The sequence below is a fragment of the Ursus arctos genome, unplaced genomic scaffold (assembly GCF_023065955.2).
Source record: "Ursus arctos isolate Adak ecotype North America unplaced genomic scaffold, UrsArc2.0 scaffold_12, whole genome shotgun sequence".
NCBI classification, from domain to species: Eukaryota; Metazoa; Chordata; class Mammalia; order Carnivora; family Ursidae; genus Ursus; species Ursus arctos.
This window is the reverse complement of record NW_026622786.1, coordinates 9,098,634-9,386,991: the sequence shown is the minus strand read 5'-3', so window position 1 is coordinate 9,386,991 and position 288,358 is coordinate 9,098,634. Positions and strand designations below refer to the sequence as shown.

The 288,358-nt window shown below is 39.8% G+C and overlaps 1 protein-coding gene across 4 annotated transcripts; it reads left to right on the top strand.

The window, feature by feature from the left end:
• The first annotated feature begins 58,715 nt into the window (after window positions 1-58,715).
• On the top strand, window positions 58,716-246,272 carry MAN1A2 (mannosidase alpha class 1A member 2). Of its 4 annotated transcripts, none has more exons than XM_026483649.4 (13): window positions 58,716-59,766; window positions 98,809-99,064; window positions 105,857-105,953; window positions 126,960-127,078; window positions 133,029-133,109; window positions 150,637-150,731; window positions 172,754-172,877; window positions 177,572-177,665; window positions 203,079-203,194; window positions 206,118-206,337; window positions 211,473-211,645; window positions 214,548-214,663; window positions 240,378-246,272. In XM_026483649.4, exons 1-13 carry the CDS (start codon window positions 59,465-59,467, stop codon window positions 240,508-240,510), a joined length of 1,926 nt encoding a protein of 641 aa, XP_026339434.1. In that variant the 5' UTR covers window positions 58,716-59,464; the 3' UTR covers window positions 240,511-246,272. The 4 variants fall into 4 exon arrangements, with proteins under 4 accessions (XP_026339434.1, XP_057166320.1, XP_048076236.1 ...); XM_057310337.1 differs by lacking the exon at window positions 240,378-246,272 and adding an exon at window positions 230,424-230,633 and having other exon boundaries at window positions 58,975-59,766; XM_048220279.2 differs by lacking the exon at window positions 240,378-246,272 and adding an exon at window positions 220,909-221,357 and having other exon boundaries at window positions 58,976-59,766.
• The last annotated feature ends 42,086 nt before the right edge of the window (window positions 246,273-288,358 follow it).

Below are 288,358 nucleotides of genomic sequence, written 5' to 3'. Positions count from 1 at the left end.
GATAATGTGTGTGATACATTCATTAAAGCTAAATGTAAAACTTTACATTTATCACTGTTACATTTAACTTCATTAGTTTTGGCCCGTTATTGCAACACATTAACAGCTTTTTGAATTTTGACTTTTCTAATGTACTAACGTGATTCATGGATTTGATGTTATTAATTAGAGCATTGAAATTACAGGCTCTAGGATGGAAGTTTTAAGAGATATATGTGCCAAAAGTTACGCACTAGAACGTTCAAAGTAGCATTAGCCATGATATTTTCAATCTAGTAACAGCCCAAATATATCATCAATTGTAGAATGGACAAATTAATTATGGCATATTTACAGAATGGAAGACTATACAGGAATGAAAATAAGTGAATTATACTAGAGCAATTACCTCGATGAATCTCACAAACTGATGTTAAGTAAAGAAGTCAAACGCAGAAGAATATATACTGTATTTTTATAAAGTTAAAAAAAACAGATGACACTAATTTATATTAGGTAACAATATACTGATTATCTTTAGGCAGGAGTTAGTGGTTGGGAAAGTGTACAAGTAGGCCCTTGAGATACTCATGAGTGTTTCACTTCTAGACCTGGATGATTACACGAGTGTGTTCACTTGGTGATAATTCATCAAGACACACACTCAGGGTTTGTAAATTTTTCTGTATACATCTTACACGTCAATAAAAAGTTTATTTTTTAAAAAATATTTATTTATTTGAGAGAGAGAGAGAGCTGGGGTGGGGGTAGAGAGAGAAAGGAGAGAGAGAATCCTCCAGCAGACTCCCCACTGAGTGCAGAGCCTGACACCGGGCTCGATCTCACCACCCTGAGGACACGACCTGAGTTGAAATTAAGAGTCAGCTGCTTAACCAACTGACCCACCCAGGTGCCCTTAAAGTTTATTTTTAAAAATAGTGATAAGACTCATGAATTCAAGAATTCATAGTGATGTTAATGAGTATACATACATAGTTTTAAAAAATAATAATACAGGATTAGAGCTATGTTGAGGTGGTAGACAGTGAGTTCAGTACGAATATATTGAAATTGGAAGGATGCACAGAGACAAATGTTCAGTAAATAGTCATATACATGGGTCCTAAGTTCAAGGCGGGGAGCTGCGCTGGGGAGAGATATTTGAGATTCATAAGTGTATTGATAGTAATTGGAACCATGTGAGTGGATGAAATCATCCACAGACAGGTACAAAGCAGTGTGAGGAGAGAACTGGAGGATTACCAAGATTTATAGAAATAAAGCTCATGACGGAGGTGAAGGCATCCAAAGAGCAGTGGTAGGGAAACCACGGGAAGAGACTTGCAGAGGTGGGAATGGTCCACAGGGTCCGATAGCAGAGACAGAAAAAGCTAGTTAAGGCATCAGAAGACTCCACTGGGTGTGACAGCTGGGTCACAAGTGACTTTGGTGAGAGCAGAATCAGTGGCCTCCTAGGTCTGAGATGGGTTGTCCACAAAGGTATCATCTAGGAAAATGGCAGAGTTTGGAGAAGAGCGAAAGAACTTAAATTAAGCCAGCTGCTGAAGTTTTCAGTGAATTTGAGGTAGTCTTCAAGATTTTAGAGGGGGGTAGTGGTAAGGAATGGTGAAGAGCAATATAGCCAAATGGCATAAATACAGAGTAGTTCTTGTCTGGAAGGAGCACGGGGCACTGGGAGAGGACTGACCACCCATCCACCACTCTGGGATACATGGGGCTCAGAAAAATTCTCAGCCTCCGTTCAGGAGGCCATAGAAGTCCAAGTACATGCCAGGAGAGAGTGCGGTTTCATGCCAGATCAGGAGGTGAAGGAAACATTGTATGAAGTGGTCCAGAGAGTCTTCTTATCATGAAGGTAATTCTGCTCGAAACCGAAGAACAGACAACAGTTCTCTCCACTTGGCTGCCTAAACTTGACCTCTTGCGGTCTGAGTGGTTGTCTTTGTGTGCCCAATTACCCTTGTGTCCTCAGGCAACATAACACTCGCCTCTCCCCTCAGTCTGATCACTTTCCCTGACCCTTGCTGTCCAGTAGCTCTGCATGCTTCTTATTCCCAGTCTCTCTCTGAGCCTAAACCTTTTCTTCCCCCAGCCCCAAACTTCAGATTCTCCTTGGACTTTTCAGTGCCTTCTAAAGCCAAAGCCAGTTTCTCTCTCCCGGGGGAGGTTCAGGTGCGTTCTGTTGACTTATGAGCATATCACTACGCAGCAGAAGGCTGAAGATCTAGAAGCTGTCCCAGACTCACAGGAAAATTGGAGTTCTGCATTGATCATTGAGAAGAAACCTGTCGAGAGGCCTGATTGCAGATGTGCACTCTGTGCCCATGACCATCTTGCTCAGAGCTTCCCATGTCCATGGGACTTATTCTTCCATGTGACTATTCATGTGCCTTGACAGATGGCTGTGCAGCACGAATGTGAATCAGGGCTCTACTCCTTTTCTCAAAGACCTTGATTTTATCCTCCACCTTCTCAGCAAGAGAAAAACGACCCCAAGCCACCTTCCAACTTCCTCTTTTATTTAATTACCTCATTCTCTTGCCATTCCTTCTCTTGAGGTTCATTCCAGCGGGGGGCAGAGGCTAGAGGGAGAATTCAGGGACTCGGAGTATGGGAAAAGCCTGGGGCAGTGTCTCACATGCAACGCGTGCAGGTTTCCTTCCTCCCGAAGTGGGAAATCTGGTGTGAGGTCCCGTCCAGTGAGTTCGCATGGACTTCTGTTTCAGGCTTCTGGGGCTCATTCCAATAGAAGTTTCATTCAATTAAAGAAGTATTTAGAAAGCACCTGTTGTGTACACACAGGAACAGAGGAAATATGGAGAAGAAACCTGTGTAGTAGGCTGAATAATGCCCCCAAAGCTATCAGATCCTGATCCCTAGAACCTGGATTATTACCTTATTTGGAAAAAGGGTCTTTGCAAGATGTGGTTAAATGAAGGATCTTGAGAGGAGACTCTGCTGGATTATTTGGGTGGGCCTGACTGTAATCACACACATCCTTACACACATACCCTCCTGCAGGGAGGATGGGGAAGATTAGACACACAGAGGAGAAGGCGATGACAACATAACAGAAAGAGATTTGAAGACGTTGGCCTTGAAAATGGGAGTGATGGGGCTACAAACCAAGGCATGGCGGCAGCCCCCGGGAGCTGGAAGAAGCAAGGAATAGGCTCTTCCATAGAGCCTTCGGAGGGAGGGCGGCCCTGTTAGAGCCTTGATAGCCAGCTCCACAACAGTGTTAGAGTAAATTGCTGGTTTTGAGGCACCAAATCTGTAGTTATTTGTATAGCAGCCACGGGAAACTGATAGAGCATGTAACAGCTTGGAAACAGTCCCTCTCTCTGAAACACACACACACACACACACACACGCACACACACACACACACCAAGATAAAACAATACGGGGCGACAGGTGAAATCCAGCGTTGAAGTACATGCCATCCAGCAACAGAATCTCACGTGCAGGTGGAACCGTTGGTGATCACTGGCCACCTCCCACTCAGCACTTGCTTGTGGGCTCACCTCACACACGGCACCGCTTGTGGTGACAAGGCTCGGCACAAGGACCACACAGAACCTTAAGCCCAACAAAGGCAGGAGTTGTGCTGAGGCTCTGGGAAGGAAGCCTTTCTTGGCAATATTGTTGGGGCTGGAGCACTTGTCAGAGGTGAAGAAAAAAGGAAAAAAAGACTGACTTCTTGTTTGAAGAGCCCCACTGGACAATGTCCAGAAGCACCAGCCGGGACCTCATTGATTTGCTGGCCTTGGGCAGAGCTGGAGGTAGCCCGGCAATGGGGAAGGAAGTGGGCTCCGGGGGGGTGACCACATGCTGGCAGGCCATAGACTCCAGGTCTCAACTTTGGTTACCATCAGAGCCCTGAGGAAAAGGAAGATTTATTTCATCTTTAAAAGGTAAATATTACTTAACTGCAGAAAGGAAAGACTTCATCTAAGTCATGAGCACTATCAGTAAGAGCATGAGAAATGCTACGCTAAGTCGAGAGAATGAATAAGCCCACTCGGCATCCCAGACTGGAGGTTTGTGAGTGGATACCCTCAAAAGGTCAGGGATGTGGGATACCTGGATGGCTTAGTTGGTTAAGCATCTACCTTCAGCTCAGCTCATGATCACAGGGTCCTGGGGTCGAGTCCCAAACCAGGCTCCTTGCTCAGCAGGGAGCCTGCTTCTCCCTCTGCCTTCTGCACCCCCTGCTTGTGCTCTCTCTCTCTCTCTGGCAAACAAATGAATAAAATCTTAAAAAAAAAATTTAGGGATATGCACATCTCCCCTCAAACACTTCTAACTCCCTTAAAGGATGATACATTAATGCCATTAGTATCCATCAGTCTTGTGATCCTTTGGTTTGAGGGTTCAGGGCAAGGATTCTGGCCATTATATTTTCTGCTCAGACAATGGAAAAGGCAATGCTTCCATTTATAACTCAGAATGGCCAGTGGTACCTTCATAAAGTACTGACCCAGCAGTCCTAGATTAAGGTCTCTGTCAGCACAAGCCTTGTCCACGTGACAGCTTACTTCCTGTTGCCGTCTGCGGTTGAGAACAATGGGAGCTGTCCCGTGACCGGTATATATTATGCCACCTTTGATTGTGGTTGTGTGGGCTGAATTAACCTTCTCGTGATTTAGAAGCTGATGGGTCTGAATTTCATTTTAGATATGACTTCCATGCTCTTCTCCTCCACTGGGGCAGAGGGATTCACTTGGAGAAGAATTGCAATTACTATGCAGATTGCTTTCCTATCATTTGATTGGACCTTCAGGAAGAAGGAAGGTCATTAATGTACCTCCTTCCTCCATTTCTCATTTTCGGGAATCTGAAAGCAGAGCCAGGCATAATTCAGTATAATTCAGCCCACTGAGCCACTCTCTGCAGAAAACATAAATAGAGCACAGAAGTTCTGAAATGGATTGTAACCACAGAGAGAAATTCTCAAAAGACCCATTTCTTGGAAATAAGTCCACCAAGTAGAGCTGGGTCCACGGCTCCTCCTCAAGGTCTGTATTCTTAACAGACAGCTGTTCTGGCAATTTTACCTGCTTTGTCATCCACCCGGCAGTAAAACGTAAAGGAGGCCTTTCTCCTGATGGGCACTCCCGGGGTGAGTTCATATGTCACCCTATGGATCTCTTCAGAAGGGGGCTGCCGTGTGTGTCAGACCCACGAGAAGCAAAATATGCCTTTTCAATGCCCTGCCCACCTCCTTCTCACCCCCAGAGCCCATTTAGCATCAGCAACCATCAGTAAGTCAAGTTCGCAGAAGGTGAGAGATGTGTCAGCCAGAAGCCCTGCTGGGGCTTTTAGGTCCTAGGACTTTGAATGGGACATAGCACTGATTCTGTTTCATTCTTCTGCCTGGAGCAATGTACCAAGAAAAACATAAAGGACACTTACTGAAGTATCAGAATCGTAAGAGCTCAGAAAGAATCTAAATATCCAATAACAAAAGACTGGTCAAATAAACTAGATCACATCTCTGTCATGGGATACCATGCAGCCCGTGAGAAGAAAGAAGTTGGTTGACTTATGCTGATATGAAGTTACTTCAAAATACATTAGGTGAAAAAAGCAAGGTGCAGAAAGTATGTGTAATGGGAACACTTTATATAAATACAAAATAATATGTGAATACATATGCGTGTGTGTGTGTGTGCACGCTAGTACATTCATACATTTTTTTCTTAGAATTTTCAAGAAAGCCCCAACAGTGGTTTCTTTTGGGGGAATGGAGATTTTTCCTTTTCTTTCTTTCCATCTATTTTTTAATGCTACGTATATATCGCTCTTAATTTTTATCTTTATAACATTATTCGAAAGTTTCCCTGAACATCCCTCGGAGGCTCTTTCCAGGCTCTTCCTCTTGACTCCAGGGCAACCTTCCATGGTTGTACAGGCTCTATCCTGAACACAAGCACCCCGCCCAGGGGACACGTGGGGGCTGAAATCCAACCCGAGGTGTGCTTGCCTAGCTGTGAACCCTGGCGCCAGGTTGCACACACCCAGAGGCACATCTTTTTCTAATTCTCCAAATGCCACCATGGGATGTTACCTTTCACTGCTGGCAACCTTTTTTTCTAGAACAGCTTGATTAGGTTCTTGCTCCTAACGTGTCCCCCTTAACTTACTTCTTCACACCATCCTTCACATCCTGGCCCTCCACCCCCTAATGTAGGTCTCAGTCAAACTCCAGATCCATCCGCTGCCATGTCCAGTTAGGCCTGAACTCACCCAACCCACTTGACTTACCTGGAGTGAGGCCAGGCAAACATATTCATGATGCCCCGACTCCAGCATATGTGTGTGCCAATGATCATGCATCATTTATGGGCAGTCAGCTCTCGATTATCCACACAAATGGCAGTGAGCATTGGCACATAGCATCCAAAAACAGCAGATGATGTCAAAATTAGGGCTTTGGATAGCTGTCCTTAGGATGTGATCAGTGGTTTTTTAATATAGATTTTTTTTCCCACCATAAGTCTGTTTGAATTAAAATCAATTTGTATTTTCTGTTTCATATCTGTGGGATGTAGCAGAACTGAAGATACATGCAGCAAATCTACCAGAGATTAAATCAATCAGAGATTAAAGATTTAGTTGGATAATCTGTATGGAGGGTTGAGTTCACTATATCAACAACCCCACTTACGTCTTTTCCTATTGTTACATAGCAGCCTTTATGCAAAACTGAATATTCACTCTAAGGCCAAAGTAGCTTTTCTTGAAAATATTTTCTTATTTTTAATAAAATGTGCATGTTTGTGGGTGGGTGGGAGGAGTCATTAGTGAATTGGATTTTACAAAGCATCTCTTGTCTTATTTTAGTAGTAACCACTTGAATCTCTAAGTCAGCTTCATCTGCTTTCGCTGGTCTAATCTTCAGAGGTAGGCATCACTAGCTTATGAACTTTTAGGATGATGGACCATGTTACCATTTAGTAAGGCTCATTGCACTGTCATAGCTACAAACATAATTAGAACTTCATATTGTGACTGTTGACTTTCAGGCCTAGGGTACCAGGAGAATGAGGTTTTCCAAAACATTCATTATATGCACTAGGTGTGTATGGTTACCATCACTACTTTTGTGATGGTTATGCCTGATCTAGAATAATGGCACATTTTATCAGAGTAGCATATATCCGAAGAATTAAGTTCCCATTTTCACGGAAGGGCCTCTGCATACGATCCCTCCTCTAAAAAGTATAAAATAGAACCGTGTTTTCTGTGCCCGTTGTAGCATTGAGAAGCATTAAGTTTTCCTTCCTTTTCTTTTCCTTATTTCCAGGGGCCTCCACTGCCCCACACCTGGCAGTGTCTATACTACAAGTGACCCTGGAGTTCATGCCGGGGAAGGTGGAGTCAGTACCAGCCCGGCCCGGGCCCAGACTCGGGGCTGTAACAGCAAATGGCAGCTTGGGGCTCACCAGATTCGTCGGCATAGAAATGTCATTTGGAGCAGATGTGTTTTCTGTTTTTATAATACAATTTAGGGAGATGGAATGGTTGTCATAGTGTAGGAGTTTGAGTGAGAGTTTCAAATTCAAGACGGAACTAAGCAGGAGTTTTGTACACAAGCAAGGAATGAGCAAGGCATGTCATAATTGAGCAGGAACCCGAAGCTTCCCCCTCACCCTGGACTGCAGAGACTTTGAAAAAGCAGCAATGATGGTTCCAGCCGTGAATGGCAATGCCGCGTAGGGGTGACGCGAGTTGCTCGGCGATTAGAGAAGCCTGCCTTAGAACCAGCTTACCGTTTCACACTTGAGAGCGGGAGTAGCCGAGTAGCGTTTGGCTGGGTTTGGAACGAGGATCTGCCCCTTACTGGCTGTATGGCTGACAAGAGTCCCGTCTCCTCACCTCCAAAATGGGGCTGATAATAGTGCCTATCTAAGAAGGTGTCTGAGAGGATTATGGATGATAATCTCTGTGAAGGGTTTAGCCCAGTGCCTAGCACACAGTAAGTGCTTCATCCAAATTGACTGATTATTCTTAAGTATTTGAAAACAGTATGTCCTCTTCAATAGGCTAATCCACCTTGAATATTTTTCAACAAATTCTCTCTTCATAGAATACACACAAGGAAACGCTAATCAAGCCCAGGTGAAATTATCATAAATTCCAAATTAGCGGTGGCTTAAATAAATGCAGTGTCGCCGTTTTCTATTATCTGCGTTAATACTCCCCTCCACTGGTACCGATAATTGAGAGCTGAATGTAGTCTAAATAAAATGTAATGCCCAAGTGCAACTTATTTAAGGAGTGATTATGGAGAGAAAATGGTCTGTAAAAATAGCTCCTGTCCTTACATCACATCTCTTGTTCCCAGCAGTGTCTTCAAGCCTTCCTGACAAACAGGCCTGCCCTCCCGCAGACCCAGGATTCTATTCTGCCTCACACATCCCCAACACAACTGGCAGCTGAGTTCTAATTGCAGAATCTTCATTACCAGGGATGATTGAAACTATAAAAAGAACCCAGCTGAATTTTTCACATCCTGCTGGGTGAGCACAAGGACCAGCTCTCCTGTTCCTGCCCCCCTCCTCCCCCCAGCAATTATCCTCGGGACATGTGTGGTCCAGCTTCTGCGGGAAGCTCTGAGCGGTTGATAGATATTACCTCGCTTTTCCTCTAAACCTCGCTCCATGGAAGGGGGTCTGATGGCCATGATAGATACGTCTGGCCTTCCTTCATGCCTGCGGAGACCAGTGCTTCACTGCTTTACCTCCCTAAGTGTCTTGCCTGAAGTCACCCAGAAGTGCGCGACCAGAAGGAGATAGCAGGCATTTCTCTTGGCCTCTTAGGCCCTCATGACAATATATTGGTAACTCTATCTGCAAACGAGCCTTTTTCTGTTATATCCTTTCTTAGTTTAGTCCATCAACAAGCATTTATAAAGCATCTGCTCAGTGCTCAGTACTGAGTTAATTGCAGTGAAGGGAGACACCGAGAAGCAAGAGGCTACCAAGGAATTTAAAATCTAGTTGGAAGGCAAAACTAGGCAGGACTGCTCCTGGTTCTATCGCTAATAGCTTTAAGAATCCAGGGAGTGATTTATGCAAATTTTATATAAAATTTATGCAAAATCTTTTTCTAACTACAAGTGTGTGTGTGTATGAGAGAGAGAGGGAGGGAGAGAGAGAAGGGCACATATGTCTGTATATCTAGAAAGAGAAAGACAGAAAAAGAAATGTCTAGAAGGATGTTCACCATAAAGTTAGTCGTAGCCATCTCTGACACCTGTGTAGGAAAATGATTAAGAGTATAGTCTCTGAGGACAGAAAGTACATTCAAATCCCAGTTCTGCCACTGACCATGGGACCTTGTGCATGTTATATCCAGCCTCTCTCAAGTTCCAGTTTGCTTACAATGGGGTTGTCATTGTAGCATCTCACAGGGTTGTCATAGGATTAACTAAGGTAATGGATGTATGGAGAGCATTTTGCAGGCCTGGTTCCTGGCACTTAAATGTAAGTGCTCAGTAGATGTAACTGTTTACAGTGATGAGATGTTGGAGGAGGAAAGGCCCGGGAGGGGAAATCTTAGGGAAGATAAGACTCAAACTGGTTCCTGGAGAATGGTGAAGTTTCGGATAGCTGGAGGGGAAGGCGGAGACATTCTGGGTTAGGGGAACATTCTGGGCAGGGGCAGAGGCAGGAAGGAGCCTCATCTGTTCTCCAAGTAAGAGAGGGCTATGTGTGAAGTGACAAAGTTGCGTAAGAAAGGGACCTGGGACAGTGGAGGGCCTCAGGGATTTTGGTTGTTGTCCAATCACGGAAAGAAAGCTCTTGAATGTATTTGAGCTGACAAAGAGTCTAAGTAGTTTAGTGTGTCGGAAAATTGCCCTGTCGATGAGATTAAAAGGTGAAGCTAGATGGAGGAGTAGAGGCAAGATGGCGGCTATGATGCGCGAGTTTTAATCTCTTTGATTGCCCCCAACAGAAATAAAGACAATAACTAAGATATCGGACAAACAAGAAGGAGGCTTCCAGACCAGAACACAGCAGAAGGAAGACTGTTCTAAGAGCCAGAGAACCTAGAGATTACTAATAAGGACTCACCCTGAAAGGAGGGGATTTCACAAAGGTATTGAAGCTCAATGGGCCCAGCTGAGACTGTGAAGGGTCTATACAGGTCCCAAACAGTGCTTTATAGTTGGCATGTGGCCAGCTCCCGTTCACAGAGAGAGCCAAAACTGAAAAAGACTTCTAAAAGATTTAAAAAGAGAAGTGCCCGGGATGGATCATTGCCTGCCTGGACATTATTGCGAGGCAGGAAAATAGAATCCCCCGGGCCAGCAGAGGGTTGGTCTATTAGCATTATGTGAGTTTGGAAGCCTGGTGTGAGGGGGTGTGAACAGATGGCCACAGAGGCAAAGGTGAGACTGGGGAGGATCTTCTCCTGCCTTCCTGCCAAGGGAGTAGAACTCCTAAGAGAAAACCGTGGGGACAAGCGGGTCAAGGTCACCTTGGGAGGAGGCAGCAGTCAGGGCTGGCCAAACCCAGACTCCGAGCCATTGATTCTCCTCCCTGGGGAACTCTTTCCATCCTCCGTTAAGTCAGCAGGAATGACACAAACGAGAGGCTGACTGTAGGCTTCTCCCCACACATAAAGGCATACAAACAGCCAAGTAGCTGACACCTATATGGAATGAAAAAAATAAATAAATAAAAAATTTAAAAAAATCATGGAGAAAAATGCCAGACAGCAGAGAAGCATGAACACTATTAAAAGAAAAGGATACACTGAGTTACTCATGCCAGATGGGGTAGACAGAGAAAAGAAATTGAAATAAGTACGATATCTACTATCAAAGATGATATTGCTAACATGAAGTGAATATGATAATTTTTGTTTAATGTGCAAGTGAAAATACCAGGTAGGAAAAACATAACCGTTTAACTCGATCCAAGAGATAAATAACAGAGTGGGTAGAGACAAATTTGAATTAGGGAGCAAAAGATGAGGTTAAGAAACTATCTCCCATGGGGCGCCTGGGTAGCACAGCGGTTAAGCGTCTGCCTTCGGCTCAGGGCGTGATCCTGGCGTTATGGGATTGAGCCCCACATCAGGCTCCTCCGCTATGAGCCTGCTTCTTCCTCTCCCACTCCCCGTGCTTGTGTTCCCTCTCTCGCTGGCTGTCTCTATCTCTGTCGAATAAATAAATAAAAAAAATCTAAAAAAAAAAAAGAAAAGAAAAGAAAAGAAACTATCTCCCAAGGCATTGGGAAGAAAAAAAAAGTGAAGAAAAATATATTATAAAAGGTAAGAGTAATGAAAGCTAGAAGTAGAAATTTTAACATCCACATAATAGGAGTTCCAGAAGGAAAGGAACAATCTGCACGGAAGGAGACATGGCGGGTTGTAACACCACGGCCCCCTCGGACCACAGCTCCCACAGCAGTCTATACCCTCTCACACTGAGCTTGATCGCGTGCCTCACTTTGACCAGTGGGATCTCAATAAATAGGAAGCCAGCGGAGACGTAAGTACGTGGGCCTTGGGGTGGGGGTGGGGGAGGGCAAGTGTGGCCACGTGACTTACTTAGACTGATGGGACATCAGTAAATCTGAAGGGGGCAGAGACTTAGTAAGCACTGTGCACACTGACCTGACCATGCGAGGCAGCCTCATGTAGCCCCCTTGAGGGTGAAAGGCGTCCTGGTGTGAGGCCCAGTCATCCCAGCTGTCCACAGGAGCCCAGCACCCTGGATTCTCTTCCGCTGGTTTAACATCAAAAACAAACAGAGATCAGCCTTGAAAATTGCCTGAGCAGATGAAACCAGTTTAGTCATACAAGCAAAGCTTAATTTAGCTATTTTGCAAGGCTAACTTGACCTGGGTCATTTCTGACTTATGCCTCTGAAAATCAGAAGCAGATCTCACTCTGCTTCCCAAGGTTGAGATGAGGTAATCATTGACCAATTCTCCATCACTTAAGAAAATTCTAATATTATAACCAATCACTGTGAAGAATAGTCACTACTTCCTCACTGTAAAAGCTGTTTTATCACATATATCCTGAGCCTCGTTCCATGTTTTGGTTTGAGTGCTCCTGGTTTGTAAACCGTTTTTGTGGTCTGTGCACTGTAAACTTTTGCTAATTACCGCTTTGGTGACTCATTGGCTTTACTTCTGTTATTTTTGAACTTTGGACAGCAGAAAGCAGCCACATGAGCATGCCCAGTAGAAGATTATGCAGCCAACTCACACACTCAACAAGAAATCATTGCTCTTCCTTTATGCCATTATAGAAGGGGTAATTTATTATGCTTGTAGCAATAGATAATTGATATGAGGTATGGAGAAATAACTAAATTTTTGAGTGCAAAAGATGTTAGATTAAAATACATACTTTTTTTGACTGAAAGGCTAGTACAGTGTGAAAAGGATGAGCACAAAAAAAAAATCATCATCTAGGATTTATAGTGTAACGTAAGAACTTCAAAGTCACAAAGCCAATTTTATAAGCATGTAGAAAGTTCATGAGTTAGTTTGACATCAGCTTTCTCAATTGTGACACTGAAATCAAGCAGTCAATGCGGTATTATTTTCAAGGAATTCAAAAGAACTTCTAACTAGAGCTAAAGAATCCCATTTAAATGTGAGGATTTAATAAAGACATTCTTAGATAAACAAGGCTACAGGAGCCTTAATATGCAAGAGCCACTCCTAAAAATAGTCCTGCGCCAAAAATGAGTGAGTCAAGGTATCGACTCAAAAAGTTAAATATTATACAGGAAACCAAATATATACACACGTGTTTCAGTATACTTAGAATATCTAGTATATTCTTTAGTATATTTATTGTATTTATTCTGTTGTTATGAATGCAACAAAATGTGACAGAGAAGAAAAACAAAACCTTTTCTTTGGAAAGGTTTCTAAGGTAGACAAGTAGATTGCTATCCTGAAAGGCCCCCATGAGTGTGGACTGGGGGCATTGCGCTCAGCTGCAGTCCCAGATCATGGCAGCAGGGCAGGCAAAGAATGAGGACTAGCAGGGGTGGTTATGAGGTACCTTTCATAGAATGACAGGAGGAATTTCTGACTGGAAGGAGGTGGGGGTTGAGGGGGAGAGAAGAATGGGCTGTTTTGGGAGGTGAGGCTGGCCAGATGGTTTAGGGATAGACTGTGCAAGCCTTTATAGGAAGTTAATCATAAAAAGGCAGGGTTGAGGATGAATCAGAAGAGAAAGAAAGAGACCAATTAGGCTAATTGGAGAAACACCCATTAAACTATTCCAACAGTCAGGCTGAAGGACTGAACCAAGACTGTGGGAATTAGGATGGGAAGAGAGGAGTTACAGACAGGAGGTATTAAAAATGTTGAATCTGAATGACTTGGTAGGTTAGTGAATGGTAAAGAAAAAGAAGGCTTCAAGAAAACGAGTTTTCTGGTTTTGTTTGGAGGTGAGTGGAAGCAGCATTACCCGAGATAGGAAATTCAGAGGGCGCTGTTCTAGTCAGAAATTAGTTTAATTTTGAATATACAAATATAGATGCCTTCAATTACACATGTCCAGTGGGTAATTAGAAATGTAGTCTGGAGGAGCACCTGGGTGGCTCAGTCAGTTAAGCGTCTGACTCTTGATTTTTGGCTCGGGTCATGATCTCAGGGTCGTGCGATCAAGCCCTGCATTGGGCTCTGCGCTGGGCTTAGAACCTGCTTAAGATTCTCTCTCTCCCTCTCCCTCGGTCCCCCCCTTCATCCCCCCACCCCTGCTCATACACTCTCACACTCTCTCTTTCTCTCAAAAAAAAAAAAAAAAAAGAAAGAAAAATAAATGTAGTCTGGAACTGGAGAGGTTAGGGTTGGGATAGAGAATCAAGAACCACCAGCGTTTGGGAATGTAACTGATGTGTTTAAGACCGCACAGGAAATGAATATGGAAGGTAATGGCAGGTGGTCAGTTCTCCAGGAGACTGTGGTCCAAAGGCAGAATCCAGTCTTGCCTCTGAGAGGCTCAGGGTCTGCCGGAAAAAGGGAGAGCCACATTTGGCAACTGTCAGATCACATCTGTTTGCTGTGGCGTGGTTTCCTCACTGGCTGACAATCAGAATACAAAAATATATGTAACATATCAAATAGGCAAATCCACTCTGTACAGATCTGCCTAAATATTTAGACACAGCCAAGCAGTGACAGAAATTATTAAGAAATTGAAATTCCAATCACTAAAGGTGATCAGTGAAACAGAGAACAGCTCTCATTCCAACCCGACTCTCATCAACAGACTGTGGTTGGTCTGTCACTTCTGGAAGAGGGAAAGGACAACTCAACAAATATGGAAGGTTCTCTATTTAACTGCTCATGTCTACGTTATCCCTTACTCTCCTTTGGTGAATTCTCTTCTCTTGGTGTCTCCCACACTAGGAGACACTCACTGGGAAAGTGAGTAAGAGCAGGGTTTAAGGCTCAGTTAAGAGTATTAAATTTGGCATCAGAAGATTGAGTTCAAGTCCTGGAGCCACTGGGTAGTACCTGGCGACACAGCCTTCCTGAACCCCTTCTTGTCTATAAAATAAGAATATTAATTCCTGACCTGTCTACCTCACAGGGCACTTGAGAGTCAAGAGTGAATGTCTGTCAGTGTTTCTCGAATTGTGTTCTTCAGGGCTGCGGGCTTTCACAGTGCTCCCATGAGAGCCACAGCTACAAGGGGGAGAGAGGATGGGACTTACCCACAGGGACAGGGCTCAGACCCCCTCATACCAGATTAGCTCCACTTTTATCTGCTGTAAATACTGAGCTGCTAAGGGAGATTTTGTTTGAAACTATGTATCTACTGCTGAAAACATCCTTGAAAACCACTGATGTATGTGAAAGGGCCATACATAAACATGAATATTTTTATTGAGGTGTAACTGACATATAACATTATATTAGTTTCAGGTGCACAACATAATGGTTCCTTACTTGGATACACTATGAAATGGTGCCCACAATGAGTCTAGTTACCACCCATCACCCTTCATAGTTATAAAAGTTTTTTTCTTGGGAGGATATATATGAATTATTATCATTACAGGGTAAATTCACTTCTCTGGATGAATGTTGGATGAAAAAGAACATGTATCTGAAATGAGGTCTTTGGATTATCTGTGCCCTGCAATTTCTGGTGTCCTCTCTTGAACTTCATTATCAGATAATTAAGAATTCATTGTATGCGAATTTTTATTATAATAATTATAATTTGGCTCCTAGCACTACGCTGAATGACATCTCCTATTAGAACACAGACTTACTTTTCCCGATGACATCTGTGGGCTGGGTGCTGAGTAGCCAGCTAAGGACTGTTACCATCTTTCACTGTTCCTGGCTTCATCGTGATTCCCCATCCTGCAGCCCACTGGAATTATCGGGAAGGAGCACTGTCCCAGGCATCCCTGCTCCAGAGACACCATTCAGGAGACTAAACTGCCCCTCAGCCCAGAGTCCCTATGGGAGAACTCCACATCCCTCCAAGTTGAGACACATTATTTCCCACCATTAGACGAGGCCCTAGAACAAGGAAAGACACCAGGGCTGTGAACAGAGCTTAGGTTTTCTGCAGACAGATCATTAATGACTTGGCTCTGGTGTGTCTTAATAGGATTCCCAGGAGCTCAGGAGCTGAGTGGTGTGTAGTGCTCGTCTGCCCCGTAAAGGGAAATGGGTTGACAAAGGAAACATTTCAGACCTGCTTTCGTTTTAAAAAGAGTGGCATAAATCCCGATCAGGCAGTGCCCACGGAAGCTGGAGGCAGTTAATTATTATTCACGTATAAGAACATCATGAGTTACCCACGAGTCTCTCCTTTTCAGCAATAACACCCAGGAAATGCCAGTCAGAAATAAAGGGGACATTTAATTTAAGAAAGCTTTTAAATGCTTAATTAGCTTAGCCTCTGAAGACTGCAGGCCTCTCCAGGCAGTGGCTTTGGAGTCAACTTACTTTCTCCAAAGTCTGTTTCCACATCCTCAGGGATGTGTCACCTGGCAGCTTGTCTGTCTTCAGGTGTGGCTTTCTCTAAAGCCACCCGGGCATCCAGCCAGGACACTGGGAGGAAGCATTGCAGATTTTTCCATTTCTACTTAACCGGGGAAAAGGGAGGGTTGGAATAGTTTCCTAAAATCATGTTCGAGGTCCTGGTAGCCTCTATAATGGCAGGAAAATGAGAAAAGTGTGGGGTCTCTAAATGATAAGTGTCAAGATCTTATGCAGGGGCTACAGGGAAATTCCAGAGTCCTTCATTTGCCCCAAGCTGGAGTAGGAAGAGACCCAGAATCCTTTCGGCAGCTAGGAGACCTAGAGGGTCGCAGCTACCATCACCTTGTATCACAAAGGTCTGGAGTGAGGACCATGGTCCACACTGTCACGCCTCACTTGGGACTTTCAGAACCTTAGCAGGACATTCTAGTTGCTTCCTCGGATAGCTTAAGAAAACAAGAATTGCCACAGGGGCCAAAACATGATCCACAGAGCTTAGAAGTGGCTTTATCATGAAAGGTCTGAGATGCGTGATGGGAAGGCATGCTACCCCCCCCCCCCAAAGCCTCAAACCCCAGATGTTCTTCGCTTGTCGTGTCCAGCATGAGTATCTCTAAGAGCCAAGTCTCAGTAGTTCAGAAGAGCCTTTCTGCAGAACGGCCCGAGGAGAAGAAAAGGAAGTGAGAAAGAAAACCAGTATTTGTGGGAAATCGGCTTTGTGAAAGGCCCTGTGACTGGTGCTTTTACAAGGAGCTCTTTTAAGGCTCTTAACCCCGTGAATTAGGTATTATTACTCTCCATTTTCTAAATGAGGAGACCGAGAATCAGCAAGGTCAGGCACTGTGCCCAAGGCTGCGTCACTAAGAAGGGGATAGAGTGCAGTTTCTCTCTCTCATCCATTACGTTCAATTGCTAAATCTTATGGGTTCTGCCTCTTAAACAAGTCTCAAATCTGTCTCCTCCAGGCCAGTCTTATCACCCCGAGCCTTGTTCAGATCGTCGCAATGACGGCGCTCCTTGCCTTCCCACTTGTGTGACTAAGCAACCCCCTCCCCCTGCCATCTCTGGTCCTGGTTTCACTTCTAAAACACAGCGCTCTCTTAGTATTCTACTGCTAAGAAACCTTCCATAACTTTGACGTCCACAACATAAAGACTCAACTGTTCTGTGTGACTTAGGAGGCCCTGGGTGGCCTGGTTCCTGCCAGCTTTCCAGACTCTTCTCTGGCCACACCCATTCATTCTAACTTGAAACTCCATGCATGGAACACTCTCTTGCAATTCACCAATAGGACACGCTGCCTTGTGCCTTGGGACATGCTGTTCCCCTGGACTCTGATGCCTTACCACCTACTTGAGACTGGACTGTCCTGGGAAAATCTTTTTTCCCCTACAAGTCCCCACTTAGAACATCACTTTCTCTGTGAAGCCTACCCTGATACCTGCAGGCTTAGAAGCTTCTCCCACAGTGCAGTACCTTGCAAACAGCTCTTTGAGAGCAGCGACGGCATTATACCATAATTGGCTCTTTAAGGGTAAGTCTGTAGCATCACCAGACTGCTTTCTGGGGACAGAGTTCACGTGTCTTTTTACGCATTGCTCCCTTGCACTTAAATTTATACAGTGTGTGTGTGTGCCTGGGTGTCTCAGTCGGTTAAGTGTCTGCTTTAGGCTCAGGTCATGATCCCAGGGTCCTGGGATTGAGTTGCACATCGGCATCCCTGCTCAGTGGGGAGTCTGCTTCTCCCTCTGCTCCTCCTTCCACTTGTTCTCTCTCTCTCTCACACTGTCTCTCAAATAAATAAATAAAATCTTAAAAAAATTAGTACAGTGTGCACATAGTAGGCACTCAATAAGAACTTGTTGAATAAAATGAATGAATGAATGAATGAATGAATGAATGAACATTTAAAAAACTCATTGAATGAATGAAATGAAAGGACATTTAAAAAACCCCAGGTATCTCTGACTCAGGCTGCATAAATGAGACATCTTGAATCATTAGTAGCATGTTAGATGTCTCTTTTAAACACAAAAGGGACAAGAAAAATAATTATAGAACAAGCTTGATAGGTAAGATTTGCCTTTAAAACCGAGAAGTGAATATTGTCATTCATTTCGGTTTAATAAAATGTATGCATGAAATATTTGGTAGTTTTGGAGGGATACTTCATTTGAACTTAACAGCAACCCGGTGGGGAAGGCAGAGGAGATATTTATTGTCCTCCCCTTTTTTTCCCATGAGGAAATTAAGGATCGGAGAGGTTAAAGTGACACACCCACAGTCATCCCGGGGCAGAGATGAAACAGAACCTGAGAATTCGGAAGGCAAGTTCAGCGTTCTTTCCAGGGGGGCCCAGGTGGCCTCGACAGCAGGCTTTGATTGCTCCAGTGACAGTGGAAAGGTACTGTGACTCTTCTAGTTTACCATTCCAACAGACTTCTCACCTCCCTCTCTGACAACAGGCAGTAGGGTCCCAGGCACCTCCAGACCTCAGGCAGGCAAACTTCACTGTCAAGACTCCGCTCCCTCAAACCCCCTAGCAAACAGCTGCCACTGTGGCTGCTTCGGCTGCTCCAATGTCTCAACCTTTAGGTTCACCTGAAGACTGTGGCCAGAGAGGGTAGGGAGGTCAAGGACAAGGCAAGGGTGGGAACACAGATGAGTAGAAAGAGGCAGACAGACCCAGTTTCAAATTCTGGCTCTATCCACTTACTTTTACATTTAGATACCCAGTTGTTCCAGCACCATTTCCTGAAAACATTTTTCTTTCCCCATTGGATTGTTTTTTGGTTGAAAATCATTTGACTGCATGTATAAAAGGTCTATTCTTGGACACTCTCTTCAGTTTCTTTGACTGGTTGATTGATCTCTCCTCGCAGCACACTGTCTTGATAGCATAGCTTTGAAGTAAGTCTTGAAGTCAGTGGCAAGTCCTCCAACTCTGTTCTTTCTCTGTACCTCTTTGGGCAGTCTAGGTTGTGTGCACATAAACAAGAGAGTGAGTTTGAGGATTTCTACCAAAACTCCTGGTAGGTTTATGATCGGAACTGCTTTGAGTCTATAGACCGATATGGAAAGACTTGACATCTTACCAATACTGAGTCTTCCCATTCATAAACATGGTACATCTATCCATTTATTTAGGTCTTTTAAAATTTCTCTCAGCAATGTTTTGTAATTTGCACTGTAGAAGTCTTGCACATCTTTGGTTAAATTTACTCCTGAGTATTGTATATTTCTGCTGTTATTGAAAATGGAGTTTTAGGCTTTAATACTTTTTTCATTTTCCAATTCTATCTCCCAACAGCAAATGTGAACTTAGCTTGGAGTTAATAAGTCTCCTCCATTGCAAAGACGCTTTGCAAGAAAATTTGGAGGGACCCTAACAATTTTGTCAAAATAACTTTGTATTATTTTTCTTAAATAGGGATCCCCAAATTATAAAATATTTAGACCACACAAAACTTAGATCCATGCCCTGTCTGATGGTAATGTTGTTGATCTCTCTTAGACCTTCAGTCTTCTTATCTGTCAAATTGGGATAATTATACCTACCTTCCAAGATTGTATTTCATTTTGGTAAAATACACCTAACAAAATTTACCATTTTAACCATTTTAAAGTATACTATTAAGTGGCATTAAGTTCATAGAGTCATGCCACCATTACTACTACCTAGTTATAGGACTTTTCATCACCCCAGAAGGCAATCTTTCACCATTAAGTGGTCAGTCCCATTCTCCCCTCCTCCCAGCCCCAGGTGACCACGAACTAGCTTTCTGTCTCTATGGACTCACTTATGCTGGATATTTCACAGGAATGGAATCATGCCCTTGTGGCCTTTTGCGCCTGGCTTCTTTCACTTAGCATAATGTGGTCAAGAGTCATCTATGCTGTAGTGTGTGTCAACACTCCATTCCTTGTCATGGCGGACTAATTTTCTGTGAGACTACACCACACGTTATTTAGCTGTTCATCTATGGATGTACATTTGCGTGGTTTCCATCTTTTGGCTATTATGAATAGTGTGGCTATGAACACGGGCAGGCAAGTTTTTGTTCAACCACCTTTTTTTCCAGTTCTTTGGGGTGTGTACCCAGGAGTGGAATTGCTGGGTCATATGGGAATTCCAAATTTAACTCACTGAAGAGATGCCAAACTGTTTTCCTTCACAGGGTAATTTTCAGGATCAAATGAGCCAATGCATTTGTAAAGCTTTTAATATAGCGCCTGGCACATAGGACTCAATAAATCATTGCTAAAAGGTATAATTCAAATTACTTACAAGTTATCGGCAATGGAGTACATCTGTTGTAAAACATGTCATGTGTTGGAAGGAACAATTAGTCCCTGTTCTTCTTCTTCTTGTGTGGAGGGACCACCATTATAAGAACATTCCAAGACTCTCATTCCAGCCCTTTCTTTACCTCTTCCAGGAAAAGCAGAGTGACTTTCTATCTGGAAGACCAAACTGGGTGTGCCTATGCCATCCTGCCCTTGGATCAACACGCCTGTAGGGAGCATGTATGCAGTCTCCTGCAATTGAAGGAAACTGCCATGAAGTTTTAAGGGGCAGGGCCCTCTCACAGAAGTTTGAGGCTGTTCAGCTCCAAGCAAGGCTGCTGGAGCAGGGTGGTAGTAAGCTTAATCTGGGCCAAAGTACTAGCAAGCCACTTGCTAACTAATTTAAACCACCTTTACATTCCTTCTTTATGAATAATAAAGATCATATTTTTGATTTACGTCTCTCTGACCCCTCTTACACAATTGGTTCTGTCCGTAGTAAGGACAGGGATATTACATATTGTCCATCCCTCCCCCCCCAAAACCCCAACCTTTAAATTGAGATCAATTATAATGAATGACTATTTGTGTTTTTTCCTAGAGTTTTTTTGTTCTCTGCTTTCGGACAAGTTGGAATGAAAATAGAAAGGCTCTGGGCTATTCTGTGGTATTGTCATAGTAAACCTTGTATAGAAAGTGCTTGGCAAGCAATTCTCCATTGTGGAGAGGCTTTATTTCAGAGTCCTCACATTCTTAAATTACCAACCTTGACATGGCATTTGTTTTCATCTCTGCACTTAATAGAGCATAACATCACATTCATTCTTTTCTCTCCTGGGGTGAGTGTAGAATTGATAAGTAGCAAATGTTTGCTTTTTAATTCAATTCAATAAACACTTATTGAGCACCTGCTATGTGCCAGGCTTTTGGGGGGGACACCAAGATAAGTAACCTTCAGTTTCATATACAAGGCACTTTTAGTCTAGTGACAAATGAAGGAAGACACTTACATAAGCAAATACACGGCAGAATTTCGCTGATGTGGCTTTCCATGGGATTCAGCCATTTGGTTTAGATGATTAAAATCTAATACATCTCACCAAAGGAAATTGGATTCAGAATTTTCATTTTATTACTATTCCCATGTTAGTTATCCTCCCTTCTGTCAGGCTGAATTCCTCTCTCCCTTTGGAAAATGACATGTTTTCTCTAGTTGCAAACATATCATGGCCTATTCACTAAATAGTTCATTTCGTCGCTATGAACCAATCCTTTAAGTAGCCTAATTGTTTAGTTTCTGCTGCTATTCCTCAAGTGGGGAGCAGGCAGCATCAGGCTGATGAATGAACCAACTGATAAATAAATAGAAACCCAGGCTCAGAGACTCAGAAAACCTGAGTTTTAATCTCATCTCAGCTACAGCCCGTAGAAACTCCTGTCTCCAAAGTCCCTTCCCAGGGTCCCACCCCACACTGTCTAAGTTCACATGGCAGACTGGAAAGCGTGGAGAGCGATACCAGCCACAGCATTCGCATCCAGGCAAACCTGGGCAAGAATGTATCCTGAAGGACAGAGAGAGGGATGTACATTCAAGGCCCAAATGAGAGACAGCTGGAGCCGAATGACTGAGGATGGGGCTTTGAAGCCAGCCTGCTCAGCTGAGAATCTTGGCTCTTTCCAGACCAGCCGTGTGACCTTGGGTAAGTAAGGTGACTTGGTTTTCTCATCTGTAAAATGAAGATAATCATAGCGTCTGCTTTCCAGGTTTGTGGTAGGGAATAAAAGTGAGTTAATATTTGCATGCAGGTGGACCAGGGGCAGGTGCATAGGTGAAACCCAGTCACGTATGTGGAACCCAGCAGGAGGGATGAAAGCAGAGCCCTCCCAAAGGACACGGAGAGGACAGAGTGAGGTGGAATGGAGTGAAACAAAAGAATGGGCAGAACAAAGGGAAAGTTATAAGGTGGAAAAGAATATGAGGCAAACGCATGGCTCAGAGTAAGGCAGTGACTCCACGACAGAGTGGGGAGAGACAAGACTGAAACCCAGTGATGTGGCTTTATGTGACCTATGCAGCTCCCTTGACCTCCCTGCACCTCTAACCCTTCCCTGCAGAACGGACCAGAGCCAGTGAAGCACAGTGGTTAAATTCCAGCATCACCACTCTCCAGCGACGTGACTTTGGGCACGTCACTTCACCTCTCTGGGACTTAGTTTCGACATTTCCATGAGGATGCTCGTAGTTCCTACCTTATAGGTACAATGCGGTCGGGGCTGTGAGTGTAACGCATGAGGTCTCAGAATATCAGTTTGTATGTAAGAACATTTTCTAAACTTCAAAGGGACCCACCCCCATAAACATTAGGGATTGTTATGGCCTTCAAACTGACATGCTGTTTTTCATCTAGACAGTGATATGGCCTAAACATTTTCTTTCTCTCCGATGCAACTGATCTTGGAAACTAATTGAGAATCTCGGTCAGTAGAGACATTTCATAGCTTCTCTCTCTCCTCTCTGTGGGCTGACTTCCTAGCTATTTCTCTCCCTCTGGATAGCTGTAAAAGCAAGAAGTACTGCCAGGACAGCTCTTATCAAAATATTTTAGCACTTCTGCATCTGGTCCTGGCCATAAAATAGAAGTGAAGAAACACTTATGTAAAGCTTTCAGAGCTGTGAAGGAAAAAAGAAAGCTCTTATTTTATTGGCTCTGGTTCATATATCTCCAGGACAGGAAGGAAAAAATAACTTAAAGATTTAAACCAAAAAGGCATTCAGTGAAAGAAACTGAAAGATATGACATGAGCACCCAGCAACGAAGATAAACAGGAGAGGAAGAGAGAGTGCATGTTGTGGAGTGAATTATCTTTCCCCTGGGCTCTGTTCAGCTCTGTGTACCAAGTAAACTAATGAGCTGGACCAGCAAGAGAGCTCGGTGATCCATATGCTAACAAAGGAGCTCTCCTTGCGATCCTCCCCACCCTTGCCCAAGCGCTGCGCACCAGTGACTCTCCAGTGTCCCTAAACCGCTTCCTCCCGTTTTCTTCTCTGGCCCAATGTTTTCTGTCCCAGCCCTTCTTGTGGCCAAATAGGAAGTGGTTAAGAAAGACAGCATTCATTTCCTAGGTACTGGGCATCTCCCATGTTCCAGACACGGGGCTAGGATCTGGGGTAGGAAGACAAAAAGGCAAAAGTCCTGCGTTCAAGGAGCTCTTTGAGTGATGAGAGAGAATGAACACTGGGGATGCACTGGGGGCACAGGTGGGGGTGGCGTTGTCACTCCCTGTGAAGGCAGTGGGATAGACGAAAACTTTAACTTGGCATTTCTTAGCTTAATCGTGTCGTATAATTCTCATGATATCCCTCATGAGGGAGGCATTGTTGTTGGTGGCGGTTTTTTTTTTTTTTTATCACTTTATAGATTAGGATACAGAGGTTCAATGTAATTATGTAACTTACTCAAGGCCAGGAATCTAAATCTGACTCCAAAGCCTCTGTTCTTTCCAGCAACCTTGTGCTGTTGGTATTGGACACACTGAAAATGTTGGTGAGATTCAGAGGTCGGTAGGAAATCCTAGGAGAAACTGGGTAAATATGTGGCAGTGTGGGAGGGTAACTGGGGCAAGCAGGGAGGAGTGAGGAGAGACAGTGTCTGAAGAGAAAGAGAGGGAAGCAGTGGTGTGCTGAAGGCTGCCCTAACCCTCTCATAAGCAGGAATTTTGCCAGCTGGTTGTCAAGCCATGGGTAGCTTAGTCTGCCATGGGGGGAGAATTTATAGAACAGAAATTGCCGAGTGTTACAAAGCAGCACCTCCCCCCTACCCCATGCGCCCTTCTAGAATCCAGTTTACCAGCACACCGCTGGAGAGAGAGCAAGGGAGCGAGTGTGGATGTTCACTGAAACATTTACAAACAGTAAGTTTCTTCTTCTTGGGGGAAACTGATGTCTCCAGTGGTCCACATATCTCCATTTCTAGTGGTGGGATGGGTTTGCAGGGAGCCCTGCGTGCGTCGGTGTTAACCCTGGGTGTGTCTGTGCTAACTGACTTTCCTTTTCCCTCTTCAACCTGCTGTAATTGTCAGAATTCTTTGGGTGAGAGACAGAAACTGGACTCAAATGACCTTGAGCAAAAAGGGGGCACTGTAACCAGGAAGACCAGGAAGGAGTTGGCCCCAGATCCCTGAGAGTCAGAAAGTACTGTCAGGTGCCAGCCCTAGATCTTTATTTCCCTCTCCATCTTTCAGCTTTCTTCTGGGTATTTGCCTTATTCTTTCCAACTGCAGAGGAGGTGGGAGCAAGGGAATCTAGAGTGGGAAAGGGAGGAGGTGGCCGGAGCCCATCAAGCTTGCGTCATCTCAGCATGGTGACCCCAGAGGGAAGAGACCACTTCTCCCTTCCAGAAGCCAGCCTTCCAGTTGCTGCTCTCTGCCAGAAAGGCTCATCCCCTAGATATTCCCATGGCTGATTCATAAGTTGAAATGCATAATTTAATTATTAGAGATAATCAGTAAATCTTTACATCCACTAATGGAATAAAATACAAATTACATAGTCAGCACAATTTAGGGCTTACAAGCTACAGGGATAATACAAAACAATAAAGAACAGCAGCCAAGTTAATTGACCATTTCCATTTTTATTAATTGGAGAACTATATGGCAATCATTCAAATTCAAAAGCACTGTATTTTGTGGATAATACATTTAACCATTCCAGACACTTTCTTCAGTAAAATATTTCCATCCTGTTATCAGATTATTTTATTTATTTGTTTATTATTTTAAAACATTTATTTTTTTACTTTATTTACCATATTTGTTATTTTTAATGTTAAAAGCCCAAGCAGTATGCGATACCTCTAGGCTTTCATTTTCTTGTCTACAAAATAAGGGTGTTGGATCACTGGTTGTAATACTTCATTCTATAGCACTGGGGCTACGGGAGTTCACCAACATTTTATCCCATTTCACGGAACCTGATGTTGACATAAGACTGTAATTACCATCTGTGTCCTTGGAGTTCCAGTTCCTCTCAGATAGCCTTAATGATCTTATCGATAAGCTTTACAACAAGCAAGCATTATACATTTGAACTTATAAACTAAATTTATGTTTTATGATTGTTTGAAAATGGTTTCGCCTCCTGGGCAGAATTCCATAGAAGATTTTGTTGGGGGAAACGTGGCTTTACTGTTTAAACCACAACAGCATGTTGAAAATTACTGAGCTAGAGAGACTTCAAGGTTGTGCTCCGCAGTCAGACTCTGAGATTATATACAAGCAGTATCTCCAAACCTGTAGTTCCAAGAAGTATTCAAGTCTTGTTCTAACTTCGCTCATCACCTTGAACAAACACCCTTGCAGGTCTGGCACCCATTCCCTACACTACCTCTCAATTTTGGAAATTCACTCAAATTATCTAACAGTCTCTTTGCACTTTTAAAACTGTCACATAAGGGAAGAAGTTCATGCCATATCATTAAATGAAAAAAGCAAGCTACAAAGAAATGTGAATATGTCCTCCCCATCTTATAAAAATATACAGCTGAACCTAGGTAGACAAATGTTAGATACAGATATTACAGATCTTATTACACACCATTACTATTCTAAACACTTTGTGTGTATGAACTCATGTTTTGCCCTCAATCACTCCATGGGGTAGATAAGACTATTATTTTTATCTTACTGATAAGAAAACTGACACAGAGCCATTGATTATATAGCTTACTTGAGGTTATACAAATATGTAGAAGGAAATTTCTGGAAGTATTTGTTCTAAAAGTTGTGAGACTATGGTGGGTGATGTTTGCTCTTTTGCCTGTGTATCATTTCTAAAAAAGAATTTCTATGACTTATGTAATAAAATGAAAACGGAGGCTGTCAGAGTTTTATGTTCATTTTTCCTGGTGATGCTCTCATTTGGAGTTTGAGTGCTGGAGGCCTTGGGATCATACACTCTGCTCTGTTTGGGAATGGGCAATGGGATCCATTAGGATTTGCAGATGGTTCTGTGCATAATATGGGATAGTAGCAATTTTTATTCAGTTGGTGGGAAGAAGTGGTTACGATAAAATGTCCTTTGAAAGAACCCGTGTCCTTACGGACTGTCTCCCTCTTACTGAGGGTGAGTCTTCAAACTGCACAGCCAGCGTAGGCTAATTCTGTCAGGGCCCAGGCTTAGATAAGACAGGCTTGCAGGAAGTATGTCTTCATTCATTGGATCCTTGAGAATCGGGGAGCTCGCACCAGCTTGCACCAGTATTGTGTTGAAATGCTATTTTCGATTTGTGTTATTTATCTGCTTTAAGTCTCTGTGTTTCATTTCCCCAATGAGATTGTAAACTCCTGGACATCAGTGATGGCCTGGGGAAATACATCCTTATTTTTTCCCAGAATACTTTAAGCACAGAAAGTGTGGGATGAATGGTAGTTGAATGGAATGGAATCCATCATATATGTAATGGTAGATTTGGCAAAAATTGGTATTTATTTTCTGTTGTAGCCAATGGGCAATACATTGGTAATTTAATCCATCGCTTTAAGGTAGTGTCCCATTCAAAACAGATCACTTAGACATATGTTCTTTTTTTTTTAAGATTTTATTTATTTATTCGACAGAGATAGACACAGCCAGCGAGAGAGGGAACACAAGCAGGGGGAGTGGGAGAGGAAGAAGCAGGCTCATAGTGGAGGAGCCTGATGTGGGGCCCGATCCCATAAGGCTGGGATCACGCCCTGAGCTGAAGGCAGACGCTTAACCGCTGTGCCACCAAGGCACCCCTAGACATATGTTCTAAAGACAACAACAAAAAGCCACGGTTGGAGTGTCTGGGTTATGCTGGGTTGCACTGTGATGCTGCAAGGTGTATAATTTTTGTATGGGATCTAAACTGCCAAGGTGAACCCCGCTGATACATACTTAATAAACAAGGAACAGAAGGGTCTTTCCCTTCTCTTCCTTTCCCTTCCTCTTCCTCTTCTCTCTTCCTGTCTGAACAATCCAGTCCTAAAGCCATTATATGGCGCAAAGCATTATTCAGATGGGTCGTCTGGTGTGGGGTGTCGGAGCCCAAGTTGGATGAGAAGAACTCTATTCAGGGAAAGGGGCAGCCAACATACAGGGAGTTGATCGAATAAATAAATATGTTAAAAATAATGGGAGCCAGCTTTCTTACTGTTATATAAGAGAATTAGAAATAAAGAACGGGAGGAACAAGAATGAACACCGTGGTGTTGAATTGATATTAGAGGTAGCAGTATAAGCTCACAGATCAATAAATACACAGAGAAATGGAAATAAATTTAGACATAAATGTGTTTATGTATATCTACATCTACATACATATACATATATACGTGTGTGTATATTCTTAGATACATACATATTACTCACCTAAATATGTTTCTGACTGTTTTATATTTTCAACTCCACATTTACGTCACTTGGGATTTATTTTTGTGTACTGTGTGAGATGGGGTGTCATGATTTTTTTGACTGAATAGCCAGCCAATTTCACCAACCCTATTTAATAAATAATTCATCTTTCCCCATTGATCTGAGATGGTTCTATTTCCATATATTATGTTGACTGTAAACATCTTAGAAAATCAACCTTGATCATCTCATTAATGATGAAGCATTGCTGACACAACTCTGTTTCTTCTGCTCTGACATCTTTTGGGACATCAATCACCTCTTTCTGGCAAAACATCCAAAAGACATCTTTACGCTCAACACTTCCAAGCTAAACTGATCCTGCTCTTCCTCATAAATTCTTGACATCAGGAAACAACATCACCATCAGCATAGTCACCCGACAGACTCTCAGCTACGTCAGACCCTGCCTCCCCTCTCTCATATCTCTCCTGCTTTCCCCCTTCTCTGCAACTCCTTACTTTCGACTGTCACGACTTCCCCCTGAGCTGTTACAACCTTTAAATGCCTCTCCCCTTCTAATTCATCCTTCACACTGATTTCTGCAAAATGAATACAAATGATAAGTAATACATAATATTAATAATAATCTGAGCCTGTTTCTATGATTCTGCAACTCAAAAACCTTCAAGTTTGTGTGTTGTCTTAAACACCACAGCAGAACATTCCAGGCCGTGGTGGTTTATCTTCCAGCTACTCTTTCTCTCACCGGATTTCTGCTCTTGTCACTCATTCCAAGCTGTGGTCCTGGAATATGCCAAATAATTTTCAAATTTTGTCTTCTTGCCCAACCTGGAAAATCTATTCTAAGAAAGTCTATTCTCCTTTAAGGTCCAGCTTAAACATAACCCTCTTCTATGGAGTGTTTCCCTACTTCTCCAGTTGGGATTCACTACTTTCCAATTGTCTTCAAAGCCCTTTGTGCTTGCATTATACTACATGTTTCATTTTTTTTTTAAGATTTTTTTTTATTTATTCATTCGACAGAGATAGAGACAGCCAGCGAGAGAGAGAGGGAACACAAACAGGGGGAGTGGGAGAGGAAGAAGCAGGCTCATAGCAGAGGAGCCTGATGTGGGGCTCGATCCCATAACGCCAGGATCACGCCCTGAGCCGAAGGCAGACGCTTAACCGCTGTGCCACCCAGGCGCCCCTACATGTTTCATTTTACCTCATATGTAAGTGCTACACTCCCTAGTTTTCAGATCTAGATTATACCTCCTGGAAGTGCGACCATGTCTGCTACCTCTGATCTATTCCTGTAGTTAACAGTTCTAGCCCACTACCTTGGACACCTTGCAAAATCGTTCAAATCCTTCCTTACTTCATTCATTCAATACTGGTTTACACCACCTGCACACTAGGTTTACGCCACCTGCACACTAGGCACTATTCTGGCCCTGGAGATCTTGTGATTAAAAGACAGAGTTCTCACACTCATGCAGTTTGCTTTCCAGAAGGATTCTTATTTGTCCTATCAAGACTCTATGACATAGGGGCTATTATTCTCCCCCTTTGAATTATTTCTCAAGAATGGCTACATATTTTGGTAAGTGGCAGAACTGGAATTCAAACTCAGATCTACATGATACCATTTGTCCCTAGCATCCTGCCTTGCTAAGATAGTTGTGGAACTGAAAAGAAGTTTGGTACCTCAAGAAGATTAAATAGGGTACCTCTCTGGATCCTGACCAGAGAGGAAAACAATTATGTGTCACTGATGAATATGGCATGGCCCCCTTTGCTATTCCCACACACTCAGGAAGTAAATGTAGAAACCTAGTCTTACGCCCAAGTTGTATCTTTATTCTAACTGAGGGCCCATGTTGCTTTATTAAGAAACTTATATTTATTGAGGTAAATATATCTACATACCTTACTTTAAAAAAGAGATTTTATTGGGGCGCCTGGGTGGCACAGTGGTTAAGCGTCTGCCTTTGGCTCAGGGCGTGATCCCGGCGTTATGGGATGGATCGAGCCCCACATCAGGCTCCTCTGCTATGAGCCTGCTTCTTCCTCTCCCACTCCCCCTGCTTGTGTTCCCTCTCTCGCTGGCTGTCTCTATCTCTGTCAAATAAATAAATAAAATCTTTAAAAAAATAAAAAAGAGATTTTATTTATTTAGAGAGAGAGAGCACACACGTGCAAGAGCGTGCACATGTGTGGGGGTGGGTAGGGCAAAGAGGGAGAAAGTATCTCAAGGAGATTCCACGCTGAGCAAAGAGCCCAATGTGGAGCTCTACCTCATGATGACCCTGATATCATGACCTGAGCTGAAATCAAGAATCAGATGCCTAGCCAACTGAGCCATCCCATCCTTTACTTTTTAAATTCTTCACAAGAACACTGCAAGGTAGATACTATTGTCTCCATTTTTATAGGTGGAGAAACAGACCTGGGGAGCAGGGTTTAAACAAATGTCCACAATCACACAGCTATTTCTGGCATTATGTTTTAAATAGAACTTCTATAAGTACATATAGAGAACTTTTATAAATTGAATCATATTTAAAATTTATATGGAGACATTGCTTTTTAAGGGGCTCCTTTAAAAGGTAGATTATTCAATAAATGGTAATTGGATTTACCGATTTGCCATTTGTGGAGAAAAAGGCAAGTAAAACTGGATCCTTATCGCACTTCTCATACCAAAATAAGTTCCAGATGGATCAAAGATTTACATGTAAAACATGAAATCACAGACATCCTAGAACACATGGATGCATATTTTTATAATCCTAGAATGGGCAAGACTTTTCAAAATATAACGCAAAATCCAGAAGTTATAAAGGAAAAGATTGACAATTTTGAGTACACAAAAGTTAGAGTTTTGTATAGCAGACTTAATTTCCTTAAAATGAAAGCAAAAATGGATGCCTGGGTTGGCTGGGCATCTGCCTTCGGCTTGGTCATGATCCCAGAGTCCTGGGATTGAGTCCCGCATCAGGCTCCCTGTTCCATGGAGGCCTGCTTCTCCCTCTCCCTCTGCCTCCTGCTCCCCCTGCTTGTGCTCTCTCTCTCTGTCAAATAAATAAATAAAATCTTTAAAAAAGAGATAGAGAAGAAGAAGGTAAAAGGTTGATTTCACCAAAGGACTGCATTGGGGTTTGGGGACAAATTCCTGCTGGTAATACAGGACCTTGTGGCCTGGCATGTCCATTGTGTATCAATCTTGCCTAACAACCTCAAGTGATAGACGACAGCCAATCAACAACCAGGATTAGTGTCAGTAATCTGCATCCTGGACTGTTTGTTTCCTCCCAGTCTTCAGTAAAGAGTAATTCACAAATTACCACCTGGGGACCCTAACGTAGGGAAACACGTGACATCTGAGGTTTCAAAGATGGAAAGAAAGGACACGAAAGTGCAATCTGTGGTCTGTTTGACACAGGGTTCAGGTGACAGCTTTGAGCCACCCCATCCCTAGAGCTCCCTGTCATTCCTTCTCAGAGCTGGGTCTCAGGCACAGAAGAGGGAAGAAAAGAAAGCATGAAAAGACAGGTGAAATCTATTTGATTTCCGGTGAAACTGGATTTTCTGTGCAAGGTACTGCTTTGCTATTTTTAAGAGATATTTAGTTGAAGGGAAGCTGTGACTGAATTTATGTGACTTCTCTTCGCAAAATTATGGAGTGTATCCATTTAGGAAACGTTAGGAACTGGGTTAGAGGTCTACAGGGGAATTTCTCTGTGCGTTGCATTTATATTTGCAAAGTGCATATCCTCTGTTAAGCTATTTTTTAGGCATGACAAAACTGAGCTCATTGGCAATGAGAAACGGACTTTTTTTTAAATATGGCTGTGCTTTTTATTCTCCATAGTCATTTGGTTCTTTTCCTTTTTCTTTTTTTTAAGATTTATTTATTCATTTGAGAGAAAGAGAGAGAGATAACTTGGGCGGGGAGGGGCAGAGGGAGAGAAAGTCTTAAGTAGACTGTGCTGAGTGCAGAGCCTGACTTGGGACTCGATCTCACAACCCTGAGATCATGACCTGAGCTAAAACCAAGAGTCAGACACTTAACCAAATGCACCACCCAGGCACCCCTCATTTGATCATTTTCTGATGAGACATTGTAATCATGCTCAGGCTTTAGAATAGGAAGACACGTATTCAGGAAGGCCCTTGACCCACCCCAGTCTAGTCACTCTGCTTTGTGATGGAACCTCAGTGTGTGTGTGTGTGTGTGTGTGTGTGTGTGTGTGTGTTGAAAGAGCAGCACAATCAAAGAGTTGTAACACTTTGGGGCCCAGGCAGCTTTATCATGGAACATTCTTATCTGAACATGACCCTGGGAAGATGGCTGAGGGACTCTTCTTCCCACTTCCAGAAAGATCGCTGTCCTAGAAGCCTGACAATGACACATGATGAGATGAGGAGGAGACAATGAGGACAAGATGATCCTCACACCTGGAACCTTGAAGAAGAGGGCAGAGGAGAGACACCAAAGCACCCGTTGTCAAGGTGGGCAGTTTCTGAGTGCCAGCTTCATTAGCAAGCCAGAGAGGATGCGTACAGACACTCACAGGAATTCATGGAAATAGTTAAAGAGCGGAACCCAGGAAAGATTGGACTAATGGCAAATCAGGCCGGAGAGGGGGTAAGGGCAGGAAGAGTGTGCTCAGAGCCATTTAAATTTGGGTATAAATGCATGAGGCCATACAGGTTGGTGAAGTCTGAATACTGTTACCTTCCTGAGTTCCTTCCAGGATTTTCGTGAGTCTCAACGCCTTACACATATGTATCAAGGATGTCTAAGAGTTATAGTCAATTGGTATTTGGAAATGGCAGTGATATTGTAGGAGGCTAATGCGTGGATATAGGTGTGGATTCTCGGTTTGTTTGTGAATGCCAGTGAGTAGTGAAGAATCTGAAATTAAAAACACCAGACGGGCTTCTTTAAGGACACTGGAACGGGATAAAGTGGTTGGCAAGTTTTTCAGGAAGGAAGAGAAAGCCAATGCTGCCTTGCTAGAGCTTAATTGCTTTGCATTCACTGGAGAGATAAGTATCTGGAAAGTAGTCTTTCAACCCTGTCCTCTCTACCTCAAATACTGAACTTCTGTAGAGATCAAACCTCTTCCTAGGTCAAGACAGGCAATGAAAGTCAAACAGGACTACAGGCCTTGGGTAAAAGGTCACCCAATGGATTTAAACTTAGGCAGGCCACCTGCCAATAAACACATAAGCTCCTGGTGGAAAAAATCCATGGGGAGGGGGACAGGGACAAAAGCTCATGTGCTCCTCAAGGGTATTACCACAGCACGATGGGAACAAACACTTAAGCCCTGGCTGGGAAATCCACTTAGACACTGCAAAACTGGCAGGTGCCAGAAGTGAGGTAATAACATCAAACACAGCCATGACGACAGGTCCCATTTCCTGATTGCTTACTAGGTGTCATGCGTTGTGCAAAGCACTTTACAAGCATTATGAGAAATTGAAGGAGGTTAATGGAGAGCCTAGAGCCTTGACAATTGAGGTCTCACATATATCTTCAGTCATGCAGGACTTTGGCAAGGGTGGCTAAATGTTTGAGAACACTTGAGCAGGTATTCGGGAGTGTCATCAACTGAAGTGCTACACAGCCAAATGGCTAAATCACCAGTGAGCCCAACAAGGGGAAAAAAGCTTACTTATTAAAATTGGAGACCCCATGATGGAAAATGGTAGGGAAGAAGGTACAGATCAGGCTCACTGCCAACAAGCAATTATTGGGGTTGCTTTGCTTAGAATATTTCAACCCAAACTGCCAATCCAAGAATAGGCTCCTATTTTCCTCTAGCTGCTGAGACTAGAGACAGGAAGCCAACAGTCATCCAGATGAACTGGAACAGCCACTGAACTGCCAGGAAGGCAGAGGCTTGACCTCAGATCCAGATCCAGAGAAGACCGATAGGTGGCCTCTTGCCAGTCACAAGGCTCGGTCTTCCAAGAAAAAACACAGGAAGCAGTGCCCAGGAAACTACAAAACGAGCCTGCCCTTTAATGGGCTATCAACGTAGGCAGCAAGGCCACATGCAAAAAGGCAGTGATCGAAAAAGAACATCAATCTCAGGGGCGCCTGGGTGGCTCCACCGGTTAAGCGTCCGACTCTTGGTTTCAGCTCAGGTCATGATCCCAGGGTCTCAGGGTAGTGGGATCAAGCCCTGCGTTGAGCCCCCCTCCCCCCCCCCCTGCATCAGACTCTGGACTCAGCATGGAGTCTGCTTGAGATTCTTTCCCCCTCCTTCCCCCTTCCTCTCTGCTCCTCCCCCACCCCTGCTCTTGCTTTCTCTTTCTCTATTAAAAATAAAAAGAAAAGAAAAGAACAAAAAAGAATACCAATCTCTAGCACTCCCAAGGTAAAGAGCACCCCAGAGAGTCAGACATGGCAAAGGGGCCCAAGACAGGAAGCGGCCCTGTCCTTCACAACCGCCACTAGGCGGGCAGAGACTTCAGGACCTCAGGGAGGAGGAGAAACGTACAGGAGGAATTTGGGGTTCGGGTGGTACAGGACAGTGGCTCACAAGCAATTATTACTTCTCAATCACTCCATGCCCTACACCTGACCCACTTCCTTTTACAAGAATTGGGTAGATCAGGCTTGTTCGTTTAGCATCCCTAGTTCCCTACTCACCTTGGAACTGTGAGCACAAGGCTTGAGTTTTTCTGAAGAAAAGGAAGGGGTAGGCGTAGATGCCAGTGGCTGTGTGTCTGAGACAAGAAGGCAGAACCGTAGAGAAGCTGCTTGGATAAGAACCTGCTCCAGTTAATCAAAGTACTTGCTCCACACTGTGGGCAGCAGGCTGGAACAGAGCAGAAGGTTTCCTTCCCCTGCAGCCCAGCAGACTGAAGCTTCCGGGCTTGGGAAGGAGCCAAAGGCTCCTACTTTAGATGATGTGCCGACTGGGACCCCAAGAATAAACTAAGAAATCTTAGAGCATGCCATGCTGGGTGAGAAGAGAGGTTGAGGACATGCATTGCCCTGAGACCCAGTTTTCCCTTTCTGTGAATGGGACTAAGTGATCTTCAGGGAAAACAGCATGAGAAAGAGCCGCAGGACCTTTTGCTTTTTGAGAAAGTTTGCAAAAATTGCATTGCTTGGGATTAATGAGATCACCTTGAATAATTCCTCATTAATAGAGGCCCACGTCTTAAAGTCCCATAGCCTATCTCTCTGTTCATGGCAGAGGGGGGAAATTGGATCAACAAAACTGGTGTAGACTTTAGCAGTCCGAATAGATTAATTGATCCAGACCAGTGTACGTAACACTTACCACAGACTGCTGGCTAAAACATCAGTGATTTTCTGTGTCTGTTTGAGGACAGGTTTATGAAAACCCTCTGAAGGGAATTAAAAGACACCGTAAAATAATCTGTGTATAATTTCAGTCGGAAATATTGGGAAGTAGGTTGACTTGTGTCTAGGCCTAGACATTGTTAATAAACATGCTTTGAAAACTAACATATAGGGGCACCTGGGTGGCTTAGTCGCTTAAGGGTCTGCCTTCGGCTCAAGTCATGATCCCAGAGTCCTGGGATCGAGTCCTGCATGGGGCTCCCTGCTCAGTGGAGAGTCTGCTTCTCCCTCTCCCTTTGCCTGCAGCTCTCCCTGTTTGTGCATGCACGGTCTCTCTCTCTCTCTGTCAAATAAATTAATTAAATCTTAAAAAAAAAAACCCAACTAACATATAAAGCAGTAAGAAAATAACAAAAGTTGATGGAGTGACTCTAGGCTGGCATTTCCCAAACTTTGGTCATTCCTATGCCACCAGCCTCAACATTACTTCATGTAACATTTTTCTTTAAACCGATGCATACTTGAAACTTACATATAGCTTTTTAAAGAAGAAACTTTATATTAGGACTGTAAAAAGAAAACCAGGATCACTTGCCATAAATAGGAAGCAAAAATAAAAACAAGTATTTATGTAATAAAAACCAAAGTAATGCTATAAACCTGTAGCTAGCTACTATTACACACCAAAGACTCTCGGCCGAGGCCTGCTCTCTCTTTTCAAAAGGGACATGAATGAGTGATAGACATACAAAGACTAAATGGAAACTCTTCTCTTGAAGTCATCAGCAGGGCTGAGAGCAAATTGGAAAGGAATATAACTCTTGCTATGTGACTCAGTGTTATTTCATGTTGGTGTCTGGGTACTAGTGACAATCATCCCCAGGGCTACATAAGCCCAGATCACAGTTCATGTGCTGGATGCTTTAGGAAACATCATTCTTGACCTTCCCAAGATGATGGAACCCCATCCGCCCCAAATGGAGTAGAAATAAGATGGGGAATCTCAGGAAGAGGGTCTAAAAAAGGTCTACAGAGGGAATTCTAAAAATGATGAAGGAGAAACAACAATGCCAAAAGGATGAACTTACGTTTGAATGTCAGCAAAGACAACTAACAAAAGGAAGAAGCCAAACTCTTTAAAGACTGAAAGTGTCTCTGAAATGACGAAATGATGTCCCATCCAGTCGAGATGAGCACGAGCAGAAATGCAGCAAGTTATCCAAATAAGCCTGTACACTAACTCTGTAGGCCGTGCCAATCGACCTCTGCCCTTGCGGGAAAGTGGAGGGGGTGTGGGAGCCATGGCCAACAGAGGCCTCTCATCCTTCACGGTTAGATCACCACCTGATTGAACTAGCTGGCCGGGGAACAGAACCAACTGGCAAGTCAGGAAGTTCATCTACTTGAAAACAAATGTATTCTTCATCCCACCTTCCCCACCCCCCAGGAAATAAATGGGGGGAATTTGTCCAGCCAGAGTTTTACTTCTCAGAGAGATGTTTTGCATGTGGAATGTGAATTGCCCATCACTTCATTTGTTTTTCTAGAAGGTAATAAAATATAATTTATAACTGGTAGGTTCAGTGGCCAGAGAGAGTGATAAAATTTGAAACCCAAAGCATTGGTATTCAGTACCTTTTGCTTTTCTGCTGTATAATCTAGTTTAGAGCAAAGCAAAGATGGGTCACTTGGGGCTCCTATAGTTACCATTTATGCCTCAGAAAATAATTTCTAATGATTGGGGCAGGGTAAATAAATAGAAGAGCAATAAAGCTCAAGGTAAATGCAATGTTTAGATCACATCAGAAGCTACCCATATGCTAACTAACATAAAACTGTGTTTTGTTGCTTTAAAAAGTTCTACCATCTGGGTTGTAACAGTGACTTAACATAATAAACATAAACATGTAATAATATACTTAATATATGCATCAAGAGAAAATATGTCAATATATGTAAAAATTTTAAGCTTTTCAAGTATTATTCCAAATGCGATTTTCTGAATTTTCGAAGTGCCTTCCAAGTTTGGTCTGTTCTCACATTCATTGACAGAATAAAGCAGATGATAAAGCTTCCTAGATTTTCAAGTAACATTTCAAAAAATAATAGTTTACATTTATATAGTGATTTGCAGTCTATATTTTCCCACACATAACTTATCCCCACTGATCTTCACCATGACCCTACGAGGCAGGTAGACTTTATAGAGGAGTTAACCGGCTCAACAGGATTACATGACCTGCCCAAGCCCACACAGCCAGGAAAGGAAGTTGACATCCAAAATGATGGTGGCTTGAAGCTGGTGAGTTGCCAGGGGAGGAGAGGTTGGCTGTCCCCTCAGAGACCTTATTCCACTAAGTTGTCAGGTTGCAAGATCTGTCCTTAGCTTGCCAATGTCCCAGAATTTTGCTCTCAGAGTCAATTGAAGCACCGGAACCAAACCCAAAAAGGACCGAAGTCTCCACCAGCAGGCTGGTAAATCTGTTGCGAGAAACATTACTGCCGCGTGAACCAGACAGAATGCAGTTGCTGGTGTACCAGCATGCTTGCTCCTGGTGGGCAGGATGGCACGGAGAGACAAACACAATGGTGAGATTGAATGCTGGGCGTGAAGGGGTGGGTGGGGGGCAGATGGTGAGGGCTGGGCAAGGAGAAAAAGGACATGTATTGACACAGTGTGCCTATGGGTATTATTATCAATTCCCTTATTACTAGTACTTATCATCATCATCTGTCCTGTTCTAGAAGGAGGAAATGTAGTCACAAAGAGATGAATTAACTTGCCCAAAGTTGCGCAACTCGTATGAGAGACAGGTTTTCAACCCAGGTCTATCTGCTTTCAAGGCTCTTGGACCTTCTCTGAGGGAGCATGGTAGGGATTATGTGGGATGATGGGGATGTGGAAAAGGAGGGAGAGGAAAAAGAAGGTGAGGGGAGGAGAGGGGGAAAGGAGAAGAGGTAGGATGGAGGCAAGGAGGGGAAAGAGATGGAGGGGATGGAGGAAGGAAGGAAAGGGGAAGGGGAACAGACGGGGGAAGGAGAGGGAGGGTCAGGATACAGACTCTAATTCAGGCAGATCTCAACACTTTCAGGGGCACCTCATATAATTCAAAGACAAAGTGAGAAATTGCCAGGGTGGGGTTGAGGCGCTACTGCTCTGCTTGGCCTGTGCTACCCTTGGGAGTAAGGCTATTTTTCCGGGGGAAGAGGTGGGAGGAGTGGGGAGAGGGGAGAGCCAAGCAGGCATCACAGCAGCGTTCCATGTGAGATTGGGCTAATCTGCCATTTGGGGATTTGCAGACTAACCAATTACAAGCAGCGAAGTCTAGCCCATGTGACTTAGAAGTACCTACTGTATCACTAGACCACTAACTGGGATCCTGGCCTCACTGTTTATTTTCTAACTTCAACACATCATCACTTAAATTCTCTGAGCCTCAGTTTCCCCATCTGTAAAATGGAACTAAAACTACTTGCCTACTTTCCTTATAATACCTCGTATTTCTTTTTTTTAAAATAAATCAAGTATAATTAACATACAGTGTTATATTACTTTCAGGTGCACAATATAATGATTCAACAGTTCTATACATTTCTCAGTGCTGATCAAGATAAGTGTGCTCTTAACCTCCTTTATCTATTTTACCCATCTCCCCACCCACCTCCCCTCTGACAACCACCATTTTGTTCTCTGGATTTAGGAGTCTTTCCCTCTCTCTTTTTTTCTAAGCAGGCTCCACGGCCAACGTGGAGCCCAACACGGGGCCTGAACTCACGACCCCCAGATCAGGATCTGAGCTGAGATCAAGAGTCGGTTGTTCAACTGAATGAGGCACCCAGGTGCCCCCAGGAGTCTGTTTTTTATTTATCTCTTTTCTTTGTTTTGTTTCTTAAATTCCACATATGAATGAAATCATATGGTATTTTTCTTTCTCTGACTTATTGTACTTATCATAATACACTCTAGGCCCATCCATGTTGTTGCAAATGGCAAGATGTCATTCTTTTTAATGGCTGAATAATATCCCATTGTATTATATATATATATATATATATATCACATTGTGTGTGTGTGTGTGTGTGTGTGTGTGTGTGTGTGTGTGTGTTTGTATATATGTATATATCATATCTTCTTTATCCATGTGTCTATCAGTGGACACTCAGGCTGCTTCCATATCTTGGCTGGTATAAATAATGCTGCAATAAACATAGGGATGCACATATCTTTTTGAATTAGTGTTTTCATTTTCTTTGGGTAAATACCCAGGAGTGGAATTACTGGATCATATGGTAGTTCTATTTTTAATTTTTTGAGGAACATCCATACTGTTCTCCACAGTGGCTGCACCAATTTGCATTCCCACCAACAGTGCACGGATGTTCCTTTTTCTCTACATCCTCACCAACACTTGTTATGTCTTGTGTCTTTGATTTTAGCCATCCTAATAGGTGTGGGGTGATATCTCACTGTGGTTTTGATTTGCATTTCCCTGATGATTAGTGATGTTGAGCATCTTTTCATGTGCTTGTTGGCCATCTGCATGTCTTCTTTGGAAAAATGTCTATTCAGTTCCTTTGCCCATTTTTTAATTGGATTACTGGGGGTCTTTTTTTTTTTTTTTTTGCATTCACTTATGTAAGTTTTTAAATCTATTTTGGATATTAACCCCTTATTAGATATGTCATTTACAAATATCTTCTCCCATTCAGTAGGTTGTCTTTTTGTTTTGTTGATGGTTTCCTTTGCTGTGCAGAAGCTTTTTATTTAATTTTGCTTTTGTTTCCCTTGCCAAGGGAGACATAGCTAGAAAAATGTTGCTATGGCTGAAGTCAAATAGATTACTGCCTATATTTTCTTATAGGATTTTTATGGTTTCAGGTCTCACATTTAAGTCCTTAATCCATTTTGAGTTTATTATTGTGTATGGTGAAGAAAGTGGTCCAATAGGAAATACCATTTGTTGAAGAGACTGTCTTTTTCCCATTGCACATTCTTGCCTACTTTGTTGAAGATTAATTAACCACATAATTATGGGTTCATTTCTGGGTTTTATATTCTATTCCATTGATCTATTTGTCTGTTTTCTGTGCCAGTAATATACTGTTTTGATTATACAGCTTTCTGGTATATCTTGAAATCTGGGATTTTGAAACCTCTGGCTTTGTTCTTCTTTTTCAGGATTGCTTTGGCTATTTGGGTTCTTCTGTAGTTCCATAGAAATTTTAGAATTTATTTGTTCTAGCTCTGTGAAAAATGTTGTTGGTATTATGATAGGGATTGCATTAAATTGAGTAGTATGGATATTTTAACAATATCGGTTCTCCCAATTCATGACCAGAGAATATCTTTACATGTTTGTGCCATCAAAAAATTGATTTCTTTCAATGTTTTACAGTTTTTGGAGTATAGGTCTTTTATCCTTTGGTTTATTTGTAGGTATTTCATTGTTTTTGATACAATTGTGAATAAAATTGTTTTCTTCATTTCTCTTCCTGCTACTTCATTGTTAGTGTATAGAAATGCAACAGATTTCTGTATGTTCATTTTGTATACTGTGGCTTTATTGAATTCATTTATCAGTTCTAGTAGTACTGCTGGAGTCTTTAGGGCTGTAGGTAGTGTCATTTCATCTGCAAACAATGAAAGTTTTACTACTTCCTGACCAATTTGGATGCCTCTTATTTCCTTTTCTTGTCTGATTACTATGTCTAGGACTTCCAGGACTGTGTTGAATAAAAGTAGTGAGAGTGCATATCCTAGTCTTGTTCCTGGCCTTAGAGAAAAACCTCTCAGTTTTTCACAATTAAGTATGATGTTAGTTGTGGGTTTTTCATATATGGCATTTATTATGTCAAGGTATGTTCCCTCTAAACCCACTTTATTGAGAGTTTTTATCATGAATGGATGTTGTACTTTGTCAAATGCTTTTTCTGCATCTATTGAAATGCTCTGGTGGTTTTTAACCTTTCTCTTGTTAATGTGATGTGTCAGTTGATTGATTTGTGACTATTGAACCACTCTGGAACTCCATATCTGGAGTAAAACCCACTCAATCATGGTGGATGATTTTCTTAATGTATTGTTGGATTTGATTTGCTGATAGTTTGTTGATGATTTTTGCATCTATGTTCATCAGAGATATTGGCCTGTAGTTCTCTTTTTTGGTAGTGTCTTTTTCTGGTTTGAATACCACATATTTCTTAAGTACTTACCATATGCCAGGACCATGCGCAGTGTTCTTTTTACAGGTACCATCATTTTTAATTCTTAATAACATTCTTATGATTCATAAAATAAATTATGATTATGCTTGTTTTATAAATGATTAAAATGAGGATTAACAAGGCTAAGTATCTTGCCTGATGAGGAACTTTTGTTATACTCTTGTTACTGGGGTACTTTTGTTATAAAAAGCGGAAAGATTTAGCTTAAGAGTTTTTTGGCTGAAAGAGTTACTTAAGAAAAGATTCCTAGCCCATGGGGGCACTGGAACCTCACGAGGAGTAAAACACTGGCTTGATTTCATCTAGGCACTGCTTCTTCAGTTGGTGTAAAAAACCTACATTAAGGGCCAGGTTGGTTCCCTTTGAGTATTGGCTTCTTGACTGGCAGCATCAGTGAATTCGCTTAGACACTTGAATGATACCCTCTGAAGTGCTGCCCTCTCTAGAGGTGGCCTACTGTAGCGGAGTGGGTCGGCCAGCCAAGGAGAGGTTCAGGACTTGGATTTAAAGCTCTAAGGAGGGGCGCCTGGGTGGCACAGCGGTTAAGCCTCTGCCTTTGGCTCAGGGCGTGATCCTGGCGTTATGGGATCGAGCCCCACATCAGGCTCCTCCGCTATGAGCCTGCTTCTTCCTCTCCCACTCCCCCTGCTTGTGTTCCCTCTCTCGCTGGCTGTCTCTGTCTCTGTCAAATAAATAAATAAAATCTTTAAAAAAAAATAAAGCTCTAAGGAAACTTTTGGAAATTCTTTTTTTAAGGGTGACATCAATACCCTATTACTATGTATGATTTGATGAGCAGTGATAGGGGGCCTGGATCCCTTCTCCTTTTATAATTTTATAGCTTCCACATTATGTTTTAGAGGTTTAAATATATCATCTCCTCAGGACCCTGTAGATTTTAATTACCAAAGCAGCGACACCAGTTTTTACCAAAAGCAGAGTGACCTTATTTTATAGCTGAAACAAAGCCCATAGCTGGGTCCCAGCAGCAGGCAGTTAATAGGTCATTCCATAAAGATTTATATATACTTTGTGGACAGAAAAGAATTTCAAATAGGGTAAGTCAAACTATAGACTCACTTATCTTTAATCACTTTAGGCAAGTTAAGATTTACTTCAATTAGGGGCTGTATTCTGGCTAAATGAGGTTTGTTTTTATGAAGCCTCCAAAAAACACTACCAACAAACAATTTAGAGAACAGTAAATTCAGCAACTAATGTTAATATACCTGCAGGGGAAACAAAACAACCGCATTTCCTTTTGTTTTAGGATGAGGGTAGCTTCGCCGCCTCGAGACTAGGGAAACAAGCAATGTTTCATAATTGTATTTATGCACCTGACGGAGGAAAATATTCCTCCAAAGTGAAAGCAAAAATCTCGGGCAGAAATAGCTGGGTGTTGGAGGGAGGTGAGGATGTGTGTGGGAGAGGGGGAGGGGCGCGCTTCCATTATCTCTTGGATTTAGCAATAGCAACATCAACCTCTCTTTCAGCTCACTTTGCTGCTCTGCAATTCTGAGGAGAAAAAAAAAAAATCTGTGATTAAAATCCTCAATCTCTGCATCCCTATTTCTACACCCCCCCCACCCTCTTCCCTCAAAAAAAAAAAAAAAAAGTATATATCTGTTGCCTGTCCCTTTGCTATGATCCTTCCTTATGTGGGTTTCCTCTCTGGAATAACAGCTAAATCAGGAAAAGGTCTTGGCCACAGCTCACTGCTTCAGCGACTACCTCGGGGCCAGCTGGGGACCGACAGTCTCAGACACCGGCCAGTTGCCACAGATGCAATTGCTCTGAAAAGCAGCTCCCTGTCACCGCTAACCTCACGCAGAAAAAATGAAAATGGGAAATGCCGTGATATTTTCTTCAGTTTCCACCTGCTCGTTCTAGGAAATAGAACCGAGGCAACATATGATTGGAACGAAATGAGATTTTTCTTAGCAAATAAACATTGCACGTGCAGAATCAGTACAAAACGCGGCTTAGAGAGTGTTCTTAAAACATTGAATGGCCATTCCTCGTCTTCCCAACAGTGAGGGCCTGGGGAAGGAGGCGGCGGGTGGTGTGTAAATGGTTGACGCTTAGAGAATGGGCCTTCTTATTCTTGTTTTTGAGAACAGCCTTCAAATATGTAGCAGCCTTACAATTTGGAATTTTGTCATGACAGATAGAAGGAAGTATCATTTAGGCGTGTTTTAGATGGGATAGAAGGAAATGTGGTTGTTACGATGTGTTGAGAGCTCTTAATTAAGGTTACCGGAATTTTCTGCAAAATAGGGTATCCTTCATCTGCAGTATGAAATCCGGAGCACCTTTCCTCTTAGGGAGGGAGATCAGGAGGGGCCTGGCCTTCAAGTGGGGAAGACCTGGAGTACAAGTAGAATGAAATAGCAGCTTGCTACCAAATATAACCCACAATCTTGTAGCCTGATGCAGTGAATACACGTCCCTAATAACCAGCCTTACTCCTGGCTCGCTCTCCCCCCACCCAAAGCTCATGCTATCAGTTAATAGACTCTCGCATCTGCCTGAGTGGCTGTATCCCCTCCGTGGGGGAGCTTGCTGGGGCCTGCGTGCCTCAAGGAGCAGAGAGAGGAGTTACCCCATTGTGATCTTGCCATGAAATCACAGCACTCTCTTCACCGCGGGAATGGCAAGGGCCAGGCTCCCTACAATTCAGATGTCATGCGAACAGCAGTAACTATCACCCAGATTCATCAGACTAAGAGAGAAGCTGCTTAGCTCAGGGACTAGAAGAGCTGCGCCTCAGGAAACCATAGTGAGATGGGGAGTCAGGACGGGGCCAGACCTGCCAGGCCAGTGGGAGAGTCTCAGGCCACAGTTTGGTGGTGTTGCCTGCAGGCTGTGGGCTCAGACAGCCTGGTTCCTACTCACTCATTGATCTTGGGCACATTCCTAAGCCTCTACAGTTTCACCGGCGGACTTGAGTTTCCTTATCTCCAAAATGGAAATAACTATGTTCTGACAATTACGAGAGATATTGTCTGGCAGGCGGTAAACGCTCGATAAGTGTTAGGTATTACTGTCATCAAAAGAGAAACAGATTCATGATAAATGTAGGCCAAACCATTATGCCATCCACCTTAAACTTACATAGTGATGTGTGTCAATTATATCTCAATAAGACTGGAGAAAACGGAATAAATAAATTTTAAAAAATAACACATTATTATGATTATTATTTTTTATTTTTAAAAACAAAATACAGATTTTTCAAATGGCATCTGATGTGTGACTGATGATTCTTTTGTCCCCAAGCCCAGGGTCCTGGATGGGCAAGGAGAGGGGCACAAGTAGCTGGACGTTCTGTCTTGTGCTTCAGCTGCAAATGTTGATTTTGTGCTGGATTAATTTCTGTGTGGAGGACTGGCATGGAAGTGGGCTGAGCTCTCAGTTGGCCATTTTCTCTTTATGCTCTACCCAGTCTCTGAATATTAATGCATCAGTGTTAATAAATGTCTACCTGGGAGAACGGCAGAGTGGTAGCCTCTGACCTTTAATCCTGTCTCCCCTGTTTTCTGGGGTTTTGATAGTGACAATTATGGTTCTAACATCCATTTTTATTAAATAAGGAAAGAGACAAAATTAGGAAAATGAAAGGCTTGGGTGCACTTGGGTGTGCTGCTTTTTTAAACACGTATTAACTATTAACATTAACTTTGTTCTGGGCACTGTGCCAGCTGCGTTCCTCTCACTCTATCTTTTTAGTCATTGCAAGAATCTTTCAGGAAGTAATGTTTGTGCTGAGGATCAGAGAAGTCAAGTAGCCTGCTCCAAGTTGCACAGTGGCAAGTGGCAGAGTCCTAATCCATCAACAGTGAGAACTTGCTGTTCACTCCTTGCACATTTATGGAGTGCCTGCTCCGTGTTACCGCACTCGGTGCCGAGGATATAACGGTCAGCCAGGCAGACTCAGTCCTGATCCTCACAGAACTTCCAGCCTCGAGAGAAAGGCTGGCAAATAAAAAGGCCATTTCAAGTCCATGTCAGAAGACATAGGGTGTAGGGTGCTTGGGTGGTCCAGTCAGTTAAGCCTTTGCCTTCGGCTCAGGTCATGATCCTGGAGTCCTGGGATCCAGCCCCGCTTTGGGCTCCTTGCTCAGCGGGGACCCTACTTCTCCCTCTGCCCCTCCACCCTGCTTGTGCAAGCTCTCTCTCTCTCTCTCTCTCTCAAATAAATAAATAAATAAATAAATAAATAAAATCTTAAAAACTAAACCACAGGGTGTGGGGTGGCAAAGGCCTCTGCTAAGGCCCAGGGGCTGAAAAGAACAAGGCATGTTGGGGGAACTTCAAGGAATTTACCGAAGTGTTAAGGGTTCTATAACGAACAAAGGCACAGGTGGAGGCCTGGGGGCTCTCAGGGAAGGGGCCCACTAGAGTTAGACTGAGTTTGAGTTGATTTGACAAATTGTGTTTTCAGAGTCTGGCATTTTCCAAGGCAGTAATAATAGGCTCTCAGGATGATAATGTTCCTTTTCTCTATTAGAATTTTCCAAAAAAGGGTGGGACTCAAGGTTTCTCCAGGGTTGGTCCCTGTTCTTATGTCTCAATATAAGCGGAGGGGCAGCCCGGCATGGGTCATAGCACATCAAATTCACTAAAGAAATGATCAAAACAAGACACAGCATGTGGATACGGACTCAGGGCAAAGTCCTGGTGTCTCAGCAGGTCTCGGGGGTGGGGGGAGTATGTAAAACCTCTCCCCTGAATAACACCCGCTGATCCCATATACCTCACGCTTTGCGCCAGGCTGCGTTCCTGAGCTGCACCGGTGCCGGCTCACTGAGTCTTTGAAATGACCCTATGAATTAGGAACAATTACGCTAATGCTCCAGATGGGGAAACGGAGGCACAGAGAGCTTAAATAAGTAAGATACCCAGGCTCATACAACGAGTGGGTGAACCTGGGGCAGCATGGCCCTAGAGTCTGTGCTCTTATTCCCAGCCTTTACCCTCCTCCTCCCTCCAACTGTTGGAATTGTATTAGACTTGCCAAAAGCTCATGAAATCATCTATGCAAATTATGGAAGACAAGCCATAGTTCCTTTCTTTGACAATACATGAATTAAAACCATTTATGGGCAATCTCACGGATAAATCTACCACCACCCACACCCGCCCCCGGTGCTTTTGACTCATCACCTCTATACCTTCACCAAACAACCAGACGTCGTAAAGCTCGCTAATTTACCTTCAGCGGGACAGTAAGCAAAGACATCTGGCTGGAACCCTGTAGGTGGTTGTTTTTTCACCTAAGCCTGAACCGTGGGTCCTCCCCAGAGAGCTCCAGAAAGACTGAGCCTAAGGTGGGTAGCCGTGACGTTGTAGCAGCCTTTGGTTCCCAGCATAGCCCTTTAGGGTTCATTACATGACCACATCCTACCCTGGGAGATTCTAATTTAGTGGCTCAGGAAAGGGGCTGGGGCACACAAATTCAGAACCACATTTCATGGGTGATTATGGTATACGACTAGAATTGAGAACCACTGGAACTGGTCAGTCAGATGTGGAGCATTAATCTGGTTAACGGAGAAAGGTGAAGAATGCCTGACGTCAGTGATGATGGTGATGATGATGATAAATTAAGTTAGTTGAATGAATGAATGAATGAATGAATGAAGTGATGATTCCACAAAGCCTTGGAATGTAAGTGCCTCCAGACTACTTGTCTATTTCATTAGAAATAAATATAGTTCTTTGCCTTTGCAAGCCATGGTCTCATCAAGAGACCCTTCTCTATTATGGAAAGTTACAACGCAGGACCTCTGTGTCCCTTACCCATAACCGACTTCAGGTCTGTGCCCTCTGGTGCATCTTCCCTCCAGGTTTTATTCAGATTGCTCCCCAGTGTTCTTTTTTTTCTATATTTATGCAGTACTTAGTTTGATGGCTTACCTTGGGGTAAGTGGTTACTCCCTAGCCCTGTTTTTACCTATATGAGGAATTTCTGCTTCTCCTCTTATATCAGCCTAAGGGAACCTGATGCCCCGGAGATGCTGTGGCTGTCATGTTCCCCACTGCCTACAGGAATCACTGGCAGAGAAGTTAAGGCGGGAGAGTTTAGTCTAGATGCAGAGAATGACTTTGTATGAAATAGCAAAACAGACATTTGAGGAATCTTCATTTTTCCCCCAAATCATAAAATAAGATAGTGTCTGGTGGGGACACTGTGGGTATTTTGCTAAAAAATGAGAGAAAACACTAAAGACCTCTCCAAGTTCCTTGCTGTTAGGTTATTATAATGACTAACATTGCTACTGTGGGAATGATACAATTACTTTTTTCCTGTTGGGTGCTGATTCTATCTTCAAATCTTGATGAATCTTTCTGTGCAGTGTGTGTAATTCTTTTTTTTTTTTTAAAGATTTTTTATTTATTTATTTGACAGAGAGAGAGACAGCCAGCGAGAGAGAGAACACAAGCAGGGGGAGTGGGAGAGGAAGAAGCAGGCTAATAGCAGAGGAGTCTGATGTGGGGCTCGATCCCACAATGCCGGGATCACGCCCTGAGCTGAAGGCAGACGCTCAACCGCTGTGCCACCCAGGCGCCCCTAGTGTGTGTAATTCTTGAGCAGTATTCTCATCTACTGGTACATTAATTCCTCCCCCCACCTTCCTCCTTTCCTTCCTTCCTTCCTTCCTTCCTTCCTTCCTTCCTTCCTTCCTTCCTTTCCATTTACGTTTCTAGGAAGTACAAAGATTTGAAGAAAAAGCTTACCACCAACATGAAAACAAGAACAAAAAACTTCTTACCTTTAACATATCTGGCTCAATTGGAAATACAAACTATAATTTTATTGCTATGTCCTAATTTTATCCATGCCATTTAAAACTAACAATAATTTTGCAAAATACCAGAAAAGCATAGTGCATCCATTCTTTCAGCTTACATGATAGGGAAGAAGACTCCTACAGCATCGTGATAGCAGGACCTCTGTGATTTTAGCATTTCTCCATGAAGGGAGAGGTGTCTATATAACATGACGGTAACCAAATCATGCTGTAAGTGGAGTGGTATACCAGTTGCCCTTAAAGGAGAAGAGCCCACTTCACCGTTTTGCTTGCTCTGCCCCTGAATGCAGAGGGCTGCAGTTGAAGAAGTAATATGGTCTGAAGTGAAATTATCTGATAATGGCTTGTAATAAACAGCAGACTCCATGTGTGAAATTTAATGCAGTACTTGCCCTCAAATAAATAAAGTGTTCACTTTAAAAATCAGACACAAAAAGGGTTTTGTCTTTTCAAAACACATCTTTGCCATCATTTAAGTGGCAATGCTAGAGTCACACAGCTCATTATGGCTTTATTACAACCGGGAAACTTCCAGCGTGCAGACGCCCAGGTGGATTCCCTGTAGGGCTCTGAAGGGTTTCTCGGCTGTTGGAGCAGTCCGGTGGTGGATTACAGGCTCAGGCTTTACTTTGTGTGTTAGAATGTTAGCCTGAAATTGCACAACACGTTTGGAACTTTAAAATTAAATCTCATTTGCCTTTTAGAATGTCTGTAAAGTAAATACAAAACCTTAAAATTCATAATTGGAAGTCTGTAAGTCCTTTAAACCTTTTTCATGCTTGAAGCTACTAAATTGCCTTTGCAATAATAGCTCCTTATTTTCAGCATTTAAAAGTAACTTCAGTTTGGTCGTATAATATATATACCCCTCCCAACTTCAGTCAATGCAAAATCATTGTTCTCTGAAGGATAGACACATATTGTAAACTGAAACATTAGTTGAAGGTAATTAATGGCAACTAGGAAACGGAAAGGAGTGATGTGCCATGAAACCTATAACTCCCTGTAAGAATTCACAGCCAGCATATTGGATTTACCTGCTTTTAATACCAGCTGTGCACTAAGGAAAGCCACGACTGCTTTACTGCTTTAGTAGTTAGGCATATAGGTGTGTTTGAAAACCATTATGTACAGAAAAGTGAGAAAATCTGCAATAAAAATATAAATAATCCTAAAGGACTATTATCACGTGGAAAATGATCATTTAGAATACACACACATTTTTCTGGTATTGTTAAAGTGTCATTTTCCCCCAGATTATTGAATCATTCCCTAAGCACCAATAGTTAAAAGCAGAATACTTTTTGATGGACATTATTTAAAATTGATTTGCATACTCTTCGTATATTGAATATAATTTAACTTTTTTAAAAAAGATTTTATTCATTTGAGAAAGACAGATACAGAGAGAGAGAGAAAGAAAGCAGGAGCAGTGGGGAGAGGCAGAGGGAGAGGGAGAAACAGACTCCCTGCTGGGCAGGGAGCCAGACATGTGGCTTGATCCCAGGACCTGGAGATCATGACCTGAGCTGAAGTCAGACACTTAACCATCTGAACCACCCAGGCACCACAATTTAACTTTATTTTTAAAGATTCATGTATTTATTTATTTGAGAGAGAGTGAAAGGGAGAGAGATCACATAGGGAGGAGGGAGAAGCAGACTCCCCACTAAGCAGGGAGCCTGATGTGGGGCTCGATCCCAGGACTCTGAGATTACGACTTGAGCCGAAGGCAGACATTTAACCAACTGAGCCACCCAGGCGCCCCTAACTTTTTCTTTTAAGTAGGCTCCATGCCCAGCATGGAGCCCAGTACAGGACTTGAATCCAGGACCCCAAGATCAAGACCTGAGCTGAGATCAAGAGTTGGGTGCCTAACTGACTGAGCCACCCAGGCACCCTGAATATAACAACTTTTTAATGAACCAGTTTGAATGTCTAAATTGAGGGGCTGAATGTTAAGTGGTATAATCAGAAACAAGGAAATAATATCTTCTCCCCCACTCTTCTTTTTCAGTTCCATGCATCAGGTTTTCTAGGGCAGGTGTACAGATGCTATCTTTCATTTCTCCCCTGCCATCCAATCAACCATACTACACGGACGCTTCTTGAAATGCCTGCTCTTATTCCTCACCAACACCACTATTTAGTTCAGGCCATTAATATCTCTTGCCTAGATGGTAGAAAGAGTTTTCTAAATGGTCGTCCTGCCTTTATGTAGTCTGACCACCCTGAAGTCCACTCTTCATTTGATAGCCAGAGTGATCCATCTAAAAACACACATCTGATCTAATCATTCCCCTGCTTAAAACCCTGGGATGGCTTCCTATTGCTCTCAGAATAAAACCCAACTCCTTAATGTGGCTTCCTTAGAGGCCCTTCATGATACGATCTCTATTGCCTCTGTTTTTTGTCTGCTTGATGTAGCTGTGTCTGATAGATCGTTAAAATCTCCCACTCAGACAGTGGGCTTGTCAATTTCTCTTTGTAATTCTGGTGGTTTTGCTTTCTGTAATTGAAAGCTATGTTATTAGGTACATTCAACTTCTTGGTAGTGACCCTCTTTATTTCACTTGGTTTAAAAGACTTTTTTGTCTGATATTAATAATGCTTCATCAGCTTTCTTTTTGATAGCATTTTGATAATTTATCTTTTTTATCCTTTTATGCCCAGTATTTCCAGGGTTTAGTTTCTGTGTCATTTGCTAGCATTATATACCTGAATGTTATTTTATTTCATTTTTAAAAAAGATTTTATTTATTTATTTGATAGAGAGACAAAGAGAGAGCACAAGCAGGCAGAGCAGCAGGCAGGGGAAGAGGGAGAAGCAGGCTCTCCACTGAGCAGGGAGCCCTACACGGGGGCTCCACCCAGGACCCTGGCATCATGACCTGAGCCGAAGGCAACAGCTTAACCAACTGAGCCATCCAGGTGCCCTCTGAATGTTATTTTAAACCAACCTGATAATCTGTCTTTTAATAAGTAATTTAAATCGGTTTGCTTACTGTACTTGCTGATATATTTGTGCTTAATTTTACTATACCATTTTGTGTGTGTGCTTTTTTTTTCTCCCTCCTTCTCTGGCTTCTATTCAATGATCAGTTTTCTACATCGAATTTCCTCAACCCTTGGCCATGCTTTTCTCTCTGCAGGTTTAGAAGCTCTAGATCAGCTTTTTATTAATATACAATATCCTAGAGACAAAGCATTCAGAAAAAGTCATTATTTCTATACATCTCCCAAGGGACTTAGCATGCTTTAGTCATCCATTGTACATTTCCTTCTTCTTGTCATTTTTTTTTAACACTGAAGTAGTTATTTTTAATTTTACCATCATGTTTATTAATTCCTTCCCTCACCAGTGTCTTGTATCCTGTCCTTTTCCTCTGGGCTTATTTTTCTTATTGGGAAAGGATGTTCTTCAGTAGTTCTTTTGGTGCAGGGCTGTGGGTGGTAAATGCTGTTAGTCTTTTAGATTGAAAATGTCTTTGTCTTGACCTCTTCCTTAAACGGAAATCAAATTCTTGCTTGCTAGTGTTCCATTCAACTTTTAAGATACTCAGCTGTCCTTTTGTTTCTGTTGTTGCTTTTGAGAACTCTAGTTATAGTCTCTTTGTAGATAATCAGTGTTTTTCCTTTGGTAACTTGTAGATAACCACTGTTTTCCCCCTGGTAACTTGAGAGATTTTATCTTCCCCCTTATGCCCCTGTAGTTTCTCTATAATGCCACAAAAGTAAAAGTTTACCTTTATTTGTCTTGCTTGCTACTCAAAGTGTTCTGACGTTTTGATTAGAAAAGTTTCAGTCATTTCTTCCTTTTTTTAAAGTAGAGTGTCTCCATGCTGCCCTTCAGTTTTTCCTTCTGGAACTCCTATTAGACATATGTTGGAGCCACTCCAAAGAATCCCCATGAATCTTAACTTTTTGCTCCCATTTTACAATCTCTTTATTTTTCTATACTGTGTTCTGGGTGAATTATTCAATACATCCCTTTAACTCATTACTTTTTCTCTTCCACATTGGCCAGCTCCAGACTTAATGCCATCTATTGATTTTCTTGGACCATATTTTTATTTTTAAGATTTCTGTTAGTTCCTTTTCACATTTATCTACTATTTACTCAGCTTGTATTTTTTCCCTAATTTCCTGTCCATTTAAAATGTCCCTAATTTCTTGGCACTTATCACTTGGAGAATGCAAAAATATTAATTTAAAAATCTCTGTCAGTTCCATAGAATTAATTTTATCTGGAGTAAATTCATGTTCTGAGTGTTCATTCTGTTGGTCATTGTTCTTAGTACTCGGTATCAATATGTGTTTGGAACTTGGTGGTCAGGCTCATTTTGAGTGGAAAGTTTCCACTGCTGTTTTCTGTTTTGTTTTAGTTTAGTGTTGGTTTTCTCTCTCTCTCTCTCTCTCTCTCTCTCTCTGTGTGTGTGTGTGTGTGTGTTTTCCCCTCTCACACACGCTGTGCTCACCCCTCCATGTTCAGGAATTTTCGTCTCCACCTGCCTCCCTGGATCTCCATTCTAGAATCGGGTCTCATGTTGGCATTTTGAGGCTTCAACCCCACCGTAATATCGGGGATATTGCAGAACCAGTCACTTGGCCAGCTGCTTGGCTTGGTTCTTGATTTCAAGGCTGTGTCTTTGTCCTTCTGCTTCCCTAGGCAGTGGGTTGGCAGCAGTTTACTTTCAGCCTCCTTTCGTGAGTTCCTGACTTCAAGAACCAAGCTTGGTTCCCATCCTCCACCTTATTTGGAGCATCTTTAGTTCCTGTCACCTTGCAGGAAACAAAAATCTTGGCTTTCAAACCTGAGACCCCAGTAGGCCTGTGGCTTCTGCTTCAGGCTTTTTATTCTATTTCTGATCTATGAAAAGGGTTATTTGTTTTTGAGCCTGGTTGTGTCTTTTTGGTTTTTTCTTTCTATGTATTAATTATGATTACTATTTGTGTAGAGTAAAAGGAATGGATCAAAGCATGACCTTACTGTACCAACCACTTGAGCAGAAATCCTTCTATGTTCACCTCTTTGGCTTTGTCTCTCACCATCCCTCCCTCTACGATCTATGTTCTAGCCATAATGAATTACTTTAGAGGATCAATAAGTTGCATGCTCTTTCTCCCCATCCCACCCCTGAGTTTTGGATGAAACGAGACATAGAAGACAGTCAAGTGGAGAGTTTTTAAAATGCCAGCTTTATTACAGATAAGCTAATAAAGAACAAGGTTCTGGATCTGTAACCCAAAAGGGCTTGCTGACATTGTGCCAGTTCCTAATCCCCACAGAATCTAGCCTCAGAACAGCCTACAAAGGGGAAGGGTGGGTCTTCAAACAGACTTGTTTACCCAAGATCATTGTCTGCTTTGCCCTGGGGCAGAAAGGGAACAAGAGGATTAATCCTCACTAATTGGGGTTTTTTAATAGATTAGCTCCATCCAGTCAAGAACTATGAGCCAATGAATGTAATGGTACTCACCAATCAAGAAACTCAGTCCTGAGTGTGAAGGATAGCGGTATAAGGAGCCAAAAGTCATATTCTAAGGGAACACTCTCCTACCCACCCCCTGGAAAAATGGGACCAGGGGAGAGGAGGTGCCCCTAACACACGCCATGTTCTTTCTCCTTCTTCCAAGCCTTTTCTTTCACCTGCCAACGCCTTCTCATCCTGATGCCTATAATAAAAACCATAGTTAATATTTACTGAATCCCCACTATGAGGAAGTCCAACCCTATAAGGTATATATTTTTATTTTAATCTTATGGATGAAGAAACGAAGCATAAGGAAGGATCCCAATGTTTCCAAGGTCACGCAGGCAAATGGCAGAGGCAGGATTAGGCCCAAGATTCTCTTAGTTCCAGAGCTTATATATTTTACATTATATGCAGCTGCCTCCATATCGTATTCACCTTTGGATATTTAGAACACAGCATAGCATCAGGAGAGAGTGGATGCTCAATAATATTTAATGAATGAACATATAAATCAATGGAACGTAGTCTCAAAGTTAACTGCCTTGAATGGATTAAAAACAACTTTAATATGGGGATTTATAAAGAATGCTTAACTTCCTTTAGCATCGGACTGCTTTTTGTAAGGTTGATGTGAGCATTCATTGGAAGGTTTCCGTAGGGGCTGCTAAGCTCAGCTGTCACTTGCGTTCTGCCCTTTCAATTATAGGTCTTCTCCTCCAGCTGCTCAAGAAGACAGTTGTTCTCTCTTGGTTCTATCCCACTTTTGTCCCTGGCCCGAGCCTGTCGGCCACCTGAAAGAGTGGTCCTTTACATTGGTAAGACTACTGATGCTTCTTTGCATACTACCGCAGCCCCAGCACCACCACGCAGACGTGCTGTGTATCAGTCAAGACTCTGCATTGCAAGAGGCAAAAACTCACTCTGATGAAGAAAGGAATGTATGGGCTTGTGTAACGGAGAAGGTCAAAGGATGAACTAGCCTTGGATATGGCTGGACTCAGAGCAGAAGTAATTTATATGAGCTCAATGAAGCTTAAGCTTCTGGGTTCCTCCTTGCTTGGCCCTGTCTTGGGCTCCGGGAGGCCCCAGCAATGTGTTTACATAGGAATAGGTTTTTCCAAAATTTGAAAATTTCACTTTCCCCTTTAGAGAGTACCGGAGCTGTTTATCGGAAGAGTAAGCAGGGAAGAGTTCTGGATAAGTGGCAGGAAAAGGCAGCAAGGAGTTGCTGTGCATACTCTGCTCCCTAGGTTGGAGCACCATTCTTCTCTCCTCCTGGTTAAATTACAGGTTCCACTTCACGTGGCAATTGATTCAGGAACCTTCCCCAACACACTCCCAATCACTCTCCCCCCACTCTGGTGTCCTTTCAGTATTCCCATGAACCCCTGGGGCTTTATTCTAACATTGCCCCCCCCCCACCATTTGTAATTGTCAGTGTTCAGCCATCTCTCCGCACCAGACTGTAAGCTGGTTGAAATAGAGATTCTGACTTATTTTTCCAAATCTCTAGCACCTTGTAGGGTATGTTGCATAGAAGTTCTTCAACAAATGTGTCTTTTATGAGCAAATGAACCTCAAAGACTTGGGCTCAGTGAGACACCTGAAGCTTTTATGGCTTTGCTGATTTTCATAGACCTAACTTGAGAGTTTCATAACATTGAACTTCAGTTTATCCCTGCCCTCTGAGGAAGAAAGCTTCAAAGAATAATGAGAAAACAGAAAGAAGAGGGTCAAAGCCTGGCTCTCTATGCATTTATTGGTCAAATCTGGTAATTTCTCCTCTAACATCTTTCTTGGGATATTTGGGAACCAGTTGAAACTAAGAAGGAACAGATTATGTAAGTAAAACAAAAGCTTTTTTTTTTTCATATCAGGTGTGTATATATTTTTTCTCTAGCATATAACTTCAATTTTACTGAAAACGCAGCTAGATTGTGTGTGTAATATGTGTTAAAATTATTTTGATAAAGGAAAAGTTAACATAAGATTGAACAAATACAAATAACTTTTACATTGTATTATGTAAGTGGATCTTAGTAATAGTCCTATAAATCCAAATATGTAGGGGTAAATTTTGTTTTGTTAGTAACTTAGTAAGTCATATTTACTGAAATATCAATTAATGTATTTGTATTTATAAAAGGGAAATCACCATTTTATCTGCCACTTTGGAATCTTGTCTATGCCTTTGATCAAAGCATAACTATTCTTTGAAAATGAGATATTCTCTTTGCACTCTCTAGAATGAGAACCTTCCCTGTTTTATATACTCTCTCCTTTCTGTTGATTGCCCCCAGATGTGTTTTCACCTTGATACAACTGAGTCCACATATTTGAAATCTGACCTCAACTTTTTCGAGTACCAGTTTAACATTATTTATTTATTTAATAATAAAAGGAACACAAACAGAACACATGGGGAAAATCAAATGTAATACCAATATCTTAACACAACAGCTATACTACTTTTTCAAATCTTCCCCTTTAATCCTTTCATATGCATATTTTTATATACTTATAATCATATTTATGAATACATTTGCAACTTGCTTTAAAGAAACCCAACAAAACTGCTGATTCTTTTACAACTTATTTGAAAGGGAACTAGTCTCTAGAAGAGCATACACACTAAATACATATATACTAAATATATATGCAATTTTTATTACATATATATGTATTTTACAAATATATATGTAATTTTTTACATGCTTTTTTTTTTAAGATTTTATTTATTTTTTTGAGAGAGAGAGAGAGCACGATTAGTGAGAGGTCAGAGGCAGAGGGAGAAGCAGGCTCCCCACTGAACAGAGAGCCCGATGCGGGACTGGATCCCAGGACTCTGGGATCATAGCCTGAGCCGAAGGCAGACACTTAACCGACTGAGCCACCCAGGCGACCCTACAAGCTACTTTTTGATGCTTGTGTAGGATTATAATAAAATAACTGATAGCATCAGTGGCTTTAGAATTGCAGACTGCATTTGAACACCTATGATAACCCCAAATTTAAATAATGATGTTTTTACTCTCGTGAAGGAAAAGTAAATTTTGCAGAAAGGCAAGGGCAAGAAAGAAGGGGCACATATAAGCCTTTTCCAGAAGCTCTGAAGTTGAGCCTGCCAAAGCCACACTAGGTTGTGGCAGGTTTCCTCTGATTGATCTCTCTGTGGTTAATGATTTGATGTCAACTTAGATATTTACTTTTCAAGACTCACATAATTTGCTATATCATTCACAGCTCAATATTTATTTTCCCTCATCTTTTCATGGGAAATAATGACCTCACCAGTAGGAAACCTATGTTTCTTCTCCTTTGGCTTCGGGAGAGGCTCAGCATTAGAAACTTATTCATAAAATTGGCACACTTTATAGAGACACTTCTGGAAGGCAGGGCCTTTCTTATACTTCCTCTTCACAAGTGTCCAACACAAACCTCACTTTGGATTCAGCACACTTTACTGCCAGCATGACTGGGTGAACTCCTGGGAGGGGGCCCTCCCTTGACATTTTTATCTCTGATTTGGTGAAGCATGGTCAACGACAATGACTTCTTTTGTCATATGGTAGATAGTATGCACAGCTTCTGAAAATAGTGCAGACTGCAATGTACTTTGAGTTGTGCCAATGAGCATGAGGATTTTTTTTTTTTTTTTTTGCTTGATTTTTGAGCTAAGACGGTCTTTTTCTCCCCTGCCATTTAAGGGCCTCCTCTCCAATCCCCAGCCATCAGTAAGGACGCATAGAGAGAATGGCAACTTATCTTAATATTAGAATAAAACTTAATGTGAAGTAAGCTGCAAGCGACAATACATTTATAAAACATTTTTTTCGCACTGAATCACAACAGGGTTCTTCTCAGTATTACAGATGAAGGAATCGACTAGATTGTTTCTAAGCCTGAATTTAAACAATATTGCCTTTTTGTGTTTTAGCACCTCATCGATCATACTTTTTTATGGGAGTGGTGGTGGTGAGCAATGAGAGGACTGGAAAACGTATTGCAGAAATTGAATCATGAGGAGGCTGCTTTCATATGGGCTGGTGTGACCCATTCCTCAGAAAGTAAACGTAATGGAAAGGGCAAGCTCGCCATTTTTCACACAGAGCCTGGCACATGGTCGGTGCTACGTACTGATGATCGAGTTTCGGGTGCCCAGCAACGTGCACATGGGCTACATGGAAGAAGTCTGAGATCCCGCCGTTGGGCCCTAAGGACCGACGGTCTATACCAGAAGGCAAGACTCCCACGGAGCCAGATTAAACGCCAGAGCCCGTTAATTCCGCTAAGCCCTAACTGCGGCGAAACCTTCGCGACCGGAGCCCTCCTCCCGCTCTCCAAGGCCGGGTCAATGCCACCAACTGGCGATGAGAAGGCGCCTGGCAGCAGCAAACTTCGCAGACGAGCGAAGGGGGCCACCCGCGCCCACCGCGCGCCCAGACGGCGGCAGCATCAGGCTTCCGGGGGTCGCGCGGGCGGCGGGCAGGCGCTGGAGCCCGCAGCGGCGCGAGGCCGGAGCGCGGGCGGGGCGGGGCCGGGAGCGTGCGCGCGCACCTCACACTCCGGCGCCCGGGGACGCCCACTCGCGAGTCGGGGCGGCAGGCCGGCCCGCGCCATCCACCCCCCTCCTGCACCCCGGGTCCCTTGCAGGCGTGTGCCCAACGGGCGTCGGCCCTCTGCTGCCTGCGCTCTCCGGGCCTACCAGGCAGGGGCCGAGAACCGGGCCGCAGCCCCGCACCGCGTGGACGCGCCGCCTCTCCCGCACCCGCCGCCGCCGCCAGAGCAAGCCGCTGCGAGCGACCGGAGGCGGCGCCGAGGAGGCTCCCACGGCGGCCCGCGGCCGGCGAGGACAGAGACGGAACCGACCTCTGCCCGCCCGAGGCGCGGCCGCTCCTGCGCGCCCGGGGCCGCCGCCTCCCCAGCGCCGAGCGAGGAATGAGCAGGCGCCTGCCCCGGGCTCTCGGACTGAGGGGCCGCGGCTCGGTTTCTTCCCACGCCGCGGAGCCGCGGGGGCCCGGTCACCGCGGCCGGGCGCGGCGGGGTCAGCGGCGGCCTCGTCCGTGGAGCAGGCACCGGGGTTAACTTCGGCGGCGGCGGCGGCGGCGAGCGGGAGGAGGAGCCGGGCGGGGGCGGCCGCCGCGCCTCCCCTCCCCCCGCACACGCCGGGGCTTCTCAGTGGCCGCCCGAGGAGGAAGTTCCGCTCCCCGCCAGACCCGTGCGCTAGCAACAGCGGCGGCGGCGGCTGCTGCGAGGGCGCAGGCATTTGGGGCGCGAATGCCCTTCGCGCCGGCCGTCGAGGGGGCAGCGGCGGAGCTCTCCCCGGAGCCTGGAGCCTGGGGGCGGTGTCGGGAGGCGCGGGCGTGCAAGACCCTCTTCCCGCGACTTCGCCCGGCGCCGCCGCTTCGCCTTCCCGGCGAGGCGGGAGACCTCCCTCCTTCCCTGTTGGCTGACTTCCGAGGAGCCCCTTATTTTTCCACCACCGAGGTGAAGAGGTTCTGGAACCGAAGCATCAGAGGTAGTTAAGTGAACCTTCTGCAACTCCTCGGATCTGGTCAGGCTCCCCTTTGGGGCGGGAGACCACATTGGAGCATCTCGCTGGGGTGCCAGAATGGAAGACCCCACCTTGCATCCTTTCTGCAGTGTTGCTTGCCTCATCTACTCTTAGGAATGAAGAGGAGACTTGTGATAACTCGATGAGGTACTGAAAACCAAATGGCAGAGAAAATACCACAGGACACAAACTAGTGATCGTGTGGGGGCCACACACGTTTCTGAATGTAATTGGACGAGCGTGAAAGAGGTGCCCTATTAAAAAGCACAACAGTCCTTTAAGAGGAGCAAAATTGAGTTTCTCCATTTTTTGCCAAGATTTTGGAGACTGTTCAATGTATTGTACATTTGATATAAGATGAGAACTTTATAAAATATTCTGTCCAAGAGCGTAAACGATGACTACCCCGGCGCTGCTGCCCTTATCTGGACGAAGGATACCACCTCTGAACCTGGGGCCGCCTTCCTTCCCACATCACAGGGCTACGTTGAGACTTTCCGAGAAGTTTATCCTCCTCCTTATTCTAAGTGCCTTCATCACCCTGTGTTTTGGGGCATTCTTCTTCCTTCCAGACTCTTCAAAACACAAACGCTTTGATCTGGGTTTGGAAGATGTGTTAATTCCTCATGTAGATGCCAGCAAAGGGGCTAAAAACCCTGGAGTCTTCCTGATCCATGGACCTGATGAACATAGACACAGGTTTGTTTATTTCAGAAGTTTTGGTATTAACATTTGGCAGAGCAAGGTATGGTTTATTGCATCAAATCTCCCTTAAATTTTTTTTTTTTTTCCAGAAGATGTAATTTTCTCTGAGTCCTTAGAGTTGTAGTTATTTCAAGACTGGTAGCATAAAACTGTGGACTGGAAAGCCTCCTAGAGCCCCATCTGAAGTGCAGTTCCTTTGTTTTATGTAGGAGAAACATTTGCGCTCAGAGGTGTTAGGTCTGATGTGAACAATTGGGAGGTAGGAAAATTTAATCTAAAGAAGTGGTCACATACGCTGCGCCTTTATTTATGAGAATGTGTTGCATTCATAGTGCCACCCTGTGAAATAGACCCATTGAATCCTGACAGTTTCTATGAGTTTGTTCTCTCCCAAAGGGCTCTTATTCTCTAGCTTGTAGTTAAAGATTAGTAGTGAATCTTAGCTTTTTAGGGGCAAACTATGGGCAGAACATACCTGTCCTTATTTTCAGGGAATCTTTTTTGGTGTTCCATATGGAAATCAGTTAAAAAGTATCATTGAATCTTACAGTCATTTACTTTGTGTCTTGTAGCAAGATTTGGTTATGTTTTTAAATTTTTTATTTTTTTTTAAATATGTGGGTTGGAGTGTGTCAAGTAACTTTTGCAATTTGGTTGATGAAAGGGTTCACATGTTTTCAAATTGCCAAATTTGAGGAGAGCTCTTGGGTGAGTATAGCCAAATTAGGATAAAATACGAGCACTAGTGACTATCTCTTTAAATCATTTATGCAATTTGTGTCAAAAGAAGAGTTTGGGAAAGTAGTTTACTTTTCTCAAACCTACATTTTTTTTTTTTGACCTGCTAAATCCCCTCTTTTTCCTGTTAAAATAATTTTTGAGTATGTGAAAAAAACCCATACACTTGAATTCTGTTTTCAACTGACATTAGTTTTAACTTTTTATTAAGCATGACGTTTTGAAATAGCTTAGGTTCACGTGTGAGGCTAAGTTAAATACTTGGGATAATGCAGTGTTGTAATGACAGCTGGTTTTTCCTTTTTCTCAATCTTGTTAATTCATTATTTGCTTCCTGATTCTTTGACTTTTGGCTGAACCTTATGGAGTAGTTACTTCTCAAATTGTTCCAGGCCATTATTTTGTAACTAAATTTGGACTTTTTGCCATCATTTTCAACTTCTGTACTCTTTCGCATCAGTTTCATTTATTTTTTGCCCTTTGCTCTTGTGACTTTGAGAAAAATCTGATGTGATCTGTGAAATATGTTGCTGAAAAATTAACACTGAAAGTACTGTTTTCCTGGAGAAGCTTATTTCCCATGATTTTTATACAAACCGTGATAAATACTTGAAAATAAAGGGCGTTAAGACTGGCTTCAGGTTTCTTTGAGAGCCACACATTAACATTATTTAACTCTTATCATTACATTAATCTGTCGTGTACTAAACAGTTTATATCTTAAGTGTGGCCTAAAGGTTAAAAAATATGCAGTATATGGCAACATTCTAGTTTAAAAACATTCATCAGAAAAATTCTCAGTTAAGTGTAGTTAAAATGTAAGATTTGGGAAGAAAAAAGATTTTTGAGAATACAAGTATGTCCATCTTATTTACATTTTGAAAAAGCCTACTTAGATCTCTTAAACAAGATTTCTTAAATTTATATAATCTGTGAATGCATATGCTTTGTGTATTGCTACCCAAAACTGTTGGGTTCCTGAGTTGGGAGCTTTGGTTGGTTATTGAGTTCTAATAGTAAGGGACTGTGAGCCAGATCGTGAGTTTTGGATAGTAAGAACGCGGGTAGCAAATGATACATGTGAGAATTTATTCAAATCTACTTAGTTCCTAAATTTTGGAAAGCAAGGATTCAAATAGTAAGGGTTAAGATGAAGAGGGATCCCTGTATTACCTCTGTACATATTTCTGTGGTTATATCAGTTTATTTTTGTATTTGCTTGGTATGTTATCGGTTGTTGCTTATCCTATCTGAAAGCACAGTGTGTAGCAATTTCTAACGTGGGCAATGAAATACATTTCAAAATAGAGATCAGTGAGATAGTAAGTTTAAAATATGAGACACAAAACATCAAGCTAATGTAGAAACATTAGCTCATTTAAAAATCATTCAGAAAGATAATATTTTAACAGACCTAGTTGGTGCTAAAATCATACCTAGTTTGGGTGTGGTTGAAAAAAAATCTTGATTTGAAAAATATAGTTTGGTAATTGATTTTGTGTGTATGTAGAAGGGTGCAGGGTAGAAGGATGAGAAACCTTACTTTAATGGATAAGTAATGGAAAATGAATCATGGCCATTATTTCTTATTCACAGTATTTAAGGGGTACTTGTTGAATTGACTTTTCTTTATTAATGAGTTAATTTAGTATTGTGGTTAGGTGCTTAAGTTCTGGAGTCTTGACTGCATGATTTATGCCCTAGTTTGTCACTGATTAGATGTATGATCTTGAAATTTTTAAGCTTTGCCTCAGCTGCTTCCTCTGGATGACATTGGCACTTACTTTACAGATTGTTGTAGTGAATGAGATGGTACATGGAAAGTGCTCAAAATATTTCCTAGTATTCAGTAAGTGCTCAGTAAAGATTAGCAGTTGTTATTGGCGATTATCGTTTTAATTGAATTTTAATTTTGAGACTACTTTAAATACTGTACATGTTTCTGAAAAGTTGGGTACAGATTAATATTTTAAAAGTGTACCCGAACCTTGTTGTCGAAAGGAACATTTTATAACCAAAATAGTTAGCAACAAATGTGTGTTGCCTGTCCTCTGTGTGTCAGGCCCTGCTTTAATGAAGCTTCCCTTCTAGGGGGACGATGGGTGTTAAATAAATACATTTATTTTCAAAGTGTGATAAGTGTTACGAAGCTGTACTCAGTGCTGTCAGAACACATAATGGTGTGATTTGTCCTGTGGATTGGGGTTGTGGGAGGGGGGCAGGCAGTGGGAATGGGGAAGGTTTCATTGAGGAAGCAAAGAATGGCTCAGAGACTTAGAACAAGTAGATCTCTAAGTGAAGTAGAGATGTGGGAAAAAAGTGGTCAAAGCAGAGGATACCACATGTGCAAGAACTCTAAGAAAAAAGCCTGACATCATTGAGGATCTGAGAAATGTTCAGTGTGGCTGGTGTAGAGATCTAGCAGTGTGCGGCTAGGCGAAGAGACGACAAGAGAGGTCAGATTTGGCCTCCTTGTTGTTCAAAAGTATGAACTGCGAGCCTTCACGTATCAGGAGATTTCACATGAAAGTCTGGATTTCTGATTTCTCTTAAAGAATTGGAGGATCTGGCAACACCCAAATCTGTATTTTCAGGTGGCAGCCCTGAGCTGGATCTGGGCAGCAGCTACTCCCTCTAGAGGGGCATGCGCTCTTCATTTTCTGCCACTCAGCTAAGCTGCCAGAGAAGTAAATCTAATGAATCAGCGTTTCACCTGGTTGGTGTTGAGTTGGGAATCCCTGGACAGGATCCTGGAGGGTCTGTAGTCAAGTATTTTGGTCTTTATCCTGAGTACTATGGAAAGTCAGTGAAGGGTTTTCATTAAAGCAAGACAATGACATAATCATTTTTTAAACATTTAAATAATCACTACGGTTGCATTGTAAACACTGGATTGGAGAGGAACAGGAGGAAATGGGAAATTAGGAGAGTCTAGGTCACAGAGGAGATTGGCTTAGACTACAGTGGAGATAATGGAGAAGAAGAGAAATTAGTGGAGAAGAAGAGTTGATTCAAGAGTTGTTAATGTGTTGTTTCACAAAATTGATAGTCGATTGAATATGGGGGCTAAGGTAGGAAGAGGAGGGAGTCCAGGATAACTCCCAGTTTCTGGGTGATATGGCTATGGATTACTGAGAAATATATATCATACAGAATTAATATTTTAATTTATATAATCGATACTACATGAATTTAAGATAAAGTATTTTCATGAAAAAACCTGTATGTTCCCTTCTTTTAGGTGGTTCACAAATAATCCATAGTTTTCAGATGGTAATAATGTAAAGTGCATGGTTTGATGTTGATGACAGTCATTTTTAGCATCTGTGATTTCAAGGTAACCAAAACAGGTATTGGTCATAAAACACTTGTATGTTGTTATAAATATACACTGATATACATGAAGTATCACGTTCACAATTTGTGTACGTAACAGACCTATCTAGTTGAAATTTTTCTTACTAATTTCTTTCATTTTTGAAACTGACATTTGTTTTATATAATGGCATTGCATAAGTGGGCTTTGTGGTTTTGTTTTTTAAACACTTATTTGAATTGCCAGTAAGTTTCATCCTCTAGTCAGGATTTTGTTAGTTTAAGTTGAATACTTGAAGGTATGTTAACTTCTGATAGTTTCCTCAAACAGAAAGAACAGGCTTTGGAGTTAGAAGGACCTAAAGTTGCGTCTTGGTTTTACTAACTAGCTGTGGGACACTGTACTAGAGGTAATCACTGTAACCCTGTGCTGGCCAATGTGTTAGTCACTAATGACACGTCACTTTTGAACTTGAAATGTGTCTAGTCCAGATTGCAGTGTGCGTTAGTGAGTTTTTCAAGATTTTCATGTCATGATTTGCATTTTTTGCTTGATTCAGTTTTGCTTTTTATTGCAAGAGTAGAGATTTTAAATCTCACTATCGTCATTTTAATTTTAATATCCTTCCTTATCTCATCTCTCTTCCATGCCTTTTCCCCCCTTATCCTGTTTTTATGGCATTCTGCTTGTGTTTGGGGGAGCCGCATAATTTTATCCTCTTACGTATGCTGGGCTTTCCCTTGTAATGTATTTACTCTCTTTGGCTCATGGTTATTTTTCCCACTTCCCTTTACTCAGATGTGAATAAAATAATGTCTGTTTGTACTTGATATATGTCAACAGTCTGATGTAGATGCCTTGATTGTATGTGTATATATGTATATAGCTTTTGTTTACTTTTGTTGAGTGAATACCCTTTCCATTTCTGTAGTTGGAGAGCAAGTTGATCTGTGCACCTCTCAGTGTAATTTCCTCTGCTCTTCTGTGATAGTAGCATCTTTAGTCCTCTCAGCTGTTTTGGTGCTAGAGTACATTTTTATGTGATTCCTAAATTCAGAGTACAGTTGGCTGCATGGACAGCTACTGAGATTCTTCTTGTCTTGTCCATTACCACTTAGAAAACAGTTTTTCATTCTGTTTTCCACGCACTTCCCCCATCCTCCAGGAGTTGCTCTCTGACTGAACCTGACTAGTTAGATAATAAGGTAAGAATGGGGAAGAGATGGTGGGGAAAGTCAAGTTCAACAGTGAGTGCTCTGACTGTATGGAGGTCTCTGTCCCATTTTCCTATTGGGACAGACCCTTGGTCTCTGAGATCAGTTATTATTGGAGTAGATGTAAGGCTTGATTCTGTACAATCTAAGTATGGTTATTAGTAAAGAATTCTTCCAAATTGTGACATGGTGGCTCTTATTTCTTTGATAGTCTGAGTTTTCATCATTTTCTGCATCTTTTGTAAGTATTGGTAGTGATTTGGAAGAGGCTGTATTTTGGTACTGCTTACCAGATGACATTTGGTATATTCTTATTTAAAGTCGAATTTTGATCCTAGGCCAAGTGACAGTGACCTTGCTTTTATTGGTTCAGCATTATCAAATCACTGAATATATCAGTATATTTTTAATTCTTCTCAGAAATGAATAAAGTATTAGAATGGTATGGTTAAAATGCAGAATGCCAAGGTATAAGTTCTGATTTTCATGTTGGTCAGTTAGTGTTGGAAATTCCAGGAGATGGTACTCCAGAAGTTGAATGTTAATATATTAATAGCATTTATTGGATCAAGTTAAATGTTTTAAGGAAATCAAATTTGTTCAAGCATTAGTTTGTTTATTTACTTTAAGAGCTATAATAGCCTTTCCAAAATTTCTCTTGGGTTTTGTAAGTGTTCTAGGGCTTTGAAATGTTTCTGTACTCTTATTAATATTTTTGCATTTTCTTATTTTAAAGGACCAAACAATCTAAGAATATTACTTTTAAATTATTAACATTGTCTTATGTAGGTTATATAGTCTCTATGACATGTAGTTTGAAATTAGCTTTTATTTTTTATCAGCATTATTTATTGTAATTCTATGCTTCAGTTACTTGGAGTGATTTGCATTTAATCTTATTTCCTTATAGTGTTTTCTGATCTGCAAGGTTCTTGTTAATATTAATTTATCCATTACAGCTGAGATTGCCCAAATCCACTTAAGGGTTTATTCCCTTACCTCCCCTGTCTGTAGGTAGTGTTTTTCCCATGTACTTTATCTTTCTCATGTATGTCTGTGATTGCATATTTGCAGTCTATTTGCTTACTTCTCTGTCTCACCTAAAAGAGCATGGGCTCCTTGAGGGCAAATAACTGTCTTTAATTTATCTTTATATGTCCAGTGCTTGAAGTACATTTGGCCCTTAATAAAAGTGAATACCTGTTGAATAAATGATGTGTATGGCAAGGTGGCAAATGCCCTAAGAGAAGGTGTAAACAAAACACAAGGAGGTATTGAGAGGTAAGATGCAAAAGTAGGAGGAATGTTGTCTTCCAGTGAAAAGCATAGAGTCTTTCATAAAGGCCCTTTATAAAATTAATTAAAAAAATTAGGGAATAATTCCTATTGGCCCTATCTACAACACACTTATTGCTATAAATGTATCTAAGTTATTTTGCATGCCCCCACATTGAATTTCTCCTTCTTTAGGAATAAAGGAAGAAAACAATGGAGAGCATGTGATAAATGTTTTCATACATTTAAGCTTTAGTCTTTATGTCAGACCTGTAAGTTAGGCATTACTAACCTGGTTTTTACAAATAAAGCTATAAAATTAGATCATGCTGAAAGTTGGCACCTGAGAAATTAAACATCTCCAGTAGTGCCCCCCCACATCCGCAGTTCCACTTTCTTGGTTCATTTACCTGCGGTCAGCCGCACTCTGGAAGCAGATGATCCTCCTTCTGACGTGTGAGGTCAGTAGCAGCCTAATACTAGGTCACAGCGTCTACATTCACCTCATCACATAGGCATTTATCATCACAGTCATCATCATAAGAAGCGGGAGTACAGTAAAATAAGGTATTTTAAGAGAGGGAGGGAGACCACATTCATGTAATGTTTATTAATTGTTCTATTATTATGAATTATCTCTTACTATTACTCATTTATAAATTAAACTTTATCATAGTTATGTATAGGAAAAAATGGTGAAGATAGAGGGTTTGTTACTATCTGTGGTTTCAGGCATCCTTTAGGGGTCTTGGAACTTATCCCCTACAGAGAAGGAGGACTTTTTTTGAAATCAGTAGTACATGGTAAATGTTAATTGATTAACTGGGCAAATGTTTTGTTTACTGTTGTTTGAAAATTATTTAAAAAATAAGCTTATGGTTTGGGGCTGATGCTACATATTAATTGGCCAGGACAATCATTTGCTGTTTTTATTTTCCGTAATTGTGCAGATTCTGTCAGAAAAGTTTATTTTGATTGCCATTGAACCTTTGCTGGAACTTTTTCCTTTTAGAACATGGCTATAAGAAGAATGCACTGGAGATTTATTTACAGATTAGGTTTTAGGATTTATTTTAAGAAAAGTCTCCTTCAGAGGGCATTCATTTCAATGGTCTGTCTTGGAATTATATGTAGTCCAGAAGGAAGACATCATTGTATATTTAAAAGAACAGCAGGCTCAGTGTTAAGAGATAGGGGCTCTAGTTTCAGCGTTGCCCTTACTTGCTGGAGTATATTTAAATAAGCCACTTCACTTCCCTGTGCCTTATTTATGAAATGAGGGAATTGATTGAATCTTTAAAGATTCCTTCCAACTCATACATTGAAATACTAATAATTTCATGAAGTAGGGAACTGAAGAATGTGCAGTAATTTACTTTAAGATATTACACATACTGTGAAAACAAAATGTGTTCCAAACAGGAATTAGCAGTGTCATTTTTATATATAAAAATAAAGGTTAAAAACCATTTCGTATGTGACTGTAATTCACTTCTATAATATTACGATTATTTAATGAAATTTGTACCAATTTAAAAAGTGTCAGTGAATGAAATACTGTTTTATATTCTTTGAAAGTATAATTTATTGGACATTTTTTTGGAACATTTTATGTGCTGGCCCGAGTGAAGGTAATAGGTATATTGACAAAAGTATTTTCAGGTATCATTTTTGAGCCCAGTTAACAATTCCATCTCTTAATTTGCTAAGTCTTTAGGATAGATGCTGTGGAAAACAATGAGTCCCTGAGTAATTCAGGCCGCAGATCTTACTACCCTTGATGCAAAATTTTCTTTGATTTCCTAACCCTAACATTGAGAGATGCCGTTGAAAGTGTCTTTTTCTTTTATCCCCCATACCTTAACAAGAACTTTAGTGACAAGTTATATAATGAGTTAAAGAAACAAAAGGATACGAAGTTGTCTGGAGACTACAAAGAACAAAGTGTATATTGTTTTTCCTTTTACATTTTTGACATTTACGTATTTATAAAATCGACCTCTATCATCCTCTTACGCAGATCTCTTGGCCTCTCCTTTGTGATAATGATGTTACCATTAAAGAATATTGGTCACATTAATTTATTCAGCAAGTGTTTTTGAGTATTTATTACGTGCTGAGCATTATACTAAGTATGGGGATTATAGAAGATTAATTTTGACTTGGACACTACTGAAAAATTTAAATCTTAGATTCAGATATTAACATCATTTTTTTAAGTATGTGTTACCATCTTTGGAGTCAGATTCTATGGGTCTTAGAGATATCGTCTCACCTAAATGAAGCTTGGTGTATGCATTTAGGTCATTGGCATTTTTTGAGGGTTCAGATAGGTTATTGTCTTATCTCTCCTCCTCTCTTTTTTTTCTAATGCATTTATGTCATTTATTTATGCATTTCTGGAATACAGACTGTGTTATCTGGAAGTAAGGTGCAATGTTCTATAGCTTTTCCAGTCAGCATTTAGACTGGCATCTGAAAAAAATATGCCCACCAATTAAGATCTGGCACGACTGTATGTATTTATGTATCTGAAACTCTGTAGATAGCTATATTATGGTTATTTTTGTAAGTTTATTTATAAAGTTATATGTGCATACATGACCTCTTAAATTACTTGGCAGTAAGGTGGCATCTAATACAAGGTCTATATCTGTTTGGTATGTATCTGTTATGCATATAATAATAAATGTGAATAATTTTTCTGTTAATTAACGATCCCATCAATAAACATTTACCTTTTCATGACCTGGATTTTTCCCTGTACTTAACAAGTAGAGTACTTAAAAAGATTGGTAATACCTCGAGTGCAGTGAACATTGAGTGACTGGCTCCTCTTGCACTTAGACTGTTTGTAGGTCTAAATTAATAGAATTTTTGTGAAGAACAATTTGGTAGTATCAACTAATGTAAAGTGCATATTCTTTGATTCAGCACTTCTTCTAAGAACTTATTCTTGGGAAAGCGTGACATCACTGCACCAAGAAATGTTCAGGAATATCCCCTGAAACTATTAACATGACATATTTAAATGATCTGAATGTTTGTCAACAGGGGATTACTTAAATAAATGATAATATATCCCAGTATGTGCATAGTTCTTTTTTTTTTAACCCCCTCCCCATGGATCTTTCTGGTTATTCCCCAAAGCACTACACTGTTTTAATTTCATAGTTTTATGATAGTATGTTTTGATATCTGGTATAAGTTCTCTGTATCATTATTTTTTAAAAGAATTACACGCATACATAAAGGTCTTAACATAATATTAACGTAACTGTACCTGCTATTTAAAATGTTAACATTTTCCTATTTTAGCTGAAAATTACTCTTCTTGAGGCAAACCTCTAGCCTGAGTTTGACATTGTCTTTCTCAAGTGTATGATTTTATACTTCTATAACATATATATATTGATAAAATTATCTATATAAATATAAATGCATAATTACATACTGTTTTGCATGTTCTTAAACATTATATATATCATTCTGCAAGTTCTTCTTTTTGCTCAACATTTTCTTAACAATTTATGTATGTTGATAATTGGGCTGTGGTTCAATTATTTTATTCACTTAGTCCATTTTATGACTTATGATAGTCCATTTTTTCTCCATGGTAAAAACTTAATAATAAAACTACTGAGTTGTAAAGTTGGTGTATCATTGACTCAAAATTTTTTTGCTAAATTGTCTGTAGAGTGGTTATACCAATTTACACTCCTACCTGCATCTTCATAAATCGTGGTATTGTTAGACTTTAAACATCTTTACTAATCTGATGCCAATTTTAGTTTTTATTTCCCTGATTACTAGTGAGGTGGAATTTCTTTTCTTTTCTTTTTTTTTTTTTAACATTTGTTGTTTGGGTTTCCTAGTCTTTGAGTTGCTTGTTCACATTTTTTGTCAATTTTTCTTTTGGGTTTTTCTCCTTTTTCTTATTTGTATGAATTATTTATACATTCTGACTGAATTCTTTGTTATATGCATTACACATATCTTCTTGGAAATGGATGCTTTATTTTATTTTTTATTTTTTTAAAGATTTTATTTATTCATTTGACAGAAATAGAGACAGCCAGCGAGAGAGGGAACACAAGCAGGGGCAGTGGGAGAGGAAGAAGCAGGCTTCCAGCAGAGGGGCCTGTTGTGGGGCTCGATCCCAGAACGCCGGGATCACGCCCTGAGCTGAAGGCAGACGCTTAACAACTGAGCCACCCAGACGCCCCGGATGCTTTATTTTTATACTTCGTTTATGTTTTCTTTAATGTTACAGAAGTTTAAAATTTTAATGTAATTGAAATTGTTAATATTTTTCTTCATGGTATTGCTTTTTGAATTTTGCTTAGGGAATGCTTTAAACCCTGAAATTATAGTGACCTGTATTTTCAATTCTGGCAGTTTTAAAGTTTTGGTTTTCACATCTAGGGATTTAACCTACTACTTGGTTTTGATTTTTGTTTGTGATGAGGTAGGGATTGAGTTTATATTTTTTTGTACAGGTGTCCAGTTTTCCCTGTGCTACTTATTGGAGAATCTGTCTTTCCCCATAGATTTGTAATGCTGTTTTTTTCCATAAAACAATTTTCCATAATTTCCTAGGTTTGTTTCTGGGCTCTCTGTCCTTCTGTGTATTTCTTTTGGATTAGCATGGTGTGCTGTTTTAGTAAGTGTAATAATGAGTGTAGCTTTGCATAAGTCTTGATATCAGGTAATGCTATGGGCCGAATGCTTGTGTCCTCCCCAAATTAACATGTTGAAATCCTGATTTTCAATGAGATGGTATGAGGAGGGTGGAACCTAATTAGGTTTAGGAAGGTAATTAGGTTACGAATGTGAAACCCTCATGAATGGTATTAGTGCCTGTATAAAAACATGTGAGACAGCTTGCTTTCTCTCTCTGCCCATTCCACCATGTGAGGAGTAGGCAGTCTGCAACCTGGAAGAGGGTTCTCACCAGAACTTGACATACTGGCGTCCTGATCATGGACTTCCAGCCTCTGGAACTATGAGAAATACATTTTTGTTGTTCGTAAGCCTCTTACTCTATGATACTTTATTATGGCCGCACAAAGAGAGTTAGGGTGGGTTTTACCTTGTTTGTTAAAATTGTGTTTGCCCTTCTTGGGTCTAAGCTCCTCCATAAATATTTATTTCTTCAATCAAGGTAAATTTTATATAAGATAAAATCAGTCATCTTAAAAATGAACAGTTTAGTGGCATTTAATACATTCACGGTGTTGTGCAATCACCACCTCTGTCTGGTTCCAAAACATTTTCATACCCTAAAAGGAAGCTCCATACCCATTAAGCAGTTACTCCCCACTCACTTTCCCCACCAACTCTTGGCAAACTGCCAGTCTGCTTTCTGTCTCTCAGGATTTACCTATTCTGGTAAGTGTTATGACCCATGTAGTATATATTTAACATAAATGGAATCGTGCTATGTAAGACATTTTGTGTCTGGCTTTTTTCACTTACCGTAATGTTTTGAGACTAATTCATGTTGTAGCATGTGTCAGTACTTCATTCCTTTTTATGGCTGAGTGATACTCCATTGTTTGTATAGACAATTTACAGTTGTTTACGCATTCCTCTGGTGATGGGCAGTTGGACTGTTTCCACCTTTTTGCTCTTGTGAATAGTGTAGCTGTGAACACATGTATACATGTATTTGTTTGAGTACCTGTCTTTAATTCTCTTGGGTATATCCCAAGGAGTGGAACTTCTGGGTCATATGGTAATTCTATGTTTAACTTTTTGAGGAACTGCCAAACTGTTTTCCATGGCAGCTGAATTATTGTACCTTCCCATTAGCAACATCTGAAGGTTCCAGTTTTTCCACATCCATGTCAACATTTAAAAAAAAATTAAATCCATCCTAGTGTGTGTAAAGTGGTATCTCATTGTAGTTTTCATTTGCATTTCTCTCATGATTACTGATATTGAACGTCTTTTCATGTGCTTATTGGCCATCGTGTATCTTTTTTAGAGAAATGTCCACCCAAGTACTTTGCCCGTTTAAAAAAAATTGGGTGGTTTGTCCTTTTGTTATTGAGTGGTAAGACATATCTTCTGGATACTAGATCCTTATCACATTGATGGTTTGTGAGTATTTTCGCCCTTTCTGTAGATTATCTTTCACTTTCTTGAAAATGTTCTTTCATGTAAATAGTTTTTAATTTTGATGAAGCCCAGTTTATTTTCTTTTGTTGCTTATGCTTTTGGTATCATATTTAAGAATTTATTACCAAGATTTACTCTTGTTTTCTTAAGACTTTTACGATATTAACTTTTATATTTAGGTTGCGGATCCATCTTGACTTTTGGTGTATGGTGTGAGAAAGGGGTCCAACTTCATTATTTTGCATGTGGCTCTCAGTTGTTTCTGCACCATTTGTTGAAGAAACTTCCCCCCCCCCCAATTGAATAGTATTGGCACCCTTTTTGAAAATCAATTGGCTGTACTAGTATGAGTCTATTTCTGGACACTCAGTTCTGTTCCTTTTTAATCTATATATGTTTGTCTTATGCCAGTACCACACTGGTTTTTTTTTTTTTTTTTAATTACATAGCTTATACCCATTTAGTTTCACATTATCACAAAAAGTAAATCATTATTATCTAATATACAAAAAATCAAATAATGGACCTTGTGTTGGCATCAGTCATAGGTATAAAAGGCCATTTGGTCAGAGCTTAATAGGACTTAAAGTACTCTAAAAATGTACATACGTTTTAGAGAGAATGGGGATGAGGGAAGAAGAGGGAGAGCAATCAGAAAGAATCAGAGATGCAGACAGAAGAAGAGACATTATTTTAAATAGGTATCTCATGATTCTGCACCACTGGATTTGCACACACCTCACATGCAAGAGAATATAATGCAATATAATCTGGAAAATGCATTCAGAGATAGGAATTCATGACCTAGAATAGTACCACACTATTTTGGTTACTGAACCTTTGTAGCAAGTTTTGAAATTGGGAATGTGAGAGCTCCAAACATTGTTATTCTTCTTCAGAATTGTTTTAACTATTTGGAGCCACTTGTAATTCCTTATGAATTTGAGGATCTGCTTTTCAGTTTTCAACAGCAAAAACAGCTGTTGGAATTTTGATAGGGATTTTGTTGAATCTGTAGATTGATTTGGGCAGTCTTATCATTTTAACAATATTAAGTCTTCCAATCCATGACCATAATGTATCTTTCCATCATTTACGTCTTCTTCAGTTTCTTTCAGCAGTGTTTGTAGTTTTCGGTGCACAAGTATTTCACCTCTTTAGTTAAATTTATTCCTAAGCATTTAATTATTTTGTATGCTATTATGGATGGAATTATTTTCTTAATTTCTTTTTTTGGATTTTTCATTTGTGATATATAGAAACATAACTGACTTTTGTGTGTTGAGCTTGTGCTCTCAATTTTACCGACTTTATTTGTTATTTCCAGTAGTCATTTTGTGGATTCTTGGGGGATTTTCTGTACATATAGGATCTTGTCATCTGTGAATAGAGATAGTTTTACTTCTGCCTTTCCAACTTGGATGCCTTTGATTTTTTTTTTCTTGCCTAATTGCTCCGGCTAGAACTTTATGGTATAATATTGAATAGCAGTGGTGAAAGTGGGCATCTTTGCCTTATTCCTGATCTTGGGGGGAAAGCTTTTAGTCTTTCACCACTGAGTATGATGTTAGTTGTGAGGTTTTGTTAAGTGCCCTTTATCATGTTGAGGGAAGTTTCTTTATATTCCTAGTTTGCTGTATGTTTATCATGAGAGGGTGTTGGATTTTGTCAAATGCTTTTTCTGCATCAGTTGAGTTGATCATGTATTTTATTCCCTTTGTTCCATAAATGTGTTGTTTTACATTTTATGATTTTCTTGTGTTGAACCACGTTTTCATTTCTGGGATAAAATCTGCTTGCTCATAGTATGTAAAATCTTTTTAATATGCTGTTGGGATTAGTTTGCTAGCATTTTGTTGAGGATATTTTTATCTATATTTCTAAAGGGTATTGATCTGTAGTTTTCTTGTGGCATCTTTGTCTGGCTTTGATATCAGGGTCATGTTGGCTTCATGGAATGAGTTAAGAAGTGTTCTTGCCTCTTCTATTTTTTTGGAAGAGTTTGAGGAGGATTGGTGTTAATTCTTTAAAAATGGTAGAATTCACTCGTGAAACCATCTAGTCCTGGGCGTTTCTTTGTTTGGAGGTTTTTGGTTCCTGATTCAAGATCCTTACCTGTTACAGGTCTGTTTAGATTTTCTGTTTCTGCTTGAGTCACTTTTTGTAGTTTGTGTGTTTCTAGGAATGTGTCCAGTTCATCTAAGTTTTCTAATTTGGTTGTGTATACTTGTTTATAGTACTGTCTTTTAATCTTTATTTCTGTAAGGTCGGCAGTAATGTCTCCATTTTTATTTCTGATTTTAGTTATTTACATCATCTTTGTTCTAGCTGTTGTTGAAAGTGGAGTACGGAAGTCTCCAACTATTATTGTAAAATTGCCTGTTTCTTCCTTCAGTCCTATTCATGCTTGCTTCATATATTTTGGGGTTCTGTTGTTTGGTGTTTATAATTATTACATAAATGTTTATAATTGCTACATCTTCTTGATGAATTGATACCCATAAGTATTTTAGAATTAGGTTGTCAAGATCCCATCCTCTTGCTTTCCAGTCTCCCTTTAGTACTGCTTATTGGTTGAACCTAGTAGGAAGCCCATTGATAAAAGAGATAATTTGCAGAGTCTAAGCCCCAGCATCATGAAGGAAAGCGTAGAAGAGTAGATTTGGAATTGAAGATTTGGGTTTACTCACTGTTGCTATCTGCCTTCCTTGTTTTTAGTGTATGGACTTTAAAAAAAATATTTATAAAGATTTTATTTTTATTATTTATTTGAGAGAGAGAGCATGGGCAGGGAGAGGGAGAAACAGTTTCCCCCTGGGCAGGGAGCCTGATGCAGGGCTTGATCCCAGGACCGACCCTGAGAGGAGAGCCTGAGCCGAGGGCAGACACCTAACTGACTGAGCCACCCAGGCACCTCTTTTAGTGTATGGACTTTAATTAGGTCCAGATGAGGAGTGAGTGGAGCAGTCTATGAGGGGCCTCTTTTTTTGTAGACTTGGAGTTAAATAGCCATTTCACCTTAGGCAAAACGGATCCCTTTTGGGATGGGCCTTTTCTCTGGAGAGCCTTGTGGTCTCCCTCAGGTGATGGTTTTGAACTGGGCAGGTGATCAGGAGGACCTCGTCACAGGAGTGACTGAGGCAGGCCCTTTTAGTGTATGCTAGAAGTTATAGCAGTTGGCAACTCAGGCATGTGAATGGCTTTGCAGAAAGGCAGGCTATGTAGGTTAGTGCTTTGCCAAGTCCCAGGTCTCTTCCCAAATCCCTGATAGTACTTTCTATATCAGTGAGTAATAGTAACTAGTAATTATGGGTTGGTTGACTGCTTTCCTGCTTTCCAGCTTGTTCTCATTTATACCATATTCAGAATAACTTGGGAGTTTTAAGCAATAGGTGGAACTCCTCTGTTTTTCAGTGGTGGTGGTAGGTCAGAATTTTTCATTCTACAGTGGTTGGAATTGCCTTAGCAACAATTTGAGAGTTAGTGAGTCAAAGGCATGAGCTTAGGTCGCAGTCCCAGAATATCTCTTCAGTCTGCATTAAAAATTTAGAGTAGAGGAATTTTGGATACAAACAGTGGGAACCAAGTATAATGCATGTTTCAAAAGGTATTTATTGGAAGGATATTGGTTGGCTTTCAGAATTGATATAAAGGCTTGAGAACTAGTTTTAGAAAATAGGTATTAAAGGAAGCTAGGTATGCAGAACCATAGTGACGGTTAAGAAACAGTGTACCACTGTCGGTGCTGCAGATCATTGAGCACTGGTTATGGCTTTGTTACCTTTGACCCTGGATCTACTTCCTGAGTTATTTCTAAAATTGAGTCCTTGTTTCTTTATGTCACTTACGTCAGCTCTGAGTCCCAGCCAGAGCATCTGATTGTCTAAGTGTGGGTAATAGGCTCTTGTCTTGTTAGAGGATAGAAAGACAAACTATTTTGAACCTTCTGGCTCCTATAGGGAGAGAAGGGATTCTGCATTCAGTATAGTGGTGAATTCCTCAATTTAGATAAGGGATTACATATTAACATGTTAAGAAACATAAAGTAAATTGAAAACTAAGTTTTATTACAGTGACTTGTATTATAGTTGGGGATGAAATTCTTACTTGTGCTGTGCTATTTAGAAATGTAGATATAAACAGTCTTTCTAGACTCTACCCTTTCAATACTTTCTGTGCAGTGGTTTAAAACAAGGGCCAGTATTCTCCCCTTAGAGGGTTGGAAACATGGGGGCATTTTTTGCTTGTCACACTGATTGGAAGGGTAGCATTTACTGGCATTTAGTGGATGGGGACCAGGAATCCTCACCACTACAGTGCCCTGGTATTCTGCACAACAAAGAATTGAATTATCTTGCCCCAAATGCGCATAGTGCATTTGAGAAACACTGGATTATATGGATTATCTTAATGAAGGGCTGCAAATTATTACTGGCCTCTTTTACTTCACTGTCTGCACCCTCTACTTTGAGCTTTATTTTTTACTTCCTTGCTTTGCTTCTTGGTACTTTCTTTAGTTCAGGGACTTTATTCCTTTTCAAGCCAAAAAAATAAAAAATAAAATCTTCAACACCACATATAAAGATTAACTCAAAGTGGATCAAAGACCTAGTGTAAGAGCTAAAACTATGAATCTCTTAGAAGAAAACTTAGGGGATAAGCTTCATGACACAGGATTTGGCAATGATTTCTTGGATAGGACACCAAAAACACAGGCCACAGAGAAAAAATAGGTAAGTTGGACTTCATTAAAATTAAAAACTTTTGGGGGTGCCTGGCTGGCTCAGTTGGTGGAGTGTGTGACTCTTGATCTTGGGGTCGTGAGTTCAAGCCTCACAATGAGTGTAGAGATTATGTAATAAAATCTTTAAAAACTAAAAACTGGGTTATCATTAGTTTGTGGACTTCAAGGCTTGGAGCTGAGGATGGGGTGGTGTCTAAGTGTATGTGGGGTACCATAACAAAATACCAGAGTGGATGGCTTAAATAACAAATTTATTTCTCATAGTTCTAGAGGCTAGAGAGTCCAAGATCAAGGTCCAGTAGGATTTGGTTTCAGGTGAAGACTCTTTTCCTGGCTTGCAGGTGGCTGCCTCCTTGCTGCGTCCTCACATGACCTTTTGTGCTTAGGGTAGGACTGGAAGGGTTAGTAGAGGAGAAAAGAGAGAGATTTCTCTCTCTCCTTATAAGGCCTCTAATCCCATCATGAGGGCCTCACCCTTATGCAGTCTAAACCTTGATTACTTCCCAAACGCCCCAAACTCCCCAAATGCCCCCGTCTCCAAATACTATCATGTTCAGGGTTAGTTTCAGCATACAAGTTTTTAGGGATACAAACATTCAGTCTATGTGAATTTTTAGAGACACATTCATTTCTAAGAGATAGTGCCTTTGGGAGAAACCAAATAAACTTAGACCACATAAACAAGTTGTCAGTTTGAAGAGGCTAGGTGGAGAAGGGGAGGAATGAGCCAAGAGAAAAATTAGAGAAACAAGAAGAGAAGGAAGGTTCAAAACTAGAAAATGGGAAGGCAGAGCTTACCAGGAACGAAGAGAAGTGGCTACAGCATTTGTTCCTGAATCTTATGTTTCAGGTGTAGGCAGGGGGTACTTGGTAAAGATGCTTATGGTGAAAATAGCAGCTTTGGGCCAGGGGCTGCACTAAACTCTGAATGGATAATGTTTCACTCCACAGGAAAATAATGAGTAATTTAACAAAACTTTTTCAAAAAGAGCATTTATTTATTTAAAAGTTTTTGTTTATTTATTTGACAGAGAGAGAGACAGCCAGTGAGAGAGGGAACACAAGCAGGGGGAGAGAGAGAGGAAGAAGCAGGCTCCCAGCGAGGAGCCTGGTGTGGGGCTCGATCCCAGAATGCTGAGATCACGCCCTGAGCCCAAGGCAGACGCTTAACGACTGAGCCATGCAGGCGCCCCTCAAAAAGAACATTTAGAGTAAACTCTCTTTATGTCTTCACAGATGACCTATTGGACCTACAATTTTGTTTTGAACACATGATTTCTCTCTCTCTTTCTCTGTTTTTAATTTAAGTATAGCTGACGCACAGTGTTACATTAGTTTCAGGTGTACAACATAGTGATTATGTGTAGCTGCCATCTGTCAGCATACAGTGCTATTACAGTACTATTTACTACATTCCTTATGCTGTACCTTTCTTTCATCCCGGTGACTTATTCCTTCCATGGCCGGAACCTGTACCTTCCACTCCACTTCATCAATTCTCTCCATCCCCCATCCCTCTCCCCTCTGGCAGTCACCAGTTCTCTGTATTTATGGGTCTGTTTCTGCTTTTTTTGTTTGTTTGTTTTGTTTTTAGGTTACACATATGAGTGAAATCATATAGTATTTGACTTTCTCTGTCCGACTTATTTCACTGAGCATAATACCTTCTAGGCCCATTGATGTTATTGCAAATGGCAAGATCTCATTTTTTTATGGTTGAGTAATAGTCCATTGTATATGTATACTACATTTATGCATTTATTTATTCATGGTTACTTAGGTTGCTTTCATATGTTGGTATTGGAAATAATGCTGCAGTAAACATAGGGGTGCATATATGAATTGATGATTTCTTATAATCAGTCTAGCATATTAGTGTTGTCTCTGGCCTCTCTCCATTTACTGGTTACTTTTTGATGATTATGTTTTTTTGGGGGAGAGTATCTTTATAATAATCAGAAAACCATCAACTTTTATTCTTTCTACATTTTTAGCCAGTTAAAAGGACTACTTAAAATACTAAGTTACTTTCTAAGACAAAAGAACATTATGAAATAAAAGTCTTATAAAATATTGAAGCTGAAAGAAAGAAGAGGCTGGGAATTACTATGTGCATAATAGTTTTTTCTTTTTCTTTTGAGTTTTATACCCGTTTACAGTTTCTGATTCATTGCAGGATGGGCAGGCTTTGTTTTATTTAGAACCGCTATCTTGGAGTAGAGATTTTGCTATTTCTTTGTTATATATTTCTAAATGATAAGAACACACTTTGAATTTCTTGTAAGGTTTGTTTTATTATGAATTTTTGCATATGTGGTTTGGCTGTGCGTCTGCACTGTCTGTGCTTAGATTTTAATCTCGGTATAGCAAAACCTAAAGGAAGAGAAGTAAATTGACAAATGTGTGGTTTTTTTGCCTTCAGAATAAATCATAAAAATTGGTTGGGTTAAAAACGAGATACGTGAGAGAGATGGTAATCAAAATGATCACATGAAGGAAACTTAGCACTATATTGTAGAGGGATGAGATAGTGTAGATCAACATAGGTGATCAGCATGAAACAACAGGATCTGAGAAACATGAAAGTTAAGGTGGCTTTCCATGTGATCATTCATTCATTCGTTTATTCATCAAGTATTTATGGGGTACTGTGTTTCAAACAGTGGGAATATAACATGGAGTAAGATAATGCCCTAAACTTAAAAAGCTTAACAAACTTACAGAAAAATGATAAATATGAAAATAAGATTTATAAATAAAGGGCTATGGGAAGAGTGATGTTAGCATCGTGGTTGCATAAGATGTCCCTCATTTTTGTCCCCCACCACATACAACAGTATTTCAGCATCTATCCATGAACAAAAATGCCTTTTTGGGGGCTTTGCAATCAGCACTATACACCAAAGGACCCAGGAGGAGTCTGGCCCACCCATGCATCAGATGATAGGCAAACAGACCTCTGTCCTGGCTGTGGACCCTGCAGACTGGTCTGTGACCTGGCTCTAGCCTTTTTCAGCTGCAGTCTGAAGCTCCTAGAGAACACTGAGACATTCAACCAGGGATAAGAGAGCCTTGGTGGGCATCCAGGTTTCTAGAAGAGAAGTTCCAGCATTCTGTGGGAGCAAAAAAATATGAGTTTGGACTCATTGGAGTGGGTAAAAGGAACACCTTGGCCTTACATGAATCAGCCCTCCCCCAAATTAGTACAGCTTCGGACCAGAGCCCATCTCAGCCCATGATTTCTCCCATGGGGGAAAGGCAGAATGGGTAAGTGGACATCCAGTTTCCCCAGCTATGCTGGATGCTGCCAAAGAGGCGCATTTCTCTCTCATCCTATCTAGAATACTAAATTGGGAGCTCCCTGGCTGAGATGTGAGAAAAGACTGGGATAGCAGCAGATAGGACTCTTGTACATTCAAGGGATGTAGATTCTCTTAACTGCCTCATGGGCTCCCACCAAGAAGCTCACCCCTGAGTTGCTGGAAAAGCCTTACCTGTAGATTCCCTTACCTGGCCCATGGGCATCCTCAGCATCCCCTGTGTCTTACTCGCACATCCTCCCACTCTGCAGCCAGGTCTTTGTACTGCTGAAGAGAGCACAAACTTGTGGGGTAGTGCCACCCTTAGGAAAATAAAAGAGGCAGTCGGCACTCCACCTGGTATATTGTAAGATTGAGAAAAGGCGTGCAAAATAGAAAATTCTGCCACAAATGGGAACAAGAAGTATGCAGGTGTATCCATAGAAAGTCTGAGAAAGCCTTAGAATTTCTAACAGGGCTGATGGAAGGTATTTCTTCTCCCCAGAAACCAGTTGGTAAAGACTAGAGGAGGTAACTGATACTTCAGCTGCAAAGAGAGCAATGCAAAAACTCCCAAAGAACATGAAGAACCATGGAAAAACGACACCACCAAGTGATCACAATAGACTTCCATTAACTAAACCCAGAGACATGGAGATCTATGAATAACGGATAAAAGATTCAGAATAGCTGTTTTCAGGCAAGTCAGTGAGCTATGAGAAAACACAGAGAACAAAATTGAACAAAATCGGTACATGAGCAAAGTGAGAAGTTAAAGAGATAGAAATCATAAGGAAGAACCAAATTCTGGAGCTGAAGAATTTCATGAAGAAAGGAAGAATGCAGTAGAGAGAATCAGTATCAGAGTGGACCAAGCAGAAGAAAGATTCTGTGACATAGAAGACAGAAACTTTGAAATTATACAGGCAGAGGAAAATAAAGAAGAAAGATGAGAAAGAGTGAAGAAAACCTATGTGTTTGGGATACTACCAGAAGAACCAATTTGCAAGTTATTTACAGAAGAAGAGAGGGAGAAGGGGGCAGAATACATATCCATTTCAAATGTACACAAAACATTGTCCAGGATAGATCCTATGGTAAGTCACAAACCAAGTCTTAATAAATTTAAGAATATTGAAATCATACCAGGTATCTTTTTCAATAACAGTGGTCTGAAATTAGGAGTCAATTACAGGTCAGAAGCTGGAAAATTCATAAATATGTTGAAATTCAGCAACACTTGAACAATCAATCAGTGGATTGAAGAAGTCCAAAAGGAAATCCAAAAATATCTTGAAACATATGAAAATGGAAACACAACATACTAAAACTTATGGGATGCTGCAGAAGCAGTTCTGAGAGGTAAGTTTATGGTGATAAACCTGTATATTAAGAGGAAAAAAGAGTTTTTAAATAAATAGGCTAAATTTAAATCTCAAGAAACTAAGAAAAAAGAAAAACAAATGAAGCCTAAAGTTAGCAGAAAGAGGAAATAAAATGATCAGAGCAAAGGAATTGAAATGGAGACCAGAAAACCATTAGAAAAGATCAACCAACGTAAGAGCTGTGTTTTTGAAAAGATAAAATGGACAAGCCTTTAGCCATACTGCTAAGCAAAAGAGAAGGCACAAATAAATAAAATCAGAAATTAGAGAGGACACAACTGATACTGCAGATATACAAAAGATAAAAGAGTAATAAGAACATATAAATGCCAACAAATTGGATAACCGAGAAGAGATTGGTAACATCCTGGAAACATACACCTTATCAGGTCTGAATCATGAAGAAAGAGGAAATTAAATCAGTGATTAAAAAAAAAAAAAGAAAAGCCCAGGACCATAGGGTTTTGTGAACTCTAGCAGACATTTAAGGAAAAATTAATACCATTCCTTCTCAAACTCTTCAGAATATTGAAGAAAAGGGAGTACTTCCAAACTCATTTAATTAGACAAGCATTATCCTGATTTCAAAACCAGACACGGGCACTCCAAGTATAGAAAACTGCAGGCCACTATCCCTGATGAAAAAGCTGCAGAAATCTCAATAAAGTATTAGCAAACCAAATTCAGCCTCACATTAAAAGTATCATATACCATGATCAGGTGGGATTTGTTCCTGGGATGCGAAGATGGCCCCAAATATGCAAATCAATATATGTGATACACTGCATTAATAGAATAAAAGATAAAAGTCAGATGATCATCTCAATAGATGCAGAAAAAGCATTTGACAAAATACAACATCCTTTCATGATAAAAACTAGCAATAAATTGGGTATAGAAGGAACATACCTCAGCATAATAAAAGCCATATATGGTAAGCCCATAGCTATCATCATATTCAACAGTGAACGATTGAAAGCTTTTCCTCTAAGATAAGGAATAAGGCAAGAGTTCACTCACTCTCATCACTCCTATTCAACATAGTACTGGAAATTGTAGCCAGGGCAAGCAGGCAAACTAAAAGTCATCCAAATTGGAAAGGAAGAAATATAATTGTCTTTGCAGATGATGGGATCTTATGTATAGAAAACCCGTAAAGACTCCACCATAAAAAACTGTTAGAAATAATCAGCAAATTCAGTAAAGTTGCAGGATATAAAATAAACGTGGAGAAATCAGTTATGTTTCTATACACTAATAAACTATCTGAAAAAGAAGTAAAGCAATCCCATTCACAATAGCATCAAAAAGAATAAAATACTGAGGAATAAATTTAACCAAGGAGGTGAAAGATCTGTTAATGAAAACTACAGAACTTTGATAAAAGAGATTGGGGAGATACCCCTGCTCATGGATTGGAAGAATTAATACTGTTAAAATGTCCATACTACCTCAGGCCATCTATAGAGTCAGTGTAATCCCTGTCAAAATTCCACTGGCATTTTTCACAGAATTAGAGAAAACAATCCTAAAATTCATAGAGAATCACAAAAGACCTGAATAGCCAAAGCAGTCCTGAGAAAGAAGAACAGAGCTGGAGACATCACACTTAACTGACTTCAGACTATACTATAGAGCTATAGTAATCAAAACAGTATGGTCCTAGCATAAAAAATAGACACATAGACAAATGGAACAGAATCAAGAGAAATAAACCCTCATGATATTTGACAAGGGAGTCAAGAATATTCCACGGGAAAGGATAGTCTCTTCAATAAATGGTGTGTTGGGAAAACTTGATAACCACATATATCACTTATAAAATGGACTTATACCACTCGTAAAATTAACTCAAAGTGGACTGTAGTCTTAACCGTAAGACTTTGAACAGTCAGACTTGTAGAGGAAAGTGGGAAAAGATCCTTGACATATTTGTCGTTGTCAATGATTTTTTGGAGATGACTCTAAAAGCACAAATAACAAAAACAAACATTAACACCTGGATTTCATCAAACTAAAAGCTGTACGGCAAGAGAAACATTAATCCAAAATGAAAAGGTGACCTAAGGGACGGGCAAAAATATTTGGAAATCATATTGCCGATAAGGTAATATCCAAACTATATAAAGAACTCCTACAACTCAGTAGAAAAAAAGCAAACAACGCAACTAAAAAATGGGCAGGGGAACAGAATAGTTTTTTCCAAAGAAGACCTACAAATGGCCAAAAGACGAGAAAAGATGCTTAACATCACTAATCCTCAGGGCAATGCGAATCAAAAGCACAATGAGATATCGCTTCAGGTGCTAGATATTTATTATCAAAAAGACGAGATAACAAGTGTTGGTGAGGATAGCAGGGAAAAGGGAAGCCTTGTACACTATTGGTGGGAATGTAAATTGGTATGACCACTATGGAAAATGTTATGCAGGTTCATCAAAAAATTAAAACGACCTACCATAATTAAAACGACTTACCATGATAAGATCCAGCAGTTGCACTTCTGAAAGGAAGTGGAAACAGGATCTCGACAAGATACTGGCACTCCCATGTTCACTACAGTATTACGATAACCAAAGATATGGTAACAACTTAGGGGCTTGTCAGTTTGGATATATGGGTAAAGAAGACGTATGCATACATACAGTGGAATACTATTCTCATATGAAAGAAGGACATACTTTCATTTGTGATGGCATACTGCCATACGCTTAGTGAGGTAAGTCAGACAGAGAAAGGCAAATGTATCACTTGTAAGTAGAATATAAAAAGGCCCAAGTCATAGAAACAGAGACTTACAATTGTGGTTGTCAGGTGCTGGGAGTGGGGGAAATGGGGAGATGTTGGTCAAAGGGTACAAACTTCCAATTATAAGATGAACAAGTTCTGGGGATCTAATATATAAGCATGGTGATTATAGTTAACAATATTATATACTTGAAAGTTGTTAAGAGAGTAGATCTTAAATGTTCTTATCACAAATAAGAAATGATAATTATATGACACGATGGAGATGTTAGCTGATGCTGTGGTGGTTATCATTTTGCTATATATACATCTATCATATCAACGTGTTAATGCACCTGAAACTTATACAATGTTCTATGTCAGTTATATCTCAAAGCTGGAAAAAAAAGGGTTGTGGGGAATATAGAGAATGCTGAATATAGAGAGTGGAATTTTTACAAATGCATATGAACTCATCAGGGCAGAATAGAGAAGATTTCAGAGGAGGGGTGGTTACCATGTATATAATCTGAAAGGTGCAGAATTGCAAAATATGGTTATAGATTTTCTACAGTCCTGTCTGTGAATAAATACAGTTTTACTTCCTCCTTTCTGAACTGGTTGTTTATTTTTTCTTGCCCTTTTGCACTGGCTAGAATCTCTAATACATTTTTGGATGGAAGTAGTGAGAGTGGGCATCCTTCCCTTTTTCCTTATCTTCAGGAGGAAGCATTCTGTCTTTCACCATTAAGGATGATGTTAGCTGTAGGTTTTTCGTAGATGCCCTTTATTAGATTAGGAGTTCCCTTACATTCTTAGTTTGCTGAGAGGTTTTTTTTTTTTGTTTGTTTGTTTTTTTTTTAAATCAGGAATAGGAATTGGATTTTGTCAATTCTCTTTCTGTATCTACTGAGATGATCATATAGTCATTTCTTAGAAGTCTGTTAATATGGTGACTTGCATTGTTTGATTTTGAATTTTAACTCCATTCAGTCATTGCATATTTTTTAAATCACAGAAATGCTTTTCTGTGTTCATGAGGAGTAGTTATTTATTATTTTTGTCTGGTTTGGTATCAAAGTAATGTTGTCCTTATGAAATGAGTTGAGAAGTATTCCCTCTTCAGTTTCCTGAGTTCCTGATATTGATTCTTCCCTAAATACTTGGTAGAGTTTACCAGTGAAATCATCTGAACTGGAGTTCTCTGTGGAAAGTTTTACATACACATTGTCTTTTTAAATAGATATTGGCTATTCAGGTAGTAGTCTAGGTCCTCTTGAGTCCACTTGAGTATTTTTTTTTTAAGAAAGAAATGTAAATTGTTGAATTTTTGGTGTAACCTTGTGAAAAATGGTCCCTTGCTATATTATATATACTTATAATATTTGTAGTATTGTAGTTATGCTGCTGTTTTCATTCCAGTTATTATAATTTGTGGCTTTCTTTTTTCCCCTTCTTATCAGTGTTGTCAAAAATTTATCTTGTTTTTTAATTTTTATTTTTTTAAAGCTTTTATTTATTTGACACAGAGAGACAGCCAGTGAGAGAGGGAACACAAGCAGAGGGAGTGGGAGAGGAAGAAGCAGGCTCCTAGCAGAGGAGCCTGATGTGGGGCTCGATCCCAGAATGCCAGGATCACGCCCTGAGCTGAAGGCAGATGCTTAAAGACTGCGCCACCCAGGCGCCCCATCTTTTTTTTTTTTTTTTTAACTCTCAGTGTGAGCTTTTTGTTTCATTAGTTTTGCTCAATCTTCAGTTTTCTCTTTTATTTCTTTTCACTTTTATTATTTCATTTCTTCTGCTAACTTTAGGTTTAATTTACTCTTTTTCTTTTAAGTTAGAACCTGAGGTCCTTCATATAAGATCTTTCTATGTTGGATTGGTTATGCTAGAGCTGTCCCTGTAACCTTTCTTCTTTTCTTCATGCTGGCATTTAGTGCTGTGAATTTTCTGTAAGGATTCCTTGAGCTTCACCTACAAATTTTGATGTTTCCATTTAGTTCAAGCAACTTTCTAATTTAATTTTTTAAAAAAAATTAGCTTTATTGAGATCGAATTCACATACCATACAATTCAACCACTTGAAGTGTACGCTTCAGTGGTGTTTAACATATGCACACTTACATGCATCCACCACTGTAGTCATCTAGCATCTTTTTTAAAAAGATTTTATTTATATGAGAGAGAGAGCAAGAGCTTGAGAGTGAGAGAGAGAGAGATCATAAGTGTGGGGCGGGGAGGAGTAGAGGGTGAAGCAGACTCCCTGCTAAGCAGGGAGCCCAGTGTGGGACTTGATCCTAGGACTCTGGGATCATGACCTAAGCCAAAGGCAGATGCTTAACCAACTGAGCCATCCAGGTGCCCCTAGTATCACTTTTGTTTTCTTTTTTGACCCTTAATTACTGAGAGATGTATTACTCAATTTTCAAATATTGGGAGGTTATCTGGATCTCTTCATGTTATTGACTGCCACTTTAATTCTAGTATAGCAAAAAACATACTCTTTATGGTTTGAATCCTTTTAAATTTATTGAGACTTGTTTTACAGCCCAGAAAATGGTCTGTATTGGTAAATGTTCTGTTTGCATTTGAATACAATGTGTGTTTTGCTGTTGTTGGCTAGTGTGTTTTATAAATGTCATTTAGGTCAGGTTGGTTGATGGTGTGTTGTTCGTCTTTTATGTCCTTACTGATTTTCCTTCTTCTTTTATGAGTTTTTGAGTGAAGTGTATTGAATTTGCCTAATATACTGTGGATTTGTCTATTTTTCCTTTTATTTCTGTCAGTTTTGCTTCATATATTTTGAAACCCTCTGATTAGATGTGTAATGTTTACATTGTTTATTCTTTTGCTGTATTCTATTGATGTATTGCCCCTGTTATTATAAAACCCTCTTTATCCCTGCTCTGAAGACTACTATCTGACATCCACATAACCTCTCCTGTTTTTCAGTAAACATCTTTATGAGGTTTACTTTACATACCATAAAATTCACCCATATAAATGAACAGGTGGGAGCATCAGCTCCTCCTGTAGGCTGATGATTTCCAAATGCATGTCTTCAGCCCTGGAGATCTTAACCTGCTTACTTGGTTGACTTTTTGAACATAGCATGTCTAAAATCATACTTACGCAATTCTTTCTCACTCTTTCCCTGTATTTTTCAAGTCAGCCTTTTCTCTATTCTCTGTTTAGTTAATTCTTACCTCTTTCTATCCACGCAGTTGAGTGATAAAAACCTATCATATAGCTCCTTTTCCCATTCATGTATAATCACTTACTTAAACTTATTTATTGGTCTTGCCTTTCTAAGGTCTTTGATATTTGGTCCTGCTTCTCCATATCTACTTTAGATGTATTTTATTAGGTCTGTGTCATTTTTTTGTTTGGGTGACCTCCTATTTCCTGTATCATCTTCCTTCCTAACTCCCTTGCCCCCATGTCAGTCCTCAGGAGGTATTGTGTTTTGTTTTTGTTTTTTTCTTTTAAAACTTAAGTATAGGCATGTCATTTTCAAGTAGAAGTCCTTTAGTGGCTTCCTTTTTTCATCAGGATGCAATGCAAGCTCTGTTCATGATTCAGATTTTGTCCTCTCCAGCTTCCTTGTTACGTCCAGTCTGTTTTACTCTGCTGTACCAGACCCTCTCCCACCACATATGCTGTCAGTTAACATCCACAGCAACTCAGTGGCTAACTGGTCTGTTGTGTCACTTCTTCCATAGCTTTATATACTATCCCTTCTATGCCTAGCATGCTCTTATTTTCTTGATCTGCCTGGCAAACTCATGTTTTTCCTTCTAAATTGTGTTTGAAGATCATGCATTTCTTTTTTTTTCCCCCAAGATTTATTTTTATTTATTTTAGAGAGGGAAGGGGAGGGGCAGAGGGGGAAGGGAGAGATAATCCCAAGCAGACTCCTCTGAGTGCAGAGCCTGATGTGGGGCTCAGGCCCAATCCCACGATGCAGATTTGGCAATCTGAACCAAAACCAGAAGTCAGGATGCTTAACCGACTGCGTCACCCAGGTGCCCTGAAGATCATGCATTTCTAAACTATTTTCCTATGTAAATCTTCTCAGGGCATACTTGTGTGTTTAGAGAATACCTTTCCTGTGGATATCTTACTTCTGTCTAACCTACAGTCCCTGTTACACCACCTGCAGTTATTTACTTCCTTTTTTGTGATCCACTCATTTTGTATTTGCTTTGGTTGCATATTTATTGGATTGTTAACTCCTGTGGGCAAATAATATCTTTTTTTAAAATTTTATTTGTTTATTTGACAGAGAGAGCCAGTGAGAGGGGGAACACAAGCAGGGGGAGCGGGAGAGGAAGAAGCAGGCTCCCAGCGGAGGAGCCTGATGCAGGGCTTGATTCCAGAACGCTGGGATCACGCCCTGAGCGGAAGGCAGACGCTTAACGACTGAGCCACCCAGGTGCCCCAAATAATATCTTATTTTTCTTTGTATTCCCTGCACCTAGCTCAGTGCCCCTCACATTTGGTAGATGTTTTTTGATTATCACTGAGTTAAGCTGAAATTAATTCAGTGACTGATAACTAGTGATTTAACCTGAAATTACCATTAACTTGAAACTAAAATTCCCTAAAATGTAGTTAGATTGATCTATAACAGTTCTCTGTTGTAAACGCATTTTTTTGATAGCCATATGGTTGACCTATATCTGACCAAATTTAAGATAGAGACAGTGAGTTGTGTTGATGTTCATGAGCTGCATTATTAAGACGGGAGTGTGAAAGAACTTGGTATTATTTGGGACCCACATGACCAAAGTGGATTTGGTATGGAAACTTAAGGGTCATTGGATTTCTCAGTGAATTTTGTTTCACTTTGAATCTCTTTCATTTTTTCAGGTGACTGACCAATTACTTGTATTGATGAATAGTTGGGCTTTCCTTTTAACATACATATTTTTTTAAGATTTTATTTATTTACTTGACAGAGTGAGACAGCCAGCGAGAGAGGGAACACAAGCAGGGGGAGTGGGAGAGGAAGAAGCAGGCTCCCAGCAGAGCAGGGAGCCCGATGCGGGGCTCAATCCCAGGACCCTGGGATCATGCCCTGAGCTGAAGGCAGACGCTTAACGACTGAGCCACCCAGGCGCCCCTTAACATATTTCTTTTAAAGAATGGATTCACTCTTATGGTATAGGGAACCCAAATGTGCTAGAATTTGTGCTCTTTGGTTCTTTTTTTTTAAATAATATTTTTTATTATATTATGTTAGTCACCATATAGTACACCCCCAGTTTTCCACGATTCATTACTTGCATATAACACCCAGTGCACCATGCAATACGTGCCCTCCTTACTACCCATCACCAGCCTATCCCATTCCCCCACCCCCCTCCCCTCTGAAGCCCTCCGTTTGTTTCCCAGAGTCTACAGTCTCTCATGGTTCATAACTACAAATCTGTACACCAGAAGGTACACGGTTTAGCTTAAAACAGTAACATTCAGAAAGTTCTTTGTCTTTTGTATGACAGTGTATTCTGTGTACGTAGAGTGCATTCATTTGCTATGAAGAGTCATTTTAGACTATATTTGTGAACAACCCTCTGAAAATAATTATCACTGTTTTATTTAGCTTGAGTTTAAGGAGTTCTTCCTTCATGACCGGAAGCAGTGGCATTTCTTTTTGGAAAGTCTTAAATTCTTTCAGGCACTTGCCACTGAGCACTGTAGAATATTGTTATTCCAGTATAATCTGTACGTGTTGCTGACTGTCTTATGGTCGTTTCCTAAAACCATTCTTAGCCTATGATTGTGTATAAGTAGCTATTTACATAACCACTTCCCAGATTTTTGTTGCGCTTTCCTGGATCCTCAAATTTCTTTGGAGTGTTACTAAGATAGAGGATGTTTGAAAGGTTAATATTTAGCTTTGTCATTAAGAAAAAGGCCATCATGGGGCGCCTGGGTGGCTCATTCAGTTGGGTGGCTGCCTTCGGCTCAGATCATGATCTCAGGGTCCTGGGATCCGGCCTGGCGTGGGGCTCCCTGCTCAGGGGAGAGCCTGCTTCTCCCTCTCCCTCTGCCCCTCACCCCACTTGTGCTCTCTCTCTGTCTCAAATAAATAAAATCTTAAAAAAAAAAATTAAAGGCCATCATATAGGTAGGTCATTGTCATTTATCTTTTGGAAAATAGCATTGCAGTTCTGATTCATTCAGCATGTTTTATGGTCAACTCATAGGGTTATTAGAATTTGGAGATTAGTCAGAGTCACTTTACTAAAATTCGCTTATAATGCTTTAGAAAAGTTATCTGACAAAGTCTTTAGGGCTTTTATGTTCCTTAAATCTAAACCAGAAGAGCAGGGCCTGGAAATCTTAGCAATGAAATAATGGATGTGAATGAAAGCTGATGTAAACAGTGGTTTTACCTTAAGAGAAAATAATGTATCAGAGGAAATTTGAGTGCTTGGAGTCTAGAAAGGTGAGACCAAAGGGTAGGAAGGAGAAAGGCAGTGACATTTATCGGGTGCCTGCTGTCTGTTCGTTTCCTTCCCTTCCTTGCTGCACTCATATTTCTAAGAATTTGTAGATTCTTTGGGTTTCCTATGTATAAATCATATTATCTATGACAGAAGACTTTGAACTTTTTCTTATATGTTCATCATCTTTTACTTTGCTGGCTAGAACATCCAGTACAATCAAATAAAGTTTTGATGGTGAGCTTTCTTATTTGTTTCCCTCATTTTGAAGGGAATGCTTCTAAAGTTTCACTATTAAGATTGCTATTTGCTATAGGTTTTGGAAGATATCTTTTATTCAGTTGAAAAAGTTCTCTTTTTCTCCTTTGGTATAAGGTTTTATTTTTTTAAAGATTTTATTTTTTAAGTAATCTCCTCTGCCCAATGTGGGACTTGAACTCAAAACCCTAAGAGCAAGAGTTGTAGGCCCTACCCATTGAGCCGGCCAGGCACCCCTTGCTATAAGGTTTTAAAATGAGGAATGGATGTTGAATTTTATCACTTTATTTTTCTGTTTCTACTGAGTGATTTATATAATTTTTATTCTTTAATAATAGGTAAGTTACATGGATAGAATTTTCTAATGTTAAGCTATTCTTGTTTCTGGACTAAGTCCAGTTAGTTATGATGGAGTATTTTTTTTTCTGTGTTTTATTATTGCTGGTTAACTTTGCTGATACTTTAATTAAAAAAAAAATCTGTGTTTGTGAATGAACTTAGCCTGTGATTGTCCCTTTTCCTTAGTAATCATTCAGTTCTGTTTTGGACATGTCAGTTTGGAGGAGTTTGGCAAATAGTCGATGGCAGTGTCTTACATATTGTTGGAAATTTAAATTTGGAGTACTTAGTAACCTGGTAAAGGCTGACCGTGTGCGCTTGTGTGTGTGTGTGTGTGTGTGTGTGTGTGTGTATTTTTGTTATAATAGTTGAGAAAATACAATTGGTGTTGAATAAGACATTTTTGGGGCCGATTAATCATGGTAAAGCCAGTAATCAGCAGTTTGTTGGAAAGGCAAGTGTGAGGAAGAGGTGGTTTCAAAGGATGGATAAACTTGGTTATCAGTTTTTTAACTGTGATGGTAGAAGAGTGATGTGAGGTTAAGGAAAGTAGAAGTAGAAAGTGTAGTGCTTTTGAAAAAGTGTGGTGGTAAGAGGAAGGGGGACACCAGCGAAGGTGGAGACCTGCAGTTTTGAGGGAAGTTTTTATTCATTTTTTTTTTAAGGATGGATGAGACTTCATGTTTGTTAGATGAAGAGTAGAGAGGGAGAGAGTATTTGTATATCTGCCTAAATCTTTGCCAAACAAGATTTCAGTGTAATTTTATGTATCCTTATGTAATTGAGGATTGTATTTGCCCTTCAGAATGTTTCCAAACATGACTTATTTTAATACTCCCTAATTGGAGAGGGAAATTTATCACCTGGATAGTTTCTTTCTGGCAAATCAGCCCTTAGATACTAATGAAAGCCTAAGGGAAAAAGAATATTTAGGTTGGAGAGTGAGTGGTTCAGTTAATATTAGGTCATTTTACCAAACATAAAAGTCACAAAACAACAGTGGCTTAAGCAAGATAAAAGCTTATTTGTGATCACACAAATTCTATTAGGGCGGTTTCAGTAAGGGAGGCTGAGAAATAGAGTTTTATTTTTAGCAGGAGCATGTGGTTAGCTAAAAAGTGAGGGCTGTAGGATGAAAGAAGGGAAGAAAGATTGAGAAATAGTGTTTGTATCTGCACTTTAAGAGACAAACTCTTAAATACAATTCATCTTTTGTATGAAAGGCGCTATTTGCGTAAATGTTTAAGAAGTCAAAATGCATATGCTTCTGTCTAGGCTCTCTACTTACTAGCTCTATGACCCTGAACTAAAATTACTTAATTTTTCTCTTTGTGCCTTAGTATTTTTCTAATAAGATGGAGAACAATGCTTAGTAGAGGGTACCTCATAAATTGGTGTGAGAATTAAATAAGATAATCTAAGTCATTGACTAAACCAGTGTCTTATATGATTTAAGCCACAATTGTTGTCATTTGCTTTTGCTTTTCAGGGACCAAGGGTGCATGGAAGGACAAAACAAAAACAAAACAAGACAAAACAAAACAACAAAACCTTATATTATTTATAGGGTATCAAAAAGTGAGTTAAATATTACACATTAAGATGTAATTGAAAAAAGCAATTTCACATCTCATGAGAACCTGTGTATGTAATGCTAGATTTTATTGGAAGCCTTGGAAGGTGCCCAGGGTTAGCCCAACTTCAAAGTTTAGGTCCCAGTTCTACACAAGACCACCTCACTTCTGACACCACCTGCAATTTCAGGGGTCTCTCACAACCACCCTCAGGTTTGATAATTTGCTAGCACTCACAGAACTTACTGAAAGCTGTTACACTCATGAAAGGATTGTAGATTACAGGGAAAAGATAGAGTTTACAGTCAGCCAAAGGAGGAAGCACACTGGGTAAAGTCCAGGAAGGTTCCAGATGTGGAGCCTTGTGAAGTCAGGACATTACTCCCCCCGCCCCCTCATCAAATTGTGCCAGTACATATTGCTAATCAGGTAAGCTTGCTTAAGTTTTGGTGTCCTGAAATTTTATTGAGGCTTTATTATGTAGGCTTGATTAATTGATTGCCCACATGATTGAACTCAGTCTCAGTGAAACTCTTTGACCCAGAACCCTGACCCTAAGTCATATTGTTGGTGTTTCTAGTGTGGCCAGCCCTGACTCTAGGACTATCAGATGTGGCCAGCACGACCCTAAGATTGGGTGCGGCCAGCACTCACTGTAAACAAGGACACTTTAGTCAGATATGACAGATTTCCTCCCAGAAGTTGAGGACAAAGGCCAGACTTCTCTTTGGACATGGCCAGATTCCTTACTACACAGAAAGATACAAGGCACTGATGGAAAGTTGAAGAAGACATACACAAATGCATGTTCAACCTGATTATCTGTTGAAGATATCAGAGTTAAAAAAATCTTAAAAATACATAAGTAAAAGATCAACTAGGTGAAAATAAACATCCAAAAAGAGTGGATTCAGCTGGTGTAATTGAAAATCTAGAAATTTGGCCACTAAAAATTTGAGGGGCCCCTTGAAAGGAGACCAAAATGAAAATAAAAATTTGTTATCTATAGAGAAGAAACTATCAGAGAGATTAGGGTGTTTGCTATAATTAATGGATTACAACTTACTAAGTACTTTTACTTACCTTTGGATACCACTAGCCAAGTGGTATAGGCGGGGTAGTATCAATATGTATTTAACGAGAAAGTACTGATCTTGTGGTTTTTAGTGATTTGTGTAAGATTGCAGAGTAAGTCGGGGCAGAGCTGGAAAGAGAATTGTCTCCTGACTTTTGGATTAAGTACTTTTACCTTAAGTACTTTTTCTCCTCAAACTATAAAATGATTCTTCTTGGTACCCAGTTAATGGGAGGTCCAACTCAATTCCTTGGACTCTGAAGTTCCTCTTGAGGACTAGACTGGTCTTTTTTTGAAATCCAGTTTATGGTGGTTATTCTATGGTGACTGTACTCACTAAACTGCTAAACAAATAATTATTTTTGAGGGACAAATGCAAATTTATAGATCTTTGGATTTTCAAAATATTTTTGAAAAAGACTGCCCAATATTGCAACAGTACAGGTTCTGATGAACAATTTTGGATGCCATAACAATAAGTAAAGTGGGGTAAAGTGACTGGGGGCTTTCGCATAGAGTACTAAAATTTAGAGGATTCAATTTTTTATTTTTAAAAATTTTGTAATTTGAAAATTGTTTACGTATACATGTGCTATCAAATATACTTCCTTACTTTTAGGGAAATAATTGATGTTAGCATTTAATTAGTAAAAAATAGTAAATGAAAATAGGCTTCCCTGCACTCATGCCCATTATGCCTTTTATTTCTAAGGTAATCCTGAAGGCCCCAGCTGCCATTATGGGCATATGGGCAAAGGACTCAGGGATGGAAAAGAGAGGGCACAGCTCTCTGCTAGTTCTTTGGGAGGCTGGCCACATTTTAAGAGCATTTGGTGCCCTCTAAATCCTTGCAGGTTTGCCCAGAAGCTGTTATGTCATTCAGTGCAGGGATGCTGAGAAGTTGCAAGATGTCCCTGGATATTGGTCCCCGATGTTATCCCAGATCATTAAATGGCATTCTGTGTGTGTGTGTGTGTGTGTGTGTGTGTGTGTGTGATGAGGAAAAGGGTAGGTGGTAAGGGAAGGAAGGAAACTTGAGTTAATAAGGACTTTTCTGTACTCTTAGACTCATGTGTCATCTCATCCACTCCTCACAACAGTCTTGCAAGCTTGGTGGGGATACTCTCTTCACAGATGGGAAAAGGAAGCTCAGAGAGGTGACATACGTCTAATGTCACACAGCAAAAAAGTGGTGGTTCTATCAAAGGCTTAGTTGGTTGATGGCATGGTTTGAGGACATTCATCTATGACAGTGTGTTTCATGGCATGCTGCAAGGGGTGTGTGTAGAAAGGGAGCACTGTGACTAAAAAAGGTTGGGCAGTATTATGTTAGGCACCTTTATTGCAGAACTTCTCAGAGCCTTTAAAATACCCATGTGCATTGTGAAGCTTTGGAGAGGGACATAGAATGTGTTGTCACCCATATTTCTCCCCTCTAGAAAGTGGCATGTAATACCCAACTGTGGAGGTTCACTGGTGGGTGAGGATACTTCAACAGTGATGCCACAGATGAGCCATTGCAAACATGGTAGGGGCTTCCATGGGCCATTCAGTGGTAACGTGGTGCTTGGAGCTAGAAATGGAAAACATAGTTCCCTATGGAGACTCTCCCACTCATCATCAGGACAGAAACCGCCCTTGAAAGAACCAGTCATTCCTGTTTAATGTTACTCTTTGGAACTTAGTCCCAGGCCATCTGCTTTCCTCACTCCTGTGTGCATTTTTTGCTCAGTGAGGGAGTTGGGAACATTCTTAGGTGGAAGTGACAGAACACTAACTGGTTCAGCTCTACAGAGTGCGAAATCTGGGGACTGGCAGTTGTAGGCCCTGGTAGCAACCTAATGATATCAGCAGCACTTTACATCTTTCTTTTCTTTCCTGAACCATGTTGGCCATTTATTTCCAGGCCTTTTGCCTGCAAAATGGCTGTCACAGCTTTAGGCATCACAACCGCAGCTGAAGACAGGAGTAGGTGTTTGGGTAGGTTTGGTCTTCGTAGCTAACAGGCCCTTTTCTCAAATGGCTCTGTCCATTTTTTAATCCCAAATGGAAAATATTTCCCAGTAGCCCTCCTTTGTCTCTTTGGTTGTAATGGTGTTATGTGATCACCCCTAGCTGCAGAGGCGTTTGAGAAAGACTTGGTTGACATAGACGCATTATCATCTCTGGCAAGGTACAGTGTTTCTCTGTCGGAGGAGTAGGAGGGGGGCTGGAAGGCTGATGATACCCTCTTTTGCCTGAGTCTCCTGAACAGATCAGACCAGAATTGCTCATGAATTCAGTCAGGGGCCATCCTTGGCTTTTCTTTGCTGCATTCTTCCAACCTCCAGTCTGTCTTGAGGCCCCATGGATTCTTTCTTCCTACCCTCAAGTGCCCCTGTGTTTGCCCTGACCATCTCTGTTGTGTTCTCTCCTGGTTCCCTCATAAGCCCCTTCTTACTGCTAGCAATCCAATTTTTTCTCTAAACATTTAACATTTTATTTTTAATATTAGACTGTAAATTGATATTTTTCTCTTGATGTTCTGTGATTTTTAAGCACATGTACCTATTCCCGTGATCACTATAATTGGGTTACATAGCAATGCTTTCTTCCCAAAAAACTCTTTTGTGTGTTATTCCTTTATAGCTGACCCCTCCCCCATCCATGACTCCTGGCAACCACTGATCTACTCACCATCCTTATATTTTTCTTTCTGAGAATGTCATGTAAAAGGAATAATGTGGAATGTAACCTTTTGAGATTGGCTTCTTTCACTCACATAGTAATACCTTTGAAATTCAAGTGTGTGTGAATAGTTTTTTTATTGCGAGTAGCATTCCGTAGTGTGGCTATACCACAGTATAAACAGTAGTTTGTTTATTTACCTGTTGAAGGACACTTGGGTTGTTTACAGTTTTTGCCTGTTATGGGTAAAGTTGTTCTAAACATTTCTGTATAGGATTTTCCCTTCATTTTTTAAGAAATTGTGGTAAAATACACATAACATTTATCACTAATTGTTTTTAAGTGTACAGTGCATTGATATTAAATGCAATCATAATGTTGTGCAACGATCTCCAGAATTCTTCATGTTGCAAAACTGAAACTCTTCTCATTAAACAATAACTTCCCATTTCCCATCCTCTGGCAACCACCATCCTACTTTCTATGATTTTGGTTATCCTTAGTTATCTCGTGTAAGCGGAATCATACAGTACCTGTCCTTTTCTGATGGGCTTATGTATAGGTTTTTGTGTGAACATGTAAGCCTTCACTTTTCCAGAATAAATGTTCAGTGCAGTTGCTGAATTTTGTGATACTTGCATGTTTAATTTCTTAAGAAACTGCTGACCTTTTCCAGAGTGGCTGTACCATTTTCTATTCCCACCAGCAATGTTGTAGGTCCAGCTGTCTGCAGAGTTTGAATTAAATTTCTGGAGAGGAGACTCTGGTAACTACTGAGTTAGATACTTAGAGTAGTCATCATTGACTGATTTGGAAAATAGTAACTACCACTCTTGTATTCATTCACATGGATACGGTAGAAGTGGAGAGAAGACTGAGCTCTCACAAAAGTAGGCCAGGGTAGAAAACCCTATAGGTGTCCACTCTGGTAGTAGTGTCCAAACCTGTGTGCATACCAGAATTCATCAGAGGAGCTCTTAATAATACACAGTCATGGGTTTCATACAGACTTACTGAATTGGAATCTGTATTTTTTTTTTTAAAGATTTTATTTATTTATTTGACAGAGATAGAGACAGCCATCGAGAGAGGGAACACAAGCAGGGGGAGTGGGAGAGGAAGAAGCAGGCTCCCAGCGGAAGAGCCTGACGTGGGGCTCGATCCCAGAACGTCGGGATCACGCCCCGAGCCGAAGGCAGACGCTTAACGACTGAGCCACCCAGGTGCCCCTGGAATCTGTATTTTTAACAGGGGTTCAAGAGAGATTTTAAGCACTCTCTTTAACAATTTCCACAGCAGTTGGGAATTGTTGTATTTTAAGATCTATAGTATTTTCAAAATGTGAAAGTTTTAGAAGCATATCATGTACTGTATAATAAATGAAGAACTTCCCTAGCTCTTCTGTTTTCCACTTAACTCTTTCCTTGACCCTATATTTATATTTTTGTCCCCTACCCATACTTAATTCTATTTTTAAATTTCTCTCCCCCATCTAGTTTTCTCTCTTTCCCCCTCCCTTTTCTTTTTCCATGTGCCGTCTGGTAAGTTACTGATTGCTCTTCTCTCTGTTCTCACTGCGTCCTGCAATTTTAACTTTCTTTCTAGGTTCCCTCTTCTTCCACCTTGTAAAGTGTTTGGTCTTCAGCATCCAGGGCTCATACCAAGTTATATTTATCCTATTTGGGCAGATAGATCTGAGTCTCTCTCACAGATCATCCTTACCTTTTAATGGCAGGAGTTTGGTGAAGGAAACTTTATCAGGGTTTGGTGAAGGAAACTTTAAATTTTATGTTCAAAGATTGAAGTTCTTAAGGATCATTCTTACCAGTGTTTTTATTCTCCTCATATAGGGAAGAAGAGGAACGTTTGAGAAATAAAATTCGAGCTGATCACGAGAAGGCCCTGGAAGAAGCAAAAGAAAAATTAAAAAAATCGAGAGAGGAAATTCGAGCAGAAATTCAGACAGAGAAAAATAAGGTAGTCCAAGAGATGAAGACAAAAGAGAAGAAGCCACTGCCGCCAGTCCCTATACCAAATCTAATAGGAATAAATGGTGGAGACCCAGAAGATAATGACATAAGAAAGAAAAGGGAAAAAATTAAAGAGGTAATAAAACAGATTTATGATATGGAGTGGTTGTGGTATTTGACCGGATTTAAATATATATGAATTTTTATCATCTGTGGTGTCATACTTTGTTCTTGTTTGTTTTGGGGTCATGGTCATAGTTCAGATTCCAAGTTGGCAGTAAGGACTAGAGCTTTCTTTCTTAATATGGATTTTAATATAATTATTGGACACTTAACATTTTGATATAATGTTGTTTGGTTCATTATACCACCCTGTGTTGAGAGAGCTTTTGATATTCAACATTTTGTAAATAATGTAGACTATATCTGTAAATAATTTATCATTGAATAAGAAATTTCTGAAGTGTTTAGTTACAAGGGACTCTGCTAGATACTATGCACATCTCCTCATAAACATGCCTCTGAAGAATTAGCATTATATCTGCCATCTTTTAAAGAATAGGTCATGAAACCCTTTACCCATACTGCAGATATCTTCCAAATGGTCTCAAAGGATTGAAGAATGGGGAACGATTGACCTCAGAATTCTATAAATTATTTAATCTCAGAAGTCTTTCAATTTGTTATTCTAGGAATTACTTGGAGATAAAGAGAATGCCAGTGTGTGTGTGTGTGGGGGGGAGGGCAGAATTTAGTGAATATTACAGTTAAGTCTTGTTAATTAGAACTCCTGCTGATTCTTGTTTGAGTTTGCAGTGGTACTGCCTGAGAAGAAAAAGATTTTGTCAGGTTGTAACAGCATCAGCAATTATTTCAAAGGGATTGTTTATCATAAAATAAGACCGTAAGTTTTGTTCAAATAGTTAAATATGTATTTGGATATATTCTATTAATGAACATGAAAGATTTAGCAGGTACTTTAAGCTTGGCCTTATGAATTATTGTGAGACCTTGACCTTGATGGAATCAAAATAGAGCTGTACTCTGATGTTACCTCAGCTCTGGAGTCTCTTTTATGTGCTGGCTGCTAAAGGCACTTTCTTTGGACCATATTGGGGAAACATTGATAGATTTTTTTTTTTTTTTAGATGACTGACCTGCTATTTTTTAGATGTCATTAGAATTTATTGAAATACTTTCTTACGTACATAATAATTCAAATAACGGTGTCTGTTTAGGGGACTCCCAAAACCACCCACAGCCTCAGTGATTTGTTAGAAATATTCCCAGTATTCATGGTTGTGGGTTATTATAGCAGTAGCATACAGGTTAAAATTAGTAATAGAAAAGGCCCATTTGACAGAGTCCAGGAGACACCAGATACAAGTTTCTAGCTGTCCTCTTCTAGTGGAGTGGTATGGACAGTGCTTAACTGTCCCAACGATCATGTGTGGTAAGGAAGTATTGCCAAACCAGGGAAGTTCACCTGAGCCTTGGTGTTCAGGGTTTTTCTTTGAGGCTCATTATGTATTCGTAGCTGACCTTAGTTCTCCCATGCCTCCAAAGGTCAGGCTGATACCATGTGGCCCAAGGCCCCCACCATAAATCACATTGTAAGCATAAACTGTCTGACGTGGTCCAAGGCTTCACTTGAACGAAGATACTCTCAACAGGCAGGATAATAAAATTTAGTGGTTATTTTCCAGGAGTCTGGCACAGGCCAAATCTTTCTTCAGGTTGTACAGGGTTTGGACAACCCAGACCTTTAGAGCACACCGTAATATCCAGTGTTCTTTCAAGTCAACATGAAACATATTAAGACCTCCTGTATAGGCTCCTATTAAACATTATGGTCACTGGCTTAGCACTCAGAGAAAGTTGAAACTTAAGCTTGTAGGGGAAGAAACTAACAAGAGGCGAGGTGACGCAAACTGAAGGATACCTGAAAGTTTTAAGAATTAGAGACATTGTTTACTTCTGAAGGCAGGGGTATAAAATTAAGTTGGAAAGGGATTATTTGAAAATTTTAAAAGGTGCTAACTCCTAGATCCCCAATTCTCCAGTTTAGGCATCCTAGCTGCTGCCTTCCCTTCCCCAACAGAAGACTACCTTTTAGAGGGATTAATTAGAGGAGGTCTGGATTTTGGGAATACCAGTTACGGCTGAGGGAAAACACAAAAAAGGTGGTTAGGGTGGAGGGGATTAAGTGAAAAGTGTCCTGAATATTGAGACCACTTTCTCCTGCTCAGCTCTCAGAATTCTGGCAGCCAGGTTTTTATATTCCACAAGCAGAAGATGGGAGGACTTCTCTTTGGGGAGACGGGCCCAAGAGAAAAGACTTACACTGTTTCTCAGTGAAAACCCCTGGGTTCACCTGTGCGCCCTAAGATGAGGCTCAACTCAACTTTTGCTCATTCACTGACAGCCTTTAATTATCTTGTAAGTACAAGAACAAACCAAAGATCACCAGGTGTTTCAGGAAATTTTCTCACATTAGAGAACAAAACAGATGGAAGAATTCAGGAATTTGGAGAATAGAGAAACAATACAGGGAGGACAAAAAAATAAAGAATTAACATCATTGGAGTGACAAAAAATGGAACTCATAAAATGAGAACAGTGAGTTATGAAAAGAAACATTTACAGAATATGAAGGTGCTCTTAGAAATTAAAAAATACGATAGAATTTTAAAATTCAGTAGAAGAGTTAGAAGATAAAATTGAGCAAATCTCTCAGTACAACAATAAGATTGAGAAAACAAAGTAAGATCAGTCAGGAACATCTAACAAGTGATTAGATGAGGAAAGTAGAGGATAAGTAGTCAATTTGAGAAAATTGGCTAAAACAAAAGAATGTGAGTTTACAGATGGAAAGGACCTACCAGGCATGGAAAAACAATGAGAGAAAAACAAAAAAAAACCAAAAAATACAAAAAAAGAAAAAAGACTCCTACTGAAATTTTAGAAAAATAGGCATTCAAAAACAGATCCTAAAAATGTACAGAGGAAAAAAAAAGGTTCCACTCAAAAGATGGGATTGTATATAATGGCACCTCAGATTCCTCAACCATAATATTGGAAACTGAAAGAGAGTGGAGCAATGGCTTAGAAAGAATTATATATTCAGCCAAATTGTGAATCAAATCTGAGGGTAAATTTAGTCATTTTTCTCAGATTGCTACTGGAAAATATGCTTCAGCACAAAAATAGGAAGAGAAGAGATTTTGGCAACAGGGGATCTGTCACTAGAGAGAGAAAAGGAAGGGTATTCTCAGGATTCAGAATAAGGGACTCAGCAGGGTGACTGCTGTGCTTGAGGCAGAGAGAACAGAAGTCGAGGTTAGAGCAGGAGGGATAGCTTCAGGAAGGATATATCAGGAGAAAATGGAACTGATAGTTTATGTGAGATATTTGATTATACTGAGAAAAGTTTTGAAGCTCAAGTATAATTTGGAAGTAAATTGAGAATTGTTACATTAAAAACCTAAGTAAACAAAAACCCCAAGCCCTCAGACAAGTAATTAAAAGCAGGAAAAACAAAAGTTGCATAAAGTAATATAATAATTACAAGAAAAATGGGTTGTTAATTACATCGGAAGGTTGTGGGCCAGAGAAATACATGTGAGGAAGTATATGTGGAGGTAGTGGCATAAAAGAGCTGAAATAACTATAGGGGAATATAGTACATACCTAAACCTTTTTTAAAAATCAAGAAATAGCACTATAAACTATATTCCAAAATATAATGATAAATAGAAGAAACAGGTGAGGGGCACCTGGGTGGCTTAGTCGGTTAAACAGCTGCCTTTAGCTCAGGTCATGATCCTAGCGTCCTGGGATCCAGCCCCATTTAGGGCTCTCTGTTCAGTGGGGAGTCTACTTCTTCCTCTCCCTCTGCCTGCCGGTCCCCCTGCTTGTGCTGTCTCTCTCTCTGAAAAATTGAGCTTTTTGAGACATAATATGTATAAAATAAAATGAGTTCTATTTTAAGAGTACTGCTTGTTGATGGGTTTTGACAGATGTGTATACCTGTATAACAGCAACTATTGTCAAGATGTTTATAATCTCAAAAACATTTTTCTTGTGCCCCCCTCTGGTCAGTCCACCCGATTCCTTGGTCCCAGGCAACCACTGATCTACTTTTAGTCATTATAGATTAAGTTTGTCTTTTTTCAGTCAAATGGAATCATAAAGTATGAAGGTATGTAATATTTTGTTTCTGGCCTTCTGGTTGGCATAATTTTTTTGAGATTCATCTATGTAGATTGTGCACAAAGGTCACTTTTTTCTTAATAATATTCCATTATATGGGTATACCATAACTTGTTTTATTTATTCACCTGTTGAACATTTGTTCAACATTTGTTCCAGTTTTTGGCTATTATAAATAAAGTTACTATGAACATTTGTGTATAAGTATTTGTGTGGGCACATGTTTCAGTTTTAATTTTGAGATTTGTCTGTGATCTGTTGCCAGTTAATTTTTTGTTTATTGTCTGAAGTAAGTAAGGGCTGTTCTTCAGTTTTTGCCCATAGGGCTTTTTAGTTGTTTCAGCATCGTTTGTTGAAAAGATTATCCTTTTCCTATTGAATTACGTTGGCACTTTTGTTCAAAATCAAATGACAAAATCAGTAGGTGTTGAGTCTCTTTCTGGACTCCTACCTATTCCATTAATCTCTATACCTACCTTAATGCCAATAGGACACTGTATTGAATACTTTAACTTATAGAAGCTTTGACATCAGGTTAAATCCTCCAACTTTGTTCTTTTTAAAAATTGTTTTGGCATTTCTGGTTCCTTTGCCTTTTAGAATTAGCTTCTTTATGAAAATAGAAGTTGCTGGATTTTGACTGGGATTTTATTAAATCTGTAGATGAATTGGGAAGAATTATTATTATTTTTTTTAAGGTGGGTTTTTTTTTTTTTTTTTAAGATTTTATTTATTTACTTGACAGAGAAAGAGACAGCCAGCGAGAGAGGGAACACAAGCAGGGGGAGTGGGAGAGGAAGAAGCAGGCTCCCAGCGGAGGAGCCTGAGGTGGGGCTCGATCCCAGGACTCTGGGATCACGCCCTGAGCCGAAGGCAGACGCTTAACAACTGAGCCACCCAGGCGCCCCGAATTGGGAAGAATTATTAACAATATTCAATGTTCCACGAACATGTTACATGTATCCACTTATTTAGGTTTTCTTTAATTTATCAGCAGGTGTTTTATAGTTCTCAGTATATAATTCTTGTACATTTATTATTTTGAAATATTTCATGTGTTTGATGCTATTATAAATGAAATTATTTTTTAATTTCCATTTCTGTTGCTTTTTACTAGCATATAGAAACATATTTAATTTTAGTTTTCTGAGCTTGTTTCCCTGTTACTTTATTGAAGTCATATATTAGTTCTAGTGGATTTTTCTTTTTTAGGTTGCTTAGGATTCTCCTTATACATGGTAATGTCTTCTTTGAATAGAAGTACTTTTCCTTTTTCCTTTTTGATTTTTATGCCTTTTATTTCTTTTTCTTATCTCGTTACACTGGCTAGGACTTCCAGTACATTGTTGAAAATAAATGTTGAGAATGGACATACTTGATCTTGACTTTAGGGTTTAAGCATTTAGTCTTTTACCATTAAGTATGATGTTAGCTGTAGGTTTTTTGAAGATCCCCTTTTTTAGGTTGTAGACGTTTCCTTAGAGGTTAATGAGAGGTTTTTTGTTTGTTTGTTTTAATTATCCTGAATGGGTGTTGAATCTTGTCAGGTGCTTTGTCTACTTCTATAAAAATGATTGTATGATGTTTTTCCTTTTATAGTGTTCTGAATTATATTGATTGGTGTTTGAATGTCAAATTAGTCTTCTATTCCTAGGCTAAACTGTACTCGATCATTATGCAGTATCCTCTCTCTGTGGCTGGTTTTCGTTAAGGAATTTTGAGTCTGTGTTTTTGAGATATATTGGTTTTCAGATTTCTTGTAATGTCTTTGTCTGGTTTTGGTGTCTGAATAATGCAAGCTGCAAAAAAAAAACAACAAGTTGAGGAATATTTTAATGAATAATATACTGTTAATTGAATAGATTTTTGATGTACCACAGTCCACTATTAAATAATTTAGCTGTTATATAATTTTTTTTTTTTGAAGATTTTATTTATTTATTCGACAGAGATAGAGACAGCCAGCGAGAGAGGGAACACAAGCAGGGGGAGTGGGAGAGGAAGAAGCAGGCTCATAGCGGAAGAGCCTGATGTGGGGCTCCATCCCAGATCGCCAGGATCACGCCCTGAGCTGAAGGCAGACGCTTAACCGCTGTGCCACCCAGGCGCCCCCAGCTGTTATATAATTAAATACTCTGCTATTGTGTAGCTTGGAGCTCTTTTGGTTGTGAGAAGTGTAGTTCAAACTAGTTGATATAAAAAATATTTATTAGCTTAGTGGCTCTAAACTGGGGCTTCAAGCTTGGGTTGGCTAAGTCCACATCTTATATGTTATTGTTAATAATACACACCTCTGTCCTTTTGTTGTTTAGTTTCTCCATGTTGGGAGAGCGTTAGCCTCCATCACCTTCAAAATGATATATTACATAGACCTTGAGATTTCAAATTGAGACAGTCCCTTCGTCTTCTAGTGTCTATAACAATATGCATAAAGGGACTTGATTGCTGCTACTTGAATCACACGTACCTAGTCACTTTGTTTAGGTCAGGGGTTGGCAAAATACAGCCTGCAGACCAAGTTTTTTTTCTTGTTGTGTAGACTGAGATTAAACATGGTGATGTGTGTAATCACACTGGTATAAATATTAATAGAATAATATCCTAATGTAGGAGATACAGGAGAATGGTTAAGGCTATAGTGATAGATGATCTAGATAGATGAAATAACAGTCTGTTAGTAATGTAAATTGATGGATTAAAATTTTTCCTTTCTCAGATGATGAAACATGCCTGGGATAATTATAGGATGTATGGATGGGGACATAATGAACTCAGACCTATTGCAAGGAAAGGACACTCCACCAATATATTTGGTAAGTTTACGTCTTCTAATTATATGTGAACTACTATATCCGTTTTCTACCTCCATCTTTAAAACAGAATTTAACTTTTTGTGTACTTTATAAAACCTGAGTATTTCTATGTAACAATAATTTGAATTATAAGTACATAATGTACTTTGTTTCTTTCTTTCTTTTTTTTTTTTTTTTTTTTGCAAGTTTCAGTCAGGATTTAGTGATAGTTGCTTTGGAGTATACAGATGATGTGGTAGATTTTCTGTTGTCTTCTTTTTTTTCTTTTTTCTTTTTTTTTTTTTTTAAGAATTTATTTATTTATTTGATGGGGGGGAAATCACAAGTAGGCAGAGAGGGAGAAGCAGGTTCCCTGCTGAGCAGAGAGCCTGATTCAGGGCTTGATCCCAGGACCCTGGAATCATGCCCTGAGCCAAAGGCAGATGCTTAACTGACTGAGCCACACAAGTGTCCCAGATTTTCTATATATATACACAGATGCTATAGTCATTTATCTGAGTATTTGAAGCCTTTTCTGCATTTTTTTTCTTTAGTATCAGGGAAGTTCAGTACCTATTATTTGTAATTTTTCTTTAGCACAGTTCTGATACTCCTCAGATTATAGAGGAGGAGTGGATGCCAAAGAAAGCAGTAGTGCTATGTATATATAAAAGTCACATGCCTACGGTGATTTGTTTGTAAGGTGAGTGGGTTATGTCGTACATTCACAGTTCCAAGGGAAAGATTACTGTGTGTGTGGATGGAGGTCTGGGGAAGAGCTCTGTTCAACTTTAGTTTGCTCTGACTTTCTACCTCTTGAGTTCACTCCACTTGTTAAACTTCTCAGTTTAAAGAAGTAAGTTAATTTACTTAACCCAAGGACAAATCTTGAGAATTATCAAGCTGTTCTTTATCGACTTCACCTTTTTCCCCCATTCTCTGTTTTTCTTGATATGATGGATATCTCTTAAGTAATGATAGGTGAAGGCAAGAAAGCAGTAATGGGGTAGGAAGGCACACATACTAGTTATTACTAATTGTAATGTGCCACCACAGTAATCTAAATAACATTTTTCTTTGTGATATTTGGAAGAATTTGGAAGAACTATGATTTCTCTTATAATTTGTTTATTGCTTGGTTATTTTTTGTGAAAAATAAAACGACTGAAAAGATGCTTTCTCCCAGGTTTGAGAGATGTTGGGACGGAGGAATAGCAGAAAATTTTCTTTTTGGTAATCAAAGACACTAGAGATCTTTTAATATATTTAAATTAGCATCTATCACTTAATGAAATAAAGCATGTTTCCTCAGCAAAGGTTACAGATAGAAAAGTTCCATTGCGTTGTGGATGCCCCATTGTGAGACCTTAGTGCAAGAAAGACATTATATTTAATGGTAATTAAGATTAGATACTCTCTTCAAGTAAATATTTCTTTATATTAAACTCAGTGGTAAACTGTAAGTCCCTTTAAAGGATTGGAGTATAAATGTGTACTGAAAATAAGAGTTGGATGTTAATTTTCTACTCATTTTTTTAAACCTTATTTCTCAGAACATCTACTGTGTTAACACTTACCAAAGAGATACAGGTCCTAGGCAAGGTAGTAGGTAAATAACATATTATTTAATCATTGCAATGACTGTCTAAGGAAGGATTGTTTGCTGAATTTAAATTCAGAATATAAATGAGTTTTCAGGTAACTAAAAATTGCATTTTGTATAAATCAATATAAATCTTTTCTTTTATCGAGCAAAAGGGGTATTTCTTTCTTAACTGAATGTAGTCTTGTTAAAATCCTAATGGAGAAGTTTTGACTTCTTCACTTTTTTTCTTTTTAAAAACAATAGCTTTCTTTTTTTATGAAGGATGGTTTTAACTTATGGTAATTTTTTCAGACTTCTTCAAATGTAAACTTTGTAGATTACTCTTTGGTTAGATTGGTAAATGATGACAGGGCATGGCAGGTTCAGATTATTGTCAGGTGAGTTCTTGCCAGCTGGTTATTAGAGCACTTAAGTTGATTTATTGGGTAAACTGAGAGTTGTCTGTGAGGTCCTAAAAGTTAAAGGAAGTTAGAGTTGGAAAGGGAGACTTTACAAAATGAGCCTTTTCATTCTGAGTTAACTAGGTACGGAGGCAAGGTTTTGCCAGTGGTCCTCCGTTCAGAGAGATCATCAAGTAAATGAAAGCAATTAAGTACATTTCAATAGAAAGTTTTACCTTCTTTGCTACCAATCTGGCAAGAGATCAGTTACTTTAGGGATTCTATAATTTGGTTTGTGAATAAGATTATTTTCCTTTAGAACAATAGTCATATGCACATTAATAGAAATTTCAATAGTATTTATATAGTTTATACTGCCGTGGACTGAATTGTGTCCCTCATAAGCTCTAACCCCTAAGTCATTATATATGGAGATAGAGCCTTTAGCAGTTAATAAAGTTAAATGAGGTCATAAGTGTGGGGTCCTAATCTGCTAGATAGGGCTGGAACCCTTAAGAGAAGAGGAAGAGACACCAGAGCTCGCTCTCCCCGTGTACATGAACCAGGGAAAGGTCATATGAGGACATAGGAGGAAGATGGATGTCTACAAACCTTCACCAAAATCTGGAACCTTAATTTGGACTTTTAAGCATCCAGAGCAATGAGAAAATAAATTTCTGTTGTTTAAGCCTCCTAGTCTATATATTTCATTATGGCAGCCCAAGCAGAGTAATAAATGTACTATATACTGAGGGCTGGTTTTAGAGATTGATGTGAATGAACTTGTTTTGCATTCAAAACAACCCTAAGAGGCAGGTGCTGTGGTTACTGTTTCTGTTTTACAGATGAGGAAATGAAAGCACAGTTAGGGTTAACTAACTTGCCCAAGGTCGCCCAGTTAGTAAATAACGGAGCCAGGATTTGAATCCCAGCAGTCTAGTGCCAAGGTCCCTTTCTCTAACCACCATTCCACACTGTTTCAGTAGATTCTAAAGACAGAAAAACATTAATTGCAGAACACAGGGAAAAAAATCCGTCGTGAGAAGAAAATTCTAGTGAAATGGTAGAGAAAGTGAAAATGCAATCTGTAGAATTTTCAGTAATCAAAATTAGGTGCTTGTATCTTTTTTTTTTTTTTTTAAGATTTTATTTATTTGACAGAGACACAGTGAGAGAGGGAACACAAGCAGGGGGAGTGGGAGAGGGAGAAGCAGTGTTCCTGCTGAGCAGGGAGCCCGATGCGGGGCTCGATCCCAGGACCTTGGGATCATGACCTGAGCCAAAGGCAGATGCTTAATGACTGAGCCACCCAGGCGCCCCAGGTGCTTGTATCTTTTATTAAAAATTTTGAGTGGTTACAATTTTTTCCCACCAAATAAGCTAAGTAGGAATGGATCCTTTATTATTTGTTTTATATTTTTAGGTACACAGTTAGTTTATTAAAGGATTAATATTCTTTTTCTTATTCTTTTTTGCATCTCATATCCTTGCTGCTGAGTATGGTTTGGAAGTTTAAAAAAAAATCTTTTTCTTTTTCTTTTCTTTTTTTTTTTTTTTTATTTTCTCGTTGTTTAAATAGAAGAAGTCTAACCAATAGGTAATCGTTCTGAGTGTCTCATTTGACATCCCAAATTCAGAGTGCCTTTACGGAGTCAGAATCTTAGAGTCGAAAGGAACTTTAAGTTTTAAAGTCTGTACTCTTCTATTATGGAACATATAGGCGGGTATTGAACATGTAGGCAAGTGTTGAAACTTACAGTATTTGAGATTATATGGAAAACAACTTAAAATGTGTCCTTTTCCATTTTATTAGCTTAAATATGAAAAAAAATTATATAGTAACCGAAATCAGTGCTCCTCTGACTTCTAATAGCTAGCCCTTGGCATTATATGATTCTTTATGTGCAGATAACAGAAAACCCATTTCAAAATGACTTAAACTAAAAGAAATTTAATCAGCTGAGTGAAGTCCTAGCATAGACTGGAGTCCAGCTAAGCTTTTTCTTTATGTCTTTTGTCTGTTTTTCTCTGTGTATTGGTATCTTCAGACTGGCTTCTTAGCAGGATGGCTGCCTCAGCTCGAAGCTTTATATGTTCATATTACCACATCTGTACAAAAGAGAACACTGTAGAGAAGGGAGCACTTGGGTTTCTTAGAAACTTCATCGAAAAGACTCGTTGTTTCTTGTCTCTAATTGGCTTTTGTGCCCATCCTCAAACCAAATGCTGTTCCCAGAAGGGTAGCATTATTGCTTTGGTTTTGCCCAGTTAAGGCAAACTCCTAGAGCTAGTGAGTGCAAAGAAGGAAATGTTGCTGGATGTAAATTAGCACTGGTATTAATTATTCCAGTGGAGATTCATGGAATGAATTCTGTTTACTTAGACATTGTGGAGAATAAAAAGAGTTTTATTATGGATAGGTCTTTTGTATTTAAAAGAAAGAATTTTGATTTGGAAAAGAGTGTTACTAACTTTGCAGTGCTTTTTGAAGTGTGCTTTTATTTTCTGTATGTGTGTCTATGTGTCTGTATGTTTGTGTGTGTATAAATTCTTTCCTGCTATTTCCAACTTAACTGGGGTATGACTTCTAATATTTTGTTTAGGATTTTGCATTTCTACTTTGCATTCATATTCTGTACTTTTCTTCCATTATCTCTGTCTTGTTTTGGTTTGAGGGTAATGCTGGCCTCATAAAATGAATTTGGAAGCGTTCTCTGCTCTTCAGATTTCTGGAAGAAATTGTTTAACATTGATTTTATTTTCTTTTTTAGAGTTGGTAAAATTCACCAGTGAAGCCATTGGCATCTGGAGATTTATTTTTTTCTGGGAGGTTTTTAAACTGCAAATTCAGTTTCTCTAGCACTAAGGACCAGTTTATCTGTAGTTGACTCTTAAACAGTAAGTTCTTGAACTGGGGGTCCACTTATATGTGGGTTTTTTTGATAAATACAGTATGATAGTGTAAGTTTATTTTCTCTTACGATTTTTTTCAAATTTTTATTTAAATTCTAGTTGCTAACATACAGTGCAATATTGGTTTCATGCGTAGAATTCAGTGATTCATCACTTACATACAACACCCAGTGCTCATCACAAGTGCCCTCCTTAATACCCATCACCCATCTAGCACATTCTGCACCCACCTCCCTTCATCAACCCTCAGATTGTTCTCTATCATTAAGAATCTTTTTTTTTTAAGATTTTATTTATTTATTTGAGAGAGAGATAGTGAGAGATAGAGCACAAGCAGGGGAGAGGGGGAGAAGCAGGCTCCCCACTGAGCAGGGAGCCCTATGCTGGTCTCGATCCTAGGACTCTGGGATCTTGACCTGAGCTGAAGGCAGACGCTTAACCGACTGAGCCACCCAGGCGGCCCTATCATTAAAGAATCTTTAATGGTTTGTTTCCCCCTCTCTCTTTTTTTTCCCTTTTATTCCTCTTCCCATATATTCATCTGTTTTGTTTTGTTAAATTCCACATGAGTGAAATCATATGGTATTTGTCTTACTCTGACTGACTTATTTCGCTTAGCATAGTACACTCTAGCTCCATCCACCTCGTTGCAAATGGCAGGATTTCATTCTTTTTGATGGTTGAGTAATACTCAGTGATTGTGTGTGTGTGTGTGTGTGTGTGTGTGTGTGTGTGTGTACGTGTACATATATATGTATATATAGCTTCTTTATCCATTCATCCTTTGATGGACATTTGGGTTCTCTCCATAGTTTGGCTACAAACAATTGGGGTGCATGTAGCCTCTTACGATTTATTGATAACATTTTTTCTAGCATACTTTACTGTAAGAATGTAGTTTATAATACACATACAAACTACGTGTGAATCAAGTGTTTATCATCAGTAAGGCTGCTAGTAAGCCATAGGCAATTCGTGGTTAAGTTTTGGGGGATTCAGAAATTACACATGGGTTTTTGACTGCATTGGGGGTCAGCCCTTAATCCCAGGGTTCTTCATGGGCCAACTGTATTCTTCTGTAAGTTTTGGTAGTTTGTGTTTTTTGAGGAATTAGTTCATTTCCTCTTAGCTATTGCTTTTATGTGTGTAGAGTGTTTGGAGTATTGTTATCTTTTGATTGTCTGTGGCAGCTGTAGTGATAATCCCTTTTAATTCCTAATATTAGTAATTCATGTTTTTTCTCTTTTGTCAGTCCTACTGGAAGCTTGGTTTCACTGATCTTTTTAAATAATTTATCATGGTTCACTTTTTTTTTTAATTCAGGTAATATTAATATAGATCATTATACTAGTTTCAAGTGTACAATATAATGATACAGAAATTCTATACATTATTCAGTGCTCATCGTGATAAGTGTACTCTTAATCCTCTTCCCCTGTTTCACCCATCCCCCCACCCACTTCCCCTCTGGTAGCCATCAGTTTATTCTCTGTAGTTAAGAGTTTATCTCTTGGTTTACCTCTTTTTTTCTTTCCCCCATGTTCCTTTGTTCTGTTTCTTAATTTTCACAAAGGAGTGAAATCATATGGTATTTGTCTTTCTCTGGCTGACTTATTTCACTTAGCATTATATCATCTAGATCCATCCATGTTGTTGCAAATGGCAAGATTTAATTCTTTTTTTATGGCTGAGTAATATTCTGTTGTATATGTGTACCACATCTTTTTTTTATCCACTTATCTGTCAGTGGATACTTGGGTTGCTTCCCTGTCTTGGCTTTTATCAATAATGCTGCAATAAACATAGGGGTGCCTTTATCTTTTCAAATTTGTTTTGATTTTCTTTGGGTAAATAGCCAGTAGTGGAATTACTGGATCATTTAGTAATTCTATTTTTAGTGTTTTGAGGAACCTTCATACTGTTTTCTACAGTTGGCTGCATTCCCTTGTATTCCCACTAATAGTACTTGAGGGTTCTTTTTTCTCCACATCCTTGCCAACTCTTGTTATTTCTTGTGTCTTTGGTCTTAGTCATTTTGATAGGTGTGAGGTGATAATCTCATTGTGGTTTTGTTTTGCATTTCCGTGATGATGAGTAATGTTAAATATCCTTTCACGTGTCTGCTGGCCATCTATATGTCTTCTTTGGAAAAATGTCTATTTATTGATCTTTTTTATATTTTTGTTATGCTTTCAGTTTCTTTGATTTTTGCTCTTTAGTATTTTCTTTCTTCCACAGATTTGGGTTGATTTAGCTCTTACTTTTCTAATTTCTTTAAGTGGAAGCCTAGAGTATGGATTTGAGATCCTCTTTTCCGGTAAAAGCATTTAATGCTATAAATTAACTGTGAGATGCTGCTTTAGTTATACCCAAAGATTTTGATATGTTGTGTTTTAATTGTCATTTAATTCAATATGTTTTAAAATTTCCCTTGAGGAACCCTCTTGCACTGTTGGTGGAAAAGGAAACTGCTGCAGCCCTCGGGAAAGCAATATGGAGGTTCCTCAAAAAGTTAAAAATAGGGGCACCTGGGTAGCGCAGTCGTTAAGCGTCTGCCTTCTGCTCAGGGCGTGATCCCGGCGTTCCGGGATCGAGTCCCACATCGGGCTCCTCCACTGGGAGCCTGCTTCTTGCTCTCCCACTCCCCTGCTGTGTTCTCTCTCTCGCTGGCTGTCTCTCTGTCACATAAATAAATAAAATCTTAAAAAAAAAAAAAGTTAAAAATAGAACTACCCTGTGACCCAGCAATTACACTGTTAGGTATTATCTGAAGTATACAAAAATATTAATTTAAAGGGATACATGCATCCCGATGTTTATAGCAGCATTATTCACAATAGCCAAATTATGGAAAGAACCTAAATGTCCATCAATTGATGAATGGATAAAGAAGGTGTGGTGTAGATAGTCCAGGATGGCAGAGGAGTAGGAGACCTTAGGTTCATTTGGTCCCAGGAATTGAGCTAGATAGCTGTCAAATCATTCTGAACACCTGTGAACTCAACTAGAGATCTAAGAAAAGAATTGCTGCAATTCTACAAATAGAAAAGCGACCACTTTGTGCAAGGTAGGGGGTGCAGACAAGTGAATCTGAAGTGATTTTTGGGAAGATAAACCACGGAGGGAGGGAGCCTCTGTAAGCCGGCTACTGGAAGGTGATTTAACAGTGGAGTGCAAAATCAGAACTTGTAGAAGTTTGTTCCAGTGAGGGGCATCCCTGCCCGAAAGGCTCTCAGGTGGCGAAGCAAGGCGGAATCCTAGGTGGAACAGTGTGGTCTCAGGATCCCTGGGGCCACAGGAAGACTGGGGGTGCCCGAGTGTGGCAGAGCTCACAGGTATCCAAGTAGGGAAGCCGGCTTCAATCAGTGAGCCCAGGAGTGGGCTTTCAGCTCCGTGTTACCATAAACCGTGAACCCCTGCACGGTTGGGCAACCGCTTTCAGAGTAGGGAACCCCACAAGTGGCAGAACTGGGGCGAGACCCCCTTCCCTCTCCCAGCAGGAGTGGCATGGGTGCACACTGCAGAAGTCTGCAGGGCTTGGGGATGCGAATGGGGCTCGTGTGGCTGAGATAGAAATGCTTGGTCACAGGCTAGGTGAGCATGGAGTGGAGACGGAGACCAGGGAGATAGGAGTGATTGACTGCTTTTCCCTGAGGGCATCTGAAAAGTGGGGCCCTGAGCTTTTAGCTCTGGGGCTGGAGATCGGGAGGCCATCATTTTCATTCTCATCTTCTATAGCAGCACAGAAAGCCTTCAGGGAACAAAAGCCACAGAGAGCAATCCTAAGTACCTTTCTGGTCAGGGTGGTGCAGTTCTGTTTGGGGCAAAGAAACCTGAGAATCAACACAACAAAGCCCCTCCCCCAGAAGATCAGCAAGAACATCCAACCAAGACCAAGTTTATCGGTCACACGGAACTGTAAAACTCCAGTGCTAGGTGAAAACAGTACATAGAATTCATGTTTTTTCCCCCACAATTCTTTAGGTTTCAATTTTAATTTTTTTCTCTTTCCTTTTTCAACCAATTTCTAATTTTATCAACTCTTTTTTTAAGTCTTTTAAAATTTTCATCTTTACATTTATATTCTATCCTTTCATTCATTGTATTTAATTTTATTTTTATATATATTCAAGTTTCTCTTTCTTCACAGCTTTGGGATGTAGTTTCTTTTAACGAACAGACCAGAATACTCTCAAGATATAGTGTAGTGCTCTGTTCTGTTAACCTGTTTATATTCTTTCTTTTTTTTTTTTTTGGCATTTAATTTTAATTTTTAGTTACATTCTGTCCTTTCATTGTATTTAATTGTATTTTTGTACATATATATAAGGTTTTTTTCCTTTACAATTTTTGGATTTAGTTTTCTAACGCACAGACCAAAATACACACAGGATTCAGTGTATTGCTCTGTTCTGTTCACATGTGTGGTTATATTCACTCTTTCTTTTTTTTTAATTAAAAAATTTTTTTTTCCATTTCGTGTCTCTTCTGATTTGTTTAATGTATAATACATTTCTCTGGGGTCGTTGTTACCCGTTTAGTATTTTATTCTCTCATTCGTCTATTCTTCTTGAACAGAATGACAAGATGGAAAAACTCACCACAAAAAAGGAGAACAAGAGGCAGTACCAACTGTCAGGGACCTAAATCAGTATGGATATAATGTAAGATGTCAGAACTAGAGTTCAGAATAATGATTATAAAGATACAACTGGGCTTGAAAAGTGCATAGAAGGCACTAAAGAATCCCTTCCTGGGGAAATAAAAGAACTAAAATCTAATCAAGTTGAAATAAAAAAGTCTATTAATGAGATGCAATAAGAAATGGAGGCTCTAACTGCTACGATAAATGAGGCAGAATAGAGAATTAGTGACATAGAAGATGAAATGATGGAGAATGATGAATCTGAGAAGAGAGACAAACAACTACTGGAACATAAGGGGAGAATTTGAGACATAAGTGATACCATAAAGTGAAACAATATTAGAATAATTGGGATCCCAGAAGAACAGGAAGAAGAGAGGGATGGGGGGAGGCAGAAGGTATATTGGAGCAAATTATAGCAGAGAACTTTCCTCATCTGGGGAAGGAAACAGGCATCAAAATCCACACAGAGGCCTAGAGAACCCCCCTCAAAATCAGTAAAGTAGGTCAACACCTCGACATAAGAATAGTGAAGCTTGCAAATCTCAGAGACAAAGAAAATCCTGAAGGCCGCTCAGGATAAGAGATCCATAGCCTACAAGGGTAGACACATTAGACTGGCAGCAGACTTATCCACAGAGACCTGGTAGGCCAGAAAGGACTGGCATGATAGATTCAGGGTGCTAAATGAGAAAAATAATGCAACCAAGAATACTTTATCCAGCCAGGATGTCATTCAGAATAGAACGAATGATTAAAACAAAACAAAACAAAACAACTTCCAGGACAAACAGAAACGAAAAGAATTTGTGATCACTAAACCAGCCCTGAAAGAGATATTAAAGGGGATATCTTAAGCAAAGAGAGAGCCCAAAAGTAACATACACCAGAAAGAAACAGAGACAGTCTACAGAAACAGTGACTTTGCAGGTAATACAGTGGCACTAAGTTCCTATCTTTCAGTAGTTAATCTGAGTGTAAATGGGCTAAATGCCCCAATCAAAAGATACAGGGTATCAGGTTGAATAAAAAAGCAAGACCCATCGATATGATGTCTGCAAGAGACTCATTTTAGGCCCAAAGACACCTCCAGATTGAAAGTGAGGGGGTGGAAAACGATTTATCATGCTAATCGACATCAAAAGAAAACTGGGGTAGTAATCCTTATACAGATAAATTAGATTTTAGGCCAAAGACTGTAATATAAGATGAGGAAGAACACTATATCATAATTAAAGGGTCTGTCCACCAAGAAGATCTAACAATTGTAAATATTTATGCCCCTAACATGGGAGCAGCCAATTATATAAGCTAATTAATAACAAAATTAAACTCATTGATAATAACAAAATAATAGTAGGGGACTTTAACACTCCACTCACTGCAATGGACAGATCATCTGAGTAGAAGATGGACAAGGAAACAAGGGCTTTGAATGACACACTTTACCAGATGGACTTAACAGATATATTCAGAGCATTCTGTCCTAAAGCAACAGAATACAAATTCCTCTTGAGTGCTCATGGAACATTTAGAATAGATCACATCCTGGGTCACAAATCAGGTCTCATCAGTACCAAAAGATTAGAATCATTCCCTGCATATTTTCAGACCACAATGCTTTGAAACTTGAACTCAGTCACAAGAGGAAATTTGGAAAGAACTCAAATATCTGGAGGCTAAAGAGCATCTTACTAAAGAATGATTGGGTCAACCAGGAAATTAAAGAGTTAAAAAATTCATGGAAACAAATGAAAATGAAAACACAACTGTTCAAAAACCTTTGGGATGCAGCAAAGGCGGTCCTAAGAGGGAAGTGTATAGCAATACAAACCTTTCTTAAGAAACGAGAAAGGTCTCAAATACACAAGCTAACCTTACATGTAAAGGAGCTGGAAAAAGAACAGCAAATAACGCCTAAACCCAGCAGGAGAAGAGAATTAATAAGAGTAGAGCAGAAATCAATGAAATAGAAACCAAAAGAACAGTAGAACAGATCAATAAAACTAGGAGCTGGTTCTTTGAAAGAATTAATAAGATTGATAAACCCCTGGCCAGACTTATCAAAAAGAAAAGAGAAAGGACCAAAATAAATAAAATCATGAATGAAAGAGGAGAGATCACAATGAACACCAAAGAAATACAATTATAAGATCATATTATGGACAACTGTATGCCAACAAATTAGGCAATCTGGAAGAAATGGATGCATTCCTAGAAACATATAAACTACCAAAACTGAACCAGGAAGAAATAGAAAACCTGAACAGATCCATAACCAGCAAGGAAATTGAAGCAGTAATCCAGAAATCTCCCAACAAACAAGAGTCCAGGATTGGATGGCTTCCCAGGGGAATTCTATCAAACGTTTCAAGAAGAATTAATATGTATTTTTCTGAAGCTCTTTCAAAAACTAGAAATGGATGGAAAATTTCCAAACCCATTCTCTGAGGCCAGCATTACCTTGATCCCAAAACCAGACAAAGACCCCACTAAAGAAGAGAGTTACAGACCAATATCCCTGATGAACATGAATGCAAAAATTATCATCAAGATACTAGCCAATAGGATCCAACAGTACATTAAAAGGATTATTCACCATGACCAAGTGGGATTTATTCCTGGACTGCGAGGGCGGTTCAGCATCTACAAATCAATCAGTATGATACACTACATAAATAAAAGAAAGGACAAGAATCATATGATCCTCTCAATATATGCAGAAAAAGCATTTGATAAAGTACACCATCCTTTCTTGCTTAAAACTCTTCACAGTGTAGGGATAGAGGGAACATACCTCAATATTATAAAAGCCATCTATGAAAAGCCCACGTGAAATCATTCTCAATGGGGAATAATTGAGAGCTTTTCCCCCAAGGTCAGGAACACAGCAGGGATGTCCACTATCACCACTGTTGTTCATCATAGTACTAGAAGTCCTAGCCTCAGCAGTCAGACAAGAAAAAGAAATAAAAGGCATCAAATCAGCAAAGAAGAAGTCCGTCTCACTCTTTGCAGATGACATGGTACTCTGGAAAACCCAAAAGACTCCCCCCCAAAATTGCTAGAACTCATACAGGAATTCAGCAGATGACAGGATATAAAAATTAATGCAGAGAAATCCATTTCATTTCTATACATTAATAATGAAGCAGCAGAAAGAGAAATTAAGGAGTCAATCCCTTTTACAGTTGCACCAAAAATAATAAGATATGTAGCAATAAACCTAACCAATAAGGTGAAAGACCTGTACTTAAACACTGATGAAAGAAATTGAAGATGACACAAAGAAATGGAAAAAAAAATACATCCCATGCTCATGGATTAGAAGAACAAATATTGTTAAAATGTCTATGCTACACAAAGCAATCTATACATTCAATGCAATCCCTATCAAAATACCATTAACTTTTTTCGCAGAGTTGGGACAAATAATCCTAAAATTTGTGTGGACTCACAAAAGACCCCGAATAGCCAAAGGAATGTTGAAAAAGAGAACTAAAGCTTGTGGCATCACAATGCTGGACTTCAGGCTCTATTTTATAAAGCTGTAATCATCAAGACAGTATGGTACTGGCACAAAAACAGGCAAATAGATCAGTGGAACAGTATAGAAAACCCAGAAATAGACCCTCAACTTTATGGCCAACTAATCTTCGATTACACAGGGAGGAATATCCAGTAGAAAAAAGACAGTCTCTTCAACAAATGGTGTTGGGAAAATTGGACAGCCACATGCAGAAGAATGAAACTGGACCATTTCCTTACACCATACACAAAAATGTACTCAAAATGGATAAAAGACTTAGGTCCTGTGAGACAGGAATCCATTGAAATCCTAGAGGAGAACTCAGGCAGCAACCTCTGTGACCTCAAGCTACTTCTTGCTAGACACCTCTCCAAAGGCAAGGGATACAAAGGCAAAAATGAACTATTGGGACTTCATCAATACAAAAAGCTTTTGCACAGCAAGGGAAGCAGTCAACAAAACCAAAAGACAACCGACAGAATGGAGAAGATATTTGTCAATGTATTATTAGATAAAGTGCTAGTATCCAAAATCTGTAAGGAACTTAACAAACTCAACACTTAAAGAACAAATAATCCAATCAAGAAATGGGCAGAAGACATGAACAGGGGTGCCTGGGTAGCGCAGTCGTTAAGCGTCTGCCTTCGGCTCAGGGCGTGATCCGGCATTGTGGGATCGAGCCCTACATCAGGCTCCTCCGCTGGAAGCCTACTTCTTCCTCTCCCACTCCCCCTGCTGTGTTCCCTCTCTTGCTGGCTGTCTCTGTCTAAATAAATAAAATCTTAAAAAAAAAAAAAAAAAGACATGAACAGACATTTTTCCAAAGAAGGCATACAAACGGCCAACAGACTCATGAGAAAGTGCTCAACATCACTTGACATCAGGGAAATACAAATCAAAACCACAATGAGATACCAACTTATGCTGGTCAGAATGGCTAAAATCAACAAGTCAGAAAATGACAGATGTTGGTGAGGATGCAGAGAAAGGGGAACCCTGTTAACACTGTTGGTGGCAATGCAAAATGGTGCAGCCACTCTGGAAAACAGTATGGAGGTTCCTCAAAAAGTTCAAAATAGAGCCACCCAATGAACCAGCAATTGCACTACTGGGTATTTACCCCAAAGATACAAATGCAGTGATCTGAAGGGGCACCTGCACCCCAATGTTTATAGCAGCAGTGTCCACAGTCGCCCAATTATTGAAAGTGGGCAGATGTCCATCGACAGATGAATGGATAAAGAAGATGTTGTACATATATACAATGGAGTATGACACAGCCATCAAAAAATGAAATCTTGCCATTCGCAGTGATGTGGATGGAACTAGAGGGTATTATGCTATGTGAAATAAGTCAGTCAGAGAAAGGGAATTCTCATATGATCTCACTTGTGGAATTTAAGAAACAAAACAGAGGATTATAGGGGAAGAGAAGGAAAAATAAAGACGAAATCAGAGAGGGAGACAAACCATAAGAGACTCTTAATCAGAGGAAACAAAACTGAGGGTTGCTGTAGGGGAGAGAGGGTAGGGGATGGGATAACTGGGTGATGGACAGTAAGAAGCACACGTTTTATAATGAGCACTGGCTATTATATAAGACTTATGAATCACTGACCCTAGGTCTGAAACTAATAATTCACCATATGTTAATTAATTGAATGTAAATAAAAAATAAAAAAAAGATGTGTATATATACAAGGGAATATCAGTCAACCATAAAAGAGAATGAAATCTTGCCATTTGAAATGACGTAGATGGATCTGGAGAGTATTATGCTAAGCAAAATAAGTCAGTCAGAGAAAGACAAATACCATATGATTTTTAGAAACAGAACAAAGGAAGAAAAAAGAGGTAAACGAAGAAACAAACTCTTAACTACGGAGAATAAACTGATTGTTCCCAGAGGGGAGGTGGGTGGGGGGATGGGTGAAATAGCTGATGGGGATTAAGGAGTGCACTTGTTATGATGAGCACTGGGTGTCATATGTAAATCACTATATTGTACACCTGAAACTAATAGTACACTGTATGTTAACTAACTGGAATTTAATTTAAAAAATAGAAGCACATAGGAAAAGCCATGTGTTTTTCCACTTGAGGAAAAAAGTATTTTCCATGAGTAAGTTGTTTAATTTTCAAACATTTAGATATTTTCCTTTTATCTTTCTGTTATTGAAATTTAGTTTATTTCTATTATGGTTAGAGACTATACTACATTTCAGTTATTTTTTTTAAGATATGATTTATTTATTTGACAGAGAGTGAGAGAGAGCAAAGGAGCACAAGCAGGGGGAGTGGGGAGTGGCAAAGGAGAGGGAGAAACAGGCTCCGCATTGAGCAAGGAGCCTGATGTGGGGCTCGATCCCAGGCTGCTGGGATCGTTACCTGAGCCGAAGGCAGACGCTCAATGAACTGAGCCACCCAGGTGTCCCTATATTTCACTTCTTTTAAATTGTTTAAGATTTACTTTATGATCCAGCATATGGTCTATCTACCTTGGTGAATGTTCCATTTGTGCTTAAAAAGAACCTGTGCGAGTGTCATCTGCTGTTATTGGGTAGAATGTTCTATTGATGTTAGATCCCATTGATTATTAGTGGAGTTGTTCAGCCTTCCTTTGTGCTTGCTAAATTTCTGTCCAGTAGTTCTATCACTTCCTAAGAGACAGGTGTTGAAGTCCTCAGCTATAATTTTGGATTTGTGTCCTAGCCCTTTAAGTTCGGTCAGTTTTTGCTTCTTATATATCATATATTCATATATTCTTGTTAAGTGTTTACACATTTAGGATTGTTATGTCTTCTTGATAGCACCACCAAACCTGTAATACCAAAACCAAACAACAATATTACAAGAAAAGCAAAATGTAGACCAGTGCTTCTCGTGAATATAGATGTAAAAATCTTTAGCCAAATCTTAGTAATCTAGTTCAGCAATACCTAAAATGAATAATACCTTATGACTATTGCATGGTTGGTTTAATATTCAGAAATTAGCATAATTGAAAATATTAAGGGGAGCACCTGGGTGGCTCATTTGGTTAAGCATTTGCCTTTGGCTAGGGTCATGATCTCAGGGTCCTGGGATCAAGCTCCACATAGGGCTTCTTGCTTAGCGGGGAGCCTGCTTCTCCCTCTCCCTGTGCTGCTCTTCGCACCCACTGCTTGTACATTAACACACAGACACACAGATACCCCAAAATAAAACAATTGGAAAAAGTTTGCCACATGCTTAATATTGGAGCACTAGATGTTTTCCCCTTAGATTATGAGCTAGGCAAGTATGTCTGCTCTCTCACTTTTGTGTAGCATTGAAGTTGAGGTCCTAGCCAGTACACTAAAGTAAGAAAAAGACAAAAGAGGTATAAAGATTGGAAATGAAGAAGTACAAGGTTTTTACTTGCAATCAACAAGATTGTCCATAAAGAAAATCTTAAGGTCTACCGGACAACACCAACAAAGTACTAGATTGAATAAAATTCAGTAAGGTCATAAGGTACAAGTTCAATGTACAAAATATATTATGTTTCTATATACTAGTGCTAAACAGTCATAGTGCAATTTAAAAATAACATTTGCAATAGCATCAAAAATATGAACTGCATGTGGATGAATTTAACAAAATATGTGCAAAACCTGTACACTTAAAACTAAGTGATTATCGAGAGAAATTTCAAAGGACTTAAGTAAATGGAGAGAGATGCCACGTTCATGAATTGGAATACTCAAATACTGTGGGGATGTCAGTTCTCTTAAAATTCATATTTAAATTTAAAGAAATCCCAATCAAATTGATAGGCTGAGTCAAAAATCTGTATGAACATGCAAGGCATGTGCAATAGAATAATTTTTTAAAAAGAAGAACTAAGTTGAGGGATTTGTATTACCTGATTTTAAGATTTACTTTAAAGCTGCAGTAATGAGGACAGTCTTATTTTAGCATAAGGACAGACAGATCAGTGGAAAAGAACAGAACTAGGACTGCACATAACATGGTTGATTCAAAGGTGCCTGAGAAATTCAGTAGGTAAAAAGATCAACTTCAGTAAGTCATGCTAGATCAGCTACATATTTGTATAGAAAAATAACAAACGTTGACTGTTCATTGTACATAAAAATTAACCTGAAATGATTCATAAATCTAAACATAAAAGTGAAAAGTGTGAAACTTCCTGTAGAAAGCTTTGGAGAAAATCTTTATGACTTTGAGGTAAGAAAAGAGTTTTTAGAATACAAAAAGCATAAACCATAAAAGGAAAAATGAATAAATTGGACTTCATAAAAATTAAAAATTTCTGCTCTCCAAAAGACATTAAGAAACTGCTAAGTTAGGTAAGCCTTGGAGAAAATCTTTGTGGTACATACACAAGAATGTATTTAGAATATATAAATAATTTATATACCAAATAAGGTTTATGAATAGCCAATAAGCACATCAATTCCCAGAGAAATGAAAATTCAACCCACAATGCAAAATCCTACACACTCATTAGAATGTCTAAAATTAAAAAGGGCAGCAGTACCAAATGTTGACGAGAATGGTAGAGCAGCCAGAGCTTGTCTGCATTGTTGCCACGTGTATAAAATGGTACACCCTGGAGAGCCGTCTGTCAGTCTCTTGTAAAGTTAAACATAAGCTTACCATCCAGCTCAGCAGTTTCACTCTTTAAGATTTCCATGATGCTCACAAATGAGATGAGATAGTACTTTTATTTTTCTTACTGAGATTTTTGCATCAATGGTATGCAGAAATTGAATTTTAAGATCTCTCTTCCTGTGTTCTATAAAAATTTATGTAGGACTTACTGTTCTTAAAATTCAAGTAGAATCTTCTGTGAAACTTCCAGAGTATGATACTTTTATGATGGGTAGTTCTTTGAGAACTTAATTTCCTCTGTTTCGTGGTCTGTTTTGTTTAGATTTTATGTTTCTTTCGTAAGTCAGTTTTATATATATAATATTTTTATTTTATGTGTTACTATATATAATATTAAATATATAATATATATTCATAGAAAATCAGTTGCACTCATTTTTTTTCAAATTTATTGGTATGATGACTAAAATGGGCTTTTTATAGTTTTCTTAGTTTCCTCTATATCTGTCTGTTGATGCAGTCTTATTTCTCATTTTGTATTTTTGTATTCCCTGGCCACTTTTTAAACATTGGTTAGTGGTAGATTCTTTGTATAGTTCTTCTAATAGAACTATCTCTTGAATTTATATATATATATATTTTTTTAAAGATTTTATTTATTCATTTGACAGAGATAAAGCCAGCGAGAGAGGGAACACAAGCAGGGGGAGTGGGAGAGGAAGAAGCAGGCTCCCAATGGAAGAGCCTGACGTGGGGCTCGATCCCAGAACTCCAGGATCATGCCCTGAGCCGAAGGCAGACGCTTAACGACTGAGCCACCCAGGCGCCCCTCTTGAATTTATATTTTTGACAATGTTCTTTATTTCTAATTCATTAATTTTTGCCTTTAACTTTTCTGATTCTTTTAACTTTTTGCTCAGGTTTATCGTTCTTTTTCTTCCATAGTAGAATGTTGTGAATTCAATTATTTTCATTTGTTCGTATTAAATAACATAAAATTTTCAAGTTAGGAGTTTCTGAGAACTGCATTAGTTGAATCCTATGTTCTCATAATAAAATTTTATTGATGTTTTACACATTCTACAGTATTGTGTTTTACTTCTTTGACCCAAGGGTAGTTTTAGACCTTTTAAGTTTTTCCAGTTGAAATCTTGAGTTGTCTAGGTAAACAATCATAGTGATAGCCAGGAACTTCAGTTTTGTTTTTCTCTTCCTTGGGCTGTTTAGCCCATGGCACAGACTTCTTGTGGAATTAACCAGAATTGGTACAGAACTGGTGGGTCAGGCCTTTTTCCATTCCAGAATTGTCAGCACCTTAGAGGAATATGCACTTCCAGGACTCCATAAATAACTAGATAACTGAAGCATGACTACCTATAAAAATTGAAATAAGAGCAAAAACAGGTACTCTTAAGGTTTTAAAGTAAGCATGAAAAATATTTTGGATGAACTACATAAAAAGAGATACATACTTAAGTGATTATGGAAGAGATAGGGATATATGGGTGATTAAAAGTTTGATAAAATATTTATCATCTTAGTAAAGAGCTGAGGAACAAAGAAAAGTAAAAGGAAAGTATGTCTGTGATAACCCAGAACAAACCTAGTTAATGTCAATATGAAGAGAACTTAAGTGGGGAAAATACCCAGGAATTTATCAGAGTGTGGTGGAGTGCTTGTCTTGTTAGTGGAAAGATAATACTTATTGATAAGTTGAAAAAATTGTTAGAGTCATGTAAAGAAGAAAATGTGATGTAAGTTAAGGACATTTTAAGAATGAATTTGTATAGCTTTAAAGTGTCAGAAGAAAGCACTGTTTACCCAGTGGGAAAAAGAATGGAAGAAAAAAGAAAGAAAAGAAAGAATAGTAACTAAGTGTCAAACGTGACTTGTTGATAAGACAAAGCTGAGTTTAATGCTTACCTGTGGTACAGTCGATCACTACCTCACCAGAGCCTTACTAGCCTGACGGATGGAAAAGGACAAAGTTGAGATATTTATTGAGATTTTAAGTCTGAGTTAAGATGGGCCTTTTGGTAGGGGTAGGGGTACTTGGTTGTGATTGGGTGAGGACCATAATATAATAGTTTAGGATTGGTAAGTGGAGAATTTGGAGGTAAGGAGTTCAGAGTTTTGGGGTTTAGGCCGTCATTTGATAACTTTCCGTTGAAGAGTTGATGGGTCTTTCAGGAGGTTCTGGAATGAGCAGTAAAATTCTTTTGCAACTTTTATCCTTCTGGGCCAGGGGAACAGTAAACTCATGTTGATGAAGACAGTAGTAAAGCCATTTTAATATAGGTAGTAACAGGTGTGGATAATTTTCATTCTCAGAAGATAGAAATACTTGCATTACTGGGGTTGGGGGACTCATCTGCTCCTTGTTACTTATTTTTTTACTATGCTGTTAGATTTGTGTTAAAGTGTATTCAGAATTTTGCAGTTCTGTTCATTAGTACGATTGACCTGTTTTCTTGTCATGTGTTCAGTGTCTAGTTTTGCTTTCAGCTAGTTTTGTTGAATTAGTTTCTCTCTCCCTGATTTGTTTCCTTTAACATCAAGATTCTTTCTCTCGAAAATGGGTATAAATCTTAGTATTTTGATTTTTTTCTACTCACATTTTGTTTAATACTTTATTTTTCATTATGATTAACCTGCTTTTTGATTGGTAAGGATTATTATAGTTTCTGTTTTACTATGGTCATCTAGCCTTATTGTACTTTTATTATTATTTCTTTTTTTTTTTTTTTAAGATTTTATTTATTTATTTGACAGAGATAGAGACAGCCAGCGAGAGAGGGAACACAAGCAGGGGGAGTGGGAGAGGAAGAATCAGGCTCATAGCGGAGGAGCCTGATGTGGGGCTCGATCCCAGAACTCCGGGATCATGCCCTGAGCCGAAGGCAGATGCTTAACTGCTGTGCCACCCAGGCGCCCCTTTTATTATTATTTCTAAGTATATTTTTTGCCCTTCCTGTGCATTTGTACCAGAAGAGAATGGTTGTCTTATGACTTGGCTTAACATCTTGAACCACCCTCCCCATGTCTTGAATTAATCCTTTTTTTTTTTTTTTTTAACTTTATCGAGTAGGTAGATATCGCATACTGTGACCAGGAATAAAATGAAGGAGAGTTACAATTTTAGTTTTCCTTTACCTTCCTATTAGTTGTCAACATGTCATCTTTAGGAAAATATATTGAACAGTGTTTATTATTTGTTCTTAAGGAAAAGTAAACCAAGTTGGGTATTATTTTTGGTCTTTATATTTCTACTTTGATTTTTTATATATTAAAAAATTAAAACAGACCTTATATGAAGGACATGTTATTAATGACAGTTTTCCCCCCACTCCAAATATAGGAAGTTCACAAATGGGTGCTACCATAGTAGATGCTTTGGATACCCTTTATATCATGGGACTTCATGATGAATTCCGAGATGGGCAGAAATGGATTGAAGACAACCTTGATTTCAGTGTGGTGAGTATACAATTGGTGACTTCTTTGACCTTGAAAAGACAGTGTCTCACCATAGTAGTTTTGAACGTTATACTAGCAGTTTAAGGAAATCCTAAATTGCCTGTCTTCCTTTGGGATTAGAGTCGTTATTTAACTTTTTCATAAAATACATATCCTTTCTCACCATCTTCCTTTCACTTTTCTTAACCTTATCATTTGAGGCAACGTGTTCAGTGTGTTAAGCGGTAGTTACAGGAAAAAAAAACACATGGGAGTAGAAATACCAGGAAAGTATAAACTATGTTATAAACAATAAGTGTTTTATTATTTTTTAAAGATTGAGTAATCTGGTACAGCTTTGATGAACCTTTGTTACTAGGCCGATGCCCCTCCTTCCAGCATTTTGGCATTGTTGTTAAGTGGTGTGACTAAAATTGGAAGCCCAGCATAGCTACATTCTTGCTGTGTGACTTGGGAAAGTTCCTTAGTTTTTCTAAATCTTTGATAAAATTGCTATTGCATTGCAATATCGTAAGGATTATTTGAGATAATCTGGTACACGTTAAGTGCTTGTAAATGGTAGCAATTATTTTCATTATTACCAGTATTGAGCCACAAGTTGTATGGACTGTTTTGTCACATTCATTATCATCTTTCGTGATATTTGTGCTTGCTGTTCTTTCTTTCTTGCTATGGTCAGAAGTCACTCTTTCACTATGTGTTTTTCTTTTTGGCAGATTCTGCATCACTCAAAATGTAATTTAAATCTATTGTTGTTTCTTCTCTCATGCTTTCTTGATGCTAACCACACAAGAGTGGATTGCTTTCTTTTATATTATTCTAGCATTTTGGACATATATCAGTTAGAACAATTTTTATTATCAGTTAGGTTTGTCTGTGAGTGGCAGAAAATCTAATATAAAATAGCTTAAACAAGATGGATGTTTATTTCCATTTCAAGTAAGTTAAGCACAGAGATAAGCAGTTTAGGGTTGCTTTGGGTAGCTCCTTGATCCTTAAGGATCTACGATTCTTTGTCTTGTTGCTCTGTCAACTTCAGGATATAGCTTTAGTCTCATGGTCCAAGATGGTTCCTCAATAAGGTGGATAAACCTTCCAGTTTAGAAAAGAGGGAAAGATACAAGACTTTTCTATAAGAACACTTTATAGGAGTCAGTTACCTCAATTTTGCTTATATACTATTGAGTAGATTTGACTCATACAGCCCGACCTTAGTGTAAAGGGAGGCTGAGAAATACAGTTGATCCTCCCCCTGCCCCCGTTGGGCTATGTGGTGCTTAAAGGATGTGCTTTTTGTATGTTATTTAAGAAATCCCTACTCTTATTGAAGATATATTCCTGTATTTCATTCTGACTGTTTTAAAGTTTGGCTTTTGTATTTAGGACTTTAATCCATATGGAATTAATTTAGGGTGAGATAGGCAACTATTAGTTGATCCTAGAACCATATATTTCCCTGCTATTGATACATGCCACATTAGTCATTTGAGCTGACTGCTTTCTCTTTGCTTTTTTCTTTATTCTTACATCAGTACTAAACTGTCTTAACTACAATATTTTTATAGGAAGCTTGATATCTGATCTTGTTCTAGGAAATTATCTTAGCAGTTCTTAGCTCTTTGTTTTTGGAAGCTCTGGAGTATTGTTGATATTTAGATGAGGATTGCTTTCAATTTACAGATTAGTTTGGAGAGAATTGGAGTCTGTACAGTCTCAAATACTCCTGTTCATTAACATGTCAGCTTTATTAGGCCTAATAATCCGCTAGCATATCATTGTATCAGTTCACTGAATGGGAAACCAGAACTATACCATTTATTTTAATTAAAGGATTTAATGTGTAGAATTGTTAACCAAATAATGGGGGAAGTAAAAAGGCAGAAAGAGAACATTGTGGTATCACAAGAGGTGGTAACTACAATAAATATCTACCTCCCTGGGACTGTGAGAATAGTGGGAAGAAGTTGGGATTATACAAATTTAGTAATTTGGGACTCTGTTTCTGGTATGTAAGGAGCTCTTAAAAAGGCTTTTTTAGAGCTGGGACTCGGACCTCTGAAGAGAAGGAACCCTAGCCAGTGGGTCACAGTGAGGCGGATTTGGAGAATGTGATGTGCAGCAGGGGAACTGTAATGTGGAACCAACTAACACTGCCAGGGGGAAGAACCGTGGCTGGTTTGACACTGTCAGAAACCAGAAGTAAATAGGAAGGAATAAGTCCTTTCTCCTTCCTCCAGCCCTGTATTATCTTTGTAAAACCTCCCATTGGCATGGCCCATAAGGGAGCCAGCTGACTAGGGAGATGCATTTGTAGAGTTCCAATTCCAGTATACCAGCTAGACTATAGAAGGATAGATTTGAACCTGAGGGAAAAAAGCTTAATAATCAGCACATCATTTACCATCCCTTTACTTTTAACCTTTCTGTGTCATATGTTTTAGCTATATATTTTGCATGTAGTATGTATTTGGATTTTGTTATTTTTATCCAGTCTTGGAGTCTTTTAACTGTCAAGTTTGGAATATTTACATTTATTGTGATAACATATATTTGGAGTTGAGTCTTCCATCTTTATTTTTCAACCTATATCATTATTGTACTTTCATTGTTTTTCCTGCTTCCCTTTTTTTGGATTATGTTACTTTATGTCTTTTTTCCTCCACTTCATTGGCATTTATACTTGTCATTTCCATTCATTCTGGGGTTATCCTTAAAATTTTATATGTATACATTGAAGTTTAAAATTAGTTTCTTTATCCTTCTTCTGAAGAACATAAGTCTCTTAGAATGCTTTAATTTAGCTCATCTCCCTCTTGTGTAATTGTCTAGCAGGGTCCAACTTGTATTTGAAACTTCCAAATTAATGAATGAATGGATGACTGACTGAATGAAGGAATAAATAAATTTTATTGAATGCGTCCTCTGGGAAAGGCACTGTTCTGGCTTCTGTGGATACAGTAATGAATAAAACAGTCGTACTTCTCCTTGAGTCTGTACTCAGTTTTGGGAGAAAAACAGTAAATAAATCTTCAAGACACATATAGTATATCAGGTGGTGATAAATGCTGTGGAGAACAGCAAAGGAGACCAAGTAGGATTGGAGTAAGTAGTGTGGGTTGCCATTTTACATGGGGTGGCTAGTGAAGGACTCTTTGTTACGGTGACATCTCTGAGAGGAGACCCAGTGGAAGCCATGTGGATATAAGGCTCTCTCATACTAGATATTATAGTTGAGTATAGGATTAGAGGTTGATTATTTTCTCTTAAGCTGTGAAAGGTACAGTTCCATCATCTTCCTGTTTCTGTTATACTATTAGAAAGTATGCTATCAGTGTTATTTTTCACAGGTAATCTGTCTTGTTTCCCCCTTGTTTTAATCTTTTTTCCCCTGTGTTCTGTAATTCCATTACCATGTGCCCACATGTGGATTATTCTCTAAAGGACTCATAATGTTCCATCAGTCTAAGAACTTATGTTTTTATCAATTTTGGAAGATTCGCAGTCACTACTCCTTTGAATAATGCCTGTCTTCTGTTTTGTCCCTTCTCTCCCTCTTAGAACTCTTATCTGTCTCTCTTGTGAGAGAAGTTCTAAATCTTACAAATAAAGAATTATATGTAATCAGATGGTGGTAAGTGTTATTGGGGAAATAATGCAGGTTAAGAGAGATTAGTGATGAGGGCTTACTTCATTGTTTTGTACGGTATGTTTGGAAAAGCTTCCTATTCAGAGACCCGTAGGTAAAGTGTAAAGACTGACATACAGGAATGAGTTCGGTAATTCTAGAACAGCAAGTAGGCCCACTTGTTAATAGTAAAGTGAGTCAGGAGGACTCCTATTGGTAGGAGATGATGTCATACAGGTAGTGGGGAATCTGATTATGTTGGGTCTTACAGTTATTTTGCTCTGAGTGTAACCAGAAGTCATTGTAAGAGTTTGCACACAACAGTAACCTAACCTGACTTAAAATGTAAGAGGTTCACTCTGCCTACAGGGTGCTAAATAAATGGAGTGTAAGGAGGAGAGTAAGGCTGAAATCAGGGAAACTGATTAGAAGGTTATTGTTTCGGTGAGTGATAGAGGCCTGCCCTCCTTCCCTCTTTCCCTCTTTCGCTGCTTCTCTGTATTTAGTGAATGTCTGCTGTGTGCCCTGCAGTTTGCTATATATTGGGAATATATGAAGTAATATAAAGAAATTTGCTGTTGTGGGTGGGGTGGGATGATAGATCTGTTATTAAAAAATTCCAGGAAGTAATCAGAGAGGGAGACAAACCATGAAAGACTCTTAACTATAGGAAACAAACTGGCTGCTGGGAGCTGGATAGGGTAACTGGGTGATGGGCAGTAAGAAGGGCACGTGAGAGGAGCACTAGGTGTTACACGCAACTGATAAAGTATTGAACACTACAACTGAAACTAATGATGTATGTTGGCTAATTGAATTTAAAGAAATAGGAAGATCAGTAGAAGGAAGGGAAGAATGAAGGGAGGTAAACAGAAGGGGGAATGAACCATGAGAGACTGTGGACTCTGGGAAACAAACTGAGGGCTTCAGAGGGGAGGTGGGTGGGGGATTGGGATAGGCCGGTGATGGGTATTAAGGAGGGCACATATTGCATGGTGCACTGGGTGTTATATGCAAATGATGAATCATGGAACATTGCATCGGAAACTGGGGATGTACTGTATGGTGACTAATATAACAAAATAAAAGTTATTTAAAAAAATAAATAAAAACAAAAAATTCCATTGTGAAAATTCAGTATCAGAGGTATATACCTGTGTTAGCAAATTATGTGTTCTGCCTATGAATGTTAGAAAGACTTCAGGATAATAAATATTTCCTTTTAAATTTTGTTAAAAAATTAGTTGTGATAGGCTGGTGATGGGTAGTAAGGAGGGCACGTATTGCATGGTGCACTGGGTGTTCTATGCGACCAATGAATCATCGAACTTTACATAAAAAACCAGGGATGTACTGTATGGTGACTAACATAATATAATAAAAAAACATTTAAAAAAATTAGTTGTGAACGTTATCTTTGTACTAGTCAATTGTGTATATCCTGTAGATTCTTTGGTCATGTTCTCTGCCACTTCTACTTTTCTTTCATTAATTCTGCTATATTTGTGCCAAATTTCCTTCTTTTTTTTTTTTTTTTTTTGGTTGTTTTTGTTTGCCTTTTAGTTTTGTTCATAATTGCTTTTCCTTATAGGTAATTCTCATTTTGGGGAAATTCAAGTGTTTCTATCATCATTTGTTGTCAGTACAGTTGATTTTATGCTTACAAAGTACTTGCTTTGTCAAGGAAATTTATATGTTGTCACATTTTCTTCTACTTTTTTATTGTGATTTTTTTCTACATTTATTTCTTAATTATTTGGATTTCATTTTGAAAGAGAGAGATATCTGAAATGAGTATTCAAATTAATTTCTAACCTAAGAGTCTGTTTTCTCAACATTATTGAGTAATCCATCATCCTATCATTTTTGGTCCCTCTTTTAACATTTATTAAGTTCTTATATATATGAGGAAAAATATTTAAAATTCAGAGAAATATAAGTAAAAATGGGACCATATGCTCTGGTAACTAGAACAGAAGGAAATGGACCCAGTGGAGAGACCACTATTCCAGAATTCAAGAAGTGGAGGCTTTCATGAAGAGACAATAGTCAAGAGCATCAAATATCTTGATAATTTTTACAATAATAGGTAATATACATAAAAATGATTTTGGCTAATAGGAAGCTGTGGTGGCAGTAATAGAGGAGTTTCAGTAACATTTAATAAATGGAAAGTGAAATTACAATTGCATGAGAAATGAAGGTGTGGAAAATGGAAAATACATTCTCCTCAGGGTGTTTGTGAGAAACATACAAAGTTCTGAATATATTTGGAAAACTCTGAAGTTTTATGTATATGTGAATATGTTCAACATGTCTTCACAGAATTCAGAGGTGTCTGTGTTTGAAGTCAACATTCGATTTATTGGAGGCCTGCTTGCAGCTTATTACCTTTCAGGAGAAGAGGTGAGCCACTCAAGTGAAACATTGTTTGGGGGGAAGGGGCTCTGAATGGACTTAAATAAAATGAAAAATTTCCCTAACAGCATATCGTTTTTCTTAATTGTCTAATATTGAACTCATGTAAAGGTTTGCTGAGAGAATTGGATGCTTCAGGTAGAACTGCCCTTGGAAATAATGATTTTTCCATTTTGAGAATTTTAGTAAAACATAAATTCATCACAGATCCTATTTCTGTATATACCACTTCTCCTTTGCAGGAGCTATCCTCCAGGATTTTGCCTTTACAATTAATTACATAGTTGAAACAAGGTTGGGGGCGATTAATAAGATCAGAATTAAGGAATGAAATCAGGAAGAATGAATATGGATTCTCCTAAGACCAAAAATTAATTATTAAAACTGCCTGTTTGGAAATCAAATGCGATTTTTTGCTATAAATTTAAAAAACCAACACAGCAACAACTCTGAATTCTCCTTTCTGGAAGTTGATTTGAGACCTGCTGTAATAGGGGAGTGGGTGTGGGAAATTCCTTTTTACTACTCAGGTGGGTTTAAAGGATGGGTTTGGAGAGTGGGAGAAAGAGAAACTAAAGGAAGAGGTTATAAGTCATTTCTATTTTGTTTCCTGAGGAACTTCTATATTTAATTGGTTTGTTGGTGTAAATGATTGTAAGAACTCTTTGTAAATTTAAGAAAATTCATCTTTTGTTTTATGTGTTATAAAGATGAATTTCTGTGTTGTTGGAATTTAAGAAATGTTTGCCTAATCCAAGGTCACAAAGATTTTCTCTTATGTTTTCTTCTAAAAATGTTAAGGTTTTACTTTTACTTTTAGGTCTATAATCTTTTTGAGTTAAATTCTATATATGCTGTGAGGTATGAGTTGAGCTTTCTTTCTTTCCTTCTGGATATTCAAGAATTCTAGTAACATTTGTTGAAAAGACTCTCCTTTCTCTACTTAATTGACTTTGCACTTTTGTTGAAATCAGCTGACCATATGTGTGAGTCGACCTCTACCCTCTCTGTGCTCTTGCTGTTTGTGTCTGTCCTTTTGCCACACTGTGTGAACTACACCGTGTTCATTATTATGGCTTTATGGAAATTCTTGAAATCAGGTCGTGTGAATCTTCCAACTTTGTTCCTTTTCAAAACTGTCTTGTCTATTCCATTTACTTTATTTTCTATTTTAGAATCAGTTTGTTAATCTCTATAGAATATTCTACTGGGATTTTGATTGGGATTACCTTGAATACATGAATTTAGAGAAAATTGGTATCTTAGTAAATATGGAATCTTCCAAACCATGAACATGAAGTATGTATCTGTTTATTTAGTCCTTCTTTAATTTTTTTCCTTGGTGTTTCTAGTTTTTAGCATATAGATCTTTTACATATTTTGATAGATGTATACATATTTTATACTTTTTGGTCCTATTATAAGTGGTACTGTATTTTTTATTTCAATTTCTAGTTGTTTGTTGCTAGTATATGTAAATACAATTGATTTAAATGAGAATTTTAATAAAGACTTTAATTTTCAGCTGGCTTAGGACATCGTGTTTATCACTGAATAACTTCTAATGCTGTCATTTTAAAAAATACTGTAAAATGTGCATAACAAAATTTTTCATTTACCATTACAGTTCAGTGATACTAAGAACAGCATTCACATTGTGCAATATACAGTTGATTTTTATATTGACCTTTGTGCTCTGAGGTTTTTCTAAATTCACTAATTCTAGTTGCTTTTAAAAAGGTTTAAATAGATTCTTTGGGATTTTTTTGTAAATGATCATGTCATCAGTGAACAGTTTCATTTCTCTGCAGTTTAAATATTTTTGTGTGTGTGTTTTATGTAAGAGTAATGCTGACCTCATAATACAAGTTGGAAGTGTTTCCTCCTCCTCTTTTTTGTTTTTTTCCTTTCACTGGAGAAGTTTTTGTATAATTAATATTATTTCTTCTTTAATTGTTTGGTAGAATACCCTTCCAAAGCTATGTGGTTGTGGAGCTTTTTGTTTTTTCACCTAAGTTTTAAAACTGTTTAATTTCTTTGGTAGATATAGTATTGTTCAGTTTATTTTTTCTTGAGTGGCTTTTGTAGTTTTTGTAGTTTGTGTATTTCTGGGGATTTGCCTATTTCCTCTAACAGTTGTGTAAACTGTTGACATAAAGATGTTTGTAATATTCCCTTATCCTTTTCATGTCTGTAGGACCATTAGTAATGTGTCCTATTTCATCTTCTCTTTTTTGTCAGTCCGTATACAGATGTATTGGTGTTTTGGTTTATTCACATAACTCGTTTTTTGTTTTATTGATTTTTCTCTATTTTTGTGCATTCAATTTCATTTCTCCTTTTATACTTATTTACTTCCTTCTGTTTGCTCCTTTTTTTTTTTCTTTTCTAGTTTCTTAGGTTTGGAGCTTAGATCATCAATAAGACATCTTTCTTTTAAAAAGAACAATGCCATAAATTTGCTTCTTGGCCCTTCTTTAGCTATATCTTATGACCTTTGATATATTTTCATTTTCCTTTAATTCAAAATATTTTCTAATCTTTTCTTTCTCTTTGATTCCCGAGTTATTTAGAAGTATATGTATTTTATATATATATATATGTATATATGTATATATACATATATATGTATACATATACACACACACACTCTTTTTTAAAGTAGGCTTCACACCCAGTGTGGGGCTTTGAACTCACCACCCTGAGATCAAGACCTGAGCTGAAATCAAGAGTTGGATATTTAACCGACTGAGCCACCCAGGTGCCCCAGAAATATATTTCTAAATTTTCAAATATTTCAGGATTTTCCACATATCTTTCTATTATTTCTAGTTTAAGTGTTTGGTAGGCAGTGAATAGAGAACAGTTCTATTGAATTTGTTGAAGTTTGTTTTATGGGTCAGAATATGGTCTACTTTAAAAAGAATGTGTACTTGAAAAGAATGTGTATTCTGCTGGGGTTTTGTTAAAAAATCAATTAGGCCAAAGTAGATAATAGTGTTGCTCAGATCTTCTGTAATTTTACTAATTTTGTGTCTATTTGGTCTGTCAAATACTAGGTGGGGAGTCTGTATGTGTTTTGGAGGCCTATTCTTAGGTATGTACACACTTAAGATTGTTAGGTCTTCTTGGCTGATCCTTTTTTGTTTTAAAATTTTTCTCTTTATCCTTGGTCACATTCGATGTTTTTTGTTTTTCTTTTTTTTTAAGATTTTATTTATTTGAGAGCCGGAGCGCATGCATGCATGTCTGCTTAGGTGGGGGCAGAGGGGAAGGGCAGAGGGAGAGGGAGAAGCAGACTCCCCCCTGAGTAGGGAGACCAACATGGGGCTCAGTCCCAGGACCCTGAGATCATGACCTGAGTCAAAGGCAGACGCTTAACTGAAGTCAGACACTTAACCAGCTGAGCCACCCAGGTGCTCTCACATTCTCTGTTCTTAAGTCTAGATTGTGTGATGCTGACATAGTCACTCTAGCTTTCTTTTATGCAGTGTTTGCATGGTGTATCTTTTAACCTATATGTTTTATATTTAAAGTTCATTTTCCTGAAGAAAGCTTGACAATCTGTTTTTAATTTGTGTGTTTAGACCATTTACATTCAGTGTAACTATTGATAGTGTTGCATTAAATCTACCACGTTGTTAGTTATTTTCTATTTGTCCCATCTGTTTCTCATTCCTCTTCTTTTTTTCTGCCTAATTTTATATTATTTTTTGCGATTGTTTTATCTCCATGACAGACTATTTGTTCTCAGTATTTTTTTTCTTTCTTTCTTTCTTTTTTTTTGGTGGTTGCCCTTTTTGTTTACTGTATATCTTTAATTAATTCATCCTGGTTCTACCTTCAGTCAGTATTATGCTGCTTCACGTGTACTGTGAAAACATTACAACTGTATATTCTTAATTCTTGTCATTCTTTATTTGTGCTGTTTTTTGTTACTGTGCATTTTCTTACACTATAAACCCTTAGAACGTTGCTACTAATTTTTGCTTTAGGTGGTCAATTATTATTTAGAGCTATTCAAAATAAGAAAAAAATATGCCTTTTTATCTTTCAGTCATTTTCGTTGGTCTTCATTTCTCTGTGTTGGTTCAGGTTTCTGTCTGGTATCTATTCCTTTTGTGTGAAGAGCTCCCTTTATAGTGCAGGTCTCCTGGTTATAGATTCTCTCAGTTTCTATTGGTCTGAAAATGTTTCTTCTTCAGTTTTGAAAGATTATTTCTTTGTATGTATTTTTCCGTTTAACATTCTAAAGAGGTTACTGCATTAGGTTAAAGTTTGCATAGTTTGAGAAGTGTGCTTTAATTCTTTGTTCCTCTATACGTAATGTAATGTGTCTTTCCCCCTCCTTTGGCTGTCTTTAAAATAATCTGTTCATATTTTATTTCATATGAAGAATCTGAGTGGTTTTACTTTTTTTCTTTTGGAGGGGTGAGTAGGACTTAATTTATCTTGCTTGAGGTTCTCTGAGCTTCTTAGATGTATGATTTGGTAGCTTTATATTTGAAAAGTTCTTATTATCTTTTAAAATATTTTTTCTGCCCCTTCTTCTGCAATTCAATCACACATACATTAGACTGTTTGAAATTGTCTCTTAGCTCTTGAATTCACTATTCTTTTTTATCCCACCCACTGCTTTTTGTTCCTGTTGTTTCAGTTTGGGTAATTTTTATAGACCTGTCTTCAAGTTCACTGATTATTTATTTGTTTACTTATTTATTTATTTTAGTTAGCTCCATTGAATCTGCTTTTAATTAAGAAGCCTGTTGAAGGCTTTCTCTATCTATTACTTTGATTTCTGAAAAATTATTTCTAGTATTTCATTTAACTTTTATTAATTACTACTTCTCTCCTACAATTCCTCATTGTCTTCATGTTTTCCACTTTATCCACTAACTAGGTCTTTTAACATGGTAATCAAAGTCATTTTAAATTTTCAGATTGTTTTAACCTTACTGAGCTTGGTTCGTTACTTGCTTTGTCTCTAGAAAGTAGATTATAATTATTATTTTTTGCTTTCTTAGATATTTCATAATTTTTGACTGAATGCCAAATATTAAGTATGGGACAGTAAAGACTGAGGTTAATACTGTTTGTGCCTGTGCTTTTAGTGTCAGGGGTTCAGTCAGTTTAGTCTGGAGTTGAACCAGGTTTTGGTTTTTTACTGCTGAGATTACCCACGATGCACCACTAGTTTCAAATTCCTCTAATATTACCTTGTAGGTAGAGTGTACCTGGCTCTTCCCTCCACTTCAGGCATTTCAGAGAGGGTCTCTCTCTACCTGTACCTTGCCTCCCCCCAGGCATGGACTTTTGTTCCTCCATGCTTCCCAACCTTTATGTCTATACTCTTTTCTTTTTTTTTTTTTTTAAGATTTTTATTTATTTATTTGATAGAGAGAGACAGCGAGAGAGGGAACACAAGCAAGGGGAATGTGAGAGGGAGAAGCAGGCTTCCCGCCGAGCAGGGAGGCCGATGAGGATCCTGGGATCATGACCTGAGCCGACGGCAGACGCTTAACGGCTGAGCCACCCAGGCGCCCCCATACTCTTTTCTGTTTTGATCTCTAAATACTGGCACCATGAATTCACACTAATAGCTCTAATTTCAGCCCAACACCATAAGGTTTATTCTGGCTTTCTGCCTTTTCATATTTCTCATTCTCTTTTCTGATAGTGTGAAATCTACCCACTATTATTCCTCATATATTTACCTACTTGCTTAGTTCTACTGTATGAAACCACTTTCCTGCCCTCACCAGGTGCTGCCTTGATCTGTGCATCTTCCTCACATGGACCCCTCTGGGATTTTACTCCCCTTTGCTTGGCTGGCTTCACTTTCCTCACGTTGGTCTTCGGCCCTCTCCAGGACAGTGCTACCCACCCTAGACATACCGTCTGGGCACAGACCCCTGACTTCAGGAGCTTCTGGATTGAAATATTAAATAATGAAAGGAGGAAGGAAATGCAACTATTTTTATGCCTTCAGCTTCCGATTTATTTCCAGATTAGACATTATAAGATGTCCTTGAGAAAGGAAAGCATTTTTTTTCATACTTTTGTGCTTATTTGACTATGTAGAGGAAGTACTAAATTTTTTGGGTGTAGTTAACAAACTTGATTAGTTTTCATACCAAAAGGCATATGATTCAAAATTAATTATGAACAGCTTATGAAGAGAAGTGTCAGCCTTGGCTGTTTCACAAGACTCCCTATCTGAAAGTTGAAACAAAATGTTGAAATTTTGGTTGTTACTGTCTTAGGAGAACATTAAAATGCTAAAAAGTATATAATGTTACCAGTATTTCCATTTTTGCTGTTTTTATGCATCATACTTCAAGAATAAACATTTCGAAGTGGAGGGAAGCACATATGCTTTGGAGTGTAGAGGCTTGGGTTCCTACTCTGCTTTCCTACTTCATAATGATATTTGGCAGGCTATTTACTTCTGTAACTTAAGTTTCTTCATTTATGAAAGTGTGAGAGAGTTCAATTGAGAGTTGTTGTAAGGATTAAGTTATGTGAAAGTGCCTAACATAATACCTGACTCCACAGATATTACTTTACTTTTCTTCCTCCTTTGACCTTTTCCGACGTGGTAAATATTCTGTTTCTTATGGGTGGGGAATCCTTTTACTTATTTTTTTTTAATTTAAATTCAATTAATTAACATATAATGTATTGTTTGTTTCAGGGGTACAGGTCTGTGATTCATCAGTCTTATATACTACCCAGTGCTCATTACATCATGTGCCCTCCGCACTGTCCATCACCCCAGTTACCCCTCCCTTCATCCCCCTTGCTCCAGTGACCCTCAGTTTCCTATGATTAAGAATCTCTTGTGGTTTGTCTCCCTCTCTGGTTTCGTCTTATTTCATTTTCCTTTTACTTATTTAAAAATAGACATCATAAATTCTTAGGATTTAGTCTACTCAAGTAGGAAGTATAAAGAGAACATGTTTTACTTTTCTGACTTTCTCACTTAGTGGAATTTTGCTGACCTTTTTGCTTTTCTTCTTGATCATTTTATGTTGAAATATGTGATCCATATCTATTTCGGGAAACGAACAATAAATCTCAGATCTGCTAAAAATAAATTAAACATAGAAAAATAATTTGTGATATTATTATAATACAGGATATATAGTAAATTCCTACATTTCACATAAGCCAGGAAATTAACTAATTTATAACTTGGCAAAGTGCCTTTCTTATTTTAAGGTAGTATGTAAATAGAATAAAGAACATTTTACATGCATTCTGTTTTCTGGTACAGGAAACCAAATGAGGGTTACATGCCATCCTAACAAAGTGTTCCTCTCGCCTATTGATTTATTAATATAATAAATGTGAAACCTTATCATTTTATTTTCTCAGAACAAGGCTATTTATATTAAATATTCACAAGTTAAAAAAATCTTGATGATTTATTATGTTTACTTGATCTTAGCCTCTAATATATGGCATTTCTGTTACAGGATTTTCTCATTTTTTTTAATGGTTATCAAAGTGGTATCCCTTCCTTAGTAAGATAATAACATAATTTATGTGAATAACTGCATCTGAAATCTGTCAGATGAAATAGAGACATGGTTATGTGGAGTTTAATACATGTTTTACAGATAAAAAAAAAAAAGTAAAAGAAGCAACAACAACAAAATCCTTCTTTACTAAATGCAAATGTACTCTGTTGCCTATAATGTAAGATTGTTTCTGAATAAGTTTAGGGATATTTTCTAAGACAAATAGGCTTTTTGGACCCAGATATTTCCTGGTTTAAATATTAGTCATTATTGTCCTAACTGCACTAATTCTCATTTTATTTTTGGAAAACCTTATATTGCTCCATAAATTGCTGCTATTTCCATTGAAAATTTGACCTCTTCATCTCTATAGGTGTGCTGGTAATTGGGCAAAACAGTCCACTAAGCTTTACTGACTCAGATAACATTTTTAAATATACTCTCCAACATTTTCGTATTAAGTGTGTGAGTTCATCTATACATCTGTACACATTCTTACATGTTTAAAGTTAAAGCCAGTACCAGTCATAGTTGATAATTATGGTTATGATTATTGGTTTGTCAGATCAGAAGACAGTTTGGAGCTACCCCAGGTGCTAGAAATTAGGAGTGAAATCTGGGATAGGAAGGATTCACAGAGGAGAAGCTCAAAATTCCGCATACATGAAACTATATTTAGACCACATTGTTTTATTTCCTATATGTTCATAGACCTCTACCATAATTTCTGCCTAAAATAGACTAACCCTTCCACACATTCTCTGTCTGATAAAAAAAACTTCAAGACGTTTATTTTGTTTATTTTAAGCAACTCTACTAAGGCTAACTTACATACAATAAAATGCACTCACTTTAAATAGGATGTAAATAAATGTATAATTTAAATTTTAACAAATGTGTGATAAGCTGTTGGAGGGAATACAAATGATACAACTTTCTGGAAAACAATTTGGTGGTGTCAAGTAAACATTTAAAATATAAAATTCTCTTTGACCCAGTAACCCGCCTCTAGGGATATATTATCTAAAAGTAACAATGTGGATACATAAGAAATATTTAGAAGGATATTTTATTGCAGTAGTGTTTTTAGTAGCCAATGTTTGAAAAGACCTGAATATTCACCTAGAGTGGAATATTTGAATAGATTAATACATCTCTCACTTATACAACTGTGAACATAAATTTGATATGTTTTATCTAGGAAAAATATTGATATATTCAATGACAAAAGCAAAGTATAGACCAATATTTGTAGCGTGGGGGTGTGTGTGCTCCCTTGCGTGTGTGTGTTACGTACTCTGTTCATCTAGTTAGTTAGCCATTGCAGTATTTGGGGCAAGAAATAATGGTGGCTTGGACCAGATGGGTTGTAGAGGCGAGAGATTAAATGATTTCAAGGGATTTGGGAGATAAATTCCAAAGGATTGGGTGATACTTTGGAAGGGGGGATGAGGCAGAAGGAGGAGTTGGTTCTGTCCCCAGTTTCAGGGTTTTAGTACTGATGGCAGGACAGTTATTAGAAATTATGCACTTTAAGAACATTAAATTGGGAGTAGAAGATCATCAATTCATTTTAAGTATTTTGAGTTTAAGGGCATTTTGCTATATTTATGTGGAAATAGGTGGTAAACAAATGTAATGGAACTGGTGCTTATTGGAGAAGTCTTGATGAGAAATATAAATGTGGGAGTCAGTTGCTGTGTACCTGATAATTGAAAACAAGCACATGTGATCTTGCTCAGGGAGACAGTTTAGGATAGGAAGAGAGGGGGACCTGGAATCAAGCCTGGAGGAACACAGCATTAAAGGTCAGATATGAGGAGGATGAGTCAGTGAAGAAGGTAGGGAGATTGTGGGTTTACTGAATACAAGGGAAGAAAGTATTTTAAGAAGGAACTGGTCAATAATGATCTATGCTCAAATGTGTGACTAAAGATTAGCAGATTCCAGTTCAATGAAATGATGGGGGCAGCAGCCATGTTGGAATAGGATGAGGAGTGAGTGGGAGGGGAGGAAATGAATATGGTAAATTGGACAGTTTTGTAAAACTTGGAAAGATACTTGTGTTATGTTAGTAGCAGGAAAAGATAAAAATCTACTTAAGAACTGTATGTCCTTACAGCAAAAAGGATGGAAATATATCAAAATATTAGTAGTATTTGGTTCAGAATACAGGAACTGTGTGTGATTTTAGAAATCTTTATTTTCCTTGTTTTTAAATATATAACAAAATATGGATTATTTATTTATCAGTCAGGATCCAGTTAAGAGACAGACCATGCCAATATTTGAACAGAGAGAATTTAATATACAGACTATTAACTAGGCACAAAGTCACCTAAGTAAGTGCTAGATTAAAAAGAATATTCTAAAGTATCATGGAGGTGGCTCCTACAGGAAGTAACCAAGGCTAAAGGAATATGGGGAGGAGGTTTTAATGACTTAATGTTAGAAACCGTGAGGAAGGGCTCAGCAGAGCTGAAATTCAGATCTCTGATGAAAGTGTGCTGGCAGGTTGGTGCTCTTGCTGCTGTCTTTCCAGTGAGGGTTGAGGGTCATGAAGCTGGTTCTGCTAGCACTGGAGAAAAGTGGATTTAGCTGCTGCTACAGGAAGGCAATGCTGCTGCTGATATGAAGGGTTAGGAAAGCAAAACACCATAGCCCCTGAGTGTCCCTGCACACTTTTGCCAGGAAACCAAGGATACAAGGCCTTGACTGCTCTTTACCCAGGTCATTCGGGTTATACTTGCAGGGATGAATTAAGGTCATCAAATCGGCTTCCTTTCACTTACTGTAAAAGAGATTCTCCAAGCTCAGTTTTTTTTTTTCTGCAACACAACCCACCATGTGTGTAGGAAACCACCACGGACTCTTTGGATCATCCCTCTGAGATTTGGGTGGGGGTGAGGGTGGGGCAGGTATGGGCAATGTGGATTAACTCAAATCTTTGGCTGATACTTTGCTGTGAATAATATAGTCCTTTGGTCTCTGACCCAGTAGTCAGAGATATTTATGACTCTGTGGATATTCATGAAAATGTGGTTTGCCAACTTGTTAGTTTGTATATAAAATAAATCTTAGATTTCATTATGAGTTTGAGAATATTGTTTGCAGGCTCATTTTGAGGGAGAGGTGTGTGTGAATATGTTTCTACCTCTTTGTTAACCTGCAGCTTTGTAGTAACCTTCACTTGATCTAAGGAACAGCTGTCTAGCCTTCAAGGATGTTCATGGTGATGATGAAAATTCATCCAGAATGCAATATAGAGAGTCAAGGAGAGAAATTAAGAAGAAGAATTGAGAAATAGAAAATAGTGAGAGGTTTCAAAGAATGTTTAGTAAGAGTCTTAGATGAGTTTAATGGAATAAATGATAGAGAATCAATATTTGAAAAGATATAAAAAATAAGAAATATTAAAAGCTACTAAAGAGAAAGGGCTGATTACTTACAGAAGGATGACAGCTGACAGCAGAGTGCTCAGTGCAGTACACCGGAGTGATATCTTTAGATCGCTAAGATAAAATAACTGCCAACTCAGATTTTTATATTAGCCAAAGTATCATTCAAAAGGGAGGATGTAAGATACAGGACAAAGAGATGTGCAATGAATTAGTCAAATACCATGAGGAATTTAATTATTGACTACAAAAAGTGAGATTAAATAATGCAAGGTGTAGTAATTGTCTTTGTCTACAGTTGTGTCTATATCAAGATGTCAGTAATCTAGATATCTATTTCTAATAGTGAATTTGATAAGCAAGAGCATGGACTCTGGAGCTAGACTGCCTAGGTTTAAATTCAGGCTTTCCATTGAGTAGTTGTATGACCTTGGGCAAATTAACTTACTTGTTTTAAACCTCAGTTTCCTACTCTGTAAAATGGGAGTAACAGTATTTATCTCATTGGGTTGTTGTGAGAATTAAATGGGTTACTATATGTGTGTGTTAATATCATTGTCATCATCCCAACATTTCTGTAGAATATCTTAAAAAGGGTCTTAAAACCTTTGCATATTAACATCAGATATTTTGGGGATGTGGGGTTGGTATGGAAAAGAAAGAAGATAGTTACTTGTTTTATTATAAATCTCAGGTATTCAACAGCAATGAACGGGGTAGGTATGTGAAAGCCCATATGTGTTTACACACCTATACATACATGTACACGCACTGTTATTGAGAAGCGCTAAGGAGAGAGGTGGAGCATGGAAGGGGATAAAGAAGTTTTAATTTCAAATAAGATGGTCAGGGAGTATGTATGAGGTTTACATTTGTATAGAGACATGAAGGAGATAAGAGCCATGAGAATGGCTTCTCCTGAAGGAGAAGAGAGAGCCTTTTTATAAGAGCCTTTAGTTGAAAGAAACAGCAAATGACAAGACACTGAAGCAAAAGCATAACTGGCACTCTTAGAAAACAACAAAGATGGTTAATAGGGCTGAAGTAGGTTGCTGGAAGGGAAAGAAAGGAGAGAATGAGGCATAGAAGTCATAGAGGTGCATCGCTTATAAAGACGTATAGCCTCTTAAAGGACTTTTACTCTGAATGAGATGGGGAGTCATTTGAGCATTCTGAACTCTTCACTCTCTGCTAGGTTGAAAACAGGCTGCAAGCGTATTACATTAGTAATTTAATTCAATAAAGAAAACAAAAGCACCCATGGATTCTTTTTTTTAAACTTAAATTCAATTAATTATCATATGCTGTCTTATTGATTTCAGACCTAGAGGTCAGTGATTCATCAGTCTTATATAATACCCAGTGCTCATTACATCACATGCCCTCCTTAATGTCCATCGCCCAGTTCCGCCATGCCCTCACCTCTCTTCCCTCCAGCAACCTTCAGTTTGTTTCCTATGGTTAAGAGTCTCTTATGGTTTGTCTTCCTCTCTGATTTCATCTTGTTTTATTTTTTCCTCTCTTCTGTTATGATCCTCTGTTTTGTTTCTTAAATTCCACATAATTCCACAAGTGAGATCATATGATAATTGTCTATCTCTGATTGACTTATTTTGCTTAGTATAACACTCTCAGTTCCATCCACGTCATTGCAAATGGCAAGATTTCAATTTTTTGATGGCTGCGTAATATACCATTGTGTGGTGTGTGTGTGTGTGTGTACACCACATCTTCTTTATCTGTTCGTCTGTCCATGGACATCTGGGCTCTTTCCATCTGGGCTATTGTGGACATAGTTCCTAAAAACACTGGGGTACAGGTGCCCCTTCAGATCACTACATTTGTATCTTTGGGGTAAATACCCACTAGTGCAATTGCTGGGTTGTAGGGTAGCTCTATTTTCACTTCTTAAGGGACCTCCATGCTGTTTTCCAGAGTGGCTGCCCCAGCTTGCGTTCCCATCAACAGTGTAGGAGGGTTCCCCTTTCTCTGCATCCTCACCGACATCTGTCATTTCCTGACTTGTTAATTTTAGCCATTCTGACTGGTGTGAGGTGGTAACTCATTGTGGTTTTGGTTTGTATTTCCCTGATGCTGAATGATGTTGAACATTTTTTCATGTGTCTGTTGGCCATTTGGGTGTCTTTTTTGGAGAAATGTCTGTTCATGTCTTCTGCCCATTTCTTGATTGGATTATTTCTTCTTTGGGTGTTGAGTTTGATAAGTTCTTCATAGATTTTGGGGTACTAGCCCTTTATCTGATATGTCATTTGCAAATATCTTCTCCCATTCTATTGGTTGTCTTTTGGTTTTGTCGACTGTTTCCTTTGCTATCACACATGGACTCTAATATCACTTCCCTCCTCAAGAATCTACAGTGGTTCTCTGTGTTTTTGGTTATGTTACTTTAAGGTTCATCACTTTTATTTTAAAGCTCTTTGTAATTTTGCCACCTTGTATCCGTTTAACCCCATTTCTTCCAATTCTTCCACACCTGGAAATAATTCTTCCAGTCCTAATTCTTCTAAACCTAGAACCAGTTTTAGCATAGTTCCATTGCCTACCATTTTTTTTTTTCTGGTAAAACTAACTGGGAGATTTTACATAATGGACATTGAACACATAAAAGTTTTTTTCTGTAAATAAGTGAAATGTTGTAGAAGTCTTAATACTATTGAGCCTCTTAAACATGAATAATTGAGTTGTTCTCATCATCTTATCCATCAATAATCATAGTAAAATTGGCAGAATCTGTTTTACCTAGTGGTTTATTACAGGGTACTGATTAGTTAACTGAATCTTGGGGAGGGCCATGACATGAAGCATTTTTGTTATATACCTTGGAACCATGCAGTCAGGAGAAATACCCAAGCATGCCATACCATATATCTAATCAATTGCCTTCATTGCCCACATGGTCTCTGTGAGGATGGGGACCAGTCACTAGAGCTTCTATTAGAGCCACGACAGAAGAATCAGATCCCTTCACCGTGATGCTTGCAAGGCCACTGCCTCAGATCACTTACTTTTTCCTTCCAAATACTGCATATTTAAGTATGCTTGGCAATGCCTATGCCAGATGTTAAACCGTAGGTGGAGTGGACTCTGGGAAATGTTATGTACTTTTCCATCCTCTGCAGTGTTTGAAGGTGTGTTTGAAAGGAGATTTGAATGAGTGTGAGTATTTACTGCATTCATAATAAAATAAATGAAAACAAAAATGACACTGGAGTCTCCTTTTTCAACTACAGATCTTCCTTGACTTACAACGGGGTTACATCCTGATAAACCCATCAGAAGTTGCAAATACTGTAAATTGAAAATGCACTTAATACACTTAATCTACTGAGTGTTATAGCTTAGCCTAGCTTACCTTAAATGTGTTCAGAACACTTCCATTAGCCTACAGTTTTGCAAAATCATAACACAAAGCCTATTTTATAATAAAGTCTGAATATCTCCTGTAATTTATTGAATCCTGTAGTGAAAGTGAAAGACAGAATGGTTGTGTGGTACAGAACGGTTGGAAGTGTATTGGTTGTTCATCTTCACGATCCTATGACTGACTGGGACCTGTGGTTCGCTGCCTATGCCCAGTATCATGAGGGACTCTCCACCACATTTCTCTAGCCTGGAAAAAGATAAAAAATTTATAGTTGGTTTCTACTGAATGCATATCACTTTAACATCATTGTAAAGTTGAAAAATTGTGAGGTGTTCATCAGTAAGTTGGATCTTTGTAAATTGGGGACTGTATGAGATTGGCGGCAATCAAAATTTTGCTAACTTTTGTGTTGACAAGAACACAGGGAAATGGTTTCTCATACATTCCAGTAAGAATTTAAATTAGTAAAACGCATGGAAGACAAATTGTCATTAACCGTTGAAATTACAAATCAATATACCCATTGATATACTTCAGTTCCCATTTTGGAATTTATCTTATATAGTCACACAGTTTGGAAACATATGTTTGTTACATAGGGGACTAAATAAATTCCAGTACATCCATACAAGGAGAAATTCTGCAGCCACTGAAGAGAAGGATGTGGTAGACCTTTGTGGACTGATTCGGGAAGATCTCCAAGGTACAGTAAAGTGAAAGAAGCAGGTTCAGAATAGAGCACATGCTATTCCATGCTTGAGAGACACAGAGACAAAAACTATGTGTGTAAACTGTTAACAGAATTTCTGTTTCTGGGAGGGCCAGAAAATGAGGATTCGATGTGACAAGGCTAGAACCATGCACACGGAACTGATTTAGCGCAAAATATTTACTAGATATTTAAGAAACTGATAGCTGTTTGCATTGTAGAAGGAACTGTGTGGTTGAGGAATCGGATTGGAAAAGAGACTTATTTTTTTACTTTGATATGTTCTGGATTTTTCATGGCAAAAAATAATGTGATTTAAATTAGCTGTTGCTGCTGTCTCCAAAATATGTTTCTGAAGATAGGTTATGTAGGGGTCTTATTTATTTATCATTAAAGAGTTTGTATATTTGTGAATAAATTAAGATAAGCACACTATTATATAAGGAAATTTTTCTCAGTGATATTAATATTAGGATGTTGTGTTGGGGGGGCTGTGTACTTTAACTGGTTAGTATATATGTTATCTGTTATTAATAGCACAAAGTAGGTAAAAATCAGAAAATATCTTTTAGAAGTTTACTTCTGGAAGTGAAATGAGAATGCTTTCTACTTAGAAAATGTTTATGTTTGTAAGTAATTTTACTGTTTTGACTATTACTTTTTATATGTAGAAAAGATGTAATATAAAAAATGTGATTAATAAATCCACGATATTAATATTAGGTAAGAACTTAGTCCCTTCGCCTTCATGGTAAACACAAGCAGTACTGTTGTTCACTATATAATGTAACTTGACTTTTTTAACTTATAAATGTTAATATGGAGAGAACAGTTTACATTTGCTTTTCTGAATTAATGAGATGAATTTGAGAAATTTATTAAAACTTTAATCTAAAATTGTTACATTTTTCATTGAGACTTTTGCGTCAAAGTAGGTATTCAAGGAAATGGTAAATTGTTGGTATATGAGAATATCTAATTAAAATTCTGCTAAGAGGTTTTGCCTCATTTAAGGAACCTTGCAAAACATTTAAAAATCTTATTTCTTTGTCAGCTTGCACATATTTCTGGTATCTTCTACCCCCAGTAATGTTGGGATGCTTTGTTTAATGTAACCTCAGTGTAGAACTTTGATCTGTTCCAGACTCTCGACTACTTATTTGAAGGATTTAATAATATTTTATCAAAAACATTTGACTGGAGTGGAAAGATGAGAGCTTAAGTATCTAATCAATTTGAAATCAATTTGAGAAAAGATTGGCTTGAAGCATATAGGAGAACATACCACTTTTCCTGTTTTTTTTAAAATAATAATATCTTTTTATTATATTATGTTAGTCACCATACGGTACATCTCTAGTTTTTGATGTAAAGTTCCATGATTCATTACTTGTGTATAACACCCAGTGCACCATGCAATATGTGCCCTCCTTACTACCCATCACCAGCCTATCCCATTCTGGCCCCCCCGCCCCCCGCAAAGCCCTCAGTTTGTTTCCCAGAGTCCATAGTCTCTCATGGTTCATTCCCCCTTCTGTTTACCCCCCCTTCCTTCTTCCTTTTCTTCTCCTACCGATCTTCCTACTTCTTATGTTCCATAAATGAGTGAAACCATATGATAATTGTCTTTCTCTGCTTGACTTATTTTCTTAGCATTATCTCCTCCAGTCCCATCCATGTTGCAGCAAATGTTGAGAACTCGTTCTTTCTGATGGCTGAGTAATATTCCATTGTATATATGGACCACATCTTCTAATCCAGTCATCTGTTGAAGGGCAGTAGGATATTATGACCCAGTCTCAGTTTGGAGCCTCTAAGTCAGCAGTTTCCGAAGTGGGATACACAAGCCTATCTATTTGGATATGCTAAGAATATTGAAATTTTACTGTGTATATTTTGGTAGTAGTACATGATTTAAAATGTTGGAATCCACTGATATTAAGGTAATTTATTGTTTTGGTACCCAAAATAGCAGTAATTAGGACTAAGGGGTGAAGCATTTATTACTCTCAAACTGGGAATGTGAACTCAGGCCTTTTCTTTTTAATAATGTGGACAAACCTTGATGGAAAATGTTGAGACATAAACATGCTTACGGTAAGTAATTCAAGGACATTTATCCAAATTGGGTTGCATCTTTTTGTTTTAGTATTTGTACTAAGGTTATATACCATTGTATGGACATTTTGTAACCTGATGTTTTCTCTAAGACCTTTGCCATCTGAAAATACAGATAATATTATCACCAAAACCTATCTTTCCCTTTCAATAATTATAATTTCAGGACATTACACACTGGTAGTTTTCCTCAGTATCCAGTTTACCAACATTTTCTCTGATTGCTGTATGCTACATGGTACCAAAGAGATGCCATTATTCCCCCTTGGACTTCTTCCCTGTAGTATGCATCTGAGAGAGATCAGCAAATGATAATGGCTATAATTTATTAATGGGTGGCTATAATTTTTTTATAAAAAATGTTTTTATGTTTTCATCTCAGATATTCAAGGTTAAAGCAGTTCAGCTGGCTGAGAAACTCCTTCCTGCCTTTAACACGCCTACTGGGATTCCTTGGGCAATGGTGAATCTGAAAAGGTAAATTTTATTTTTATATGATTATTCCTGTTCTGAAAGAATTAGCTTAACTTAACATTAGAAATTTCTAATGATCTCCCCCCACCATACTTTCTAAGACTTAAATTTTTTTCTCTATATATGCAGAAATTTCTCTTTAAAGCATTCTTTTTTTTTTGAGAAGTTCTTGACTTTGCCACAGTTCCCTTGCCTTAACTGTATTCCAGTTTCTCCAAGTCTGTTTCTTTTCCTCACCCGTTTGCTTCTTTTATTTGCTTATTCATTTCCATTTCATGCTGTAATGGATTCAAAATGCTTTCTCTCTCTAATTTTTCGTACAGTATCTGTTGATCTGTTGAGTCAAAATGGAACACAAATATGCCTTAAAATCAGGCCTTCCTATTGCTGAATGATAAGGGAAGACATAATTCATGATGTTGACTATATGGTCCTTATTTATGGTATTTGTACTATTGACGTTCAAAGTGAACTAAACATTCTTTGCACTTTGTTTCATTCTGATAGAGAACACTGATTTTACTTAGAAATAGATGAAAAAAATTTTTGGATAACTTTATAAATCATGCAAAGATATACAATTAATATTACAAAATTTGAATAATGTCACCATATTTAACTTGCATTGAAATAATTGATGCTGACTGAAATTTTTGCCAAGCACTTAGGTTTTTCTCCAAATGAAATTTATTATTTCTCTTAATATTGGGACTTGGGAATTACATGAAAATTTGGCTCTTGTTCTCCTGCCCACAGGCCCTTTAGAATTAAAGTTAGGAGAATATTTTTCTGGAGTTGTGATTCTGTGACAACTTTATTTGAAAAGACTAATCTATTTTAGTCATTTCTTTGTAATGGAGAGTTTTATAGAGTTTAGATTTCCATTGAGAAATTAGCATTTAATACCTAACATTAAATTTAACTTTACTCTTCTCCAGTTTCATGCACTATATGTAATATAAATTACCTCCTTGTGAGGGGAATAAGTTGGCTGGAGTTCCAGAGCAACCTGCACAAAAGGAAATGGCCGAATGATTTAGATGCACCTGTTACCATTCCTTAGTTTTATGATTATGATCAGATTTTCTGATGTTTCCTTCAGTACCACTGCCAGAATCCTAGAACTTTCTTACATAAGAAATTTAATTTAATTAATTTAACATTTTATTCTGAGATAAAGAATGCAGGACTTCTTTTTGTCTCTATGGAAAAAGAAATCTAGCTTAAATCACAAAACTTCAAACTCAGATTGAGATGACAGTAGAAAGGTATTCAACAATCATGTCTTGAACATTTTTATAAATTTAATTTTCATTTAGCATCTTCGTATATATTCATACAAATACATATTTTATTTGAGTTTATAGATCATAAATGTAATTACCTATTTTTTCAAAGTTTTTTTTTTTCTTCCTCTTTTGGTTGAGGGCTGCTGATGTCTCACACATAGACTTTCCTCCTCTCTTGCTGCCTGAAAGCCAGCCCATGTTAGCAAAACCAGGCATATTTATCGTCTACAATATGGTACAGCATACAGAAACACAAACATGTTCTGGTGCAGCTTTTAAACTTTTATATGGGTGTTTTGGATGCTAGCTTTTGTACCTCTTATTTTTCTCACTCAACAGTGTTTCATGAAAGTCCTCTTCCACATCCTCTGATAAAGCTCGAAATCAGTCTTCGTGATGACTACATAGTGAAACATACTGTAATACCTTGGTTAAAATGCCATGCATAGTTATACCATAATTTATTCCATCATTTCCATATCAGTGGTATTTGTTTCCATTATTTTGCTACCATAAACATCGTTGCAGTCGTATCCTATTATATATGTCCTTTTATAATGGGGACTTTTCTCTGAAAATGATTCTCAAGAATATGATTGCTAGATCAGAGACTGTATGGCTTTTTATTCTCAAGTGTGGGATTGCTGGATCAAAGGGTATATGCATTTTACGTTTAATAGTATTCCCAAAATGTTTTCCAAAATGACTAGTTCATCATATTTCTATCTCCAATGTGTGAGATACCTAAATGTGTGCAGGTATAAATTCTGTTTAATTTTTGATAGACCAGTAACTCTAAAATGTTACTGTTTTCTTCATTTGTATTTTCTGGCTAGTGAATTTGAACATCCTTTTCATAAATATATTGGACATTTAGATGTGCTTTTTTGCTTTATTTATAATAATTTTTTATTCATAAGTTTTAAATTTTTATATATTCAAATAAATCTTTTATAGCTTTTTGGGTTTATAATTTTTGTTAAAAAGATTGTCTCCATCTATATTTTATAAGTCTTCTAGATTTATAAAAGTTTTTATAATATGCTTTTAAAAAAAATTTCATCAAGTATGGCGTTAGCTGTAGATTTTTCATCAGTTGCCTCTGCCAGGTTCAGGACATTCCACTCTCTTCCTATTTCACTTAGTTTTTGTCGTGAATGGGTGTTGAATATTGCCACATACTCTTTTTTTCCATCTGTGGAGATGATAACATCTTTCACCTTTGTTCTGTTAATGTGGTAAATTACTTGTTAGATTTTCTTTTTTCTTTCTTTTTTTTTTTCAAAGATTTTATTTATTTATTTGACAGAGATAGAGACAGCCAGCAAGAGAGGGAACACAAGCAGGGGGAGTGGGAGAGGAAGAAGCAGGCTCATAGCAGAGGAGCCTGATGTGGGGCTCGATCCCATAACGCCGGGATCACGCCCTGAGCCGAAGGCAGATGCTTAACCGCTGTGCCACCCAGGCGCCCCTACTTGTTAGATTTTCAAATGTTAAAACCAACTTTGAATTCCTGGGATAGTCCTTGGCCATAATGTATTATCCTATTTATATTTGGCCGTATTTGGTATTAGAGTTACCTGCCTTTGTAAAATGAAGTGAAAAATAGTTTCCCCTTTTTCCTGAAAGCATTTGTGTTATATTGGTGTTACTTCTTAAATGTTTTGATAGAGTCACCTAAGCAGCTATCTGGGCTGAGACTTTTCTTTGTGGGAAGGTTTTTAATAACAGATTCAACTCTCATAAATGTACATATAACATATATACATATATGGCTATTCAGAGTATATTTTCATTTTTTGTCAGTTTTAGTATTAATTAATAGTATTCTTAAGAAATTTCTCCATTTCATGGAAGTTATCAAAGTTTTTGGTGTGCAGTTGTACATATTACTTTCTTAGGCCTTTCATGTTTCTAGGCTTTGTAGTGATAATCCCTCTTTCATTCCTGATATTGATAATTTGTTTTCTCTTTTTATCAATCTAGGTAGGCATTTATCAATTTTGTTAATCTTTTCAAGGAACTAATGTTTGTCTTTAGCTGCATTTATTAACAGTGACTCTATTATGTTTTCTGTTTCATTATTTTTACTTTTTCCTTCCTTTTCCTTATTTAGCTCTTTTTAAAGCTTTTTACATTGGAACTTTAGGTCTTTCATTTTTATATTTTTCTTTTTTCCCTAATAAGCATTTTTTCCTATAAGAATTTCATTTATTTATTTGTTTATCTGTTATTTTCTTTTCCTATGAGAATTTTAAAGCTGTTAATTTCCCTCTAATGACTGCTTTGGCTGCATCCCAGATATTTTAATTTTTTTTATTATTACTGTTAAAAATATTTTATGATTTTCCTTAGGATATCTTCTATGACAAATCAGTCATTTCTAATTGTGTTGTTTAATTTGTCAAGTTTTAGAATCAGGGAGATTTCTTAGATATCTTTTTTTTTTTTTTTAAGATTTTATTTATTTGAGAGACAGCACACATGTGCATGTATGAGGACACGTTATGGGGGGAGGAGGGGCAGAAGGAATATGGAGAAGCAGACCCCCTGTTGAGTGGGGATCCTGACATGGGGCTCATTCCCAGGACCCTGAGATCATGACCTGAGCTAAAGGCAGACATGTAATCACTGAGCCACCCAGGCGCCTCTTAGATATCTTATTGTTTTGATTTCTAATTTAATTGTGATCATAAAGGATACTCTGTATAATTTAAATACATTTAAATCTCTAATGCTTGTTTATGGCTCAGCATGTGGTCTTCTTTGGCAAATACACTTGAATCTGTATTCTGCAGTTGGTGGGGTAATGCTTTACAAATATTAGGTTAAGCTAGTTGATAGTGTTGTTTAGCTATCTGTCTTTCCTGATTTTTAATTAATTTAATTAACTTACTGAAGTTAGTTAATGATACACTTTTTTATGAGTTGCTGATATGAAATATTAAACTATTTCCCATTGTGATTGTGGAGCTGTCTCCTTCACTCTTTATTTCTGTCAGGTTTTTTCTTCCTGTATTTTGAAGCTTTACTTTAGGTACTTACTTACATGTTTATGATACATCTTTCTGATGACTTCACCTTTTTATAATTATGATGTGCCCCTTTTCATCTCTGGTAATATTTTTACTTGGAAGTTTGTTTTATTCGATGTTAATATAGCTACTCCCCCTTTTGTATGCTAACTACCTTTGTGGTGTGCCTTTTAATTTTCAACCTAACTGTATCATAATTTTAGTCCTTTTGGAGACAGCGTGAGTTGGATTTTGCCAGTATGAAAATAGTAGACCATTAACATGTAATTATTGATGCAGTCTGATTTAAGTTCTCTGTTTTTCCTTCCTTCATTTCTTTTGTCCTAACCTTTAAATTGGTAAATGTTTTGGAATTCTCCTTTAGTTTATGTTTTAGTGTTTTTATGTAATATATTTTTGGGCTGATTGCTGTAGAAATCACACTGTACCTAATTAATTTTTCATTTAACTGAATTAATATTGTACTACGCATGTATAGCAATATTTCAGCCATGCCTGCCCATTTATATCCTCTCTCCCGTCCTTTATATGCCATAGTTGTGAAGTGAATTGCATTTAATATAGTCTAAATCTCAAAATACATTGTCAAAATATTAGTTTAAACAGACCTATTTACTTTATAGAATTGAGGGGAATAATATTCTAGTATTTATCCAGGGGGTTACTATAGCCAGTGCTCTTTATTTCTCTTTGAAGATCTGACCCTTCATATGGTACCACTTCATTTCAGTCTGAAGAACTTTAGTTATTAGCATTTCTTGTAGTGCGCATCTGTAGGGGTAAATTCTCACTGTATTTCTTTGTTTGAAAAGTTTTTACTTTGCATTTATTCCTAAAGGATTTTTTTTTTTAGCGAATGTTAAACTTTTGATTGATGAATTTTTCTTTCTACACCTTAAAAACATTGTTTCTCTCTCATCTCTTTCCCATTGTTTCTGATAAGTCAGAATTTAAATGATTGTTGTCCTGTGTGTGTGTGTGTGTATGTATGTGTATTACATATTGTCTTTTTTTCCCCTCTGAATACTTTTAAGGTTTTTTTTCTTTATTCTTGTTTTTCAGCAGTTTGACTAAGATGTGCCTCAGGAAAGTTTTGTTCTTGTTTTTGTTGTTGTTCCTTCTGTGTCCTCCTTAGGCTTTGCTGATGAGCATGTTGAATGTTTAGGTCTTTCACTACATATAGTGGTAAATTTGGCAATTAATTCTTCAATTTTTTTCCCCCATTCTTTATCTCCTTCTGAATCTCATTTACTTATATTTCAGAATTTTTATTTCTGTCTCACAGATCCTGAAGTCTTTGTTTATATTTTTCAATCTTTTTTTTCTATGTTCTTCAGGCTGAATAATTTCCATTAATTTATCTTCATGTTCACTGACTTTTCCTATGTTGCTCTGATCTGCTCTTAAGTCCATCTAGTGGAATCTTTAGAATTTTGATCTGATGCTTTCTCATTCTATTTCTGAGATAGAGATTTTCTGTCTTTTCATTCATTGTGGACACATTTTTTATATTTCATGAAGTATAGTTAGAATACTTGGCCTAAAGTCTTAGTAATTCTAACACCTGGGTAGTCTTGGAATTGATCTTAGTTGATTATCTTTTCACTTGAGGCTAGGTAACATTTTGGATGAATCCTGGACATTCTGAAAGTTTTGTTGTGGGGATTCTGGATTCTGTTGTGATTTTCTCAGAGGGGTGCGTGTTTGTGTGTGTGTGTGAGAGAGAGAGAAAGAGAGAGATTGATTGAGCAGTTGTTTAATTTCTTAGTTGGATTCAAACTTCAAAGTGTCTCAGTTCATTTCGTTTCTTTAACTGGCTTGCTTTGAGTCTGTTTTTAAGCATTCACAATTCACATGGCAACCAGAGACATAGAGTTCATATTACAGAACTAGAGGCTTCCTCTCTCTTACTCCCTCATCTCCCCAGGATTCTTTCTTCTTTTTTTCAGCAGCTGTAATTGCTGCAAAAACTGGCTTCTAATTCTGTAAGACAAAAAGACTACAAGTTTTCTATCAGATTTTCACTGTTCCGCCCAAATGGGCCTTGGCTTTGGGATAAAAGCTATGAGAAAGTGTGAAACTTAACCTCATGCTAGCCTGTATTTGCTAGTTTTCACTGTCCTTGGAATCTGACCGCTTTTGTTTATTCTCCAGGGACTTTAGGCCATTGTCATTATGTATTTTGTTCAGAGGTTGTAACTTTTTTCTGCAGGAGAGACTAATTCAGTCATTAGGAGATTTCAGGGGTCATAAGGACATTAGAGAAATTTTGTTAGATTTATTCATAGATTCTTGGTTTTTAAAAGTGGAATAGGGAAATCTGGGTGGCTCAGTCAATTAAGTGTCTGACTCTTGATTTTAGCTCAGGTCATGATCTCATGGTCCTGAGATCGAACCCCATGTGGAGTTCCATTCTCAGAATGGAGTCTGGTTGAAATTCTCTCTCTTCCTCTGTGCCCCCTCCCCCCCAGCTTGTTCTTGCTCTCTCTCTCAAAATAAATAAAATCTTATTAAAAATGCTATAAAATGGTGTTTTAAAATTTTCATTTCTACTGCTGGAACATAGAATATTGTTGTTTGTAAATTTATTCTGAATTCAGCAATCTTCCTGAATTTGAATTCTCTTATTAATATCAGTAATGTGTCTGAAATTATTTTGTACTTTTTTTTATATACAATTATCTGATCTGTGAATAGGGATGGTTTTGGTTTTACCACTACTCCCCATCCCCACCCCCTTATCATACTGGCTAGAACTTACAGCACAGTATTGAATAGAAATGGTGATCAAAGATACTCTTGTCTTAGTGGAAAGTGAGTTTTTACCATTAAGTATGATGTTACTTATAAGACGTTTCTATATTTCTAATATTTTAAGAGGTCCCTTTTTAATTATTTATTTTTTAATTTTTTTAAAAAAGATTTTAATTGAGAGAGAGAGAGCATGAGGGGGGAAGGGTCAGTGGGAGAAGCAGACCCCCTGCTGGGCAGGAAACCTGATATGGGATTCGATCCTGGGACTCCAGGATCATGACCTGAGCCAAAGGCAGTCACTTATCCAACTGAGCCACCCGGGCACCCCATAAGAGGTCCCTTTTTAAAATTTTATATTGTCGAACTTTTTTCCAAGCAATTTTTCTGTAGTTATTGAAATGTTGTTAAGAATTTTGTTCCTAAATCTTTTTATTGCAGACATTTACAAAATTGATTTGTTTTCCAGTGAGAAACCATTATTGTATTCAAGGAATAAATCCAATTTCATTGTGTTGTACTATTCTTTTTATATATTGCTGGATTTTGTTTGCTGATATGTTTTTTGGGGCCATTGTATCTTTTTCACCAATGAGATTGGTCTGAATTTTTTAATACTCTTGTCTAGTTTTGACATCTAGGTTGTTCTCCTTTTTCAAAAGAGTCATTCTTCTTTTTCTCTTGAAGAGTTTGTATAAGCCCCCCCCCCCCAAGATGCTTGATAGAAGGTTCTGGTAGTTACTTGGGTCTAGAATTTTATTTTGAATAAGTTTTTTATATTGCTGACTTAATAACTTAATAAGTTATATTAGATAATTTGTTTTCTATTTAAGTAAATTTTAATAATTTATGCTTTTCTAGGACTCTGTCCATCTGGCACAATAAATATATTGTTTCACTTCTTTACTCTCTGTTTTATCTGTTATGTATCTTTTTATACTGGCATCAAATATTTGGTAAAGGATAACATTTAAATTTTTAAATTTTTGCTGAGCACTCTTAAGGAACATACTATAGACATTTTGGGTGAATAACACACAGTTTTTTCCTTTTATTTTTTAGTAGGAAGCACAAAAAATGAATCTATTTAGCACCAGGTACATTTATAAATGTGATATTATTTAATTCTAACAATGTCCATATGAAATAGATACTTAGGAAATGTTCTCTCTACTTATAGATAAGGAAATTGAACATCAAAAGGTCACACCTGGGTCTCTTTCCTGACAGTGGATCAGTCTGCTTCTATCTGCTTTTATTTTAAGTTTTATTTAAATTCCAGTTAGTTAACATGTAGTGTAATATTAGTTTCAGGTGTCCCATATAATGATTCATTGCAATGGCTAGATTTCATTCTTTTTTTTACAGCTTAAGTAATACTCCATTTGTGTGTGTGTGTGTGTGTGTACGCATACATACATACAACATCATCTTTATCCATTGATCAGTAGATGGACACTTGGGCTGTTTCCATAATTTGGCTATTGTAGATAATGCTGCTATAAACATCGGGGTGCATGTACCCCTTTGAATTCATAATTTTGTGCTTTTTGGGTAAATACCTAGTAGTGTAATTGCTGGATCATAGGATAGTTCTATTTTTAATTTTTTGAGGAAGCTCCATACTGTTTTCCAGAGTGGCCTCACCAGTTTGCATTCCCACCAGCAGTTCGTGAGGGTTCCACTTTCTCCACATCCTTGCCTACACTTGTTTCTTGTGTTGTTCATTTTAGCCATTCTGACAGGTGTGAGGTAATATCTCATTTTAGTTTTGATTTGCATTTCCCTGATGCTAAGTGATATTGAGCATCTTTTCATACGTATGTCTTCTTTGGAAGAATGTCTATTCATGTCTTCTTCCCATTTTTTTAAATTGGATTGTTCATTTTTTTGGATGTTGAGTTTTAGAAGTTCTTTATATATGGGATACTAACCCTTTACAGATGTCATTTACAAATATCTTCTCCTATTCCATAGTTTACTTTTTATTTTTGTGAATTGTTTCCTTTGCTGTGCAGAAACTTTTTATCTTGATGATGTCCCAGTAGTTTATTTTTGCTTTTGTTTCCCTTGAATCGAGAGACGTATCTAGAAAGAAGTTGTGATGGCCAGTGTCAAAGAAGTTACTGCCTATGTTCTCTTCTAGGATTTTTATGGTTTTCAGGCCTCACATTTAGGTCTTTAACCCATTTTGAATTTATTTTTGTGTATGGTGTAAGAAGGTGGTTGAGTTTCATTCTTCTGCATGTAGCTGTCCAGTTTTCCCAGCACCATTTATTAAAGAGACTGTCTTTTTTCCATTGGATATTCTTTCCTGCTTTGTTGAAGATTAATTGACCATATAATTGTGGGTGCATTTCTGGGTTTTCTTTTCTGTTCTGTTGATCTGTGTGTCTGTTTTTGTGCCAGTACCATACTGTCTTGATCACTACAGCTTTGTAATAGAGCTTGAAGTCTGTTTTACTTTTTCAGGATTGCTTTGGCTATTCAGGGTCTTTTGTGGTTTCATACAAATTTGAGGATTGTTTGTTCTAGCTCTGTGAAATATGTTGTTGGTATTTTGATAGGGATTGCATTAAATGTGTAGATTGATTTGGGAGTATAGACATTTTAACAATATTTGTTCTTCCAATCCATGAGCATGGAATGTTCCTCCATTTCTTTGTGTCATCTTCAATTTCTTTCATCAGTGTTTTATAGTTTTAAAAGTACAGGTCTTTCACCTTATTGGTTAGGTTTATTCCTGGGTATCTTATTATTTTTGGTGTAATTGTAAATGGGATTGATTCCTTAATTTCTCTTTCTGCTGCTTCATTATTAGTGTATAGAAATGCAACAGATTTCACTCAGTTTTTACTTTCAGAGGACAAGCCAGGACTGCATTGTGATATTCAGTGGAATGACACATGGCAGGTACCCAAATAGTATGTTACAAAGTAGAAGGCATTAGTGTGTAGTTAACATGATATGAAATCATCAGAGAAGGAAGTTTATGTCTATTTAGGAAGATCAGGGAGTTTTCTTGGAGCGCTTTAAATTGCTTTTATAAAGGATAATGATACTAATAGGCGATACAGGTGGTTAGGGCATTTTGAGTGGAGGAAATAGTTTAACCAAAAAGAGATGTGGAAATAAGAAACTGTAGGGGAGAAAATTGAACTTTTAGAGAAAGGGCTGGTGATGAAATATGGGGAACCAGTATATATGAACCTCCAAATGCCTCAGCTAATCCTTTAAGTAAGGAGATTTATGAAAGGGCAGAAGTGCCATTTTGTAAAGAGGCTTAACCTTTAACTGGAAAGCTTGCCTTGGAGTTACGGAGATAAATCTTATTATCAGGAGATTGAAGGAAGATCTTGAAAGTGTATTGAAATTCTTTTCTCTTCTCTGAAAAAGTAGCAAGATGTATGTAGGGCATGAGTAAAGAGGGGTACTTTACTTCTGGGGGGTTAACTCATGGAACAGACTGGAAGCACTTTCTCGGAAGCACTTTTTGCCCTCCTGAAGGCAACAATATTCAAAGGCAATGTTGCTTAACCCCTATATTAGATTGAATTCTCTTGCTGTGTACGTCCAACCCACAGAACCCTCCCTGTTTTGTTCACCACCATATTCTTAACACTGAACATGGTGACTGCATTGAAATAACACCTGTCCCAGACAGAAGTCTCATAAGCAATGGTATGATTCTTACCATTCTTACCAACCATAAGCATGGTTGGCAAAAGCACAGTGAATGAAGCTAAACTGAATATTCAGAATAAAAGCTGAGCCCAGCAGAAAACCATATATGGAATACTCCATTAAGAAGAGGGTAGAATGAACCACACAGAGATGAAATTTCCTAGCCAACAGGTTTGGTGTCCTCCACAAAAATCTCAAACTGGTCTGTCACTGAATTTCTTCAGCTTGACCCCAGAAGGAAGTTCTGTTATCACCTAGGGTTCAGTAAAGGGTTTCTAAGAAGAATTGTCTGCTATGAGTTTGGATAAATTCTTAGCTTGGATTGCTCTCTCATTATTGAGGAAGGAATGAATAATTAAAAATTAGGACCTTTAAAAAACAAAGAAAGAAAGAATAAGAGAACAAACTGGTTGCCAGAGGAGAGGTGGGTAGGCGGTGTGTGAATTGGGTGATGGGTATTAAGAGTACAGTTATCATGATGAACACTGCGTAATATGTAGAATTGTCAAATTGCTATATTGTATACCCAAAAATAACATAATACTGTATGCTAACTCTAGTGGAATTGTAAAGCAAAAGATGACATACCTTAAAATTTGCAGAGCTCAAAGAGGCAGAGAAAACAGGCATTTAACAACCAGTTTTTTACTTCAGGAAATATTTAAATTTTAAGCATATGCTTGCCTCACTTGAATTTTTCAATCATGTTGAATTTAAAGCTATTATAAAACATCATGAATAAAATTTAAGGGGGATAACAAACTACAACAATGTTAATAGTAATGGTATTGATAGCATGAGTGTCATTCTTAATATATAAATAGCTTTTACTAACTGTTAAGAAAAATACCCACCAATTATTTAAAAAGCTGCTAAATACATGAATGGGTAATTCAAAAACATAAAAAATCTTTAGCCACTTTCGTAATCAGAAACATTTAGATTTGAAATAAGATTGTATTTTCTTACCTAGAAAATTGACAAAAAGAGAATGGTATTATTTAGGACGAGCAAAGTGAAGAAATGAGAACCACATATAGTTGTCGGAATTGGAAATTTGAGTAACTTGGGAGATAGATGGGCGGTAGGTTTCAGAAACTTTGAAATATACCTGCCCTTGACCTTGTAATTTCACTTCTAGAAATTTATCTTAATACAGAGTAGTTCTTAAATATTTACAGAGCTTTGAGTGTACGGATGCTCATAGAAGTGAAGTTTATATTAATGAAAATAGAATGTACATTAAATTCAGAGGAGTGGCATGTTCGTAGAGTGGAATGTGACACAGCCGTTTGAAATGATGTTCTGGGAAGTGAATTTTTGAAGAGAGATAATACTTGTGATGAATTCGGTGAAAAAGCAGAATATACAAGAATATGACCCTGTTTTTGTTAAACAAACCACTATCACTTCTAAGTAGGAATCAGAATTCACTTTCTTGCTGTATCTTCTTTACTTCCTTCTCCTAAGATTACAAAAGCAACAATAAAATAGATTCCTCCCTCCTTTTTCTCTCTCCCTTCCCCCTCCTTCCCTCTCTCTCCCCTTCGCCCCCCCCCCCCACTTTCTTTTCTCTTTTTATTTAGCTAGATATTTTAAGAAAAAGAAATACATGTATTGGGTGACTATACATGTATTGAAGTAGCATATACTCAACTATAAAGTAAGCCTTCAGTTCCAAACCCCTTGTCCTTGAGGGAGGCCACTATTACAGATTTCTTGAGTATCTTCCAGACATGTAATGTACTTATATATTCATACATACCCTTGCATTCATGTATTGTTTACTTGTCATTTTCACTTATCAGTAGGTCTTGAAAATGATTCCATATCAACTCTTAGGTATATTTACCTCATTCTTTTTAAGAACTTTATAATAATGATTATGAAAGTACCATAATTAATTTAAAATAGATCTGATATTAATGAATTGTTAGATTATTTCCAGATTTTTGCTTTTAAAAAACGCTAGAAGAAATGTCCTGCATATGGTGGGAGTCGTGTGTGTGTGTATGTGTGTGTACGTGTACATGTGTTGATATGGCTTTGGTAGAAATGCTGGATCAGAGAGTTATCTAACATTTTTCAAATACTGTTTATTATTATTTATCAGGTAGGTACAAAATGAAACGTTATTTTAATTTTCATTTCACTGATTTTTGAGTGAAGTTGGGTATATTTTATTCAGTGCACAGCTTTTTTATATCCTTTTCTGTTTTCTAGTGGTTATTAAAAAAATGAATCCTTAAAATCTTTTTATATATTAGCTGAATCAGTACTTTGTCATGTATGTTGCAAATACTTTTTGCTATTATTGCTATTTATGGAAGGTTTTCCTTCGAAGATTTATATATTTTCTAGTAAAATAATGGTTTAATTTCTTTTATACCTTTGATCCTTTTGGCATTTATTGTGGTATAGGAAGGGAGATAAAAATTGAGCTTTATTTTTTTGAGATGCTTAGGTTAGTGCTCTGACATAACTTACTGTGTAACTTTTCAATGCCTACCAAAGTCATAATTTTATGATAAAATATAATGAAATATAAAAAGCATTTCCAAATATATGTGAATCTGTTTTTTAGACTTTATTCTGTTGCATTAATTAGTGTGTTTATTTTAATTCTACATTGATTTAATTACTTTACTATAATTGCTTTACTGGGTGGTTGGACTGGCCCCTTTAGTATCCTGCTTCTCAGTATCAGCTGTTCTCACATATTCAGTTTCTTTATATGAAAATTTGAATTGTGTCTAATTTATTTTTTCTTTTATAGTTTGGTTGGGTTTGCACTAAATTTAGAAATTAATTTAGGGAACATCTTTACATGAAATCTTCCTTTCCTATAATTTATGTCTTTTCATTTATTTAAATCTTTTTCTGTGTCAAGTCAGTAGAGGTATAAGGCCTCTTTTATATAGATTCTGAACTTTTAAGTTCACTTAAAAATGCTTAACCTTTTACATTTTTACTGATACTTTTTGGGGGGCATAAATTCTAGAGGAAAACAGAATGATTTTATTTATATCGCCTAAGGCACCAAAAGATTTCTAACATGAAAAAAGCATGGAAGTTGTACAGCTTTGATTAAACTAAAGAGTTAATGAAATATTGGAGACATCACATTAAAATCAAGAACAAGAAAGTATTTCACATTTTTCTGGAGGTTTTAACAAGTGTAACCAAATAAGAAAAAGGAATGAAATGAAGATATGGATTGGAGACAAAATTACAATTAATAACAGAGCATATGATTGCTTTCCTGGAAGAAAAAGAAAATAATCACTTGAAAAACCATCAGATTAATAAAGAAGTGAATAGATTGGCTAGTTAAAAATTAAAACACTTCTTTGAACCCTAGGGCTATTAGGTTGAAAGTACAGAAAGGTCATGCTTTATTAGTAAAGAACTGAACTAACCACAGAGTAAAGACAACTGTAGATCTGTCCTAGCAAAACCTGAAAACAGCCCTTGAAACAGCTAAGCTGTCCACAAGTTATTTAACTGTCTGTCAAAAGAAAATTGAAAATGCTTTAAAAGAAAAAAATTCAGATATTCAGGAAAATGTAACCTATAATCAGGAGGAAAAAAATTATAAATAGAAACATAGACAAATAACAGATGATGGAGATTGCAGTAAAGGACTTTAAAATAGCTATTATAAGTATGCTCAAGGATTTAAAGGGAAATATGAACATAATGAGAAGAGAGAATTTATAAAGGACTAAATGGAACTTCTAGTGCTGAGAAATACATGAAATAAAAAATTCACTGACCAGCTTAACAGCAGATTCTACACTGCATCAGACAAAATCCATGAGTTTGAAGGCATAGCAGTAGAAACCTCCCAAACTGAAGCACAGAAAGAAAAATGAAAGGAGCAAAGCCCATGACCTGTGGGACGATAGTAAATGTTTATCATGCATATAAGGGAGTGGTTGGGGGTGGGGAGCAGTAGGAGTGGCAGAAAAACTGTTTGAAGAGGGAATGGCCCAAAATTTTCCAAATTGATGAACAGCTATAAAACCCACAGATTCCAGACTCTTGAAGAAACCCAAACAAGGTAAAATAAACATAATGAATGGGTGAAAATCAATAAAAAAAAATTTTTTTAACACCAGCAAAAAAGACATTATGCACAGGGAACAAGGATAGAAGGACTGCTTACTTCTTGTCTGAAGCGGTACCAGCCAGAAGACAGTGGAATGCATTTTGAAAGTGCTAAAAGAGAAAAGCTGATCTAGAATTCTATAACCACTGAAAATATTTTTTAAAAATGAGGTGAAATTAAGACATTTTTACCAAACAAAAGCTTAGAGAATTTATTGCCAGCAGGCCTCTATTACCAGAAGTGTTAAAGGAACTTTTAATGACACTAGATGGAAAGGCAGACTTATATAAAAAAATGAAAAGCAGGTAAAAGAGTAATTATGTGAATATATGTCAAAGGCTTACTTTTTTCCTTTGGTCTTAGAGTTTTCTTTAAAAGATAACTGGCTATTTAAAGCAAACACAGTGAGTTTGCATTGGAGGTCTGTAGTATATGTAGAAGAGAAATGTGTGACCACGCTAGAACTAAGGATGGTATGGGGATGTGAAAGCATAGTGTGGTCATGTCGTTAAGTTTACATGTGAAGGGGCGTGATATTTGAAAGTATACTGGGGTAGGTTAATTGTACATACTCTAATCCATAAAGGAGTCACACATACAAAAATAAGCCAGTGGAGACATGGAAATACTAAAGAATACTCAATCCAGATGAAGGTGAAAAAGAGGACTAAAGAACTGATCATAAAAAGTAGGTGGCAAAAAAAAGATGATAGACCTATGCTGGTGGGATATAAAATGGTACAGCCATTTTGGAGAATGGTTTTTATACAGTTAAAATAGAATTATTATGGGACCCAGAAATTTTATTTCTAAAGTATTTACATGCCCAAGAGAAATGAAAGCGTATGTCTGTATAAAGGTTGTTCATAACAACCTTACTCATAATAGCCCCAAACTGTAAGCAACCCCAGTGTTTCTTAACAGGTGCATACGTAACTAGTATCCAAACAATGGAACACCACCTTGTAATAAAAGGAACCGAACTATCGAGATGGCAATTTCATGAATCTCAGAGATAGGGTGCATGAAAGACTCAAATGCAAAAGAGTATATACTGTGTGATCATGTTCACATGAAAGAGATACTGGGCCTAAAAGTCTCCTAAGGGTGACTTTTTACTTTGTGCTCTTTCCTATCTTTTTTTTTTTTTTTAAGATTTTATTTAAACTCTAGTATAATCAGCATGCAGTGTTATATTAGTTTCAGATGTACAATACAGTAATTCAACAGTTCCATATATTACTCAGTGCTCATCACAAGTGCCCTCCTTAATCCGCATCACCTATTTCCCCCATTCCCTTACCCCCCTTCCCTCTGGTAACAGTGAGTGTGTTCTCTGTATTTTGTTTCATATCTTTTGAATTTTAAATCATTGACTATATGACCTTTTCCTTCTCCCCAATTAAGTGAAAACGTAACAAAAATGAGATTTCATATGAAAATAAAAATTAAACCTGTTGCACTTATATTCTGTAAAAAGGGAAGGTTTTAATTTTTAAAAACAATGTAACATTTCTTGTGGATAAGGATGTGGGAAGAAGGTCAATTACATCTTTCCTTGTATCCAGCATCCTTGAAGAAGCGTCTTTCATTATCTATTAAAAGCCCTTAAAACATGTTTCTTTTAACCCAGCAATTCTGCCTCAGGCAGTTTAAGTCTAGGGAAATAATTGGAAGCATGGACTGAACAAGACATACATGAAATGGTATTTATCATAGCATGTTTCATGAAAACGTAAGTACACATTGAATGTCCAAGAGGAAGGTGATTGGGTAAGCAAATTTTGGTAGTACATAAGATAAAAAACAGTGTGCTGGGGCGCCTGGGTGGCACAACGGTTAAGCGTCTGCCTTCGGCTCAGGGTGTGATCCCGGCGTTATGGGATCGAGCCCCACATCAGGCTCCTCCGCTATGAGCCTGCTTCTTCCTCTCCCATTCCCCTTGCTTGTGTTCCCTCTCTCGCTGGCTGTCTCTATCTCTGTCGAATATATAAATAAAACCTTAAAAAACAAAACAGTGTGCTGCCACTTAATTGATGTCATAGGGAAAATAATTGACATTTTACAAAATTTAAAAAATGTGTTCTAACATTCATATCAAGAGGGTAACCATAAAGTGTATTATTTATTAAGAGTGGATGGAAGAGCTAAAATAAGTTAATTTTTAAAATATTTAAAGACTGACAATTTAGTTTTATTTTATTGGGTGACCTTTCAGATAGTTCTGTTCAAAAATGATTTTCCAAAATTAAACCATTTCTAAACAAATACATACATATCCTTGTACATTTATCCAGATTTGAAATTATTGATACCTTCAGTTGACTCTTGCATGCTTTTGAGAAAGTGTTCTCTCTATAGTTGTTCAGAGCAGAGTCTACTCAAAAGTAGGAAAAATTTTTGCATATTAAAATGTGTAAATATTTTAGACTGGGTATTTTCACAAATGCCATTCTCTTTTGTTCAGAGTGCTTTCTGCATAAAACTTCTGTTTTTTTTTTTCAATGAACATACATTGTTAGATTAGTTTCAGGCATACTTTATAATGATTTAGCAGTTCTATACATTTCTCACTGCTTATCAACCCATCTGCCCACCTACATCTCCTCTGGCAACCACCAGTTTATTTATTTAAGAGTTTTTGTTTTTTGTCTCATTTTTTCTTTGTTCATTTGTTTTGTTTCTTAAATTCCACAGATGAGTGAAATCATATAGTATTTGTCTTTCTCTGACTGACTTAACTTCACTTAGGATAATACATTCTAGCTCCATCTGAGTTGTTGCAAATGGCAAGATTTCATTCTTTTTGATGGCTGAGTAATATTCCAGTGTGTGTGTGTGTGTGTGTGTGTGTGTGTGTGTGTGTGTACACACACACACCACATCTTCTTTATCCATTCCTCTGTCGGTGGACACTTGGGTTGCTTCCCTGTCTTGGCTATTGTAAATAACGCTGCAATAAGCATAGGAATGCATATATCTTTTTGAATTAGTGTTTTCATATTCTTTGGGTGAATACCTGGTAGTGGAACTACTAGATCATAGGGTAGTTCTATTTTTAATTTTTTGAGGAACCTTTGTATTATTTCCCACCATGGCTGCACTAGTTTGCGTTCCCACCAATGGTGCACAAGGGTTCCTTTTTCTTCACATCCTTGTCAACACTTGTTATTTCTTGTGTCTTTGATTTTAGCCATTCTGAGAGGTGTGAGGTGATATCTTATTGTGGTTTTGATTTCCATCATGATCGGTGATACTGAGCATCTTTTCATGTGGTTATCGTTATGTTTCCTTTGGAAAAGTGTGCATTCAGGTCCTCTACCTATTTTTTAATTGGATTATTTGGGGTTTTTGGTGTGAAACTTCTATTTTTAAGTTTTTTTCTTTCTTCTTCTTCTTCTTTTTTTTTTTTTTAATTTGAGAGAGCAAGAGAGAACATGGGAGAGGCAGAGGGAGCTGAGCTGGGAGCCCTGTGTGGGACTTGATCCCAGGACCCTGGGACCATGACCTGGACTGAAGGCAGATGCTTATCCAAATGAGCCACCCAGGCACCCCTAAAACTTCTATTTTTAATTTACTTTATATTTCTTCCAGTTTAGTTGATGAAAAATTATAGGTCATCTCAATTTTTTCCCACTGAAGTATATAGTATAAATACATCTAATTGAAAGTAGGAGCTCCATCAAGAGTCTTCCTCTAAATCAATATATTTCCATTTAAAAATTATACATTGTTTGAGGTTTCGTCGTTTAGTTGTTTTTTTTTTTTTTAAAGATTTTATTTATTTATTTGACAGAGATAGAGATAGCCAGCGAAAGAGGGAACACAAACAGGGGGAGTGGGAGAGGAAGAAGCAGGCTCATAGCGGAGGAGCCTGATGTGGGGCTCAATCCCACAACGCCGGGATCACGCCCTGAGCCGAAGGCAGACGCTTAACCGCTGTGCCACCCACGCGCCCCAAGTCATTTAGTTTTTTAGTTCCTCCTTTGCCTTTTCTGAGATAAATGTCAGTGTCAACCTGTTCGAGTGCTTTGTTTTTAATAAGTGCAATATACTGAAAACTTTATTTCATTCCTTGAATTCATCGATTAAAGATTTTCAACAGACTTTGAACAAAATAAAAACAATATATAGATAACTAATTATCCAAAAAGATTTAATACAATGTAGGACACTTAGGTTGATTTCTCTTGTAAATCACCAGTTTATCAAACGTTTCTAAAATCCAGTTGCTGGTGGTCAGTCAAGAGGGATCATGTTTATATATATGTACATTTTAATATCTATACTTTTTATTTTTGATTAGTTAAAAATTACAGCATTTGCATGAAATTATAATCTGGTTGTTTTTGTCAGCTCATCACCTTTTTATAGTTGGAGCTGTATCTTTCTTCTTAGGGATTTTACAAATTTTTCTGAGTTGTTAGAATATAGACAGGTATCAAATTTAACATTTTAGATTGTTCCTGTGAGTGTGTGTAAAGTACATGAAAAATCTTGTTTAGAATTTAGTGTTTTGAAAACTATTTAAACGCACTTTGAAATTTTCCTTTGGGACCTTCAGACAGAAAGTTTTTGTAGGGAAGAGTAAGCTGTTAGACTTCCTAGGGACTTTGTGTTTATACTTGACCACACTGTGATCCATTCATCACGCTGATGCCTGGGTAATCTTTTTAAATGGTATGCTTTATTCCTTAAATATGATGTTACACTTCTTAAAATCCTCTGTGACTTTGCATCACACTTAGAATATATATATATTTTTAATTTAGCATGGCCTTACAGAATTCTTGTGTAGTCTAGATTACGGGTATAAACCTAGCTCTCTGATCTCACCTTCTATCATTCACTTCCCCGTTCCTGAGCTCTAGCCACACCAGCCACCTTCCTTTTCCTCAGGGTCATTGCATCTGTTGTTTCCTCTACTGGGAATTCTCTTCTTCCAGATCTGTTCATCACTGGCTCCTTCTCTTAATGTAGATTTCAGTGCAAATTGTGTCATTTCAGAAACAATTTCTCTAAATGTTATACATAAAGAGCTTTCCTTTTAACTTCTGTCGCTATACTCCATATTCTGTTTCTCTAGTAAATTTTCTTCATAATAATTATCACTATTTAAAATGGTCTTATTTAGTATAGGAGCACGAATGTTCTACCTTAGGTTCACTACTGTATCTCCCAGAGCAATGTAAGCTCTTAATATTTGGAAACTGTATCCATATTTCATCCTTGATTCTCACTTCTGGCTACAAGAGAATCTGTTCGTGGTGTTTGCCTGCCTATCATATTTTCAAAGACAATATAAAAATAGCACGAAACAATTAAAGAACTTTAATCAAGGTAGTAATGTCTTAATATCTATTTTAATGTTTTCTCAAGACAGATAAGCAATAATGACATATTGAATTGGCATTATACAAGTGGATATAAAATAAGAGAAAGACTTTTATTTTTACTTCCTCCTAAAAGTAGAAAAGACCCTGGAGAATGGTTTAGAGTTCTTGTGGGAATAACCTGTGAACAATGCTACTTGAAAAATTAATCTAGACTTCCAGTTCCAACCATGGAATACCTTATATCAGACCAATCCTCCCACCAAAACAATCATAAAAGCTAGACAAAATGATTTGATGGCCTTGGAGAGCAAATAACTCAGGTAGGACTTCCTAGGAGAAAGTCATCTCCATATAAACATTGGCCTTTTCCCTGAGGGCATGTTCTAAATCATGGTGCAGGTACATAAAAGCCAAGCCTGAAGTGGTGATCATTTGGGTCAGAGGAGACTATGGTCAGGTCTTAGAGTTGCCAGGGTGGTTGAGGCACGAGGGAAAAGAATCTCAAGACAGGAGGAAATTGCAGAGGAAAAGCCCAATAATTTATGTACCGATTTCTCTGAGGTTGTTGACTGATTCTACAATTTCATGGGGCAAGAGTCAAGGAAACCCAGCAGAAAACAGCAGATGGAGGCTCAAGGGCAAAGAAAAAAATTTAGTAGCTACATGGTACTGGAGAGGCAGAAGTTAGTGTTTAAGGCTGCCAAGGTGAAGGGCCCTTGGTAACACCTCAAGCTTCCAGCTGAGATCCCAGAGGGCACTTCCTAGAAGTAGCAGTAGAATGGAAATAGACTACCCTTAGCAAAAACAAACAAACAAAAAACCCCCCCAAAAAACAGACTACCCCTAGAAACCTGAGTAGTCTGCCTGTCCTCAGCTTGTGTTTCAGAAGAAACTTGACCTTTAGCAAGAATGTAATGCTCAAAGGGTCTATGCTATTTTCATTTATATAGTCTAGCTTCCGGTTAATTATGAGGCAGGTTGAAAAAAGGCAGGAGGATACCGTAGAGATAGATCTACACAAAAGAAATGTACGTAAGATTATTCACTGTGAAAGTTGTTATTAATAGCAAAATAATAGAAAAATGCTAAAGGACCACCGGCAGAGAATTGATGAATTATGTTGGTTCATTTACTTAATTTTTTACACAGGTCCTATCAGCATGTAGGGCAGGACAGTTCTTTATTGTATGACACTGTACTGACCATTATTGAACATGTTACATCTTTGGCCCTAACACAATAAATGCTAATTGCACCTTCAAGGTTTGATACAACTCGGAATGCTCTCCCACACACATTTTCATATGCCTCCAGGGTGAGGCATTCCAATTGAAAATCATTAATATCATGGAATTCTGTGCAGCTGTAAAAAAAGAAAATTGTTTATGAACGGATATGGAAAGTCCACTGTAGTGCATCTTAAGAGAGTTAAAAGGCAAGATAACGAGCTGTATGTGTACTTTGCTATATTTTGTTTAATAAAGGAAGAAAATAATATATATTTGGATTGCTTATATGTGCATAAAATTTTTGTAGTCATACATAAGAAACTAACGAAAGTGATTATCTGTGGGGCCTGATGGGGTGAAGAGAGATGAGATTTCTGGGGTGAAATATATTTACTGTATACTTTTCTATATTGCTTTGATTTTTAAAACATTACATATTCAGAAAAATTTTAAATAATAAACTGTTAGATATAAATAAGCTGTTGTGTTACATACCATAATTTCTCAGAGAATGAAAGTTTAAGTATTCGTTAAAAAAATGTTTTGGTCTTTTTCCAATTCTGTCTCCTTTTACCTTTGTTTTCATTCAGTGGAGTAGGGCGAAACTGGGGCTGGGCATCTGCAGGTAGCAGCATTCTTGCTGAATTTGGTACACTGCATATGGAGTTTGTCCACCTCAGCTACTTGACAGGGGACCCAGTTTACTACAAAAAGGTGAGTTTTCTTGCCTTCTTTTCTTTGATTATTATAAAAGGGTTCTTTAAGATTTACCAAAAGACTTGATTCATGCTTGGAAAATATTCACCTTTCTAGAAATGTATTTATCAGGACTCTGGCCTTTTTTTTTTTTTCTTTTCAAATTATCTAAAGAAATGTCCTTTCTATTTAAAATATTTGCTGTTATTTGAGAAGTTGTAACCACTAGTAGGTTTTCAAAAATTCCATTCTATTCAGCACTGTGTTGCAGTGTTCCTATCCATCCTGGTAAGACAAGAAAAGCAAAATGAACAAAAAGTTAAAAAAAGAATTGGATTGAAAAGGAAGAAAGAAAAGAGTAATTATGTATAGATTACATGATTATTTACCAAAAATATTAAGATAATCTGTATTTAAATTATTAAAAATAAGAGCATGTATAGTTTTGAATAAAAGATCAATATAGATATGAAACATCAACAGCATTTCTCTGCACCAGCTACAACCAGCAAGAGATTATCACTTTCCAAAAACATGTGTGGTAGGAACAAGAGTTTAAGTTTCCTGCAAATAAACCTAACAAAACATAAATGAAGTTCAAAACAATTAAATGACACTGAAGAGGACCTAAATAAGCAGAGAGGTATGTTATGTTAGAGCTAAAGAATATCATAAAAATTTTAGTCTTCTCCAGATAGATCTGTAACATCAACTCAATGCCAGTCAAAACTCCAATGGCTTCTTTTACAAAAATGAAACTCGATAAGACCCTTGTAGAATTTATATAGAAGAGAAAAACGCAAGGCACTCCTGAAGAAAAACATGTGGAATGGGTTTGTATTGCCCAGTTTTCGACACTCACAATGAAGTATTGGTGCATAAGACAAATAGACTGATGAACAGAATAAGCATTCCTTAAATAGATCTGTGTATATGTGGAAACATTATGATAAGGGTAGCATGGTAGATTATAACAATTCTAGGAGCATTAAAGGCTTATATATTTTTTAAAGATTTTATTTATTTATTTATTTGACAGAGAGACAGCCAGCGAGAGAGGGAACACAGGCAGGGGGAGTGGGAGAGGAAGAAGCAGGCTCCCAGCGGAGAAGCCTGTTGTGGGGCTTGATCCCAGAACGCCGGGATCATGCCCTGAGCCGAAGGCAGACGCTTAACGACTGAGCCACCCAGGTGCCCCTAAAGGCTTATATTAAAAGACAAATGTAGTAAAGTTTAAAATACATATGCCCTGTGGCCCAGCAGTTCCACTCTGATATGTGCATTTACATCATGTACATAGAAGCATTGTATTAGCATTTTATATAATAAAATTCAATGCAGCAGTAAAATATAAAGGAATTACAGTTACATTTATCAGTTAAAATAATATGATAGTGGGTGCCTGGGTGGCTCAGTCAGCTGAGCATCTGATTCTTGATTTCAGCTCAGGTCATGATCTCAGGGTTATGAGATTGAGCCCCGAGTTGGGCTCTGCACTGGACACAGGAGCCTGCTTGAGATTCTCTCTCCCTTTCTCTCTGGCCCTCCCCCCAACACCTCTCTCTCTCTCCTTCCTCAAAAAAAAAAAAAAAGAATATGATACAACTTTAAAAAAAACATTCAACACAAGCAGAACTGAATAATATACTTTGTTTAGGGATTCAGACATGATTTCAGTAAAGACAATGTTGCACATAAAATTCAGGCCTGTGAATACAGCCAGGACAAAGACAGTGATGTGTGAATGCATAAGCAGAGCAGCAAAGGTGTTTATAGTGTTGTATTTCTTAGATTGGGATGTGAGTGGAATCTCTATATAGTCCTTTCTGTGTATGAACTATTTCATCAATTGAGAAGAATTTTCAGGTAAAGACAGCAGTGGAGCCAGACCACAGAATTTTTCCTTTTCTGATGTGATGAATAATAACAACAAAAATAGTAAATAAAGACCAGCAAAAATTCATGAACAGCAATGAAAGGAGGAAAGGCTGTAGTCTCCTGTCACTAGCGTGTGACAGCCAAAAAAAAAAGTAAGAAATTTCTGGTAAGGTACTTAAGTCTGTTTCTCAGCTTGTCCTGAATCCTCACTGGGCAAAGAAAGCAAGTCAACAAATTCCTGGTACTTCCATTAATCTCACAGAGGAGACCAGTGCCGGGGGTGTTAAGTAATACAACTGTCCACAGCTCAAGGGGGGGTTCTCACCTCTATCCTTCTTGAACACTAGTACTCCAGATCTCAAATTGCATCCAGTGGGGAGAAATAACCCCCCTCCCCAGATGCACAGTAGAAAGGAATTCAGGGACAGCTCAGCTGTGCCATATCAAATCAAAGTCCAGGACAGAACCATCCCCATTCATTGTGAGCAAGATGAAAAGGGAAAGCATGGCAAGTACGCAAACAATGCACTGCAACATGGTGGTAACAAAAGCATGGTGATAAATAGCATGTAAAAGACTGACAGAGAACCCCGTTTCAAATTTTATAGAGTCACTGTGAGTAATTTATACGATAATAGCAATTGCACTCAGTAAAATTAGAACTCAAAACAAATCATAAAATGAAACAAAAAGATTGTGTAACTGAACATTGAGACCTTAAACATTACATTTCTGTAATGAATACATAAATGAAAAACAGCAAAACTGTACATAATTGAAAACCAATTTACTGACATGGAATAAAAGCAAGAGACAATCATAGTGGAAACGAAGAAGAAGCATAAAGAGTTTAAAAAGGTGCTGAATTTGCGCAATGAAGATCATCTAGCACAGTATTTCTGAAGTGGAGGATCTAACACATAGGAATCCCCTAAAAGTGACAGGAAGGAGAAACAGAACTGTAAACTCCATTTTTAACAGAATTAAGAGATACTTGATATATTACATCACAAAATAGCAAGAAAGGTTGGCATAAGCCATCAAGAGCAGAGAGGTTTGGGAATTAAGAGAGGATATTTTTGGCTGTAGATTTCAAAAATAAAAAGGCAGTAGAGTACAGTTCTCCAAAATCAGTGGTATGTTTTGAGGTACAAAACCAGAGTCCTCCTGAGCAACATTGAGAACAGGCTCATGGGCTGGTGGTGGGTGCTTCTTTGGACCCCACTAAACATGGTATGTCGAGAAGCTGGAATAACAGAATTATGAGGAAATTTTGGTGAGGGAAGAGAATGATTGACAGATTTTCTTTTATGAACAGTGCTCCATGGCTGGTGTCAGTTATCTGGGGAGAAGCAAAGGCATCTAGACTCTCCGTGGCCTTTTATGTCAAAACTCTGTGTGAATAGCTGGTTCAGGGAAAATAGTAGTGAGTAATTCATCAAAAAAGAACAAGCATACAATTTATACAAAGATATTACTGGGGGGGGGTAGGAAGGAACATGATATATAAGTGATGACCAAAAAATACCTCCCAGAAAATAGCAGTTAAATCCTGACCAAACATCACCATGAGAGGGAAGATGGTGGAGCCCTTCTCTTTGTAAATCAAGTGTATCAACAGAAATACAGGTGCTCAGAGACAATAAGATGTGCTGTCAGTAACAAATTACAAGAAAAAGTTATCACCAAAAATGAAGGCCAAATTGGAAGCAATACAAAGGAAGTGTTGAAAATATAGTGATGGACTTAGAAGACAAAATTGAGACAAGCTAGTAAAGGTATAGACATTAGAAAAGAGATGGATAAAAAGATTCTGAGAGGAAATGATAGATGTGGAAGAGGCAGAGAGGATTCAATGTGTGCATAGTTTTTAGAAGACAAAAGTGCAATTTTTCATTTTTTTTAACAGCATCATTTCAAACTGACTAATTCACGGAATTATTCAGATTGAGATTGTTGTACGTAGAGCTGGTCTCAGCCTTGAAAGAACAGAGGGAACACAGCATCTGTGACTCCATTCCTAAAACCGCCTGATGCCAAAGTCCAGCCAAAGGAAAGGTGACTGGAACCTTGTCGTCAAAGGGTGCATTCTGTGCTCAAGGCCAGAAATAGTGAAGTTGATGTTTCCCCAAGTCACATACACCAAGCAGTTATCCTTCAGATGTAAAGAGAACATTCTCAAATAAGAGTACCAGGAATAGAATACATTTGTGCCTTTTTTGGGTTTTGACAAAACCCATCCAATCTATGGGTTAATGCAGATAAAGTCCTTAGAAAAGTTTCCAGCTTTTTAGTATATTTTATGATTTTTTTCTTTCTTAGCGTTAGGGAGATCTTTTAGGGATCAGAATTTTTGGAATTTTAGGAATTTAGGGAAATCTATTGTGGAATCAATATTTAGAGTTCAGCAATTTAGTTTACTTTTTCGTCTATTAAATTCAAATTTATTATAAATGTTTTTATGTTTCCATTTCTATGAAATTATTTCTGTGCTTATATTTAGATATGTGCATGGTGAATATGTCTGAAATGATGTTTATCACTGATGTTTCTGAGGACTATTTCTGGATAGTAAAATGTTGGCATTTAAATTGTTTTTTCTCTGTGCTCTTTTCTTCATGTTTTTAATTGTTGGTTAATCTTTAATGATCGTATATCATCTTGTAAAAATAATGAATCAATTATAAAGTAAAAGCCTGTCCTGACCACCACATATACAGAAAAAGGCAGGGGTGATGGTGTAGTTTCTGAGTAAGGAAGACCCACAAAGCCTAGATTAGTATAAAGCCTTGATGACATTGATTTTATTAATTGCATTCTTTATTTGTGTTAAGGTAATGCACATTAGGAAACTGCTTCAGAAGATGGATCGTCCAAATGGTCTTTATCCAAATTATTTGAACCCAAGAACAGGTCGCTGGGGTCAGTGTAAGTATTTCTAGTACAGCTGATGCTTTGTTGAAAGGTTCGTCTGAACACTTGCTTGATGTGGTGAAAAGTATACTACATGTAGGGTTAGACTCCCTCAGTGTCAAACTCTGTGATCTGCTAGTGCTGTTACCTTTGACAAATTTCTCGTCTTTCTGTAGCTTCAGTTTTTCTACTTGTGAATGCAAACACGAATAATCTGTGTCACAAGCAGTATTTTACTTCATGTGTATACAAGTACTTGTTAAAATATAGTGCGGTCTTTGCAAAGGGTTGCCTCTATTTATAAGCCATATCTTCATGTAAATAAGAGCATTGCTTGGGATAGGTATTTGTTAAAGGAATATGAAGAACAAATGAGAATCTTAAATGATTAGAAGGGAGGGCAGTTGCTCTTGTGAAAGCTTTGTCCAGTCATTTTAACAGAAGATATCAGGGTCTTTTATTTATCAGGCTCTGTGCTAAGTTCTTGGATGAAACTGGAGATGGGGAAAGACCACATAGAACTTGGTCGGATTTCAGGGAGCTCCCATGCTAGTAGGGTAAGCAGACACCCTTAAATATAGTTGAAATAAGATATGATAAATGATACAGTAGAGGCATGTACCAGTTGTGATGTGAGACTGGCAGAAGTGACTTCCTCAGTGAGGAGAAAGTATTTTGTTTGGGGAGAGGGTGATCTTCTTATTAGAGCTTTAGAATTGATCTTTGAAGGAATAGATTTTTAAAAAATAATAATAAATATTTGGAAATATGGAACATAAAGAATTGAAATAAAATATGGGTTTATGAGTGGTATTCTCTCTTAAAAGATAGGAGAACTGGTAGAAATACTAGAAGGTGTAACTTTGCCCCTAGTATAACATGTTTGGGTTATTTTTGAGACTAATAAAATCATAATGAAATAGTAAAAAAGAGGTGAAAATAACAATCACTTAATCTGTCAGAAATTATGCTGGTGTTTGCTACCAAGAGTAGGAAAACATTTGTCATGGAATTTAGGGGGCTCCTCTCAAGGAAATTGTCCTTTATTTTGTGAAAGAGAAGCAGGTTGGTCAATACAGTTGTGTCTTTCATGACTCTGGAAATAGATCTCAATCTTTGGTTCCTCTTATGTACTTTTTTGAAGTTCTTTACATGTAGCTTATTTTTCTCTTTATTTTGAGGAAAATACAAGGGCATACTAGACTGAGTGAAAATGATACTTTTTGGAAAAAACGGAAGCCCAGGGGCAACATTTCTAAAATATAAAAATATACTTTCTTATTCCAGATGAGGATGGCTGGTTTGGATGTCTGCTTCATAATTTGGGTGAATTTTATTGTACACTTCACCCCCTAGAGTTTTATTAAGATTTGGGAATATTCTAACAGGAAAAAATTATGTTCAATCTTTCTTTATGTCATATGCTGGTATATAGTCTGTAAGGTAAAACTTAAATTTAACTGTAAAAAATAACAATATGAAAATACTAAAAAGTGGGTTTTTTTTATAATCAGGAAAGCCTTCTCTGTAAAGAAAAAGATTATCAGTGTTTACCACATATAAACATTAATCTCTAACATTTTATAACAAAGGCAAATAACTAGCTAAGGAAATACATTTGAATGTATCTGGAAAACAGAGCTTTCATATCCTCTCTCTATCAAGAACTCTTATAAGATCGTAAGAAAAAAGATGATCATCTCAGTAAAAAAATACACTGAGAAAAGTTGGTTCATGAAAAAACCAGAACACAAATGGAAATACGCAGATGTTCATGTTTAACCCTAAAAGCGGCGTTACTACGGATGACTAGCACGTGCAGACAGAGTAATGTGATACCACCCTCCTTCTGTACGCACCGGTGCGGCGCTACCGTAGTAGAACTTGCAAACACTACCAGCTTGGCATCCTATTTGTAGCATCTCCATAGACTGATCACCAGAGACCTTTGTGCCTCTCTTGTCCCACTTCACCACCACCCTAATCAAATCAATGCAGCTTTTATTTGATTTATTTTATTGAAGTGTAGTTGACATCCAATACAACAATATAATACAGTTGACTTTTGGACAACGTGGGGGTTAGGGGCAGTGACCACCCGCATAGTAGAAAATCCCCGTGTAACTTTTGACTCCCCACCCAAAAACTTAACTACTAAGAGCCTGCTGTTGACTGAAAGCCTTACTGAAAAACATAAACAATTGATTAACACATATTTTGTGTTATATTCTTATACAAAAAAAAAATAGCTAGAGAATATATTAAGAAAATCGTAAGGAATAGAAAATAAATGTACAATATTATACCTCGTTGAAAAAATCTGCATGTAAGTGGACCATGCAGTTCAAACCCATGTTGTTCAAGGGTCAGCTGTCACCTGTGTTCGTTTCAGGTATACAACATAATGATTCTTGATGCAACTTTTAAACAGAAGACACTATTCTTTATCCATTAAATTAATAAGGGAATGGACACATCCCTGTACCCGGAGCTTCAAAAAGTATGAAAATTTGTATGCCATTTGAACCTGTGACTCATTTCTAGGTATTTATTCCAAAGAAATTTGCACAGCTATATATATATATATATAAAGTTTATTTTACTGTGCCTTTGATAAAATAGGAATATGGAAACATTCTAAAGCAGTCTTGTCTAGTAGAATTTTCTGTGATGAGGAAAATGTTCTATATATGTCCTGTCTGTACAAGCGTCACTAACCATGTATGGTGTTGAGCATTGGAAATGTTGTTGGTGTGGTTGTAGAACTGCATGTTAAATTTTATTTACTTTTAATTAATAACTTGTGCTTAGTGCCTACTGCAGTTTTAAACATCCTGTGAAAGAGATTTGGTTAAATAAATTATAGTACCTTCAGATGTAATATACTATGCAGCCATTAAAAATTATGTTACAGAATACTTGACATAGATAAATATATGTTATTTGTGTTTTTTCCTTAATGTTTGTTTTTATTTTCTTCTTTTTGTTTTTCTTTATTAATCTAAATTTGACATAATGAACATCTATCACTTTTGGAGTAAGATTAAAAACATTTTTAAAGCAGTTTTATTGAGATATAACCCATATATCATGTAATTCACCCAAAGTATACAATTCAATGGTTTTTAGTATCCACAGTGTTTTGTAACCATCACCAACATCAATTTTAGAAGATTTTCATTAACCCGCCCAAAGAAATCCTGTGCCATTTAGCTATCACGAACCTATTTGCCAGTTCTCCCACTCCTTGCAGCCTTAAACAACCATTAAGATTTGGGAATATTCTAACAGGGGAAGAAATGTCTCAATAAATTTGCCTGTTCTGAACTTTTTGTATAATCACATATTATGTGGTCTTTTGTGATTGGCTTCTTTCATTTAGCAAAATGTTTTAAAGATTCTTCCATATTATAGCATGTATCAATATTTGGATTTTTTTAATGCCTGAATAATATTCCATTTTGTGGATCTACCACTGTTGTTTATCCGTTTATCAGTTGATGACTGGGTTGTTTCTACTGGGTTTTTTTTTTTTTTTCACTATTATTCCTTTTTTTAAATTGATTTGTAATTGACATACAATATTATGTTAGTTTCAGATATACAACATAGTGATTCTCTATTTTTATACATTACAAAATGATCACCTTGATAGGTCTAGTTACCATCTGTCACTATACAAAGTTATTACAATATTATTGACTGTATTCCCCACGCTGTGCATCATATCCCCATGACTTGTTTATTGTATAACTGGCTGTTTGTACCTCTTAATCCCCTTCACCTATTTCTCCCATTCACCCAACTCCCTCCCTTCTGGCAACCACTAGTTTGTTCTCTGTATCTATGAGTCACTTTTTGTTTTGTTTGTTTTGATTTTTAGATTCCACATATGAGTGAAATTATGCAGTATTTGTCTTTCTCTGTTTGACTTATTTCACTTAGCATAATACCCTCTGGGTCCATTTATATTGTCACAAATGGCAAAATTTTATTCTTTTTTTATGGCCGAGTAATAGTCCGTTGTGTGTATGTGTGTGTATGCATGCACCACATCTTCTTTATTCATCTGTCAGTAGACACTTAGGTTGCTTCTATATCTCGGTGATTGTAAATAATGCTACAGTGAACACAGGGTACATACATCTTTTTGAATTAGTATTTTTTTTTCCTTTGGATAAATACCCAGAAGAGGGATTGCTGGATCATATGGTGGTTCTATTTTTAATTTTTTGAGAAATCTCCATACTCTCTTCTATAGTGTTGCACCAATTTACAGTCCCACCAACAATGCACAACGGCTGTTTTCTCCACATCCTTGCCAACACTTGTTATTTCTTGTCTTTTTGAGAATAGCCATTCTGACAGGTGTGAGATGGTATCTCATTATGGCTTTCATTTGCATTTCCTTGCTGATTAGTGATATTGAGCATCTTTTCATGTGCCTGTTGGCCATCTTTATATCTTCTCTGGAAAAATGTCTACTCGGGTCCTCTGTGTATTTTTTAATTGTGTTATTTGTTTGTTTGTTTTGTTACTGAGTTGTATCAGTTCTTTCATGTGTTTTGGATATCAACCTCTCATCAAATATATCACTTGCAAATATTTTCTCCCATTCATAGGTTGCCTTTTCATTCTGTTGGTGCTTTCCTTCACTCTGCACAAATATTTTTAAATAAAAAGAGAATGTCATCTTCCACATCAAAATCTTAGAATACTGAATTCTCACTGTTTGAGAATTGCTAGCCTTTGAAATGATGAACAGTAGAGCATTGACAGTATCTTAATTATTAAAAATAAAACTTCTCATTAAATAAACAGTATAATGAAAACTGGATAGTTACATGGAAAAGAATGAAATTGGGCCCTTACCTTATATCATATATAAAACTTAGCTCAAAATGCATCAAGCACTCTAAATTTAAGAATGAAAATTATAAAACTCTTAGGAGAAAACAGGGACAGATCTTCATGACCTTGGATTTGGCAATGGTTTCTTCAGAAGCAGAGGCAACAAAAGAAAAAATAGATAAATTGGATTTTATTAAAATTAAAAACTTGTGTGTCAAAGAACTATCATGATGGGGAGACAACCCACAGAATGAGAGAAAATATTTTCAGATCACATGTCTGATAAAGGTTTAATATCTAGAATATATGAAGAACTTCTATAACTCAACAACAAAAAGATGGTTAAAAAATGGGCAAAGAACTTGAATAGACATTTCTCCAAAGAAGATACGCAAATGGAAAATTAAACACGTGAAAAAGATGCTCATCATCATTAGTCACTAGGGAAATGCAAGTCAAAAGCCCCGTGAGATTCCTCTTCACACCTACTAGGACGGCTATAATCAAAAGACAGAAAATATGTGTTAGCAGAGATATGCAGAAACTGAAACCATTGTACATTGCTGTTGGGAATGTAAAATGGTGCAGCCGCTGTGAAAAACAATTTGGTAGTTCCTCAAAAAGTTAAATGTAGAATTCCGTACAGTCCAGCAGTTTAACTCCTGAGTACATACCCTAAAGATTGGAAAACAGGGACTCAAGTAGATACTTGTATGCTAATGTTCCCACAACATTATTCACAGTAGCCAAAAGGTAGAAATAACTAAAGTGTCTGACAGATGAATAGACGAACAAAATGTGGTCTATCCATATGATAGAATATTATTTAGATAGAGTATTATTTAGCTGTGAGAGGAGTGAGGTTTCTGACACATGCTGCAACACAGATGAACCCTGAAACCATCCTGATACATGAGAAAAGCCAGTCACAAAAAGGACAAATACTGTATGATTCCACTTTACCAAATCTAAAGTAGTCAAATTCATACAGATAGTGAATCAGAGGTTGAGACTTAGGTGAAAGGGGAATGGAGAGTTACTACTCCATAGGTACAGAGTTTCTATTTGGGATGGTCAGAAGTTTTGGAAATAGTGATAGTTGTACAACATTGTGAATGTAATTAATGCCACTGAATGGTACATTGAGAAAATGACTAAAGTGGCAGCTTTCATGTTACATATATTTCAGCACAATTAAAATATTGCAATAAAATAATTCCTTCTTCCTTGTTTTTTTTCTCACAATGAATTTAAATTACTTTTTCAGAATATATTCACTCTTAGCAGTTGTTAATTTTGAGAATGTTACAGAAAGAGCTAGTCACTGGTTATCTTGGCAAGGGGCTTTAAAATCCTAGGGAAGCTATCCTGATATCCTTTTAGCAGCTGTAGTCTTGACTAAATTGTGCAATTTGTTCTTTTTAATGTTTTTGTATATTTTATATCAGCTTCTGAAAAGTATATCAGATCCATTATTATCTTTGAGCACTATACATCTGTCATATCTATAAATAGTCTGCAAAACAAACAGTGAATTGAGCTGAAATTTAACAATCCAGCTTTGGCTAACTGTATTGTAATTAGAGTAATGGTAATGTCTGTGACATGCACATAGCAATCACAAGAGAATAATTACTGGTAATTACCTTCAGGAAAAGTACTTGGCAACAGATATAAAAGAATATAGTAAAGAATCTAGATTTAAAGGCATATTATTAATATTTTCTCCCTTTTTTCCCTTTGTTTTTTCACTAGTTTTCTAAGCACAGTGCTTAGCCTATGCTATTTAATGACTAAAGTGAAGAAAATATAGGAAATTGGTCATCACTGATTCATTATGTTTTATACCACTAAATTAAAAAATTATAGAAAAAACAAGGACGGGTATAATATTTGGAGTTAGAAAGACTAACCCTGGCTTTCCTGCTTAATAATTTAACATAATAATGTAGACGAGTTATTTAACTTCTCCATGCTTTTGTTTCTTCATGTGTTCTAATGGACTTATTTAATAGGATGGTCATGTAGGTCATATTTATGAGGTACTGTGTTTGAAAATGTTTCATAAACCATGACATACAAATACTAGCTTCTAGAATTTCCTATAAGAATGCCTCAAGAAATAGCTTCTGTTAGAAACTTGCCATTAACTTCATAACGTGCTGAGACAGATCATATGAATCATTGCTGTTTAGTAGTGCTTTATAATGTGTTATCATTTTCTGCGTCTCCAAAGGACCTTGGGGTGACATGGTTCATCAGATTTGACACTGGGGCAGGCATGATTCAGTGGTTTCAGTAAGAAAGTCAGACTACTGGGTGATAAATTCCATAGTTACCATGGATCTCAGGCCTCTGCTGCTTATTCATTTATTAAGCATATAATCTTCTACTAGAGCAACAGTATAGAAGAGCTGGAAAGAGAACTTATTGTCCTAGTACTCAGGTAACTTACAATGAAATCTGTAAACCCTGGCAATAATTCACAGACCTAAACAACATTTCCCCTAAACCATGGGGACAAAGACTTTTGCCTTTCCCTGCTATTTACCCTGTTATTTCACCTCCTTTAATTCTGTTATGTCTTTGCTATCTTGTTTTCTTTCCTGCTTATTTCTTAATCCCTTTCTATAGATCTGTATTATACCCAGAAATATGTACGGGGCCAGTGCAAAATAGAAAATGTCACATGTTATTTTAATGACTCTTTCTTCTAGAAGTGACATGCTCCAAAAGTACCATTTGTATTCTTTAATCACTCTATGCAAACTCGCATGGCTCAAATCCATTTCATATGTTGGTAATTCACAAGTGTATACTCCCAATCTCTGGATTTCCACATGTCTGATTGCCTGTTTGTCATATCCGTTTAGATATCCATTTAGCACCTCCAATTTGACATGTCCCCAGTTCAGACTCATTCTTTAAACCGTTTCTCCTCCAGTATTACTAGTTTCAATGAGGAGCGCCATTGTTCCCCCATTTGCCCAGCCAGAAATCGAGATGTCATCTGTGATATCTTTCTTCACTTACTTCAGTAAACACTTGATAGGTATCAAACTTAAGGAATATAGTATTGTCAAGAAAGATCACTTGATTATTTTAAGATGTTAATAAATATTTAAATGCTAAGGGTAGAAATTGAAGATTAAAACTAGCCAAGATGGGGAGGATTTCTGAGAAGGAAGCAGAAGTGGTTAGGGTCCAGAGCATGATAGAGTATGTAGAGAAGTAATATTTCTTCCTCTTTAACAAGGAAAAGGAACAGATAACTTGATAGATGGGGGTGCAGAAAGTTGATAGATTTTTGGGGTTCCCTCTCTCCCCCGTCAATGGTTTGTGTTCTTTTCTGTGAATTAGGTGGCATGATGGTGTGCTGAGAGTAGGAAGAAGGTAGAGCAGTAGAAGACTTTTGAAGAAGAGATTTCAAATACCTGCTTTAAGGAATGGGAAAGAGCGGTAATCAAAAAGTCATACTAAAGTTGACAAGCAATGTTGAGGTTCTCATTCTTGGGGAAAACTGGGAGTTTGAGGATAATAGTAGAGCAGACTGACATTTGGGCTAATGTTTTTACTGGTTGGGTGCAACAAAACAATGGAACAAGAATCCTGAATATTTGGACAGGAGAATTGCCTGTTGCTTCTTTTCCTATCCAGCCTAGACAGCATAGGATTCAAACCAATATGGAAATACTTGAGTACCTTCTCTTTTATCTGTCCTACAAATCCCAAAACTGTATCAACCCAGCCGTCTACCTTTCCCATTCATATACTCAGCTGAGCATTGCTGATGAAAATCATCAGTAGTACAGGCTGAAGTCACTATAAATATATAATTTCCAATTCCAACTGGATCGTCAGTACCTCCGACAATTCTTTAACTTCGATCAGTTTACTTCTGTTCCTTACTCTCCCCAAGTCTTCTTTATAAGCCTCCTGTCCATCCCCAACTCACTTTTGACCATTTCCTTATTTTCAATTTCCTGAGCAATTGTAGTTTAGGTATATCTTTAGTAAAAAGTGTTTATGGATTATTTATAGAGATTTAAAAAAATTTTTTTAAATCCCAGTGTGACTCAGTATTTTAAAAAGTGAGTTAAATTTGTTGGACTAATTTCAGGTATCCTTTTTGTTTTGTTTACTTGCTTTTTTAAAATAGCTTTATTAAGGTATAATTGACATAGAATAAATAGTACATGTTTAGAGTGTACATTTTGGTAAGTTTTTAAATAAATATAGGCCTAGGGAATCATCAAAATTATGATCCTATCTATCACCTCTAAAAGGTTTCCTCATCCCCTTTTATTATTCTTCTTTCATTCCCCTTCTCACTTCTTCCTCAAACAACTGCTGATCTGCTTTCTTACATCATAGATACATTTGCATTTTCTAGAACTTTTATAAATGGAATCCTTTATATGCATTCTTTATTTTTGTCTAGCTTCTTTCGCGGAGCATAATTATTTTGAGATTTGCCCGTATCGTGTATATCAGTAGTTCTGAGGAGCATGCTGCCTTGTGGAGCATCACAGTTTGTTTATCCACTCACCGGTTGATGGTCATTTGGATTATTCCCACTTTGGGATTGTTACAAATAAAGTGCTGTGAACAATGACCGACAAGCCTTCATGTTGACATATGTTCTCACTTTTCTTGAGTGCGTATATATCATATAGTAGATGTGTATTCTTTTTAAAAAAGACTGCCGATCTCTTTTCTGTAGTGGATATACCATTTTACATTCCCATCAGCAGTGTTCCTCCATATATGCACCAGCACTTGATATGCTCAGTCTTTTCATTTAGCTTTTTTTTTTTTTTTATTAAAGGTTTTATTTATTCGACAGAGAGAGAGACAGCCAGCGAGAGAGGGAACACAGTCAGGGGGATTGGGAGAGGAAGAAGCAGGCTCCCAGCGGAGGAGCCTGATGTGGGGCTCGATCCCAGAACGCCGGGATCACGCCCTGAGCCGAAGGCAGACGCTTAACGACTGAGCCACCCAGGCGCCCCATCATTTAGTTTTTCATTTTAGCTGATATGGTCAGTCTTTTCATTTTAGGTGTGTAGTGGTAATTCTTGGTAGCTTTAATTGTCACTTCCAAAATGACCAATGATGTTGTATGTCTTTTCATGTGCCACTCCCATCCATTTATCTTCTCGGTGAATTGTCTGATCAGACCGCTCCCCAGGTGCCCATTTTCAAATTGGATGTTTTCTCCCAGTCTTTGACTTGTCTTTTCATTCTCTTAGCAATGTTAAATTAAACAGCAAAGGATTCCAACTCTGAAGTTGAAGTCCATTTTATCAGTCTGTTCTTTACATAAAAGAATATATCATATCTAAGAAAGCTTTGCCTAACCCAGGATCACAAAGATTTCCTCCTATGTTTTCTTCTAAAAGTTTTAGAGATTTAGGTTCTATATTTAGGTCTGTGATCTGCCTTGAGTTGATTTTTATATAGGTATCACAGTTCATTCCTCCCACCCTCCCTCCTTTCTTCCTTCCTTCCCTCCCTTCCTCCTTCCCTTCCTGGGTATCTAATTATTCTGGCTCCCTTTTGTTGAAAAGATTGTCTTTTCTCCACTACATTGTCTTTGCACCTTTGTCAGAAATCAGTTGTACATAAAGATATAAGTTTATGGTTTCTATTCTGTTCTGTTGATCTACTTATCTATTATTATGCCAATATCATGCTGTTTTAGTTATTATAGCCTGAAATCAAGTAGTGTTAGTCCGCTAGATTTTTTCTTTGAACTGTCTTGGTTATCTAGGTCCTTTGCATTTCCATATTAATTTTAGAATCACTGGTAGTTTTCTATAGAAAAGCCTGCTGGTATTTTGATTGAGAAGTCCATAGATGATTTGGGGGAATTTGACATCTTAACACTCTTTGACAGTTGATATCTTCCAGTCCATGAACAAATTATATGTATGTCTACATTTATTTAGGTATTCTTTTAATTTCTCTCAAAAATATTTTGTAGCTCACTGTGTACAGGTCTTACACATGTTTCACCAGATTTATCTGTAGATATTTCATATTGTTGATGCTGTTAAAAATGACATTTTAAATTTCAGTTTTTTATATTTTGTTGCTAATATATAGAAATAAAATAGATTTAGTATATTAAGCTTGTATCTGCAACCTGCTAACTTCTCTTTTTAGCTTTGGTAGCTTTTTTTTTTTGTAGATTCCATCGAATTTTCTTCATAGACAGTCATGTTATATCTAAGTAAACATAGCTTACTTCTTTATTTCTAGTATGAATGCCACTTATTTGAATTTAATTCATTTCTTTTTTGGTCTCATTGGACTTGCTATAGAGCCTATGGTGCAGTGTTGAAAAAAAAGTATGAAGGTGAACAGCCTTGTCTTGTTTCTTATCTTAGGGAAAAAGTATTTAGTCTTTTACTAAGTATGCTGCTAGCTGTAGGTTTTCTTGTAGATGCCCTTTGTGTATTTTTCCTGGTTTGCTGAGAGTTTTTATCAGGAACGGATGTCAAATTTTTTGTGTGTGCATCTATTTTCTTTTTTGGTTTATTGAATATAGTGAATTACATTGGTTGATTTTAAATGTTAAACCCGCTCTGCATTTCTAGAGTAAATCATACTACTCATGATGTGTATTAGCCTTTCAGTATTTCCTTGTAATTGATTTGTTAAATGAGAAATACTGCTCTGTAGCTCTTTTTTGTCTTTGTCTGGTTTTGGTATTATTACGATGCTGGCCTAAGAATGGGTTATGAAGTATTCCCTCCTCCTCAAAAGTTTGCGCAAAATTGATATTGTTTCTTCCTTAAATGTTTGATAGAATTTGCCAACATAACCATCTGGGCCCATAGTTTTCTTTTGGGAAGGTTTTTGGTTTGTTTTTTTGTTTTTGGGTTTTTTTTTTTTTTGGATTACAGCATTTTTATTGGAAGGTTTTTAAGTATAATTTCAATTTATTTGACAGATAGAAGGTTTGGTAATTTCTGTCTTCCAGAGAATTTGTCCATTTCATCTAGTTTTTTTAATTTATTGGCATAAAGTTGTTCATAATATTCCCTTATTATCCTTTTTAATATCTGTAGATTCTGCTTCATTGATTTTTGCCCTAATGTTTATTATTTGCTTTCTTTTACTTTGTGTTTAATTTGCCTTTCTTTTTCTGGCTTCTAAGGTGGAAGCTGAAGTCATTGATATGAAACCTTTCATGTTGTTAATTTCCCCTTTAGTACTGCTTCAGTGGCATCCCACAAATTCTGCCATGGTGTGTTTTCATTTTCATGTGGGTTTATAGTTATTATCAAATTTGGAAATTTTTTAGCCCTTATCTCTTCAAATAATTTTTCGGTCATACCTCTCCTTCAGAGATTTCAACTATATCCATGTATTAGGCCACTTAGTTCATAGATACTTTTTTTCTATCTTTCTGTTTTTCTTTTTCCCCTTTGTGTTTCATCTTGAATAATTTCTGGTGCAGTGCCTTCAGGTTTACTGACCTTTTCTTATGTATTGTCTGATCTGCTGTTAATCCCTTCCACTGTATTTGCTTGTCTCTAACACAGTAGTTTTCATCTTCGGAAGTTCAGTTTGGATCTTTTCATCTCTTCCTTGTCTCTGCTTACCTACTTGCACATAGGTAACACAGTTATAGTAACGTGGAATATTCTTCTCTGGTCATTCTACCATTTGTGTCAATTCTGGGTCATTTTGAACTGGTTCTTTATTTTCCTCATTTTGAGTGGTTTCTTTCCTGCCTCTCTGCATGCCTGGTAATCTTGGATTAGATGTCAGACAATTGTCAGTTTTATCTTGTTTGAGTGCCGGATATTTTTCTTTTCCTAGAAGTCGTCTTGAGTTTTTTTCTGGGATACAGTTAAGTTACTTGGAAATTGTTAGACCTTTTCCTGTCTTGATTTTATGATTTGTTAGGGACATCTGGTACATTGCTCAGTCTGGGGCTAATTATGTCCTGCATACTGTACTCTAATTGCCCATGAAGTATGAATTTTTCTCGTCTGGCTCATGGGAAGAGGCATTATTACCAGTAGGGTCTTTGTGAGCCCCAGGCAGTGTCCCCTCCCGTCCTTTCATGTAGTTCTTTTCCCAGTCTCAGGTAGTTTCCTCACATGTGTGTGCTGCTCAGTACTCTATTGTATACTCAGGGGAACCCTTTGCAGATATCTAGTTTCTCTTTCTGTGCAGGTCTCTTTTCTCTGGTTACCCTGTCTGTGAACCCTAGCTGCCTTGGACTTTCTGGACTGTGCCTTATTTTCTCCTCCCTGTGCTTCTGCCTGGAAACTTTCTTGAAGCAGTAATCTGGGGGCAGTCATAGGACTCACCTTGTTTATTTTCTGTATCTTACAGATCACTGTCCTTTATTGCCTGATGCTCAGTGTCAGGAAAACCATCATTTCATGTATATTGTTCAGTGTTTTTTGGCTGTTCTAGGTTACAGGGTAAACTGTTGCTTCATCCTGGTCCAAAACACAAGTCTTTTTCTAAGTCAGTTTCTTTTATCTTATTTTTGTGTGTGTGTGTTTATTATGCATTCTTAAAATATCCTTCCCCATGTTGCCTTATGTGTTTTGTTTCATTTTCTTTGTCTTTACTGGTTTCAAAATTAATATATACATTTTCATCTTTCCTAGATATTGCCCTTGAATTTTAACTTACGCTCTGATTATTTATATTTTTCTACTGACATTTAGAATTAATCATTCCTGGAGCTCTTCCCTCTGAACCAGATGAGAACTCTAGCATACTTTTATTGCTCCGTTGCCTAACCTCATCATAAACTTGTGGTTCAAAGTATTAATTTCTTTGTTCACTATTTCTCCTTGTATGTCCCATTCTATGCTTCGAGTTTTTAAAAATTATTCACAGAATACATTCTCTTCGGTAGTTTTTAAAAAGTTGGTCACCATACCCCTTTACCTCACTTCTACCTAGACGACCTTGCTTCCTAAGTCAAAGTGAAAGTAAAGATCTTTGTACAGAAGATCTCTTTACCTATAAGCTCATTTACTTAGTCACTGGGCTTTATCTCTGTTTTTCCAGTCTTAGAAGATCCTGGCCAGTATTTTTCCTTTGACCTGTATTCTGTATTCTATCCTCTTTCAACTTCTGAACTCTTTTTTGGTATTCCCATTGTGATTATACCATGTGTTAAATCTCCTGGTACCTTTCTCATTGCTAGTGACCCCTTCCCTCTGTTTCCTCTACTCTTCTTCATTGCCATAGCCCCTTCTAGCAGACACTCCACCTTTCTTCTTCCTATCATGATAAAGCCTTTTGAAGAAATGTTTATATTTGTTGGTTTTTCTTGTTTGCCTCTGTTCACTTCTTTTAATGCATTGCATTCTGGACTCTGCTTTCTGCCACTCGACTAAAAGCAATTTTTTATGTGGCCTAGCAGCTGTCCTATAGACTAGTCCAAAAACGACAGTGTATTAGCTACTTCTGTATAACAAACCACTCTAAAATTTAGTGACTGGAAAGAATGTATTATTTTTTAAAAATTTACAGGTTGGCTGAGATGTTCTGCTGGTCTTGTGTGGACTTACTCAGTGTGTCTCAGTGAGCTGGCAGGTTGTCTGGAGGCTGGCTAATCTAGCACGGCCCCACTCGGGGAGATTCAGCCCTACTCCCTGTGGTCTCTCACCATTTATCAGGCTATATACCGTGCTTATTTCCATGGCAGTAACAAGGTCCCATAAAAAGAAGTGGAGCACATGAGGCCTCTTGAGGGTTAGACTTGAAACTGGCACAATGTTACTTTTTACCACATTCAGTTAGACAAAGCAGGTATAAGGCCAGTCCACTTTAAAGGGATGGGAATTTGTTTCATATTCTTCTTCTCCTAGCTTCTTCTTTTTTTTTTTTTTTAAAGATTTTTTATTTATTTATTTGACAGAGATAGACAGCCAGCGAGAGAGGGAACACAAGCAGGGGGAGTGGGAGAGGAAGAAGCAGGCTCCCAGCGGAGGAGCCCGATGTGGGACTCGATCCCGGAACGCCGGGATCACGCCCTGAGCCAAAGGCAGACGCCTAACGACTGCGCTACCCAGGCGCCCCTCTTCTCCTAGCTTCTTAAATGTTCATATTCTTAGGAATTCTTCTTTTCCTTTCCATTTTTGCCTCACAGACCTCATCTCTTTTCGCAGGATGAACTGTGCCCTATATATCTGTGAAATATGAATCAGCAACTGGCAAACTAGGCTAGCCACTGACCTGCGTTTATATGGCCTACCAGTTAAAAATGTTTTTTTACATTTTGAAGGGCTTAAACAATCGTCATCAACAACAAAACAGAGGAGCATGTAATAAAGGCTGTATATTATCTGGCCCTTTACAGAAAAAATTACCCCTCCACCCCCACCCCTGATGTAAATCATCAGTATTTCATTACTGATTTTGCTTGGGATTTAAACTGATATGCCCCCCCCACCAGGTATAAGAGATTGGTTTCCTGGTTATTTGTAGGTATCTTAAACTCAGTAGGTACAAAATTGAGCTTATTATCTCTTCTTTAAGATTTATTCCTCATTGTGATTCCTTATTTCATCCATACTTTACATAGTCTGGCCTGTGCCAGAAACTTGACAGTCTGGCCTGACTCCTGTCGTATTGTTTTTACCTTCTTCTTCTTTTTTTTTTTTTTTTTTTTAAGATTTTATTTATTTATTTGACAGAGAGACAGCCAGCGAGAGATAGAGGGAACACAGGCAGGGGGAGTGGGAGAGGAAGAAGCAGGCTCCTAATGGAAGAGCCTGATGTGGGGCTCGATCCCAGGACTCCGGGATCACGGCCTGAGCCGAAGGCAGACTCTTAACGACTGAGCCACCCGGGAGCCCCTGTTTTTACCTTCTTAGTAACTCTAAAATCTGTTCCTTCATTTCTTCTTCCCTTTGGTTAATTTGGGCCTTCAGTTCTCTCCTCAGTTCAGTATCACCCTTATTGCCTCACCCTCCACGATGCTCTTTGTATGATCTAATCATCTTCTCTTGCACGTATAGTATGGTTTATTTGATGTATTGGGACTGAGAAATAGCTGTTAGCTTGTAGAGTGCCATTTTGATTTGGCTGTGTGCTGTAGGCCAGAATGTAATGGAATAAAGAGCAGGTAGGTGAGGAGAAAGAAGCAGGAGTAAATTTAAACTCTTTTAAGAGAAAAGAGGAACAGAGTTAGGTATTTGTTATTTTTAGAAAATACATTTTTACCACAGCCCCCTGAGTAGTTGAAATATTAAACCTGGATGCTGAGCTATGAGAAAATTAAATACTAAGGAAAACCTTAATATTAAAACGTTTGTGAATATTTCTGATAATTAAGATGAATGGAGTTTTGTAAGGTTTTTAAAATTATATTTCAGTGGGTATTTCATGTAAGCGGTTGAATATACTACAATTATAGACATCTTAGTATTGGGGAAATTAGGAAAGTTTAAAAATGTATACGTGTAAATTTTATTAAAGCTTGAAAGAATGAGTACTTAAGGTAGTTAATGCATTCATTCTGTAAAATTTTTTTTGTTGAACTTGTAAATATTATGTGTTGTGTTATGTATTACTATTTATTCCATAATTATTTGTTTTCCTAAACTGAAAAAGAGTGAGAGATTGTGAAAATGGAATCATTTTTTAAAAAAATGTGCTCCAATTCATTTTAAAAAAGAAAAAGCACCCCTTTGGGGGGGAAAAAGGGGTTGGTTGGTTGGTTGGTTGGTTGGTTTATTTATTTATTTATTTATTTATTTATTTATTTATTTAGAAAGTGAGTACACGCATGAGTGTGAGGAGCAGCAGGAGAGGGAGAGAGAATCTCAAGCAGACTCCCCTCTGAGTGTGGAGCCCGATGTGTGGCTTGATCTCATGACCCTGAGATCACGACCTGAATCAAAAACAAGAGTTGGACACTTAACTGACCACCCAGGCGCCCCCCAAAAAAGAAAAAATACCTTAAAAGACAAGTTATTATAATTGCGAAATGCTGTTCATTCATACCTGAAAATGGGAAGTCAGCCATTCTTTAATCATTGCTTATTGAGCACTCTTAACTATAAGGAAGAATTGTGCGAAGCATTGTACAATGGGTATATACGGGTACAAGCCATTGAGGGTCTCGTGTCTTGTTCATAGTTTAGTAGAGTCTGCTTTCCTTTAAGGCAACTCAAATTTCTCAGCATATTAAACAAGACTATTATTAGATTCATTGTCTAATTTTTTTTTCTGATCTATGAGTTTTCAAATGGTTGTATTAAAATCTATGTTTGCCAGTTTTTCAGTGCAAACTGTTCAGTTTTGGCTTTATACATTTTTTTCTTAGTACACTTTTTAAATATACTTATTTTAAACTTGTTTTCAGAAGGTAGCCACGTTATTTGCCTTTTCATGGTATAGTACGTTCTCCTATTTGCATAGTTGAATTCCTTCCTGACGAGTTTCCCTTGTGTGCATTGGAGTTTCCATTCGCAAGCTCAGTTTGAGTGAGAGCTTCATGATGTGTATGTTTTCCTTTCTACTCTCACTACTTACTACCCCATTCCTGGCTGTTTTATTAATGCCTCCACTGGCTCATCAGTTCAGAACTTGGTCTTTTTTATACTGGTATGTCAGCTCTCCCAAGGATATTACACATCTGTTTCCTCAAATATATAGCAGTTTATCCTAGTCTCAATCGTGCAGCTGTTCCTGCTTCCTTCTGCTAGTCCAGGAAACTAATTTCATACCCAGATTCCCACCAGGAGTTAGTGCTTTGAATCCCATTATGTTGGGGGAAGTAAACTTCTAGGTGTCTTTATTTACTTTCAAGAAATAGAAACTCCGGCTTTTAACACTATGAGTTTCTTTGTATTTCTTACCTACGACAATTTTTATTTTGTTTTCAAGTGTGGAAACCTTTAAAATAATTATTTCATCCTTTGTTGTTGATATGTGCTCCAGGGAGGGGGCAGGGTCTTGTATGAAGTTAAAAGATCATCTTGACAATAGTCATTATGTAACTATGACAACTTTTTTTTTCCTTAGGTGAGGGGGGGCAGGGCAGAGAGAGTGGGAGAGAAACAATCTTAAGCAGGCTCCATGCCCAGTGTAGAGCCTGATGCAGGGCTCAGTCTCACAATCTTGATATCAGGATTTTGGCCTGAGCCAAAAGCAAGAGTTGAACACTTAACCAGCTGAGCCACCCAGGCACCCCGTGACTATGACAATTTTTAAAAAGGTATTCTATGTACCACCTAAAATCATCCTGAATTACATAGTGGTTAAAAGTCCCAGACCATCCAGAATACTGGAGTAAACCAAGATGCCCTAAGTTCCCATCTGCTTTGATTTTTATTCATGATAGGACAACAGTGAGAGCAGATTAGGAGACAGGGAATGAGAAGTCATATATATATATATATATATATATACATATATATATATATATATATATAGCATTAACAAATTGCAGAGTTATCCAAAAAGAACTCAAATTGAGAAAGTTTTATTAGGACTTCTGCTTCATGGTGGAAGATTGAACTATAACTTTACCACTGTGGCCAACCATCCTCCTTGAGACCACAGTGAAAGTACAGAAAAAATGTAGAAAGCAGTTAATCCAAGATGGTAAAGAGATTTGGAGGTAAATGGGAGATCATAGTGGACAAGATTATTTAAAAAAATTTGCTTAAACAAATTTGCATAATGCACTGTAGCAGGGAGTGTGTGAGTAGAACTGAGAAAGGTGCAACCTAGAATACAGGACAAGAACACTACAAAAGGGTAACTGATGTAATTCCAGAATGATTCAGAGTTCATAAGCAATAGGCGCACGTAATTGAATAAATGAGTGAAGAGCAGAGCTAAAAGTAGGTATTTATTCAAGGTTGTTATAGGGAACAAGGGCTCCACTTGAAATTCTTACACATCAGTTAGCTCATCCTGGAATTTACTTGTAGGCATAACTGTGTAGCACTTCTTTTCGAAAAATTGAGTGATTTCATTGAGGAGAATGTTAAAATTTTCCATGTGGATGTTAGTACCCCAGAATAAAGCCTCCCTTTATTCTAAAATTCACACAGATCCAGTTTCACAACAAATACCCTGTTCCTGACTCTAAAGCAAAACCTGGCAGTTAGCCTGCCTTTCCTCAACTTCGCCTACACAGAAAGCATCCACTCAGAATTCCCACTCAGGAGAGAGACCTAGTGATGAATAAGTCTGCTCAGTGGAAGAGTACCCACTATTCAGTAGAGGAAGCCCACATGAGCTACCCAGAACTTCAGTCTTAAACACAGATAAATAAATAATGGTTGATTGATGCAGGGGGAATATCAGATAGCAGTGCATACATACAACAACGTGGTTGAATCTCACAACGTATTGAGATATAGAAGATAGTCACAAGAGGAATATATAACATTTATTAAATATACTAGTAGACAAAGTTAAACAGTAGTGGTTGGGAGAGGGTATTAGATGATAACCATATAAAAAAAGTGATTACATTTTTTACCAAAAGTTAAGATATTGTTACCTTTGGGGATGTGGGAATTATAATTGAGAAAGGGTACATCAAAGGTTTTTGGGGCACTGGCATTCTTCTGAGTAGAGATTATACAGGTGTTCTCTATAATGAGTTCTATATGCTTTTCCATGTGTGTGTTAAATTTCACAGTAAAAATATTTAAAGTTAAAAGGGGATCCTGGAGGAGACTGAAGCAATCCTATAAGTAAGCATACCTGTTTTTCCGACGAACTCTGAAAAGATGATGTATTCATAAAATAGGAATAGGGTACTATGAAAAAAGAAACAATTGATGAAATTGGGGAATATAAGTGAGGTTCAGTGGGGTGGAGTCCGGAGCCGACGACCAAGAAAGAATTCTTGAGGCGTCTTTGGTGCAAAATGGTGGTTTATTAAAGCACAGGGACAGGACCCGTGGGCAGAAAGAGCTGCTGCCCCGGGGTTGTGAGGAATGGCCTATTTTATACCCTCAAGTGGGGGGGGGGGGGGGCTAGGGATAGCGTAAGTCTCTAAGGAATTTTGGAAGCAAGGTCTCCAGGACCTTGAGGGGGCTAGCTGCTGTTGGGAAAGGGTCATTTATTACCGTCTAATAAAACCTTAGTCATGAGACCCTTCAGATGTATATCGGTGGGCCATATGCTTGGGGGATGATTGCCAATACATATCTTGGCGGGGTTAGAGATAAAGAAGTTTCCAAAGGAATTTTTATACGTTAAAGTAGACTTACAGGATCTTGGTGGAGGGGAGGGGGGTCAGGCTAGGACTGCATTTTGCCCTTAGCAAAGTATTAACATCTAGGCAGCTGAATTTCTAGAGGAATGTCACCATGCCTGTTTCAAGGACTTGTCAATGGGCTGTAGGTAGTAAGAACTGTTTCTTTGTCCTTTAGGGGAGCCAGGAGTGCCTGAGGAATGTTGCATACATCCCATATGGGGGGGGGGGTTGCAGGGTGTCAGCTTCTGCTTTGTCTTCAGCTTGCCTTCCGTTCCCTCATCATTTCCCCCCTGAACAATTTTGACCCTTAAATCTTTAAGGTTGTTGAGGGTGGAAGATCTCATCTTCTGTAACTTCTTCCTGCTGAATAGGGGCGTAGAGATGTCCCTACCTATGAGTCAACATCGGTCAGTTGGAGAATGTATAGGGGAGTTATGAAAGGTGGGGCAGCTGAATCCAACGTGGACAACATGGATGAACCTCCTTGAGGAGAAGGTATTATCTGTTAGCTGGAAGTTATGGCAGTGAAGGAGTCTTGGCACTAGGCAAGGAGACATCAGATATGACAAAACAAGGTTAATATTACAAGAAGAGATCTGAAAAAAAGATCTTTGATAGTCGACCTTTGATAATTTTCCTCCAGTCCAGGAGTTTAAAGCAATCACTAAAGGAAAGAGATTGTTTAAAGTGCCAATTTGAGTATTTATGTCGGTTAGAAACCCAGAAGTATTTTGTGGTAATCTGGACTGTATACACAGCCTTGTTTTTATGCTACCACATATTTCACCTTGTATAGCAGTTAAAACATCTAACATCATTCTGTTTCTTAAAGCTGCTTTACATATTTGTATTACCCTAGCATTTAATAGAGAAATGGTATTTTGAGTGTCATTTAGGGCTTTGATCATATATTCAAGAGTTTCCATGTGCCAAACAACATTCTCCAGTCTCAAAGAGGTAACAAAGATAGATGCTAGGTGGTCATACCAGTGAGACACAGAACATGTCCACCCTGGTTTTAAATTTGGAAGGTTGGCTGGGTTGGTAACGGTTTTAATAATGCATCCATGCATCCAGGCAAAACCCAGAGTACAGTGGCTTATCCAAGCAAGGAGGAAGCTATGGACACAGGTTAAGTTGCAGAGCCATTGGGTCCCAGCCAGGAGCCAGTCATAGGAGCTCAAAGGTTAAAAGTATAATTGCCAGGAGCCAGTCATAGGAGCTCAAAGGTTAAAAGTATAATTGCTGGGGCGCCTGGGTGGCACAGCGGTTGGGCGTCTGCCTTCGGCTCAGGGCGTGATCCCGGCGTTATGGGATCGAGCCCCACATAAGGCTCTTCCGCTGGGAGCCTGCTTCTTCCTCTCCCACTCCCCCTGCTTGTGTTCCCTCTCTCGCTGGCTGTCTCTATCTCTGTCGAATAAATAAAATCTTTAAAAAAAATGTATAATTGCTTATGGGAGAACCTCAGTGAAAGGACTAAAATATAACTTGATTTTTTAAAAATCCCAGGATATAGAGGAAGAAGACGAAGAGAGACTAAAATTTGAGAGAAAAGAATAATAGAAAAGCAGTCTAAGAGATCCAGTTTCCAGCTAGTAAGAGTTTCAGAAGAGAGAAACAAGCAGGTGAAGTGGGGAAAATAAATAATGGAAGAGAATTTTCTCAGAGTTGAAAGATGCGAACCTGTAGTTGGAAAAGTGCCGAGCACAATGAATGTAAGGAAACATTTGAGCAGTATCAAAATGAAGATGTAGAGCTTGGAAAGGCCAGTTCAGTGTGAGGAAGGGGGATGGAGAGAAGAGGACACGTTGAGCCGATAAAACAGCACTGCTGATGTCTCTCACTCATGACGCTTGATGTTACGGGATGTTGGAGCAGTACCTCTGATTACCTCTGAGGAAAGATGATTTCCAACCTTGAATTTAATACCTTTACAATATAAAATTAAGAAGGAGAGCATAATAAAGGCATGTTCAGGCAGCAGAGTTACAATCCACATAGTCCTTCCTGGGAAATTATGTAAGAATATGATTCAGTTAGGGTATTAAGGAGGGCACGTGTTACATGGAGCACTGGGAGTTATATGCAAACAATGAATCACGGAACACTACATCAGAAACGAATGATGTACTGTATGATGGCGAATGTAACAATAAAAAAATAAAGGTCATATTAAGCGCATAAAAAAAAGAATATGATTCAGTTAAAACAGGCGTAAACTAAGACGATGTATTGAAACAATGGGTACAACTTAGGAAAGCAGGAAAAGAGAAGTCTGGAGGTGATCTCTATACAGTACGCTGAGAGGATAACCAGCTTGGGAGGAAGGCCTCAAGGGCGATGAAATAAATGTAGGTGTGGACTCAGTGTATGTGGAAGTGACACGCCTGAGGGGCTGGGAAAGAATAAAAATGATGAAAGAAAAACAGGAGAGACCACAGACAGGCAAGTAGGAGGACAACAGAAACAGCACATTTTTAAGCGGTTGATGAGAAACCCAAGACAAGACTGGGCAGCTGGTAAGGTAGTAATGGCATCATTCACCAAGTGAGTCAGGACATTATGACATGACCACAACATTGAAGTAACAGTATTGATGGGGATCTTTTGTCATCGTTGTTTTGATACAGCTATTTTAAAATAGTTCCTTCCCATATAAAAAATTACTGTCTTCTGGTTCATTAGCAAATAAGGTACCCAAAAGGTACCCTCAACATTTCTCTCTCCTACACATATTCTCTGTCCCTAAATATGAGGGACTTTCCCTGTCTACGTAATTCCATATTGCTTTAATATTTTACAAATATGTGTTATCTTTTATGATTTCCAGTAACTATAAAGGATATTTAAATCTGTTGGAATTAACTTAACATCTAAGTGTAACTTATCCTCTAAACCCATTATCATATATTACCATCATCATAAAATTCTTAAATGTAAGTATGACGAGTATTGAAAGCTGTTAGAAATTTAATTGTGATTTTCTCATGCAGTGTGAGAGAAAACTCTTATCTTCTGTTCCTCTGAGTGTCTTCTCTAATACCTAAGCACTTTAAATGTTAAGAGACTCAGAAGCCTACATAAGGCAGAGGGCTCCTTCTAGGTATTTAGATGGAAAACAAAGGAGATCATTAAGCTATCAAATCATTCTTGAAAGTATATTGCCATTTTATATGAATGGCTATTTTATGTGAACTTGACAAATCATTTAGTGATAGAGGTCAGAAAAATGGTTATCTTTGGAAGTTGGGTATTGATTGTGAGGGCCACATGAGGGAGACTTTGGAATGCTGGAAAAGCTCTATATTTTAATCTTGGTGGATTTATGGATGTATATATATGTAAGAATTCATTGAAATGTACACTTAGGACTAAAGGAAAAAAAGTGAGAAATAAGAGCATTTGAGATGCAGGTTATTGAAGGTGCAAGTGAATTACTAAAGTATTAGCAGACATGTTGTTTAAAGTGAATGGTGGCACTTTCCCGTTTATTACTTTCTTTAACAGAACATGATTTAATCACACAAATTACGTGTATTCCAATAATGCATAAATATATACAGTAAAGATTGAAGGACTACTTTCTTAGAGGTAATCAGTCTGCACAGTTGTCTTTTCATACCTTTTCTATGTGTACAGTAATATTCTTTAAACATACAAATTTTTAGTAGTATCAAACTGTATTATTCTGAAACTTGCCCTCCCCCTATTTAATAGCATATAATGGATATCCTCCAATATCAGATTACAGATTCACCTGATCCTCTTTAATGATTGCAGTTTCTCTTATAGTCTGTTTATACTGTAATTTATGTAGCTACATCCCTAGACCTTTGAGGTTATCTTACGTTTTTACTAATGGATACAGTGCTCTGATGACCTTTTTTCTTTTACATCTATACTTGTGTGTTTGTGCAAGTATTTGTTACAGGATAATTCCAGAAGCAGAAAACCTAGTTAAATTTTGATAACTACTACAAAATTGCCCTCCATTCCCAGCACCTATGGACCATAACTTTATCTACATTGGATACTATCAGTTTTTTAAAAAATGTTTGCCAATTAAATAGACAAAAATGGAATTTTTTAATTTGCTTTTCTGTGGTCACTAATGTAGTTGATCTTCCTTTCTTATGTTAATTATCAATTTGTGTTTCTCTTTTTAAATTACTTGCGTGTGCTCTAAAGCAATTTTCCTTATTTAGTTATCAGAGTTCTTTGTATAGGGTATTAACCTTTATTTCTGTTAATATGTGTTGCAAATATCCTATTTGATTTCTTGTCTTACAGATTCATTTATGGTAGCTTGTACCGTATGATGCTATAAATCTTTTCCTTTGGTTCCTTCATTCTGTGTTTTGCCTAAGAAGATCATCTGCTTAGGAAGAGCAGACATCTTCTTACATTTTCTTCTGGAATACTTACAGTTTTGTGTTTTACTTCTAAATCACTAATCCACCACAAATTTATTTTTGTGAGCTAAAGATACAAATATTAAATGCATATTCCCCCGAACAGATAGCCAGTTGTTCCATAAACCACCCAGCAGTCCATCCTTTCCTCTCACTAAAGTAGGAAACCAGTGCTAGTGCTCTGTGAATGATTGACAGGTTGTAAAAGTATGCTGTTTTTCTTTTTTGTGCAGGGAGGATGTGAGTTTTTAAGCAAAGTTTAAGAATGTAGGGTGGGGCTCATGGAAAGGGATAGAATAGGGTTGCCTTGGGAGTTACGCTCTTGCCTTGGATAGGATTAAAAGTATAGATGGGGTAGAATAAGAATACATGGAGGGCAAACATACAAAGTAAGAGCTATATAAATAGCAATCGGGTGTACCCATTCAGTAGCTTTTTATATTATGCAAAGTGTTACTACAAAGGAATTCTTGGGCTTTTTTCTCCTTTTAGATTTATTTTGCTTTATTGTGTATGGCACAGAAATCACCACTAACCATCCTAGAGAAAAATGGGCTCTTTTTAGTTAACATCAGATTCAAGTGTATCTCATGTTTAATCTTAGAGCTTGTATAGTTAAAGTCATTAGTATATGAATGATAATTGTTTTCACTTCTAAAAAAGTTTGGCTGTGTGACACTGACAAACTATGTGGCTGAAGAAAAAGACTCCTATGCGTGTGAAATACCCCATCCAGCAGAAAGGGATTTCTGGAAAGTTGGGTATACATGTAGAGGGAAGTGATGAGGGCATATTTTTACTGTACTAAATTTGAAGTATGCTGCAAGTAAGGCTGTCAATGTAATTTTTAAATTGTTGACCAGTAATAGTCATTATACTTGAAAAAGATTATTTCATTGTCTTCTGTCTTCTCTTTCTTCCACCTCCATCCTTCCCTGTTTCTTTTCATTACAGACCATACATCAGTTGGCGGGCTGGGAGACAGTTTTTATGAATACCTACTAAAAGCATGGTTGATGTCAGATAAAACAGACCACGAGGCGAGAAAAATGTATGATGATGCTATTGAGGTAATTCTTGTCAGCACATTTACCTGTGAATATGCAGTATGTTTCATAGTGACCAGTGAACACCTATGTGCATTTGGCTCTCAGCCCTCACTGTAGAATCTTAGTATTTTAATCTAAAAGTCTTGTATTGTTTTCCTTTATTGTGGCATTTTAAAGAAATTGTTGAAGAATATGTAATATATTTATGTATGAAAATTTAATTACTTTTAGTTATTGCCTACACAGACTGGAAAAACTTCTGACTTCACACACATTTTCATAAACATTTCTTCTTTCAGCTGACATTGAACCTACACATGGAGAGCCTTGTGGATAAATAATAAGGGCAAAACACTTATGTAATATTTCCCACTCGCCAGGTGCTGTTGTACACCCTTTTACATATATGAAATCATCTCATCATTACTGCCATTTTACACTTGAGAACCTTATGGCACAAAGAGGTTAAGTAACTTGCTCAAGTTGGCAATAGCCAGTAAGTGATGGAGCCTGGAACTGAACAGTCTGGCTCCAGGTGCTGTGCTTTTAACCCCTTTACTGTATCGCTTCCTATTTATATAACCTCTTACCACAGTGTTGTGTTTAAAACTGGAACAGGCTTCAATCTTGGAAGCACTTATATGTGATATTTCCAAGTAAGAACTGTGAAAAAGAAGTGTGTTACCCACTTATTGAGTTATTTGCTTTGTGATCCAGTACAGACCCATAGCCCATTAGTGATTTTAATCTGTTTTTAAAGTTGTGTTGAGGCGCCTGGGTGGCTCAGTCAGTGAAGCGTCTCACTCTTGATTTTTGTGCAGGTCATGATCTCAGGGACGTGAGATCGAGCCCCCTGTTGGGCTCAGCACTGGGCGTGGAGCCTGCTTAAGATTCTCTCTCTCCCTCTGCCCGTCCCCCTACCTCTTTTTCTCAAATAAATAAATAAAATCTTATTAAAAAATCAGTTTTTGAAATTATGTATATATATTTTAATTTTATGATTTCTATTGAAGTATAGTTGACACATAATGTTGCATTCATTTCAGGTGTACAGCATAGTGATTCGACAAGTCTTTAATACTGTGCTCACTACAGGTGTAGCCACCATCTGTCACCATATAACGCTATTACAGTACCATTGACTAAAAGGACCATAGTCCTTTTATCCCTGTACTTACTCATTCCATGACTAGAAGCCTGTATCCAACTCCCCTTCACCCATTTTGCCCATGCTCCCACATTCCTTTCCTATTCTTGATATTCTTAAGTTTTATTTTCTCTCCATTTTTCTCCATCAAAGTTGTTTGGGATTTTCAAAGAAACACATTTAGGCTTTGTTGATTTTGTATAATTTTGTATATAATACCACCATTCTGACCGTAGTTGATCAGTATTCAGAGTTATAGTTATTGTTGTGTTTTTAAATTAAAGCAAGGATCTTATTATCCTTTTTATAGCCTTACTTTTGGGGAAACTAATTCCCTACAGTCGTTTACAGAATGTACAGGTGTTAAACTGGTATTTGGCATATGGAGTTTAGTCCATTGTAGGCATTCAATAAATGTTTCTTGAGTAGGCATCTATGGAGTGCCTCACGTGTGGAAAACATGCCAGATTCCATGAGGCCCACAAAGATGAAAAACTTTGTCCTTGCATTTGAAAAACTAATCTTCTTATTTGTGCTTCAGCATACTACAATAATCAAAACTTATAAATCAGTGGTAGTCCCTTATTTTGCTTATCACCCATTCCTTGTTCCCCTGTCAGCCTAAATACGAGTATCTACCATTTACTTACAAAATGACTTCTTAAACATTTATTGACTACATGCTACACTTATAGGCCTTCTGGAATATAAGATGATGAATGAGGCATAGTCCTTATAATTCTGTAAAACAGCCGTTATCATTACAAGGAATACACAATAAATTTTTCCAAAGCTGATTGTTACCAAACTTGTCAGAGAACACCACACAAAAATATGGGTTAATTCTTATTCCTCTTTATTGTCAGAAAAGTATTGTCTCTAATCATATATAATCATTTTCACCTTTTCACCAAAGAGAACTGAATTAATGCAGTTTCTTATACTTTTCCATAGAATTATCTCTAAAGGCAGAGAATTAATTTATAGCCCCTCTTAGCAAAGTCTGAGAACATAGTCCACAGGAACAAAGCTCTTAAAAATCTCATTTTTAAAGTTAAATGTACTTGTTGAACTCTACTTTGTGTTACATTCAAGTTTAACATAAAATATTTCTCTTGCCATGCCTACATCTTTTGAGTAAAACTGGCATTCCAGGAAGATGGGCTATGTTTATCACATGGCCTCTCATAGCCATGGCACAGCACCCAAACAGGTGCCTAAGTTTGCAAAGTAAGGGGCTGGGCAGTTAAGTTTGAACTTCTAACTAGTTTTGTAAGCTTTATAACATAAGATGTCTCACCTAATAGTGCCTTTTTAAAGTACTTTGACAAGAAGTATAGTTACATGGAAAAGGAGAAACCATTTTAATTATGAAAATCATATTTTTCTGATTAACCTAGATATTCTTCCTCTTCAGTTTTGTTGTATGAAATAGAAAATAAATTGGTAGAGCCTTATGGGTTATAACTTGTCATCATGATTTCAGTTGACTGATTCTTATGAATTCCATTTAGCTCTAGAAGGAAAAAACCTGTAATACAGGTAGTGTTATGTAGGTCAGTCTACCCTCTCCCACCTTGTCTTTGTCGTAGTAGTGATGGTGTATTTGTTAAAGATTCTGTGCGACTTGTTTGCTCTCCAAAACTTACTTACTATAAATTAACTCTTCCAGTTTGGGAAAGTTACTGATTCGTAGAATATCCCATTACCAAGGTTTTATGGTAGCTAGAAGGATGTAGTAAGTTTGAACACCAACACTTTGCTTCCAAAATTTTGAATATCTACTCTTTCTTATAGGCTATAGAGAAACATCTTATTAAGAAGTCCCGAGGAGGTCTCACCTTTATTGGAGAATGGAAAAACGGGCACTTGGAAAAGAAGATGGGGCATTTGGCCTGTTTTGCTGGGGGAATGTTTGCCCTGGGAGCAGATGGTTCCAGAATGGATAAAGCTGGTCATTATTTAGAGCTAGGGGCAGAAATTGCACGTACATGTCATGAGTCATACGACAGAACTGGTAAGAGTATTAATAACACTAACTGCTTAGACTAACATAATCTCTAAGTTAAAAATATATCCAGGAATTAGAAGAAAACTATATAGGCATTTTTCACTTTGAAATAGGTTACTCTAATACAGTAAATAATTTTCTTAAGAACTTGAATTTTAATTCTGGAAACGTGTTCCTGAATCATTTTTAAAAATTAGTCTGAATTGTACTGATTTTATTAATAAAGATTTTGAAGAAATTGTTTTAATGATGAGAGGCAAGGCATTTGAGGATATATGGGATGACTGTTTTAATGTAATAAGAATCCATTTTAGCCATTCATTTCAGCTTCTGTAAAACTAGTTACTTAAAATAACACAAAATTGGCTGATTGAGGTTACTTGCCTTGAATATCCTCTTGTGAAAATAAGAATGACCAAAAAATAATAGTAGTTATATTGAATATATAATTGGTATCTAGGTCTATTAGTGGTTTCGTAGTCAGTTCACCAATAATTTTTGAGTTGATGGTGCCTAAGACTAATAAGATCTTCTGATGTTGCTTTAGGCAAATATGTAATATTTCTGGGCTTCAGTGTCCTTACCTGGAAAATAAGATGGTTCTCAATGGTGAAAAAGATTGTTCTTGGGGGTGAAAAAAGACCTTTTTTCCCCTAATATATAAAGAATAGATATATATATATATATACAGTCATAGATAATCAGTGTATATTTATTAAAATTTCATGGGGAGAGAAAGTAATTAGGTTTTTTAAGAAGCCTGAAAAAAGATTGAAAAATACTGAAGTAGACCTACCAAGATTTTTTTCTGGTTTTAAAAAAGTGTTTCTTTATGAAATAATGGAAAATGTGTTCCCAGAAAGACTAAAAACTAGTAATTTCTGTTTGCGATTTCAGAAGTTGAATTGTTGCTTTTATGAAATAACTGAATTTCCATTTTAGGATTATTTTGCCATCAGGTACCATGACACAGATATGACTGGCTTAAAATTTATCCTAGTTCATCTTAGTTCATAAATCTGTCAGGTTATTTTTATATAATAAGGAATTGAACTTTTGGTGAAATTGACCTTTCAAGTTCCCTCAGTAACTAAGTCAGGGATTCCATTTCTTGACAAAATACAACTAAGTCAAAAGGACATTGAAGCAGATGTTATTTTAGAGTGGTTTAGTGTTGGTATGTAGTACATAGAAAGTTGGTGATCTAATTTTAATAGAAGCTAAATTATGTTGACTATATAGAATATCAAATATATTTAAAAATACACCTAAAATTAGTAAAACATTGAGGACCAGAATGGATATTCAGTGTGTACTAGGACCCATGATAATAAGACTTGTTATGCAGATTTTGACCACAAATGAAATAATAGATGTAAAATAGTAGGATTTCATACAGCAGACATATTAAAAATATGATATACTATTGTTATTATCATTAATTATTCTCTCCATTAAACATGAACACCTATGATGTGCCAAGCCTTACGCTGGATGCTTACAGATGAAAGTATGAATAAGACGTATCCCTTCCTTTGAGAAATTCATAGAATACCGGAGTTATGAGAGGATTCCCTGTCGCATTTCATAGAGACATTGCTGATGCTGATATGAAGTACTGTGATGCTGGAGAAAGGAAATGTGCCCAGGATTCAAAAATCCCATGTTCCACTGTCTATTATCCCTGAACCTTAGCCAAATCGTGTAACCCGCCTAAATCTTGGGTGCTCCATCTGCAAAAAATTGGAACAATAATACCTACCCTGTCTTCCTCAGTATGTTGTTGTGAGTATAAGTGAAATTTTAAGCAATCCAGTCTGTGGTTACGGCAGTCATGCTGGTTCTAATGGTCACTCGCACATGGCAAGTCAGTGAGCCTGTGCCCCTCTTTGCCGTGGTGTGCCCTAAAAGATTACTGTTTGATTTGTGTCCTGTATTTTCAAGTCTTTCACTGTTTTTACATATCTTTAATCTCAGCTTAGATCCTTTCATTAAAAGGTACAATCTTACTGTTGCTTCCTTCCCACTTGGTTATTCCATCTCCTGTGTTTTGGTATAGCTGTGCTATAATTTTTTGGCCAGATTGTTTAAAAATACCCATTCACTTTTTAGCAGTTTTTCCAGCTAAATTCATACAATAAGGACTTTGGAATTTCATTTTCATTTGCTATCAGAATTGAATAAACATTAATTCAGAATTTGGTAATCTTCTATATTTCACCATATTGACGATCATGGTCTGCTGCTAAATAATTTACCTAGGTTTGTAAGAACCATTGCTGAATCTTCATGAAACTAAGTAGTAACTTAGTGTCATTTCAGACATTATTGTATCTACATTGGGAAGCTAGGTTGATACATTCTTTTATTTTATTCTGAGATATAATGTGGAATTGGTGCCAAACAAGATCTTAGACTTGCAAAATATAGTGCTGTTCTTTTTTTTTTTTTTTTCTGGGTTTCTAGATTTAAAAAAACAAACGAACAAAAAAACTGAACATGAATAAAATAAGACTGTTATTTAATTTACTTCTTATAGAAGTTGGCTAAGGTCTTCTCTAGACTATGTGCTATTACATTTGGGGGAAATTTTGATGTTTAGATACATGTAACATACTCAAGGGACAAAAGATCCATTGGACATGGAGTTTTGGACATAACTCTTTTTCCTTAAGAGGAAGTTAATAGGAGGGAAATAGTTTAAGTTCTTCCCTTACTGTTAGCCTACTAAAACTATTGTCAAATCGCCTGTCCCAGAATATTCCTCATGCTTTGTTTTCTTTTGTTGAATTTCTTTTGTTGACCTGAGATGCTTGTTTTTCCCATCTCTACAGATTCTACCTATCTGAAGGACTCGACCTGCAAACTAATCAGTGCCTTTTTTAAATGTATCTTTCACTGTCTTACTTTGACCTTTGTCACATTTGGTATTTTACTTCGATTTTTTTTTTTTATTGGCATGTCTCTTAATTTTACTTACATTATACGATTTTTGCATCCTCTTAGAGTTCTTTTTACCCAGGCACTAAACTATTCATGGTTTCAACTCAATTTTTACTTGCTGGATTAGTTTCCTTTTAGAAATGAAGTATCCAATGTAAATGGGAAATTTAAGATAGAAAATAGAAATTAAGTTCAGGATAGATTGTTAGGAAATCATTTTTTACAATTCTTAAACAAAGGAACACCTAAGAAATGATGCCCTCAGAAACACGAAACCAGTGATTTGACCAGCCTTATGGATGTAGTATATAATTTAGGCTTCTACATTTTTATTTACCAACTCCTAACAGAGCAGATACGTTCTCTTTCCGTTGTGTTTTATTTGTGAAGTTATGAATGGCCAATAAGAGAGATACAATTTTTAGTGAGAAGTTTAAAATATTAGTTCTGTGAATGATTTAAAATAGTTTTAATCAAGTTTTTTTTTTTTTTTTACTTCTAGTTCAGGTGATATTAACATTACAGAAGTTATTATCTAATTTAAAGTCAGCCTTAAGATTAACATTTTGAAAACTCCATATGATCACCTCTTAGCACTCATTCTTTGAGAAAGGAGAAACATAAGAAATTCAGATAAAATGACTTCCTCTATTTTTTTATTGGATTGCCATCATCTCAGTGCTTATGATGTTTGACTTTTGTCATCATTTTAAATCATTTATTAAATGCCAAATCATATTTGATCATATGCTGACCTTGTCAATAAACTGGATAGAAGTTCTCTAACAAAAATTATTGATGAGTTGTTGGTTAATCCTAACCTCAAATCCCATTGAGGAGTTGGTCAAAGCTTTGTATGCACACAAAGTTACGCATACAATTTCAGAGGCTTCTTGGCAGAACACTGTCTTCTTCCAGAGCCTATCACAGAGTTCATGACCCTCAGGTTGAAAATCTCCTGCTTGAGTTCTGCTTTAGTTCTCTAAGACGTATCAGTAAACTCTTCTGGATCATATGTTTTGCTTTCAGTAGAACTATCTACCATTGGTACAATGTTTTTGGTTTTGTGTTTTTTCTTGGGGGGGTGATGGTTGGTGAGAAAGACCTGATTTTCACATTTGTATGGGATTACTTAGAGCTTACAGTGTCTCCATTGTAGTGCTGAAATTTGGCCATAGCAACACATGTCGTGCCAGCAGCTATGGCATGATTTTGTTTATGGTCTGCCAACATTACAGTTCTTGTTTTACCTTTTCTTTTCTGAGAAAATATAAAAATGTCTAGCATTTTTGGAAAGAGGTGAGAGACCTTGAGAATACCCATAAAAGGAAAGAAAAATGGCAGCTGAGAGTGGTAATTGTGTGTGAGTCCAACATCCCAGTGGAAGATGACTTTACGTTGACCAGAGTTAGGGTGCTTGGTGTGATTAGAAAGAGGTTATTAAAAAGACTTTCATGCAGTGCTGTATTCTAGCCTGAATGGAAATCATATCATTCAAAATATAGTATGTAGTGTTGAAATATATGTGTAATGGCCCTATTTTATTCAGACTGATAAATGGGCAATACTGATGAAATTCTGGGTGATTGACAGTTTAAATCTCTTCTTTGCTATATATACAGAGGCTATAGGAGAAAAGAGTTTATCTTTAAAACTGGTTTAAGTTTGAAAATATATTGCTTTTTATATACCATAGGTTGCTTGAAAAGAAAAGTATATAATCTACACCTAAATCTAATTCAAGGTCTGAGCTCTAAAATGTTTTCTTACATATGTTATATTAAAAGGACTTTAAAGTTGTTTTAACTTTAAAAAAAATAATTCTGCACAGTACAATTATCTGTCTCATTTTATTTTGAAACAGAACAGAATACGTAATGTGCTTATGTCTAGCTTTGCATTTGTTGCCAGAGGATTACTAGACTCTTGTCAGTACAGTTGGATTTAGCAGTATGTTGATGTACATTATGTATGAGAAATATTTCATGTCTAGATAATAGGAATATTTATAAGGCTAGTATAAGAAAACCAAATGTGGATCTTTTAAAGTCACTGATTTTGCAAAACAGCAACAATAAAAATAAAACAAAATGAACATAACTTTACATTATACACCATTCTTTCAGGGGAAAAAAAAGCTCTGGCGAACAAACACAAATGGTTTATTGTGCTCATTTGTTTCTTTTGTCATGTTACAGCATTAAAGCTGGGTCCTGAATCATTCAAGTTTGATGGTGCAGTAGAGGCTGTGGCAGTCCGGCAGGCTGAAAAGTATTACATCCTCCGTCCAGAAGTAATTGAAACCTATTGGTACCTATGGCGATTCACTCACGATCCAAGATATAGGCAGTGGGGCTGGGAAGCAGCACTGGTAAATAAGCCAATATTTCATTTTGTGTGCAAGAGCGTTAAATCAAGCCTTCCCGTAGTGCTATGTGTCCTCATCCATGTTACTTCATGTTCAGTAATTGTAGTGCTACTTTCATTTATCTGATGGAAAAACTCTGTTACTCAACTTAAATTTCAAGTTTTTTTTTTTTTTTAAGATTTTATTTATTTGAGAGAGAGAGGGAGAGCAGGAGCGGGGGGGGGGGGGCAGAGGGAGAGGGAGAATCTTAAGCAGACTCCCCACTGAGCACGGAGCCTGTCTCTGTTGTGGGGCTGGATCCCAGGATCCTGAGATCATGACCTGAGCTGAATTCAGACTCTCAACCAACTGAGCCACCCAAGTCCCCCTTAATTTAAGTTACTTAAGCAGTAGAAATAAACCTTAGAATCCTAGTTCTTGATTAAAACTATTTTCCTAGTGGTGTTCACTCATTATTATTCTTGAATAATAAAAAGTCATTTAAAAGGCATTATGGGTTTTTTCTGTTTGCCAATTAAGGCTTAACCTCTAGAAAAAAAAAATCGTAAAACTGCCCAGACTCACAGCCTGAATAGATTACCCACTATTCACTTCAGCTTGTGTTCCAAGTAATTTCTTGGTGGACCATCATAAGAAGAATCCGTGAATTGTTAAAATTTTTCTAGATTGAAAGACTGTTTATTTATCTATATATGACACATAATGGTTAGTAAGTAAAGAAGGCAAGTGGTTTATTCCTAAAATACTAGCCTTTCAGAGAACCCCATGTCTATCTGTATACCTGGGGAGGAAGAAAAAATATTAGTCTTGTCATGAAAGTATAGCACATTCCCAGGAGTGAGGGAGTGTTTTATTCTTTGAGATATACTAATTATGCTAAATAGCAGTAGCTATGATGGATATTCATATTCCAATTGTTTAACTTAAGCTTGCAGCCTCAATAGAATGATGACATTCTAGATGAGATAAATATTGTTAGTAAATTGCTTGGGTAAGAATGGGCAAGATAAGTTTTAGGGTGGAATGTAGACCAATTGATGTAAAAAGAAGGTTTCACAGTGGCAACCAGAGTATAAAGAACATGAACTGAAATAATTATGCTTTAAATTCAAGTTTCAGACGTATGCCATGGTAAGGAAAGGCAGGGTTGGAGACAAAAGAGGAGACTTCACATCTTAAGTGGAGGTTACTTTCTTGTCTATCACTGGCCTCCCTTTTCGGTGTGAAGAAGGTAAAGGGAAGTCAGGCTGAGACAAAAGAATAGTATCTTGTATGTTTTCTGTAGCTTTAGCTATTCCATTCACATCTTCAAACTTCCAACTTGAGTATATTTATATGAAAACTTGCCTTCAAGAAATGACTCTAAATTAGTCATGCCTCCCTGCTACTTTCTCAATATCCTTAAACTGCTCTGATAGTTTTCTGGTGGTAGATACATGATCATTGCACAGAACATGGCATTTAAAAACTCTTGAATTCAAAATATGTTTAAGATCTTTAGATAGAGAGGGGTGCCTGGGTGACTCAGTCGGTTGAACGGCTGACTCTTGATTTCAGCTCAGGTCATGATCTCACGGTCCTGGGATTGAGCCCTGTGTCGGGCTCTGCACTCAGCAGGGAGTCTGCTCAAGAATTCTCTCCCTCTTTCTCTGCGCCTCCCCCCCACACATGCACACATGCTCTCTCCTCTCTCTCTCTCAAATAAATCTTTTAAAAAAATATTTAGATAAGGTACCAAACTCTTTGTTAAGAAGACTTTTAAAACCCAGCTATAATAAAAATGGAACTATATAAAAATGAACAGCTTGATTAAATAAAAACTTTCAGTGTTAATTAGCTTTTCATTAGAAAGGAGGAAGAACAGAAGAGTAAGAAAAGTAGTAAGATTAGGAACAAGAAGCCATGGCAGTAATGATTAATTAACTGTACCTTCATTTGACATATCTCAGGGCTAGGTAGAGGAAGGAAAGAACCGCATGTGATTCAACTTCTCGTGAATGGCGTAATTTGGGAGCCATATGCCTGCATAAGCAGGATATTTGCTTGCTATGAATTAAAAACAGGGTTTTGAATGGGTTCCATTTGACTTAGTGTGTTTTATTTAGACATGTTCAAAGATGTAAGAAGAGATGTAAATTAAGAATTTTAGCTCCCAGTTGGGCGGTAGAGCACAGTAGTTAATAATAATGTGGAGCAAATTATTACTCTTTGCCTTAGTTTTCCTCTCTGAAGTAGAGCCTATTAAGACAACCTCATGAGTTGTTGGATATTTAAATCTTAATACATGTGAAGCCCTTAGAAGAGCCTTCAGCATGTAGCAAGAACTTCGTAATGGTTAGCTCTTAATATTATAATTATTGTAGTAGGTATGTGGGTGGGTACTTCCTGCCAGTTGATACCCCCTGTAATGCCTAACTTGTAGGATCATAGTATGATGTCTCTCATACAGTATGTTTGCAGTAAATATTACCTCATTGCTATCACTATGGAGGTAATACTGTTATTTTAAGCGTGTTTTGTTTATCTTTAGAAGTGAAAAAATTGCCTTTAAAATGGAAAGTAAAATTTAAAATCCAAACTGAACTCCCCTGATTTGTCAAAATTAATGAGGCTTTATTGTGCCAGACAGGTCTCTGATTCAGTGTGAATTGACTTTCCTAAGTGAGAAAAATGTAAGATGTTTTTAAAAGATGAAAGGGTTTGGAGAGGGAACCGTTGCACAGGAAACGGAGTACCTCAGTTAATTTTTCCAGTGTGAGAATACTTCCATTTGATAATAAATTTTATTCTTAACCTATCAAATTCTCATACAGATCTTTGTGAACTTTGGACTGTGGTTTCTGAATTTGTCCTTCAAAACTTGAGATTCTGTGGAATCGATTCTCTGGTCTGATCTCTTTCACAGGCTATTGAAAAGTCTTGCCGAGTCAGTGGTGGATTTTCTGGGGTGAAGGACGTGTACTCTTCTACTCCTACACATGATGATGTACAGCAGAGCTTCTTTCTTGCTGAGACGTTAAAGTGAGTAGATGCCTTTATAAATGTCCTGTTGTAGGCTGGTTTTGCTGTATGATCACTACATGGTGAATTATGACTATGTGGTATGTTACACCAGATTTTATTACTAATATCTTTTTATGTAATTGGGTCTTAAATTTTTAGCTGCATCTCAAGAAGAATGACTTTAACTATGAGGTAGATATTTTGTCAAGTAAGAGCTTAGTACCTTCATTTTGTCCTTGGCTCTGTGGTGCACATCAGAATCCCCTGGAAAGATCACTGGGCCATACCCGCAGAGTTTCTGATTCGATAGGTCTAGGGTGAAACCTAGTAAGAATTTGCATTTTTGACAAACTCCCAGGACTGGCACCACACCTGAACTCCCTGCTCTGGCTAGTGAAATCAGTCAGAATAATGATGGAATGTTGAAGGTACTAGATGGTATACGATCATCGTCATCCATCCTCCCTGTGAGCTTTCCTATAAAGATACACATAAAGGAAGAGTGGGGAGAAAACACAGCTATTATTCGAGCTTATACTTAGAACTACAAGCAGAGCTCTGTAAACTGACCTGGAAGAAGGTGGAGTCTACCCGCAGTCTACATTCTAGTATACTTGTAGTATACTTGTAGCTTACATTTTGGGACATTAAAATTGAAATGTACATATCTCAAACTAAGTTTCTAGTGTACTTGTAGCTTACATTCTAGTATACTTGTAGCTTACATTTTGGGACATTAAAATTGAAATGTACATATCTCAAACTAAGTTTCTTATCCTAAATGGCCATCTTATTCCAGTTTTTCTTTTATGTTATACCTAGTACTCTTCTTTTCCCATCTTTTCAGCTTCTACATTATAAAGTTATTTCTTTTTTCTCTGATATATCACTAAGTCTTTATGATTCCTGTTAACCCTGGTTCTTTATTTTGCCCCCTCCTTTCCATATCTGTGACTGATCCTACCTAGGCCCTTATTGCTGCTGATGGTTTAGAACATCTGCTTGGTAGTCAGCCTCTGGCCCCTGGTCACCTCTTATCCCTTGTTGGATTTGCCCTGTGTGGTTAGGCTGAGACTGTGTGAGGCAGAGCGAGCGCTGGGTGAAAAGGTAAAACCACAGCAGCTTGAGGTACATGCTTGCTACACCCTAGCCGGATGAGCATGTCAAAATAAAATTTCTTTGCCTTCAGTTTTCATATCCATAAACTGTGGAATTTGACCCAAATTATGTAAGATCTCTTGCTTTTTTTTAGACCAGGAAAATTATAAGGATAGCGCAATGAATGTTTGTGAATCCTTCACCTAGATACCTGTCGCTAACTTTTGCCACTCTCCTCTACCCCTGTGTATGTATGTCTGTGTACATGTACACAGACACACGGTTTTACTTATTTTTAAAAATTCATCTATTTGCACTCTAATTTGAGAGTTACCAGCATTCTGATACTTAACCCAAGAGGTCGGAAGGAAGGGGAATAATCCTACATGATCACAGTGCAGTTACCACAGTTGTGAAACTTAACATTCTTACAATACTGTTGTTTAATATATAGCCCACTTTCAGATGTCTCAGTTGTTCTGATAATGTACTTACAGCTATTTATTTTTAACTCCAGTCTCGGATCCAGTAAAAGATCATTTATTGCATTTGGTTGTCATATCTCTCTAGTTTTCTTTAACCTAGAACAGAATGCTCCTGTTTGCTTCTGTCTTTTATGACCTGACATAGGTATTCAGGCTAGTTGCTCTTGAGAGTGTCGCTCAGAGGGTTTAGGTATTTGTGATATGTTTTTTTGTGATCGAATTTAGGTTAAACATTTTGGGCATGGATATTGTATAGATTGTGTGTCCTCATTGCATCCTCTAAAGAGGCACATGGTAACAGGTTAGCCCATTACTGGTGACTCTAAGTTTGATCATAAGGTTAGATTTGCTTACAAGGTCATGTAAAGAATCTTTTTTGTTTTTGTAAGTGATAAGTGATCTGTGGAGTGATAACTCCCTTTTTCCAGCAGTCTTTCACCCAGTGTTATTAGCATCTTGCTCAATGAACTCTTACTGTAGTAGTGGTAAAATGCTAATCTTGAGACTTCTTCTAGTCTTAAAAAGAAATTACTTGATTTTCAACATTTGTATACCATTTTCTTCACGTCACTCCCCTCCTGCTCAAAAAGCTACAGCCCAAAAAGTTCATCTCTGGGTTCATTTCTCATTTCTTTTACTATGGATTCTATCCTCAAATCAAGCTGATTGATTGATTGATTGATTTATATGACATATATATATTTTATATTATATATACATATATACACATACACACACACACACACACATATATATATATATATATATTCCTTTGCATTTCATTGTCTATTTCATATTTCATTGGCTCTGGCAGGAATGCCTTTACCATTTCTATCAATTCCCCTCTCTTATTTCTAAATTCAGTTCAGATCTCACTTCTTACAGATTGGCTTTCATAATTCACAAATTCCTTATCATGTAGACCTTGAGTACTTTACTTTAGTACGTGGGGTAGGGCTGCAAATATGTGCCATTCTGTCTTTCCAGTACATTTAAGGAATCCAGATCACCAGTTGACCTTGGTACTTTCACTGCCAAGTTCAGGAAGGATCCTTTTGAACACAGCACTCTAGGTAACCAGTTTATATATATATAAATTCTATGACTAGAATAACTATATATGTAATTACAATACTATATATATATATATATATATATATATATATATATTACTATATATGTATATAACTACAATACTCAAGTTTCAGAAAAACACATATACATTTGGATCAATAAAAGAGAAAAAATCAAACAAGAACAATCATACAGGTAATTATAACAAAATCTCAGCTGAGGAGATGATCACAGTTGAGTATTGCATTCAAGGAAGTGTTTTGTTCAGGGGCGCCTGAGTGGCTCAGTTGTTAAGCGTCTGCCTTTGGCTCAGGTCCTGATTCCAGGGTCCTGGGATCGAGCCCCGCATCGGGCTCCCTGCTCAGTGGGAATCCTGCTTCTCCTTCTCCCTCTGCTTGTGTTCCCTCTCTCGCTGTGTCTTTCTCTGTCAAATAAATAAAAATCTTAAAAATAAATAAATAAATAAATAAATAAATGTATTTTAAGAAAGGGAAGTGTTTTGTTCAGTATCATTCTCATCTTTGTGAGTTGGGAGAACATATTACCTTAACAAATGAGACACAATTTTTTCTTACCGCTAAATTATAAGATGACTTAATTTGATAGCTCATTATTAAAGACTGAACTATTAGATGAAGCACATAATAATGCCCTTTTTATAAGTCAAGAAGAGTTGAATACTGGCAATTTTACATGATTTAATCTAGTACATAATGGCAAATGTCTTCTAACAGTGATGTTACAGAAGATGTCAGACTCTTAATGTGATTTATTCTTTATAAAAACTGATGGCATAATATAGAATGCATTTGATTCAAAACATTTCTGTGAAGACTAATGTAGGTTTGTATTTTTCTTACTATTAAGAGAGCTTAGAACTCTATAGAGGAATGAAGATTAGTATGATTTCATAGATTTTAATGAATTTAAACAGGCTTTTGTCAGAAGCTGAGTAACCATTAACTGAAGATTTTATATTCTATCAAGTGGTTCAGACTTATTATTAATTCATGAAAGGGCAATAATCCACTAGTTTTAGCTACCAGAGATGGCAGCTGATTAGCTTGGCAGTGGCAACATTAAATGTAGAAGCCTGTGTTCTTGACCTGGTTGAGGGCCGTATTGTTGGGATGTTGTACTATAGATGGACTATATCTATAGCTAGACATTTTTCTCCAGAAGGTAAGATGTGTGTCCTCTGTTTCTTTGTTTCCCTGAGTAGTTGCCAATTTGTTTATTCCTATAGCATATATACTGATGGCACAATAAAAACTTGGTAATGAGTAAGGTCAGAGATAGATTTCTTCAAAGCCTCTTTCCTTAAAACCCTTACATTCTAATAGAGGAAATAAAACACATGCAGATTTGTAGAAAATGTTAAATATAGTAAGTGCATAAGAGAAATGTTAATAGGGGCGCCTGGGTGGCACAGCGGTTAAGCGTCTGCCTTCGGCTCAGGGCGTGATCCCGGCGTTCTGGGATCGAGCCCCACATCAGGCTCCTCCGCTATGAGCCTGCTTCTTCCTCTCCCACTCCCCCTGCTTGTGTTCCCTCTCTCGCTGGCTGTCTCTATCTCTGTCAAATAAATAAATAAAATCTTTAAAAAAAAAAAAAGAGAGAAATGTTAATAAAGTGAGCAAGTCTTCTGGAGGAGGAGGAGTTTACTTAACCTAGAAAGCATAAAGGAAGACTTCATGGAAGTGGTGGCATTTAAACCAGACTTGAAGATGGGTAGAGTAGGATGAATTTGTATTTGGGGAGTAGCTATAAGGCAGACAGTGAAATAGTGAGGAAGAGACACAAGCACTCTTTAGATATAGAGAGATTCGGAAAGAACGAAGAGTAAGAGATAATATTAAAGTTTTCAGTGTGGGTAACTGTAAGGATTATGACACCAAGTTGCAAGAAGAAATAGATTTTCAGAAAAGATAATGAGTTACTTTTGACATATGTTCCCAGGAGGCATTTGAAAATATAGATCTGGAGCTCAAAATACAAGTTCAGGAAGATTTTTAAGGATGAGGAGAAAAGAAAGTATGTATCTGATCCTTTGAAGATGCCTACGTGTAACAAAGGAGGTGTTCCAGGTTAGCCTGGCAGAGTGAACACCTGCATTTATCTCCACTCTCTTGAAAGCCATTGAAGTGATTATAGAGGGCTGAGAAGGTGTAAAGAACAAGCACTAAAGAAATGAGAAAGAAATCAACAGTAGACAAGAGATGTCAGCAAATTTTTAGAAGATGGAAAACAGAAAGCTAAAGTACCTGCATGGGGAGAAGTTAATTGAAAACTACCTGGTGAGTGCTTCAGAACCTTGGAAAGACCCAAGGCTGTAGGGTGCATGGTAGGATTGAAAACTGTAGAATTTTTAAATAAGTTTGTATAAGGAGTAGCTAGACCCCAAGTTCACCCCTGCCTCCTTGCTACCGTGAATGAAACTAGAGATTTCTTGTCTGAAGAGGTCAAATCATGGAGGCTGTGGACTAGGGATGCCAGGCACAGTTGAAAGTAGACGAAGATTGGAGGGTTCCTGTCTAGGAAATGGATTAGCCTACAAGAAGAAAAACTAGAGATACTGCTACATGAGGTTCCCTCAGCAAAATGGCCACAACCTCCCCCGCCCCCACTGGTGCACCACCAGTAAATGCCAACATGCCCACAGTTTCTATTCAGCTATTGGGGGCCTCACTTTTAAATATTAATGGGCATATTGACTTAAATATTTATCAAACTAGATGTTTATGTATGTATACTTAGTGTTTTAAAATTTATTTAAAAAACAAAATATGAATACAGCAAGGTAATTCAAGAAAATATCCCAGAAGTGAAGGACATGAGTTTCCAGATTGAAAGCAGCCACCAAGATTCCAGCACAGTGTATGAAAACAGACCCACACCAAGGCACAATGCCGTCAGACCCCTTGGGGTAAAGGAAAGATCTAACAGCCTCCAAAGAGAGGGGGAATAAAAGTCTTGGAAAAATGATCTGACATCAGGATGGCTTCAGACTTCTCAAGAACAACAGTGAAAGCTAGAAGCAGTGGAGCGGTTCATTCAAAATTATGAGAGAAAATTAATTTCAACTTAGAATTTCAAGCTTTAGTCATGCAAGGTCTCAAAAGTCTACTTTCTAAGTTGATGCCTTGGAGGGTATATGCTATCAAAACTGAGTATAAACCAAAACAGAAGACGTGGGATGTAGGGAACCAGTGAAAGGAAGATGAAGAGGGTTAGCAGTCTAGACTGAATGTGACAGAAGGCTCCGGAGGGATTTTCTCAAGATTAAATTAATAAAAATGTTTCTATCTGAATATTTTAAAAGGAAATGTAGACAATTGAAGATTTTGGTATATTATTGTTAAGAAATACAAGGCAGTCTGCTTTTTAGGTGAGGGGAGGAATTATGTAAAAAGGGAAAAAGCTGTGAATAGCTTTCAGCTAAGGGGAAATTGCTTAATTTGAAGCCTTTTGTTTGGAGTCTGGATTGTTTTACAAAAATAGGTAAATAATACCACTGTGCCACATTTGTCTGGTTGCAAGAAGAGAAATATGTTCTTTGATAATGGGTTTGTTTTCTCCAAGAATTGTCTTTTCATTGGTTTTTAGTGTAATATGAGCTGATCCAAAGCACCGTATGCTACAAGAATTCCCAGAGACATATCCGTACCTCAGTATCTACATCCATCAACCTAAGTCTCATTCAGCTCTCACTGAATCTCAGCGCGGTTCTGTTGTGTCTTTCTTTGAAGGTCTGATAAATTGAGAGAAGTGTACATGTTGAAGATACCTTTTCATCTTTTTCTGAGCTTGTATATATTAGACATTAAATGGCTATGAGAAATCACTGGTTATTTGGAATTGTAGTCCTCTTAATAAGTTTGTTGTTGAAAGAGAAACACCATAAAGACCAAGTTTACCACCACAGTTTGTCTGCTTTCACTGGCAAAATATCTGGGGCAGGAACTGTGTTTTGTCTTTCTGTGAATCTTGCTTGTGTACTTTTCCCCTCCTTCCTATCTCTTAAAATTGAAACTTTGAATATAATAGCAAAATTCTGGAAAACTATGTAAGAATATGTCAAGGATCTTAGTAAAAACTATGGAAAAAATTTTATGTACAAAGGTGTTTATTACTATTATAAAAATAGTTATTACATGTTCAATAATAGTTGGACAGTTAAATAAATTATGGCATAGCCACAGTGGCTCTTATGGAGCCAGTAGCAGTCATGGACTCTTCACAATAGAATATTAAAGTAGGCTATTATGTGCACATATATGTATGTGTAAATAAAATGTGAGGATAAACATCTTCATGTGTATTTCAGCATCAAAAACATTGTTTTTACTTTTGTAATCAGAAAAACAATCTTTTAAATAAACTGCAAACATATTTTCCTGCATCAGATTTAGTTGCTGTTTTTGTGCCTAGAATCAAAAGGAAAGTTTTTTGAGCTGCAAGAAAAGTTAGAGGTCATTCAGTCCAACAAAACCACCACAATCCACCACAATCCTCCTACACACATTCCCAATGCTAAAAGTCTCTTTACAACACACAGAGTATTTTGTCATAAAGTCTTTTTTAATCTTGTCAGTTGATGGGCAGCTCGCTGCCTCAGAAGGCCAACCCATGCCACTGTTCAAGAGCTTTTTATATTAGAAAAATCTTTCTTATTTTCAGTTAAAATCTGCTTCACTGTGAGTTCCACTGAATGATCCATGTTTTGCCCTTTGGAAATATACAGTCTTCTACATAACTGTTCACTAAAAATACTTGTATTTGCCAGGCTAAACATTTTAAGTTTGTGTACTATTCTTTCTATGGCAGCGGTCTGTTTGCCTTCTCTGGAGATGAGTGAGTGGTTTTCTAGACTGAACACTGTATTTAAGATGTGGTTGAACCAGGGCAGGTTACCAGTCCCTACTGTGATCATTATACTCGCATCAGTGCAAGATAATACTGTTTTCTATTTTCTGCTAACCCTGTCAGTATAGCTTGAAATTTTTCTGTAGGTCTTTTTTTTTGGGGGGGGGGGGGTCAGGGAGGGGACATGAACTAAGATAATTATTTTCTCTCTTATATTTGGAATGATTAATTTTTCTGAAATTTATTTCATTTTATCTTTATCCTTATTAAACTTTATTTTGTTAGGTTTAACATATTCTAATTTGTTGAAATTTTGAACTCTTGAGTTTTTCATTTAATGTTTTAGCTATTCTAGCTTTGTGTCACTCACAGATTTAATAAATACGTCCTCTCTGTATATACCCAGTTAATCATATGATAACAAACATCTAACCATGTATTCTCAACCAGTACATATTTATCTGTTTTATCTCCCAACTCTTTCCCTTAGTAGCTGTGTGACTTTGGATAAGTTCCTGAATTTTCTGCCTCAGTTTTATCATCTGTAAAAAGGTAATTAATAATAGTGTCACCTGAAAGAGTTGTTATGGAGATGAGTATAGCGAAGCATTTAGAATTACACCCGGCACAAAATACAATGTAGCAGGTGGAAAGTTGCTATAGAACAGTAGGGCTGGCAGCCAGGGGAAAAAAGCTAGACGTGAAGCAAAGGAGAACAAGGACAAACTGGAAATCCCAAGGACAAATGATCCCATATCTGTGTCTCATGGCCTCCAGCTTTGATAAGCAGCTAATTTGCAGAAGAAGCTGGCACCTTTTGCCATGGGACTACCATGCCTGGCTTAGGAATCAGAAAAATTGCTGAGGAGCTCCAGCAGGAGCTGCAGGTGCTGCGGGTCTGGCCGCCGCCCCTCCCTCCAAGGTGAGCCAGTGCGTAGTGGTATTAACGGCACACAGCAGCGCTTCACTCCCCTGAAAGCAGAGTGAGGGCTGTTTACTGCAGCCTCCAGATCACATGCGGACATGACTAACTTAGAGCCATACGGAGAAAGTGCTCTGACAAATGTAGTTACAGCTTAGAGTTACAGCTTAGCTGTGTTTGACAAAGTACACAATCACTGTGGGAGACAAGCCCTTCCAGACAGTGAGAGAAATTATAAGCCACTTTATATCCTATAGTATGCAATATCTGTATATAAAAGACCATTTAAAACATGTTATAAAGCTATAATAACTACGAATAGTGGTACAAGAGTAAATGGAACAGCGGAACACAACAGAGTTCAGAAATAAGCCCACTTATATGTGGGAATTTCATCTTTGAAGAAAAGCAGTCCAGACCCTTGAGGAAAAGTTCGATTAGTTAATAAGATGATGTTAGAAAAACTACTCGCTAGGAAAGAATCCTGGAATTTGGGCTGGATCCCTGGCAAATACCAAAACTGATCTTAATATAAAATATGCTTTAAATATAGAAGATGAAATAAAATCATGAAAAAAATTGGAAGTGTTTTTTTCCCCAACTCTGAGGGTGAAGATGACATGACACAAAACCCAGAAACCATAGAAGAAAATATAAAACATTCTAGCCACTTGAAAATGTAAAACATCTACAAGGGGGAAAAAAACCACTGAAGTAAAAAATGGCACAATGGGAAAACATATTTGCAAAACATTTGATAGTCAGTGGGTAAACTTTCCTAAAATTTGAAATTAAGGAAAAAATACTAAGTTAAAGTAGGTATAGGCAGTTCACTGAAAATATAGATGGAAAATACCATAAACACATGAAAAATAAATGTGTGACCCACTCATAGAGAAATGACATAAAATTAATAATCAGATGCCATGTTTTACTATCCACTTACTTCAGATTTTAAAAATTTGTATTCCGGTGTTGGCAAGGATGTAAGGATCTAGTCACTTACACAGGAGGTAAGAGTGTGTTTCATTTGATGTGGGTGGTAGGATCTTTGGGAAAGAACCTATTGAAATATTAAGTTCACATTAATTTGGCTTCCGTAGTCCTACTTCTGTTGTAGAACCGTCCTGCAGGTATACTTCCCCAGGTGAGGAAGACAGATGACAAGGATGTTTCTTGCTTCCACAGTGTTGACATTCTTTGCTCCTGTACTGAGTAATTAAGTGCTGAATGTACCTTTTTGGTCACATCTCCTGCTAGACCACTTTCCCCATGCATTTGATCTATACCTGCCTGTTAGCCTTTTCACTTACATGTCCTTACTCTCGCTGTCCCTTCTGCGTGCAGTACTCATTCCTTTTTTTTTTTTTTTTTTTTAATCTCTAACAAAATCCCATTACTTTTTCAAGGCCTAGTTCAAAAGCACTGTCTGTGAGTCCTCTCCAACACTAAGGCAGAATTAACCCATCCTTAGGTATACTCACGATACTTCCCTTGTCCTGATAGTCTACAGGAAACATGAATACCTTCAGCTTTTCATTTCATGTTTGGGTTAGAGTATACACTCAACTAATGTTTGTTAAACTGTACAGAATTCACAGCGAATTCTTGTCATATTAAAATTGGTTGTATAAACATCTGTCTCCTTTATATTGTGCAGTTCCTCAAAAATCAAGACTAATGTGGTTATTTTTAAAATGGTTTATTTTTTAATTATAAAAATAATATGTGGATATGGCAAAATGAATTAAATATTAATATGGAACAGAAAAAATGAAAAAGAAAAGTTTCTCTGTATTCCACACCCAGTCTCACTTCCCAAAGATAACTATTATTAAACAGTTCTTGATGTATCCTTTTTAGAAGTTTTCTGGTTGTAACCAAACATAAAAATATATATTTATAATGTATATCCTTTTAATAGCCTTTTTTCCCCTACAGAGGCATGGTATACCTACTGTTGTGAGACTTGCTATTTTCATCTTACTCTTTATCTAGAAAAGGTTTCCATATGGACACATAAATCCAATGAGGAATATCATCATTTGTTTAATCAGTACTTTATTGTTAGGTATAGAAGTTGGTTCTAGTTTTTTGCTGTTATAAACAACGTTTCAGTGAACACCCTTATATATATAACTCTGCTCCTTGTATGAATATTGGCTAGATTCCTAGCAGAAAGATGGCTGGGTCAAGGGGCATGTGCATTTGAGTTATGATCATTTTAGAGAGCTGGCTTCACAAAACTTCGCATAGATAGAAAGCTCTGGAAGTTCAGGGAGGGAAAATATTTTAGAAAATTAGCTGATCAGAAACATTAGAATCAAGAAAATATTCTGAGGAGTAACAAAACATTTAGGTAGTACTTGATAGGTGAAGTAAGCTTTGAATGAGCAGGCTTTTTAAAAGTCAGTCTTAAATTATTTTGAATATTCAAATAAACTCAGACAAGAGAATAAATCACTTAAATTTTTTTCTATAGGTTAAGGACAGATAAAAAGTCAGAAGTTCTTAGGAAATTAATGGGGATAAAAGTTTCAGCATTTGCTCACCCTTTTATTTCAACTATCATTTCCTGGGATCCTTAATTCCACCTCTTTACGTGTGTCTGAGCTTTTTGTCCTTATCTACTAAGTAAATGGTGATCGGAATATAGAAATGATACAGTGTAGTATATGAAATAATTCATCCAGCAGATACTAAAGTGCCTCATATGTGCCTTTGCTGTTTTATGTGCTGAGGATACATCTGTGAATATAATAGAGGACAGTCTTGACGTCAAGGAACTTAGACCTACTCTGCTTAACTTATAATTGCTGTATTTTTTGAGTGCCTGCCCATAAAAATAGGCCCTGTGTGTGTATATCATCTGTACTTTCCATTATTCTCTCCCCTTGCCCTTGCTCTATTTTTTTCAGCACTGTTACCACCTGATACATGTGTTTGTTTTTTATCCGTCTCTCCCAGTAAGTAGAATGTAAGTGCATAACTGCAGGAAATTTTCCTTTTAACTACTCTCACCTCCCTAGCACCCAGCACACAGTGTATGAGGCACTCAATAACTATGTGTTACGTAAGCAAAAAGTTGGCTATTTGCCTCTGTATGCTGACGCTCTTAAGTAGTAGTTTGTTTTTCAGCTTTATTGAGATCTAATTGACGTAAAGTGTTGTGTAAGTGTAAGGTGTACTGTGTGATTATTTAATACATTTATATATTGCAATGTGATTACCACCTGCGGTGTTAGCTGACCCCTCCATCATGTCAAATACTTACCATTTCTTTTTTGTTGTGAGAGTGTTTAAGAGCTCTCTTAGCAGCTTTTAAGTATATAATACAGCATTAACTGTAATCACAATGCTGTGTATTAGATCTCCAGAACTTATCTTCTAACTGGAAGTTTGTAACCCTTTGGCTAACATCTCCGCAGTCCCCCAGCCCCATTCCTCAGCCCCTGGTAATCCCCATTCTGCTCTCTGTTTCTACACGAGTATGGCCTTTTAAGATTTCATATGTGGATATCATACAGTCTTTCTCTTTTCTTTTCTGACTTATCTCACTTAGCATAATGCCCTCAAGGTCCATCCATGTTGGAAATGGTAGGATTTCCTTCTCTCTCATGGCTGCATAGTATTCCTGTGTGTGTGTTTGTACACACCATATCTTCTTTATCCATTCATCTGTTGGTGGACACTTAGGTTGCTTCCATATCTTGACTATTGTGAAGCTTAGCTAATGGTGCAGTAAACATGGGAATGCACATCTCTTTAAGATCCCGTTCTCATTTCCTGTGGATATATACCCAGAAGTAGGATTACTGGATCATATGGTAGTTCTATTTTTAACTTTTTGAGGATCCTCCATACCGTTTTCCATAGTGGCTGCACCAGTTTGCATTCCCTCCAACAGTGCACAGTGTTACCCTGTTCTCCACATCTCTGCCACTGCTCTTTCGTCTTTTTTTTTTTTTTATGTCAACCATTTTGACAGGTGTGAGTTGATACCGTTGTGGTTTTGATTTGCATTTTCCTGATAATTAGTGATGTTGAACATCTGCGTATGCTGTATGTCTTTTTTGGAAAAATGTCTCTTTAGTTCCTCTGCCCACTTTTTAATTGAACTGCTTCATTTTTGTTATTGAGTTGTATGAGTTATTTATATATTTTCTATCTTAACCACTTATATATATGATTTGCAGATATTTCTCTGATTCTGTAGGTTGTCTTCCATTTTTTATTGTTTCTTTTGTTATGCAGAAGCCTTTTAGTTTGATGTAGTTCCATGTATTTATTTTTGCCTTTGTTGTCTTTGCTTTTTGTGTCATAACCAGAAAATCATTGCCAAGACACATGTCAAGGAGCTCTTTCTCTTTGTTTTCTTGTAGGACTTTTGCAGTTTCAGGTCTTAAGTAGTTTTAATCATATTGTTTTGTCATTTCTAATTGTATTTTTTTATAGTTTTTATTTAAGTAATCTCTACACCCATTTTGGAGCTCGAACTCATGACCCCATGATCAAGAGTCACATGCCTTTCAACTGAGACAGGCAGGTGCCCCTCTAATGTATTTTTTAAGGCATTCCCTGATCATCCTTTATAAAATTTCAGATTGCTCCCTTTTCCCCCTCTCATTTCCCCTTACTTTAACTTTTCTCCATAGCACCCAACTTCTAACATACTGTATAATTTCCATAGGCGTTCCCCAACTTAGAGTATAAACTTCAGGAGGGCAGTGAGTTTTGTATATTTTAGTTATTGTTGTATCTCCAGTACCAATGGTGAGAATACACATATACCTGTTTCGGAATCAAGTATTTGGTGAATAAAGAATTGAATTATTTGATTCCAAGAGAGACAGCTAAAAAACAGCAATTTTGTAAGATCTTGCAAAAATGGGAGTAGGAAGGAGAAGAGAATAATAGACCTATTTTATTTTTTGGTTGAGGCTCCGGGCTTGAACTCAGAACTCAGCTTGTGCTAGAAGATCACTACCAGTGAATGGGTGAGGGAATTAATGAAGCAGGAAGAAAAGGCCCAAGGCAAGCTGTTGAAAAGTGGGGGAGTCAGGACAGTGGATCTGTTTTCAGTAGAGTCGAAGGTTCAGATGCCCACATGAAGGAGAAAAGCAGAAACAGTGCCAACTAACTAGTGTTGAAAGTTAGACAAAGGTGCTAAACCTAGGGCAGCGGCTCTTAAACTTGAGCTTGCGTCAGAATCACCTGGAAAGCTTGGTAAAACTCGAGATGGCTGGGCTCCAGCACCAGAGATTCTGATTAGTAGGTCTTGAGTGGGGTCTAAGAATCTGCATGTGTAACCAGTTCCCAGGTGATGCTGATGTTGTGGTCTTTGAGGAGCCGCCGACACCTGTGAGTGAGTACACCGTTTATGGCACAAGTTAGGGGTCAAGGCATTACCTCTGCTGACGAGGGATAGCCAGTACACCATGCGGTCAGGTGGGCGAAGCATTGCTGTTAGCTGCTGTGTTCATGTTGTCCAGTCTCCTCGGATGGTAGGTTGGAGGACCAAATCCAGGGTCTGCACAGTCTCTAATTCCTCTTAGGACTTACTGCAGTGTCAGTGCAATCCAGGTGGTAGGCACACATACATATGCAGAGTGAATTTCACTGGCACTGTTCCTTCTTTCAGTTTCAAGCTTGTGGTATTTTGAAATATCCTTGCCATTTTTTTTTTGCTGCAGTAGAGGGAGCTACAACCCAAATTGTATTTATGTAGCAGTAACACATAATATGGTTATTTTCCTTTTCCATCCTTTTCTTTTAGCCTTTTTTTTTAATCTTAAAAATCCACTTTAATGAAGTATTTTAAATGTGCAGTTTATGATCTTTGGGAAAATATATAAGCCGTGGTAACTACCACCGCAATTACTATGGAACACTTTAATTCCTATTTCCGCCCCACCCCCAAATACATAGCTGCTTTTGGTCATGATAGATTGCCTGCCTAGAATCTCATATAATGGGAATCATGCAGTAAGCACTTATTTTTGTCGGCTGTTTTCTTCAGCATAATGTTTTTTTAGATAAATCCGTGTTATTGCATGTATCAATAGTTCACTTTTTTCTGTTGGTGAGTAGTATCGTGTTGTATGGATATACCATGTTTTATGTATCTGTTCTGTTTTTGATGGCATGAGTCCTATGCTTTTGAAAGGAATTGGGGAAAAAAGGAACTATGTTTGTTTACCATTTGACTATATATAAGTATCTTGTTCTTTTTTCTTTCTAGGAAGTTTTTATTTCTTCCCTTAAAAGTAACGGCATCTAATTTGCTATGATCAAATAAATAGTTACTATCAAATAATTTGCTATTATTAAATAAAATTGTAAATGTTTCTGATTGTGCTGCTTCTTAAAGTAGAGATGCCATAGATGAAACCATAGCAGCCAAAATTTGTGGCAACAGTCTTCCTCTAAAACTTAAGTAAGTATTGTTGCCTAAAGTTTGTTATTCAAAGTTTGTTCTGGTTTTTTAAAAAATTCTGGTGAGACTCCCAGTTTTCCCTTTGCAAACAATTTTACTGATCAAGTTTTTCTTGATAATTTAGCCAGTTTTGCTAATTAGCTGTTCTTTCTAGAGGGATTATTTTAGTATGATAAAACTAATAATACATGAGAAGGGTAATAGGCCTGTGATCAAGAAATATACCCAAATGCTATTTGTAACATCTAGGAGGTAAGCATGTACGGGTTTCACTGTAAAATTCTTTCAAAGTTTCTGTGGTTTGAAGGTTTTATAGTAAAATACTAGGGCAGGGGAGGAAGGGAAAGCTAGTGAATTGTGGCCCAGGACAGATATTGTTACTGATGTTGCTATCTTGTCCTCCAGTAATTCTGGTTCTCCTTTTTATAGCCCCTGTTATCTGCCTGTTCCTGTAAAATTATTCTCAGTATAAGCAAATGAAAGCACAGTTAGCCAGCTACCAGACTTTAAAGCTAATCCCCTAGTGAACAAGGTTTTGAAGGAGGTTCAAAGAGAGTTCTGATAATGGTTTTTGACAGTAAAGCATCAAGAATAGTATGACTTTTAAGTTTGTAAGCAAAAGTGTCCAAGTAATGTATTTGGGAGAGAGTGAGGAATCAATGAGATTATTAGAGTTAGGATTCTTAGCCAAGGAAAAAACAGTTCAGGAGGGAAGACTGGAAAAACCAAGGCACTATTCCCCTTCCATTTATCTTTCATCTTTTATCTTGTCTGTAACTGGATCCTAAAGTTAACCTCCTGCCATGAGAGGACTATTTTTCCAGCTGGATGAGAAAAAAAGCATAAAGTCTCCTGTTCTTTTTTTTTTTTTTAAGATTTTATTTATTTATTTGACAGAGACAGCAAAAGAGGGAACGCAAGCAACGGGAGAGTGAGAGGGAGAAGCAGGCTTCCCGCCGAGCAGGGAGCCTGATTCAGGGCTCTATCCCAGGACCCTGGGATCATGACCTGAGCCGAAGGCGGACGCTTAACGGCTGGGCCACCCAGGCGCCCCTGAGTCTCCTGTTCTGTGCTGTTCTCTGCTTATTTACCCCTGACAGCTGATTTGCAAACTAAGTCAAATCCATAAGTATTTATTAAGTAACTGCTCTCTTTTCAGTATTGTGCTGTTTGAAAATTAAAGCATATGAAACATAACACTGTATGAGGAGCTTGCAGTCTAATTAAGAATAAGTCTCTTATTTCTGGTCCTGAGCAAATTCAATAAAAGTATAAACTGTATAGTTAAGTGCTAAGTAGAATATAAATGTTTTAGAGATTCAAAGAAGGGAACTTCGGCATGGGCTGGAGTAGTCATAAAAAAAAGTTTGAGATAATGCTACATGTTAATAGGTGAGGTAAAGCAAAAAGTCATTTCATGGAAAGGAACCCAGTGTGAGAAAACATATGCTACCGTTCTTTAAAAAGACAGTAAGAAAACCAGACTGACTAAAGAATATTCATTAGAAGTAATGGGAGATAGGCTTACTAGAATCAAAATCAGGGAAGCAACACTATGGATGAACATTGAGAACATTATGTTCAGTGAAATGAGCCAGTCACAAAAAGACATACTGTTATGATTCCACTTGTATGAAGTACCTATAACCAAACTGATAGAAGCAGAAAGTAGAAGGTGGTTATCAGGCGCTGGGGTAAGGGGTAAGGGGAATTGTTACTTTAAAGGATATAGAATTTCAGTTTGTAAGATGAAAGAGTTCAGGAATCTGTTTCACAGTTGTGTCCACATACATAACACTCCTGTACTTAAAAATAGTTAAGATGGTAAATTTCTTTGTTTCTTTCTCTTTTAAACTATAGTTGACACACAATGTTATATTAGTTTCAGGTGTACAACATACTGATTCAACAACTCTGTATGTGTTATGCTCACCACAAGTGTAGCTGCCATCTGTCACCATACTGCTATTACAATGCCATTGGCTGTATTGCCTGTTCTGTACCTTTTGTCCATGTGACTTACTCATTTCATAACTGGAAGCCTGTATCTCCCACTCTCCTTCACCCATTTTGCGCATCCCCCCACTCCCTCCCCTCTAGCAACCATCAGTTTGTTCTGTGTATTTATGGGTCTGATTCTGCTGTTTGTTTATTCATTTATTTTGTTTCTTAGATTCCATATGTGCGTGAAATCATACGGTATTTGTGTTTCTCTGATTTATTTCACTTAGCATAATAACCTGTAGGTCCATCCATGTTGTCACAAATGGCAAGATCTCATAAGATAGTAAATTTTATATTATGTGTTTTTTACCACAATAAAAAGTCAGAGAAGCAATGGCATGCTAAAAAGGGAATCATAAGATAAAATGCAAAGCATCTACACTTTAACTCCCACCCCCTCCTCCAACGCCTATAACTTACACCTGGGGCTGTAATTAAAGGAAAACTAGTGCCCCAAAGGAAGAAAAGTAACTTGTTATTTTAAATGATTGCAAGTATCTTAAGAAATTACATATCAAGATACTACTACACATGTAATTTTGTAATTAATATTCTCTCAGGAATGATGGAAAGAAACAACAGAATAGATACCTAATTTTAAAGAAGGGAAAAGTTGGATTGAGAAAAATAAAAATATATGGATTTAATGTCCATTTTCACAAAGTTCTAGAAAGTCATATGACTTTTACATGAAGATATGAAGAGTTTGGAGAAGAATTAGTGATTAAGAAGAGCCAGAAAGGCTTCCTTGAAACAAGTTCTTACTGGACTAGCTCTGATGTTCTTTTTGGATTGGTTTAATAAAAGAGGATTAAGTGATTCCATGAAAGTACATGGTGTTCAGCAAATTGTTTGACAAAGTATCTCAAAATGGAGGAACCCAACTCTTCCTCCAAGATGAAGTAACAAGGCTCAGAATTTACCCTTCCACCCAAGCAAACAGATAAAATATGTAGGAAACAATGGTTTTCAAAACACTGGAGAGGAGGCAGTGAAGGAATATGGTCTCTGAGAGATGGGAAACAACCCAGCAGCCCTGGGATGCCCCAGACTTGCTGCCTTGATAGAGCTTCTGGGTCACAGCACAGGGAAGAGACCTGAGGCCGAGTGCAGCAGGCTCCCAGAGGAGATCGGAGTTGTTGAGTCCAAGGAAACTAAAGGGTGTTTATAGGAGAGTAGCAGAGAGCAGTGAGCTGCACAGAGAGAGAACCCAAGAGAATCCCCCTGGGAGTAGTCAGCAGAGGAAAGAAGCTATACCCAAGTGGGGGAAAGAATCCTCTATGAGGGATTAAAGGGAACCATTTATGGTGACCACACAGAGTCATGAACAGTGCCCGTTCCCAGGAGCCTGACTTGAAAATCTCATAATTCACAGGGCACTGAGTAGAATACTCAGGATCCTTCCTCAGTGGTGGGAAAAATCGATTGCTTTGGATCTGCATAATAAATCACAAAAGCAAGACCTGAAGGGACCAAACTGTTTCCAAGTAACTTAACTCTATACCTGAACAAAACTCAAGATGTACAGGAATGCAAAATTATCTAGCAACCAAAACGTAAAACTGATAATGTCTGGCTTCCAGCCAAAGATACCATGTATGCAGACAGGCAGGAAGGCATGACCAATAATGAAAATAATCAACTGAAACTGACTCAGAACTCCTATAACTGTTAGAATTAGCAGGTGACATTAAAACAGCTATTATGATTATATTCCAAATATTCAAAAAGTTAAATAGAGACATGGTAGATAAGAAAACCCAAATCAAACTTCTAGAAATGGAAACTGCAGTGCCTGAATTGAAAAATACACCATAGAGTATTAACAGCAGATTAGACCTTGTGAAAGAAAAGATTTGTGAACTTGAAGACATTGCAGTTGAAATCGAAATGAAAACAAGAGCAAAAAAAGAATCTATAAAAATGCAGAGTATTGGAGAGCTGTGTAACAACTGTAGGTTGCTTAAAATATGTGAAATTGGAGTCTGTGAAGGGAAGAGAACAGAGGAATGGATTAAAAAAATATGTATGGGCCAAACTCTTTGCAAACTTATATCCACAGATTGAAGAAGCTGAATAAATTCTAAGGACAAGAAACATGAAGAATACTTCACCAAGGGCACATCATAATCACATTGCTCAAAACAGTGGTTAAAAAAAAAAAAAAAAAAAAAAAACTTAAAAGCAACCAGAGGAAAAAGACAAGTTAGGTAGAAAGGAACAAATATAAGAATGACAGCAGGGTTCCCATTAGAAAGAAGACTAATATCCCTCATGAACAGATATATATAAAGCAGCTAAACAAGATTTTAGCAAATTAAATCAAACAGCCTATTCAATAGATAATACATCGTGACCAAGTGGATTTACCCCAGGTACAGAGGTTTAACATTTGAAAATCAATGAACTGAAAAAGAAAAATCATGTGATCACTTCAGTAGACACAGAAAAATTATTTGACAAAATTGAACATCCCTTCCTGATAAGACTCTTAGCAAACTCTCTCAACCTGATAAAGAGCATAGATGAAAAATCTACACCTATCCTCATACTGAAAACCTGAATGTGTTCCTCCTAAGATCAGGAATAAGACAAGGATGTCTGTCTGTCCTCTTCACCTCTATTTAGCCTTGAACTGGAGGTTCTAGCTAGTATAGTCAGTCAAGAAAAAGACATCCAGACTAGAAAGGAAGAAGTAAAATTATCTTTTTTTTTTTTTTTTTGTAGAAGACATGATCATCAAAGTGGAAAATCTTATGGAGTTACTGGAAAGTTACTAGAATTACTGAGCATTTAGCACAGTTGCAGATGCAAGATTAGTATATCAAAATTATGTATATTCTAACAATGAACTGAAATTGAAATTTAAAAATACAGCGTAAAGTTATGAGATACTTAGGGATAAATCTTGACAAAACACATAAAAGACCCGTATACTGGAAACTAAAAATCATTGCTGAAAGAAATTAAAGATCTAATTAAGTGGAGAGATTCACTTTGTTGATGGTTCTGAAAACTCAGCATTGTTAATTCTCTTCAGATCTATAGATTCAATGAAATTCCAGTTGGAATCTCAAGAAGCTTTTTTATAGAAATTAGAAAGCTGGGGCGCCTGGGTGGCACAGCGGTTAAGCGTCTGCCTTCGGCTCAGGGCGTGATCCTAGTGTTATGGGATCGAGCCCCACATCAGGCTCTTCCGCTATGAGCCTGCTTCTTCCTCTCCCACTTCCCCTGCTTGTGTTCCCTGTCTCGCTGGCTGGCTCTATCTCTGTCGAATAAATAAATAAAATCTTTTAAAAAAAAATTAGAAAGCTGTTTCTAAATTTCATTTGGAAATGTGAAGAACGTAGAATAACCAAAACAAGTTTGAAAAAGAACCAAGTTTGAAGCCTAACACTACCTGATTTCAGGGCTTATACTATAAAGCTATGATAATCAAAACAGTGTGGTATTGGTGTGATGCTAGGCAAATATATTGATGGAACAGAGAGTCCAGAGAAGAAAAACTTGATACATATCTGGACACCTGATTTTTGACAAAGGTACAAAGGCATTGCGATGAAAAAAAGATAGGCTTTTCAACAAAAGATGGTAGAATAATTGGATTTCTGTGTGCATAGACAAAAAATCAGTTTGAACTAAGTTTAAAACCTAAAAGTACAGCTTTTAGTAGAAAACAGAAGATAATCTTTGTGACCTTGGGCTAGGCAAAGATTTTTTAGATATTACACCAAAAGCATGATACCTAAAAGAACGTATTGATCAGTTGGTCTAAAAATTTAAAAAAAATTGCTCTTTGAAAGACATTTGAAAGAGAATTAAAATGAAGGGATGAGAAGATAAGGCACAGACTGGGATAAAATCTTGCAAAGTATATAACTCACGAGGGACTTATATCTGGGCGATATGACAGATTCTAAAAACTCAACAATAAGACAACATGCAACCCAATTTAAAACCTGGCAAAAGAATTAGATACTTCATAAAAGAAGCTATAAGGATGGCAAGTAAGCTCATGAAAAAATGCTAGACATGATTAGTACAAATTACAACTACAGTGAGATACTACTTCCTACACACGTCTCAGACTATCAAAATAGACCCATATCTGCAGAGAGGTCTCCCTTTACTTTCTGACTTTGGACTTGTGTGGGACTGTAAGGTATGGAGCATCTAATTCTGAGAAGAAAGTCAAGAAAATTGTGAAGATCCTGATGACTGGGGGAAAATTGGAAACCAAATCTTCTGCCAACCCAGAAAATCCTTTCCACAAATACAGCAGAGAAAGAAAACATTTTAGAAAACATTTTTATAATTGGATAAGCATGAAACCAGGCTGCAATTTGCATCACAGGCAGATTGCAAAGACAGAAAGAAATCTCACCTTCCCATATAATCAGGCAGATAGAATCCATTACATACGTGTTCTGAAGATAAATTGTAACTTGTCCATATGTAAGAGTACTTCCTCCACAGCACCATTTGCTATACATAGTTCATTCCAAATTCACGTGGTGATTGGGGTGACCATCTGTGTTAATTAATTGTCTTTATCCAAAGAAAAACTGACACTTCTGTCTCTGACAAGGGTTAGTTAAGAGCTTTGGAGAAAAAGGCACCTATTCTAGCGACCCACAGTGATAGGGACTTTGGGCTGCATCTTCCTTGATGATTACATTACAAAGGCAGGCCTCTAGAAGAAACTAAATTGTAAAGCTGGCAAGCAGCTTTTAAAAAGATTTATGTACATTTCAGAGGGACAATTAGTTTTCTCAAGGCAGTGATCTAAGAAGAGGGAAAGAAGGATAAGGTGTTCTGGCACCAGGAAAAATTTAGTATTTTATTAACCTTTACAAAACTCAGAGCTCTGATAGTGTTTTACTGCTGAATGAACCAGCCTTTGTTACCATCTACCTCTGGGCTCTTGTTATAGAAGCTAACCCCCCACTGTTTATGTAGTTTAGGTATCCTGTATCCTGTAGGCAAAATCATCCTAACTTATTCAGCCCCTAAGGGCAGAGGGAAATGAATTCCTACCAGCTCCCTTATAGTCTCAAGACAAAGCCTAAACTATTGCAATGATCAGAAATATATGCTTTCTTCGGTTTATCTTTAAAAAAAAAAAATGCATGCGTATTTTGCATTTGAATTTGTAATATAACCATATTAGGTTAAAGATTTCTTTCTTCCCCACCCTTTCCCCTTAAAAAACAACAACAAAAAAAACCTTGAAGATTTGAGAAAAGATGTGGGGAAAAGCAGGGGGCGGGCAGGTCCTTTTGGAGAGATTAAAAATTGTATGTTTTAATGTGGTTTTTTTTTTTAAGATTTATTTATTTGAGAGAGCATTGAGGGATGCAGAGGGAGAGAATCTTCAAGCAGACTTCCCGCTGAGCGGGAAGCCCAGGGGCTGCTGGATCCCACAACCCATGAGATCATGACCTGAGCCAAAACCAAGAGCCAGATACTTAACCAACTGAGCCACCCAGGTGTCCCAATGTTTTATCTTATAGAATATAATTTCCACTGAGTATGTTTCAATTTAATTTGATTTCTAACCAGTCTTTTCCAAAGACATTATTTAAACATTAGAAATATAAATGAAATGGAAGTTCTAAGTAAATTATTTTTCAAACAATCTAAGGTGTTTTTTTTTTTTATGAGTTACATATACATGTAAATGTAAGGCTTTTTAGAGCTGTAACATCTTTCCATGATACACTGAACATTGCCATTGGTAGTTGTGAAGAAGAATAAATGAGTCATCAAGGCTTGTTTGATAAGTCAACATAAAGGACTCAGTAAGTACATATTAACTTGGCAGTTCGTTCTTTTAGCCTTTCCATTTCTCTGTTGACACTTAAATTTTTCTCCTCAGATTGGTTGACTTTTCTTTCTGTAAAATTTGCCTGTTCCGGTTACTACCAACGCTTGTGTTGAGATGACTTCCGGCCTCACCACCCCCGAGTACCTTGTCTTTAGATGAGAGAAAGCTAAAAGAGACCTATAAGAACAACATTTAAAAATAACTCTAAAAACTAAGCTACACATCCATTCAAACTGAAGTACTTAATAGCACCTTTTCATATACTTACAGGCTTTTGTCGGCCTTGTTTGTCATCTACCATCATTTTAAGAAAATTCATATTAAAGGAAAAATTAGTAGTGTGGTAGCTAATTTAGATTGTAGACTTTTCTCAACTTTCACAGCAAAGATAACACTTCTCCAGTTCTATTTTTTTTTAAAGATTTTATTTATTCGACAGAGATAGAGACAGCCAGTGAGAGAGGGAACACAAGCAGGGGGAGTGGGAGAGGAAGAAGCAGGCTCATAGCGGAGGATCCTGATGTGGGGCTCGATCCCAGAATGCCGGGATCACACCCTGAGCGGAAGGTAGATGTTTAACGACTGTGCCACCCAGGTGCCCCACCAGTTCTATTTTTTAAATGCAGGTTAAAAATCTTAAATCAGTGCACCTGGATGGTTCAGTCGGTTAAGGTCTGCCTTCAGCTCAGGTCATGAGCCTAGGGTCCTGGGATCGAGTCCTTCTTCAGGTTCCCTGCTCAGCAGGGAGTCTACTTCTCCCTCTACCCCTCCCTCCTGCTTGTGCTTTCTCTCTCTCTCATGCTCACTCTCTCTTTCAAATAAATAAAATCTAAATAAATAATAAAATAAAAATCTTAAATCAGTAATAGTATATGATGTTCTCAACATCCTCTTCTGAATGTGTAATCCAAAATTAAAAAGAATTGTTTAGCTATATTGCTTTAATTTCAAGCATTGATTTTGTTATAAATTTGTGAGAGTGTGCATGTGGTGTGTGTTTATGTGAGTATGTGTGTTTATGAGAATGTGTGTGTGTGGATGGGAGTGTGGTGTGGGGGCGGGGGAGGTGTCCCATATGTCTAACCCCTGCTCTCTAGTCTTGCTCCAGACCCGTTGGACCAAACAGCAGTCTAGAGGTGTCCAGGAGGTTGGGGTTCCGTGGAAGTTGTACTAGTTCCTAGGACTGCCTTAACAAATTACCACAAATTTGATGGCTAACAGAAATTTCTTCTCTCCTAATTCTGGAGGCCTAAAGTCTGAAGTCTCTTCCCTCTGAAGGTGTTCCTTGGCTTGTGGCAACATAGCTCTTTAATCCTTATCTCTGGCTGCACATGACCTTCCTCCCCGTGTGCCTCTGGGTCCAAATCTCCCTCTCCTTTCTCCTGTAAATTGCAGGTTACTGGATTTAGGATAGGCCCTAAATCCAGGACGATTTCATCTCAAGATCCTTGACTGATGACATTCCCAAAGACCCAAGCAGAAACCCAGAGTCCGAGGATCAACGGACTGAGCCATCCAGCACCATTAATTAGGATCCTTTTTAAAAACGATGGTTTAAAAATGATATTCCTAAAAAACCTAGAAATAATGTCCCTTTGTGTTATCTAAAATTTCCACATTCATTATTTTCTGGATTTTTATGTTTGTGTTTACATCAGGTACTTCCATAGCATCCCCCATGGAAAGGAGTCATTTTGTGGGAAACTCTGGAATTTTCTCTCACTGTTCCTTCACTCACTTCTCTCGAGAAGTGATGAAATTAGAGCAAGCCTGATCCATCAGCCCACATTTAACCAAGAGACATGGGATTGCACAGAACATAGTGCTTCTGGACACGTTTGTGCCCAGAACTCCGAGAGCTTGTGCTTCTGATCCCCCTACAGTAAGCAGCCCCAGCAGTCTCTTGCTACCTCCAGCCAAGTCTGTTTTTTCAGTTCCAGCTTCCCTGCCCATGACGTGGTGTGAATAAATTCGAGTCAAGCAGGTCTCAAGGTCAAGGGTCAGGGAGTGAGGTTGGAAGCCCTGTTATTCTCCATTTCAGCTTTACCAGTTATAACAGTGCTGTCTGTTTTTACTCGGTCATCTAAGAGCTGTAATGGTAATCAGAAGAGATATTAATGTGCCTATTTTTAAGATTAAGAAGTTTCAGCAAAATCACTGTAAAGGAGTTCTTCACCAAATCCTAATGCTAGGGCCAGCTAGTTATTACTGAAATGAAGAGTTAGAACCCAGATTTCCCAACTCTCTGGAGTTGGATTTTTTTGCTCACCTTGAAGACCCCTTTAATAGGATTTAGACTGGACTGTACCCAACATTATAGGTAACAATTACTGTTTGTGTCAACTCTATCACTGTTGATTTCTGAGTGACCACCGTGGCTTGCAGCGCCATGGAGAGGTCGGGAATCCTTGCCTTCGTATAAACAATGCTATTACCTATGGAGAGCAATCATGAAATTCTTAGACCTCCTGTTAATCCCTGGTGTTTCCGAAACCTTCATTAACGGTTTGCATTACCTGCTGGAAGAACTGCAAAAACTACTGAAGTATCAGTATATAAAAGTCCTTGCCAGGTCCAGATAATATACTAGTTATTTCCTTCAGTGTCTGTTAATAAATGTGAATTAATCAATTTCTACTTGTACTGTGAGCTCTGTAAGCTGCCAGAATAGATGATTGATCTTATATTTGACTTTTAAAAGAACGTCTGTGACAACTCATGAAGTGGTTTGTTTGATGCCTTTTTACAGCATTGTTGTCTTACGTGCTTATGTGGACTTGATTCACTGTCTTACATCAGAAGTCTAGTTGCGCATCTCACTGGATTTTCTTAGGCACTGCACTATCCTAGGAGCACGTTGTGACTGTTTTAGATCGTGTGAGTGAGTGGGTTTCATTCTGTGATGTGGTTTTCATCAAAGCTGTTCAAAGTAGGTTATTGGTTTCCTCTGCCAGTATAACTAGATGACTTGATCTTGTTGAATTCTAATCGAAGCTCATTTCTCTCCTTTTTATTTTCAGATATTTGTATCTGCTGTTCTCCAGTGATGACCTTTTACCTTTAGACCACTGGGTATTCAACACAGAGGCTCATCCCCTGCCTGTGTTACATTTAGCCAACACCACACTTTCAGGAAATCCTGCTGTTCGATGAAAGCAGCTCCAGAAAGACCATTCTCACCTGTGTTTTGTTTACATGGACCACTACAGAAATTAGTCTGGAGAGGGGGCTTTGGGAAACCTGGACCTCATAAGTCACCATGGCAGGGTGACACATGACTGTGCCCCACAGGACTTTTCAACTTGTAGATATCTCAACTTTGAAATGATTCCATTTTATATCTGACCAAAACATATTCTGGTATGTATAAGACAAAGACCTGGTATGCTTGGATTCCTAAAGAGATGGTCACATGGGAAATTTTGCCTGCTACTACTATATTGTTTTTAGAGTCCTGGAATCTGGAGTCTAGACTGCCTAAGAATAAGCCAAGAATGTGGAGCACCTTGTGGGAGTGAGAGATGGCCTTTGGAACCAGTTATTTATGAGTTCCTTCCAAAGCGGAGCAGCTTTCAAATCAAATATTTGCTTATCGTTTCTCCCCCTTCTCTCCATTTTTGATAATGGAAGGAACTAAAACAACAAAAGAACGATGGAACTGCATCAAGAGCAATGAAGACTGGAAAAAGAAACCCAAGTACCCATCCCTGTCTCAGTTTTCAAGTTCCCCATTGAACGACCAGACTAGCAACGGTTTCAGATCCCAGTGTATGCCATTGAAATTTCTTGGTTAAATTTTATTTTCTCTGGGGGCACGATCTCACAAAGAGTACTCTTCAAGTCTTTGTCTCCATATGGAATCATTGAAACTGCTGTTTATCATAGCCACGACTTACGAGCCTGGGTTTGGGATTTTGTGCATGTTAATCAGTTCTAGTGTTGGGAGCATGACCAGAAGTGGGGGAAATGCTGCAGTTTTTCGCCTTGAAACCTGTTCAAAGAGAAAGCCTTGGTTTTGTTGGGAGGAGATTTTTTTTTTTTTTCCCAAACCAGCAAATCTACCAAGTGAATTTTATCCACTTTAACCTTGTTATAAATTTAGTAAAATCTCTCAACTTACAACTTTATGTAGCTTGGCAAAATTCACTATACTATTATGCAGCTCTGAATTTACCCAAATTTCTCTTACAACCTATTAGAAAACAAAATACAGTGAAACATGCTTAAATATTCTATCTGGAATGGGAACAGGGGATCCTTTATTTATTATCTCATCAGATGAGTGAGCTTTTCACAAATATTTTATGTAAAAAATAAAATTCAGCTTTTATTTTCTGCAAGGATATTTATAGAAATCCAAAGAACACCTTCAAAATAATTTTTAGCAAAGAAAAAAAAATGTGTAATTAATCATATTAACTAAATTTGGGGTATATCTAAAGGAGTTTCTCTTACCATCAGTAGATTTTGCAGTAATATTTATTTTTAAAGAAATTACTATTTCTTTATATTTGAGGGGAAGAAATTAAATTTTATCAAGAACTGTATTGTAAGATAAATATGCTTATGAATTTTCTGCCCCTTGAACTTATGTCACAATGCAAGACACTTTTTCTTCTTTACATTTAATACAAACAGCTTCCATTGATAATAAAAGTTGGGAGCAGTATAATTAGTCTAATATTTACTCTGACTGAAGATTTCATGAAACAGTGTTTGGGGAAGAAGCCCACCTTGGAATTCTGAAGGCATATTTTCTTATTTTGATAGCTTTTCTGTTTAACCTTTTAGCATGTAGTAGATTTAAATTGGAGGAAAGATTTAATAAATTAATAGAATTAAGTGTTTTCTAAGGGTGATCATCTTATGCCACCAAGAGTCAGACAGTCCTCACAATTAGTAAATGATCCATAAGAGATAACTACCCCCAGTGTTTTCAGTATGCCTAGAAAATAAGGATGTGGAGCCAGTGCATTATTTCAGTTTTTAAGAGAGTTAAATTTTAGCACACATTTTGAAATTGTAATATCTTTTACTACTTGAAAAATTAAAATTTTTAAATGAGAAGGGTAGATGACTAACTTGAGAAAGAGTGTTTTGTTCTCAAAAACGTGTTAGCCTTCCTCCTAAAAATAGCACAAGCCCACTTATGAGTCACTAAAGAGTGACCAACTTGAGGTAGCAAAGAGCCGCTGGGTAGCCGGCAGTGAGCCCACTTGCACTTTGTTCAGAAGAGTGCAGAGTAAAGGGGCCTTCTTGGTCTCCCAGGAGCCTCTCAAGGAAAGAGAAGACAGAGCCCCCACCCGCAAGTGCTCGGTTTCTATCTCTGGGCTGACTGGGGCTTAAGAGGAGGCAGAGAGGTGCCCGAGCATGGCCAGTTCTCACTCAAGTTCAGAATCTGAGGGGGGCAGCTGAAGGGTCTTCACTACCCACTCCCTTCCCTGTGATGAGAGAAGACTAACGCTTATCACAATGCTTCCATTGTTTTTTTCCTCTGAATACCAAAGGCAATTAAAGTCAGCTACAAATGACTTGCCAGTGTCATGTTTTTGTTTTTGTTTTTTTTACAGATTTTTAAAATTATTTCCTCCAGAATCAGTCCTTAACCCATATTCTGCTTAGCTTCCCAGAGTATTTACTTTCTTCTGTCCCTTACCGTCCTTTGCGTTCTGTAGACCTATTACTCAGGTTAAAATTACACGTATAAGACCTTCGCGAAGAGCCTAGATGTGCTCCTTTCCAGGTACCTCTTCACAGAGCTGACACCTCACTGTGTGTCTTTGGCACAAATGTGCTGACTAGATAGATCAGTTGGTACATAAAAGAAAAATAGAGACGTTGAACACCCCTCTACCTTCTACATTTCTCTTTTAGAATTTTAGAATCACACTTTTTTTTGAAACCGGTCTGAAGTTGTTAAAGCCAAGCGAATGCGACCCTAACCAAAAAGCCACCTCTGCAGAAAAACAAGACCCCAGAGTTCTTGCTTTCTGGTGGGTTGCACGTATGTGCTGTTTCGTGTCTGACACCCACTTACACCTGTCTTTGAGCAGATGCTTATATGTAAGAGTGAAGCCTGGATATTGGAGGAATGTGTTCCTTTTGTGGAATGTTGACCCTGATTCCCTGTGACGTCAGCTGAGGCACCCCCGGGCTGCCCTTGGTGGATCTTAACCAAGCAGTTTGGAACTGTGACCATCAGCTTCTCATCTCCACTCTCCTTTGCCAAAGTCTTTGTCCAAGCTACAGAGTTGTTGCTAAAAGATTGTGCTTGCCATTCTCGTTATGCAGTTTCTCCTTCAGCCTGGATTACTGTGCATGAGTGCGCGGGTGAATGAGAGAATGAGTGAACAAACATGGAGTCCCTAATACATGCCAAGCATCATGCTAGGCACTCTCAAGTGTTAGAACATTTTGTGGTTCCAGTGGCATTTTCTGTGTAAGAGTAATTCATACCATTTTGAATGTTTTCCAGTATGAATTATGTTACAAAGCCCTTAATTTTATATTTCATTTAAATTAAAGAGGAAAAGAAATGGTTTATAATATATTTTAAGCAATGTGTTACTATATAATACTAACAGCTATAATTGTAGTTAATAACTAAAGTTTCTTGGAAAATGTCAAAGAAATGCTTGACTTCTGATGCAACTTTGACTAAAATATTTACTTTAGAAATAAAAACATTCTTATTTTGCTATATCACTTTAATTATATAATTAAAAATGTTTTATAAAAATGCTGGTTATTTTATATTCAAAAAATTTTGTCATATAAGTCCTGGATAAAATCCACAGTTGTAAATTGTTCTTGCGCTACCGAGGGTCCTGCTCATGGTCCCATGCTGTTAAATATAAAGAAAAATATACTAAAATATTTCTAAGTTCCAAATAACAAGTTTCTAGTAATCGTATTTTGAGTTCTTATGTTTTGTTAGGTCTCCTTGCCTTCATATTGGCTAGCTCATATCTTATCCATTCTTTACATAGATATATACATAAATACAATTATACAGGGAGATTTTTAATTGTGTTTAACAGATGCTAACAAACACAGTTAACTAGTTTTGTCTACACAGATTATAAGCAGAACGGTTGAGTAGCCAAATATGATCTGGAGATATTTTAATGTACTTTTCTGGTTCAAGAACACAGGTGAAGATGATTTTCTGTTACTTCAGCTCATTTAGATCATGATGGAAACATTCTTTGATCTATAATGGGTCGGCAAGCTTTTCTGTAAAGGGCCAGGTAATAAATATTTTAGGCTTTGTGCACCATACAGTGTCCTATCTCCACTACTCAGTTCTGCCATTGGAACAGGAAAGCTGGTATAGACGATATGTAAATGAAGGGCTGTAGGGTGTTCCAATAAAACTTTATTTACAAAAGCATGGAGAGCTGGATTTGGCCCATGGGTCATGGTTGTTAACCTTTGATCCCAAGTTTAATTTCTGTATGACCCTTATGTAATCTTTGATCTGCATCTTTCCTCTCTGAGTTGCATAATTCATTTTCAAAGCAAAAAGATGGTGTGTATGTATGATTGTATGGATTTGTGTAACCTAAAGCTATATATGTTGTTGTCTTGAAAATAGATCCAGTCTTTGGAGTCTGTTCAGGTTTCAATCTGATATGACTGTCATGAAAGAGGCATTTGTTGTTGTTGATGTTGTTGTCGTTTGGGGGGTATGCTGTCAGCCAGTTTCCTTGCCTTGTCATTTAATGCCACAATTCCAGACTCCCCGTGTAAAAAGGAGGGTCTCTGTGGTGTCAAAATATTATAGTCTCTCCAAGTTCTGCCTGCTCTTTGGCCTTCGGACCAGGACTCTGGCTTGCTGGAGCTGCAAAAACTCCTCCACTTGAGTACTCTCGGATCCCTACAACGAGAATATGGTAGAGTCTCTGACCTCTGTGCTGCAAAAACCAATCTCTTGAAAAATTTGAAGCAACAGAAAATGGGTTATGTGCCTCACTTGCCATTTGGCAGCCACTGCTCCTTTTTTAGACTGCAGAATCGTACTGCCTCTGTTCCCGCTACAGCAGCCTGAATCCGAGTGCAGAGAAAAGATACATCCAAAAGGAGCGTTCCCTTTTCTCTTACTACATAACTTGCCTCGAATCCTTTACAAGTCCATAGCATTATTTCAGGATGTCAGTATGCATCATATTTAAATTAAAGCATCCCTCAACGCCAGCCTTACGTTTCCACCGTTGAACAGCTCGTCTTCTTTTAAACTTGCCTTGAGCCCAGCGGCACTCGTGAAGTTACTCAGAGTTACCGGACACCGTATTGCTAGTATATACGTTGCAGTGCACCAGTCATCATGACTGAGAGAGAGATGTTTCACTAAGAAGTTTATCAAGTAGGCATTTCACTCTTTTTGGAAATTCTAGAGGAGGGGAAGCCTGTAAGTGAGCTGCCCTTCTAGGTCCAGCATATGCCGAGTGCTTCAGTTCGGTGTGGGGGTGTGAGCACACAAACTCATAAACCCGCATCTGTACAAGTTAACGTGCACAAGATTTTAATTGCAAATGTCTTGCTGCTATTGAATGCTACAGAATTCTATGGCAAATTGCTTACCAGGACACTCCATGGAGATAAGTTCAGCTCGCTTTTGGGAAAAATTATTTCTTAGAAAATAAATTAGTTTTTGTTGGAATAATTAAATAAGATATCCCCCGTTTTAATTACTAGATTTGGAAATTGAAATGTCATTCCTCAATCTCACTGGTCTCAAATTCATTGACAAAATTTTTCCCTAAATTAGTAAGTGGGGTAAGTATGACCTCCTAGATCGGTACCCACTGGCCGCTCTTGAACTGATTTCCAGTCATGTCCTCCATATGTAATTTTTATAAATTAAAGGTAATATTGTATATTAAAGATCAAATAAAGATGTTCCTTAAGTGAAAGTCTTTGTTTATCCTTCATTTGTACCTACTGGCGGCCACAGAGTTCAATCTTCCTACTTACATGACAACTTTGGCTTCTCTAGTTAACTGGTAGTCTTCAGTCTCCTACCTTTAGAGAGTTTTCTTTTGGTTCAGCCAATCTTTACATTTATTGGTTTATTGATTTTTTTTTTTAAGATTTATTTATTTTGGGGGCGCCTGGGTGGCACAGCGGTTAAGCGTCTGCCTTTGGCTCAGGGCGTGATCCTGGCATTATGGGATCAAGCCCCACATCAGGCTCTTCCACTGTGAGCCTGCTTCTTCCTCTCCCACTCCCCCTGCTTGTGTTCCCTCTCTCGCTGGCTGTCTCTATCTCTGTCGAATAAATAAATAAAATCTTTAAAAAAAAAAAGATTTATTTATTTTGGAGAGAGAGTACACGTGGAGGGGAGGGGCCGAAGGAAAGAGAAAGAGAGAGAGAATCTCAAGCAGGCTCCCTGCTGAGGGTGGAGCCCAATGCGGGACTCGATCTAACGACCCTGAGATCGTGACTTGAGCTGAAATCAACAGTCGGCTGCTCAACTGACTGAGCCACCCAGGTGCCCCTATAAAGAGTAATTTTTATCCCGTCTGATTTTGAGAAAACTATAGACCTTTGTGACAATCTTACGGTATTACTGTGTCTGGTACCTCTAAGATCTAGTCCAACCTCAGGTCATGGAGCTTAAATGCTGCCTTCATCACTCGATCTCATTCTGTCACATTAAAATCTGACCTGATTCTTAAGCAAAGATAGGCTTCAAGGGCTTGAGGAATAGGATCAGCTAGACTATAGATAGTGGTTTAATCTATTGATACTATAAAGACATAGGATATTTAAAACCCGGAGCCCATGTGTCATCAAATAATGGAGTAATAAAACCTGAAGCAACAGCTAATTTACAACCTTGAGGCATTCTTCCCGGCACACTGGATTTCAACTTGATCAAAATTTCAAACTAGGAGATTTACATCGTAAGCATATCAAAATTCCCTGCGGACTCATCTTTTCAAGAGCAACTAAAACAGGACCAGATAAAAGAATAAGGATCTCTGAGTGACTATGATTTGATGAAATCTGGGCCTCTGTCTGCCAGATACCTGAAATTTCCATCGTTATTTTATTGGGTTACCAAAGACTGTCAACATGCCAATAGCATTCATGTTAAGAGAATGGGTTCATCATAGAAACATCATAGATTGGCGATTACTGGGGGGTGGGGGGTGGGGGAAATGGAAATATTGGCCACAGGGCACAAACCTCTATAAGATAAATAAGTTTCTGGTATGTAACGTACAGATGGTGACTACGGTTGACAGGTCTGTATTTACATAACGCGAAACTTGCTGAGAACGTAGGTTTTAACGTTCTCATCCCACACAAAAGGTCTGTAAGATGATGGGTATGCTAACTGAGTTTATTGTGATCATTGCACAATATAGATCGTATATCAAATCAGATGCAGCTTAAGTTCGCACCCACTTATGCCAATTCTATCTCAGTAAAGCTGTTTCTAAAGAAGCATGGAACCCATAGGCTTTTCTTTAAAAGCTTTACTGAGACAGAATTGGCATAACATGTAGGATGAGACTGCACCTCGTTGGCCAACCTAACGCAATTTTTTTTTAATTTTGTGAGAAAATATAAAATTTGCTGTTTTAACCACTGTGAAGGGTACATTGTCTTGGCATTAATAGTTACATTAACGATGTTATGTGAACATCGTCACTATTTCCAAAACTGGCTCATCATGTCCAACACCGTCTCTGCCACCATTAAACAGTAACTCCCCGTTCTCCCTTCCCCTGCCCCCCAAAAGATCTCAATTTCTTAACACCAAGAAAATCACAATTTTCTTGTTGGTAAACAGAGTATAATACAGGATTTTCAGGAGAATTTTCATTTGAGAAAAATCCATATGCCTGGCCTGAAAGGAGCTCACAAGTTCCATTACTGTTTCTAATCATTTTTATTAACAGATCAGAGTAATCATTTCTAAAGGAATAGAACATTTTTAAATAAAGAGGTGAAGGGCATGGGCACCTGGGTGGCTCCATTGGTTAAGCATCCAACTCTTGATCTCAGCTCAGGTCTTGATGTCAGGGTCATGAGTTCAAGCCTCGCATTGTGCCATTGTGCTCCACGCAGGGCATGGAGCCTACTTAAGGAAAAAAGGGGGGGGGGCATTTAGGGCAGAAAAGAGCCAAGAAAAGCATCTAGTTCTACCTCCTTATTTTATACATAAGGAAATTGAAACCAAAAGAGTTGTAAAACGAAGGCATTAGAGAATCTTTAAGATGGTTTTCCAGTTTTATCATTCATGATTCTATGACAAGACTTGTGCAGTTTTGTTACAAGAAATTTAATGACAAGCAAATATATTCATAATATATATTAATGAAGCGGCTTGCTTATTTTAACCAAGCAGTTTAAAAACTACAGAAATGTTTTGTGTGTGTGCTAAAACACACAGCAAAAAAATGTCCACTGGAAGTGGCCGTTATCTTTGTGGGATAAGGATATAAGAATTAATTTTTTGATATTTGCTTGTTTAAAAAAATAACAGCTTTCTTGAGGCGCAATTTACATCAGGCTTTCCCTCTGCAAGTGGGAACTGGTGGCTGTTGAGCGAGCTTGCAGGGAGGGGCACACAACACTCTCAGTCCACGAAGACCCAGTGTGCCCACGTGCAGTCAATCTTCCTTCCTATCCTGGCGTCCGACAACCACTAATCTGTTTGTCTATAGATTTGCCTTTTCTGGACATTTCATAGACATGGCATCATTCACATCTGGTCTTTTGCATCTGGCTTCTTTAACCTAGTGTAATGTTTTCAAGCTTTGTTTACGCTGGAACAAGTATCAGGAGTGTTCCTTTTTATTGCTGGAAATACTTCACTGTGTGGATATATCATAGTTTGTCCATCCACTCACCAACTGATGAACATCTGGATTGTCTCCACTTTTTGGCTATTGTGAATAATGCTGTTATGACCATTTGCAGACGAGTCTTTTTGTGGACATACATTTTCATTTCTCTTGGGTATGTACTTAGGAGTGGAATTGCTGGGTAATATGTGAAGTTATGTATGACTCTTGAAGGAACTACTTGACTGTCTTCCAGACTGACTGTTTTTACATTCCCACCAGCTATGCACAAGGGTGAGAGTACCGGCTTCTCCACACCCCACCCACACTTGCTGTTCTCTCTCATTTTACAGCCATTTTTGTGGGTGTGAAGCTGTATTTCAGTGTAGTTTCAAGCTGCATTTCCCTAGTGACTGATGATTGAATATCTATGCTATTAGCCATTCTTCTATCTTTTGTAAATGTCTGTTCAAATATTTTGCCCATTTAAAAAATAGGATTGTTGAGTTGTAAGAGCCTTCTTGAGTTGTAAGAGCTCTTTTTATCATCTGTATTTATTTTCCTTAACCTTGTGGTTTGTCTTTTCGTTTTTAATGGTGTATTTTGAAATACAAAATATTTTGATTTTGGTAATGGGCAGTTTATCAATATTTGCTTTTATGGATTGTCGTTTTCTTGCCTAATCCAAGGCTACAGAAACTTTAGACTTATGTTTTCTTCTAAACGCTTTATAATTTTAACTCTGACATTTAGGTCCTAGGATCCATTTTGAGTTAATTTCTCATGTATGGTAAGGGTCTAAAGTCATTGTTGCATGTGAGTAATTATCCTAGTACTATTTATTGAAAAGACTGCTCTTTCCCTATTAAATTGCTTTGACACCTTTGTGAAATATCAATGGATCATAAATGTCAGATTTTATTACCGGATTCTTAATATTGGTTCCATTGATCTATGACATTCCTTGTGCCAGTACCACATTACGTTCATTACGGTTGTTATCAACATAGGGCAGTGGTTGTCAACTCAGGGCGGTTTTGCCCTACTTCCCCCAGGAGATGTTTGGCAATGTCAGAAGACGTTTTTGATTGCCATGACTGTGGCAGAAAGCGAGTGCTACTGGCATTAGTGGGGTGAGGTCAGGGGCAGAGGGATTATTTATTGACTTCTTTCTTTTCTCCCAGATAATAGTGTACTCTTCTATTTGTTTGCATATCTTATAATTTTTTATTGAAAAATGGATATTTTAGGGGCACCTGGGTGACTCAGCTAAGCATCCAACTCTTGATTTCGCCTCAGGTCCTGATCTCAGGGCCATGGGATCAATCCCCGCATCAGGCTCTGTACTCAGCCTCAAGTTGGCTTGTCCCTCTCACTCTGCTCCTCCCCCCTACCTCTCTCCTCTCTCTGTCTCTCTCAGATAAATAAAGAAAATCCTAAAAAAGAAAGACAAATGGACATTTTAGGTCACATATTTTTGTAGTGACTCTGGATTCTGGTCTGTTCTCCTCCACCCAAGGACAAGGTGGTTGTTGCTGCTGCTGCTTTTTGTTTAGTGATTTCCTTGGACTAATTGTGTGGGGATTGTCTTCCCTGGCCACTGATGCTCTGCTCAGTTTTATATTTTTAAATCTTGTTTATATTTTTATTATTTTTAAAAAATTTTTTATTAAGAGAGAGAGGGAAAGGGTGAGCACGAGCAGAGGGAGCAGCAGAGGGAGAGGGCGAAGCAGACTCCCTGCACAGGAGGGAACCCAACATGGGGCTCGATCCCAGGACCCTGAGATCATGACCTGAGCCGAAGGCAGACCCTTGACTGACTGAGCCACCCAGGTGCCCCTAAATCTTGTTTATATTTTTAGATCTGGCTTCCTGGAGTCATCCCTGTGTCAGCACAGCTTAGAGGTCAGTCAGTAATTTGTTAGAAGTTATACTCAAATACCTTTGCCACTGGATCTGTGTGTAGGTTGGGGAACACACTCAGCATTCAGGCGGTTGACAAGTCTTCCCCATCTTTTTACTCGAGGCCCTTGTCTGTGTGTTTTGCCTGCGTCCAGGGCCTTACACTCAGCCAGGAATGTGTATGAATGTCCAGGACTCCCTCTGGTCTCCCCTGAATGTATGCCCTGTCCTGCTTTTGTGTGCAGCCTTCCAGCCCACCAGGGATGCGTGGCAAGCTGTAGTAGGGCCATGGCATTCCCCGGATCTATCTCCCTGGGACATTTCTGGCCAATGGGCCAACCTGTTGCTTGTCCCAGCAAGAACCAAAACCTCAAGCTAGCTGTGTGCACCTTTCCGGTTTGTTTGCCACTGAGGTGGCTTCTGTCTCTAACAATGCCCAAGGGAATTTTCTGCACACCACTCCAAAACACGTCGTCCCCTCCCAACTTGTCCTGCTAGAACTGCCACCGGATGGAGCTGGAGGGCAACAGGAGCAGGGAGCTGGACTAGAAAATTTGAATGTGATGCATAAGATAATTAGTATGGTTATTATATTCCACACACATCTATTGAACTTCTACCCAGTTTCCAGAGCTCTAAAAAGCTTCAAAGATACATAAATCGAAATAAAATCTCCATCCTCGTCTGGGGAGGGACTTGGCCTGCTTAATATTGTGACAGACGCTCCAACCGAGGAAAGCATTGTGTGTTCGTGTAGGAGGAGCACTCAGTCAAGCTCAGGATGGGCTTGGAGGGGAGAGGAGAGTCAAGGCCGAGTCTTCAGGCGCTGACCTTTGAACTGAAGTGAGTTTGAAGATAAGGAGGAAAGGAGCTACCTGCTAAGGCAAAGAAAGCTGAAGAAGCCAGGGGGTATGATTTCCAAAGGTGCAAAGACCGGCCTTGAACTTGAGAGAAGACATCACTTCACAGAGACCCATAGAACCACCCTCTCCTGCAGTCCTTTCCAGGCCCTGAGTCTACACTGTCCCTGGCCCAGGGTAGACCCACAGGGACCCCACCCCCCCACCAAGGGCCCGGGAGCGGCTCTCCTTTCTGAAAGCCTGGGTTCAGCCATCTGCAAGGAGAGACAAAAAAAAAAAAAGACTGTATTTAGGAAGTGGTTAAGGGACTCCCCTGGAAATATCTTTCAAAAATACGCATCAAAACTTTGGACGACTCCAAAATGAATGAGCGTGGGCCGGTGTTTTGAAACAGTTCAGACGTAGGAAGCCAGAAAGGCGCGCCACTAGAGGGCGGTCGTCTCAATTTCTTTTCTTTGTATTCATTTGCTCGTCCGCTGGTTGGAGCTTGGGAGGCTAGAGCGGCAGTGAAACGTCTCGCGTATGGTTTTCCATACACCGCAACGCGGGCAGGCAGAGGGTGCCGCGGCTCCCGGCTGCCGGGCAGAAGTGAGACTAAGGACCCGCGGGGCCCGCCAGCGGCCTCCACACACGGGCCCGCCTGCCCCGGAAGTCATGCGCCACCGAAACCAAGTCGGCCGCAGAATGTTTGCCAAACAGAAGACAGATGTCGCCTGAAAAACACTTGTCCATTTCCCTTTAAAGAGGACCCCTCCCTTCCTTTAAAGGCCTTGAACTAATAGGTGCGAGTTATTAAACGATGAAAAATATCTCCAATCAGAAGAGAGACCTAGAAAAATTCGAATTCGAACCCTACAAATGATTTTAGCTCATGTAGGACGATAGATACGTTGCGGAATCGTACATGTAATGACATTTTATAAATCAAATGATAATTGCTCACTGTGTTTCTTATTTTACAACTCCGCTTAAGTCCTTTTGGGTTTATTTTTTCCTGACACATTTACTGAGCATCTATGTGCCAAGAACTGTGCCTGGCGCTGGAGATCCAGCACCAGCTCGGACACTTGTGGATCCCTGGGCCCGAAGAGGATGGAGCCGCAAGCCAGAACGCACGCTTCCTAGCAAAGGTGTGTCCCAAACGCCACGGGGGCTTGGAAGAGGGCACTGCGGGGGGGCGGGGGCAGGAGGATGCTACAGCGACGCAATGAGATAAGAGCCCCGGCTGTGAGTGAGCTTTCCTAAGCCAGGAGGAGGTCGAGGTCTGTGGGCGGAATAGCACCCTTTGGAGCAGGCAGGGCTACTTGCTGGTGAGGAGAACGCAGGGGAGCCCCAGCCCCCCTAGCTCGAGCTCACAGAGAGGAAGGACAGAAGTTGGAGGACTGAGAAGCTTGTTGGATGTGGTAGGAGTCCAGCTGCCGCAAACAGGGAAAGGCATTCTAGGAAAAGAGAAGGTCATATTTAAGACACGGGGGCAAGGAAGGGAGTGCCTTCTCCAGCTTCCAGGCCTCCGAGGCGGGGCTGCCGGGCAGTCAGCACAGTGCCCTGTGGCAGCGAGCTGGGGACTGACCCGCCAGGTACCTGGCGCGTCACCCGAGACCTGCGATCTGCTGTAGAAGAGTTGAGCATTTACTCCAAGCCAGACAGAGCCCTGGGGGACTGAGCGAGGGAGACGGAATCGCTCTAGGGTTTCGAAGGGTCTGCGAGAAGAACCCATTGTTGGGGGCAGTTAAGAGTCTACTGAAATAATCCAGCTGAGGAGCGATGGCGACTCAGACCGGTAGTGAGGATAGCGATTTGGTCAGTCTTCTGAAGGTAATGGCAACATGATTTGTTCGCTGGTCGGTGATGACCGTGAATGGAAGAGAGAAGTCAAGGTCGGCTCCCAAGTGTGTGACCCGAGCACCCGGCAGGATGGGGTGACCACTTACTGATCCGCAGGATGGGGTTACCACTTACTGAATGGGAAAGACAAAGATTTGGGAGGGGCGCACTGAGGCCTTTGCTATTGCGCACATGCAGTTCCTGCTGGACATGGAAGCGCATGGGGAACATACACAGTGGGCACTTCGAGCCTGTTAAGGAGAGTTTGGTGGGGGGCGGAACTTCGGTGGGTGGTGCGCCAGCGCCTCCCCTTCGCGTTGAGCTCCCTCAGGGGGCGTGTGCTCTCTGAGTGAGGAGAGAGGGAGGACTCCAGGGGACACGTGGGAGGCGCCGGGAGAGCCAGAGAACAAGGGAAGACTGTGGCTGCACGGGCACCCGTGAGACGCCACCCCGGCGGGTCTAGGAAAACCAGGGCTGAGAAGGGACCACGGGCTCAGCAGCACGGAGATCTTTGGTGGTCCTGACAAAACTGCGTTTGTGGCATGGTGGGGCCAAAAGCCAGCTCAGAGTGGGATCAAGAAGAAGTGGAGGGGAAGAGGTGGACACAGTGTCAACAACTCTTTAAAGGAGTTTTGCTGCAGTGAGGAGCCTAAAAGCAGGCGATAGCCAGACAAAAGAGGGACAGCAAGGGCAGATTTTCTTTGAGAAGGAGATATGGCGACTTGTTTGTGTTCCCACAGAAACATCCAGGGCCAAGGGAGGCTCTGATGTTGCGGGAGGAAGGACAACCACTGGAGCCATGCACTAGGTGGGCCAGGGGTGTGAGGTCAGTGCGCAGGGGGAGGCCACAGCCTCCCTCCGCGGAGAAGGTGGAAGCCGATCCTTGTGCCAGGAGGGCAGGGGGGGGTCCGCAAGGGCTCTGGGCGGGAGACTGCTGGGGGTGGGGGCCCGTGGGAGCTGCCCCTGCCTGCTTCTGCTTTCCCAGTGAACCAGGACGCGATCCCACTAGTCAGACTGGGAACGGGGGAGAAGGTGTGGGATTTAAGGCCAAAGGAGACAAGAGAAAGCATAAGAAATAGTTTCATAGGAAAGGAGGAACATGGAAAATTAGGGAAACCACCTCATGCTATCATCTATGGTAACAGCTCTATCAACTGGCTCCCATCAATGCTCGCACCGGCGACCATTTAAAAAGCCAAGTGAAATTTTAAAAAGGAAAGAAAAATCATTTTAAAAGCATTTACAAACTGAAAGCCAGTGAAGGATCATCAGACCCAAATCTAGGAGATGTGAACCGGAAGAAGTCAGGCCCACACTCAAGGCCACGTTTGACCGCAGGGCATTTGGTGATCAGAGGAAAGAGCTGGGACACTGAGTTCCTCAGCTGTGCTGGAAGGCCACATCAAATTCAGCTGTGTACCCGGATTCCCTGCCCTTCGGGCTCCCCCTCAGTCCTCCACGCATTTGCGGGACACCGCTGGGCGCCCCAGTGAGCACCGAGGACGCAGGGCCTCTCTTTACAACCCCGGGGGCCCGGGAGGGGCAGCTCGGGCTGTCCTGCCTGAAGGGCCAGGTGAGAATACGTGTACCCAGGACCCGGAGGCTGGCTCATGCACTCCCCTCACAGCCCGCGCCCCTCCCCCACCCCCCAAGCAGAAAGTGCGGGGCACAAGGAGGAGGGGGAAGAAAAGCACAGGCTCAGGTGGGAGCAGGAGTGGGGCCTTCCAGGGCTCTGCACACAGGGTCTCCACACCTCCCCCCCCACCCCGTGCCACTGCCTTGTTGACCTCTGGGAGCGGGGCGCTGGGAAGCACTCAGGATCTCATGTCTGCCCTTGCACTTCAGAGGCTGTCTCTGCTCCCCAGCCAGCCTTCAGCAGGGCACCCGAGCCCCTCCATGCCCACACCGAGGCTGCTCATTTTTCTAGCCTCTCGCTCGCCCTGCCCTGCCTCACGACTCCCACTTTACTGGCTCCAGAATGGGCAGCTCCGGGGGCAGACAGGGGAGGGAAATAACCTGGGCCAGAGGAGCCAGAGGGCCCCAGAGCGGACACAGGCAGTGTGTGCCCAGGGGATGGAGGAGAGGAGGTAGGGAGGTGGGTATTGTGCGTGCAGAAGAGTGTCCCGTATTTACGGGTAAAGGGGGTGGGTGTCCTGGGCTGGCCCCTAACCCTCTGTCCTGGAATCCCACCTCTCGTGACTGCAGCAAAGCTCAGGGTACGGGGGCCAGCAGGAATGCCTCCACTCCTGCACTTAGCGAAGGGTATTTCAAGCCAGAAAGGACGGGGGTCAAAGGCAGCCGACCAAACCCCTGCCCTGTGTGGAGGGCCTGACGCGGCCCCCACTGCTTTTCCTCCTCAAGGTAGGCAGACGTCCTCGAAGAGCCACCCGACATGGCTTTGGGCCTGTGTCTGTCAGTGTCTTCCATGCAAGGAACCAACCCTGGGCACTTAAGCGAAAGGGATTTATGACAACGATACACAGGGGCTCGGACCACCTGCAGAAAGCTGGAGGCACAGGCTGGGACAATGGGTGGGAAGCAGGGATTCAGGAAGCCAGGCCACAGAAACGCCCGGGCCAGGAGCCGCTGACAGACACAGCCCACACTGTGGGACCATCGTGACTTGTTCTTAGCGACCACTGGCTTCACAACCCCGTGCAAGGTTTAGTTTGTGCTTGGGGTCCATAGTGGCAAGGGGTCCAGTTGCTCACTCTGGCTAGCAGGGAGAAGAGACTTTGCCCACTGAGACTCATGTCTCAAGGGAGTCCCTAAAACTTGGACGGCGTCTGGGTGCTGGCAAGCAGCCACAACAGAAAAGAGAGATAATCTGTAAAGCAAACCCTTGAGGTTCCAATCCCAGGTCTGGTACGTTCACTGTGTGAGCACGAGCCACGGATCTACCCTCCCGAGGGCTCCATCTTCTCATGTGAAAAATGGGGTAATAATACACTGTAATAGGGTGGTGATCACGTGGCGTGTCCCAAACGGCCCCGCAAGGCCAGGCTGAGGAGTCCGGGCTTCACCCAGGGACCCGCCACTTGGCTCCCGCCTTGCTTGGCAGACTCCCAGCCCCCTGGAGCTTCCACAGGCGCGGGGGGGGGGGGGGGGGCTGCCTGCATCCTGTGGAAGCTAGAAATCCCTCTGTAACTCAGCTCCTTTATTCAGCTTGAGGGTTACACCCTTGGAGTCCAAGCCCTTCTGAAAGGGCAGGCACCCTGATAATCACATCACAGGCGTCATTTTATGTAATCCTCGGAACAAAGCCTGAGGGAGGTACTAGGGTCACTCCCGGGTTCATATGAGGAACCTGAGGCTCCCAGAGCCTAAGGAGCTTCCCCATGAGATGAGAGCACGTACTGCTAACCGCTGGGCAGGACCCCTCCACGGTGGCTGCCGGGGCCCGCCTGTGGGCCCAGCTCTGGCCACCTTAGCTCACAACATGAAGCCCACCTGCCCCCAGAGCCAGTGCCCACTGGGAAAGTTGCAGGGATCCTGCCAGTTCCTCAGAGCTGGGTGGGCCCCTTTCCCCCCCATCCTTGTCCAAGAGTGTGGCCAGGGCTAGGGGAGTCCAGCTGCAGCTCTGGGCCGCCCACCCAAGGGCTCAGACACCTGGCCAGCCTCCTCTTTTGGGGCCTGGAGAAAGCAGGAGGAGGGCAGGTGCCTCGCAGAAGCCATGCTGTATACCATGCGGTTCCCAAAGGGCTCTGGAAGGAGCAGAGGGCGGGAGACTGCTGGCGGCCTCCCAGGCACGTCAAGGATATTCTCTTGAAAAGGGCACCCGTGTGACGCAAAGGCGTACAGTTTGCCCTGGGCGTTCAGACCAAGTCCCGGGAAAGGCAGCGCCTGCAGGATGGAGGGAAGCAGGTCACACCTGACTCCCGCAGGGATGGTTTCATTTTACTCCTCTGATGAAATGTTTCTAAGAAACATAAAATGAAACATTCTCAGGGTTGGGTATTTTTCCACTTGGCAAACACCTGTGATTTATAGGGCACAGGTTACTCGTCCATTGCGCTAGTCTTTTCCTTCTTCCTCCACCCCCATTCCCCAGCAGCCCCAGCACAGGTCGAGATCAGCTCAGCTCACCTAGGCTGTGGGGTCCTGGGGAGAGTGCCTGGAGAGCTCCGCCACCAGCGCCCTCAAGAGCCCATGGCAGGTGCCCCCCCCCCCCCCCACCGACCAGCACAGTCTGCTGAAAAGTAAGATAGGGAGTCTTGCGTCTCTGTGGCCCCTCCGGGAGTCAGGTGATGCCAGAAGAGAGCTCCTGGTTCCCAGCATCATCCAGGGAGCAGAGGATGCGAGGGGCAGGGCCGCCCAGCGCCCCTTAGCCACAGGGTAAGGGACGCTTCTCTTAGCTCTCACCTTGGCTTAAGAACCAACAGCTTCCACTTAAAAAGGAGCTCTTATTTTTTAAAAAATCTAGCTTGAAGGGGTCCTGGAGACTGTCATGGGAGACAATTTGCAAATAGGAAACAAACAAACAAAAAAACAACAAAAAGAGGAGAGAGGGAGGAAGCTTTTGTCAAATTCATCCATGCAAACTTTGTTTATTTACAAAGCATGTTGTGTAATCATTAGTGCTGCCTTAGTGGCGGGTTACAAAGATGGTTATATTTAGTCCCTGGCCTCAAGGGCCTATCCCTATACTGTCACTTCTTCTTTGCTCTCAGGATGATCTGAATCAGGAAAATCACCCTGGAAAGGGCTTTATCCCATCTAGTTTTTTGGGCAATAAATTTTAGATCTGGCTTGTTTGGGCACGGGGGACTCGGCTAACAATCAGACCAAAGACAGTTTTAAGTAGAGTTAGTGTAGCTAGTATGGGTTTCATTCAACTCAGTGGAGCACTGAGCGAGCATCTGCTGCACAGCAGGTGTGGGGCTGGGCACCAGGGTGCAGAGTGAATGAGGTCAGTCCCCCTTCTCAAGAAGACCCCCGTCTAAACACATCCAAACTGCCAGGTAGAATAAATGCTGTAAAAAGACATGACGTGCTGTGGACAGTGAGGGTAAGATCCCACAGCTGGAAATCAGGAAGGCTTTCTGAAGGAGGTGGCATTAGTTCAAACAACCCTCCCCCCCGCCCAACTCTGCACCCCCTTCTGTCTCTCTGTCCTATCCCAGCCATGTCTATTTATTCATTCATTTAATCATTCATGCACACATTCAGCAAATATTTATTAAACTCCAAGGTGTCCTAGGCACTGTGCTAGGCTTGGGAGGACAGTGGTGAGCAGCACAGAGCACGTCCCAAGCGCGTGTATGCGTTCTACTAGGTGGAGATGGGCGAGAGACACCAGCCAACGAAGGGGTCAACATATCGCCATGGCGGCGATGGCGAGTGTTCTAAATGAAAATAAAATCAGGTGCAGGGGACACAGAGCTGAGTGCACACAGGGGAGGCCTGTGTGTTCCATTGCAAGTATAGCATTAAAGAAATCCTCTCTGAGGTGGAGACATTTGAGCAAATACCTGAATGAAGTCGCAGGGTGAACCTGGGAGCGCTGGGGTGGGGGGGTGAGTATTCCTGGCAGAGGGGACAGGCAAGCACAAAGGCCCTGGGGTGGGAACATGATTGATGACCAGGTGGCAGGAGCTTTGTGAATGAGGGGAATGGTGGGTGCAGAGGCAAGCAGGGGCCGGGTCAGGAAGGGCCCGCGTGAGGCGTTTGGGTTGTATTCTAAGGGTGATGGGAGGCCACGGGAGGATTTGAACAGAGACTCAGATAATCGGACTTGTGTGTTGAAGAGATTATTGTGGCCGTAAAAGGTCAAGGAGGGAAGCAAGGAGGACTTATGGGGTATTTTCAGTTTGAGGAACAAAAAATAGAGTTGACCTTTCCGATACAGGGAAATAGCAAGGAGAGTAAGGCTCGGGGCCGGGATTTCAGGGGCTCGGGTTGGGGCACACTGAATTTAAAGTGCCTATTAGATGTACCTGAGTGGAGACACTGAGCAGGCAGCTGGACCTGAACTTTAGGGACGAGTCAGAAGCACCATGGCCAGGAGGAAGGCAAGGGGCCGAGCACTCCCAAGAGTTCTTTCAGATTCGGTCTGTAGGAAATTACTAGAACTTCCTTTGCTGGAGCAACATCGGTAGGAATACTGAGGAAAAAACCAGACTGTGGGTGTAAGACAGTGAGTATAGATTATGCTTCCAGAGCAACCAACCTTGGCCTTTTTCATTCCCTTTTACTTTGATTCCTATTTCATTAATTTCCACCCTTATCTTTATTCACCTCCTTCTATTTTCTTTGTGGTTTCTGTTCTGCTAATTTCATGGAGGGGAGTCTCACTGAATTAATCTTCAGCTTTTCTTCTTTTCTGCGGCAAGTGTTTTGGGCAGAAAAGTTTCCAAACATCATATATGCTGCATTGCACAAGTTTTATTTTTTATTTTTTTTAAAGATTTTATTTATTTATTCGACAGAGATAGAGACAGCCAGCGAGAGAGGGAACACAAGCAGGGGGAGTGGGAGAGGAAGAAGCAAGCTCATAGCGGAGGAGCCTGATGTGGGGCTCGATCCCAGAACGCCGGGATCACGCCCTGAGCTGAAGGCAGACGCTTAACCGCTGTGCCACCCAGGCATCCCTGCACAAGTTTTAAAATGCGGTGATTACGCCGTCATTTCAGTTCTGAGGATTTCTAAATTTCCACTGTGCATGGAAATTCTTTGACATCACCCCCGCCCCCATCTCCTGTCTTATCCCCAGCAAGGATGCAATTACAAAGAGAAGCTTACTATAGAAGGGCCGCGAAAATGACAGGCAGATCTGAATAACAAAGACATGGAAATTCTAGAAATAAAAAGTGTGACCACTGCTATGAAAATCACATTCACTAAATTAAACAGAAGATGAGATGATACATCGAAAGAATTTACTCAGAGTGCAGCAAAGAAATAGAAGAATATGGGGAAAACAAAAGAGAAGTAAAAAGCATCAAAGACAGAATAAGGCCTATTATGCCTGATGGGAGTTCTGGAAGGAGAATAAAGATAAAATGGAGCAGAGGCGATCAATATTGAGGCAATCCCAGAAATGATGCAAAACACAGATGAACCCACAGATCCAGGACCTGTAACACACGGGAAGCAGGGTAAATTAAAAACAAATCCATGCCCAGACACACTGTATTGAAGTGGCAAGACATCAAAGACAGAGAGAGGACCTTGAAAGTCACCAGAGGGAAAATACAGGTCCCTTGAAAAGGACAGTTGGAAGGAAGCCAACTTCTCAGCAGAGCAATGGAAGCCAGGAGACTGACTATAACGGGTCGATCGAAAAGAACTGTCCACCTCGATCTGTGCCCTCCAAAAAGGGCTGTTTCAGGGGCGTCTGGGTGGCTCAGCTGGTTAAGCGTCTGCCTTCAGCTCAGGTCATGATCTCAGGGTCCTGAGATCAAGCCCCACATCACGCTCCCTGCTCAGCGGGGAGTCTGCTTCTCTCTCTGCCTGCCTTTCCCCCTGCTTGTGCTCTCTCTCTCTCTCTGTCAAATAAATAAATAAAATATTTTTTAAAAGAAGGGCTGTTCCAGAATAAAGACCAAGTATCTACAGGATGCAAAATTGAGAGCATTTTTCACCAAGGGAGCTATCCTAAAGAATAAACGTCAAGGAGGAAAATGATGCCAACAGGATGGTATGATACGCAAGAGAAAACTCAAAATCTGTGTTTCCCCGGAGTTAAATATTCTGGACAGCACTGTCAGAGTTCAGAGAGGGAGAGATGGGATGGGGAGGAAGGTCGAGCTCAGCCATAAGATTTTTGGTGAAATATGTATAGTAAACTTTGAAGGGAACCACTAGAAGCATAGAAATAGCACATGAACATTCCAAAGGTAGAGAGACAGAAAAATATGAAATAAAGGGAACAACTTGATTAATTTTTTTTTAAAGGCCAGCATGAGGAATGACAGGGATAGTCAGGTTCGACTAAGACAGTGATGGGCTATTTGCGCCAGGCGAGATGAGAGGGTAAGGCGTAAGTTAAGTGCCCCCATCGAAGGGTTTACCATGGGAGAGTGGCGGGTCAGACCAGAGCTTTGGGAAGATGAGGTTGCCCAGCGTGGAGGGTGCACCCAGGGCGGGGGCAGGAAGCTGCACCACAATTGTGGGCCTGAGCCGGGGCTGGGGCAGTGACCAGGCACAGGAGGGGTGGGCTGGGGAGATGAGAAAGTCACCTCCGTCATCCCGAGAGAAAGCCAACAATGGCCATGCCCTTCCAGTCAAAATGACAGCCACAGGGCCTCTGATCTCAAACCAGGAAGCATGGCGCTTGTGCCAAAACCAGGCCAGGATTCTGATCTCCACATCAAGGCCTCTGGAACTGTGAGGCTGAGCTGTTTTCACTTATAAGTGACATAATTAGTGCCCCAGGCAGTCCCGGCCTTCCAATCCTGCCATCAAGGGAGGAGGCTGTCCACTCGTCCTCTTGAAAACCTACCTCTTAGCAATTGTTATTGGAGGCCGTGCTCTCTCAGAAGCTAAAAGAACATGAGGGACTAAGAGAGAGACACATGCAGTATTTTACAACTACTGACTACACTGTTATTGCAGTAAAAATTCCTCCCACATGAACCGAGTTTGGCTGATTCCAAGTCCCTGCTCTCCCAAGTTCTTCACACCTCACCTGAAAATAATAGGAGATCCTATTATTTCAGTGGCTGGGCGGGTATTATTTTTCACATTTCCTTTTACTGACGAGGAGACAGCGACCCAGAAACTGACGTGCAAGGAGGCTGGGCCGTGTGGTGTGGGCCAGTTTCTCTTTCTCGCTGGCAGGCTTGTTTGGGTGATAAGGGAGTCGGAGGAAGAGAATGGGGCTGACTCCAGGCTCTATTTCCATCCACCCCCTCCCACTCGTCTTGCGGCTTCTTTTCGTAAAGGGGTTTGGGTTGTGGTTTTGTTTTTTTTTTTTTTCCAACAAATAAGGAACATTTTGAGATAAACATAAAAACTTGTGTTTGGATTTTAATATATTTCTCCAGTATAGGCCATGATGGGCAGTTCCTGAGAAAAAGCCCAACATCCAAATAACAGTGGTTCCTGAGAGAGAGAAAATAGAAGATGAGGTTATCAAAGAAATACAGAGAATTTCCTCAACCTAAAAATCACGAACTTACACATTGAGAGGATGGTCTGGGTGCCTGTCACAAAAATGAAAGACTACCTATCTGAAACCGTGACATTTCTGAACACAGTAAACAAACAAAAAAACCCAAATAGCTTCTAGAGAGTCAGAGTACAAAAGTCACATTAAGAGGGTCAGGAATGGGTTTGGGTTTCCTGAACATCACCCTGGAAGAGAGAACATATGGATCATTGCTTTCCAGTGTATTCTGTGGGAGAGTCCAATCTAGAATTCTCCATTTGGCCGAACTGTCAAGCATGAGGCTCAGATAAGGACATTTTCAGACAAGCAAGGTTTTAAAAATTTACCACCCGAGGAGAGATGCTTGCAAAGTGGCCAAGCTAACATCGTTGTTTGGCCAAAGCCAAAAATCACCATCTGAGACCCATGACTAAATCAGAAATTTTATTGTTAAAGTTTACCTATGAATATAACTTTATTACAAAGAGCCTTAGAGGTCGATTTTTAAAGTCTGGCATTATAATGCAGGAAGAAGAATTTGTCAGCACTTCAAGCTGCTAGACTATTCCTGTGGTCATTGTATCTGTCATCCAACCAGATGCTCACTTTCAACTGAGTTTGGGTGGTGGAGAAAGCTAATTTTAGTGTCTCCTTGCCGGCCCAGGGTACCACTGATGGTGTCATTGTTCCCAAATGATTAATCTTTTCTTTTCTCTATAGTAACTCAGATAATGCTTATCTCCTTTTCAACTCCTACTTGACAATTGGTTTACTGATAAAGATCTTATTTCGTGGAAGCAGTCCACAAACGGAAGTTTTGTACTGTTGGAATATTTTCATAAGGAAAACAGATTTTTTGCTCTCACACAAATGTGTATTTTTTTAAACCTTGGATAAACAGGTATGGAAATGAAGTAACAGAACTGGATCTCAGAATAACAAGGCCTATAAATTTTCACCTGTATCTAAGATTTTATTGTGTGCACAGCAATTTCAGCATCTTCCCTGGAGAAGAATGAAAGGAGGAACTTTGAAACAGGCACAATTTAAGAAAAAGTTATTCTCTGTGGCACCTGGGTGGCTCAGTCGGTGAGGTATCCAACACTTGATTTCTGCTCAGGTCATGATCTCAGGGTCAGGCTCTGCGCAGAGCGTGGAGCCTGCTTGAGATTCTCTTTCTCTCCATCTCCCTCTGCCCCTCCCTCCCTTCTACATGTGCGTGTGTGTGCTTGCTCTCTCTCTCTCTCTCAAAAAGAAGAGAGAAGAAAAGAAAAAAGAAAAGAAAAGAAAGAAAATAAGAAAAGTAAGAAAAAGAAAAAGTTGTTCTCTCAAGGTCTTTCATTTTGGTTACTTCTCTAGCAGAGTCTAGCAAATGAATTAATTTCTTTGCAATCAACCAGTACACCTGAGCTGATCCCACTAAGTTGGTATTATTACCTGACACCTACGAGATTAAGTCATTTTTTTTAAAAAATCAAGTCCTCTTTTATAGGTGATAGCTGCTGTTCCATCTGTTTGGCCATCTCCTGTAAGTACATGATGAAACAATTCCAAAGTCATGCAGTTTTTCTTCTGCTGAACACTGATGAAAATGGCCCATTATCTTTTTGCTTCAGCCTGTAATTCTGTTAAAATATAGTTATAATTACATTCTTAATACACATCTTAAGGATGTGTGCAAAATGTTTTGCTTGTGATTCCTAAGTCAATTATTACCTTCACTGTGATTTTTCTATTGTCAGTCTAAAGACTGGTTTTCTATCAGTTTTGCCCTTCTCTTGGTTAGACCATCTCTCCCCACTCTCACGCCCCAGCCTTACTCCCTGACAAGCAACTTTAAGTAGTTTAATTCCTGAAGCCCTTACCTTATGAAAATAAAAATCACAACTGTTTCCTCTACTGTTTCTTTTTACTACTATTTACACCAATACTTCTGGTCACCAAATGTGTGGGTTTTTTTCTCACACCAACCAATTCTCCAACACCAGCTGCGTGTCCTACTATTCTGTTCAGCTCAGACACCATCTCCCTGGAGTCAGATCCCACAGGTTAAGGGCTCAGCCGCAGACAAGACTGTTCTCCTTTCACATACCAATAACAAGCGTGAGACCTCAAGTTACCCACATTTCTGTCTGACTTGGCTACAAATCAGGGGTCCCACAGGCCCCTCCTCAGGTTTGATGATTTGCTGTAATGGCTCACAGAACTCAGGAAAACACTTATGTTTACTGGTTTATTATGTAATAAAGGATATGATAAAGGGTGTAGATGAATAGCCAGATGAAGAGATACACAGAGAGGTCCAGAAAGGTCCCGAAAGCAAGAGCTTCTGTCTCTGCGGAGTTGTGGTGCACCACCCTCCCAGCACATACATGTGTTCACCAACCTGGAAGCTCTATGCACCCCTAGTTTAGGGATTTTTATTGAGGCTTCATCACATAGGCATGATCGATTAGTAATTTGTTCTCCAGTCCTGCTTCCTTCCCTGGAGGATGAGGGAAGGGCTGAAAGTTCCAAGCTTTGGTTGGTCTTGGTGACCACTCCCCATCCTGAAGCCATCTAGGAGCCCACTAAGAGTCACATTATTAGAACAAAAGATGTTTCTATCACCCAGGAAATCCCAAGCGGTATGGAACTCTTTGTCAGGAACCAGAATCAAAGACCAAATATTAGGACAGAAAGTGTTCCTAGCACTTTTATTGCTTAGGAATTTACAAAGGGCTTTAGGAAAGCTGACCAGGAGCTGGGGATAAAGACCAAAATATTTATATATCTTATTATATCACAATACTATACCATATCTGGGAAGTAGTGGAAGAACTAATTTATGGAAGACTTTAATAAGTCAAAGACCCCTGTTATAAATTCTAAGAGCAATTTAAAAAAGGAAAAAAAGCTTGTGGAATGGAAGGGAAAAATGATAAATATAGATATAATTTAATTATATATTATATACTATATTATTAAACATTATATATATTTATTACATATATATTTATTAATGAAATAAAAGAAAGGAGAGAAAAAGCCACATAGATCATTTGAGATGAATAAAAAATAAAGAGATGACAGATTTAAACCCAAGTACGTCAACAATTACATTAAATATAAATGAACTAAACACTGTAATTAAAAGCAAAGATTGTCAGCCAGGATTTTAAAAAACAAAAATATTAAGCTATATGATACTGTCAGGAGAGTCTAGTGGAATATAAGGATAAGAAATGTTAAAAGCAATAAAATGGGTGAAGGTACACCATGGAAATACTAATCAAGAGAAATCTGGCATTATCATATTAATATCAGAAGGATTACCAATATTATCTTTTCTGCATAGCAGACAATGAGGAGTAAGTTTTTTGGTATCATGGTTCTTTTTTTTTCTACCTGGAATTCATTGCTTGAAGAAATCTCAAAAATATATCATCTTTGATTACTGAAAATTGATGTCAGTCTATTCAGCTCTTTTAACAAGTTATTTTTCTCCAAGGACTCAAAACTATGAGAAACTATCTTAAAGTACTCTTATGATGTCTGCCACTTTGAAATCTGATAAGTGAAAAGAAAATGTAATTTGTTTACCTCATTTTTTTTCTAAAAAATACTCTTTTTTATACATTATTTATATGTTATGTTTATTTTATTTTTTTTAAAGATTTTATTTATTTATTTGACAGAGATAGAGACAGCCAGCGAGAGAGGGAACACAAGCAGGGGGAGTGGGAGAGGAAGAAGCAGGCTCATAGTGGAGGAGCCTGATGTGGGGCTCGATCCCAGAACGCTGGGATCACGCCCTGAGCCGAAGGCAGTCGCTTAACCGCTGTGCCACCCAGGCGCTCCTATATGTTATGTTTAGATAGAAGATGGTTTATCGTGGATGGTGTTGTACATGGTTGGGTTTTTTCCTTCCTATGAAATGTCAAGGGGACAAAATACATCCTCAAAAGCCATAACAAATATTCTTGAAATACCTTTGGCCTAAGTGGAATCAAATAACCAAAAGCTAAACATAGTTCTTAAAGTTTGTTTTGTCAGTGTTATGAGTGCTAGTACACCAAGCTATTCTACAATGATCTGAAAAATGGTCAATTATTCTTTCTTGCAGTATTTAACTTTCTTTTTTTTTGATAGAGACAGCCAGCAAGAGAGGGAACACAAGCAGGGGGAGTGGGAGAGGAAGAAGCAGGCTCCTAGCGTAAGAGCCTGATGTGGGGCTCGATCCCAGAACACTGGGATCACGCCCTGAGCCGAAGGCAGACGCTTAACGACTGAGCCACCCAGGCGCCCCACAGTATTTAACTTTCTATGACACTTTGGGTTCATAAATTTCTTCTTATAGTTATCCTTCTAACCCATTCTATCTTACCCTTCATATCAACTGACATTCTATTTCCTATATACTTAGCTTTTTTTTTAATAATTGTTTTTGTACATAAAATTACTCATTAATTATGGTAACATTTCAATTTTGTAATAATAGATACACATTTATATTTGATTTATTATTTATAGAATTATATATAGAATAATTATAGATTTATTTATAGCATTAAAACATACAAAACACACAAAGAGGTTCTTGCTCCAAAATATATCTAAAATGATTACTCTCAAAGATGAATATTCTAATATTAACAATAAGCCGAATGGCATAACTTATTCATATGAGTGAATTTTTGCACTAATTATATATGATGGTAACTCTCAAGGTCATATGATTATTCATTATCACAAACTCATGGATGCCAGACATTATGCTGGAGTGTGCATTTGGCTCTTTGGCCCTCTTAAGGCTGAGGCTTAATACCAACACCCAGTTGAACTAGTATGTACCCCATGCATACTAGTCTCCATTCTTCTACCAAAACAGGGTGTAAACCAAGAAGAAGGAAACGTGAGATTCAGGAAATCAGAGTTCCATCTTTTTTTAAAAAGATTTATCTATTTATCTGAAAGAGAGAGCATGAGCTGGAGGTAAGGGTCAAAGGGAGAGGGCAGACTCCCAGCTGAGTGTGGAGGCCTACCAAGATGCAGGGTTCGATCTCATGACCCTGAGATCATGACCTGAGCTGAAATCAAGAGTTGGGGGCTTAACCAACTGAGCCACCCAGGCGCCCCCAAAGTCCCATCTTAATGGTCTTAAACCTCCAAATGACAATGAAAGGAGCTTTTAGGACAGCAGCTGTGTGTCAGTCCTGACTGCGGCAGCATAAAAGCATTCAGAGGTAGATCTCCAGGCAGGTGAACCTAATAGAGAACCTGATGTGTTTGAGTGATTGAGGGGAGTTTTAGATGGATAGCTGAGGGCCAGGTTGCATTATTCATACATATATGGAAAACCGTATCAGACAAGCTCTGTGAGCCTCCGCTTGCTATTCCGGGCCTAGCAGCCAGTCTCCCAGGCTTTGTCTCTTCTTGTCACTTCCAGTGTTGGGTGAAACACTACATTCCAGGCTGGGGGATCTGGCATCCCAAGTGGGCAGCCCGTGAAGGCACTGGATAATGCAACCCAGAAGTGCAAGGGAATAGATCCACAGGGGGTGAATTTTACTGAATGAGAGACCAGAGACAAGAAAGAGCCAGACAGATAAATTCTCTGTTCTTCTCTTCCAGAGGACTCACCCATCCAGCAACCTGCTCTGTCTCCTGGTGGCTCTTGTGCTACGGAGCGCGCTAACACACCACTCTGTGTTGCTTCCCACCTCTCCTTCCTCCCTTCCTTTTCCCTCATCCTCACTTCCCCGGATTTGCATCTCCCAAATAAAGTTGATGCTCTTTAATTTGCAATTCAGACCCTACTTTTTAGAGGATCTGGGCTAAGATGAAAACAAATAACTAAACAATGAACTATATTATATGAAAACTCGAAGTAGTGTAAGAAATGACAAATAATAATAGTCGAGGACCTGGCTCAGCCTATGAATAGGGTGTAGTCCTACCACTGTAAATACTAAATATTCCACAAACAATGAACTAGAGCTGCCTTGGAAGAACAGCTGGGAGAGAGATGATTGGTATGGGTGGCGGTTCTGGTTAAAGAGATCTAAATTCTCATCTTCCATAGTGAGAAGTTAATTAGACTGAAAAATCTGAAATATTGAATATTAAAAAAAATAAAAGAAAGAAACAATAGAATTTGAAGGATGATTGCCTTTGGAGACAGGGGAATAGGAAATTGAAGACAATTCTTTTTTAAGTTTCCCTGAATTAACCAACTCAGCCATTTACCTCTGTGACTTCAATCTGCAAAGATACATTTGAAAATGCATCTCAACTATGATAAAGGGCAACAATGTAGCATGATTGTTGCTTACTGTGTAATCAAATTAGGGGAAATGTATGTTTGTTTTTATTTTTTATTTTTTTAGATTTTGTTTATTTATTTGAGAGAGAGAGAGAATGATCAGGGAGAGGGACAGAGCAGAGTGACAGAGGGAAAGGGATAAAGGGAGAGAGGGAAGCAGGGAGCCCAATGCAGGGCTTGATCCCAAGACTCCGGGATCATGAGCTGGGCCAAAGGCAGACGCTTAACCAACTGAGCCACCCAGGTGCCCCTGTATGTTTGCTTTTGAAGAAACTTCCAGTTTTCTGAAATAACTGTGCCATTTTTTATTGCCTCCGGCACTTGGCACTTTCCCCCATGAGGCCTCCTCGGAGGTATGGCCGCCTGGGCAGAGCTCCGCGGCCAAGAGCAGTGGGTAGCAAGAGTCTGTGGGCTCTGTGTCCCTCTGCGGTGATGTTTATGAGCCCAGGGGTTGGCGCTGTGTGTCAGACCCGATCTGCACCCCTCACCCTAAGGCCACTCAGACACAAGGCTTCCACCTGCCCAGGAGGCTGTGCCCTATACCCTGCAGGTATGGAACTTCTTGCCAACCTCGGTAGCCAAGCCAAAGCAGAAGCCAAACTAAGGCAGGGGACAGAGTAGCTTGAAAGCAGTCTCTATAGTGGGAGCTTCTTCTATGCCAGCGAAGTAGCTTCATGGGGTCTCGGGATGGTGTTTTTCAGCCTGGCGCCCACGACGGCGTTTCTTAGCACAAGGACCATGTGTGAGGGAGAGAATCATTTAGACTGGGAGGCACCAACCATGGAGGAGGAGAATGAACACTTGTGAAGCCCCCGCTAAGCGCCAGGTGCCCCACTGGCTGTTTTAAACACGCCATCTCTAAGCCCCATGACACCTCTGCAGGGTAAACCTTGTTGCATCTTGCAGACGGACCTGAGGTTCAGAGAGGTTAAGTAACTGCCCAAAGGGCACACAGCACTAAGTGGAGAATCAAACCTCTGCCTTCGGAGTCCCATGTTTCTCCGCTAACACTCTTGGGGTCCTTGCAGAAAGAAGCCTACCATGGGCAGCTGCTGGAGATCGAGACCTCGAAGCCAGGGTGGAGGACCCTAAGGAAAGCCCTGCAGGATCTGCTGTCAGATCACCCGACAGCGGACGACGCCTAGAAATCCTCGGCAAATGGCTTTCAGCATCCTCACTGTCGTCATCGTAGGACACCGTGAAGCTGCTCAGTTTGACAGCTGACGAAAACTTGTACAGCCCTTCTTTGATTTGCACTCACGTTACCCTGAGAGGCAGATGTCGTTCTGCCTGGTTTTGAGATGAGCACAATGAAACGCAGAGAAATCCTTTCTCCAGGAACCTTCCTTTCCAGTGAGCTACCTTTGGAGTCCAGCTCTGGAGGGGCAGCCCCTCTGAGGGCTGGCGTGGGAGGGCATGGAGCAGGCTCCCCGTCCCGGGGCAGCGAGGGGCTCGGCCAAACTTTTGTGGGTGTGAGTGAGGTGAGGGAGGAAGAAGCCAGGCTGAGTGGATTACTGAGCATTTGAACTCAGCCTCAGAACAGCAAATATTGATTCAAGAGGGCTGCCCAAAGAAGCTGACATTTTTATAGTCAACAAATAAAACCGAGCCCCTCCCAGCCCCCTTCATCAAAGGCTCTTTCTCTCTGCAGCTGCCAGGGGACATTTGTCATCTGCGCCTGGGAAGAGGAGGAAGAGCTGGTGGGAAATGTCTACAGGGGCCTGGCTGATGTCAGCACCTCACCTTTAGAGAGAACCGAGAGCCCCAGGCCCCAGGGGTGGGACCTCGGGGAGCCAGGCAGCCATCCGAACAGGTGCCAGAGTCCCTTGGGGCAGAGCAGAGCCTGGCACCCGAGTCCCCAAAGACAACAGACACACCTCCCACACAGCTTCCTCCTGGGGTGGCTCTTTGGCTGCTCACCACAGCCCAGGGCCCCTCGTTCATGGACTAGGAGCCCGAGGCCCAAAGAGATAAATGGCTCTCCAAGGTAAACAAGGTCTGCGCAGCTTCTTGGTTTCAAGGCCTAGGGGAGGGTCGCTCTCACCGAGCTGAAAATGAGAGGTAACCACCAGGTGGACAGCTGTCCCTGCTCTGCCTCCATGACCCAAAGCCTGGCCTTCGCGTCCCTGCTCCAGACTTTGCTCAGACAGCTCTCCTCTACCTGGAACCCCTCCCTCCCCAAACCCTCTTGGGACACTGCTCATCATTCACACCTTGCTCATTTGTCACCTCCACAGGAAATCTTCTGAACGCCCTCCCCGCCCTCCCTGAGCTCCCCACGTCTGCACCTGCACCCGCACCTGCATCTTCGGGCAGACAGAATCCCCGATTCTCTCTCAGAGCTCCCCGAAGCATGGGCTGCTTCCAGTCTGGTCCCCCTGTGGCTGTGTCACCTTGGGTGGGTCCTCCCTTGGGTACCTGTCTCTCAGTCCTTCCAAGCCAGGCACTCCATCATGGGCAGGAGCTGTGCTGATCCACTCCTATCACCCCAAGGAGCCTAGAAAAGTGCCTGGCACTTGGCAGGTGCTCCATCAGCGCCCCGGGATTGAACTAGAAGACTCTGAGATACGCAAGGAAGAAACCAGAGAAGTGAATCCCGCTGCCTCTGGACCAGGGCAGGAAGGGGACCCGCCCCAGGCAGGCCCGCCTCAGGAGGGAGGCTTTGGCCCTTTGCTGCTTTACTTGTCTGTTCTCATGCCCCTCTCCATCACCTAGGGCCTGAGCTTATTTTCGGGGTCAGGCCCCGTTGGCTGCTGGGAAGGCCACGGCTGCAGAAGAGCACACAGCCCTGTGCTTCGCCTGGAGCTTCTGGAGCATGCCAGGGCCTGGGGCCAGGGGAAGCCAAGAGGTCTTTCCATTTGCTCCCTGGTCTGCGGGCCAGCCTCCGAGCTGCGGCTCTAGGGTCTGGGGCATTGGACTCAATGCAGTCAAGGACCGGGCCCAGGCAGAGCTGCAGGGGAGCCGTGGAGCTCATCCCTGCTGCTCACTGAGGCTCTCCACCTTCTGGGCACCATGCTAGGATGAGACCGGCCCCCGTAATTGGGTGAAAGCCTGGAGCTGATTCAGGGCAGAAGTGGCACAGACCCCTTCTGAGATGGATATGCAAGTGGTCTGTTTCATCACTTGCAGGAGATCCATGAGGACTCTTTTTTCCTCCCGAGTGGCCAGTTCTGCACCCTGGGGCCATCCAGGGACCAGTATCAGGGCAGCTGTGCCGCCCTCCACACGAGGCTGCATACCTAGGTGTGTCCAAAGCAACTGCCCCACGTGTCACCATCTCTTAGGCAGGGGGAAGGGAGGAGAGGTCATGCAGGTCTGCAGCTGGGCTTTAGGAAGGAACCCAGAGGTGCTATTGCTCGCCTCTGTGGGCTTTAACTTGGCCACATGGCCACGCCTACTGCAAAGGCACATGGGAAATGTAGTTTCTGGTGCAGCAGCCATGTGCCCAGGCTAAATTCCACAAAGTTCATTATTCAAGTGAAAAATGGAGTATGGATCCTGGGGACCCTCACTCACCACCAGTGCCTGGGGGCCCCTGGACAGATCCTGACTGCCCACAGCCCACCGCCAGCCGGCTGGACCCGGGGACCTTTCCTCTCCACTCTCCACCTGCTCAGAATGACCTTGGGCAAAATGTGTCTCTTCCCAGGGCTTCCTTTTCCTCATTTGTAAAAGGGGAGATTTAGACCAGTGATCACTGGGGTTCCTTCCAGCACCGACCTTCGACAGTTGTGGTTATAGGCAGGTTCTTAACCTCTTCGGGTTTCGATTTCCTCATCTAGAAAAGGGAGATAAAAATAGTTCTCAGCTCAGAGGGTTGTTGCGAAATCATCTAGGGTTATGCCTGACATATAAGAAATAATTGATAGATGTTTGCTCTGATCAAAGTAATCTTGAGTTCCGTTTGTCAGTGCCTGAGAATCTGGTGAACGTGTTCAAGTGAAGACAGGTGTTGGCCACGAGTCCTGTCATTACCCTCCCTCTTCTCCTCTCTTAAGTTGAGGCTTTTGTCTGGAGCACTGCATGTGTTCAAAAATGAATTCTAGATCTTGCGGCTGGCACGCGTGGAAATGTCTGGGGACAGGTGGTGGGCTACGGGACTGCCTTACAGGAGACGGCGTTCCTGCCTCTGCCAGGTCCCCTTGAGCCGTGGGGCAAGTCTCTCCAGCCAGGCTTCCCCTGCAGGCTGGCTGGACACTGCCGAGGGAGCTGGGGCAGCCAGCATCCATGGGGACCGAGCTAGGACAGAAAACCTGGAGGCCACCAGGTCCGCTCGGAGGGAGCTGCCCTCCCTGGGGTCCATGGCGGTCTGCGGGCACCTCAGGCTCCAGGCTGCAAGGCCATTTCCCACTTAGCAACTAATGGACCTGGGAGAGCTCAGGCACCTGCTTTCCACTCTTGCAGACCAATGCCCAGCATCACCTTGGCGACAGAAGGGCGAAGGGGGGTTAGGGAGGGCCGGGAGAGCACCATCTGCCAGGTTAGCCCAGCGGGGTGCCCACTGCTGGGGCTCAGGCAGGCCTGGGGTGGGGGCAGTGACCACAGCTGTCCTCAGGAGCCCCTGTCGAGCTGTGTGCAGCACTCACAGACAAGGCAGAGGCACAGCAACTGGAAACCTGGATTTCTAGTGTCCTGGCTCATGGCCATACGGCGTCATCTGATTTTGGACCATAAAGTATGGTTACCAGGCGTGAGTCTGATGGGGAAGCAGTATGTAATCTGAGGGGGCGAGGAGGACCTATATTTGCCACATATCTACCCTCTGGCTTGTCACAGGCCCTGAAACGCCAGAATCGAGATGAAACCAGGTCACTTTACTAAGAATACCCCTTGCCTACCCGATCAATAGATAGGAGCCTGACATAGATGAGGAGCCTGACCCTCAGGAAGGTGAAAGGACTTCCAAGGTCACATAACTTGGAAATCAGGTCACAGCCCTCCAGGCGCGGGGCTTGCCCCTCCGTCCTATGGGCCTGCGCAGCGAGGTTCTGTTCCTCAAACCAGTCCTTGATGCCACCGCCCTGCAACTGACGCACTCTGGGCAAGGGTCACTGAAGAATGATAGCTACTAATTATTAAACATTTAACTTTTCCTGTTACTGATCTCAGGTGCTCAAACAGCACCCCTGGGCCGTGGCCAGGTGCTGGGGGTTAAGATAGCAGCAAGCCAGGGACTCTGCCCTCCAGGACTCAAAAAAGTGCAGGGTGGTAGCAGCTCCAGGGTGCCCAGCGACGAGCTGGTGGCATCTTACTGGCATCCTTGGGTAAACAGCAGTAATAATAATAAAACTATTAATCGGGAAGAAAATGTGTTGAACTGTATCGGTGGCTTTTCCCTTCTCCCCTTCTGTGTCTTCAGCCAGGGCCATCCATTGCTTCTGGAAGGATTAGAAGGGTCACCACAGGAATACAAACGAGAGAACATCATTATGCAGGTTCTTTTTTTTTTTTTTAATCATATGGTTCATTTTATTTGAATATTCAGGGTAGGTAAGTCTATAGCGACAGGAAGCACATGGGTGGTTGCCAGGGGCTGGGGCGGGGGAGAGTGAAGAGTGACGGCCCAATAGGTATGGGGTTTCCTTTTGGGATGGAGAATACGTTTTGGAACTTGGTAGAGGTGGTAGCTGCACAAGATTGTAAATATACTAAACGCCGCTGAATTGTACGTTTTTAAACGGCTAACTTTATGTCGTGTGAATTTCACCTCAGTAAATAGAAAAAAAGATAATATCATGCAGGTTCTTAAAGTCCCTTTCGGAGGCAAAAGCTGTTCAAGTCGTCTCTATTCATTCACAGCACCAAGGAGTCTTGAGAGGAAAAAGGTTTCTTTGCAAATCCGAATTCGATCACTGTCTCTCATTCGAGTATTTACCGAGAAGCCATTTTGCATTACACACGCTGTTGTAGATACTGAGACAGCTGTTGCCGGATTCAGTGGGACAGGAGGGCTGGAGAAAGAACGAGTCAGGCCCCAGGAGGGGTTGGGATGACCCTGCCTTGTGGGCTTGGGGGGCAGGTAAAGTTGAGGTGGGGGTGTGTGGAAGGTAGAGGTTGGGTCCAGGGGGGCCTCCCAGTTCAGGGGTCGGTGTGGGGAGTCAGCCCTGCCCGAGCACCCACAAGCTCCCTGGCTGGCGCTGTCCAGGGAGCAGGTCTGCACACTGTGCCAGGAGCCGTGCACGGCCCCTGGACATTCTGCTGAGCCCTGGACCATCGCGCGAGAGGGACCCATGCACACCATGAGGCCTCAGAGCCTATGGGGCAACCCCTTGTCTTGTGACCCAGGTCCCCTTGGCGAAGTATTGATCTTGCCGAGTGCCAGCTTTCTCATCTTGTGAAAAGCAGTTAGTACTCAGCTTTGCATGGAAAGCCCTGTGTCGTCATCTGTACTTACTCACGGGTTACTAGAAGTGGAAGTCCTGGGTCAAAGGGCCTCAGCACGGTTAAGGTTGGCTCTATATTGGGCCAAACAGTTTTCCAAAGAGGTGGTACCAATTGAAAAGTCCTCCAGCAGTGGGCAAAAGCCCTCCTTTCCCTTTGTCCTCTTCAACATGGAGAGGTAGTCTTTCCAGATTGTTTCCCATTTGCTGGGTAAAAAAAAAGCACCTCGCCGGGGAGATTAGGCATGGTTTGCTGGTTCAAGTGAAGGTTCTGGCGGAAGATTGCTGGGTACGGTTACAGCCCTGCCCCCTGTAGGCTCTGTGACCTTGGGCATGCTCCTTGGCCTCAGATTGCTTCATCTGTACATCGGGCTGGGAGCCATCACGGGATGGTTCAAGGCTTAAATACGGTATTGTGGGACATGCTACGTGTTTAATAAATGTATTCTTTCCATTCTTTGGCTAATGGTAAAGTTGAATTTTCTTTTGTATTTCTTGTCTCTCTTCTCCAGCAAATGATGTTTGCCTTTGCCCATTCTTCTATTGCGACGCAGAACTTTTTCTTAGTAATCTTCGAATAAGTCTTTATCTACTCATAATATTAACACTTGGTCTTCTAATTTTTTTTATTTATTATTTATTTATTTGACAGAGACAGAGACAGCCAGTGAGAGAGAGAACACAAGCAGGGGGAGTGGGAGAGGAAGAAGCAGGCTCATAGGGGAAGAGCCTGATGTGGGGCTCGATCCCATAACGCCGGGATCACACCCTGAGCTGAAGGCAGACGCTTAACCGCTGTGCCACCCAGGTGCCCCTGGGTCTTCTAATTTTTAATACTAGATCACATTAGAGTCACCTGGGAGCTTCTAAAACATAAACTAATCTGTGAGTGAGGTCCGGGCACTAGAACTGTTGGCACCCCCATTCTCTCCCGAGTCGCCCCGGTTCGGACACGGTGGTCGACTTCAGTCTCATTGCTTGCTGGCTGATTTTGTTTACGTGTGGCTTCAGCTTCTAGTTGCCGTGTTTATGTGTGCAGTCACGTTTATCTTTCTTTTCCTTTATGATTTTGCGAGTATCCTTTATGCTTAAGAAGCTCCTTCCCACTCAAATAGTCACATATCTCTTCTGGTTTCCTGTGATGGCCTCACGTCTCACTTCCTGTGTGATCTCGACAGGTCGCTGAATCTGTCTGGGCTTCCGGTTCCCCAAAATGAGGGGGTGGGCTAAATCAGACTTTTCCAAAGTCTTCTGAGATGCTTTGTGGAAATACGGCTTCCTGGCCAAAAAAGGTTGGAAAATGCCCATTATGTCAAACATTCTGAGAAACAGTACAGTAAAGCCAAGTGACTCAGCAGCTCCACTCCTGGGCCTATGCCCGAGAACTGAAAGCATATGTCCTCACACAACTCGTTCCCGAAAGCTCGCAGCAGCATCGTTCGTGACAGCCGAGAGCTGCGTCCGTGAACTGATGAGTGGATAAACAAAGTATCCAGATACCCACACCATGGACTATTATTCAGTCGTAAAAAGGAATGAAGTTTTGATCCACGCTGATCACGAGCCTTAAAAACATCATGCCAAATGAAAGAAACCGGCCCCAAAAGACCACAAGGCATCGTTCCATTACAACAAATGCACAGATTAGACAAATCTGTGGAGACAGAGGGTAGATTAGAGGTTGCCTGGAGCAGAGGGAGTCGATGGGGGAGTGAGGAATGGTGGCTGATGGGGACGGGGTTGGGATCTGGGGTAATAAGAATGCTCTAAAATCAGATTGTATTGATGGCGTACAACTCCGTGAGTACACTAAAGACCACTGAACCTACAGTTGAAAGGGTTGAATTTTATGACACGTGAATTATATTTCATAAAGCTGTTTAAAGAAAGAAAAGAAAAGAAAGGTCAGGACTTGGGAAGAGCCAGGTACCTCCCAGCTTCAGGCTCGCCTCAGCCCAGGACCTGGAGCAAAGCTTCTTAAATTTTCATCTTCGAGTCTTAGTTCCCTCATCCGCACAGCAGGGCCCCTCGCATGACTTTGCATCATGCAGCTGAAAGGTCACGTCCAGGTCTGCTCCTCATAGCCCCTCCAGGAAGGGGTGAAGGCAACAGAAATGAAACCTGAGACCTTGCAAGGGTGCCTTGCCTTGGTTAACACAGCACTGAGTGGTGGTGTCTTGAGTGTTGACCAGGCCCAGCCAGGGTCACGGGCTGCCAAGAGGTTTGTGGCAGGGATGTCCAAATTCATGCACGGGGACTCGGAGGCTGCTACGTAGACGTGAAGTGTCTGCTGGCTAGTGACCACGGGAGAGGGGTGGCCGGGGGGAGTCTCACTTACACCCACTTCCTCTAAGGCTAGAGCAGCCCTTCTCTTTCAACCTGTGGCCCCTGACCAGCCACCACACCGCCCCGAGCTTTGTGTTCCTTCTTGTTAAAATGGAAGGCTGGCCCTTATCTCCCGGGAGCTGGTGGCAGCAGATGACAAGAGCGGCCCCTTTACTGAGTGCCTGCTGGGTGGCCTGCACACCGCTAGACACGGCGCCTTGTTTAAAGCTGTGAGTTAGGTATGACCAATCCCCTTCCCAGGGGGCCTGCCGAGGCCCAGCAGCCAGCCGGTTTATGGCCTGCCTCTTCTCCACTTCATGCCCGTTGCTTGACAGTCTTTAAATAGGTCATCAAAGGTCATCAATATTCTGTCAGAGACATAACCTTCCTTTAACTATTTCCCTAGTATTTGACATTTCTCCCTATCTTATTTTAAATACCAACAACACTGTGGTGGACAAAACTACAGAGAAATTTTTGTGCGCCTCTCTGCTCACATCCCTCAGGCAGATTCCTGGAAGTGGAATTAGGACTAGGTGGAAGTGTGGGAACCCATTTACTGCTCCTCACAGAGGCTGCCGAGCAGCTTTCCAGAAAAGAAAGGCCAAGATGTCTACACTCCCACAGGCAGGGCTGGCGCTGCCAGGGAGGCGGGTAAGTCACCAGCCTGGGCCTCTGTTCTTCCTCTCGTCCATCCGGGTGATCTGAAAACTGACCTTACCCGACCTCATGCTAGTTAAAACGTATGTTAACTAGTAACTGGAAATAACCAATTCCCTGGGTCTCTTCCGTGGGGCTGTGGAAATCCCCAGGGCACCTTCCCAAAGAACCGTAACTGGCAAGGCGGGAATAGATCAAGAGCGGTTAACAGGCCTGCTCACGGTCTCGGGCTACACGAAAGGGCCAGTCCCGGTAAGAGACACAGGACTTCGAGTCTGTCTTCATCAAACCAGTCAGTCACAACAATTCCTAACACTTACGGAGCACCTACTCAAGAAATGATGTGTATTAATTAATTTAAACTTGATAAGAATGCTCTGAGCCAGACTTTATTATTAGCCCATTTTAACAGTGGGATGAGGAAGCGAAGGCGCAGCAAGGTTGAGGAACTTGTCTAAGGTCACACAGTAAGCCGGAGGTGGATGACGGATCTGATCTGATTCTGGTCAGTCTGCCTCTAGGGGCCACACCCTCACCTCTGCCCCCATCCCCCCCCACCCCCCCGCCACATCCCTGTGCCTTCTGGTCCTGTTGCTCCACTGGTCTTGAATTAGCTGGAGGGTGCAGAGGACTGGGACGCCCTGACTGGGGCCGGTTTCTAGTAAATTCTTTTGGGAACAGTACACAACAGAAGATTCAGGAACACCTGAGGTGGTCTACTGAGATGCTGGTGTCCATGGGACCCCTCCTGCCTTGGCCAGGTGCTGTGGCGCTCAGCTCGGGGGGCCCTGGCCCGCGCTGGCCCGCTGGTAGCAGGCTCGTGCTCAGAGAGCCAGGGACAGGCCTGGGGTGGTGAATATGGACAGATGCTGTAAAGGGCCCAGCACGGCTTCTTCCGCGAGCTCCCGTGAGCCTGTCAGCTCTGTGCGCCCACTGCCACGTCCCCAGGGCCCAACGCCACGTGGCACTCGGCGGACAGTGAAGAGTTAGGGGTGGAGGTGAGATCGTCAAACAGATGTCGGAAGGATTCAGTTATTTTGGAGTTAGGAAAACAGACATACAGCCAGAGGAAGGGGAAGTCAGATACGGAGGGGACAGCAGTGGGAGGAAGCGAAGGGCGCCGCTGATGAGGGACAGAGTGACAACAGAAGATGGTTAGAGGCTGTGGCAGGTGAAGGAGGAACAAGAGCAGAGCCGGGTACACTGGTGAGGGTGTGGGCTGGTGCAGAGACAAGAGGTCAGCAGGGTGCACGGGGGTACCTAGCTGTCCGGGGACCCCACCATCACAGTCACCAGAAGGGCTTATTGGAACGGAATGCTGGGCCTGCGCCCAGAGCTCCTGATTCTGCAATTCTGGGGAGGGCCTGGGAATCAGCATTGCTAGCCCTTCCTCCTGATACCTGCACAGCGTTGGGCTCGGCCCTCCGGCCACCTTGGGACACCCTGACCCTTCATCCCAGGGTGAGCCCAGGGCTCAGGAACATTACAGCAGGTGGTGGTGGGGGTTTCCTGCGGGTACATGAGGCTGCCTCAAGCCATAGGGACGGGGACGGAGGAGGCGTGAGGCTGCTCTGTGGTTTCCTGCCCGTGGACCCGTCCTACCTGTTCCTCTCCAGAAGTGAGGTCCTTGAGAGCACGCAGTGGAAATGAGGTGTCAGGAGCAGCACGAAGCAGGGCCCCAGGGAGGCGCTGCCCCGTGAGGCTGACTCACTGAAAACAAGGTGTTCTCCCCCAGCCTGTACTCTGCCACAGAGGCCTGTGGAGGGGCTGGGCACGGGGCCCACCGGGAGGGGAGGCTTTATAGCTGGAGACCCCTCCCATAAGCCAATTCCTGAGAGACATTGGACGCATTCCCGTACACATTCACATACTCTGGGATGAGAGAACCAAGTCAAACACTGATCCCTGGAAGGGAACCCCCGAGGCCACTGCGGCGCCAGCTGGCACTCGCCCAGCTGTGGGGGTGGGGAGCGGGTGTCCTCACACTGAAGACCTAGGGAATGGGGGCTGAGACCTGGAGAAGCAGTGCACCCGTGGAATGGGTTCGCGTTCTGCCCCTGCAGCCGGGCTCCCGCGCAGGAGGGCCCGGGGTTCTTGTTCCGCAGGGGCCCAACCCCACAGGCCCAGCCTGCCCTGGATCCAGCCCTCCCCTGGGATGCTGGGCAGCAGGCGCTGAATCAGGGGTCCCATTAGGCCAGAGGTGCTCAAACTGAAGGGCCCATTGGAATCACCCGGACGGCTTGTTAAAACCGCCTGCCGGACCCACACCTGGAATTTCTGATCCAGTAGCTTTGGGGGTGGGCCTGCGTGTCTGCATTTCTAAGCAGTTCCTGGGGGAGTCGCACTTTGAGAACCACTGTGTTAGGTCTGCCTCTGCCAGGCAGTCTACCAATTCTGCCCCAAACAGGGTTAAGTTCTCGCACTGTTCGGACCTCATGTCAACAGCATGGGGCTCTGTGAGCCTCTGCTGGCTGCTGACGGTCATGGGGCTCCGTGCGCAGGCCCTCAACGGCTGGTGTCACAGCAGTGGCTGGTTTCTGCCATGGTTCTGTCACGTGGGCCTTCCCTTCTGCCGTTCCTCCCAGAACGGCCTCCGCTTCCTTAACCCTCTGCTCCAGAGGGGGTGCCCAAACCTGGACTGAGCTTCCAGGGTCCCTTGTCCCATGGAGAGAAAGAACACGCTCATTCTTTTCTCCTCCCTTTGCCTTTTGCTCAGGACACAGCTCCATCAGCCTTTTGGGCCTCCACGCAGTCTCCTCCCTGGGTCCATCTGCCACACTCACCCCAGCACTGTTCCCCTCCTCCCAGTGCCTCTTTTTGACAGGGGCCACCCTCTCGTGTCCCTGAAGCTCTACCCCCCACGCCCCCACGTCACCCCCTCTGGCCTTGGGCTTTCTCTTCTTGGCTCTGTTTTGGCCAGGGCCCCCTCCCCAGAGCTTTCCTCCAGCCCCACAAAGGGGGCAGTAAGGGAAGGGCCGAAGGCTTAGGAATGCGTTGGTCCTGGTGGGAAAGTCTTGCCTCCTACAAAGTACATATGAAGCAATTATTTAACAAAGGGAAAGGTAATAAAGGAGCTCAATAAATATTTGTTGAATAAGGGAACACAAAGCTACTTTCCATGATGCCCAGTCAAAACCTCCTCTTATGAAAAAGCACTTTGATTGTGAGAGCCTTGCAGGTGTGCATGCGAAGTGGGAAATGGGAGGCCCCCTTGTTGGGCATTTCTCTGGCACCGTGATTTCCAGTGAGTTCCATGGCAGCTAGAGTCCGTGCCAATAAGTGTTACACACCCAAAAGGGGCCCCAGGGATAATACACTTGGCAAGCACTCAAGTGAATTACTATCAGCTGGTCCCTATACTGGGGGGACTTCCCTGAGCCTGCCCTGGGGAGGGAGCTGTGTCAGGCCTCGAGGGCGATGCCCCAAGCCCACTGGCCCTGGGGCCTGGGTCTGCGGGATACCTGTGTGAGAATGTGGCGGGTAGGAGGGGCGGGGTTAAAAGTGAGGGTGGGAAAAAATAAACCAATTAAAGTGAGGGCAGGAGCAAGGTAGTTTTATTCACAGAGCCCCTCCCAGCCCAGAGATGTCAGCATTTGTGCCCAGGGGGCAGAGGGTTGCCTTCTAAGCTTCTACCAGCAAGGTCAAGAGAGAGACACCTGCCTTCCCTGCCTCCCAAAGGGTTGCTGGAGCCTTGGGGGTAACTGCTGAGGACCATGGTTAGCCTGATGACCTGGGATCAGAGGTCTCCACACACACACACACACACACACACACACACACACACACACTCTGGGGTTGTACATGTGGTGAGCCCTGAAGCTCTAAGTCATCCCACCTGGGACTCATGAGCCAGAGGAAGACTCTAGTAGGAACAGGGGCAAACAGGTGGACGAGAGTTTGGAGGGACATTCCCAGCACCCTCAGCTCATTCTCTTCTCCTGCCCTATCATTGGATAGCCAAGGGAAGAGCACAGGGCAAGAAGGGGGGCACTAATCAGAGGGAGAGCTGGAAGCCAGAGACTTTGGGGAAGGCAGTGACCCTGATCCTTCCCCTCCTGGAGAAACCATGGTTCCTGTCACTGGCAGCCAGTTCCTTTTGCTCTGTTTGAGGACCTACAGCCTCCCAGGGGCTTGGTCGAGGGGAAGGTGGGCAGGAGAATGGGAGTATGGTAGGGGTGGCCACAATCCTAATTGTTCCAGAAAGAAGCTGGATAAGGGAAAGGGTTGGGAGGGAACAGAGTAGAGAGGAAAGCTAAGCTGGGGCCCCCTGGAAACCCTGACGATGGCTCATGTGGGCCCAGAATCCCAAATGCCTGAGTCAGTAGTCATCCTACAGGGACTCACCGGGCCTGGAACCGGCCCTTCCCCACCTCGGTGGTAAGCAGGCATGTGACCGTGAGGTCTCCTTTGCGTTCTCCTCGGCCACCCTCCTCTAGGCACACTGTGGCCCCAGGTTAGGCCTGTCCATTACAGTGGCCTCCACCCCTCAATCCCTGGGGAGCCCTGCCCCTCTTTGCCCCCGTTTGTATGGCAGCTGCCGGGGCCAGCCCCGAGCCCAGTGTGCTCCCACACCTGCTTGCCCGCACCCAGCCCCGTGCATCGCCTCCTCTCTCTCTGCCTCTTGTAGCCTCCTCCAGCTCCCATCTCTGGTTCTCAGCAGGCAGCCTTCAAGCGTCCAGAATGGAGGGGACATTGAGTCAAGGTCAGGGCTGGGGGTGTGAAGGGAATAGCTCCCTCCACAGCCACTGGGTTAGAGTTTCCAGGTCCTTGCTGAAGGGACACAGACACCTCACTACACAGACCCGGCAGGCACCTTAGCTTCCCTCCACAGCAGGCCTGGCCATGAGGACCACATCTGTCTAACAGTAACCACACTTCCTGTTGCCCTGGCTGTCACCTCAGAAAGCCCTGACTGATCACCATTTCAGACCACCCTTCCGCTCCTGGTGGCTCTTGTTGCTTCAGCTTGTGGCCTCCCTGAGCAGACCGTCAGTGGTGAGATGTCCACGCAGCCTGGAGCCTACAAGAAGCACGGCTCTGTGAGGAAACTGTCCCTGGGGTCTTTCTACAGTCAGAGAATCCCTCAGCCCCTGGCCTGTCTACAGGGCGGCTCTGCGGCTCAGGAACAGCCTGGCCCCTGGGCTGCTCCCGTTCCCCCGGCCTGATGTCGGTCCTGGTTTCTAGGTTCCCATGAAGCTGTTCAGGCTGAGTGGTTGTGCGGACTTGAGGGGACCCAGCAACCTGGAAAATGTCATTCTCCTGCTGGGAAACGGGGACGGTATCGAGCGCCTCCCTCCTCCCTGACAGGTCCCACAAAGTGGGATTGGCAGGGCCCAGGAAGGTCCTGCGCTTCAAACACCTTCCTGCCACGGAGGAGGAGACGGAGTCTAGGATTTGGCGCTTGGCTCTTCACCAGGCTAAGCCTGAGGTCTTGAGCACCATTTGCCTGACTTTCCAGACCCTTAGCTCTCCCCCTTGAATTGTGAATCAGGACAGAACCTGCCCTACCTTCTTCAGACTGCTGTGAGGGCCCATTGCGGACCCGCCCAGTGTGTTTGGGCTGACAATGGTTGGAGGCAGGGGGCACTCCAGCATCACAGACTTCACTGTGACCTACGAACCTCTGTGATGGGAAGGCTTTGGACTGTAAAATCTGAGAGCTAACCCTCTGACAGTTGCGTGGATTCCCCGCTCAGCCCAAGAACCAGGCCAGGAGTGGGAGGGACACAGCAAGAGGGACAGGAAACACCTAGGCCAAGTTCCCCGCCTAAGACTGCACCCCAGTTTCCAGGTTCCTGGGATTTGCTGGAGTGTCTGGGCACCGACATAGGAAAGTCCCTAACATCCCCCGATTCCATTCACCCAGAGTGACTACAGACGGGCCACATGTGCCATGAGGTTCGGGAAGCAGAAGCGCGCCCAGCTGTGTGTGAATTGGGGTTCCCAGTAGGTAGTGTCGGCTTCTTGGGAGTGGATCAGGGTGGCAGGCTCTCAGCACCGAGACCCCGGGGGCAAGACCTCTTGGAAATGTAAAGGTGGCCTCCAGCCCTCTTGCTTGGACCCTCAGACACGTTTGTTCCTCCCTCTGGTTCAATCATTCAGCCCCTCACTGTCCCGCGAGGCCCCTCCGGGGCTGGCCTCAGGCTCAGGCTCAGCACAGTCCCCACTCCTTCCAGCCCCCTCAGCCCCAGAGACGCTTGCAGTCCCCCATTCCTCTTACCAACCCTGCTGCCTCATACTGCAAGGGCTTGTGTGGGGGCTGCTCCCTCCTAGAATGATCTTCTTGCTCCTCTCTGCTTGTTACCACCCCCTCTTCTCTCAGATCTCCCAGCCAGGTCAAACCTCTTTTTACAAGCACCATGTCCTTGTTCTTTGAAACTTTCGCCATTGCTGCAGTTTGTGCCACCCAGTTGACAGCTGCTTCCCTGACTAAGGCTGCTAAGCTTCCTGATGACCTGGTTGTAGCCTCTGACCCCAAGAGTCCCCAGTGCCCAGCACTGAGCAAGACGCTGCTGACGTTTGTTGGGTGGATGGATGGTTCTCACCCTCTGCATGTTGGCCAGTCCCAGGGCTGAAAGGGATGTCCCTTGGTGGCCCCCAAACCAAATGGCCATTGACTGAACCTAGGACCACCTGCTTGACCCTCTTCTAGAGGCTGAGACCTGGCATCCTTGGCCTGGTCTGCCCCCTGTCTGTGTTCATGCAGGCTGCTATAACACAACATTACAGACTGGGGGACTTAAACCACAAAGCTTGATTTCTCACAGTTCTGGAGGCTGGGAAGTCCAAGATCAGGGTGCCAGCAGATTCTGTGCCTCATGAGAGCCCTTCCTAGTTCACAGGCGGCTGTCTTCTCGGTGTGTCCTCAAACGGTGGAAGGGGCGACGGAGCTCTCTATTACCAAAGTACGATCCCCTCCACGAGGGCCCCACCCTCACCACCTAATCTCCTCCCAAAGGCCCCGTCTCCAAATGCTATCACACTGGGGATTAGGATTGAACATGCCAACGTTAGGGGGACACAAACATTCAATCGGGCAACCCCACCTGGTAATTCAGCCCTTCCCCAGGCATACGGACAATTTACACAAGCGGACACGGGGATTGGGCCCACACAGCTCGTGGCTGGGCCTGCTCAGGCCCCACTTTACCATTTATTTGCTGTGTGACCTTGGGCCCTCACTTAACTCTTCCAGCCTCCATCCCCTTGTCTGCCCTGACAAGACCGCTGGGGAGATGGACCATGGTCACGTGCAGACATGGGAAGGCCTGTCGGAAGCAGCATACACGGTGTAGACGTCAGAGGTCCTGCAGAAGGTGAATTACAGTCACAAGGCTTCGTGGTCCTCAGGCTGAAAGTGAAGTCTCCCGGACTCCTCTCTGTTTTGGGCTCCCATCTGCCCCGGCTCAAACCCTCTGCTGGCACCACTGTCCTTTCCTTGGGCTGACCCTGCTTCCACCCGAGGCCCTGCCAGGCTTACTTAGCCTGGGAAACAGGTCTTCCCTGTCCTGGGCCCCAGGCCCGCCCCGTGGCTTCTGGCCACCACGGCCCCACGCACCCCATCTCTTCAGCAACGAATTTCCTCACAGCGTCCCCCTCCTTCCTTTGCTTCTGAGGTGGCGCTGACCCTGGGAGCAGGCAGACACGACTTGAATCTCGGTTCTGCCACCCTGGCTGTGGGCAGTGAGTCAGCCACTCTGGGACTCGGCCCCTTGTCTGCAAAACTGCCACCCAGTCCCCCTGCAGGTTACAGCGAAGATACAGTGAGATCATGGGTGAAATGCTGGCTCAGTGCCTGCAAATGTGGGGTGTCCTCCCCTCTAAAGGCCTCCCTTGTCTCCACAGCTCTGTTCTCAAGCCTGCAGAGCTGTGCCACCTGAACCCCAGTGACGCACACAGATAAGGCCTGGACGGCCTCCGCCTGGCAACCTCGCTTAATCTCCTCCGAGTTGCTCACTAGGCTTTTTCTACCCTCCCTCCTTGCTCCTGAGGACGGAGGAGGCAGGCAGGCCGCTAGCTCAGGCCCAGCCTGGAGCCCCGGGCGGCAGGTGGAGGGGGAGGGAACCTGGCATCTGCCAGGGTGTGGAACCGCACCGGCCTAGCGAGTCATCGGCAGCGGAATCTGAGTTACACATCCCCTCCTCACACCCTGCCCTGGAACACCGGAGCCCCAGAGACAGGGTTGTCCCTGCCAAATTCACAGTGAGCTTTGCTGGGCCCCACTCCCGCAGCCTGGGGGACACCCGCTGCCACAGACAGCTGCAGATCCCTTCATCGTGATTCAGTTGGCCTCAACACCGTATTATCCCCACCCCCCGTCCCCCCGGGTACAGAGAGCACCTCCTGGGTGCCAGCCACTGAGGGAGGCCCTGGGGGTGCAGAGGTGAGGAGCCCTGCCTTCCACGGGCTTCCAGCTTAGGCGGAGAGACAGCCGCTGACAAGCACCAGCTACCCTGCATGCGAGCGCACACACACACACACACCCCAGCTCTGCCCTCTTCACCATGGCCAGCTTGCGGCTCCTCGAACCCTGCACAACCCCACCGGCCACACTCTTGCCTCCACATTTCTGTTGTCTGAGACACTCTTTCATGACATTAGATTTATTGCGCTCTAATTTATTCACGTAAGATTCTTCAGTTTGGACAAATGCATATGATGGATTCCATGACCCCTGCCATGGTCAAGAGATAGAACGCTTCCACCCCCTCCCCCGGCAAGTTCCCTCGGTTATGCACGTGGCTGGCTCCTCACCCCCTGGGGTTTCATGTGGGTCACCGTGGGCACTTGCTCCCTCTGTCCTGCTGAATCAAGACCCCGCCCCCAGGACTAAACATCAAGGACCTGTGTACCTGTGCGTACAACTCCGTGTCTCAGCTACTTCGCACCCAGGATGGGAACAAAAGGACGTGTTTTGTGTGCCAGTTATCAGAGCTCAGAATTCTGAGTCTGAATGTTCCCAGAGGTGTGGGGCTGGGGCTACAGGAACATGGGGGTGGGGGGCCTCCTGCAGTCATCAGGAACAGACAGGCATGGCACCCGGTGGAGAAGGAAGGAAAGGGCATTGCCGTCTGAGAACCAGAGCTCGTTTGGTGGGAGTGATGAGAAGTGGCTGGAGACGCAAGTAAAGGGTGTCAGGTCTGCCAGGCTGGGAGTTCTCAGGCATTCAACCCCCTGGGGGCGGGGGTAATACGGGAGAGTCTTAAATGGGGGGCTGATCTACATGTTAACAGGGCCTGTCTGGGTGCATCCTGGGGGCAGGCCCGGAAAAGCCACAGCCCTGGAGGCTGGATATTGGACACTGGGTGGAGGCGATGGTGGCTGGGATGGAGCCTGGGGCTGTGACATTCAAGTTGGGTTTTGAAGGATAAATAGGAGTTCACTCATGGTACATAGTAGGGAAGATTCGCAGGCGTTTTAGCAGAAGGAAGAGCTTCTGCAGGGCCTGGAAGGTCTGAAGGTATGTGATGGGTACAGATGGGTACAGTGATGGGTATCACTGATACAGTCCTTTCTGGGTTGCTTGGGTGACCAAGAGTGACTCCTGGGAGCAAGGTATTCATCTTGGAGAACAGTGTGGACAATTCTTCACAGATAGCTTTGTAGCCTCATCCTAGTCTGACTGGCATCCTGCATCATGGGACCCTTTCCTGTAACTCCCTTGCCTTGCTCTGCGTTTGCCCCTTCTAAGGTGATCTGGTGCTGGATGTGAGGCACTGCAGGACTTTCACAGCCACACAGTGGGCTCTAGAGCTGCTCCAGCAGCTCATGGAGAGGGAAGGAACAGGGCAGGGATCCTAGGAGGCACTTGATGCCCAGGGGAGCTGTGAGGATCTGTCTGTGGCTGGCAGGAC

What these genes read in the sequence shown, in the direction of transcription:
- MAN1A2 (XM_026483649.4), top strand. Translation starts at nt 59,465, where the DNA reads ATGACTACCCCGGCGCTGCTGCCCTTATCTGGACGAAGGATACCACCT. An exon ending in TGTATGATGATGCTATTGAG is followed by an intron (nt 203,195 to 206,117) that starts GTAATTCTTGTC and finishes TCTTTCTTATAG; the next exon opens with GCTATAGAGAAACATCTTAT. An exon ending in GGGGCTGGGAAGCAGCACTG is followed by an intron (nt 211,646 to 214,547) that starts GTAAATAAGCCA and finishes TCTCTTTCACAG; the next exon opens with GCTATTGAAAAGTCTTGCCG.